Source organism: Amblyomma maculatum, chromosome 4 (assembly GCF_055883805.1).
Source record: "Amblyomma maculatum isolate TAMU_Amacu chromosome 4, ASM5588380v1, whole genome shotgun sequence".
NCBI lineage: Eukaryota > Metazoa > Arthropoda > Arachnida > Ixodida > Ixodidae > Amblyomma > Amblyomma maculatum.
Window position 1 is genome coordinate 68,299,284 of NC_139347.1, and position 272,591 is coordinate 68,571,874.

Below are 272,591 nucleotides of genomic sequence, written 5' to 3' on the forward strand. Positions count from 1 at the left end.
TCCGTGTTGCTCTCCTTACTCACTCTTTCTGGTTCTGCACAATCCATTACACAAATTAATCCTGCCTAAGGAAGTCAGAACGTCAGAAGTATGTCGTTACTGTCTCCGAATTAACGCATTACTCAAGACGGTCATCGTTTAAAAAAGAAACTGCATTGAAAGCTCTTGGAAGGATAATGCTTGCTTTCTTTCTTACTGTTCCCATTCATTTAGAAGAAAAAAAAATCGGGAGCTAGAACATTTCTTTAATTACCCATTATCGATTGCTGCCGTGGAATTGCTGAATATATATGAATTTCGAACTCCCCGTACCTTCCTTTTCCTGGCCACTTATAGAGGGGCTTCATTGGAGGTTTCTGTCTTCGAACGAAGTCACCTGAAGCACCCGATCAAATGAAGCCTTTACCGTGATGGTTAACTCTGGACTGGATGCACTAAGAACCCTGGCTCTAAGTCACCCAAAACCATTCCCCACCTGGGGAGCAGGCATTATCCACGTTGCAGATTTACCTCTGTGCTTCTCTGCAGTCAACCGGGGCGGCGCAAATCCCGTTCCTGTTTCCCCTTTCCATGTCCCCTCAGCGGTGCTCGACTCCCAAATGAGCCCGGTTAAGAGTTGTCGTCGAAGCCAACGGCGTCACTGGACCGTGGTCCCGCGTTGGCCGCCAACGGCTCAACACGCCATGTAAGCCACTATGACGCTGTCGCCCTTCCTGTGTGCCCCACCCTGTACACGTACTACCACCAGGCGATCGTCAGCCACCGTTGCGTTCGTCCGTCTCCCCGAAACTCTTTCATATTTTTTTGCTCCAGATGCAAATGGCCCTCTAGTGTCCGGAAGTGGCAGCTCGCCGCACGCGCCTTGTTTGTGGACAACCGCAGCATTTCCGCAACCGCCGCCGCGTGGCGCAACTGTGGCGGTGCCTCCATTCATCCCTACCCTGACCGCCTCGAAAGGGGTGAAGGACGGGTGATTTATGGCATATTCAGTGTCGGCCGAGGGAAACCCCCTTCCTGCCCTCATCTGGCTGCCTCGCTCGACGCGCACACGCGCGTATGATGAAGGGAGAGGGGAAGAAAAAAATATAAAAAACAGCACATCGGACACCGGAAAAATTTGTCTCCTGCCTTGGCGACGATTCTCCCTTTCGTCCCTTTTCTACCCTTTCCCTACTTTGTGTGTACGATGGCACGAAAGGAAAATGCGCACGACCTCCCTCCGCAGTAGACTTCAACGTCTCCCTTCTTCCTTTCCTCGTTCATTTTCCTCTTTCGAATGCTAGATGGGATAAAAAAGCAGGAATGGGTGGCTGGATGGAGGACCTTATTGTGACCTCGCACATTATTTTTTTTCCCTGCGATCCCCAGCTTCTCGTTCCCCACCTTCAGCGTTTTGGCGAAGAAGGGCACGCATGGAGACACGATGCATTGCGTATGAGAGAGGAGAAAGAGACAAAAAAGCCCACCCCCGCAATGAGCAACCCGCCGCGCTGTCATTGCTTGTTTCCCGTAGCTGCCGTGACGGAACGGCTTCCGCAACACCGCATGCGGGCTTCACCGACCAGCAAGCCTGTCCGGTAAAAAAAAAAAAAAAGCGAGCTGGCCAGGCTCCCCCTCAGTTTTCCCATCGTTCCACCCACACCGCCTACGCTTTCTATCCTCTCCGCTCTGGATTTTTTGCTTCGTTTTTTTCGTCCCTCCTCCTCTCCCCTTCGTCTTTTTTCTTCTCTTCCTACCATGCATCGATGACGAGTCACGTAACGCGCGCACAAAAAGATATGATGAAAGAGAAGAAGCCTTTCGGGACGCGCTTGCATGCGAGAGAAACAACTTGCTCTCTCTATGCGTTTCTGGCATGCATGCGTGGTTACGTTAGTGTGTGCACTCCTGATGCGGGGTTCGTACATCCGCAACGGACGTTGTAGTCTCTTTCCGCATGCCCTAAAAGGGCGGTGTTCATTGTTGTCGAGACGGTGCGGACAGAAGCGTCGTTCACGATCTGGTGACAGCAGGAAGTGTAGGCGCTTCACCATGTGCATATCATTTTGGTCAAAGTTTCCAGTTTTCTTTCAAGTGGAGCACGTACTATAAATGTCGCATACCTACAGAAGTAAGGGAGCAGTGGCTAGCGAACAGGTCATGGGTATTCTTAGCGCACATTCACCTGTGATCAACGATTTTAAGGTCCCTTGATCGCAAGCATATGCGTCGTTTCCAGTGGTTTCCAAAGCGACTAAAACGCCGCTGTTAGTATCTGAGAATTTCCAAAAGGGGTTCACCCGAACGATGTCACGGTGAACCAAGTGATGACATCTTTGGGAGGGGGGGGGGGGGGGGTGAGAATAAAACTTAGTTTTATTCAAATGCATTACAAGCTTTTATACACTGTAGGAGCATAGGCAAAACATGACTCTATAGCATGTTATCGCGACGCAGGTCACCACATATCGCACAACTTAAATCTGTTTCTATTTTTCTAAGCATAAATAAAGCACTACTGACACGCGAGATCCTAGAAGCCAGAAAAAATAAAGGAACTGAAAGAAGAATGAGTAAGCGATCCTTCGATATCACTCTCAACGGAGGAGATAGTTCCTAGAAAAATAGAAACAGGTGTTAAGTTGTGCGATATATGTTGTCACCTCCATCGCGATAGCATGCTAGTATCATGTTTTGCCTATGCTCCTACAGTGTATAAAAGCCTGTAATGCATTGAATAAAACTGAGATGAAAGTTAGCGCACGTGCTGTCCACTCTATGCTTTGTCCTTGTCTTCAAAGCGCTGTATTTATTTGATGTGAAATGTAAAACCGATTTCCTACAGTACAGCGATATGAATTCAGCTGAATGAAACTATATTGAATTAAATATGTGTCGTCCATTATATAATGTAAGACTATAGCCAACTTTTAACGCATAAAATTACAGCATTTTTCAACATGCTTAGCAACTACGGCTAGCACTGAGGCGGCGCGGACACGCCTGAATGATCTAACCGCTGTTAATGGAAAACAGGATGCGTATTTTTAGCATGAGTTGCGGTCACCCAACTGAGCTTTCAACCAGAACGGAGTAAGCATTGCGTATTCGGCACTCACCAACAAGAAATATGTGCATTACAGTTTGGTTTCATTCACATAATCTAGCGAGCAATGGCTCTTATGGGCATACTAACGTAGGTAAAGGAAGCGTCGCGAAACGCTTACTAAAAATGCGCATGTCTGCTAGAGTCGGACTTCACCATTAGCAGCTGAGTACTGCAAAAAAGCCGAAGCGGCAGGCTGTATACAGCCTGCCGCTAGATGGGCTTTTCTACAGAGCAGAATACACATTCCCTGTTTACTTTCAGCGTAGTTTCCGGTCGATCCAGACACGCCGCGTCTTTATACTCAGCTATGTCATTGCCCTTTATGACATACGTTGCACACCGCTTCCAATGTCTCGCAGTAAAGAACGCTTCGCAAAAATACTGGAAAAAGAATGTAGATAAATAAAAAGTAGATAGAAGGTTATCCACAACGAGAGGCAGAGAGAAGGAGGTCATAGCTTTACGAGCGATTCTTTGGCCTGTTGCTCTGCACTAGGAGGGCGGAAGGAAGATGATTATGACTCCTTGATGTGTGCAGACGAGAGGTGCGAATAAGAAACATAAACAACGGTAATAAACAAAAGCTCTCTCTCCCACTGCGGAACCTTCGCAGAGCTAGAGAACGTCCCGTTATATAGGTCTCAGATTCCCTCGTCCCTTTTCACCCCCTCCCCAGGAGCTCGATGGCAAGTTTATCGTCGCCTCAGTGGCACTTCAGGTACACGGCGTAACTCCCAGTTTTGATGCTGACAGCTCTCACGCCGTCTCGCGAAGCGCGGATATCAATCAAATGCGTGCGCTGGCTCGCGAGATTTTAACTTCCGCCTCTGAAAAACAAAACGCTTCGCTCGTGGATGTACCTCCTCTGGCGCGGTCGGTGACACTTCCGCCTCGCACAACGACAGTCGTAGTAGGAACTCCTGCGTCGCTTCCTGAACTGCATTGCACGCGCCCCCGCCCCATCGAGATGGGAAGTGAAATAAAAAGGAAACAGAGGAGGGAGGGTAAGGGAGGAGGTGAAAGGACGATGAGAAGGACGCGCATTCGGCGCATACGATGAGCTCGCGAAATGCAGGCCATCTGCCAAAATTAGAAGGAGGAAGTAACGGAGGCTAGCTGTTCGGGCTCCTAGTTGTTTTATCTTGTTCCCTATCGATTTTTTTTTTTTTTTTTTTTTGCGTGTCATCTCTGTACGAGCTTATAAACGGCCCTCTCTATGTGTGTCGGCTTTCCCGCAAGACGCCTGCGGGAAAGACCGCTTGACGAGGCAGTTTGGTGTTGCGTAAGACTGCAGGCGTCTTCTTGGGAAAGAAAGCGAGCCCTCGGGAGGGATCCGGTGTGTCTGTCGTAACTGTAGGAGCAGCACACCCATTCAAAGTGTGTTAAATGGAAACAAATTTAGAATTTATGAAGAGTATTGAATTGAGCTGAATTTATTTCCAACTCGAGAAGAATCGAAATGCAATAACATTGTTTTCTTCCACTTGCCAATCTAATCCATTTTTGATTACACGCCAATTTTGATTATATTCTCGTGCCACTTTTTGCTCATAACAGTTTATTTTGTTGATTTCGTTGAGTCATTGCCAAGTCTATTTTATTTTGCTAAGTCATTCTTGGTCTGGACACTCTCCCTCCTCACACTTGTACGCAGTGCGGTACGTGTATCTGCACTATGAATATTTATCATGTATGTGAAATGCGTGAATTCGCGCAGAACATTTCACATATTTACTACGACGAACCTGTCGTCGGTATTTCAACGCAAATGTAAGGATGTGCAGATAATAAAATGTGTCACAGAACCGCTACTCAATTCCGCATTACTTAATTCGGTAGTTTTGCTATAACTCTACTTCTGGCGGGAATAGTTATTTCTGCGTTTTGATGAAATATCGATGGGTCTGGTGGAAGTAAAGATTCCGTATAGATTTCAACAATCAGCACAGATAAAGCAGGGCTTTAAATATACGTTGCCTGTGGTGGGTTTTACAGCGGAACAAAAGTCAAGCTACCGCGTGCGGGCAGCTCAAATAAATTGAAAGAATCGAGACGAAACATGTGAGCTACGCTGGTAAAGCGTCAGTCAGATTTTTTTTTGTTTTTAGTATTGTGTAGAAAGGAGTACAGAGGCTGACATAACTCTTAGACAATGATCTTGTAAATCTGCTTTCTGAGCATTATACACAATATATTGCTTAAGTCATTTCTAATAAATTTTAGTTCACGGCAACTATGTCAGCAAACAGGCACCCAAATCTAACATAAGCTTTAAACATCCAGTCGCATTTACTGGAATTAACAGACATTGTTGGTCATGCATTGATGGTCAAGATAGATAGATGTATTTATTGAAAGGAAAAGGCAGAGAGGTTGGCCGGAATAATTCAAATCTGGCCTGCTACATTGCTGGTAACTAACACAAATCGCTGCCATCATTTGTCCACGCGTACGCTCAGATTGAAAAACTTACTTTGATTTTAAATTCTACATCTCTCATTTTATTGTGTCTTTCGCTGCCTGGCTTGAAGTACAGCGAAAGCACGCATGCTTTTCGTTGCAGTTATGGAGTAGTGAGGGTGAATCAACTTTATGGAAACAAACTTGCGATTTAATATACAATGAAATCAGGAAAAACCGTGACAATCTTGGACAGACATATATGAGCCTAAATCAAAAGTTTGACCTCAGGAAAAAACAATACAGACTGCCAAAGCTGAGACCAAATTACGGTGACAAAGCCTGCGATCCCAAATACCCATGCTTTTTCAACAAAAATAAGGATCTTGTTGCCGTTATTGAACGGCATGCATCATTTGTGTATTTAAACGTACACTGATCGAGATGTGGAACTAAGTGTTTTAATTAAAACTGTCATCGATGTCAAAAATTGTTTAGCTTTTTGAGTGCCTGTTACTGTTGTTGTTGTTGTTGTTTTCTCATTTTTAATTTGTTCAGCTTTTTGAATGCTTCTTACTGTTGTATTTTTCCATTGTTAATTTGCATATTTGAGTGGAGAAAACAATTTCATCTGTACCGCGCTGTTTTCCCTGTGTACAAATTGTATGGGGCTCTGAACCTGGTCAGGTGCAAGTACGCACCTTTTGTTCGGGGTCCTTTAGTTTCTGTATAAGGAAACTAAGAATAAACTGCGAACTTCAAACTTCATATGTTCTGTAGGCAAAATCTGATGACCTATCCTAAGCGGGCTCCGGACATGAGCGCACCAACGCAAGCTGACATGGACAAAACTTCACCGCAATATACTTTCGCATGCTCCGCACGAAGACACATATCATCAACGCATATCAACGACCCAAGTTTCTGAGAGCTCACCGTGAGTACTGTTATGGTTTAATTAGGGTTAAGCTTAGGTTAGGTTTTACATGAAGTTGTTAATTATGGGTACACAATTAATCATTGAATGTGTGAGTTTGTGACTGATTACGATAGATTTGTTTACGATAGAGTTAAGCTATCCCCAAGAAGAGGCAAGATTTTTAATATACAGAAATTAACAATTAGCAATTAACTCCGCGCGTTCATGGAAGCTTACCATTCTTAGAGTTATCTTTTATGGTGTTTGCGCTTTGAACAGATGCGTTAACAATTGAGAGATAATCGTGTATAGTTAAAGACAGGATATCGTAGTTTGCTCAAGGTTTGGTGACGTTCAAGACTATAGGTTAGTTTTCAAATAAAAATGTTGACAGTTAAAAACAGTTTAAGCCACCACCTCCTCCTCCCCTCCCAAAATAAAAATGTTGACAGTTAAAAACAGTTTAAGCCACCACCTCCTCCTCCCCTCCCATAGAAAATTTCACATAGGAAAACCATAATTTCTACGCAAAACAACAACAACAAATTATGCATAGATCAAATGGTATCGCATTAACCTAACCATCTTCATACAAATGTGACCCATTAATCACCGCAGGCTAACGATTGTAGGTTTTATTGATTTGAGATACTAGTAAGCTTCGGTGCGATGGGCGCTTGTCTGTGGTTAGGAAAAATGCAGTGACCTTTTAACAGCTCGACTTTGGTCCTGTATACCTTATCATAGATTTGGATGGCATGCGTTAGGTTGGGTTGGATTTAATCTTGCGGCGCTAAGTTTGGGTGAAAGTTGTAATATTTGTAAGATTTGTTTAGATTTTAAATAGAAGGCTTATAATTCAATCCTAAAGTTATCGACTGCCTGAGTTTATGGCAGCCTATGTTAAGTTTAGTTATGGAGATTAAGCCAGAATAAGTGGAGCTTAGAATCGCATTAATTTTCAAATACAGGTTGACATTAACTACCCAGAAAAAGATTGACACTCCTCAGCGTCATGAGGATTCAGTGCGTTTCAGATTTACGGAAAGAAGCAGTTAGCTTCCTTTTGCTCACTTCGATATCGGTGTGCTTCTCACCGCTGAGCTTTCGTCTGGTATTCAGCTTCATGCATGCATGACTACTTTAAAATATATCTAACAAAGTAAGCGTACGTGGAACTTTTCGTATCTACTTACAGTTACTTTCGGACCCGCTAGCGTATTCAGTTGAATGCGGAAACATTTTTTTTTTTCTCTGTTCATATTCTCAAAGTTGAAAACACATCACAATAACAAATAATAACAATAAAAACTGAGCATTGCACAGCAAGCAGTCGTGATGATGAGCGAAGGAGAAAATAAAATAGAATAGAAAAGAAAATAAAGAAACAAGACTTGAGAGAACAGGCGTACTGCCGCTCCGCGCCGCGCCCACAGAAATCGGGACTGCGCGGGTTTGCCGCATCTGCGGCCTAACGACTCGACGACACAGACTGCGGCGGGCCGAGGAAGAGTCGCGGGGCACTGACTGCGTAACCGTGGCGCAACAAACTGTCACCGTCGCATCCCGAGAGTGCGCGACCGCTTGCTCCTTCTGCGGTCGTATTCTTTCTTTTTTTTGCGCTTTCTTTCTTTCCCTTTGCCAGCCCGGGACCCGCGGTGGTCGTTACGCGAGAGGAAGAAAGGGGACGAGGGGGAAGGAGAGGCCGCGGGATGGCCAGGGTGCAGGGTCGTGGGAAAACCCCTTGCCGGAAGTGGCTCCGGTTCCGGAACATACCGAGAAATTCTGGACATGAGCGTTTCCCAACGGGAAGTTGTTTATGAGCGTGATTTTTTTGCACATCGCAAGGCTGCATCGTAACGACCAATATATGCGGAGATCCCCGTTGGGCACCTTTAGTTTTCAATTGGCTATTGTCACAAAAGCAAATCACTAGTTTTCTGTGCACTCGTAACTATTCGTTAACTATTCGTGCACTCGTATACCTATTTGTTACGAGTGCACGGCAGACTTTAGAAGCAAGGTAGGAAGATGAGAACATTTCCATCAATGTTCAGGAGCTATATACATGCTCTCCTCTGCTCGTGCACGTCGGTTACTCCGTTCAGAATGCAGGGCTTGCGTTCCCCTGGCTCGTATATAGACATTTTGAGGAAAATCGCTTGTTCAACGGTCGCGGCGTGATTTCAACGTCCGTCTGGACAATTAAGGGTAGCTAGTGTATTCACCACCGCGTGGTCCACTTAGTGGCAGTTTGTGGTATTCATGTTATAACTTCGTGTTTTTTTTTTATGACAAAGCATAATGATCGTCGGCGCTACCAGGTCATCTCCGCAGGCCACAGTATTTGACGCGCACCACCTGTATCCTGGCGTGCCTGGCTGGAATCTTCTTCACCGAAGGACCAACTAGCCTTGGTACAACAGGCAGCCGACCTGTTGGACGCTTAATTTGAGTCCTGAATAAAGTGCATTACTACTACTACTACTACTGTATATCACCGTAGTTTGTTTTCCCTCTTTATTATACGGAGGTACTCTCATACCAGATGTTAAACTGTCAGACTCTCGCGCTGTGCTTTAGACGTCGTCAGCTTCGTCAACTTCCATCTACTCAAGTCAGCACAGAAGTAGAGCACGAGGTCGTTTCTTGTCTAAATTTATAGCAATAATTACGCGACCATGATTTTTGTCTTTTAGCATGTTGTGCGATCTTCCTACAAGTTTTCTTTTATTTTCACATTACACTCCATCTTGGGCCGGTTCTTATTTGTTTTTGACAATTTCAAGTTTTAATATTATACCGGGTGACATTTTTTTTTTCTTTTAGTGTTTATAGGCCAAAACGAATAAGCAATAATTTCTAGAGGAAATATGACATTGCAAAATCGAAGGCCCTTAGCATCAAAGGTGGGTCCGCTTTCCAAAGTTTCTTAATTGCCAAGGCGGCTTGAAATAGCGAACGTCAAAAATGTGCACCTGAAACTCGTTGAATTAGCCTTCACGCATTGTACATATATGAAGGGTGTCACTGCGCGTGTTATTCTCTCCCGAATCATGTTGGTTTCCTTAACATTATCAGCTACTCAAAATAGAATACGCCTTTTACTCGTAACAAGTGCAAGTTTCGTGATTTTATAAATGTACAATGCGTGAAAGCCAACTCAACGAGTTTCCTGGTGCGTATTTTTTATTTTCGACATTTCCAACCGCATTGCCAATAAAGAAAATTTGAAAAGAGAACTTACCTGTGATGTTCACAACCTTCAATTTCGCAATATACATGATTGCCCCTTATCAATCAGAAATCAGAAGTTTATTAGTTAGTTTAGGTTAATTAATAATCTTATCAAAAAGCTCTATAACGTACATAATGTTCGCATTGCTGTACAACCCGCCTGCAGAGACCACACCGGCATATCATAATTTTAAAATGAAAATCTGTGAAGAGACAAAAAAGGTGGAATATAGCGACACCTCACTGGACATCTTGATCAAGAAATGGCAACACCAAAGTAACAAGGCAGCCTTACATATGCAGGATATGAACAACGACATAACTAACATAACTATTTATGACTAAGTTACCTTTTTCTGTGACTATTTCATACTCAAACGCTAAACAATTACAAACCGCAAGACATACTTTAAACGGCAAAACGGTTATCTCCCTCCCGTCTACACTTTTTCCCGCGTTACGAGAGTTCGTCATCATCATCATCAACTTTATTATGCATTGTGTAGGACAAAGGAATCTCCCATATTCCTCTAATTAAGCCTATCTTATTCCTGCTAACTTCCCAATCTCATCAGTCCACTTGATTTCCTGCCGTCTCCTGCTGCGCTCTCCTCTTGAACCAATCATCAGTTTTTCAAAGCCCTGGAGAGGTGAAAATTAGATTATTACAGTTGCAATTGAATGCTTGGGGATTTCCGAAGGGCTGCAAGATACACTTAACCTTCTATAAGGGGACGAAATCGCTATTCTCCAACACTAGCTTTTTCTTTGCGCTGCAGTGAGCTATAGTGTTTCCTAAACCATTTTCCGAAGGGATGCTCGTTGTGTTTGCAGAGATGACCAATAAACACGCGTCGGTGCGCTACGTCCAAGATCGCCGGAACACCTGCTACGAGCTATTCCTTCTAAAGTACGTCAGTTCAAGCCACATTTCCGCTTGCCGCAGAATAACATAGATAACCGTGAAATTAAAGAGAAAAATAAAATTAAACATAAAATAAGGTGTCAACGGGAACGAACTGAGAGAGGAAAGAAAAAGCCAATGCGCAGCGCCCAAAAATCAGCCGCGCTGTTCTAATTCCCTTCCCTGATGCATTTCTCACCATTGATCCCCGCCCCGAGAGAGAAAAACTTTCGGAACGTGCTTAGGCAAATCGAAGGTAGATTCCAGCGGAGATGAGGGCTATCGAGAAGGGGAGAAATAATATAAATGCGGACGAGAAAAGGTTCAAGCAACGGGGCCGACGCCTCGCACAGGCTCCACAAGCGGCGGCTCACGTTCGTCGCGCGACAAGGACCTTGCGCTGCTCCTGGAACGTGCGGCAAGGCGGCGTGCGAGGCTCGCGAAAACCGGCAGGGTTTACATGACTCTGCAGCCCATATCACCTACAGACAGGCTGGTGGAAGACAAAACGAAATGGCAAGCCACCGAAGGTGTCTTCTCTACGCCGAGTCCCCGAAAAGAAAGAGTGTCGCGCAGAGTTATACGGCTCTCATTGGGGTCTCTTTTTATCGCCCTTCAGTGGGGATCCGCGGACGGCCAATTAGCGGCTTGAGCGGTTAATGCATTCCGGGAATAATGCAAGGATTTGGAAGGCCTCGCAACGGAACGCCATGCCTCCATTAAAAGCTCATCAGGTGCCTAAGAGGCGATCCGTGTTCCAGGCGCTGCGGGCTCCCGAAGCTGCAGCTCTTCGGGGCCGCTGGGACGCGATAACCGTGCACCGGCGCGCGCTGCGGAAGTGTGCGGGCCTTTTCTTCCCTAGCGCTAGCTTCGTGCGGGTGCGTGTGTGCGTTATGTGTATAGGGATACGCTGTGCAGATTCACTCGACGTTGGTCACGTTGTCGCCGGCTTGAGCGTTGGTATTATAACAGATGTGAGGTTCGGGAGTCCAGGGATTTTGCGTGAAGAGATGCATATCCGCTATGCGTGCAGTTGTGTTAATCTCGTTACGTGCACGGATTCAATGATCTGGCCGCACGTTCTCTCTTTTTGGGCAGTGGTACGTGGTTGAGCGGGCTTCTGCTGATTGATTGATAAAAATAAGATCATGGACTTGCCTATACTTTGTCCCCGTGGAAGAAGGAACTCTCGCCTATTTGCGCTCTCGAATTTGTTTACTTTCGTCCCCGCACAACTATTGCGTAAAAATGAAGCACGAATTAATCCGTAAAATTTGCCACTTATGTTGAGAAAGCATCGAGACGTGTACAAGCCAGGAGAACGTTACTGGAAAGATCGATTGTGCCTTCTTATTATACTTGCTTGTGCCTTCTCGATACTCTTCTCTAATGAACTGAAGAGTTTCAAACCCGCGCCTAACGCAAATTTACATCTGCCTTCCAAGCGGTCATCCTCGCCTTCCACCAACTGTGAAGGCCCAGAACTATGAACATATCAAAAGGTATACCTTCATCACTTTCAACGCGGGGCCCATGGAATTCTATACGGAATAATGGGAAGTTCTTTGAGAGTACACTGTAGAATACCCCAGTGAAAGATGGCCTCTCAACAATCAATGAAGGTATATGTTAAACCACTTCAGTATTTTTAGAAAACAAGCAGTTAGTCGTCCACGGTGCAGAAATTCATATCTGCGCACAAAAATGGGGTTAGAAAAACGTTTCGACCGTAGACCTTTAGTTGGTGAATTCCGCTCGGTGATTCATGTGCACTGTTCTCTTGGGCATTATTCTGAAGAAAAAGAAACACGCGTAAAAATTCGTTCTCTATACTTGTTTGATTAGGCCTGCTTCATCTTAATAAAAGCCTAAAACCCGTTAAATATTTAACTAAATACGGCAAGGCGTGGCAAAATCAAAACTAAACGAAGCGAAATTATAGTTAAACGAGTGCTAACGGTTTTACTTCTACATGTATATCCCTGCTTAGCAAACATAACCTGCCGTTTACTTTTTAAAACCACCCGATGGCCTCGGGCCCCTTCCCTCATAAATAAATAATTTCATTTATTCGTCAGTGTTATATACTTATGATCTTCGGGGAAAAGATTTTTTGATATATTCATCTCAATCTGTACACCGCATATGCTTCTCGGGAGTACGGCCTTCTACTCCCGATTGAATCTCGCAGCGGCGTATATAGTTAGGTAGGATATTGGCGTGCTTTTTTACCGAAATATTTTTCCTTGCGAAATAACGAGCTCCAGATGAAGCCGGTGGAAGTTGGCCCAAACTAACTCAAGTATGTTGCCATTTTCGCCATATTCAGGGCACAGCGCAGGCGAAAATCTTTCCGTCTTCCATCTGCTCATGCCAACTGTGGCACAGAACAGATCTACGAACTGTTGCGGCCGGTACTTGAACGAAGACCTAGATGTCTCGTAATGCATACCCACAAAAGCTGGCAATTCCACGAACACTTTCGGAATAACAGGGTGTCGAAAGCCGCAAGACCGACGTAAAGCGGACGCGGACTTTGTAAGCGCTGTGAACACTATAGCTGTGGCCGCAGCTTCCGCTCGCAGACGGAGCCAAGGGCACGGGTGCGGTTCACGTATTCCGCTTTAGAGCTCGGCGGGATGGATGCAAATTTACAAGTCCTTTGCCCAACTGCTGCAACCATATACACGGCGCATGCATGCAGTGTACGCGTGTCGGCCAATATTTTAAGTCTGTGCTTCCTGTTCGAGAGAAAGCAAAAAAAGAAAAAAAAAAAAAAGTCGAGATAGTTTGGACGCCAAAAAAACACATATATAGGAGAAAACCCATCGCGGGTGTGTTTGCCGAAGAACTGCATGAGCGACGGTGAGGGGGCGCTCGGAGAGAGGAGGGGAGGGGGGGCGGTCGCATTCCCGAAAACGTGGTTTACGTGGCGGCAGCCTCGGCGACGGGGTCGGAAACTTTTCAACTATGCTCACAGCGGGTAAAGCAAGGGAGAGGAGAGCGCGGGACCTTCTGAGGTCGTCCGGGCTGGGGTGAGGGGAGGAAGAAGACATGGAGAGGGGGGTTACAGGAATCACGTAACCATGACGCAAGTAAAGAAGCAGCGCGAAATACGGAACAAGATGGCAACCAGGGGAGGGGGAGGGAACTGGGATAAGGGGGGGATGTGGAGGGGAGTTGAGTATTTCCACCAAGAGAGAGGTAGTGGCGGCGGTACCACCGAAGTCGGGATGCTTGCGTCACGGGGTCGTTGGCCCCCGGCGCCCTCTGATGATGATTTCTGCGTTGTCCATTTTGTCTTCTTTTTTTTTCTTTCTGGTTTTACTCTGTTTCTTTCTTCTTCCCCTCCTCCTCCTCCTTCACCCGTTTCTTTGAAGCGGTGGATTTTTGTTGAACACAGCGTCCTTGTTTTGTTTCCCAAATGGGCACCGCGCAGCCTTTCAGGCTTAAAAACAGGAAAGGGAGCTCCGACACAGCCTGGAGAGGAACGGACAGCTGAAGAGAAAAGGTTCACGGGGGAGGGGGGGTGCTGCTCGGGAGATTGCGGGGCCAGACACTGCTATGTACCGCTTTGAGCGCCACATTGTGGTACATAGTAAAGCCTGCGTTTGTGCCTGCGTGTGTTACGTTTCGTGACGGTTGCGGCTGGTCGCATGCTTTTTCTTACGCGCAAGGAAAAGAAGGATGTTTCGAAGGGGGAGAGGATAGGAAGCAGGTAATGCGTTGCCATCCCCTCTTTCTCCCCCGTTCCTGCAAATGCGTTCGGGTCCGAGGCACGGCCTGTATTACCGGTTGTGGTATAGGAGTTTGGTTGATCTCGAAACTAAAAAGAAGGAGAATGTGAGTGGCGTTCAAACACACAAGAAAACAAAAAGAGGGTACTCCGAATGCTGTTCTCTCCGAAGAACCGGTATAGCGGATCGGCGCGCGTTAAAGGAAGATAGATAAGGGGTCAGGCGATTATCTCTCTCAATTTTCCAAGCCGCGCCGCGACCTTTTGGAAATCTAGGATGAGCCACGTATAGGCGCGGCGGCATAGCAACAAGTTGAACGCCCCCTTGAGGCGTAAGGCCCACGGAGAATGCGGAGAACAAGCGCACGCGGTTTGCGTTTAGGGCTCAGAAATCATCAGTGTTAACGCAATCTGTACGTCAGGAATTCATCGTTAGTATGCGCCTTCTTAATACCGCACTTGCTCGTTATACAGACACATTTGGATGCGACCAGTAATTTTTTTTAATTGCTGCGTGAAATATATGAGCCTAAGCAATGGCAACAGGACATCAATGTCATATGCGTGTTTATGACGCTAGACAGGAAAAAAAAGGCTGAGGCGCCCAGCGTGTGTATGTGTGCGCACGTGCTTTTTGTTAATACACGGCGCTCGATTTAACATGGCTGAATTTACCGCTCGCTGGAGCTTAAAAATGACTATATAACGGTCGCGTCAACGTCCCGATATGCCACAGTTGTCTCGACGACTCCCATCCTAACTTCTCGTCTCCCCCTAAGCAAACACGTCAAAAAATAGCCCGTAGATGCGGTACTATTGAATCCCGTTAAGCGGTCAAGAAAAACCGGCAACAGAAAGTGTCGACCGGGAACAGCGAGAACCCCACTCATTATGGCACTCTACCTAACGCCTTTTCCGAACTCTCCAGTCGATGTCTGATCGGCAAAAGAAAGAAAAAAAAAATGAGAGAGAAATACAAGGCTAGTAAAGCGAGTCGAAAGGAGACACAGGCGCCCATTACGGGGGAGGCCGCAGTCCCTTGAGGGGGTCACGGTGCATATGTGGTGCGGTCAGGGTGACCACCACCACCGCCACCCCGGTCGCTCCTCAGGAGGCGAGTCAGAAGAAGACAGAGGGCGCTGTGATCAGCATGCGCCACTGGCTCAGACCAGGCCGCGGGGCCAGGGTTGACGGGGTCGGTTTCCGCTACGGAGGCCGTTCACCGCTGCTCCTGCTGTTCCCGCCACTGCAGGCATGCTGCATGCACCGCGCGGTGAAAAATACGCGCGCCCTTTGCGTGCGCTCCCGCCGCTGCAGGAAGACGTTCCGCGGGAGCTGAGCTGGTTTCCCGGATCTCGGCTCCCGGGCGCGTCCGCTCTGAGATTGCAGGTCGCGGTGAAGAAGAGTAAGGGCATATGCGAACGCGGTTTCAAGTAGACCATTCGGAATGTAGATAAAGCGAAAAAAATTACAAGGGTTCAACGCTGCTGTACCAAATATTGAGCGAAAGCATTAGCTGCGGGTGACCGAGCGTTCTTCTTCTCTTTTTCCTCTTCCTCAGCCCGCATATAAAGCCCCGCTTTAACCAACCCATGTGAACGGTGGTAAAAAGAATGCCAGGGTCCTAGCAGGCTGATTCTGGCATAACCGTCCAATGTGAAACGAGAGACCCAAGTTGGCAGCTCGATCCTGCCAGCTCGTATGTCACGTGGGGTGTGACGTCACAGCGTCACGTGGGTAAGACGAAACTGCGGCCGGGTCACGCGAAGGCTTGAAAGTGCGAGTAGTATTGCTTTCGCAATAAATGTCGTCAAAAAGCGCCTATCTTACTGCTCGTGGTGATGATTTTTGACTCAAGATAGTTAATTCAAAGGACGTCACGGGGAACTTGTTCTTATTGCTCGAAGTGAGTTTAAAGATCCATTTTTTTCTTCATTTCGTCTCACGATTACCAAGACGCGGGCCAAGGAAAACGGCGACATACGAAAACGGCGACCCACTGTCACTGTATGGGATCGAGCGTGAGCACGTGCAGCGAGAAGCTTCATAAGCCATTACACCACCGCCGCGGTGTGACAGACGGTTTTCACTGGCTATTTTGCGTTAATGATCAATTGTGCGCAACTCTTACAGCGCACTTCGTGAGCAGATGTGATGTCTATGATTCTTTTGTCCATAGGAGGTGCCGACAGGTGGAGACTATAGCTCACTCCGGCGTATAACCTCCGGCTCGACTTATATTTTCGTGCACAACAAGCCTCCGGTTTTTTTTTTTTTTTCTTTAAATGTAGGGCAAGATCTGCACCCATTCTCTTGCTGCCTTAGAATAACCGCCTGGATTTATAGAGCGGATTCTTGAAAGCTCTAGTCAATCAGGTCCGGTCCGTTGTTCGTGTCATTATAGACATTTCTGCTAGCAGTTCAGTTTCGCATACAGAAGGTAAATACTGCCCCAAAGGCTCGATGCGTCTATTCATGGAGCTGTGCGCGTTTGTTAATTCGTTGTAGAGCACTTGTTGCCTAGTGTAATATAACAACATTTTGGGCGAGTTGGTTACATACATTCATTGAATGAATACCATAATAATGAATACCATTCATGCACATTACAATCTTTAAGACAGAATACAACAAAAGTTAGCCCTGTTCCAAAGCAAGAAGCATAAATGGCAGTTTGGATTCCTTGAGCAGCTGCTTGGGAGATTGTAAGCGTACGTATAGACTTCAGTTTTTAAGCTCCGAAAAAGCGCAGTTAGAAAACGTCTTAAGACGATATGGATCAGGCAGCTGGCAGATGCCGCGCGGAAGAAGTCATTAAGACATATGCTATAGACTTTATCACTCGTCTGAGTTTGCTCACTATACGACTACACATGTACACCGCATACAAAGCGATATGTGCTATCTCGAGCGATCCAAAACAAGCTAGAAGCTCACTGCATCTCATTAAACTCTAGTGAGGACCCCTCGCGACAAACTTTCAAATTCTTAGAAATGATGCCATCATTATAACAAAATCTATGAAGAGGTCTCGATGCATTTCTTGGTCTTCCCTCCATTACTTTTAAGGTTGTCGCATCCTTTCTTCTTCGTTATTCTATACATGCATCGACTTCAGTCTGAAACGTTCGCGGTCACCCATGACGTCCTCTGATAATACAGATCTGAATGTGGATGAAAGCAGTGATTCGATCCTATGAGTGCCTTTAGTTCGATCCGTCCACATGCTATGGCCACCTTCTTTCCCGAAAGCGATAGGTTGGTTTTTGATTTTGCAATCCTTTCTACTGAAAGCATGTCGATACAAATGATCGCGCTGACAGTAACTATACTCTATAACTAATTGAATTCACAGCAACTGCTACTACCGAACACCCAAGCTATGAAGGCTGTAAAATTTTGAGTTGGCAAACATTCATACTGTCTAAACAGCGCAAAATACGATGACCGGGAAGAGAAGGAGCCACGTGACAAACTATATACGCATCCCTCAAAAATAGTGTTTCGTGCTCGAATAGGCGCGTTTTGCGCGCGAAAAGAATTGGGACAGTGAGACTGACTCACCGTGTGTATGCAGCAAGCTTGTCGAGACGGATGCAATCAAAATATAACGGATGACGTGCAACTGGGAAAGCGAATGCTGCCGTAAACGAGCGCGTGATTCTTGTGCTACAAATCAGGATACTGAGGACGTTGAAAAACAACAGAACAAACAAAAATAAAAGGAAAAAACGACGGGCGCAGTCTTGGAAAAGCGGGCTTCTCCACGCGTTTAAGTTGCGGCCATAACGACGAGAGAGCGAAAGGAAAAGCTTATAGGAAAAAGAGGAATAAAAAAAAAAAAAGCACGAAGGTTGGGGCGAGGTTGGTTGCAGCGGGTGTCGGCAGCGGGACACTGCTCGATGGCGATGCTTTTCCTAGAAATCGCGGAGGCTGCAGCGGCAGGCAGCAAAGGACGGCAGATTGCCTGATTTATCCCTCTTTCGGCCCCTCTCTTCCCCATTTTTTACAGCATTTCTTTATCGCGCGGTGCCTGTTTGTGCGTCGTCATCGCTGGTGCTATACTGCAGCTCAGTGCCGTGCTCAGGATTCAATCGAAACAGCGGCGGCTTGGCGTTACACTGCCGAGGAGGTTGTCGGGGGGAGAGGAGTTCAAAACGCGAGAACCCCCCCCCCCCCCTCCTGCTCTCTCTTTTTCCTCCGCTTTTTTGAGCTCGTGGTTCACAAAGTCCCGCGAGGGGTATGACGCGGCACAAAGCCTTAAAAAATAAGGCGGAAACATTTATTTTTCCTTCTCGGACAAAAGGAACGAGCGAGCGATTTGAGAGAGAAAGAGACGTCGTTGGCTGCTGCGAGGAGGGAGAGGTGCGCAGAAGTGCGCGGCAGAAGGAGAGGGGAAGGCGGGCGAAATCGGTGGTTATGGCAAACAACGCGCTCCTCAGCGATGCGCGTTCGCCGGCACACGATCGGCACGAGCCCGGGGTGGGGCCCTCGGGGTTCTCGCGCGAAAAATGCCGGCATCCACTACCAGGGGGTGCAGTGGGGGCAATGGAAGAAGGTGGAGGGATAGAGGGGGTGGTTGCCGAGCCAAACGGCGGGAGCAAAGCATCCTGCCGACCGACCGACGACGAGGAAGCAAGCCCCTGCGCATTGCACAATGCTTCCGAAGCGCGCAGATGGGCGCTTGGCGTGGAAGCGAGTCCCGCGCGCATACCCTCCAACCGGCGAGCGCGCTAGCCTTCTTTATACAGGTTACGTTATACGGTGCTGTAAGCGCCCAGGGCCCGCGGAATAGGAGTTCGTTCATCCCTGCGTCGCGTGGAGCCCGAGTCCCGGCAGAGGATCTGAAGGGAACGGAAACTGTGCCCCTTTAAGTGTATTTGTCAGTGCGGAGAACGCTTCCCGGGAACGGCCCACTTTCCTCTTGGGTTTCACCCTTTCTTAATCCTTGAGCGACCGCGGGTCCATTTCAAGCGGCCGTTAATTGTCGGGAACGTTGCGCCTTGCACGTGTGTGATTGTTTTTATAAATGCGCACTTTGCGGGGCCCTTTACTGGGAGACGAGAATATGGCGGTAGCGCATGAATGTAGCTGAGCGTTAAAAAGAAAACTAAGAAGGTTTTTTTCTTTTTTTTTTTTATTTTCGTTTATTGGGTTTAACGTCCCAAAGCGACTCAGGCTATTAGGGACGTCGTTCAGTGGAGTGCTCCAGAAATCTCGATCGCCTTAACGTTAGCTGACATCGCACAGTACACAGGCGTCTTGCTTTTCGCCTCCATCGAAAAGCGGCTGGGATTCGATTTCGACTTTTTGGGGCAGCGAGTCCAGCACTGTAAGCACTGAGCCACACGCGGGGCGAAAAACGGAGGATTACGTTGTATCTTTGAGAAACGCCCGCTTTATAGTACAACGATAGCTCTGCATGATTACGCTAAATAAATCCAATATCGTCTGCGAACAGGTATTCCCGCGTAATAACGGCCACAGAATAAAAGCCATAGGATATAAAACAGCGAAATGATGTACGTTACAGGAAAAAATCATTCTCACAAGATTTATACCTGGAGCTGCCGTACACATTGACTATATTTTTATAATTAATGACGAAAGGAGGGAATTGGGCGTTCCATTATTATTATTATTATTATTATTATTATTATTATTATTATTATTATTATTATTATTATTATTATTATTATTATTATTATTATTATTATTATTATTATTATTATTATTATTATTATTATTATTATTATTATTATAATATGACCCAAGGTGGTGGTGCAGTGCTCTCTATTACTGTGCCTAGATAGACGGATTCGAATTCCGGCCGCGGCAGCCACTTTGCGATGGAGGCGAAAAGCAGGCGCCCGCGTACTGTGCGACGTGAGTGCGAGTTTAAGAACCCCAGATTGCCGAAATTTCCACGAGCCCTCCACTGCGGCGTCCCTCATAGCCTGACTAAACCAAACTAAGCCAAACCTATCATTATTCCACAATTTAGCTATTTTGAATTTTGTACGTAAGCCGTATGTCACGCCGACGTAGAGGAGAAGGTGAGCACCAAACTACATTCGTTCTTTCCCCGCAACGCCAGTCAGCAGAAAATGTCCCAATGAAATTGCAAGGGTGAAGCACGGAGTAAACAACCATGAGTGGCCTACTCAACATCCCCTTCATTCATGCCCAGAGACAACTGGAAGCAAAGTATTATCAACCCGAGACATATACTTCCCTCTGTCTGGAACGCGAATTCCTTCGCTTCACTCTGACAAGCAGCCCTATTAACCCTGGCATATGTTCACCCAGCTTCTTTCGAACCTCGCGTCAATGGTATGCGAGGCGCGGCTTCCCTCCTCGGACGCGATCCGTTATTCGGGAGCCAAAGCTGCCAGCCATTTTCCCGGCGCTTGGCTGCGACAATCCCACTCTTCTGGATTCCTGCACGGCGGAGGTGCTAGACACACGAGGAAAAGGAGGAGGAAGCGAAACTGGCCAGCCCCGCAGAATTTTGAGCGCGCATCAGTTGCCCCTCACCCTCCTCCTCTAAGTGGGTAGCGATTCCTGTGCCACACGAAGAACGTCAACATGTCCGCAGTGTGTTGGCTCGGAGCGAGAAAGACGCGGTAATCTCGGTCAGAGTATACTTCCCTTCGCTTCACGGGCCGAGTCTGCTTCTCAGGACGTTCCTTTCTCGACTGGGCTGGGCTGGCCCGGGGTTAGCCTCGTTCGGGTCTTCAGTGCGAGCGCCCGTGTGAGTCGGCAAACCACATTCTTTCGTCTTTACTAATACTCTTGGAAAATGTGAATGCCCGCGGACTGATACCTATATAAGGAAGCAAACTAAAGTAGGTATACACTATACGAAAGTCATTTAACTTGATTTTGGCTGGTTCATCAAATCATCTCGATTCAGAGCACGATTGAAATACGCTTTACTAAACGCTTCCGGACATGTCCCACACTTCAGAGCAGATTGAGTCTGGCGAAACATATTTCTATGCACGCCGACGTCCATCGATGTTTAGAAGCGGTGACATGATGGCCCGCTCATCCTGTAGGCAAAGAGTGGTGCATGAACGTATACAGTCACCGCTATAACATACCGCCAGAAGAACACATAGTTACCAATAACGACTGTATATATTTCCTCACTCCACTCCGCTTTTAATGAATGGGTTCGAAAACAACCAAAAGAAGTTCTAGAAGCTATCTCGGTCATACGATGGTTTAAATCTGGCGCATGCGCACCAAGTGCATCACATGGGGTACCTGCATGCATATATTTGCGTGCAAAGTTCAGCGTGCATTGTTTACTGCAGCGAACTCTGAAGCCAGCCCGCTATCAGCCATTCATCTTGCTTTGCATAGCCGGGTCAAGGTGGTTTATGCAGCATTCCTGCGTCGATTAGAACCTGCGTCACAACGTGGCGAGCAATAGCTTGCGCTGTTAGACATTCCTGCGCGGATTATGAACTGCGTGCCGCAAACACGCCCCCAGACGCCCCGTTTTCTTCCTCTTTTTCCCCCATACTTTCTTTTTATTTGCGCCCAAAAGAGGGCTTGTGGCACCAGCCTATAGTCCGGTATACTGGAGAACTATACAGAAATAAGACAGTTTACAATTTAAGAGCGTTGAGAGCGCACCAGAATTGTTTCTATAGTAGCTTACGCATTTCCGACATCTTGACCTTTTCATCATCCTCCCATCTGAAGGCAGAACACGACATGTAAGTAAAACAAAGCGAGCTACAGAACGCGAACGTCGACATATGTCGTATCTTCTATAGCACCTCATAGCAACGGTCTTGGTATGTTGCTTAGCTCAGCTGTTGGGGCCTTCTGCATGGCTACGACTTTGAACTCAGAGCAGAGCAAGAGGCATAGTTTTCAATTTTCTGCAGCGTTTTCGGTTTGTCAAATTATATGACATCTGTCCGTCTGCCGATCTCTCCTGAACCCGAAGTAACAGGGTACACTCTTTCATTGAAATATGTGATTTCTACATCGTTTCTCACTGACTCGAATCTCTTCTCCACATTCACTGCGGTCCTGACGCGTCAGCCTGCCATGGACGCACAAGCAGTCGCGTCCTTTCGCTCTTCGGTAAGCACGGCTACTTCAACCGCCTTTCCCTCCTGCCTGCTTGACCCGGAAGACTGGACAGGTCCATATCGGAAAGCTCCGGCGTGTGTGAGAATGCGACCGGCGGAGTAAGGGGGGGGGGAGGATAAGCAAGAGAGCAGAGATGCTTGTGACGTCACACGGACGGACTGCATCGCTGACCTGTAAACTCGGCGGGGGCAGCTGCACAGTGAACAGGCGCAGATGTTTCTCCGGGCCGTGTTTGTCCCGTGGGTGAGCCGGCTATAAATCAGGACGAAAGAGAGGAGCGACCTGACCCTCGAACGGGCAGCAGGGAACGGAGCAGCGGGAGCTGGCGCGCCCGCACTTGGCGAGCGACACCGACGCCGAACTATGCCCAACGGGCATATCCCTGCTTGGGGGCCGAAAGAAAGGCTTGAGAAAGGAGAAGCTGAGAGCTCCGACCCCTAACCCTTCTCCGGTAGGAAGTCGCGCACCGGTTACGGCATCGGGAGTCAAAGAGTTACAGCCATTGTGTAAGGCTCGGTCAACCTCGGCGAGGTGACCTCTGTCCGGACCTATTGTGCTCGACCTGCCGCCACCCCCCTGCTTCCTTTTGTGCGGGATCGCCATGGGGGTGCCAGTCCTTGTGTGATCTCGACTGCTTTGTGGGGAAGCCGACGCAATCTGTGAGTCTCGCTGGAAAATGAACACAAGGAGACTCGAAACGGCGTAAACGACAAGAAAGTATAACAGGGTTGAGAAAGGCCTCAATGCATAATTTAATGGCGAAAAACCTTAGACTCCGTTTTCATGCTTTGGTGGGACTTCCGTTCTACTTTTCTGTCCCTAAACTTAATACCACGCTAACGTGGCTACAAGTCGATTCCAAGCCTATACAAGGTTTAAGACAGGCAGAGGTAGTGATAGTCGGAAATTAGAATTCAGTGTCAAGCATGCAGGGTTGCGTGGCCATTTTCACTACCAGCATTAAGACTTCAGTTCTCAGACTGAGCCGATATTTGGTAGGACGCCTGTCATATTCCTATCGAGAAATCTATGGTTCTATAATCAGTGGAGCTTTTACTGCGTGGTCGCTATTGTCGCGGGAACATAGCGCAAATCTAGCAGAAGCCGTCTGCCGGTACTCCATTTTTTTTGCACGATCAGGATGCATGTTAACCCCTGCTACAACAAACTGCGCGATTATGTTAAAACATTACAGAACATATCGCTAACAACATTGAGAAGAAATTTTAGAAGTTGGTGAGGTGACGTGCTTTGTAAAGTAAAACTGCAGAATTTATAGCCATGCATGAACATATGGTTTTTCTAACGATGCTGGTAGGTAGTTAGGTAAGTGTTGGCAGAGAATCGAAGCAGCAACGCACGTTGCAATAGGAGATTGTGCGCTTAAACATGACAGGTGATTTGTTTCGATTTTATCGCGTTATTTGCGACTACAATCAAGTGAATACAAGCTGTTCTGCCGCTATCCAGCTGTGTGCCCATATCGTAAAAAAACAATGTTGCTTAGTTTTGTTCTGACGCCTGACTTGGAGCCTCGTCGCCATGGTTGACCGACAAAAAAGGAGCCGCCGCCCGATTTGTATCGCTAACGAAATATTCGCTTCTGCCTGTCCGTTTCGAAGTCATCGCCGGGTGGCCCTGTCTTGTTTAGTTAAGTGTATCGAACAGAAGCTTCCCGCGGAGCTCAGGCCGCTGAGTAAACGCCATCAAAGAAAGGTCGCACAGCTTTATGCGGTCAGTTTACGGCCGGTTGGTTAGCCGGAAGACTGGCCACCGGCCCTTAATGTGAGTCTGGGCTCAGAAATGAATCTGCGTCTTAGCAGGGACGGCCGTAAACCGCATCGCGCTGACCATAGAAGTCGATGGCCTCCAGAGGGCGACCCGCTCGCAGTTCGTCATGCGTCGCGGAACGGCCCAGCAGGGCGCTCGGGACCCGCAATCATGTCCCCATCTCGGGCAGCGCTGAAGCCGCGTTCCCCCAGAGAAGAACTTGCCCACCGCTACTCAGGGCACCTGTCTGCGAACCGCCGTCGGGTCAACCCACAGGAGAGACTGCTGCACTGGCGGAGCAAACCATCAGTTGCGTGCTGTGGTACGAGAGCTCAACGACGTTGCAAGTGGCGGCAATACGAGGTTGTTTGTGAATATTGCTGCAGGCACTGGACACACAAAGCCGTAGACCAGAGGCCAAGACGCCACAAGCCCTTCGGTGTATATTGGGGCGTCTTGTCCCCTGGGCTTCGTCATACCAGGCGCTGTTTCTGGGGTAGATTTGCTCTACCACTAGCTACTGGACGCTGATCGATTCATTCTTCTTTTTTCTCTACGCGACAAAGACAGGTGGCCAGCTATCAGCGTTAGGCTTAACTCTAAGCAAATAAAGAAAAAAAACGCATTTAAGATTTCGGGCAAGTCACCGTGTGTGAAGTGCTAACGCTTTTCCGCGTCATGTGTCTCGACTGCGCTGCACTTAACTATAACGGTCAAGTACAGTCAAGCGACCTGCCTTCATCGCGAACGTTAGAGTGCAGATGGAGAAAGCGAGATAGACGTAGAAAAAAAGAGGGAAGACGGAGAAAGGGCAGCGAGCGAGCGCTAAAATACAGGGCCTGCCGCTGTGATCGCGCCCTCCTGCTCTCCCTCCCCACGCGGATGCGTGTACCTCGCTCGCGGAGAACGTGACAGCCGTGGGGAAAAGATGTTTACGCGGCGGCGGCGGCGGCGGCGCGGTTTCGGGGGAAGGAGGCTGTTACACGGGCCGGAAAGGCATCCCGGGCTCTGGGTGGATGACCGGGCGGCGGCGACGTTGCTGCATCTATTACGTCCTCGCCCTTGGCCGCTGTTTTGTTTTGCCGTTCGGAGAGGAAGGGACGCCGGTTACGGAGAAAAACCGGTCCGGTTAGGCTGGTTTCTTCCAGACGGGAGAAATAGCACGCACATACACTGGTACACGCAAAGCTACAGCGGAGGCGCGCCTTTCCAGAGTAGGGAAAGGGAGGAAGTGAAGGGCCCGCTTGCGCATTTGTAGCTATTCTCTTTTCTTTTTTTGCTTCGGCAGGCTGCAGCCGCGGACGGCCGACTTGCCTCTGGCAAAGCTCAAGAAGGCGTCATGGCGGCAAAGGCTCCCATCCCACTCTTTGGGCCGGTGTAGAGAGCAAGCGAGACATTTCAAGCCACTGTCTCAGCGGTTGAAGGCGGCGGTCAAACTTCATGTCGACGGTTGGGTAACATTCCCGAGGACATGTGACCAGAGGAGCTGCAAAATTGACGAAACGCAGTAAATAAATATAAAAAAATGATTATATGCTTGTTACATCATCTCACGAGCTCGCGTGGACTCCTGAGTATGCGCGTTTTTTGGTGGAGCTGAAAAGAAACACGGAGAAAAATTCTTCTCTGGAGAAGAATTTTCAATCGGTAATGAAAGACGAGAATGTGTCCACCAAAGCGCAGTGAAATACAGACCCGAACTGAACTGGCCTGGCAAGAGCTCGCCTTACATGCCGAACTGGCGTAAATGCTTTTGAGTTTGAGTGTTTTAATAACGTGTTTCTAACTACTGATGCAAATTACTGTCAATTGTGCCGTTCAGATACAGCCTATTTAGGATTAAAGAACAGCGCACAACACAAGACGATTTGATTAGTCCATTAGGCGCCGTGATCTGTAATTCTCGCGACACTTATTTCCAGAACACAAAGTTGTTCCGCGTGAGCGTCGTGACCACCTGACTTTCGTATAGCACTGCGGGATCATTCGTACCATGGTCTCGAGCTTTCTGTTTTTATAGCATTCTGTGTATAAACACTTTTACGATGTATAGACCATCCTTCTACATGCAGCTCTTTCATTTCCATCGCCGAAATCTTTTCGCTATGAGCACAGCAGCAAAGCTTTTCTTGTAAAGTCATAACTGCTCAGATTAAGAATGTGTGCCTTCAAAGTTGATTCGCGGCAGTGTATGCGACCGAGGAAGATGATACAACAGGTTGTCATGCAAGTTCAAAGCCTGATGTACCTACAAGACGAATAATGGTTATTGTCATCAGTTGTCTCGTACTCATCGTCATCAACAACCTTTTCACTCATTCTTGAACATGCAAGCATTTTTGGAAGGCAAAAAAAAAAAAAAACAACGAGGGAGGTCAATTAAGAGAGACACAATAAAGATTCGACTCTCCGCTCCATTATTTCATGCTGAAAAATATATATTTCTTAATGCAGCTCAAGACAGCCTCCGACAAGAAATGTTTCCCAAAAACAAGAGTGGCCTCAACTCTATATATGGAACATCAGTGATGCCAATTCATGTGCCAACAATGAAGGCTGCAGGCGATAGAATATAGGGCACGTCTTTTTTAATATTAATTAGAGGTATCCGCGTGTGAATGGCTCATATATTCTTACTGGTATAGCTTTCCGCTTATTCTTGCATTGATTTCTCAATGACTTACTTGAATTAAGGCCATCTTTGTAACCTTCCAGCTCTGCTATTTTAAAGGTCTGTGATCTGAACGTTGAAAATCGAAGCCTTCGATTTTTAAGTAACCTCAACGATTGAGGTTACTTCTGACTCTTACGAGCGCGAATCGCACTCTCAGTGTGCGCAGCGCGAAACAAAAGACGGGTCGGGTCGTGCGTTCCGGCAGTACCATAAAGTGGCTTTCAACTGTTCGGCACGAACGTCTTCTCCTCTCCAAAACATCCCCAAGTACAAAAGGATTAGCTTCGACAGGTCTGGAGCGCGGTCTGGAGCAAAAGAAGAGGAAAAGGGAGTTCATTAATCAATGCGTTAGTATGGGAAAACCCAAGACGACGTATGCGACGTTTCTCTCTCACGTCTGTCTTTCTTGGTACAGCTGCAAAGTGGATACAAAAAAAAAAAAAAAAAAAGAAAAGTAGGGAAGGCAGGGGAGTTAGTGCGGTTGGAGAATGAGAGAAAGAAGGGATAGGAGAGGAAGAGGCCGATGTTGAGTACCCAATAATTTCGCGATGCGGGCGTTTTCAATAGCGCGGACAAATGCAAGATTGCGAGGAGTATCATTGATTACGACAAGTCCACCCGCCTGCCGGCACACACATCGTTGGAGAGCCGTACATTTCTGTATCGTGCTTCGGGCCCGTGCCGTTAGGGGGGCGAGCGCTCACTAAGCCTTATTACTGGTTTCTCTAGCGGCAAACCCCTTCCTCCGAGAAACCGCCGCGCACGCTCGGGACGAAACGGGCCGTCTCCTGATCGGCTCTCTAATTACTCCTTCGTTCGCCCTTCCCGTATACCTTTCCTTCTTTCGCCCTTTCGTTATTTTTTTTTTATACTGTGCTCGATGCTCGACGCTTTTGGAAGTCTGTCACATGCCTCCATCAGTTTTTTTTTTTTTTTATTCATTAACTCTGCCTGAGAGGAAACGACGTATACTTAGACTTACTTTTTGATGGCTTTCGGGAGCATTTTTCCTGTTTGTAGCTTTCACCACGACTTGCTGTTGGAAAGCAAGGGGTAAAAAACGAATTGCAGGCAGGAAGAAAAAAGAACAATGCTCTGCATAGCACAAAAGTAAAAGAAGGTAAAAGAAAAAGGGGGAAGCAACATCCGCTCCCATTCGTGGTGTATATAGCGAAGTTCATACTGTCACATTTATACTATATGTATGTGTAGAGCGCAAAAAACTTGGCACTTAAGCTGCACTTCTTTCTTTTATGTGTAACGCGTCTCCTTTGTAATTAGCCTTCGAGAGTGAGGTGCTTCCGACCTATATGGCTGCAGCTTCAGGCTGGCGATGCGGAGAAGGAAGAAGGGGGAGGGGGAGACACGTCACGCACTCGCGTTGTCATTATCCGTGTGTCGCGAGCGGCGAAGCCCATTTATGCATCCACTAAGCGGCGCGCCGTTGGGCTCTTTTTTTTTTTTTCTTTATAAGCGGCGAAACAAACACAGCTTCGTAATGTTACATGTAGATGCACAAAGACGACTGAATAATAAAGACTTCATGTCTCGGGAAAAAACACTTCGTAAAAAAAAAAAAGGAAAAGGGAGGTCTCCCTTCAGCTAGGACTGTTCTCCCCTTCGACCCCTCCCCTCCCGCTTTATTTTCCCTTCTTTTGCTTTGTTTTTTTCTTATAGTACATGGCGCATCTAACACTGACAGATAAACTACACAAGATAGGCTAACTAAATAACGTGAAAAAGAAAAGCAGGTGTGTTGGAAAAAAAAAAGTAGCGGGGAGTTGTAAGACACGGGAGTGAATGAAAGAAGAACAGAGGGATGAAATAAGAAAGAAAAGGTAAAGATGGAGGATAGGAAAAAAAAGTGGATTACGAGGGAGTCGGGGTGAAAATACGCTCGAGAGAAGCACAAACAAGTATATGAAGTACACGCACGGCAGCAGACCCCCTTGGCAAAAATCGATAGTCAGGAGCGCTGCAATTTGTATGTTGGCATGGGACAGTGTTTTAATGAGTGAACTATGGAAGCGGAAGGGATCGCCGCGCGTTTGAAGCACCGGCCGACGACGAGAGCATGAGTAAGGGAGAGGAGGGAGGCTAGGAGCCGTTGGCTCCGTGGCAATGCGTGAGGACGTGTAGGGAGAAATGAGAAGAGTCGAATAACGATAAGTGAAATGGGCGTACGTAGGGAAACAAGAAGTGCCGCGCGTACACCAGAAAGCAGACGACTACACGACGATGACACTAAAAAAACACCGAGGAACAAACCATTCAACGTGTAGTATACTAGTTAGTTCGGAACTTTGACCATGCATCATTCGGGCTTCGGCGGACGCCACGCAGTAAGGCACGTCGATGTGTACGCTACGGCGATGACGGCCACTTGAAGAGGGGAGGTCACCAGTGACCTCTGCCTGGACGAAAGGTATTCGATGGGGGAAATGTACATATATCTCTATTAGTGCAAGTTTTCGACCTATTTATATACTGTCCTGCGTAGCGATATGCTCGCGAATGGGAGTGCGTATATGTACACTGGTGGGCACCGAACGCAGGTGTGCATTGTGGTGAACAATAGGTAGGTGAACAGTGCTTTATTTGCACTCTAAAAGCTATGACGTTTGCTCCCATGAAACAATGGAGTGATAACGGATACTTTGTTATCGCGTAACGACCCTGCAGAAAAAGGTCACTTCTCTTGGAGGACAGAAAAGTCCTGGCGCACATATTTTGTACCACGAAATAATAACAAGCTCCAATTTGTTAGAAGAAAATCAAAGCCACTCTACTATTCAATATCTAGGTCTTGAACTAAATGGACAATTGTTTGGCCTCTTAACAATATTGCACAACACGTTGTTCATCTTGGTTGTCTGTTTTAGTTACACTTTTCTTTGCGCAACGAATGATGGAAGCATGCAATAAGTAAAGATGGTTTAGTTTATGGGCTTTAACGTCCCAAAGCGACTCGGGCATAAGAGAGACGCCTTTCTTTGCGCAACGAATGATGGAAGCATGCAGTAAGTAAAGATGGTTTAGTTTATGGGGTTTAACGTCCCAAAGCGACTCAGGCATAAGAGAGAGAAATTTCGACCGCCAGAAGTTCTTTAACGTGCACTGACATCGCACAGCACACGGGCGCCTAGCTTCTCGCCTACACTGAAAAGCGGCCGCCGAGGCCGGGATTCCATCCCGCATCCTTGGGCACCGTAGCCGAGTGCCGTAACCACTGCGCCACCCGGCGGGGCAATAAGTAAAGAAGCTTACGGATAACGTTTCGAGTATGTCATGAAGGAACCAGATTCTTTCCGCATAATAAATAGTAAATCGACTCCCATGTGCACCTTCAGATGTTGCGATAGTCATGGGACAAGCTTCGCGTTAAGTATAATCACCTTTTCTTTTTTAATTTCTCAAAAACCAGGATTCTTTGCTGTCCACCAAGCGCGCCCTGCGTTTCTCACAACGAATGACCGCCTCTGATGTGTGGTGGTGTACAAGAGGTCTGCGTCGCCGCGGAGTGAACGGCCTGGACTCGGTTGCTTCACGTTAGTTGGAGCGGCCACACTTGAAAGAGAAAGCCATTTTTTTATGCTCGTGACTGGCACTGAAGCGGCCAGCAACATTTTCATTTCCTCCGTCTCTTTCTTCTTATTCTTCTTATTATTTTTTTTGCACTCCCGCCTTACTGATGTCGTTCTCCTGTACATCCGAGAAACTCCGTGTTCTCGAGCCAGGCATTGCTGCTTGCCCAGTCGACACTGAGCCGGCCAAAGAGGAAAGCCATGTTTTCGGCCATTCGCATTTCAACTGACGCACAGAGAGGCACAGAGACATACCTATACAAAACGCGCCTATGCAACGTACATTACACATATACGCGCTCTCAGAGAGAAAACGGCCGAGATGTTGGACACTGCAGTAGCAAGAACGCGGCGTCGAGATGGAGGCATGCTGGTTGCAAGAAGGGATGTAAAGGATACGGCGTGCAGAGTCGGCGCGGGCGTTCTGCCACCGGCGCAAACGACAAGAAAATGCACGTTCGCCGTTGCTTGCTCTTGACCGGCTGCTCACAGCCGGTGCAGTGAAGAGGGATCTAGAGGGGGGGGGGGGGGGGGGGGGATGTTGCACGCTATAGGGATCTGGCACCGCGGCCTCGACGCGTCTTCAGCGTGCTCGAGCTCGCGGTCTCTGTCCGTTGGCCGTCTGCCGCTGGGGTCGGGAAGACAAAAAAAGCGAAAAAGGAGACCAGACACTGGCTCAAAGAATAAAAACCAAAAGGAAAGAAAGCCGGGTGTCTGAGGGCGAAAAAAACTGAGCGCCAGGGAAGCCCTCGAGAGCGCACGCTACAAAGAAAAAGGATGAAAGGAAGAAAGGGGGAATCGGACTCGCGATGCTTACTGCCGCCACCGCCAGAATGCTCAAAGACCTCCTCGCCATTTGCAGGAACTAGTGCCACTGCTTCTCCATCTCCGCTCTGACGCTTCTTTCTCCTTTTTGTTGAGCTCACAGTGCTTCGGCCTTTGGCTATTTCTTTATCATTCATCCATCGCTCTCCCTCCGCAGAGCCCATCAAGCGTCCACAAGGGTTGCATTCCCAAACCCCCAACAGGCCGGCCAGAGGGCAGGAGAAAGGGGGGAGCAAATGGGGAAGGAATATAAGAAAGCGAGGAGCTCTGGAAGACCAAGAAACAAACGCCTAAACGCGAGCAAGCGTCCATAGGCAGAAAAGAAAAGGCGTCGGGGACCGTCTCAAAAAAAACGGGCGGGAGCTTCGCCGATTTTTTAGTCACCGAAGGAGGGAAGTGAACACCCTCTGGCAGGAAAGGGAATGCGCGCGCCCTGGCGGCAAAAAGGAAAAAAAAAGAACATTGGAAGGAACATCAACGCATAGGGACGGGGAGAGAGGAGAAACAGGGAAGGGCGTCGAAAAAACTATTTTTGTGTGCGTGCATGTGTCTGTACGTCGAGGAGGGATGTTGCCCGCGTTTTTTACCGTGCGTTTTATTGCCTGTTTGTGTTGTGCGATTGTTTCTGTGGCCGTTCTCTCTCTTTCTCTCGCATGAGGGGAGCGCGACAGACGAAAGGGAGGAAGTTCATACAACGCGTGCACTGCTTGGCTCGAAGGAGCTGGGGCGTGTGGGTGGCTGAGTCGGTGGCAGCCTGTGGACATTGGGATGGATTCCCCGTGTCTGCGAACTAGCTATCGTTTGTTGGGTGTGTGAGGAAAACATGCAATGTCTCAAACGAATGAGGCTACATGTGCGATAAAGACGAACTCGGACACCCAGAATGCACAAAGCTATTATTAGCCAACTCAGAAGACCTCTCCGCAACCGCGAGACGCAGAATGTTAGGTGCTGTTGCCAGGCGCTCACCACGTTTATAACTACTGCGTTTTTAACTTTGCTGACCGCGACTTATAGAAATATGGGAGCATAACGTTCCTTCTTCAGTGAAGAAGAGTGATTCGCTGGTATCAGGTTTTGGAAATCAGATAAATAAAGCTCTCCCTTTTTCACTTTCCACTCCACCTCCATACCGTTCTCTACAGAGGACCGGCATGATAATAATCATGCGTTAAGGGTCCGTGCAAGCACTAGAAGGGTCTGTCTTCGAGACGCGGCTAGTAACTTGGGCGAATTGACAGGAGCTCCAGCAGATGGCTGGTGATATGACCCCATCATCAGCCTCAACGGGCAGAAAGACTTGCATCGACTTGGCGTTACAGAACAAGACAGACATCAACGAAATCAAATACGTTCAGGGCCACTCCAGTAAGCATAAACCGTGATCCTCGTGTTGACTACAAAAAGAGCTCCTACAAGAGTCGTCGACGGTATGATAACGTCACACATGCAGGAACTGAGACAACTCGGTGCCGATAAGCAGTGCTGTACAAATGAAATAATGAGATATATAAATGATCGTATAGCTGAGATTTAGACTCATTAACTGAGACGATCCGCAGTGCTGTGTAAATGATTCTAAAGCAGTTATGTAAGCGAACTTAGCAGCAGTAGGGAAGGTCAATGCGTGCAATGCCATCCGATTAGGGATCATCTTAGACCTTTTAATTTGTTTGTTTAGCAGTGTAAGCATGCAGAAGTCCACTAAATTTCGCCGTTTGGTGTCGGACAGGTATATGTGCAAGCTTCATTGTGACAGCAATTTACATCGGTCAACAGCAATGCATGAAAGAGCATGGAAAACGGCTCACGTACAGGTATTCACGTACTAAATGGCTACATGCTTCTCCGAAACAATACCTCGAACCTTAACATTTGTTTTGAAGACTACGAAACAAATATCGATGGATTCCACTGAGGTAGGTGCGGTGTATAGCTTTCTTTTCTGTGCAACACACCCCAAAAGATACACTAATGATCATATATATAGCTAAAGCTACAGACATGCGGGGCCTCTAGAATACAGACAGTACCGTTCTAATATACTATAACCAACCCAATGCTTCATGGAAATGTAAGAACATAATCCCCTTCAGAGATCATTTAAAAAAAAACTATGTATGTATGTACGTATGTATGTATGTATGTATATATGTATGTATGTATGTATGTATGTATGTATGTATGTATGTATGTATGTATGTATGTATGTATGTATGTATGTATGTATGTATGTATGTATGTATGTATGTATGTATGTATGTATGTATGTATGTATGTATGTATGTATGTATGTATGTATGTATGTATGTATGTATGTATGTGAGTTCCTTAGATTTGGTCCTTGGTGTATACTGTCTGGCAATGTCAGTGGCCACGCCAACCTCAGCATACGATGATGCGCCGAATTTAATTTAGGTTTATTATACTACCGCTCTATATCCGAACAGACCCTCGTACTTGCATGTTTCTACGTGTTTTCGATGTGACATGGGCGCCACAGAAACCAGAATGAGCTGTAAAATATTTAGGCATTGTTGTAACGAACACTTCAGCTAGAATAACTATGCGGGGCAGTTACGCAAAAAAACTGCTAATTTTGGCGGCTTTAATCAACGTTTTGCGTGGAAAATGTTCTCTCATTTTGAGGCCCACAATCTAGAAAGCGCTTGTGGAGTAATTAACATGCTCAGAATACAAAATGCAAACGATCAGCAATTAAGTTCATCAAAAGAATAGTAAATAGTATCACTTATGGAAAAGATATACATGAGGCTTCAACAAAGGAAAATTATTCGAAACTAGGGTTACTAAAATGTGTGAAATGTTTCGATTTTACGTGGTAACGCGGCATTATTTCTGGAGTGATTTCAAAGTAGCTGTCAAGAAAGGCGTAACATCCAAAAAACAAACAAACATAAAGATGCGGTAAGCCAAGAGTTTTCACAAACTATGCGATTTTAACAAACGTAGCGAGAACCTCTTTAATATTGAAAAAAGAAGGACAATGATAAAAAGCATTAGAAAATGGCGCTTAGCAACAATGCAGGAATAAAACTAAGTCTTTACACGAATGAACTGTTTTTATCCTTTATTGCACATGTTGGGACCTATTAAGTGATTATTACTACTTGACTTTTCGCAGACCCGCTCCCCCGTTATATGCTTCGCCTTTGAAGATGATGGTGTATTCACTGGCTGCCAGGTCAGCCAACAAGAGATATGTGCTTAGGCTGTCCAACATATATTTTGTATGAAAAAAAAACAAACAACAACAACTGGAAAATAAACTGTACTGTATTGTATTGTATTGTATATAGGCTACCAAGCTTGTATCGTATACTGATAATGCTCCCCCCTCCCTTTCCCGGGAACTTACATTTTTATTTTTAATTTACTGCGAGAGCTTTCTTTTTTGTATGGCTCGTGTTAGTGTGTAAATGTTCATTTACCTTAAGGCACCAAACCTCATTTTCAATGCCTTGTTGTAGACTAAGTTAGGTGGGCGGATGAGGTTAAGAAGTTCGCAGGGGTCAAGTGGATGCAGCTAGCACAGGACCGGGTTAAGTGGAGAAATATGGGAGAGGCCTTCGCCCTGCAGTGGGTATAGTCAGGCTGATGATGCTGATGATGATGATGTAGAAAATAAAGCCGGAGTAGCCGGAGCGCCAAAGTGAAAGCAAGAAGCCCCTTGTGATGATTGCTAATTACTACCTACCAGATACAGTTCAGGCACGTTCGGCAAGGAACTGTAATTTGCAAATGAAAATGTTATTTTCGATTATCTGCGTGTGACGTCATACGTAAATACATACCATGCGTGTATGGTTGATCATGTCGACTAAACTTGTTCGGCTTAAATCGCTCTGACCGCAATTGGCCAAATAGTTTCGTATTTTTGCAACAAAAAAAAAAAAAAGACAGAATATTAATATGTATTTGAAGATTCGTGGATTTTCTTCTTTTTGCCTTTACCAAATAATGCGCAACGCATAAACACAGGCCAAACTGTAGCCTTCTGGTGTGTGCATGGTGTTTAGGCTAGCTGTGTGCTGTTACCTCGTCTCCCTATACAATGCGTGACCTATTCACGCTATTCATAAAAATTTAATTCCCCCAGACGTATATTAGACACCCGCCATATTTGACTCATTAAACTAGCGATTTTTTTTTTTTCTAGCTACCTTATTCACATTATTTATTGACGTGCGAGTATAGATGTAAAGAGCGCTGTTTTTAAATAGCCTTTGCAAGCAGGTATATATATAAGGGTTTGAACATTTATCTCAGATGTCGGCCCGAAGAAGAATTTATATAAAAAGAAAGTTTGAAAACCAGTGGCATAAATATTTTCATAAAGTTTCACAAAGCTGCTGGGACCTTTACACACGTCGTCATGAGGCAAGCGATATAATGGTTGAACCCCTCCAAAGAGGAAACCGTTCGGGTAGCCGGCTATTCGCCCTTCAGTCTCAACCTACCAAAAGTTAAGCAGAAATACTAAGGGCGATATGTACCATAAGTTAAAAGTAAATGAAACAGTACACGTGTTTTTATGGTCGCGAGGACGCAAATATAACGAATACTGTGATGGAAATGGAACGGTGAGGAGAAAAAAAAAAAAAAAAAAGCCATCGCGGCAAAAAGCACACGGAGCGGCAAAGAGTACGCGCCGAGCTGAGTATTGACTCGGCCCTATACAGCAGCCTACATTAAGGTTCTCGTCCGCGGCCGAGAGTGTGCGAGAACAGTGGGGAAGAGTTGCGTGCGCGGGAGAGCAAGGACCAAGATGGCGCCCAGCGAAATGCTAATGGCGTGGCTAATCCATCCGTCGAGGCACAAAGCGAAAAAAAAAAAAAAAACAAGCTGAAGAAAACGCTGAGCACGGCACACTTTGGTACCATATTAGCGTAATGAGCTGGGGATCAAATTAAGCTTTCACAGCCTTAATTAGCTGTTTATATTGGAAGCCCTGGGTTATAAGCACGAATTCCAAAAACATCCACTTTTTTTTTTCCCTCGCACGTATAGGGAAGAAAGTATAACGTAGAAGCGACGAGAGAAAGGGGGAAAGAACGAAAAATAGAGGGTGTCTCCAATTTCACGTATATAGGCGGCAATTCGGAGCAGGCTCTTCTTGTGAAGCGGATTTATCTTTTTTTTTTTTTTTTTTTCGTGCGTGTACGTGAATATTTCGAGAGCACTTTGCTTCTTTCTCGTTACGATCCCTTCCGTTGTTGTAATATTACTGCTCTCACGACTGGTAATTGAATATTGTGGGCAGCACAGCCACGATGGCGACGGAGGAAGGATATGGTTTGCGATCAACTTATTGGTTGCATGGGATGGAAAAACCGTGCACGTCGGTGGGGCACAATGCGATCGCAGTGGTTAGCCGTATATAGCTTTCTCGCTTATCGAGTCACGATTTCCTAAAGAATGCTAAAATAGCGAGCTTAGATACGACGGACAAGGACGAGCTTGATGGGTAGATGCCGTACATTGTTCGCACGAACACACGATGCATGTGCAACGTCAAATCACGCTTATCTCCAAGTTCTTATATAATATATATATATATATATATATATATATATATATCCCATTTGACCCCCCCCCCCCCTCATCCCTATCGGTAACAGTGTCGATCTGCATCTGCACTCGTGACACGCATTTCGATAAAGGGCGAATTCATTAAAACAGAACAGTTCGTGATTTGCAGACAGGCTTACATGTGTACTGCCGGACTTCTAACGCATGTACTGTAAGGCCTGCTAAACTCTTCACAGCTGACAAAGTTGAAAGCCAGTTCGAAGTGGTTAGCAATGGCGCGCACCACTTTTTCGACAGTTAGGATACGCGTAATTGTGACAACGTTCATACACCATTTACATTTGCCAAATCGGACGGACAGGCGGCGCGGTGGTATACCTGAAATGCACCTTCTCCGCCCTTCACTTATCCTTCCCAGTCAAACCTCCCGCCGTATGGTATGCACATAGTTCAATTCTACAAAATGCTGGCGCTTCCATTTTTAAACTAAAGGAAAATAAATCTAAAAGCATAGAGTGCGTCGCAAGTCACGTTCACAACAAGCCTCTTTGCAGACCGCTAGAATTTGCATCTTGTTGACGTTGGAATGCGATGTAGGAATAGGTGAGCTAAGAATGCACGAGGTGATCACAACGGTGTGATGGCAAGCACGATGTACGAGAAAAGTAAAAACACTAAAACATCTCACAAACTTAGAAATGCAGCATGCGGTACAGAAAGCAAGGAAACACAAAGTCGGTATGGAAAATATTATTCGGCCTTTATTTCCGACAGGGAAAAATAAAAAAAAAATAAAACAACGACCACAGACAGCTCATTCCACGCGTCTCTTATTCACTGGTTTATTGAAAAACGAACAAACAACCAAACAAAGAAATCAAGAAACCCAAAGCAAGAACGCAAGTCCTATAAAGAAGTACAAGAAGAAAGCAAACAGCTGAAAAATCAACTTCGCTGCTTGGAAATTTTTTGAATAAACTCATTCGCGCACAATAAAAAAAAAAAAAAAAACAAGATCATCCCACCGGCAAGTGATTAAAAAAAAATACCAAGAGAAAGCAAGATACACAGAACTCAACATTTTTTCCTCTTTCATTTGGAATATACAAAACAATTCAAATAAATTACTTGCTGTTCATTTTTTCTCTCCATTCTCCCTGCGCGCGAGTGCGCGGTGGGTGGGAAGGGGAGGTTGTATGGCCACGTGTGACGCCTCTTGACAAGATTCTCGACAGGATTAGACGAGGCGCAAATGAAAATGACTACGCGCGGGTACATATGCACCAAATGAACAAGACAATAAAAAAGTGCAGTCCCCGCACCACTTGGACCCTCGAAATGAAAGGCTCGCGCCATGTTGCCACGCAGAGAACTCTCTCCACGTTCTTTTCGTGCACATAACGTAACAATTAAAATTTTATTCGTTATTTGTTGCTTAATCAAAAATTGCTAGTGACGCTTGTTTTGGCAACAGAATAATGTGAAATACATCCAGATAGTAACTTCTGGCTTTGTGTCGGACACATGACATCGAGCCTATCCGCGACGAGCAACCAAGCAGTCGAGATAACTGCAGTTTGGCTTGGCGAGTTGTACTTTCCCCCAAAGGAGTTTGTGTTACGACACCATATTGCGTCAGCCGGGAGTCTTTCCCGCACGACGCCCCGGCACTGCAGTGCGGCACCACACAAAAGCCAAGCAGAGTTTTTTTTTTTTTTTTTTTTGTCATTTAATGTGTATGCTTTCTTTAGTGGCCTCTGGTCAATTTCTCACGTTGTTCCCATTCTGTCCGTGCTTTGAAGCGGCACTTGGCGGATTATGGTGATAAATAACGCATGTGACGTCCGCCCTTCCAACAGATGTTTCGGAACGAACGAGTGTTTACGTGTAACGACCAGTCTGCAAGCCCTCGCGACACGCGCAAGCGACTATAGCCCAGTTGAAAGCTGCATGGCGAAAGAACTGGGCCTTGTTAGTCGTCAATGTGGGCAGCGAGCACGGCCTGGCCAGATCTATACCGAGAAACTTGTCCTAACGGATCGTTATAGGATCTTATAAACCCGAAGAGGGGCTGCGTTTCGCGAACGGCTCGTCTTCATTACACAACGATAAAGGGGCAGGTTAAGTTCTAGTGGTACCAAACGACTATTTCTAAATGTCTTATGCGATAAAGAAAGCTGGCATGCGTGACGCCAACGATTGCAGGCACCATATCTACCGCTTTCACGAAATGTTAACTTAGGGGTTGCGACGAACCGGCCGCTAGGCCCAGTGCTTTCGATTGCGGGCAGTTTATCGCTAACTGCTAACCTTCCTGTAGAGTCATTATATAGCTATTTAGACGCTGCACTCTTTATCTGGGGTCATCAAGACACGCTAGAAACAGCGACCCTACATCGACGAACGTCTTCATTCGAACTGTACCAATCTGTTAGATCTCCGTTAAACAAGGAGACACCGAAAGCTTGCACTGTTGGAAGCGCTTGTGAGCGACTACGAACGGTCAAGTTTCAAGAAAAAAGCACGCGGAAAACAGAGCGATTCCTCGTCTCCTATATAACGTGAGGACGTTGTTATTTGCTATGCACTGAAAATACGCTAATCTGTGTCTTCTGTGCGGACACTAACAAGCTAGCTTCGACAACTGCTGACACCGGTACCCGCGAACCGGTCCGCACTCCCGCCTGATGCGACGCAGGCGACTGTTTTAGCGGGCGACAGCTTCTGCGGTGTGCCGTGTCTCTCGCGTGGCTTCGTAGGTGGTGCGGCGAGGGGAAGACAGACAGACCACGTCTTATTTTCCACAGCGCTGTTCTGTGTGGCAGTCCCCATGTGAGTTCGTGCCGAGGCGACGTGCGTGCGAAGCCTTGCAGGCTGTGGACGCCGCCACACGTGGCGGACGCTTTTGGCAATGAGCAACAACACTGGCGGGAGAGAGAGAGAGAGAGCGGCAAAAGTACTACACGGCGGGAGACGCGCCAGCGCGTACGCCTGCATGCCTGCGAGCCCCCAGTGAAAGAAAGAACAAAACACATTGAAACGAAGAAGAAAAAAAGGGTGAAAAACAGGGAGCAAGAGAGAGGGAGAGGAAAGAGTAGTCTAGGGCTGCTGTTGCAACTTGCAGGTACTGCGTACGGCTTCGTCGGCTGGGCGCCTCCCGCCGCACCTAGGAACTGGGCCCCACGGGGCCAGCTGCTGCCACCTGTGAGCGCCGGCGCGCTTGACTGCCGAACGGAGGCGCTGCCCGCCCGGAGACCGCTCCGCTCGAGCGGCTCACAGAACCTCACCCCCTTGCATCCTCATCCACTCGCGGTCGCCTCCGTCGCTGGTGCCGCGCCAAAGCTACTCGGCACTGACAGTGCGTATAGTTACCCGTATCAAGACCTGGCGTGACGCCACAGGAGAGGCGACCCCCGAGAGGAACACCTCGCGAAACAACGTTGCTAAACTAAAGGTGCACCACATGTGAGTTTTCAAGGCAGGAACACAACTGTGTAAATTTAAATGATGCCTCGTCATCATCCCACCATCCGCCTTTCTATAGAATTCGATACATCGTATTTCCTTAGTGCAGTGCGTATAGAAAAAAGCTAGGATTTTGATTTTTTCGCGTGGTATTTAGCCGTTTAGCCAGGCAAGACTCTTGAGTCAGAGAGCAGCGTTTTCAAAAGAGTTTTCCCTTATCCCAGCTGTCTTTCCTAATGGTATCTACATCGCTAGGCTTCAGTTCATTGTAAAAGTGGTAATTAGGCTTTCCTGCCAGAACATTATCCCCCAGTTATCTGCACCAGCCTGCAGCAGCCTTAAACAAACAAAAACATTGACCACATTAGTCGTTTCCACATTGACGCCCATCTCAACTGTCAGTTTCGTTTCTTCGCCTTTTGCAAAAGGTAACTGGGGTGATAACGTACTTTCCTTGACTCGACACCCCAGTGATCCCGACTTAGCAGTTAGCTCCGACCTTACGAAGCGCTCCTTGGGACGGGTGAGACAGCGCGAACTTTGACCCCGGGGATTTTGTTTTCTCTCTCTCTTCTCTCTCCACGCGATGAGATCACTAACAGAAACGGCTCATGAACACACTTTCGACTCGGCTGACCCTGACGGCGCGATTGAGCAACTCGCCAGGTGCATATCAGGGCCGCTGAAGCCGATGGCATAGGATTAGAATGGGCACATTTCCCTTAACCGTAAATAGATTACGAAGTGGCATCGTCAGTTTCAACTATTCCTCTGTCGTGTGCACCATATGCAACTCAAAAAGAAACGAGCTTTGACGCCTCCGATAACGCCCGACAAACAACTGTTATAGCAAATAGCCCCACAGACCGCTGATCACCGTCAAGCAACATACATCAAGACCCTAAATTAAAGCTCACATCCGTCACAGACCAGATTATCGCATTTCACAATAAAGGTTGAAAAAAAAAAAAAAAAAGAATACGAAGCGCGTGTAATCTCGGAGGGGATAAAAATGACTAAAAGGCTGTCAACGCAAACTGCTCCTTGGTCCTAGACATAGTCATACATTCCGTACAACAAGAAACGATGGCACTTGTTTAAGCGATAAGGGCTCGGTTTACAACGAGTTCATCGTGATGTATCGATCATTTGCGGCTTCGTCGGATGACTCCTAAACGCTGCTTGCTGTTCCCGGTACAAGGCAGGGAACGAGGGTTTTTCTATCCAAACAATGAATATGATCTGTTCAGACACTGTTCACCCAGAACAGCTGAGTCCACTAAATCTGCAACTGATGTTTTTTTTTTTTTTTCTTTAGTAATTTACAAGTACGGGCTGCAGCCTGTTGTTGATGTGCATTCAATACACTCTGTCCATACTTTCGATCCCCCTTGCCATGATCTCCTGTGCAGCTCTCAAGCTATCTAATACACTCTCTCGCACTGCATCCTAAACAAGCTACACATTCACACTCCTGGCACAGCGGAACGAAAAACACTCTTGGCGTCTCTTCACGTAACCAGAGGGCGCATAACCACACTGCATCGGATTTACAACGTGCAATATCCACACTCGCAACACAAGAGCAATACAACCCGGTGTAGCTAACACTACAAAACCACGAAAAGATTTAAAAAAAAAAAAAGAGTGAGCAAATCGGCTGTACTGTGCAGCATGGAAGAGGGTCATTTACTTGAGCCGAAAAGGAAGCGCGACAAACGCGCGCTTCGCCGGCGACCCAGGGAGATCATGCGGAGCCGAAAGCGGCGACAGAAATCGCGCCGCAATTCATTGCACGAGCCGTCTATAGAGGCCGCCTCTCACCTTCCACGCTCCCGCGTTCCACTGTCGCTGTCAAAAACTCACAACGATGACGTCACAGACACACTGACCCATACGCGCTGCCGCATCCAGAAGTGGTGATGGCGCTCTCTGCAACACCACGATCATAACGATGCCACGCCACTGCAGCGTCGACGCATTGTGATACACATCGGCGGCGCGCGGCGTGCCTTTGTATATATACCCGTATTACCGTGAACAACGCTATATAGGTGGGGCGTGGCCTCGTTCTCCTTTCGTTTTGATATTTCGCAAAAAAGCCTTTGATTCTGGAACCTTTTGGGACGCGCTGAACGCTCGCAGAACAGAACGAAAATGTTTTGATATATCGCGCAGGGAGGGTCACACAGGCAGAGATTTCCGATACGAAAGGAACCTTCGAAGGAATAACGCCTGCTGGGAGGATCACTCGATCTGCATGCACACCAGGCGAAGCGCCTGTGTTTGAGCGAGGGAGGTCGTTCGGTGGGCGTGCGTGTGGTGGAAACGTCTGTGTATTGAAGGGGAGGGTATACGGGATTGGAGCCGTGCTGCCGTGTGCTTCCCTATACGTCGCTTAACTCTCTCCATCTTATCTGTATCTTTACAATATACACACCGACGATATATCTGCCTATGCATATATATTTATATAATATATTTATGTATGTATAATATCCTATACGTTCACGAACACCTTCGCAAAATGCATACCAAGGAAAATAAAGAGCGCGTTTTTTGATATTCAACCATGGAAAGGTTTGATTTACTCTTTCTGTTTTTCTTTCTCATCACTCGATACCCGTTGGCAGGCGCACACACCGCATCGCCGAGTGCCGAATCCTGTCCACAAAAGTCCGCTACAACAGAGCGCGCGCATCCCCCGCGAGCACAAAGACGGTCACCAAAACCCGGGGCCGACCTCGGGCAGAACAACGGTGCAGGGGGGGGGGGGGGGGGGGGGGATTCAACAAGGGAGAGCCGACAAGGGGAGTCCGTTTGCGAGGAGGTGCAAAAATACTTCCTCTGCTCCGTGCCGGGGCTAGGAGGAGGCGGCCAGGGCGAAGGAGCCGTTGCTCGTGTCTCCGTCGTGGTCCGGTGAGGTGGACAGGCCTCGGGTGAGGCTGGGCGGCAGCACGTGAGGAAGCGCGAGGCCGTGGGCCAGTCCGCGGCGACGAACCAGGTCCAGCTGGAAGCCGGCCGCCAGCCGGTCCTCGAGCCGATCTCCCAACCGGTGGTGGTCGACACTCAGCCTGTGGTCCACCGTCAGCCGATGGGCGTCCACGCTGAGCCGGCGGGCGTCTACTGCGACGCCCAGCCGCTCAGCGAGCAGGTCCTTGCGGTGGTGGTCGTTGTTGATGCGCAGGTCCTGCTCCTCCTCTTCCTCAGGCTCGATCATGTCCTCGTCCTCTTCCTCTGGCACCTCGGAGTCGGAGCGCGAGCTGGACAGGTCGAGCACCCCGGGAGTCGGGTACCGGTACGGGGTCGACGGAAGCAGAAGCGGCGTCGGAGACATGGACATGTCCAGCGGCTCGGTCTGCTCCGTCTCGAGGAACAGGTCACGCTGCTGCGGCGTCAGGATGCGGATCGTGTGTCGCGGCTTGCGTCGGCTCTTGGGCGGCTCCGAGGGCAGCGGCCCCGTGGCCGAGTGCGCGGCGGGCGGTCCCGCCACCACGGCCACAGCGGCTGCGGCCAGCGCGTTGTTGTTAGCCACGGGGCTCGTAGGCTGCAGTAGCAGCGCTGAGGAGGGCAGCGGCGGCGGCGGCGGGGGCGGCGACGCGGTCGCGTCGTAGGCGCGGGGCCTGCGTCCGCGGCGCGGCTTGCCCGCGTTGGCTTCGTCCTTTGGGCACTTGTGGTGCATGAGGTGGTGGCGGCGCCTGAAGCGGCCCAGGCAGAGCTGGCACTCGAACGGCTTCTCGCCCTTGTGGATGAGCATGTGCGCCTTGAGCTGGTTCGAGTCGGAAAACTTGGAGTCGCAGAGCTCGCAGGCGTACGGCCTCTCGCCCGTGTGTACGCGCAGATGTCGGCGCAGGTTGGCCACCTGGACGAACTGGCGGTCGCAGTGGGTGCAGTGGTACGGCTTCTCGCCCGTGTGCAGACGCATGTGCGTCTTGAGGTGGTGGTCGCGCGTGAAGCGCTTGTGGCATTCGCGGCACTCGAACGGCTTCTCTCCCGTGTGCGTGCGCTCGTGGTTCTGGAGCACGTGCTTGTAGCCGAAGCATCGCCTACAGACAGTGCAGGTGAAGACCTTGTCGCGCGGCGCCTCGCGTCGTCCCAGCAGGTTCGAAAGGAAGGCCAACTCGCCCGTCGTCGAAGAGGCGGCGCCCGGCAGCGGGGGGCTCCGCGAGCCGCCGCCGCCGCTCGACGGCACCGAGGAGGCCGCCGCGCCGCCGCCGCCGCTCGTGGTGCTCGCCGCGCTGCCAGGGCTGCCGCCGTTGCTGCGACATTCCTCGGCCTCACTGGCCTCTTTCATCGCACTCCGCTGACCTGCGACGAGAAGGGGACACGAGGTTACGCTTAAGAAATTATATCAAAGGCGGCGTATGCACACGGGCTATGGGTTCAGGAATGGACACTTTATTCAAAATTGTACTAATGTGGTGCGACTTTGACATGTCTAGTGGTCTATACAACCTTAACGGCGTTCTATAACTGCTCACATACATGATATTAGCACTCAGTCAGCTGAAATCGAGTGAATTTAGTCTTCTATATATACTTGAAACACGCTACGTATGGAATTTAGTTTTCGGCCATTTTACTAAACATGGTAAGGTGCATCGACCCGGCAACGTCGCACTGTTTATTTGCGTTCCTTAACTGGTCTGGATTATATGAAAGTGCAGGATATTAAACATTTATAGGCAGGACAGTAAAGGTTGTATTGTCATCATTCACTGTCCATTACAACGCGACAAAATCACATGGGCCCCAATGGGGTCTATGCATGTCAACGAGGCATAGATACATTTAAAAAGTTTGATATCCAAAAAAAATTGCCCTTCGTTCGAGTAGTCCATATTAATGGGAGTCGTATTAATGAGGCCCGACTGCTAACCAAAGTTAAAAAAAGTGCTTCACGTCAGCTTATGTTTCTTCTGTCCCGTGACATCATGTCTTCTCTTCTAGTGGACGTGCATAGACAATGATATCCATATAAGGCGTCGGTATAGAATTTGGTTGCTTTATAGTGGCAAAATATAAAGCCCATTTTAAAGTAGGAAGTACCTCACGCGGTAAGCAGTATAATGAAACCTATCGTTAATATGTAAGAGGGAAGAATAAAATTATGTAGGAGGAGTGATTCTTCCCTAATATGAGAACGAATACACGCTGCATCTTCATGCCCGACGAAACAGTATGCATCAGAATAAGCAGTTCTAATGGTGTGCGAAAAAGGCGTCAGGGTATAATTATTCTGAGCTGGCGCTAGTAGCCATGCTTGACATACAGTGATATACTGCATTCGAAACAAGCAAACAAATCAAAATATCTTGATACAGCTGGGACTATATATCACGGAAGTTCCAAGCTCATTTGTGCAACGGTCGCCATCCCGTATAAATTCAAATTACGATGTGAGGGAAGAACGGTGAACAGTCTTATTACCAGTGCTGCATCGATGTGATAGGTTAGGTCTGTTTAATGCGATACTATGTAGCTGTCCTTTTGCCGCCTTGGCGTTGACTTTCAGAGGCAGAAAATGACACGCAAGCATAGAACGATGACCTAAAACAGCCAATAGCTTGCTCAATTGTTAATATGCAAAATGAAAGAAGAGTGTACTGAGGAAAGGGTACTATAAAAAAGTTGCAACGAATCGAAATTGCTTCTTCCATTAACGATCAGTCATATGGTATATCAGCACCATATTAGTGCACAGCACTGCGGTTCTTCCATAGGTTGCTAGGATATATCATGTTATTTTCTAACCGACGCCTCTTCTACTATATAAACAGCCCGTGCGAAAAGTTCCACATACATGGCGTTAAATATCTACGGAGAATGGAGTGCTTGAGCACTGAACGTTGCGTAACAATACTGCAGGTATATGAGCTGCGATGTATACACTGCCCTCATCTGTCAAATCCCCCCCCCCCCCCCCCCCCCGCATCAGGGTGTACAGGTGCAAACATAAGTAAACAGAGCACGCCTTTCCGTTCAAACTAAAATCGTGCCTTCTGCAATAGAGATAAGAAAACAATATTTCTCCAAATGAAAAGGCACTGGTGTCTAATACCGTTTCGCATATACCAGGACTGCCAGATTCAATTATTCAACGCATAAAAAAAATTAGAAAATTAGAAAAACATTGCGTGCCCCATTTACTTTTTCGCTATGCACATTCAAAATATGAGCACTCAATAAAACATCACACTGTTAAAAATGAATGAACACTGGCTATAAGAGTACAAAAGGTGAGCAGACAGGAGGTAAGTGAAGCAAATGCGATGATTTGCGTGCGTTCCCTTAACACAGGTTAAAAGAGAAAGAGCGTACGTAAGCATATACGTCTATGCCGGTATACGTGCCCGCCGTATTGAGTCTCTATACGCTACGACAAGTGGAAGGTCGAAATCGGCACTGAAGGCAACGCTGTCAGCCAACTGCAATTCTACTCTCGACGCCATGACGGCGATGATGAACCTCGAGTCGATTTCGAAGCTCCCTTGGAGGTTTCGCACGCAGAGCAGCAATAAAGTATTTCAATATTAACCAGTCTGTCACGCATACGGCAAGGAAGACAAAACGACCATGCAGGCCCCATCCGAGAGTGCTAGTACTTCGCCTTGCATCAACACAGCAATGAAGGAATCTGCCGAAGCCAGCGACAGAGTCGCCACCGCAACGCTCACGTACCCCATGGAAGAAGTCCGCTGGGACCAGCTGCCGGCCGACGGCCGTCTTGCACGCACGCCCGCGAGAAAAGGTCGCGGCCCGTCGCGGAAACGAAATGGCATCGGGGACTGCGTAACCGGACGAACGGCGGCAGCGGAGAACAGAACCCGACCTTGACGCCCCCTCAGCGGGAAGTGACGCGAAAGGGGGCCGCGGGTCTGAAGGGGGACACTGCGCGAAAAGCTAACTCTTCCCCCTCTTCCTTCCCCTTCCCGTCCGGTCCCCCACGTGTCTCTCTTTAGAATGGACGGCGCAGACGTGCCGTCGGCTTCAGCAAAGGTGAAATAAAAAAAAAGTGTGGGGGAGGGGAAATGCTATTGTAAAAGCGTCCCGAAAGTGGAGGAGGAAAAATAGCAAGACGGCACAGTCTGCCTCGAGGCGGAAGGGGTATACGTATATACGTACAACACGCGCGCTCCACGCGAAAGAAGAACCGACCGGCGAGCCCGCGCGCAACTCCGGCCACCAAACAAACCATCAAACACAAACAAACAGCGGGTGCCCGGCCGGCAGTGGGCCAGCTTGCCGGCAATTGAACGCTTTCGACCCCGCTTTTCCCTTCCTACCCTCCTCCTTCTGTACTGAATCCTATCCGAACCTCTTTACTCCTGCAAGAGTAGCGCACGGAGATGAAGAGGAAAAAAAAAAGAACTGCCTGAGGTAAAAAACACAAAAGGGCATCCAGCGGCATGCACGGAATATAGCCGAAAGGGGCAAGTGGCGAACGGGACAAAAAGCAAAAAAAGAAAATAAATAGTGGGAACGAAAGCTCCGTCGGCGGTGGACCCCTATTGCTCTCGCCAGAGAGAACGGACGAGGGGAGATACGGAGTTTTTTTTTTTTTTCTTTTTTTAACGGCCGTTTAATTAAAGGCGCCGAAAGACGACGCGAAGAAAGGGAGTAACGAAAGTATAAAAGTAATAAAAGAAGCGAGGAAACAAAAGACGGCCACTTGTCGTGCTCGCCTCTTCCTTTTGTGCAGCCCGTGCGCTGTGTGCTTGTGGAGGGGGGGGGGGGGGGGGGGGGCTTTCTGCGGCCTGCTTGTCGCCAACAACTTGAATGGCGCGCCGGCGCCTGTTGTGGGGAAATGCGGCGCTCGAGGGCTCGCCTTGGCCGAATAAAGGGTTCTCCGGGATGGAAGAACAAGCCGCCGGCGCCGGTAGAACACATGCAGGAAGGGAAGAGCCCTAGCAAGTGCAAGTGCATGAGGGGTGCTTTTTTTCTTTTTTTTTTTTCTTTTTTTCAGAGCGTGCCTCTGTAGGACCTGAGATTAGGGTGCTTTTTCCGGAGGGAAGATTGCGTCGCCACCTTGGTCACGCCGCCGCAAGGACTGAGTGCTAAATCCCTGAGCGCGACACATGCCTTGCTCTGGAGACGCGCAGACGTCCATAGTCTCATCAGCGTCGCCTTTCAACCGTGCGTTAGTTCCGTCCTTCGGTCTGCTCCCTGCATACTTCCCCGCACGCCAGGTTCAGCCTTGGCCTCTCTTTTTCACTTGTGTCTATTCCTTTTGGCATACTCTTCCTCACTGTTCTCCCATTCTGTCTCTTATTTGTATTTTTTGGTCTTTTTTCTGCGCCCCTTCCCCGCCCTTTCATCTTGGCCGCTCACGCCTAAGGCGGCCGGAGGCAACGTTAAAAGATAAGGGTTTACCACGCGAAGTGGGTTTCGAAGTCAAAGGGAACAGATTTTTGCACAGAACCGTTTGCAGACAATCAGCATGCCCAGAAGGAGTAGAGCCACGCTAAAAGGAAAGCCGACCACCGAAGTGGCTAAGCCGGCGGTCCCGCATATATCTGCATGAGGCAGTGTGTGCATGGCTCGTGCGACGGTTACGATGATCGTAAATTATTCCGGAAATAGAAAAGGGGGTTATGTTTGCATTTGGACATGACCTGCCAGAAACTATATAGCAACAGTGTTACTGAGAGATCAACACCACAGCAAGACAGAAAGACAAGAAAGCAAGCAAGCGAAGAAGTAATTCAATTTTCTGTTCCGTGGCGAGCTGTGGAAGACGGCAGCCTTGAGAGCAGATTTGGTAGAGGTGAAACTCGACTTGTGGCCGAAATCAAAAACAAGTGGTGTATCTAGACAGACAGGACACGGAGGAAAACAGGTTGCGCGGATGGTCCTAGCGGAATGCATTCCAAGGCATGGTGAACTTCGTACGGCAGGGGACGTGGCATAGAAGATTTTTGGGATATGATATGATAAAAGAGCTGATTGAAGCCATTTGTTTGACCCAGATGGGCTCACGAAGACCACAACGATGATGAACTTAAGAAGCATCTATAACGAGAGACACGTGTGCATTACACACGGACCATGGCAGCTTTCCACCGCGTGTTATTTTGTTTCAATCATAGAACACAACGAGAGCGGAGAAGAAAGTATGGGGGGGAAGGATGTGTGCGACAAAACACAAGCCATAAAGATGCGGTTCGTATTTTTTCCACGGACCATTGCATTCCACACCGGCGAACTCGATCCACACAGGAAAACCATTTCCTCCCCAGCACATATGGCTCGGCCTGTGAGCAAAGGGAAGTCGACCTGTCGGTGATGCCGGCATCAGCAACGTATAGAGCCGTTTGTTAATGGCTCTCAATCACTTAAGATAGTTTTAAAATTTTTCTTCGGGTCCTATACTCAAACACCTGCATGATTCAGAGATGAAAACTCTCGTGCTGTTAAGCTATACATAACAGTTCAGCTATAGAAGTTATCTTTTTGATACTGTTGTACATCCACCAGTTCAACCTTAACCCACCGCCGCAGAGTTTTCCGCTCCGAACGCCACAGGTGAAGCCCTTCTCTTAGTAACGCGACGATGTGGTATGTAGACCTTTTAGCACGGAAAAAGAAACTATAAATAAGCAAAACGTTAGAGGGAAACAGCTGCGAGACTGTTGTAACCCCCAGGGTCATGACTTAATGACTTTTTATCGCCAGCTTGGTTCACAAATGGAAAAAAAAAAAAAAAAAAGATAGAGAGAGGGTGAACACAAGAATGCAGTTACCCAATTATGAAATTGCGCGTGTGCACCTTTTCATCTCACGCGATCTCCTGTGACTTCAAAAAGAAAAAAAAAAAAAAAAGAAGAACCAATTAGTGTTCCAACGGTGAATCTTGACTTGTTACGCAAACTTCGAAACGAGTACAACAAGAGAAAGACGAAAAAAAAAAAATGGTTTTGGCGCATTACGGGTGGTGGTCCGTCGCAAATGGAACTCCGTCTCGATAAATGTTATGCATGGTTGGGCGATGGGCATAGAGATTAAGTCAGCTGTAATCGAGGTATATACATCGTGCAAAGCTCGGTGCACGTGAGATTTACTCGCGATTAATTGGCCCCATGTATACGGTGTATCAAAGTTGCATGTCCATAACCATTGCATTATAAGGTGCCTTCCTTGTTATAGCGTTTCAGTAAACTTTTCCGCAGCACATCACTGTCGGCAAATTACGAATTACTTCCCTTCAAATACGTACCAGAGTATAAGTGCAGAATCCTGATCAAGCTGTACGCGAGTTCGCACCATGCGATAGTGATTGCAGCACGGCGCTAAGGAACTGTAATGCATGCAGGAATTATCGGAAATATATAGGAATAATAGGAAATCGATACCCGTGGAGAGAGGTGCATAATGGATTGGTATATTGCATCTCGAAGTAACATCTCGAGAAACATGGACCGACACGAAGGATGAGGCACAAAGACCGCATTGTGCACCTCATTAATTGTTCGTCCCGTGCAAGTTGGTCGCGCTGTTTCTTTCCGTGCGAAATGCTTGTCGTGCGATATATTCGTAATCAAGTTCAACGACGAGCGATTTTCAACGAATATCTATTATCTACGAAGCCGACACAACGACAATTAAAAGTAATTAAACCAGTATGGATAAATCATAAGTATGCGCGCTGAGTATACATACACAACGCTCAGAATTACGCTCCATATGTGACAAGTTCTTCACGTAAACTAGCACATCGCACCAGCGTGACAAAACAATATGTTATATATAGTATGTGAAAAATTACCTGCAAAAGGTAATCGCTGGTCGATAAAGGCGAAACATATTATATATGGTATTGTTCGTGTACAATGCAACAGTTATGGGAGCAGATGAACTGATCGAGGACGAGATGTCGAGCGCTGTTCATAAACTAGTCTTGCTTCCATTGTTTAAAGTCCGTCGATTGCTAGGCTTTCGGTGGAAACGCGAAATAATCAGCAGTGAGCATGTGCAACAGTTCTCTAAAGAGATGGTGCCGTAATCTCTGCCAAGACAATGTTTTATGGGACGAGATGTTTCTGCCATTATTCTGTTACTGTGCACGACTCTCCGTCTCTTAAGCAGTTGCGTTTCGATAATGAAAAGAGCACAATGCAATGAATTGAAAATCTTGAGATCAAGGCAAGTGTTTCTTTTGCCTGCACGGCATGTTGAAGCAAGGTTCAGATCATAACGACGACACACTGCCGCTGCACTCGTTTAGACTCAGTTGAAAAGAGGCGTTAGCGATACTGTATGTAAAAAATTCAACTACATTTACAAGAGCAAGCCAAATGAGCGCGAAAGCTTGTTTCTGACTTAGTGTCTAAATAAAGGCGTCGACTGTGGTACTTCTCATATGGCAGCTATATAGGTAATCTCTGCCACACTGGGAAGAAGACAAGCAGCAATCAACAGCCAAGGCTTAATAGCGGAATAGGACGTCTTTTTTTTTACCGGATTCATATCCGTGGGGGAACGCGGCGGCGTCTCCTTGCGGCCAGCACAGGCTCCGCTCCACTCGGTCGGTCGTGGCGCAAAGAGTCATTTGTACGGAGACGCGGTAGGTTGCTCTGCGACCTCATGCCGCCGCCGAGATAGCGAACAGCCGAACGAAGAACGGGGAAAAAAATGATAAAAGGAAACATGCGTACGCACAGAGCGAGAGAGTAAAACGAGAGCGTGCAACAGCGGCAGATGGTATGTAACACGAACCTCGGCGGCCGTCGAGGGATGGCGCTGCGGGCGAGGCCGGTGTAAGTGCTTTAGGCCGGCGTAACTACGTCCCTTCGGGGCACATTGTCCTTTCCTCGGGACCGGCAGAAAGAACCGCAGTTGTATCTGACGCTGAGCGCGATATGCTGCGCCATGGAAAGAGTGCAGGCCGAGTAACTTGTTTGTATTTCAAACGTGCGATGAGGAAGCAACGTAGCGGGTGCTGAAAGCCGCCAATGTGAAACAGCGACAAAGCTAGCTGCGGCACGGCGCTCGGGTCTCGGCTACGAACGCCGGCGCGGCTCCGCCTCTGGCGTCAAGCCGGTGGGTGGAGCAACCCTTTCATTGGGAGAGCAAACCCTGCCAGCAGGCGCGCGATGGAAGAGAGGCAGTGGGGGAGCTCCTGCGAGCGCAAGCGGCTGCTGCGCTCGGCTTTCTCCCCCAACGCGGCGGCAACCCCATCAGGCCAACCGGCCAACCCTCTCGCTACGAGCGATCCCGACCCCGCCGCTGTCAGCCAGCCAGCGCGCAGAGACACGACCCCTTTTTTTCTCTTCGCGGCGCGATAGAAAGATAGGTGCCGCTTGGTCGACGACGACGCGAAGGGGGAAGGAATCTCCGGCGAATGCGAGACCCCCCTCTATCAGGCAGGAGCCATTGGAGTAGGCGAGGGAAGGGGTGGACCTGCTCGCTGCGCCAGTGAGCGAGCGATGCGGAAGGGTTCGCCGAGGAAGGAGAGGCGATGCGGACGAGCCGGTTGAACGGGGGGGAGCAACCTGTTACGCGACCACGACTTCCGCATTCGCGGCGGCGATGCCCCCCCTCGAGCATGAACCGCATTGCACAATCGGAGGACGAAGCGCGAAGAAGAAAAACTTCCAGGGATGCTCCGCGCGCGGCCAGGCAATTACTCGTAATAACTCAGGTCGGCGGACAGGCGCAGGTCCTAAGCGCGCGCTGTATAATCCGCGAATAACGAACCGAACGACGGCCACGGACGCAGCAGAAGTCGTCGCCCTTTTGCGCAATGCGAACCGACGGAGTGCGCCTCATGCTGAGCTGAAAGCGCAGAAGGGGTACCATATATCAGCGCAGAGTCGTCAAAGGCTAACGCTGAGAAGGAGTCAAGTGTCCGGAAATGCGATGTCCGTGAAATGTCTCCTCCCTCCGCCAGCAATGGATGAGTTTGAGGGAGCTAACTTCATCGCAGGAAATACGATATTCGCAGAGAGAAATCCTGGCATTGCGTAAAGCCTATACCGGCCACGCATCGTCATTAAAAGTGTGTCGTTTATTCTGCAAATGCCAGTGAGACAAAGAAAATGGGTATCAATAGCATTGCGGGTGAAGGCATTGCCCATATCTCCGTCGCGAGATTCTTTTACACCGTCTCCTCTAAAAATACTTCAGCCACGCCGGCTCCTCAAGTGCCGTTTAACCCGAGGGGGTCCCCTCTGTGCGCCGGGGCAAACACGCCGGCGTCACGTGAAGAGTCATTCAGACCTTTGAGTCTCGGGGTAAACAGGACAGCGTTCCTTTGCGGAGCCTTTCGGGCATCGCTGATAGGCGCGTCTGATTCTGCCGCTGTGCTGCTGCAGCAAGGTGACATGGAAACAAGCCCAAGCCCCTTTCAACCTCCATGTCCTCTCCCCATCCCCTCCTCGTCGCACACGCTATAGTACTGAATGTGTGTGTATGCCTGTGCAAACGCGTCCTACTTTCTGTCGCCGATATCGGCGAGGTTAACACTCCGCCACACATGACATGTGCGACGCATGTAGCTTGCGCTGACGGAGACAACGGAAGTTGCATTTTCCAGCACTCTAGTCGGTCACTGAGTGTCACGCGCGAGTAACAAAATCGCTGATCGAACCGGTATACCGCAAAAGAGGACACTCCTAATCTGGTTCCACATACACGTCAAAAAAGTTCCAGTTATAAGTGGAACTTCCACTTAAAACTGGAACTTATTTGACACGTATGTGGAATCATATTAAGAGGGCATGGAAGGAGTCTATTTTTAGTTTTGCGAAATTTATTCTCTCTAAATGATGTCTTACTTTGCTGGAATATCGCGTGTCTCAAGCACAAAAGAATGTGCATATCTATGCAAGCATAGATCTCGCGGTATACAAGTTAATGCAATACGAGTGGACAAAGAAAACACATTTCGCTGAAGTCGGAAGATGAATGACGGCACAAGCATGAACCATACACTGCCGTGTCAACAGCAGAAGTCCAGAGTTCGGTGCTGTTAATTTCTTTCGCGAGCACGCATATACCAGTTTTAGATACTGACCCTCCAAACTCGAAATTTTAATTTTTTCATACGAAAACTAGCACCAAACCTCATTTGTTCTACGTAAAAAATCTGTGAAATACATTATATAAGTGCGACCACCCTCCGTCCGACCACCCCAACCGACCCTGCCCCAAGGGTGACCCATAAATCTGTTACTGAATTTAAGCAACATTACGCACGCACAGATGTTTTCGAATGTGCGATATATGTACGATATATGAACAGATACATAAACGGCCGATTTTTTTTTTTTTTTTTTTTTTTTTTTTTCATCGGCAGGAGCACATAACGTATACCTCAAGCCCTGGAAACACGTTCACTCGTAAACAGGCTGTTACCACGCGGAGTTCAGGAATAGGCCGAGCTTATTTGCTCTCCAACAGAAAAGAAGGCGGGAACGAGCCCGGCTGTGGACAATGACCGTCCTTCCTGTTCGAAGCACCGCGGAAAGGGGGAGGGGGAGATAGGCGATATCTCAAGGCAAACCTGACTCACCGACGTCGCCACCGTGCGCGAGGGAGGGATCGCTCGCTGGTATCAGACGCCAAGTTCTCAGCCAAAGCATCGCGGCGCCGGCCCGAGTTCGCGCGAGGTCGTCGCATTGCCTGGCCGGTATATCGAAAGAACGGGCAGGGCCGCACACGATGATGATTACTGACACAGCTTAATTGAGCACGTGCACAGCAGCGTGCTCGCAGTGTGCAATGCGAGCACAGGTCAAGCGAGTGAGAAGAATTCAGTTAACCAGCGAGGCTCAGCAGTAAAGAGAACTACTTGAAATTTCATTTGCATTTCTGTAATGAATACCGCATCGTGTATCGAGCACAAAGAGAGAAGAAAGAAGAGAGAGAAGAAGAAACGGGGTGGAAAAGTGCAACTTTATTGTGAAAAGAAAAGATGGATGTACGGAAGGTATAGTCAGCACGTCCGAGACCATGAAGATCCCGAGTGACACAGGCGGCCCATGTCACGATTCGGGATTGGATGTCCGGGTCGTCGCTGGCCTTTACTTCATTGCACGCGTCAAATGGGGGATCAGGCATGCATTCTTTGGTAGGTAGATGGGCCCAACAATCGCAGAATATATCGTTTAATGATGCTGTTTCACCGCAGAGGCAAAAGGTCGAGCTAATCTCTGAATTAAGGAACCTTGAAACAGTACACGAGTTAGGGAATCGTATCGGTCTGAAGTTTTCTCCGAGAACTGCTCCTAAACAACATCAAAATTAAAGGCTGTATTGGGCCCGGATGTTTAGAAATAATGGTGGAGTTGATTGGGCGCGCAGCTCGAAGACGAAATCGACTGCTCTATATAGTAATTATTTACTCAAATACATTAACGGTGCGAAGAAGAATTCTCTGTAGGATATACAAAACCCTTGAATAATTAGACACATTATGCGCAAAAATGAAAACTAAAACAATTTTGAACAGCTGGCACAATGTCAGAAATTATTCTTAGTGTAAAATTATTGTGCGGTTAGACTGATGGTATACCCTGCAAAGACTCCGTTTAAATTACCCGCGCCAGGGCACGCGGTCTGTGACATCACAATCTGGCGGGTACGTCAATCAGAAGTGAAGCACACAAGATTAAATATCGTTGTTTGGCTCTGGCTTATACGGCCACAATCGTGCACCACACTCATGGCGCACAATTGCGTTGGTCACGTGATATTTTTGTATTTCGCGGGCTTGCTTTACAACTTTGAAAAGCGATAAACGTGAGGCTTTCTTTATCTGAAATAAATGAAATGGTGGTTTCAGATGGTGCTCTCCAACTTTACATGTGACATTTATTGTCTAAAGGCAATATTTAGTAAAATAGAAAAGTATTTAATTACTAATTGGTTAATTGCAAAATAAACAATAGCCTGTGGTGCGCCAGATGGCTGGCAGCTGTGTAAAAGTGGTTCGTCTGGCCTATCTTCAATGTTTTATAATTTAACCCTTAGCTAAAGTTAGCCTAGACATCCTCGGTATATATGTACACTGTCTATTGCCAAATATTTCGCCCGCACTATATTTCAGACCGTGCACGTGCTATATGTAGTGGAAATCGGTGATCCACTATTCAGCGGCTAAAGAGGTGCCGACAGCCTGCATGTGCACGCGCTGGTGCCGATTAATCAAGATTCCCCTGTGGCCTGCTTGGGCCAGAACATCGCACCTCGTCACAGCTGCCTGCATGCAGGTCACACATAGGGGCGAGCGGGTGCCGTTCTTCCGTTCTCATTGCATATACACGCACGCCGTGAGCGGAATTCGCGGCTCGCGATGACGACACACGAGCTCACAGCGCACACGAACGCGCTCTGCGGCGGCCGACTTTTTCACGTAATGCGGATTAATGAACGCGCGTCAAAAGAAGCATATAGAATTGTATAGAGAAGGACACCTACGGCGGTATATGATTTCACGATATCGCGTCAGAACACCGGAAGTATGAAAAGTACAAACCCTATTTAGATGCTTGGGTGCTGTGTTGCAGATACTTTCTCGTGATACGCGTACAGATATATAACACACACATATATAGGTCATCGCCAAACGCCTCGAAGATAGGCATACGCGCGTCCGTGCAATAGTGTATACGATGCTTTCAAAAGTTCCCACGGCCGCTTCCTGTGACAGCAGGACACAAACATTTAGCACCACTGGAAGCTTTTCATCGTCCACGGAGGAGGAGGAAACAACTTTATTCAACGTATTACTAAGCGTCAAGAATGTGCTGGCCCAGGGTTGTATATACAAGTGCGTGAGAACAATCAGCATGCAGTTAGTTTTGCACCTCTACGGCTGCCTTGATTCGATTACTTCCCACAGTTATACTTTCGCACGCACGGCGCCTATTTCTACAATATAACGAGACTCAGACGCACGCGCCGTGGAGTGGAGACGGCGGAGAGCATCTGCGCCGTTTGGATAGGCCAGCCGTGAAGGCTGGCTCGACCGGTCACGGGACCGGTGAGCTAGTTTCGGTTTCTGATGTCTGACCGAGTGTTCGCTCTTGGAAGAAGACGAAGCGCAATAATGCACAGCATGCAGGAGGAGAAATGACATACATGCATGCGCACTTCTTACTTCGTCCTCCTTCCGCTTGCTCTTCTAAAAGATATGCACGAACATGCTTCGCAACGTGTTCTACCTGCTAGTTAAGTTTGATATTCCTCTTCAGTTAGAATTAGTTATGTCAGTCACATATAATTCCCTTGTCATAGGTACTGCCATATGCCCTGAAAATAACTATATAAGAGGGGATCGAATGAAGCGGAGCAACAAGGATTAGGTCACCAGCAATTAAGTGTCGGCCTTTTTGTCAAATAGTTCAAAGTTGCTGCTATATATACTGCCCGGAGCACAGCTCAGTTAACTGATCACCTACATATCCGGAGTTGTTCGTTCAACAAACCTTTACTTCACTGCTATAAAATCCACTCATCCGACGCAAACAAAATCGCAGCGGTAACAACAACAAAAAGTCAAACTGTTCACCGTATACACGACAAAACAAATCTAACAATAACAGTTCTATAGTATAATTTGGGTTTTCAACGCAATTTCAATTGCTATACATACCACGCGTGCAACCTCAAATTATTGTGAAATAGGCTCACTTCCATTTTTTTTCTGGCGCATATATACATACGCCTAAAGGTTTGTCCGAGAAAGAAGCTAGGGCCCCTTCCTATACGCGTGTCGTGATAAGTTCCCGCGCGCCCTAAGCGTGACGCCGCCAGAGGAAACAGCGTGAGCCGCGCAGTGCGAGTCCAACGGCAATCCCTTCACGGCAGACGCAGCTGCGGCGGCAGCAGTAACGCATATGCGGGCAGACACCACGCTGTGCCGCAGTCATGCGACAGCGCACCGTTGGGACGCGTGGGTAGGGAGGAACTCTTTCACGTGGATATTGAATTCGAATTGCATAAATGCAGTTGTGTCTGTCTGAAGAGAGTATAGGTGAACATTAATTGGGAGAATTATATGTATATACATGCGTAAGGAAAAAAAAAAAAAACAGTACCGTGCATTGCCGTCCTTGATGAGTGCACTATATATTACAGGCACGTGGCTTTGCTGCGAATAAACGACTGTAATTAGATCAATGGTGGAAACGCACTACGGGTGTCGAAGAGGGCGCGCGAAGGCTGCTATATAAGCTATTCACCGGCGTGTTCAATGCGTGCGTACGTATACAAGAGGAAAGAATGGAAGAAAATACCCGCGTTCCATATACGCGTCCATTCGATATAGCGACGACGACGATAGCCTCAAAGCGTGGAATCGACAATAAATAAATAAAATAATAATAACGATACAGGTGAGATGGCACCGCAGACATTATCCAGTAGGAATTGCATATTATCTCCCCTTTCTTGACCAGGCAGGCCTTTCCGCCGTGTCAATCCTCCTAACACATCTCGTCCTCTAAATAACAGGATTTGCTTCCCATTCACTATTCCCTTTATTCTTTTAAGAGCGCCGCTTAGACGGTATATACTTACGGGCGTCCACTTAAAAATCTTTTAGTATAGAGATATATGCCACATGAACACATGACATGACCCGAGCACGACACGGACGCACATACATGTGCGCGAGCACGGAAGGACCCACAAGATGAGGGGCAGGCGGATTGCGAACCGCATGTGCTCTCGTCGGCTCCACGCAGGCGGCCTTCTTTAGGACACGCAAGGCGAGTTAGTAAAGTTTTAAGGGCAGAAATATAGAGGCAGGTGCGATTGTTGCATGACTGGTTAAACTTGGTTTGCTTAAGTGAAGACGTGGAGTGGTTTAAGAAAAAGTTGCAGTCAGCGCCTGTCCCGTTCGTTTTCTGTGTGGTTCGTCAAGAATTTAGCGCTGTATTTCCTTTGGTTAAACACAACGGCTGTGGCAGGTTTCACTGAAAATTCGTCAGTGAGGCGCAAATCGGCGTCCGCTCGACACCGATATTCACCATGGCGTTGCTGGTGAATATCGCGCTTGCATGTTGCACTGTCCACAGCTATAGCCCAGCATGTGCACGCTCGCTGGTGCGGGCTCAGCCCCGCACTCGAACTTTGGCCGACATTTTCACGTAAGGGGAGAGCCAAGCGCGGGTGTCCCTGCCGAAATGCGCGATAAGAAACGTGGCCAGGACCCGGAGATAAGGGATACTAAGGCGGTGTCCTTATCAGAGCGGCGGGGGACCGTCTCACAGGGTGCAACGAACCCGGGCGCCGATCCCTTTCCGTCCCACTCTTTCGTGACGCCGGGTGTGCAGAGGCGCGCGTGCGGTGTGCGCATGCGTCGACTAAGCTCTCGCTGTTGAACGCACGATCAACGAAAATCTGTCCATAAGATGAATCAACGTGGGCAAGAGGTTGATTCCTGTTCGAAAGCCATGGTGCGTTCGACACGGCAAACCGTTCACGAATTTATCTTTCTTCAGATGCGTTGAAGCAAACGGTTCAAACACTCTTGACCTGGTTCCACAACATTAATGGTATATTTGGTTACGAATGTTCCACTTATAAGCGGAACTTATGAATGTATACAACATAATGGAAGTTTGCAATCCCCAGCTGGAATTGGCCTTTGTTCCGCGCTGAACAGGCGTCACAAGGCTCTGTTTGCTGAATGGAAGCTTCTCGTTTAACCTTGCTCTAATTTCCTCCTCTAGAAGAAAGAAAACAGAAAAGAGGGGGGGGGGGGGGGGGGCGGAGCGAAAGGAAGCGTAATGGTGGACACTTCATAGCTGTTATTGTTTTATTCCTTCCTATACTGCATGTCATTTCAACAAAGGTCAACACAGTAAACACATCTGGACGGAGAAGCCGCAAGGGGTGTGCTCGAGGGCAAAGATGTGCAGCTGAAGGCAACGCGAGGTCTTTGTTGCCACTATTCTCCAGATAAGCGGCTGCAGTTGCATACACGCATACCCCCCCCCCCCCCCCCCTCTTTTTTTTTTTTTTTTTTTCTGCAAGCCGACTTAAGGCACAACGGCAAACCCAGTGCATATGCATACTCACGTGAGCGAAATGCATATACATTTCCTTTCCGATTTCAAATATATGCTACTGCCTTGATGACTTGTTGCTCGCTGCACGATTCATTGCCAAGTCAGTCTCGAATGATGAGCTTCAGTAGAATATGCATGCATGCAGTTCGATACTATAGTCTGTGTTTCATGCTTACGCGTGGTGCATCAAGCAGGGCACATCATATACTTTTACGTCATTATAGTCCTTTCGCAGTGCAATAAATGTAAGCACGCTCATCAGAGAGCTTGGGTATACGTTTTTTTTTTTTCTTTTCGTGTTGACAAATGATCATTCACAAACTTCCGCGACGAAGAGGACGCGCAGTCTCACCCAAAAATAATTATGCAAATGAATGGCTTTTGCCGTCGGAAACCCCGCTTCCGCGTTTCTTGTTACCAAACTCCTTATGATTGCCAAATCGCATAATATCGGTGATGCCCCTTCCGGAAAGGCGTGTGCGCATACATGATCGAAGCCGAAAGCGGGGAACAGATTGGACCTGTTTGTGCTCGAGGAGAAAAAAAGAAAAATGACACCTCAATAAACGCTAGCAAAAAGAAAGATAAACGAAAAAAAAAAAGGACGTCGAAAGCGGGACATATATATATCGCGAACATGCGCCGGAACCTCCCCAGCGCTCTCGCGGCTGCTGCGTGTGTATCTGCCATGGCAGTCGGGCCACAAACATCGAGGCTAAATGAGTGACTCGTCAAGGCTTCAGCCATTAGGCCTCGCGAGCACACACCCACACACAGCGACAGATAAGGACCCCGTGTTGGAGGTAAACGCGAGCGGTCGTTGCCTGCGAAAAATGGAAACAAAGAGAGCACTTGGGAGACCTGTGCTGTTGCCGCGCTTTCCATCGCTTGCTTTTCAGGTCGAATGGCGCTGAGGACGAAAAACAAAGGACCGGATTAGGCGGACGTGCTTCTGATTATACAAACACGCGAGCTGAGATAGTAGCCGTGTCACCAGCCCAAAAACTCGCCTAACCTGCAGGAGCGGGCAACAACGCTGCAGCGCTGTGTCGGCAAGGAATCAGTGTGCATTAATACCGTTTCTTGGGCTAGTTGGTTCATATTTCGCCTTTGTCCCGTCCTCTGTCTTGTGGTGTGTTTATTTCGGCGCAGTTTTTCACAAGCGCCTTTGTCCCGTCCTCTGTCTTGTGGTGTGTTTATTTCGGCGCAGTTTTTCACATAGCGCCTTTGTCCCGTCCTCTGTCTTGTGGTGTGTTTATTTCGGCGCAATTTTTCACAATAGGAATCAGTGTGCACCGAACAAAGCCGGTGTCGCCGCAGGTAGTTGGCTGCTGAAACACATAACGACTCTTGGAGGAAACAACTTATATAGCGGGAAACCAGAGGTCTTTTTTATACCAGTTGGGAAACTCCGCTTTGAAAAGTGACTACTATAGCTCCAGCTTGTATGTTTCGGGCTCTAATGAAGTGTGGCGCCATCTAGAAACGGCCAATAAAAGCTGTCTGCTGTTGCAGTCATTGGGTTCTGAAAATAACTTCGTTTATTTATTTTTTCTTTTCCCTCAATTAGTTACCTCTGCGGCTGTTGTGCCTAAGAATTTCTACTATTGCACCTCTTCAGCAGATTTTATTTGTCAGTGGTTGTGCATTTATAAAAAAATTGTGAAAATTTAGCGTCACATTTAGCTTCCCATTTGATTACCTAAAAAAGTTCTACGCGCTATCCTTCCTCCACTACCTTATACTGCGCAACTGCCTGATGTGATATGGACCCCATTTGCTGGACAAGAGGCACGAGTACAATATCCGTATCCGTGGCCCGCTGTTCCCTGTCTGCCTGGTGACGACGTCAATGACAGAGGCACATGTATCCATCACTCTAACAATCCTGTCGACTCAACTTGTTTCACCCTTCTTTTCAGTTCCAGCCGCAGACCCCTCCACAGCCTCCATTTTTCTCTCTGCCTGGAGACGACGTAAAGGTGAGAAGACCATCTTGCGCTCCCCTTTTCATTGCAAATGTTGCCTCCAACTCTTCCTTCCCGGATTTTTCTTTGTTGACCCGATAAGGCCATTCCAGCTGCGGCTATCTCCCGCAATCACCTGGGAGCAGCAGGACAGCTCTCTTGTCTTCTTGGAAAGGAAAGCTCACCGTCTCTCGTTTATCTTCTTCGAGGCCACCACTTTGTTCCGTAACCCTTACGCACCTTCCGTCTCTTCTTACATTGCCACTTAGCTCACGCGAATTGCGTTGAGCAACCTGTCACGCTAAATGCACTCCGCCACACACCGTGCGCACACGCGCCATAAATCCTTTCCGCCATTGTGTCGCTGACGTCTAGGAGACGGGCACGCGCAGAACGGAAAATAAAGGCGGGCCGCCCGCGCGGCCGACGCCATCCACATTCACGTGTCATGGAAGCCGCGAAGAGCGAGAGGAAGAGATGAATGAAACGCCGGCGAAGAAAAGAAAAAGAAAAAAAAAACGAAGCGTGGTAAGCGCGCGCGCTCCCCTGAGTGAAGAAGAACGAGAGGGGCCGCGGTGCGAAGAGGAAGAAGACGGAGGGGAAGAAGACGGCGAAGACGACGACGACGCGCGTTCTCGCGCTCAAAGGGAGATGCGTGTGTGTGTTTCTACGTTCGTAAGCGTGCGTTGCGCGCTTCGTCTTGGCAGGAAAGAGCAAGTGCGTCTCAGTCGTGCAGGCAGCAGAAGCACAAACAACGCGGCACCGTGCCGCCGCCGTCGGCGTGACAGAGCGGTCCGTTTCGTCGGCCCCGAGTGAGTCAAGGTCGGGGAAGCCCCCTCTTCAAGCGGTGGCCCAACGCAGACGCCCGCCTCGCTCGACGCCGCGGCCGATCGATGCTCGCGCTTTTTTTTCTTTGTCCTTCTACCCCGTCGCTGGTGCCCTGCTCTGGCGGTCGGCCATCGATGGGCAGCGTAGCGCCAGCGACCACCGAGAGACGCTCGCGTGCGCCAAATCCGCTGGCGCGCTCTTCTTTTTCTACTTGCTCCCTCTCTCCTTCCTCGTCGCATGCGTGGCGAACACGAGGGGACCGGCTTCTCTGCCCCCTGCGCTTTGCCAGGGGGTGCTCGCCAGCGTGTGCACTCCTTAGGTCTCGGTGCCAAAGCTGCACGTGCGTTGCGTGGGCTGCAGGGAGCAGCAACGAAGTTGCTGGACCCCGGCGAGCTGTGCGCGGCCATTGCAGATTGGGGAACCTTTTTGAGCGAAATCATGGCTGTCTCGAGTGCGCTGCGTGAAGTAGAGGCTTCACCTGACTTGCAACGCATTTCTCGCTCTGTAGGGGGATGCAACTGCATAAGACGCTGGGAAATCCGAGAAATAAAAAAAAATAATAAAATGTGAGAGCGTTAAATTACATCGCAGATAAGAGGCATCCTGTACAATGAAACAGCAACATAAAATCCATGTGCTTCCGACTTTTGCGTCCACATCATCAAACGCTGGCATTTCGGTTCGTATCGATTTATATCCCTCGTAAATCGCAAGCAGTGATGGAATCGTGGCAGCGACGATACATTCTCTTCTTTGCCCCTTATTTGCAGTGGTCCAAAACAGTTCAGGATGAGGTTCAGCTCTTTGATAGAGAAGAGGGACGAGAAGGCAAAGTTAGCATGAAGGACGGTGGGATTAAACGTGCTGCGCCAGTTGTCAAGTAGAACTTGCACAAATAATGAAAGGCACTGTCCTCTGTCACCTGCAAACATGTACCAGTGCTTTTACACACAGCCATTAGAGGCTCCTGATGCCGGAAGAAGTGGTATATGTCCGATCTGCACGAGATATGCGAAAGACGCCGCAGTGGAGAGCTCCGTGTTAATTTGGAGCACCTGGAGTTTTTTTTTTTTCCTTTTTTTTTTCATGGCCAATGATGCCACGCTGCCCAGGATTGTATTTGCATCTCGCATTTGTAAAAGCGGCCTCAAACCGCGGGCACAGTTCAATCCCGCAACATACACAGCCACCGAACGCCAAAGCGACTAACAGGCAGCATGCTGCAGGTCCTGTCAGGTGCAGGGCGTGACAGAGTGGAACGTTCAAGTTCATTTCGCATATAACAAAGCCAATGCATGATGCCCGCTGTCTGGAACTCATGTTTGATTCATTATTCTTATTAAAGCGGTAAAGCTGCACCCACGGACCATATTTAGGCCTGCCTTACAAAGTTTTGGGATATATATAGTTTCGATTGCCAAAGGTTCGCGGAATATGTAATTGGCTTCAGACTGCGTATCTGCGTAATGTAGGACATGTTTGAAATTCTCTTCTGAGTTCACGGGGTGAAGCACCGTTCAGAAAAGTAAGAACACAACATGGACACTTAGAAATAGATCAAACGAATGATTAAATGAAATTAGCTATCAACCTATTCACTTTTCATTTTCATTTCTAGTAGGAGACTGAAGGCTGCCAGCATCAAAGGAAAGTCTTGTTTTTAAATGTTCTTAGTCGCAGTGTGGTTCGAAGTGTCAAATGTCAAAAATGTGCATTTAACGCTGATTGTTGAGTTGGTTTTACCGCGTTGCATACGTACATAAAATAACATCGTTACGGGTTATAATGTTACCAAAACCATATTAACCTTTTCGACTTCATCAAATACACGAACGGCATCTGTGTTTGATGTCTAAAAAATGCCAAATTCGCTTTTTTATCCACGTGCAATGCCGAAAAGCCAACTCAGCGAGCTTTCAAATGCATTTGCTTCATGTTCTATATATATAGTTCCGTGTTCCAACAGCAATGCCAATTAAGAAAACCAAAAACAAAATAGAAAAATAAAGACATAAAAGACGGGTCATGCCATTCAATTTGGAGGCATTCAACTTCGCAATACAATATTTCCCCTTAATATCAAAATTAGACAATATCCGATTAGTTAATGTCAGTTAAATACCCGCCCAATCGCCAAACTCTGTCAAATACATGACGTCAGCCTTGCTGCGAAACCAACTTGCACAAACCGCTCTGATGTATCTATAGTGGTTGGTTTGTTTATTTGTTTACAGAATACTGCGGAAAGAAACGGTGCAAGCTGACGAAGGAACGTATTCATTCTTTATAAAGTACTATAAAAAAATCACCGTGCACCACGTGGACGGTATAAGCAGACAAAGATAGTGTTTGTAACGCATACTGATTCGAACCCCGTTGCCATCAAAATGCATTATTGTCACGTTAGGCTTTGGCAAAGTGCTTGCAATTTGGTAATGTTATTCTGCTGCAGCATATCATAAACGTGAAGAATCGTGCCGAAAGTAAAATGCGCTTAAAACAAGCATGGAATACAATGCCTAAAGGTATATGGAGTACGCATATTTGATTTATGTGCTGCCTGACTGCAATGCATCGCACTTTGAACCAAATATCGTTAGCGGTATACTGCCAATGAATTGCGCGCTTTCATTCGTATTTACACATGTTCGTATTTCGTATTACACATGTTCATACAGACTAATCTTCGTATTTACACATGTTCATACAGATTAAAAGTACGTACAATATTGATAGGGTCAATAAGGTGTTAACACGGATTCTAAAGGCTGTTGACGACCATTTTTGTAAGGGTGAGCACCTACATTACAGAAGACTTGTCACGCGGAAAATCATGTCCATCATAACAACCTAGACCAATCCTGAAGTTCAAGCGGCGTACAGACCTGAGGTTTAGTTAAGGACAGACTGATAGCATATATTTCACACGCTGCAGAAAGTGACGAGAATTAGAGTCGTCAAAAGAAAACTATCGTAGTGTTTACAAACATTATGAAACAGCCACGAAGATGTTCAGTATATAGTTAAAATGTGGAGAGTTTGGAACACATCCGAAATCGCATTTTCCCCGGAAGGGACTTGCCGAAAGCCATAATCGGGCCCATTATCGACTAATTATTTTCTGCTCCTTGCAGTTTGCTTAGCATAGACAAGTGATTTATATATCGTATAGAATAATATGTGACCATGCTTGAATTAATCAAAATGCAGCTTGATGTAGCAAGGTGCGAAGCATTATTTTTACTTATTCCTTTCTTTTCTTTTTTTTTCTGTAATCATTCGCACTTCATTCCCTGTGCATCTCTGTTTTGTGGAAGATGTGTTTTCGCTTACTTAAAGGACTATAGACACCAAATTTTTGGGTTCGTGTTTTATCAGGTGTAATGCCGTACTAAATAATTTATAATCGGATTTATTTTCTCACCTGTTTCGGTTTCAAAAGCCGAGCGATGGCTGTGACGTCTAGGTCACGCGAGAGATGAAAATACAGCAATATAATCATTGCTGTGTCCTTTGAATTCACTACAATGATAAAGCCAGCCTGCCTCAAGAACAGGAATCACTACAAGTGAAGAATGAGCAATTTTATCGCTGTTTTTTAATGCCGCACATCAAGACATGATTGTGACGTCACAGCCGTCTCTCGGCTGTCAAAAACGAAACTGGCGAGAAGAGAAAATTCAATTACAAATTATTTAGCGGCCGTATGCGAAAACTGCGTGCGTATCGATATACAGGAATAACTTACGCATCATTAACAAGTAGAAAAATACCACTGAAACTTGGTGTCTACACTCATTTCATCCCGTAACTGCTTGCAAAACGATTCTTATGTCAGCGAACACGCGAAAAGCAGAATATATCTGGTGAAAATTGGTGCGCTTTTCACTTAGAGAATAGTAGATACCACTGAAATTATCAGCTGCACAGATTAAGGAGTGGCAGGTAAGAGTGCAGAGCACAGAAATACGGAATGTGTATTCAGAGAAGCTCAGTAGTTTCAAGGCAAGAGAAAAGTATAATGTGTGCCTATGCACGCATGCATTTTGAGTGAATTATACTTTCCTAAATATGCAAAATACTGCTACTCCTATAGATGTTCTATATTTGAAGCGTGAGTGCTGGGTACAATTTAAAGAAAGAGAGGTAGAAACTGATAATCGTTGGCTCTTTAACAAGCGTCACAAAATTAATACGTAGTACACTGTTGACCTGTGCTTCAATCCACCGAAAACGGCTGGTTTCTTACTGAAGATTCATGCTGAAATTTATAATTGTGCCACTAACATATGTATTAGTAGCCCACAAATAAGCAATACACTAACATATATACCCTCTCCATCCTGTTACCTTAATTCAGGCATATATATTTGCCAATGGGCAATGATTTTTGGAATATATATAAAAATGTGGCTTGTGCCAAGTAAATGACATACCACCCTATATACATTTTAAACATGAATAAGAATAAGGGAGTAAAAAGAGAGCAGCATGTCCTTTAGAGCACTTCCTCGTATGGAACGGTATTCGCTACAAGCCCTCAGGTAGATTTTCACCACTAACCATACGAAATGCTATACTTCTGCAAAAAAAGCATATTCCCTTTCGAATAACACGTATTTCATGTAATTAGCAACCACTTTCAAACACTACACCTGAACTTTGACGTTAGCAATCAGAGGGCACAGAAACGTCATTTAAAATCTTTGTAACTGTTTCAAATCCGCATATTGTCATGTGAGAATTGGCTTCCGCATGTCTAGAGAAGAACATCTGTCGCAGCGATCGGCAGCATGCCCTGACTTTAATAGGAAATGCACTAGAGGACAAGCTACTCCCTTTTTACTCCCCCATAGGCTTATATCGTGTTTAGAGTGTAGGCGAACCATAATCGCAGTACCAAACGAACAAACAATGTACATAGTACAAAAACGCAACACGAGCAGTGTATACACTGCTTTGATACAAGCAACACGATGAGCTGAATTAAGATAGGCTAAAATCTCATTAAGATGGTCATCTTCAAGCCTTGTGCTTGGTTGAGGTTAAGACATCAATTAAGCATCATGAAAATCCGATGCTTCACCTCATAGCAGCTTATGTTTTCAAAATAGAAATATGCACAATTATTTCTTCACGAAATTAGTTGCAATGCTCTGGCGAACAGACGCCAAAAATCAAAAGGGTAAGCTTTTTTTCTTCAAAAGAATGGCGGTCAAACCCACAGTGTTGATTGAACATTTCATGCAAAAGAACACATTTCCCTTATGTTTAATCTCCATAATTCTCAATTTCTCTTAATGCCACATGCTGATAAAGGAAAGTCAATAAGGAGTTGACTACTCTAACATCTTTCAAAGGGCTTTGAATTAAATATACGAAAAGTATACCAATGAGCTTCGACACGCACACATCAGCCTTGCTTATGAAATGTGTGCATTTGTGTAGCTTTTTGAAAACGCCGCCTAATTTTCATTAATTTAACATGAATATTGCAATAATTTGTCCAATTTTTTTCACGAGGCATCAATACACGGTTGACCTTACGACGAAACTAATTAGGTCCGTACAATTAAGAGGCACTATCCGATTGGAGACATTTTGTATAGTATATACACACGTGTTCACATTCACACTTCTATGTGTTTAGATAAAGTGTATATATGAGGGGCATACTCTGATTAAGTGTATAGTTCGCGTAAATTACCTTTCATTTTCCGGAGAATTATAACAGCCCGGGAGTCTGCACCCCTGAGCATCTTTTGCACGTGGATATAATGACACGTGAATGATGCAGCAGAAGCGGGTTATAACTGACCTGCATGACCATGCGTGTACGAAAAGCGGACGCGCGCAACTTGCTCGAACAACGGTCCAGGCGCGACGATATAAACAGATATCGCGAGACGTCGGCTCGGAGCTGCGGGCAAACACGAAGGGTTATGCGCTTGATATCACCCTCACTCCGCCCCTTATCGCGCGCCAATGTTCCGTCAACAGACTTGTGATACGAAACGAAGCACATTTCCAGCGCCAGCGGTGACCTCGTTGCCAAGACGGAATCGTATAGAGACTTCCCTGATACACGAGATATTTTCCCGATGCGCGCTGTTATCTCGCCAGGGAAGCAGCACATACGCTCAAATACGGAATTGAAATATAGTGGCATGCGGGCCGGTTCCCATGCCCAACCTTGAAGAAAAGACTTCGCTTAGAGAAAGTATACACATTCTGAAGGGGCGAAACACCGAATTATATTATACAGCTCAAAACACATGCATGCATGAATACATCACCTGACTGCTTATGGATGGATGAGATCTAGAAGCGTCCCCTATGAAATGGGGTGGTCGCAGTGGCTATAATGCTCGTTTTTTGCCCCCCATGACTTGAATATTGTTTTAGATCGGTTAGCTATACCATCACTATACTATACCATCATTCCATTCATTGAATTTTTATTTTTACATTACTAACATTATGTCACTTTTCTGCTTTTAAGCCACCAATATTCCGATCGTTTTTTGCTACCTTCCACCGCAGGTTCACTCACTCGGCCACTGGTATCTCTAAACCGCGGAGCTTCAGGAAGAGTGACTGCGCCTGCATCGACTTCCGGATGGATACCATTACATTTGAGTATAATATAGTTAATTGTTTCTGTGGATTTACCCCATCCTGCACATGTGTCATCTTCTTGGTTAAATTTCTTTTTGTAGCTGCGTGTTCTAAGACACCCTGATCTAGCTTCAAAAAGTAGGGCACTGCCTCTTGAGTTATCAAAGAAATCTTCCTTCCTGGTCTGCCTTTTCCACTTTCGGTATATAGTTCTATACACTCTGTTTCTTTTCCATACAATTTATACAATTTTTACCTTCGTACGCCTGCGAGCGACAAAAAGAATAAGACGAATAATATCACTTTTATCATTAAAATATCCGAAATTACGAGAAGTCACCTGGATCCAAAAAATATGCATCAATTGCAGAATATATTTTCAGTTATGAGCTAAGTTCTATAGTGTGCGCCGTGGCTACGATAGATGATCCACAATCATCGCCCATAAATCAAGCTCCATATCGCGCGGTTTCGTCGAGGGCAGCCAACTTGTAGATGCCAATTACTGCAACAATGTCGCGGCCCAGACGCCTTGGTGTCCACAACACATGTTCGTGATTTACGTTGTAAGAAGCCTGGAGTGTGAGGAGCGTTGCAGGTCATGAGTGCAGTGTTAAAATTTTGCAAACCAGAAGACGCTGTCCTCAATCGTCATGGAGTGATAAAAGCTGAAAAATTTCGGCGCAAAAGCGTGCTGAGAGAAGCGGTGCATGTATATGTGCACCTTCGGGCTTTACATCGAATATTCAGCCTGTACCTTTCAGTCTAATGCGAGTCCGATTATGTGCTTTGCATTATTCACCCCAACAAATGGATGCAATGTTTGTTTTTTATGGGATAGTTACCGCCGCATCACAGCGAAATGCTTGCGTCGGCCAAGTATGCTGCATGGAAGAGCCAGCTGTCATGGCGATGGTTGGCAGGTGGAAAAGTAATGTGTGGAGATGTACTGTATGTGCAGTCAGACACTTTGTGTAGCTGGCAGGGCTGCGTTCAATTGTGCAGACCCACCAATAAAGTTTCTGTATACATAGTTTAGGACATGTGTACACAAAAGACAAAATTAAAAAAAAAAAAATGTCATAAAGTCATATTATATGCGTCAATGGTCTATATGGCGAGAAAAATGCATGCATCGAAGTCTTTTTGGGCTACGAACATATATCCCCTGCAGAGGCGATGCGTATATATCATTATTCCATTCCCGATAATGACGCTACATGTTTGAATATATGTACAGGATCGTCCACTTTTATATTGAACACGCGAATATTCAAGGAGCACCACCTTCTTGCGTGTTCAGCATAAGAATGGGAGATCCTGTACACATAATACGGGCGGAGTGATTTTTAAGTAAAACTTTCTCAGCGGCGAAACGTATCTTTTGGCGCCAAGCGAAATACGGCCAGAAATAGGAAGATGACCAATTTTTGCTGCAGATAAATAATTGGATATCTACAATACACACGTGAATAGTTTATATTTAAAATAATACATATAAAACTGTCATAAACGCCTAAGTAAATAAACAAGCGAATACAAAAAAAAAAAAAAAAAAAACTCAGCCCCTTTGCATCACCCCTCCCTCACCTAAAATCAGTCTCTGGTGGTATACAGTTTTAGATCGGCATCCTTCACCTTGTAATATTAAACCATGCATGCATCCTCGTTAAGAAGATGGTACATTTTAAAGAAACTGCAGATGCTTTAGGCTGTTTAGGGTGAGGATCGCAGGAATATATTCTGTTGACATATATCGCTTCATGCAAGTAATTACCTCGCACATCACAATCCGACCGATACGGAGTGTCACGATTTCGAATTCATATTCAGTCGCCGGTTAAGGAAGCCATTACAAGCTGCATGGTATCACATAAGCGGTGTTCGGCATATGCGCTGTTGCTGGAATCGCTTAGCGCCGTCGAACCGTACACAGAGCTGAAGAATGGAGCTATATCAAACCAGCCCGATTTCGTATGCAATATAGCAGTAAACTCCTCGTCGCGTCTCTCATTTGATTGGCTTCCAAGTCGAAAGCCTAAACGAAATCGCACCCGGATGCATTCATCGCCAATCTCGCGGATATATGTACACGTATGAAAGCGATTCGAGCAGATCATGGACTTTGGATATTATAGAGAATCATAGCCGAATGGACGTCTATATATAGATTCAGGCCACCATGTATAGGGTGTAAACGGTAGTTCACTCCTTCACATCGAGATCGGTATTGCTATGTCTGGCAGCAAATGAAGCACCCAATATAAGCTTCGTGCTTGGAACCGATTCAACACGCGTGTGGGTGCGCTGTTTCATTCTGAAAATTACAGCTGGTGAATGCCTAACAAACACACACTTGCACGCACAAACAACTAAAACATATGTGCATGCGCACTCCTTTGAGGTGTAGAGAGCCCCACGGGGTCGGCATGTATACACTCGGAATTCCAGCAGGGCGCCTCGCAACGGCCTCCGGCGTTAAGTAACCAAGCGCTGACAAGGCGGCGGCAGAAGGAAACGCGCTCCTCCGTCCAGCTATTGCGCAAACTGCACAGGGACAGCGCCAACGGGCGACTTCCAAATGGGAATCCGCATTTTGCGCGCCACGCCGCAGGAGACGTCTGGGCACAACTCGCATTCTCTCGGTCGGTCCACGCATATATGGTGGTTGCCCATATGGGCGTGAGTTGATATCCGTTCGTTTAGAGGTAAGAAAAAGAACTCCAGGAATGGCGACATTGAGTCTCACAGTCGGAATGGATGTGGGCCCTTAAACTTGGAACAGCGACACAGTGCATGTATTTCGTCGACACACCAGTATGGAGCCCGTTAATTGGCAGATGCTGCAGCCTGCTGTGCTCTGACAGTCGCGGTAAACGGGGCTGCATGCCTTGTAATAGTACATCGTCAGATCTGGGAATTCGCAGTTTCAAAAGTTGCTTTCACTCTTCCTTCTCGGGGTCAACAACCATGGTTGACTGCATCGAACGAACGTATAGCAGTGGAGGACTCAATGGCAATATTATAGCTTTCTGATTTGCTTATAGCGCGCACTCATTCGGCAAAACGCGTATTACGTTTCGTGGACAGGACTGTTTAAAAAAAACTGAAATCTTTACCCGAACCTTAAAATAAGCCATGCGACAAGCAAAAGCCTTGTCAGACAGGATTAGGACAAATTCAGACAAAAGAGAGGTTTAAACATCATAGATATTTGATAAAAGCTAGTAGCTGGCCATAATAAGCTGTAATGTCTACAAGCAAGTACATTGTTCCCGTTAAAAGGTATACAGACACACAAAATGTTTCGCTCAGAGCTTAGAAAATTTAGAAATTCTGGATACCACGCAGATTTCCTCTGTTTATACGAGCAATACAATCTTATAGCGGTTTGAACGCCGTGCCAGTCAAAGAAGAAAGTCATCATGAGTGCTCAAAAGGTCTCCTTTCCATGGCCGCAAACTATGGTTTCTCCGTGCTATATTTTCCAGTGAGAGTTTATATGTTTTCCCTGAGCTGTCTTAACACTCGCACGGCTGCAGAAGTACACAAAATCTGCTCTCGGCAAGAGCAATTAAGGCTCCATTGAGACGAATTAATTAAATGTATTTGTACGTTCCGGAAATATTTTTGAATGGACCAATCGGAGATACTCGCTGAAAATGCAGACATCGTCATTAAGGCTTAAACAAATTTGCGGGGTTAGCGTTCCTGTTTTCCACTTTTTTTTTTTTAATTATGCGCCAGCATCACGAAAATCAAGCTCAAAACTGAACAAGAAGGAAGAAAATGAAGACTATTAATCCAAGCACTTTGCATTTGTTTTAAAGCACGGCTTAATAATCAATAACAAAAATAATGTACACGGTGCTATCAATACCATTTTAACGCTTTGAACTATGCTGCACGCATGCGCGCCAATCCGTTTTAGGTTCATTGTCACGCTGCCACAAAATAAGGATCCAGCCACACAGGATATCCACTGTATTGTTACTCCCCGCTATCCTGGGAGGCGAGTTGATTTGATGGGGAGTGAAGCAATATTAATTTTACCTGAGATGATGAAATTATATATATATGTTTTTTAGACTCGCGCAGCTGTTCATATACATACGGATGCGGCAGACTGAAATGCAGATATATCGAAACTCATTTCGCGAAATATTCTAGCACGTTAGATTTATGTCTCTTATACAGACTCAGTCACTTTGGAACTTTAGACCATATTAACCAAACTAAACCACGTGTTACAGCATTGCGCTCGGAAGCACAAAGGTATACAATAATTGCCGCTCGTTCAAAAAAAAAAAAAAAAAGTTGCGCCTGGGCACACACATGCATTAATGCAAAACAAAAATAACTAATTTATAAGATGGTGCTTTCAAGACGTCAATAAGCGTTCAAATTTGCACTTTACGAGAACACACGTATTTGCGAAAAACTATCTCGTATAAAAAAATGGGCACAAAGCCTGTATATAGCGCGCTGATGATGAAAAATTGCTACCCTCGCCTTTACACCAAAATTTTGGTTTGGTTTTGGGGGTTTAACGTCCCAAAGCGACTCAGGCTATGAGAGACGCCGTAGTGGAGAACTCCGGAAATTTCGACCACCTGGGGTTCTTTAACGTGCACTGACATCGCACAGCACACGCCCGCCTCCGTTGAAAAGCGGCCGCCGAGGCTGGGATTCGATTCCGCATAAAAATAGAAAGAAAAAAACGGCGTCAAATATAAGCAGCCGCTTGTGAACCTCTTTTCTTCGCCCAGCTGTCCATCCTGTATGCGCGTCGGCTAAAATAATTGCTCCCTATACACAATCACACGCGCTCATGCCACGACATAATATCGCGCGATAACAGAAAAATGAGTTTTACAATAAGAAGAGCGCCTGCGTGTTCTCGAAGAATCTGCGCATATATTGCGCCAAAATTTGGACGTACCGACATTCGCACCGCGATATACATGCATACGAGAAGGACATGTGGTATCCGCGCCCCTACGTGTAGCGCAGCAGCATCCGAGAAGAGGACGACCCAACCTTGCGCAATATGTTCTCCGTTATACACCGCCTTAACGCGCACGCACCTTGCAAGGGGTTTCCTCCGAGAAAGGCGGGGTGGGAAAGGACGCACGAGAAGGGGAGCTCGCAACACACAGAACACGAGGTACTCAGAAACGGCGCACAAACACGAGCACAGACACTCGATGAGGACTCTGCCGCAGTTGCGCAACGAAGGCCGTTCCGAGAACGGGCGCTCGCAGAACGGGGGCTTCATTTTCGAGCCGCCACACGCGGCGGGAAGATCGCTGTGCCTCCGGCTTCTGAATCCCTCCTCCTCTCTTTCTTCGGAGGTCTCCGCAGCTTCGGAAGAAGCAACAACGACGAAACGATCCGAAAGCGCGGCGCGCGCGCAGTTTCTTCGCCTATACAAGGCGGCCATTATTGGCTAGTGTGCCGTTACCGCGGTTGCATTATACTGCGTGCTGCTGTTCTATTGTGTCCATTCCTGTTCGCGAGGTGTTCCACTATAAACAGACAGCGTGCGTGCGCTTTCTGTGGGCAGTTTTATAAACATATAAACGCAAACGCGTGTGGACGGTGTGTTTGCTGCTTTCTTGACCACGATGGCACCACCCCCGCAGCGCGCGCTGATTGCCCCCTCCATGCCTCCCCGCACAGCCAGTTTCCTGCAGGGAAGTTTTCTCCTGAATCGTTGTCTCCCTTTGCCGAGAACCCGGCACGGAGCATGCATCTTTCTCACCAAGCGGACGGGCGGTGGCCATTGAGAAAAAGAGCGCCGTGGTAAACGACGCTGTGGTGTCGTTGTACGGGCCTCGAAATAGCCGTCTATCCTGATTTCGCGAAGTGAAAAGTAATGATTATAGCCGCAGTCATGGCTGTAGCAGTGTATCATAGACAAAGAGTATATTTGCAAGCGCAATTGACGTATATAACGTAACGGCGTATACAAACAAATAGGGCAAGAAAGTACGCGGAGGGGAAGGGGCACTAATGCTCAGCAGCATGGATCCTTGCCCACTGTCACAGGTCTGTTTTTACCGCCATGCAAAATTTTTTATTGGAATGAAAGCGTTCGTCTTGCTAATTATTTTTATTATATTAGTTGTTCTACAAATCCCATGTGTCGATCTTCAGTGTGAGTTTTGTTATTTATTTCATTTACTTCATATTTTCGTTTCTTTACCTCTACCCCTCCAATCATTTTCTTTTAAGACATGTAAGCATAAATCAAAATCTTTCTCTGCTGCCCAATTCCTGGCCGATCCCCTGCATGCATATGTATGTTATCTGGTAAACAATATCGATATTCCCTAACCGTCTTGGCGTCATGCTAAGTATACGCCACGGAAACATTACAGTGGACAACTATTTGTCTTTTATGGCACTTGAAAAACAAGCATCAGTTCAGCACCCGAACTGTGCCGCAGGGAGTCCTCACTGTGCTTCCTGGTAAGCCTATGTGTATATTTATACGGGGGCGGGGATGTCGCACATTATTTCAAATTTGTCTAAATAAACTTACTGCTCTAAGCTACTAAATAACTCTCAAGATTGGTGCATTCTACATGGACTTGTTATTTTGACCGAAGTAAGCTGTCCACTGGCACGCGCCAGCTATTCCTTTTCGGAAGGGACCTGAGGTAACAAATAAGAACTTTGCCATAAAAATCGAGGCAGGGAACGGCAGTTGAATTAGAATTAAGGGGTTCCTTCCGCCACACCCTTGGATATATATGCGTGATTCCACGCATGTATTTACATTACACATCATCACACAAGGTTACTGCATGTTTTCGAAGGCACAGGACCCGTAGAAGAGAGCATGGAGGCAGGTTATAGAGAAAGAAACGTTGGGCATATAATACTGTCGATTTTTTTTTCTGCAACACGGAGGCTCGTGAAATAAATTTACTACAGCTGAAAAACTACTGCTGATGATGTAAGCGCAGGATAGATGGCTGACAGGCAGCTGCTTTTATAGGTCTATATATTATATAGAGTTACTCTCAGAAAACTTGGAAACGCATAGTAAATTTATCAATATTTATATCAAATGCGTAGTGCAAAAAAAAAAAAAAAAAGGCAGGGTAGTCATGCCTTGAAATGTAGTCAGCCAGCTACACAACCTCCTCCTTTCATCGCCTCTTTTTAATCCTGTTAGAGAGAGAATAATAGTAACACATGGGTCCTTTGCAGAGACCTCGAGGGCACCAACAGATTGCATTTGACGGTTTTTATGCATGACACCACTTACAACGAATGTATGACACAATATCAAAGGCACCGTGGGATATTAAACGGTACACTATGTAGCTGTCCAAACTTTAGAGCACGTTATTGAAGCATGAAACCTGTGTAATGAGGAGGTCCATTCATGGGTCCCCTTCTTAATAGGTGGCTATTTTTTTCTCGGATGCCCACAGCCATGGCAGCGGAGTGTAATATCTAACTCTGCGCCAATCAAGCAGGTATACTCCTGCAGCTAGAGCGCTTTCTGTTCTTTATAGTTAGTTTATAAAAGCCGCGCCAAAAAATAATCTCTGTCCTTGCAGGTTCATGTATACGATTATTAGATTTTGCCTCTGTGACCATGCTTTAGATTTTTCTACCTTAAGGTGAGAAATCTTTCCTTTAGAACGATTAATGAATATATTTAATTCAAGCTCTATTCTAGTTACGTCGAAGATTGCCGTCTGACAAAATGATTCAGAATGAGAAAGTGTGGTATCTGCAAGCGCTCCCGTTAATTTCCAACGTCCTGACAAGACAGCAAATATAAAGGAAAAGGTACTCAGACACAACAAACTTATTTAGCAGCATGCACTAAAGAAGTGCAACGCCTATGTGACCAGTATTATTCATACATGCCCATGTATACGTGAAGCCAGCAATGGTCACGTCGTCAATGCTGTGAGGATCAGTTCAAGACCTGCATGGTGCGGTTGCTCACAGTCGTGTCCTCAGCACTGTCCTTCGACGATGTCCTCGTATCTCAGACGTTGACCAGCTTTTGATGGCATACATACGTCATTAGAAGCGCCGGGAGCGAGTGCAAATTCAAAACGCTGAGCGTTCGTAACGATACCAACAATCGAAGGCGCGTCACAACAACGCTGCAGCCCGCGGCACTCCGAGCGGCGTCGCGGTTCGCGCCACGTGGGTCTCTCTCCCATCGGCGTGGCCAAAAGAGAGGATCGAATGTTCCACATTTTCGGGTGAGCCGCGGCGGCGTTCTCTGCTTGGATGTGGATGACGTCACACTGACGCTGCTCTCAGCGATGAATGCATCCGCGCGCTCTGTGGTGCTGGCGACGGTGGAGCCGTTGACAGGCAGTAACGTGGCATCGTCATCTGCGGCGACAATGACGCCGGGCGAGCATGCATTCGTGCGTATTTGCCGAGTCGTTAGAAGAGGGAGAAACTCCGCCTCAAAGTATGGGATGCGCTATATGCGGAGGGCCAAAGAACGGTGTATATAGTGAGCCATGGGTATATTGTGTATATTATATGGAGTAACTCGCCTCCTTCGTCACTCGAAAGTGGAGGTGAAAAAGGATGGTCAGCGTTGCATTCAAGATAAGCTGTCAGAGAAGTTGCGACTGATTTCATTGGCTAGTCCAGCAAGGTCTGTAACGTAAAGTGTGATGCATCCAACCACATGGTAACCAACAACATCAAAAGCGGCGTACCGTCAACAAGGCTCTTCGAAATATCGAGCACCAAAGTAAACTGAGAGGAAGACCGAGTAGAACGAATGGAGTCCGGAAGGATGAAACCGCAATCCGAAGAAATCAAGTCTACGCGCGCGGAGCGCGCGACACGTGGCGAGGGGGAGGAGAGTCATAAGACTTGCCTGGTGAAGTGGACGCGGCTACACATATAGCTTCAGGAAGTGATAAGCACGACGAAATCTCCGAGGGTCGTCGGCCGTCCTCGCCGCGACAGCGAGCGGGGTCCGCGGTACGACACGCAAGCGGCAGCACACATCAAGCACCACGACGAAGACGACGAACGAAGCTGGCAGCAGCGTGTGTCCCTCACCTGGAACAGCAGCACCGCAGCTCGCATGACGGCCGATCCCAGCGTGATGACGATCCGATCCGAGCGGGCGCTTCCTCACGGTGGCCCGGTGGCGCGTCGCGGCGGTATCCGCCGCTTGGGCCGCGCCCGCATAGAGGAACAGAACGCGCGGCCAGCGTGACGCACAGCCCCGCAACCTAGCAGCGAGTGCTGCCAAGGCCGCCGGTCCTCCCGCGGACCACCACAGAGGCGGCCGCGCACCGCCACTGGCTCCGGCCAATCAGTGCGCGCAGCCCGCGCCCCTACGACCAATCGGAGGCCGCCGCCGGGCGCTTCCGCCAATGGGAGGCCGCGACCCGCTGATCGCGACCGGCGACCGACCGTTGAGAACCGGCACGTCGTCGTTTGCATACTGATGGGGCGTCAATTAGCACCGCGGCTTGTTTTGCGAGGAAAACCGGAGGAGCGCGCTGAGCTGCTTTTCGTGCCGACCACGTGGGGGTCTGCCCCCCCCCCCCCCTCCATTTCCTCTCGTTCACCTCCATCTTTGCCTCTTGTCGTTTCTCTTCCTACGTCAAAAGAGAGAGCAAACATTGGGTCCCACGTTGGGCGCCAGGGAGTACAGCACCGAGGCCGAGCGGTCAAACGTCGAGACAACGCCGAATTCTCTCGTGATGCACTCCCTCTCCCTGCCAAGACGCGCGTGCCAGAGGGTGTGAGGAGCTTTATTTCAATATTTGGAGTGCGGCCTTCCTGACCCTTGGCACGCCTTGTAATTTTGCTATCTCTCAGTGAGAAAATGCGCGCACACTCCCATTGCGGAGTCCAACCCTGTGGTCCAGACGTGGGGGGTGCTCGAATAAACACGCCACTTCGTTCCAAAAACAACTGGTGGTTTATTTATGAGAGTTTAGTTAACAAGATTTAAATTATGGGTCGTTTTATTAGCTTCAGCAGTTTCACAAGCACGCACACAAACAAACAAACAAGAACATGATGAGTACCGTCTGCCTAAATGTTATGAAAACGAAATAGTGTTTTCTTGTGCTCACATTTTTCTGGAGACATTTAATCAGATATGTGATCGCCTCCTTGCAAGTTTCAGTTCTTGTCCATGTCTTTAATAAGAAAAAAAAAAGTGTCACAGCTTGCACAACAGTGCTCTAGCCTTTTTAGTCTACGTTTCTGGGAGGTTCGGGGGGAAGCAATTCTCCAAACAGTGAAAGTTAAAGCAGTGAAAACAAGGCTATCAAAACCAGCGAAATGAACCAAAATTATGAGTATTTTTGAAGCTGACATCACAATTATATGCTCGTGAACATAATTATTCCTACTTTTGTTTCCTGCTCATCAATTAGGAAGGATTCACCATGAGGGGGGTACAACCACATCTTGCTGCAACATTATTAGAGCCATTAACTGCCTTAAATAAATTGTATTAACATTACATAAACACTTGTACATATTTTCGTGGCTAAGCCTTCACTGTTCCTCACGTTAATTTGCCGAGAACAATATGAACTATTTCTGTCCTGTTCACCTTCATTCAAATAGCAGCCTAGTTTTTGCATACGCGTTAGTTCAGTTGGGTTAACGATATATATATCCTCTGCCGACAAGAAGAAAAAAAGAAATTGAGGCTCTTATGTGTGAGGTTTTAGGCAAATTCCTATGGTAACGGGGACATCTGCGACGTTTCCTGTCTACCCGAAAATCCTCGCAGTCACTCAACACTCTGTATTTCTTGCGTGGTCTCATGACAAAACCTTAAAAAGGAATTCGTCGGCGGAGTGCCTGATATGAAATATGTTGTAGATCGAAAAAGCCAATTCAACTGATGATTCTTCGTTATCTTGCTGTCACCTTCGCGAACTTAGTAACGGATACGCAGTAACTGCCATGAAAACATAATACGATTGACCTACTGCTATGATTAAAAAGATCTCTATTATATTATCGTTTTAGGCAGATACATTAATTCTGTGCAAAACGAAAACACAAGCTGCTGCAATCGCAGCTTGGCACAGGAACAAGCTGTGGATAAATGTTTTCTTATGCGAAATAAAATATGAGATGCGAAATTATCGGAGCGCTGGCACACGCGTATCATGGACAAGTGTTCAATCTAAAAAAAAAAAAAGGGGGGGGGGGGAGAGAAAAAAAAAGATCGAACCTCATTGATACATGCGTAATAAATTTCTTAGAAATCACTTTGAACCTGTTATGGCGCCTTGTATACGTCATAAGCACTGCTTTGTTGCGCCTCTCGGCGCAAGGAAAACGGCATTCTGCGTTGCTGCTTCTTTTGAGAGATATATGGAGCGAAAGAACACAGTGCGTGTTAAAAGGTTCGAAATTATAAGTTGAATTCTCACTTATATAAGTACATCCCATTTATAACTGGAACTTTATAACAAGCACGAGGAACCTGATTAAGAGTGAAGTTCCACAACATGGCGCATTACCGCGGCCAGCTTGATTTTGGTACCGCAGCCACTGCATCACGTCAACAGAGGCATGATATATACGGCCCGTCTCGCCGGGCTCAGTTTCGTTTTTGTGAAGGAAAATGCAGCGAACTTCCTCCGTCGCCGACGTTTACAAAATGAGTAATCGTATTATATGCATAGCTTCGTCCAAAGTTTCGAAATCCCTACTGAGACTGGTCACCCTGCTGAATTAATTATGCAACTAATTATAGTCTTATTTAACTAGCGGTAATTAGAAGAGTGTTTACGGTAATTTACATCCCCTGAGGCCGAATGATTAAAATAAATGTTTTCAGCAGCTAACTCCTTAATATTTGGAATCTTTAACAAATTTGCTCTACACTCGGTACATTCCGTTAAAGGGCAACTCGGGAGGCTTTTCGACATTCGAAAAGTTCCGGTAAAAATTTTACTCTAGGTTTTCGTCTTCGCTCTGACGCATTATGCCGAATTTGGGAGTCATGCGATAATTCATTCGCGCACAACCCGATTTTAAAATGTGCAGATTTCGTTATTGCCCAACACCCGTGTGATCATGAAATTGTGAGGCCTGTATTAGGTTATCTAAGGCATATTAAATACTGCGTGATGATTTCCATACTCTATTTCCATCATCCAATGCGCGCGAGAGTATTTTTCTAATGATGTATGTGACGTCACCGTTTCGTCAAATGGAACGTCATTACTTGCCATGAAAGCGGTTTCGGTTTCGGTTTGCTGATTTTTTTTTTAATAGTTTTACTTGGAATTTCGAAGAGCGGTTTTTGTGTTCGAGTCAGGACACGCTGAGGAATTTAATGCAATCAAAAACTCAAAATGTTAAAAAAGCCACGGGAGTTGCTCTTTAAGTTGCCCTTTAAATAGCAACTCCAGTTTTTTAACGCAATAGTTTAAATGACCTGTTACTCGGAAAATTCAGAGTCGGCGTTATGAGCGAAAGAATCTGCCTGCTAGTGCTCTTGAATGCCGAGCCAAGCACGATAGGCTACGCAGTTATCATGCAGATAGCTTAAAGCAGGGCTTTATATATCGGGTGGTATCGTATACACTATCGCGTCATGCCCTTCAAGGCGGAGCTTACGTGACCCCCATTATTTATTTTCTATCGCATTTCATTTTACTGAAACTTTCACAATAGGATCGCCGAACGGCTCTCTGAGGCTTTGTAGAAAATTTCACAGCCAGGCGACGGTTAGAGCCAGCGAAATTAACTTTAAAATTTTCAATTTGGCGGCATATTAGCCAGGGAGATTTCAATATGTTTTCAATATATGTGCATATATATATATATATATATATATATATATATGTGTGTGTGTGTGTGTGTGTGTGTGTGTGTGTGTGTGTGTGTGTGTGTGTGTGTGTGTGTGTGTGTGTGTGTGTGTGTGTGTGTGTGTGTGTGTGTGTGTGTGTGTGTGTGTGTGTGTGTGTGTGTGTGTGTGTGTGTGTGTGTGTGTGTGTGTGTGTGTGTGTGTGTGTGTGTGTGTGTGTGTGTGTGTGTGTGTGTGTGTGTGTGTGTGTGTGTGTGTGTGTGTGTGTGTGTGTGTGTGTGTGTGTGTGTGTGTGTGTGTGTGTGTGTGTGTGTGTGTGTGTGTGTGTGTGTGTGTGTGTAAAACAAGTCATCTTTTTCTATATTACAATAATTATAAATAATTTGTCTAATCTTGAAGTCCTTCTTATAGTCAACATGCATAGTACAGACCGCGAAACATTTTGCTTGTTATTTTTGCGTTCAGTTCAGTCGTGTCCGACTCTTCGTGACCCTATGGACCATGTCACGCCACGCTTTCCGGTCTCTCACTATCTTCCTAACATCACATAACTTCATCTGCAGTGCCTCGAGGATGCCATCTAACCATCGCGTTCGCTGCCTACCCCTTCTCCGCGACCCTCAGTCTTTCCCAACATCAAATCTTTCTCCAGCGACTCCTCTCTTCTCATCAGATGACCAAAGTAACTGAGCTTTAACTTTAGAATTTGACCCTCCAATGAGCAGTCAGGGTTTATGGTCGACAATATTGACTGATTTGATCTTCTGGCAGTCCAAGGAACTCTCAAGAGTCTTCGCCAGCACCACAATTCAAACGCGTCAATTCTTCGGCGGTCAGCCTTTTTCACAGCCACGACAGTATAAATAAGTGAACCCATTCCAATCGTTTGTGACAATGTGAATGATCAATTAATGCATTCAGTATGTGAGCGTTAATTCTGAAAGAAAACTATGAGTGAGAACTATATAGTGAGTTATCTCATTACCAAGCAAATATCACTGTTATATGTAAGCATTTGGAATGAATATATTTCTAAGTCTGCAGGAAAGCACGATAAGGATCAGGAAGACGTAATCGTCGATTTTACCTCGTTGTCTACTTTTGAAAACAATCGTAAGCGTGACTGAAATGAACTTGGAAACTTTTGGGCAAGAAATTTATGACCGTTGATAAAGCAATGCATTGCTGAATTAAAATTCATACATGCATCAAGTAATCTAGAATATACTCGTGTGTCGATATATATAAACTTTTTATAATGCTGACACATAGAGAGGGGCTGGAAGGCGCCCTTTGCAAATTCAAATGAAGATATCTAATAAGATGCGTCCGTTATAATGTCACTATTTTTAAACGTGAGAAAGGATAGAGTCAAGGCCTAGTAGGAGTATAGTATACCCTCCATCCCGGGTGAAATAACGCGTTGTATGAATATAAATGCTTAAATATATACGTGTCTTGCAGTTTACATTTTATACGTAATATTATAGACATCTATAGACATGTCCTCCGCAATCTTTATATAAGAGGTTTTTTTTTTTTTTCTAAGTATATATGATTTGCTATGAGTGAACTTTTGCGGCCATTGTGAAAGCTAAAATAACGTCGAAGTCCCTCGTGGTGCGCGTAGATGAAGTGTACCTCTCCATCTCTTCACACAAGTTTCAGTTAGTAACTGAAACTATAATGAAAACTTATTAAAATATTTCATTTACATAAACTTATCCACGTTTCGGAAGCAGAACGCAGTAAAATGTATGGAACAGCGTTCCACTCAAGGCAATCAGTTTTGTGTGCAGCTGTATTTCATATACGCGTATTTCAAACATCATTCTGGTTGTATTTTGAAGATTATTATGCGGAACAGCGTTGCAGTTCGGGCATTTACATGGCATCAGCATGCGTGCAGGCAGTACGAAAAAAATCTTATACTGATGCTCTTCCAGCACGCCTAAACTTTCTTTCAGATCACGCTTCGCATCGCGATAATATTGATTACGCTTCTGTAAGGTACGAGGGCAGCTTTGGAACGTCATGACACAAGGCGTTTCTCTCATGCTGGGGGTGAACGTTCTAATTTCCAAGCTTTTCATCCACATATGCCGAGCCCTTTATCGCGCAGCAGAAAGCTTTTCAGTTTACCCGACAGCACTGGGGGATCGAACCCCGCACCTCCTGCATGTGAGGCGACTGTTCAGATCACTGAATCACTGAGTGCACTGAGCCACTGAGTCACTGAGCCACTGAGTCACTGAGTTCATGCGCATCGTGCTCGCGACCTTCTGGGAGGTACGTAATAAGTGTGCGTTGTATACATGAACCCGACGCTACCCGGTCGAGTCGGGACGAGCCGGATGTCGGGCTGAGTCAGCCCAGTAACCCGTCCGGGTTTGCACAAACTCGTTTCTTTCGGGCCGGGATCGCCGCTACACCAAGCATCGAGCAAGGCAACCACCCGCGGACAAGCGGCTCAGAGCTCCTGTTTCCTGCTGCTGCCCGACCAGCGAAGAGCCAAGCGAGAAGGCGCTGCATGGCCCGACAAGTCAGCGTATAAATGCTCCTTTCCCAGTGAGTTGGCCTGAGTCATCCCCGACGCGACGGTTGTTTACCTCGATCCACGTATACATACAGGATTGTACGTTTTCAGGTAAAACCCGATTTTACCCGGTTTATGGACCCTGACCGTGTTCCTGCTAAATCGAGCAAAAACTTATTTTTTCTTTGATTTCAGGAAAATCTCTGCCCGTATAGAACCGCTCTAAATTGGGAGTCGACTCATCCTCTTGATGACTACCGACCTGTCTTGATTTCCGCGACTGACGCTGTGCACCGCGAGAAGTTTAACCGGTACTAGTTAGCTGGAAGCTATCCTCATTAATTAATACCGGCATTGAAATCGTGGCACGAAGAAACAGTGCCCCTGATCAGTTAAGTTAAGTTAAATTGGTTCACAGGAAGGGAAAGGCGCAGTAACTGTCACACTTGCTCTGTGGACACCCGAACCGCGCCGTAGGGGAAGGGAGGAGGGTGGGAATTAAAGTGGAAAGAGAGAAAGAGGAGCCGTAGTGGAGGGCTACGGAGTAATTTCGACCACCTGAAAATGCCGAATTGGCATTGTTGTGCCTGTGTTGATGGTAGATGGGACGGTGAGAGAATGTTCTCTAAGCTGAGATACCTTCAAAAACCGAAATGTGTCGTGCATATGAAAACCGAAATGGTGCATATGCAGATGATTATGTATGTTAACAGGGACGTGCAAAATGTCGTACCAGCTTGTGTGAATCCTAAAATGTTTCATGTCCCCAATTTTGTCCAGACTCTTGACTGCCAGTAATTATTACCAAAGAAATGCTGAATTCTGAAAAAAATTTTCTTGAGATCGAGCTCCGATGCTGCCCGTTTTTATAGCTTAATACATAGACATATCATTCCCCCTTGATTAAAAAAATAATTAAGAAATACGACGAATAAATTATTACAGCTTGAAAATTTAACCCCCTCCCCATCCCTGACCCCTTTAAAAAGTGAATGTTGGAATGTTTCCATAAAAATCCCGATTCCTGCCCTATTAAGTTGGGAAATAGCGCCAAATTTCTACCAGACAAATTAAAAAGAAATTATGTATAGAGACTGAAAACCAGCAACCCCACACGATACTTGAGCCCGCTAGCCATTTTTCAGCCCGATAGGTTGTCTCGACCATTTCCGGACTCACTTCACAACCCTTCGGTATACTATAGTAAGAACACCGTCCATGAAACGTTATGTCCGATGGTTGGTAATACCTTGGTCAAATTAATGTCCGTACACCCATGAAGCGTTCCACCTCGTTATATCTTACATTCGACAGAGGTGCCTTGATGATCTATACCACAAAGTGATGATTACTCATGTAAACAATACTGGGAGGCCATACAAAACATAGTTTGCGATAAATTGCTTGTTCATCCCACGCTATCCCCCCCCCCCCCCCCTTCATTTTTTTCCCCACATGCTCGCACATGTGTTTGACGGAAAGTTTACGCAGTGCATTTAGTTTTGTTATGTTTGCGCCGCGACTGTTTGCTGTAAACAATTGCTATACTTATACTGCGAAGAAACGAACAATCCTTCTTCGTGCGTGTAAGACTTGAAGACATGATTTACTGCACATAACAGAAATGACTTCACAATATACATCCGTGTGGCCGCAAGAAATTAATCCACGAATCCTCATCCACACCGTTAGAGATTATAAAAGTATACACGAACGAAGTCAGGGGAGATTGCGTGAACCGTTGTTATTTTTTTCCTTCAAGCGGAGAAAGATCTGCCGGCCGCAGTGCGGCGCTTCTCTCACTCGCCCTTCAATGTCATTACCGGTCTTCCTCGGCGATCCTTTAATGACCAACTAAATGACTTATCAGGGCACCATAAATCATCCACTTTGTTGAACGTTGATGTGTATATGACGCCCTTGAGGATGCAGGAGTAATTTCTGTGTGTTTGGTACATAGATATGTTAATAGGGCGAAAATGATAACTACAAGGACATATTATTTTTATTTATTCAATACACCCTTAAGCGCCCTCAGTCGGATGTACTGTAGGAGACACCAAAACATACAAAATTATTTCTTTAAGGAAGGGAAAGGCGCGGAAATTGTCACACTTTTTCTGTGGACACCTGAACCGCGCCGTAAGGAATGAGGCAAGGTGGGCGTGAAAACGAAAAGAGAGAAAGAGGTGCCGTAGTGGCGGGCTATAGGGGTAAATTGTGACTACCTGAAGATCTTTTACGTGCACTGACATCGCATAGCCCACGGACACCTTTCCGTTTAGCCTCGATGGACACGCAGCCGCCGGCGGTAGGAATTGAACCCGGGTACTCCGGCACAGTATAGCCGGGCATCTTAACCACTGCACCACCGCGGCGGGGTCCAATTTTATTGAACTTGGTATTTTTTGTCTTTAATATGGGAAGTCCATTTACTACGAACTTCGGATAAACGAACACCACCCTTATGACGGTATAAAAGAATGGACTCGAAATTGACATACTTTATTTCAAATTCAGCGCAACTCGTTACTATTGTACTCCGCATGCCCAAGATGCACTGTCTTCTCAGGTAAACGTCGTGGACATGGCCTGGGTGGCGCAGCGGTTACGGTGCTCGACTACTGTGCCCAAGGATGCGGGATCGAATCCCGGCCTCGGCGGCTTCGTTTCGATGGAGGCGAAACAGAGTGGCGTCCTTGTGTTGTGCGATGTCAGTGCACGTTAAAGAACCCCAGGTGGTCGAAATTTCCGGAGTCCCCCACTACGGCGTCTCTCGATCATAGCCTGAGTCGCTTTGCGACGTTAAACCCCACAAACCAACTTTCCTTAACTTTACGTCAAGTATAGATTATCATGCAACCCCTTTCATAGCCCGAGTCGCTTTGGGTCGTTAAACCCTACAAACCAAACATCAATGAGCGTCGTCCACCTGAATGCAGCGCTTCATTGGAATTTCTCTTATCAGTGAAAGCTAATAATAATAATAATAATAATAATAATAATAATAATAATAATAATAATAATAATAATAATAATAATAATAATAATAATAATAATAATAATAATAATAATAATAATTGATTCACGGGTAAGGAAAGATGCAGCTAGTATGTGTCACACTTGTTCCGTGGACACCTGAACCGCGCCGTAGAGGGAGGGAGGAAGGTGAGAGTGAAAGCGGAAAGAGAGAAAGTGGAGCCGTAGTGGGAGGGCTACGCAGTGATTTCGACCACCTGGGGATCTTTATCAATGAAAGCTATTCCAATTTTCGCATGTTATTGCTGTTAATAGTTCATTCGAGAAGAAGCGTCTTGCCAAATTCAAAAAGCCAAGCAGGTAGAAAGGAGCGAGCACGGATCCTTCGTAAAACTGATTGATTGATTGATTTATAGGAAGGGAAAGGCGCGGTAGCTGTCTCACTTGTTTTCTGTGGACACCTCAACCGCGCCGTAAGGGAAGGGATGAAGGTGGGAGTTAAAGTGGAAAGAGAGAAAGAGGAGCCGTAGTAGAGGACTACGGAGTAATTTCGACCACCTGGGGATCTTGAACGTGCGCTGACATCGCACAGCACACGTACGTCTCTTCGTTTCGCCTCCATCGAAACGCAGCCGCCGAGGTCGGGTTCGAACCCGAGTGCTCCGGCACAGTAGTCGGGCGTCTTACCACTGCACCACCCCGGCGGTGCCGGATCCTTCGTAAAGTGAAAGTCACTCTTGGGTGATAAACAAAACTGTAGGCAACGAATGCAACTGTTGGCTCTCAACAAGCGTCCTGCATCCGTGCGTTGTACGAAGGCATTTTCAACTCTAAAAATGCCTCTCTGCATTATAGTGCGACACGTATTAGCATAATCGTCATAAATGACGCCACGGTATATACGACGCGTTTGTGCAGGGCGAAACGAATAAAGCTCGACAGCATCGTTTGAATAGCCCGGGCCTCGCCACACCTCGCCGCCGCGTGTGCCATCGCCCTCCCTTTTTCGATCGTGACGTTTATTGATGTTCCTCGGCCGCCATGCAAGGTTCCTCAAAAGGGAGGATGGCCTCCCCCCCGACTACCGCGCGCTTCTCAGGGTCACGGTCTAGGCCGCCGCCGCGGCTGCCGAGGCGGCGATTCTCTCTTTTCTTCGCGGCCGACCTACCATTGAGGCCATCGCACGCACGTCGTCCTTGCGTGCTCCTCGCGCACTTTCACTTCCGGTCCCTGTTGGCCGACCGGAGCACGAGCTAAGGAAAGTGAACGCCGCTCAATTAAAGAGCAAAAAAAAAAAAAAGAGGTTTGCTTTACTCCGGGAATATCTCTATTGCAGAGATATAGATGTACTACTATATATAAGGAACTGTCTTTGTGGTAAACAGTTTCAGCGTCGTAGGATGTTGTAACAAAAAATCCCCATGTTTATATCCTGGGAAAGAGAACGATCTCCAAGAGAGCTGGGACACACAAGCTTGGTATTAGCGCTCAAGAGGCACAATCTATTGCCACGTGGTCGAGCTTGGATTTGTATCCGTTTGCACTCATGCTCCTGGCGGGCGAGCAGGGTGCCGCGGAACAGTCGTAGATGTCTGCCCCGGGTGAGGGTGTAAGGTCTGTAAGCTGTACTACTCGAGAGAGGGACTAGGAAAACTCACCCAATGTGAATAATTACAGCACTGACCTGATTGATCTGCCAATTGAGAGGATGTCGCGTGCCCCAGGCGACTAAGCGACTAAGCGACTAAATGAAAAATACAGGTTTCCACACTAAATTCGACCACTTTTACGAGCAGTTATTTACCGCATATCGAAACCTCAGTACACGAATGGCGATCGCATTTCAGAAATCGAACATTTATCATCATGAATAATCGAACAAAACTGTTTTTTTTTTTTCTCTTGGATACGAAGACATAAATTCTGGGAAAGGGTTTCTGAACTTATTTCTTCACATAGTTTAAAACGGTACTCAATAATCAAATGAAATGAAATCAAATTAATGTTCATTTCCAATGTATACGAACAGGAAAACAAAACGAAATTTCTGTGGAGATACCTATTCAGAAGAGATGGAAGAGTGTATTGGGAGAGTTCTTTAGTCTCTACCAAGATTTACTCGAGGCGTCTGCAGTGACCATTCTTCGCCATGTCTTGTTAGATAGTTTGAATCTTTCTTCCTTAGTTCGGCAAAACGCCTAATATTTGCTACATTATTCCTGATTTATGATTTCAATGTTACACTAAGGCGATATGCATAAAACTTATGTGCTTAAATCACTTTGGAACAACTAAAGAAATCTGCACTTGGATAAATACGTTCAAATTGTATACGAGCATCTTTGGTGTTGCAGGAAGGATGTATTTCAGACGGCCGATTAACACCAGTGGTTTTTTTTTTCTTCTTTTTTTTTAATACATATTTGACATGATTGCCTCCTGACATACTGGCCGAAAATATATATAACCCCGAGGCATTTATACTGGTGCACTATATTTCTACAGATAACGAGTTTAATATAATCATCGTGCTGTGGGATAACTGTCTTTTTGGTCTAAATATGACAGCATTGGTAATAATATCGTTTATTCTTATCAGGTTAACTGTGGAGACCTCAAGAACTTTCACTGTGTCATTATAGCTGTTTGATAAATTTGTGAAATAATAATTCGTGATAATTCGTGAATAGACTCGTAACATTGGTATAAATGACAAGCCTCGCACTTTGGCTGATGTTAACAATATCGTTAAGTTAAGTATTAAACAGCAAGGCTCTAGCTAACTGCTTTGGCGGACACCGCACATTACCGGCTTCAGTTCAGACCGTATAGAGTTCATGATTACAATAGGAATTTAACAGCGATAGGATTTTTTCATTGGATGCCATGGCAGTGTAATATCACAGCTGTGTACAGCAGTGCCAATAGACGGTCAATATTTACACAGGGTTCTCCCCACTCAGGCTTGGAGTTTTTTGCTGTAGTCAGAAATGCATTTTTCTGTGTCAGTCATATAATTACTAGTTGTGAGCTTAAGACAAACTTCAGAAACTAAATTTCGCTACGCATGAAAGAGATACCTTAGAGAATATTCCACTGCAGCATCTCGCAATCATTTTCATAAGCGAAGCTCATTTATTTAGAGTGGCTCTGCACGATGCAAGCGACGGAATAAACACATTCAAATGAAAATTTTTCTACACCTTTCAAGTTTCGACATTCCTCATCATAAACATGACAGTGTCTTACAATAGCCCACAGCTGCCTAACAATTAACAAGTGTTTTCCTAGAAAGTTGGTCCTGTGATTACCTGCACCATGTCTTATGACAGTCGTTCAAAGTTTCAACCCACCTTAAATCGATTTTAAATTTCGCCGTTTCCGTGGCCTCATTTCGTTTAATTTCAAACGCGCAAGACCGGATCTTCGGCCTTAACATATTCTCTGCATGTTAAAGCTTCAGCAGACACGCTTATAGAACTTCCTGTATACGTTTGGAAAGGCTAAATAAAGCTCGCTCATGCAGGGGCTCCAGATTCGGGTAAATTATGTAGCGCGCGACACTGCACGACGTTGCGATGCCCGAGTCTTCCGGCGTCTATGATGGAGTTCGCTCCACTTTATCTCCTCTGATAACGGCCACTGCACTAGGTCACGTGGTGCAGTGAGGTGTATGGGGAATATATAGAGTTGGGCATATGTCGGCTCGAATTCTTATTGCAGAACTATAGACTAACAGATGTGTGCCAATAGGCAGCGAAATGTTATGACGTCTCCATGGAAAGCTGCACAAAGAAAGGTGACGTCACAACTCCGACACGAAAGAGGGATAATCTGGCGTCATGTGGGAAGGGAATGGCCGCAGGAGCATGTATTGTGCATGCCGTCATCTCACTCGCCGCTTCGGTGGGCAGCTGTGAATCAAGCGCGGACACTACACGCCACTTATGAGCGATGCAAGGTTTTCGCCCTATGTATAACAGCTCCCCGAGTAACAGAATTTGGAGGGGTGTGTAGTATACGTCGAACCAGACATTTTTATGGACGGACTACCTATACGTGGCAGTAATTAAATGACTGTAAAGCGATTCCGGCAAGTTAGCGACTTTTCTTGATAAGTTTTAATATTCAATATATTACTTTTCCAATCTATAGTAATTTTGTAATGCAATTATTTTATGACCCTAAGCAAAATTCTATACTGCTGTCGAAATTACAGGAATGCAACACTGCTTTATGTGCGGACAAATATGTGGGCAACACGCGACAAGCGCACAGCAAGCCAGCGAGGTTGGACACGCGGGCGAGTTGAGATTTGCGCGCGGCCTTAGCAGCCACCTCGGAACACAGCGCTTTATGCGGACACACACTCACAGACGCACAATTTTACGACTTTTAAATCGTGCCTAAGGATGAAATTGGTTCGCGTCATGCACAAGACAGAATTACACCAAAGAGAATCGGTATATAGAACATTTAGCATGCATGCATGCACCCATGCCTTTAAAGCAGGACCAATATTTCGATGCTCACTTCGCAACTCGGCATTCGTGCGATGCAGTAAATTGAGATATCTAAAATGGATGATTGCAGAAGCTACCATTGTTCTATGTACTAAAATTAAAAGCAAATATGTATAGCTAGAGCAATTACATTTCCTGCTTCAAAGGAATTATAATTTAATTCTATTACATTTTACAAGTTGGTAATGTCTATTAACTATATATTCCGGCAATCCTCGTGAAATAAAATTACTTACTTTTCAGAAGTAATATGTCGTGTGCGGAGGACCCTTCGTCTTCAGTCAACACGATCCGTCCCTTAATGAGCGCAGGAGTGTTTTTCTAGCAACGCTTGTGATGTCATCTCTTTGTCACCAAAGCATTCATTGTCCTCAATTGGCCACGGACTGAGTTTCGGTCTCGTTTTGCTGTTGGCACTTTTCGAAATCATTCCAGGCGATGGATTGAGAACGGTTCATCGTCGCTATGAGAGAGAACTAAAAAAAATGCGATGCTATCTATCCCTTGAAAATGTTACAGAAAGAACCTCTGGGGTTGCGCCTTAAGTAGGGTGTTGTGCCGGTGGGGTTATCACACAGTAGCCCACCGTCAACAGGGTTGTGCCAGTGGATCCTGCAACTGCCACCAATGTTGTGCCGGTGGGGTTATCACACAGTAGCCCACCGTCAACAGGGTTGTGCCAGTGGATCCTGCAACTGCCACCAATATTGTGCCGGTGGGGTTATCACACAGTAGCCCACCGTCAACAGGGTTGTGCCAAGGAGCTGGTAACGCAGCGCTCGTCACCCGTTTCGTGAACGAGGGCTGTCAGCTCCCTGGGCGGTAGCGATGAATCCGAGTCGGCGTTGGTGAGATGAAGAAAAGGCTTTATACACTATTTACATGTATTTACACAACAAGATCGGCTCTGGGGCCGAAAGCTAACATAGCCATACGCGACTGTTCTCGCGCAGCGACGGCCGGGGAGATTCCGCCGCGTCCGCACTGTCAGGGGGCGAACTGCTCCCGATGGACGCTCGTGACGAACTCACACTCGGAGTCTCGAACGGAAGCACTTGAGACTCCGTTGCCGAGAACCGCTGACGCTCAAAATGGTCCAATCCGACGGCAGCACTTTCGCAGGGCCAATGGGAGAGCTTGCTGCGCTCTCGCTTCAAATATGCCGCGGGGCGAGAAGGGGTTCACCGTCAGGGCCACGGCGCGCCGTGCTGTCTGGACGTTCAGCGCATGTTAAAACACGTCGCTTCTGTCCCTTTGGAACGGCTCGCCTCCAGTGCATTGGTGCTTTGCAGAGAAGTATCCAAAGTTTGTGAAGGAGGCGTTCGCCGAAGAAGTTTGGCGTCCGGCTGGCCGCGATTGTGGTGCACTCAGTCGGGGTTTGAGCGAACGAAATCAGCTGCGTCCATGACCCGATGGTCCCGTTGCAGCGGCAGGCAGAAATGTTGGCGATGGTTCGAGCGAACTCGAGCTCGCCCGTCGCCACCGCGAGTTTGGCCAGGCCTGCGCAACGCAGCAGCCTACATCGCGACAGGCGGATGGCGATAAAAAACCGGCAAATGAAGGTGCAGCGCTAATTTTAGTCGAGTCATATATGATGTCATCTCGCCCCTTTACCCAAGCCTGTATGCGCAGATTCAGTGGCTGATACCTTATCGTTCATCCGTTTGTCATGACGTTCGCTGATGGGATAGAAGTAGGCCTTGTTAGAACCTCCGTGGTGTCGGCTCGCCGCTCTCGCCGCTACTTGCACCGTCACGTGGGCCGGCTGTCTGACGCGGGCGAAGAAGCCATCGCAGGCATATCGGCCTGCCGCTTTAACGGGGCCAAGAAGACACGGCCGCAGCTAATTTCGTTCGCTCAAACCACGACTGAGAGCACCACAATCGCGGCGCACAAATGCACTAGTCACGTGGTATTATTTGTATTACGCGGGCTTTCTTCTGAGCCCCCAAAAAAAGATACACGTGAGACTTTCTTTATCGCAATTAATGGAATGGGGGTTTCTGAAGGTGCTCTACAACTTTCCAATTGACATTTTTGGTCTAACATCGATATTTAATAAATTAGAGCAATTAACATAATTAGCTAATTAAGTAATTGCAAAAAAAAAAAAAAATTGCCTGTAGTGCTCAAACAGGCTGGCAGTTGTATGCAATTGGTTTCACTGACCTACCTCAAATATATTATTTTGTAACCCTTGGTTCAAGTTAGCTGGGACACCCGGTATAGTATATACACATAAACGTTCAGTAGTGTTAGTGTCTGATTAAAAAAACAAACGACTGCAGAATTAATGTCGCCATATTCTGTTTGTTAACATTGTTGTTGCCGAGAGACCGATTCAAAGCAAGAATATTAATTGTCATTTCGCAGAAACAGACTTTTAGAGCGAAATCTCTACCACCCTCAGGTACAACACAGTTTTGCCAACTTTTCGCGCTTCAGCTTCAAGTTCGACCAAGGTGAAGTCAAGCACACACCCCAAAGAATAACAATGTGTGAGTGTGCATGAGGTTGAGGGTTTGAGTCCCTCGGTCACGTCTCTGTGACGTCGCGTGACGTCGAGGGTTCGAGTCCAAGAGAAGGTTGTGGGTTCAAGTCCCTCGCTGGCATTACTGTGACGACTGGATAACTTTTCTTGTCGCCTCTGGTGTGCCATCATCATCATCATCACCATCAGCCTTACTGTACCCACTGCAGGGCGAAGGCCTCTCCCATATTTCTCTAGTTGACCCGGTTCTGTGCTAGCTGAATCCACTTGATCCCATGCAAACTTCTTAACCTCATCCGCCCACCTAACTTTCTGCCGCCTCCTGCTACGCATTACTTTCCTTGGAATCCAGTTTGTTACCCCAAGCGACCATCGGTTCTCTTCGCACTACATGTCCTGCCCATGCCCATTTCTCCTTAATTTCCGCTAGAATGTCGAATGGTGTGCCATTTGCTCTTAAGCTGTATCACTAACGGGCCTGCATGCGGCGCCAGATTTGTCATCTTGACTATCAAAAGTGTGACAGAACCTATCTTCATGCAGCGTTACGGGTGGTCTCATACGATCCGCTGCCTAATTGGCATGCATCTGCTAGTCCACAAGAGTTAAATGACAAGGATTCGAGCCGGCTTATGCGCCTGTTACCTCACTACACCCCCTGACCTGCGCAGTGCGCGGTTTCGAATCGGTCGTCACAGCGCGAGCCTCCATACCATGCGGTCCTAAGTGCCTCGAAATTTGTTGGCTATCTGTGCCCTGCATGGTCCAGTTTGCTGCCGTACGTTACGTCATCAAATCACTAAGAAGCCGTATTTAATACGTGGATAATTAAGGACTTACACAGCTAATTATTAATCATTTCAGTACAAGCTATCTGATGGACGAAAAATATACCTTAACTGTATTTCTCGAAACTCCTTATAGCTTTCCTAAAAACCTACTGCCTTTCCTCTTCCTTCTCTTCCTCCTCCTTATAGCACTGAGACGCGAAGAACGCACACGTGTGCATGGGACGTGGAGCAGCATACATGGTGACCATGTAGTGGACGACCTTTAAACGGCGGACGACGTCGAAGCTTGTCGCGCATGTGTTTCAGAGGCAGGTTTTTCTAAGAACTTCGACATTTCGGCACAACCGAATTCGGATACACGTAGATAAGGGATGGCAGCGCGCGAACATGCACTCGCTATATCCTTCTGGCATATGCTTCTTGTTCACGCTAAGAGACAAACGAAGTCCATCTCTCTGAGCTGATGATCGCAGGTCAAGCGCTGTCCGAACAAAGAGTTTGTCCACCGAGTATCGAGATCCAAGAAAGTGATTGATGCTCAAAGCAGGCAGTCGCGCAGGAGACGTTCCGTTCCAATTTTTTACACTGCTGGTGAAAAAAAAAAATTATGAAAAGAAGAAATACTGGAAAGCTTGGCAGAAAAGTGTCTCCACACAAGCAAAAAGGTCACTGCATTGTGTATGCCGTGTGATCAACGTGCGTCGAAAAACGCGAGACAAGCGTTGCCCGCAGTGCGCGCATAAGCATGTCCCCTAAAATGGATTGTCAAGCTATACATTGTAAGTCAACGGCAGCTCCTCTCCCTTCGCGTGTTCAATCAACTAACCTTCAACAATAAGTGCTCTATACTGCGTACGGTCTCGAAACACATACAACCTCAGATGTGCTGATCACGCTTTGAACTCGATCGTCTGATCGCGATCATGTGTCTTTGCATTATAAAACTACAGATGTACCTGCAGGAACTGCGTGCACTGACCACGGACAAACTGTCACTCACCCTTTGCGCTCACTTTATTCGGAAGTGGTACATGTCGATGACAAATAATGGTTTACGTGGTCAAATGCTCTGCTCAAAGTGCCATGCAGTATAGAGAAGGAAAATTCCAGGTGCTTGATATTGTTCAATGCAGATTTGCCTTTTAAATATCAGGCAAGATATTTCAGTGCACTCTCTGCAGGTAGATTGTACAGTACAGGGTGGGCATTATTTACGTGACAGCGCACGCAAAAAAGACGACTGAATGTCGAAAATTATCTAACCAATTTCCTTATATCTGGCGGAATAGCCATATAATTAAACTTCAAAGTTGAAGGCTGTAAATATATATGGTGAGCCGAGGTTCATAAAATTTTTATTGTATATAGGCATCGTGGTTCGCCAAATGCCAAAAGAACGTTTTGAAAGCTCAATTAAGTTGGCTTTCCCACGCTGCACGTTGATGAAACTATACGCCATTTAAGTGACATACAGAACCAAACTGCTTCTTTATTACGTGGAAGGCGCGTCCAGGTGATTTTCGCGATGATAACAGATGAATGGATGCCAATTTAGTAATTTTCCTTGTGGCAAAGCCAACTTGCGTGACATTAAATAGTATGTTTTAAGCCTCCTATATTTCTAACCATGGTTCCGATTCAGGTGATTTATAAACTGCAGTCGCCTTTAATTTTGGAAGCTTTCAATATCGCTATATATATATATATATATATATATATATATATATATATATATATATATATATATATATATATATATATATATATATATATATAACGTTGTGTCCTGAAATCAAGAAATAACGAGTTATTTACTGAATTTTACTTAACAGAAGCCTTTACAAATCATTCTACTGAATTTTAAAGCCTTTACATATCATTCTACTGATGTCTGTATTCAGTAAAATACATCCGTACAGACCACACCGCCGTATCTTTCACGGCTTTGATCTGTATTGAATAGCTCGGAACACACCGTATATTTAAGCGTGCTCGACCAGTGCTTTGCCAAAACCAAATAGAATGCGAATCGCGACGTAACCCAGCCGAATCGAAAACGAATTGAATTTTTTTTTGTGAATATTCGCTACTTGCGCGAATATTCGATAAAGAAGAACAATTGGCCGAAACCGCGAATCGGAATTGCGGTATATGCAGGGTTATAACGTATTCGTTGATGTAGAGAGGCTCGAAAGGCACAACAGTGATTTCCGCTATGGTGTAAACAATACGAAGTCAGTATAGACTACAAATAATATGCCCTTAATATCATGTGGTTCCCCACTAACACGCTCGTTTTTTTTTTCTTTTTAGTCTTAATTATGTGAAGAAAATTGGTTCGAGACTAATCAAAAGTTTAATTACCACGTCATCATACGGCATTGATGAATGCAATTCAGTCATTACGCTGCACATGAGAAGGATACAGCTGTATACAGCCGTATACAGCGACGTGCAAGTGACAGCCGAAAGAAAAAAAACAACAAAAACTCACAGGACTGTAACCTATGTTTCATGCTGCATTCGACGACAGGGATTGCGACGGCATTAAAATTTCACTTCAAAGTAATACGTTTATATTTTCTGTTATCATTAGGAGCTTGTATTTAGAAAACTATAACGGATACGTCTTTTAGGTTCGTGCGAGTGAGTTTTGCAGAAAAGCAGACAGAGCTTGATGATTAGCTAGCCCTTGATGAACGAAACTTAACTAATCAATATTTTAATTTTATTTTAAGTAGAAATATTACATTGCGATACTGACGGCCGTCGTCATCAAAGGTGATCCAGATTTCTATTTTTTTTTTATGGGCAAGGTGGTTCGGAATATCAGAAGTCAAAAATTCTCATTAAAAGTTCGTTGAGTTGACTTTCCGGCAATGCAAATTCAGAAACGGCGCTTTCGCGTTTCTTATGCATCAAAATATAGGCGAAGTTTGTGTATTTGATTATTTACAAACTTTACATGGTTTTGGCGACACTGCCACGCGTCAGCTAGGCCATCATTACATAATTCTGCTATGCGGGTAAGCCAACTCGAAGAGCTTTAAAATGCGCGTTTTTGACATTCAATATTTCTAATCACAGAGTCGATTAAGAAATTTGAAACCGCAGCTCACCGTTGAACTCGTCGGCCATAAATTTCGCATTATAATATTGTCCCTTAAAATAAAAAATAAAAAGCGATTACTTATTATTTGTTGATTTATGATGTAATCATCAAGCTCTGTAATGTAGTCCGCTTTCCTGTATAACTCCCCTACACATACAGCAGAGACGCATACTTCGTATAGTTTACAAAATAAAAGCTGGGAAACGACTAAAGAAATCCCCCTGCGTTTATAGCCAAATAATTTGAGCGTGGCGTGCATAAACGTACAGCTATGGAGAGCACTGCTTTTGATTCCACACGCACCAATTCTTCGCCTATAATGCGTGGTCTCCACGGAAGAAAAAGTAATTTTCAGTTGTTGCGTTTCATGCCTTAGATAGAAGTCAGTGGGCCTAATTAAATATGTCTTCATGTTTGCGCTATATACCCCGAAAGAATACTCATGAGACTTAATTGCTTAGCTACACACTCAGTATCAAAAACAGGTTTCACTTGGTGTGTATAAATATTTGAGATAAAAGAAATCACATTTATGACAGACTTCATTAAAAATTCAAATGCATGGCATTCGATGATCGGAACGCCTGACCTCAATAATCTATATAACTTTGCCAATTTACTTGTATTTTTTGTTTTGTTCCTGTAATAGCACAAACGCAACTCTGGATACACATCCACTTACAGCTATTATGTATACGCTATTAAGATTTTCAATGCCATAATTGCTAGTTCAGAAAAGAATGTTCTTTTCATGTTAAGCTCATGACTATAGTTCAGGTGCGATTCAGCGCTATTTATTTACATTGTTCTTCGACTACAAGGAGCACATTTGTGTCCCTAAAGAATTGTTTTTGTGAAAGGTTTTCCCGAACTGTATATATAGTCCAGTAATCATATACTGACATTTCCGTGAAACAATTTTCACTACAGTTGACTTTAGTCCACGACTATCATTGTGTATACCTTTATGTGAAGCGCTTCTGCCTAAAATACAGATCTTTATAAGGTAAGGATAACTTTACGTGACAAAACAGCTTCTTGCGTGGAAATAATTACAAATTCCTGTCCAACAGCCAAGCAATTTACAACTGCACGACATGGCATTGAAATCATTCTGGCATTCAACATTTTTTTTTTTAATTGTGACATGACAGTTTGTGCTCCTGTAATCAGTAAAGAGGAACTCTAAAGAAATGACCACTTATTTTTTAATGACTGTAAAAGTAAAAAAAAAAAAAGAAAAGTCTCTTTAAGTGCAGCCAACATGTCAGAAGTTTTATCTCAATATATTGTTATGGGGAATATCCATGCGCTCGTACCAGGCTCTCTGCATCCCAAGACTCTCAAAAATGTCGGTACAACAGTCGCTACCGTGATGTGCAGTACATTCCTTGATCTCTCGTCTTGCTGTGGCTCCCGTCCCGTCGAGTGGGGTTATGCGAAAAAATTTTTCCCCGTTACACAGGCCCTTACAGTGCTTTGCGCCCCGTGAACGACGTCACATACGAAGTTGAATCTGTGCATCCGAAGTCCTCGTCCGCAGTTTCATCCACCGAAATTGTGCATGTGTCCTATATCAAGCCCTATAATTCACGTTCTGTTTCACTAACGCAGAAAGCACTGGGACTGTGCTTTTCCCGAGGGAGGGCGGGTAGTGTTACTTGGTCTTGCTCAGGAGCACGATGAAGTGCGACAGGCTGCCAAAAGACGACGACGCTGAGGGTGGATCTTCCCCGTAAAATATGACAATAAAAATAAATAAATTTATGTTGCAGACTCGCGGGCATGTATACATATTATTATTTATGAAAGTTATGGACGTTCTCCGCGAAATCTCTCTACAGTTCACTTGCTCGCATTTCTGCCCATTGGCCTCTCTTGAAATAGCCCACAAATCCCTAATAATTTCGTGCAAAGCGTGCTGAGACACCATATCACAGCAATTCTTTCGGCTGTATTTCTTCAGCGCTCTCTATCTTCGGGCACTTTATTCCCAGCCCTTTGCCTTTACGTAGGCTTGTCTTGTTCCTCTTCTCGAACCCTTTCCACGTATATAACGAGACTAAGTGCTCCTGCATCTTGCCAACGTTTTCCCAATTATCCGTGACAGCCCGTCCGTCATAAAAATTTGTGAAGCTCAGTAATATTACTATGACATCGTCTCCAGAAGGGCATATATAAGAAAGTGGCATGAATTCTTTGTAATGACTGCTGAACTGAGAAGCCTGAAGAAATATCTGCATATATCGAAGCTTTATACTATAGAGCTCTCTGTAGCCATATGCACATACCTAAATCTAACTAAGGTTTCATGTATGACGGTACTATATAGCTAATGGAATGAAACTAGGCTTCGGGCTGTGTAGAATTTAATAGCCTGCAGCTTTAGTACTCCAAACTACTAATTAGTAAAGAACGAATAATTGTCTTAATTACTGGCAGTAAGAAGAAAGTGTTCATACAAAAGTTGTAGATCGTCTTCAAAAGCCGCTGACTGAAATCTTGCGTCAAGCTACCGCTGACATAATTTTTGTATTGGTCTTAAAAGATAACTTGCCAAATAAGAAAAACTTCCACGTGATAGCAGGGACCATTTCAGCGTCGCAAAAGCATCTCAGAGAACGAAATGCGCGTTTCTCTGGAGCATGCTCCGTCCCCGACGGAGAGGACCATGCGCGCTTGGCGAGCAATATGAGTTAGCGCATATAATCACGTGATAGCTTCTTCGAAGGCCTGTAACTAAAGCTGTGTGAGCAGTACTTGAGTGCATATATTGTGTCTGGCATATTTTCAAGCCGTTCTAACAACATACAATTGAAACTTAGTTTGTGAAGCCAATAATTGAAAATTAGCTATATTTGCTGCAGACTAGGCAATGGACACTTAGCTGGGACACATATACGTATGCGTCTTGCTATGAATGTGAGGGCAAACACTCCCCTAAATGCTGATGTGGCGGCACAAAACTTTGTCTTCTATGTCAGGTTTGGCAGCTTCAACGCAGCACTGTTTTTGTGACAAGGAATGCCCATATTAGTTAATTATGAACAAGCAGCATGTGGTGAAGAAAAGGCGTGCTGAAAAGCCTGACATCAGTCGATGAGAGTTGGAAATGAATTCACACGTCTCTCTTTAAGTTTCGGCGCGTTATATGCAGTGCGCAATTTCTGTTTAGTCACTTCATCTTTTCGTAATGAAACATTCGCATAAGCTTGCAAGATATGTACCGGAATGGTTGTTTGCTGCGAAAGGCAATCAAAATAGTCCAAATCCCAAGATATCGTTATTTAATTTCAATATATTTTTATTTCAACATTTCAATTATATAAAAAAATGCGTTTCGAAAACATGTTGCGCTTCCAATTGTATCGATGATATTCGCATTTTTTTGAAATTTCAGCGTTTCAATACTATAAATATAGTGCGCTTCTGAAATATCCTTCACTTCCGATTGTATCGATGAATTTCGCATCTCGACGTATCCGAAATGAGGCGATGGTTGACGAACGCCAGCATTAGACCTTCCAAGTGGGCTACCAACGTCCATCCCGTGCTCGAAACCTAATCTATACGCTGACCTGCTCATCGATGCGAGGCGAAAGTGATCGAGAAAGGAAGCACGGAAAAGGGGGCAGGCGGAAAGCACACAGCGCCTGAGCCCACGGCAGCTGCCCAAGGCCGCGTGGAGCTTGCTTTTTCCCGTGGGGTCCAGGTCGTCATCGTGGGCGAATAAGACTGCTGTTTTGCGAGCGGGAAGCGCTGCGGGGTCCTAAAAAGTGCGCTCCCGCGAACAGGTTGCGTCTGACCCAGTTCCCCCTTTGTCCTGCAGGCGGCAGCGGTGGCAGCGATGGTCAGCACGTCCCCGCTGCCGGACCCTGTGACCTCCAAGCGCCGCTCCCCCGCCGGTGTGGACGGAGGGCGGTGGGAGCGGCAACAAAGGCAGCGCGGGCCCCGACGAAGCTATGATGAGAAGAAGGGGGGGGGGGGGGGGGGGAATCACTCTTTCTTACACCCCCTGACCCCGCCACCCCTACGGTGTCCGGCAGAAGCAGCGCAACTTTTCCTGCCTCCCCTTCGGGCATCTGCAGAGCCGCGACAATGGACCGCCGGCCAGACCCACCCCTTCGCGACCTTGAGACGTCGGCGGACCCACTGGCCGCCGGTACAAAAGGGGATGTTTGAGCGGCCTTCCTGGCCAGACACTTTTCGGCCTCTGCCGTCGCTCCAGACTCTTTCTAGAGAGAGAAAGGGCGGGAAAAAAAATAAACTCCCCTGCTTTTTTTTTTCCTTTCTCTTCTGGCCTCCGTCGGTGTTCCTTCTTCTCAAGTGCGACCGGCCTCCACATATATTTTTTTCCTCAGGTCGAAGTGGGCGAAAAAAAAAATCGTCGGTTGTGAGGGGTTGCGAAGACTTACGTGAGAGAGCGCGACCCAACCCCGATCTGCGGACGTCGGAAGCAAAGGCGATCCGATTTCGATGACCCACAGGGTTCGCCCCTCCCGGCAAGGAGCCGGAAGAGCCGTGTTATGACCTCTACTCCCGCATATATACATACACGCATGCGCTTCTGTATGCGGGCCTTTTTTTTCTTTTGCATCTCCTCCCGGTTCTCTTACGTATATTTCTTTATCATCCGACGGATTCCGTGTGATCAGACGGCTTTTACGTTGCGCAGGCACGACCGATGGAAGCAGGAGGGCCTGACCAAAGACGTTGGCTGGGTGTGTTTTTTATATATATACGGTCACGAGTATTCCCTGCCATGCATTGTGCACGCTCTCGGCGTGGGATGTGTTCGTCGGCTGTTCGTCGCGTTTCTGCAGAGGACTGTAGGGAAGACGATTGTGCCTTTGTCGTGCTTTCCTGTCAGCTCGACAGCAAGATGCAAGGGAGCTCGGACAACTCTGTTGCATAATTTGCGGCGCACCCGTCGAAAGTGAAAAAAGTGGTCTTCGGATCGACGCCGCTCGATTTCATGGGAAGGAAATGCTGATAGCGAGTTGGCATGCTGCCTCCCTAACTTCGACATTTTTCATCGCGGCCGTATTGATAAGCGCGGTGATGGGATAACTGCGCGTCAGCAGCTGCAGTGCTCTGCCTTCATACCCGATCATCATTAGAAATCTTGCTCGTATATTCATTATTACAGCGCTGGAGACGGCACGGAACAAGAGGAGGACACAACAGCGCTGGCACGGAACAAGAGGAGGACACAACAGCGCTGAAGACGGCACGGAACAAGAGGAGGACACAACAGCGCTGGGCACGGAACAAGAGGACACAACAGCGCTGTGGCACGGAACAAGAGGAGGACACAACAGCTCTTTGCGCTGTAATAATTAATGCATGTAACCAACTCGCCCAAAATGTTGTATTATGTTCGTATATCATGCAACGCATCTTACCCTCTAATTATTGTCGGAGTTTGCTATCGCCCACCACGCTGAAGCTTCTTTCGTCATGCACTTTCACAGGGCTCTTAATTACTGCCTCCCATCCTCACGTTCCGATTGTGCTACCGGGTGATTTTAACCTTCCTGGAATATAGTATGGTCTGATTTGTCACAGTGTCTAAACGCAACACCAAAAGTGAATTCGTAAATTCATTTCCAACTCTAAGGCTATCGCAACTCATATATGAACCAACCAGACAGACTATACTCATTCGTTCAACATCCTTTGATTTGCTACTTACGTCACATCCTCAGCGGCTTACATCGATAACCCATCTGCCAGAGATAGATCACCACACCGTTATCCAAGCTTCATTCGATTTTCACCCAATTGCATCGAGTAAGATAAAGAAGAAGCTAACTTTCTATGACAGGAAACTATACAAAGTTATTAACGAAGAACTATAGCTAATTTTCGTGACTCGTTCTTACCTGGATTTTCCCATCGCGATATTGAATCTAACTTCATGCTTCTGTTTAAAAACAAGATGCATATTCTAATTCAAACTTAGATTCCAATCATCACCTTACTGAGCGATCCCAATCAACATGGTTCAACGTAGCACTGAAGCGGCTTAAAAACAAGAAAAAGCGACAGTGCCGGTCTGCTAAGCGTGCAAATACACCGAGCGCATGGGAAAAATATCACTGCACCGAAAAGAAATTTGAATCCCTTGCCAAGAAAACTGAACGCTCATTTTTCACATCAACTTCACCTGATATATTGCGCACTAACCCCAGGCAGTTCTGGATGACTATTAGACCGCAACCCTCCAGAAACTTATCATTGCGTGGCGACCAAGACCTTTCCCATCCCTGAAAAAGAAATTCTGGATGTCCATAACGCTGCTTTCTGATCAGTATTTACATCAAAACCCACAGCTGAACTACCCTTTTTTCCCTCCTACCATCATTCACCCATGCCTGAAAACTTTCAACGATAGCGGAATTTCAGCGCTAATTGATTCCCTTAAGATAACGTCATCAGCCGGCATCTATGGCATTAATTCCAAAATATTATGCAAGTAGTGTCATCTTATCGCGCATTTTTCAGCAGTCGCTTTCATCTAGTGCATGTAGATCCACAAGACTGGAAAGTGGGGAAGTTCATTCCAGTTCCAAAGAAAGGTAATCCATTTTACCCCAATAACCACCACCCTATCAGTCACATGTGTCTATTAGAAATTAATGGAATACAATTTACTGTCACATCGAAAAATTTCTTATAGATGCTAACATTTTTCATCCTAACCAGCACCGTTTCCACAGGGCTCTCTTGTTTTGACTTACGACGACATAAGCTCGAACCTTGACACTAATACCCCGATCGAGGCCTTGTTTGTGGATTTCGAAAAGCTCGATAAAGTGTACCACACAAACGTCTATTTCTAAAGCTTTCATCTCTGTCCCTCAATGATCAAGTTTTTAATTCTGCACAAGACTTTTTAACCAACCATCATCAATTCTTGTTCATTAATAATGGCTCCCCAACCTCTGTTCCCCGTTCCTTCCGGAGTACCGCAAGACACTGTTCTATAGCTATCTTATATTTTTAATCTATATAAATGCCTTTCCTTATAATATTTCCTCATATATCCGTTTATTCGCAGATGACTGCATGATCTGTCGTCCTATTAACAACATAACCGATGTTAATGCTCTTCAGTCTGATTCTGATAACATCCAAACCTGGTGTGATAAATGGCTCATGTCCTTAAACATTAACAAATTATCTCTTGTTCCCTTCCATCGAAGATGGAAATACACTCTTCTTGGTTCCGACTTCAGCTCCGTAACCGCCTGCAGATACTTAGGAATTAACTTATATCCCCCAACCTTTCATGGACCGATCATATAACCGCACTAACAAATGAAGCTTCCCGTATCCTCGGCTAATGTTACGCCGCAACCTTCGATTAGACCCTCCGTCTGTAAAATTATTAACATACTGAACCTTCGTTCGACCTAAGCTCGAATGCGCATGTGGTATCTATAGGGCCCCTACCAAGATAACCACATTAACTTGCTGGAATCTGTTCAGAACCATGCGGCGCGTTTTATTTTTCCTGGCTACTATTACATGTCTAGTGCTACTCAACTCAAAGGAAAAGCTAACCTCCCCAACCTTATGCATCGTCGCAAATCTCCCGCCTCTCCCTCTTCCATAAATTCTATAATGAATCCCCTCGTAACTCTGCCATTCTGCAGCACACCGCCACTCCTCTCGCCGCAGCTATGACAAGACGGTATGCCCGCCTTCAGCCCGATCATCAGCCCATCTTTTCTCGTTTTTTGTACGGAAGCCCCGATGACTGGAATGACCTTCCTGCTGTAGTCGTTAGCCATTCCAATCATGCCTATACTTCAAGCACTTCATCGAAGAACTCATCTGTATTCTTAAAGCCCGCACTACAAGTAAAAACTCTTCAAGGGACATTTGAGGTATTGAAAATAAATAAATAAATAAATAAATAAATAAATAAATAAATAAATAAATAAATAAATAAATAAATAAATAAATAAATAAATAAATAAATAAATAAATAAATAAATAAATAAATAAATAAATAAATAAATAAATAAATAAATAAACATTTGACGTGACTGCACTCTTCTAACTCAGTTCCGCCTAAAGAGCATGGAAAATTTTAGCAGGTCTTTCTTATTAGTAAACGTGGAACTCGGTTTGGGTTGCATGTACAAGCTTTATGTACCTCTTGAAACCTCATAATGAAGTTGATTTTAACGAATAATGAAGCTTAATTTTGTTCACTTCTTGCTTACAGACATATTGCGCCATCATCTGCGAAGAGTCTGGTGCAAACTGGTGGATCGACAGAGAAAGATAAATCGTCGATGTAAATTAGGGGCAGTAAAGGTGCAAGCACTGAACCCGCTGGCACTCCTGGGAGAAAATTGAGATCGGTCGATACGCAGCCGTTCATGACAACGCAATGCTTCTTGTTTATAGTTAGATAAGAAGCAAAAAAAATTAATCCATAAATGAGTTTCATGAATGAGCATTCAATCCCTGCAACAATGTATTTTGTGATTAAGTCTTAATGTAGAAGATGTCCAATGTTTTGGAGAATTCTAAAAGGATTGCATCTATTTGGCCTCTTTAGTTTAGTGCGTTATTCAAGTTGTGAGAATTGTTTCTGCAAGTCGTGTATGTGGATGTATACCTGAACGAAACACATGCTGACTATTGCTAAGGACGGTAATGATGCCTTTGTGTATAATGTGCTCCAGAATTTTGCAGCATTTGCTTATTAGAGATACTGGCCTATATAGTTATTGACCTGCAATTTAGACCCGGATTTATAAGTAGAAACAATTCTTGCACATCGCTAATCGTTTGCTATTATACCGGCATCTATGGACACATGATATTTTTTCTTAAGTGTATACTTCGCGACCCAACCATTAATTATATCGTTTAGGGAAAGTATTAGAAATCATGTCAGCTCCGCTGCGATGGCTCAGTTGTTAAGGCGCTCGACTGCTGGTCGCAAGGATGCAGGATGGAATCCCGGCCGCTTTTCGACGGAAGTGAAAAACAAGGTGCCCGTGTGCTTTGCGATGCCAGTGCAAGTTAAAGAACCCCAGGTGGTGGAAATTTTCGCAGCCTTCCACTAAGACTTTCTTCATCCCATGAGTCGCTTTGCGACATTATGCCCATACAAACCAAATTACAGAAATCACGTGAACCAATTATTACTATTATTACTATTATTATATTATGTCCGGTCCGCATGATCTCATTAAGTAAAGTTTGTTCTAGACTGCGATAATGCCCTCTTCCTCAACACATATTTCTGGAATAGGGTAATCAAGATGGTAAGCTCGGAGTGAAGCTTTGGATGCAGTTTGAAATACTGACTGAAAAAAGACATTGATTTTTTTTTTTTTACTTTATATCATGTGGATCAACTGAGTTTCTTGGACATCTTATTGTTTTGCTAGACATTTGGTTGCTCTCTGGATAAGTATATACTTCCAAAATTTTTGAGAACCTCCGTTCATGAAAGAAGGCAATGTGACAGAAAAGAAACGAGCTTTTGCTGCCCGAATTTCTGTTGTTGAGCGAAGCGATTAAGCTTTGAACTATACATGCATTTCTGCCGGGATGTTTGCACGTCGTTTGATTTTTCTTCTCAGTTTTATGATATCACGTGTCAGTGTGTCACCCATGGGTGCTCTCTGTTGATGCTTTTTTTTTTTTCCAAGGCAATTAAATTTCGCAGGCATTAACAATTTCTTTATTTACATCAGCCATCAAGTCGAAATCGGAAAACGCGAAGTATACTCAAGAATCGCATTGTTGTCAGCATGCATATATGATACAATCACCGATAAAAATATATGTTGGTTTCATGCTTTCTTGGGTGTTGGTAAAAGGGCATAGCAAAGACAATAGCTTGTGATCCAATATTCCATTTTCGACACTAACTGAACACTCAGTGTAGACCTATACTAATCACAAGGTCGAAAATTGGGGAAGAAGGGTTTGCAATTCGGGTTGGGCTATAGCTACCAGATGATTTAGTGAATAGCTAAATGCAGTGAGGCGCAATGGAGCTGCGCGTTTTTACTATTTCTCGGCATAGAAAAGGTGCAGGAGAGAGTTACTAGCTGAAAGCGGCTGCGTATATATAGTGATCTTGTATATGGCTACTGATGCCGCATAGGTCGACTCACAGGTAATTGTATAGGCGTATGTGTTTGCATATTACGCGACAGCATATTGGACTTGTGCCACAAATCGACTATATAGCTGCGGAAGCCAAGCAGTCATTTAGTGGGAAAGCACCCTCACCAACCCCGACCAAGAAGATTGTTTAATCTTGTTTGTGCCGTCGCTCTGAATGGATAAGCTGTTTCGTGAGGGCACAACATGCATGTTGCCTCACTCAGATAGATCGTAAGTGCGGCATAGCGGCTCCAACGTGCGAGTCTTCAAGTTCGCCAGCCAGCCAAGCAGAGAGAATGCATGGAGCCTGATTCACCCACGACAGACCGCGCGCTGTTGTATAGTGCTTTCAAACACACACACACACACACACACACACACACACACACACACACACACACACACACACACACACACACACACACACACACACACACACACACACACACACACACACACACACACACACACACACACACACACACACACACACACACACACACACACACACACACACACACACACACACACACACACACACACACACACACACACACACACACACACACACACACACACACACACACACACACACACACACACACACACACACACACACACACACACACACACACACACACACACACACACACACACACACACACACACACACACACACACACACACACACACACACACACACACACACACACACACACACACACACACACACACACACACACACACACACACACACACACACACACACACACACACACACACACACACACACACACACACACACACACACACACACACACACACACACACACACACACACACACACACACACACACACACACACACACACACACACACACACACACACACACACACACACACACACACACACACACACACACACACACACACACACACACACACACACACACACACACACACACACACACACACACACACACACACACACACACACACACACACACACACACACACACACACACACACACACACACACACACACACACACACACACACACACACACACACACACACACACACACACACACACACACACACACACACACACACACACACACACACACACACACACACACACACACACACACACACACACACACACACACACACACACACACACACACACACACACACACACACACACACACACACACACACACACACACACAAGCACGCACAGATATATAATTCAGTTTTCGCCTTAAAAGTGGCGCCACACGAGTATGTGTGTTATTACCCCGCGGATTTTAGAGGCCTTTCTTTATTTTTGTTTGAATTTCGGTTCAGAACACTGCCCTTTCCAAGCCGCGCTTCTTGTTGATTCTTACCCCTACAGTAGTCCATGCGAGCTTTTGGCGCTCAGCCAAAAATCGGAATATGTCACATATAGGCACATGCAGGTGTCACCCTTCTTGAGTCGGCAGTATCTAACGGTGACCCGGTATTTTCCCATATGCCACCTGCGACACAGTTGCAAAGGGAAATTAGGGCAGGACGAGGACACAAGTGAAAAACAGACAGCAAACTCCTAGATTAACTGGCAATGAAAGGGGGAGGAACCCGTGCTAGATAAAAACATCTCAACCAAGCGCTCTGTCGTGCACAATTCTTAATCGCTGTTCCCGAGCGACGTACAGTCGTGAACAAAAGTGGTATACTCTGCGAACCTCAACGATTGCATTTTTTCAGTGTAAAAAAATGTGCCTCATTAAATTGCTTGGACAAGATGGCAAGTATATCAAGGAGGGTACGTTATGCATATCTCAGAATTACCTTCTTCTCTGTCGGAAAAATCCGGCGGGCAGTTTTCTCGCAGCGCGTGGAGTATACCACTTTTGTCCACGGGGGTACGTAACTGATGAACAACGCACTGTGGCAAATATATATATATATATATATATATATATATATATATATATATATATATATATATATATATATATATATATATATATATATATATATATATATATATATATATTAAAGGCCGTCTCTCAAGTAGCAGCCACGTAAGACAAGTGACGACCAAGATTGTAGGGGACAATTAAACTCCGCTTTGGCTTCTGGATGATAACGTGTCTCTCTCATGAATGCAAGGGTCCATAAGGAAGGCTGAATATACCACCCTCCCAAGCGAAAGGAGAAGCCCCAGTTTGCATCTCCTGCCAAACGTATAACGCCAGACAACTAACTATGTCCAATCGGAGCGCGGCCCTGTCAGCTGCCGCGGCGCATGTGCATAGTGTACCCCATTGGCAGCGCCATGCGTCATTGTCGGCGTTGTGCCCAATGCCGACAATGACACGGACCTTTAACGCTACCGCGATGAAATCGGTGAAACAAGATATTGTTTTGAGATACTATATGTATTTTTGTTGATATCTGACAAGCAATATACCTCGAGGCTCGCAGTAATTTGCTTATATACAAGGCGTGAAATATACAGCAATTGTTCTCTTATAATTTTGCATACTGTTCGCTTCTCTGCACACCGTCTTGCCGCATGCTTCATTCGCAGTCTCTCCAATCTGATGTCGTTGCAGTTAATTGTGCAGCGCATTCGGACGTCACTTCTCATGTGTTTTAATTGGCAAGTGACTTTTACACTTGTTCGCATTTCCTGCACTCTGCACTATAAACGCTGTGACCCAGGAAAATGAAAATGGTTTGATAACGACAGCATGTCCTCCCCTTTAATAAAGAGAGAGAGAGAGAGGGGAAAAGAAAACGAGGTTAGAGCGTATACGTCCGAGTGAGGCAAAGTGTAAACATCCGGCGCCCACACGTGACAGTGTAGCAGGTGTTTCAGGGAAGCCCGCCATGCATGTTTGAAAATAAATTGTTTTTTTTTTTTTGTTATTCAATAAGATGACTTTGGGGACGTATAGTAACACCGGTGTTGGTGAACATTAAATAATGAGTAAATAATGCTGGCTAGGCAGCCGGTATTAATTTTGTAATTGAATTTTTACCGGTTACAGATATGCGCATATATATAGAAATCAATTTGTGACCGGTCGTTAACAATAACTGTATAATATTTTTAGTATTTCTTAAGTGCAGTTACCCTTCGCGTTGGCTACAAGGTTAAAGCACTAAAGACATCAAGGACACACAGCCTACACTTGTCTAAAGCAATTAAGCATGCTTTCCCCGCTTCTTTATGGGCCGTTTATAGTTGAGCCCATGTATGTACGGAGCCATTGGATCTTATATAGCAGTTAAGAAGAAATAGCTCAAATATCGCGTTGAAAATCGCGCATAGCAGCAAGTACTGAAATGTGCCATAGACTTTAATTTGTGAATTCAAATGTCTTACATCATATTAACAGGCACGTTTGATGGAACGACTTGAAAATTCTGAGAAACATCAGAGTTGGCACGCAAGCTTTCAAGCAACCTTACACCCTACATGAGTGCAAGTGGGACGACGGCATACCACTGTGGCGCTGCCCCTTCCTCCCCACTTGTCCCCTCCGGCGCGTCCTCAATTGGCTCGTATAGGACATCACTAACGGACTTCCACGTGACACCAGATTTCCCCCTTTTCGTATCAAAATCGTGACGCAACCGCTCGTCACGTTGGACTCAAGCTTTGATGTCAAACCGTTTCGCTGAATCAACCTGCGATGCCTATAGTTAGTGGCAGGGTTTCAAACTGACGTATGTGTCTCCAACTACAACACATTACATATCGCAGCGGGCGTAGCTAGAGGAGGAGGAACAGTGGAGCAGGAGCCGTAAGGGAAGCATAAAGAGTAAAAGCTTGTATAAGAGGGCATCTACTCAGGTCCTGTTCTGGCACTCGCAGCAAGAGGAAGTGTGGGAATCAGGCTTCGCGGCAGTGCATTGCGCAAGCGGCCTTTTGCCTTCACATATTCATACACGTAGGTGCTCCTAAGTGCGTGTGTTTTTTTTTTTTTTTTTTTTTGTCTCTGCACAACTACCACGTAGATTTTTTTTCTTTCCTGTGCCTGTTATATTTCTAGGCCGGTTAAAAAAAAGGCTATTTGTCATAAATAGTATCGGAATAAATAGATAATAGTAGATAAATAGATAAATAGTAGTGCTGTGTGGAAAAATTACGGACAGCATTTCTTCCAAAGCCGGACACGTGCCTCTCAACAGCTTTCAGTTGGTTGCACATAGGATAAGACACTTGTGTAAGCCCGTGAATGCGTGTTTATTCGTGTATACGCGTGAAGCGGAGCTCTGGGTGAACTGGCTGCGCATTAACTCAAGGATAAAACATTTGAATGGACGGTGCAATTACACATACTGCAAATTAGGCACGCGCTGCTTCGATCAGCTGTAACAGGCAACGTCGAAAATAAAAGGGCTCAAAATGAGCTAAGTCTGGAAATATTTGGTGACGTCACTTAGACCCGCAGCACCGCTTCGCACCTATATTTTATACGTATACAGGTACAAAATAATCAAAGAAATTGTTCACCAATTTCCAAACTACAAAGTATCCGCTGTCACGGGCCCCGCGGCTCATATATCAGAGCCAAAGATGTAGTCCGTATTTACACTTATATAGCTGATCGCCAAGCTTTGCTTTGCGTTCGTATAATAACCCAGAGGCCCATAAAATCACCGGGCAACGTATACATAATTTGCTGACTAATAGCCACCCGACGAACAAAAAGTGACGTCATACAGCTAACCATTTACTTCGAATAGGAATATACTGTTAAAAAGAGGTGAAATAAAACAAAGTAAGAGTTTATGCTTTCCCCTTTTCAGCAACCGGTCATAATCTACTGAAGCGCCCTTCTGAAATATCGCTCACTGGGCGACCGAAGCAAACGAAACGAAACGCTAAAGCTGCGCAAAAATTGACCATGAACCCGCCACGCACCACATGCTTAAGTGAACGACCTCATTGGTCAGGAAGGATGTTCAGAAGGATCAATTTCTCCTTAGGCAATATTCGTGCGGAATGTCTGCATGTGCAACGATCAACAACAAATGCATGCATTTATCATGGCTGGCGTAATCGCAGGTCGGGGGGGGGGGGGGGGGGGGCGAGTTTCATACGCGCATGCTCGCTTTTGTACAGACTTAATAACACCAAATAGCTTTTTTGGCAACCTTCTCCAGACAACGTCCCATCATACAAACCATACGAAAATTGCATATGCGTGCAAAAAACAAACCAACAAAAAACTCACATACCACAATCACGGTCAAAAACACATGTTTACATATATCAATTAGAAAAATTGGAATGAGCCCTTTCTGTGAGAATGCTTCGTCTCGTTGAACGAAATAGCTATTGTTTCCCCAAAGTCCAAGAAAATTAATCAGTTTTAGGGAAGAGTCGCTGCACTACCTGTATACATGCAGCCTTCACGAATCGTGCATGAATGGTGCCGACGCAAAGCAACTGCATGTGCAAACGGTGGTATGTTTTCCATCAATGTACATATAGAGCCGTGCCCATAAGAAACGCGTTCTTCTCAAAGCACACTTCGTCTTCGTTCCACGTTGCCCCGGCCGTCTCCCTCATTCCCTGTTCCCCATCAACCTTCCTGTTTCACCCGATCGTGCTTTTTATCCCCATTGCACCGGTCTTTCGCTTCGATGAAAATTCCACGTCTTCAATTCCCCAGGCCCGCGCCGCTCAGCTCAGGGCTCCTTGCTTTTAATCTTTCTCCCTAATTATTTTCGCTACCCTTTCGCCGACGCGAGAAATTTTTTACGCGCCTTTCCATCCCGGATTTTTCTTTCATTTTTTTTTATCTTCGTCCTTCTGCTCCCGTTATTCCTCCGAGGGTCCGTCGCTCGCCTTTCCTCCCAAGGCTCCCCATTTCTTCCGGAGCGCTTCTTGTTCGTACGCAAAACTTCCTGTCGTAATTATTAATATTACATTTTTCTTTAATCTTCCCTAAGCGCGCGCGCTTTTGCTCTCTAGTTCTTTCCCATCAAAAAGCGTTCCTGACTTTTACAACGGCTCTCGCTTACTCTTTTCTGTCTCAGGTAGTTTTCCCGCCTTCATTCGTGTCGTCCGGGGTTTCTCTTTCTTATTACCTCTTCTTTGTTTTGTTCCCGTTCCAGTTCACCTTCGTATATATACGTTCCTGTGGCCCTCGCTCACAATTTTGCTTCGCATAGCGCTTCTTTTACGTCGCTCCCGTTTCTCTGGTTAGCCCATGGAGCGGGTTACCCTTTTTTTCTTCCACGCCATTCCCAACTTCCTTTCTTTCCTTTCTCGTCAGACCTTCTTAACTACCGTTTTCTTCTTTTTGCTCTCAATTCTCGCGTGCTAGAACAAAACATAAAGGAATAATAAGCGGAAGAGTCGAGGGTTAAGGGAAAGAAGGTTCAAGTTATTTGCGTAACGCTCGTGCGCGCTAAGGCTCGGAAGGGGAGGGAGGGGAGTAAAGAGGGAGTAAAGAGGGGGGGGGGGGGAGTGTTGCTGCAGAGCGCGCTCTTCCTTCTTGTCTAGGAGCGCTTTTTATTCAAATTGCGAAGACGCTGGCGCGCGCGCGCGAGCGGCGCTTTCGACGGTGCCCATTAGAAGATCTCGAATAATTACGGATCTTCTCTCGCTTTCCGTTCGGCCCTTGCTGCTTGCGCAGCGCTGCTGCCACTGTGCCTCCGCGTATACTCGGCCGAATGAAAAATCAAGTCCTTTCTCGGCAAAGAGCTCCTCGCCCCTCTCTCCCCTTTCTCCCCCGGAGCGGCGGCCAAGCGGGAGAGAGAACAGGCTAGCGTTGGCGCGCTCGCAGCGCTGATATTGTCTTTGAAAGCCGACTTTCTCATTAACTTTCTTTTATTTTGGGCCGGCGCTAAGAGCAGCGCGGGCACAGCAAAGAACTACACAAGAAGAACCACCCCGTCTTCTCCTTCGTCGGACCGCGCTCAGCGCTCGCCCTGAGTGCAACGGGCCGGGGGAATTAGCAAAAAATAAACGTGAAGACAGAGGGCTGCAAAAAAAGGGGTGGTGGGATGCGGCAGGAAGAAGGAAGAACGGGGGCACACACACAGACAAAAAAAAAATAAAAATAAAGGAATAAAGTATGCGTCGAAAGCAAGTAAGAAAAGCGACCGCTTGTGCCCCTCTCCCCCCTCTTTTTTTTTATGCAAAGTTATGGGTGCTCCTTTCTTTTTTACTTGGCCTGCCTGCTCCCTGAGTGCCTTCTTTTTACCCTTTAATTCCGGCTAGTCATTATTACCGCTGTTGTTGCTTCTTCGTATTTATTTTCACTGTGTTTTCATTTTCCTGCTGCATTCGATGTTTTTTTTTTTTTCTACCCCTCATTTTCATTAGCGACCGGGCTTCCGTGTACCCCTCTCTGTTCTTTTTGGCCAGCACACCCTTTAGGAACACCATCCTTTTTCGCCGAAGTAAAAAAAAAAAAAAAAAGCAAAACGCGTACGCGCGCGTATGCTTGTGTGTTTCACCGAAGGAAAAAAAAAAAAAACGAAAGAGAGAAAATCCTCTAGATACGCCGTGTCCAGGTTTCTCTTAATTTTGTTCATCAATCCTTTTCCTCTTTTTTCCCGCGCACATAAACTGCATTCAATGTTTTTTTTTTTTTATATATATATACGCGCGTTCACTCAGTACATTTTGTCGATTTACTCTTTTTAATTTTTTAACTCCCGTTCACTTCGCGAACCGTTCGTATGAAAAGCTAATGAACGGGGCTGATTCGCTTTGCTCGCTAAAAACGTGGAACAAATAGATAGCCTCACGTTTTTCTCCACAAAAGAAAGAAGTGAACGGAAAATGGGAAGTGGGCGAAACGAAGAGCCATACAGCAGAGACCGTGGAACCGCGCCAAAGAGCCGCACACGCGCTCGCTCGGCTGCGGGCGAAAAAAAAACTATTCGAGAGGCCATCCTGGATGAAATCTTCGAATTAAGAGCCAGATAGAGGCGCAGTGGTCACACGCGCCACCAGTGTATGTGCGCCGCAACTGCTCTCGGTGTATTTATCTCTCGCTCAATGAAGAAGAAACAGCGATAACTGCACCCGCCACCCTGTCCTCTTAGCTTATCCCTAAGGCTGTTGAGGCTTCATGCATGACACACGATTAAAAAAAAACAAAAATCTGAATAAATTATCAACCTCGGCCTGCAAACTGTCCGGAATAGCTGTCCCTTCAAACGTTTGCAAGCGCGGTGACCAAATTATCGGCAGTCGCCGGCCACCTTTTCCCTACTCCGCAAAAAGCGCCCCCTCCAGAGACTTCCTTGATCATGTGAGCAAAGATCAGTGGCAAAAATTTTATTTCACAGTTCACACACTGTCTACATATAAGACAGTCAAAAACCATGAAATGAAATGTTCGGAAACATTCCCTAGAGTAGGGCCGCATTTTCCCCTTTTTAAGGAAGAGAGCTCGCTCTCAATCGTATACTTTGCCACACCATCTGAAATCGGTCAAAAGATTTCGCTCACGTGACCAGTGGTGCATACGTGACACGGCAGCTTACGTATGTAGTAAAAAAGAAACCTTGAGCGAGCTTACAGAGGACTGGCACGTATAGGAATACGCAAAATTGGGCCGAACTTATCCAGAGCATGGCCGATTCTTGTACAAATGTCCGCAAATATGGGGTCACCGGATGTGACGGCCACGCTAGCACGCGCGCTGATTGCCGCGAGCATCTCAGCTGCGTGGCGCAGGGTTACATGCCACCCCCGCTCAGAAAAAAAAAAAATGTATATACAAAGAGAAGAAAGAAACGAGGTAAAATTTAACAACAAGGAAAGAGAAGAGCTCCAGGTGAAATGATCGGAGCTTTCTGAAGGCATGAGGATACGTGCGCTTGAGACCCCCATCCCAGCAGCGTGACTAAAGGAACGGATGCACCACGACCCTCACCGGCCCCTTCGCACCCCCCCCCCCCCCCTTTCCCTTCTTCCCATAGCGGCCCGTGGGCGCAGTTCCTATCAACGCCGGCCGCAAAGGACCCTCACCACGCTGCCAAACACTCCCCGCGCCCCCTCCGTGCAGAGTCCCCTTTCTCCGTTCCTTCCCCGTTGTGACCCAATCATTGCGCCAGCCGCTGGACATGCTGACCCAGAATCAACCGCCGCCGGATGGGCAGCTGACTGCACGCGGGACGGGTAACGTGATCCGCCCTTGCGCGACGGATCATACACAGCAGGCAAACTGTATGGCCACCGCAGGGCCATCCCCCGCTTCCCTTTCACCTACACAACCGGACCAAGTCAAACGGAGACGGAGCTGTGGCCCATGGGTGACCATGGTTCCGTGGCCTCTTGACCGTGGAGCTGCGGGCGCTTGTTTTACTTGGGGGCGCATAAGGGGAGGCGAGATATTGTGTACTCAGTTCTGCACCAGCGGCCGTGGACACTGGCCAGGCGTGTCAGCTAACTTTCCTTTATGCCCCGACATCCTCCTCTGGAATTCTATATCCGAACGGGGTTCTCATACTCGTATTTAGAAAGAAAGAAACGATTGGTGAGCACGGTCTTGATCCTGCACAGAAACATCGCGTGATGCATGTCTCTCGCAGAGAACATAACCTTCAGTGCGCATACATGGTATAGTGTACAGCCAGTACAGCTGTGAGAATGGAAATGGAGGTGACCTTTAGTACATTGTTACCGCTGGAAGCATGCATGCATGTCATTACGAGTCTTCCACTTCTGAGTGGGCCATTGATGTATTAATTGTCCCTCCTTGAGCGTGAAATTTGATTCACTGTGCAGCCAGAGGGGTGTTTCTTATGACATCCCCGAAATTTTCTGAGTGCTGCAAACTCACTCCCTCCTCCTCCAGAGCCTCCGTTCGGTCATGTTTTCCACCAGCCGCGTATAACACCCTCTGAAAATGTGTCACTACTGGTAGCTGTGACGTAGGCTGTTCAAAAATATAGTACATAAATAGAGAACAGAGGTCTCGGCAGGCTTTGTACCAAACTCCTTATGTAACAGCAAAAGTTGTGAGGACAACGTAGATCGCACGTAAAGGCACTTATTTTCTAACAATTCCTTGACTTCGCCAAATTATGGACCAGACAAAATTGTTGGCGGCTTTCTTTCAAGAATGACCCCTTCAGTTTATTTCATCTTTCAAGTTGCGCAATTTCACAGCGTAACGGATTTCAGGGATCTCAGTAATCACGAATTTCAGTAATCACCACTATAGGTTTATATTTTAAGTTAGTCGCATGACTAAAGCAAGAAACACGCGCACGTCAACATCACCCTTGTTTATATAGAATGGAGTTTGCAAAATATAAAAAGAATTCTTAGGCTTCACATATCCTCCCTTGAGGCGAAGAGGGCGAAGTTTGCCGACTCGGCTAATTATCTGCCACCGACAACATCAGTATACCGCTACAGCTGCTGCCTCGTGTGCCTCGCAGAATAAATGGCCCCGGGGCAGAACAAGCATGACACCAAGCCCACTGGCCCCGGCGGCAACGCAAGCAACGCGAGCGAACGCAGTGGAGAACCAGCAGGGGACCGCCTCCAAACAGGTGCAATACGCGCTTCACGACTTCAAAACAAAAAGAACTCCTCAAAGCATTGTTTTACGAACTGGGCCCTGGGAGTGTGTAAAAAAGTAATTAGGATCCATTGTCACGATGTAATCTCGGACGGAAGAACAAAACGCGTCAGACGTAGCGGCACGGTATCAAAGTGAAAAAGGGGAAGAGTGAACGGCTGAGGGGAGAGGTCTTGTCAAACAACAAAACAACCACGACTCCTCACAGGCACCTCGCGCGGTCCGGCGCCTCCCGAGGGAGGGGATATATGCAGGGCGTCAGAGCGAGAACGTTCTTAATGAAGTCGCACTTGCTGACATATTTCATGACTTGAAGAAAAAAAGAAGGAATCTTAAAATAACGAAACACTCGGCAGGAAGATGCGACCTGAAAAGAAGCGAAGTTAAGCTGAGCGCAAGACGCGAACTGATCCAAGAGAGACACCTGGGAATGACAGCTTGAACCTGCGGGGCGTTTGCCACGGCTTTGCCTGGATATTTTTCAAGAGCGCACACTGAGTGCATAAATTGACAACGAATGCATCCAAGCGCTCAAAAAAAATTATTAATAATAATAATAATAATAATAATAATAATAATAATAATAATAATAATAATAATAATAATAATAATAATAATAATAATAATAATAATAATAATAATAATAATAATAATAATAATAATAATAATAATAATAATAACAACATGTGTGTATGTGGGCCGAGGGGAGGCGATAAGAGCGCTTACAACATATATGTTTCCCTTTTTGTTTAATTACCCTATATACTCCGGAATACGTCGTATATATTCTTACAATAGCGGTTACATATACGTATATAGGTTCCTTGTTTCTTCTGCAAGGGAGCTCTGCGAAATATTTTTCGCTGGTATAGATTGTTCGCTTTTCTTCACTCACTGCAACTCGATAGCCATTTTGGGACAGACAGCCTTTCGGGAGATATCAGGGTTCGTACGAGCAACATAAATGCACATCTGCACGTTTACGAAATATCTTTCCCTAAAAAGCCCGAAAAATCACACAGCCTCGCATTTTTAGGACCTAGATCCACTTGGACTACAGCAGTCTCGTTCACTGACACCACACTTCTATATATAGGACACATTTATAAGACATGCATACATCATGCAGGAAAGCGATCCAAGGACGAAAACGTCTGAAAACTTCGTTTTATTTTAGGACCGAAGATTTGCCGTGGGGTTTAACGCCGCTTAAGCCGATTAAGACATGCGAAAGCACTGTTTTGCGAAGTTTTTCTTGGTGATTTATTAGTATTGAGAGACTGGGACATGAGATTGGCAAAATGTTAAACGTCTTTATTGCACTGCGTACAAATTGAAGTATACATATTTCACCGGTTTGAACTCTTGTCACAAACTGGCCTCCATGGTTTGGTTTGGTTTGTGGGGTTTAACGTCCCAAAGCGACTCAGGCTATGAGAAACGCCGTAATGGAGGACTCCGGAAATTTCGACCACCTGGTACTAAATGGAATGCGAAATGGTGCGACACCGTGCTGCTCGTAAGAGGGGTTGCGGTGCACTTTTCATATAAATGACATGAAATCTGGTGCTACGTGGAGGTTCGTTAGTGATGCCGCAGGAGTAAATGGTGCGCCAAACAGGAGAAAACGGGGAAAGGGCTTTGCCACAATCTGTTGTGCATGCCGCTGTTCCACTGCTGCTTCGGTGGCTTCACTTCTTTCGTCGGGGTTGGTATGGCAACCAGTGAGGAACAAGCAAGAGTTTTTGCTCGGCTCTCATGATCGTATCAGGGCTTTTGCACTAAAGGCATTACACAGGTATAGAGTGCCTGTCCGAAAGAACGCTCCATTCTTATGGCGTATTTAGCTGGGACTGTTCGACTTCATCAGACCGCAATAAATCACTTGACCGTATCCCTTAAATGACTGGCCGTCAGGGCAGTTTGATATCCCTTGCGCACCGCAGGGCAAAAACTCGAGCCGTCGGACTTTGATCCAACTTTCTCGTCTTTGTCTTGGCACACGCAGACTGCTGATGAAGAGAAGCTGCTGCTTGGCGAGGAGAAAGAGACGAGCAGAACCCGTCGCAGCGCACTCCAACTTGATTACAGCCAAAGTGCCATTGTCTCACACACACGCAAGGGCTGCCTACAGAACCGGCACAGAAAATGCGGAATTGAGAGGGAGAGGAGAATGATGGGGGGATCAGGGTTGGAAAGGAGGTTAGCTGAGTGCGTGACCGCGCCGCCTCCGGCCGAAGGAAAGGAGGCGTGCGTGCGTGCTGGCCGTATTTCGGCCGGGCAAATATTGGACATCGCGTCAACCGCAAAGCAGAGGCGGCAGGAGCTCGGAGCTTCGCTGCTGGTAGCTTCCGTACGCTGAGCAGCGCCCTCTGTCCGACGCCTGGACGGCTTAATTGGAGTCGAAAGTCAACCGCGGCCAGGGCAAAAAGCGCGAGCAAGCAGAGAGGCATGGCAAGCAGGCAGACACAAAGGCGCAGGAAGAAAAGTGCCAAAGGCTGAAAGAATATCGCCGCCTTTCGATATTTCGTCGCGGTGTCCTTTCTTGGCTCGCCTCGCCACACTAAAAGAGAGTGCCTGCGTGCTGCCTTTGTTGGCATAGGGTGATATAACAGGGGCGTTTCTGAGGCTTCCTTTCGGAGACGGCGGAGTAAACGCAGCCAGGTGGCCCGTGGGAACTTCGCGATATTATCGAGCGAAGTTTCGAACGCGTTAGAGATGTCACAGGAGAGGAAATTGAGCTGCTGGGATTCCATGTATAGCTGTGTATCTTGCCGTTTCTTTAGTCCTTCGGGATTGTCTAATAATGTAGAGAAAAGGACGTACGTGTTATTTGATAGGAAGGCTGAAACGAGCTGCTTTACTCGGCTTCCCATCTCAGCTCGGACCCCAACTTAAACTTTGCTGATAGAGCATTTGTCCTTCATCCCTTCCTGCACCTCTACCCAAAGCAGAAAAAAAAAAAAAAAGAGAAAAAGGAAAAAGTATAGTAATAATAAAAATAAATATTCCCTAAACGAGAGACGAGGCGAGGCGCATGTTTAGGAAGGTGTAAATATGGAATATTCAGCCGTTATGGCTGACTCGCGATTACTATATATAATTTGGCCATTTTATCGCGCGAGAACTACAATAGTGTACAGTTCTATAGACTTAAGCTTTTGCTGTAAATACAAGCGAGCCCTTCACCACAGAACTGCAAATAAATCCCTCCGAAACAACGTAGTCCTCAACAGATGCTTAGAAAATTGGACTTCTTTGGTCATTTTTCACTTGCTTCGACTTGATGCAACTTCTTCAGGGGCCGTTTTCTCGGCGGACGTTGTTCTTTTTTTCTTTCCGGCACGTTGTCGGATGCACTACTCCGATTGGAATAACACACAATTGCAGAAAGAAATTTGAACGCTGTATTGCAAAGGAGCTGAGTATCGATGATGTCGGTTTACTGACATTTGGGGATTAGAAGGCAGCACATTTTGTACACACAGAGCGCATGCATATCCACGGTATCATGTATCTAATATGCGCCGAACCCTTAATAAAACCGAGGCATTCTGGAGAAATGGAACTTAATGGTGCTGGTCCTTGTGTCAGCAAAGAGTGACTACACAATTTCCAACGTAGTGCTCGCCTAATGAATTGGAGGACATTAATTAACCATTTTACGCATTATCTCTGGTGCTCTCGTAAAAATATGAATTAGGGTTTCAATTAACTGAGGCCGCGTGTGTAATGCGACGCTGTTCTGAGCAAAAAACCGAACTATAAACGTGCACCTGACATACAGCACGTGAACTGCTATATAGGCCACCACTTACCCGAACTGCCCCGCCGTGATGGCGCAGTGGTTAGGGCGCTCATCTATACTGTGCTCAAGGATGTGGGATCGAATTCCTGCCGCGGCGGTCGCTTTTCGATGGAGGCGAAAAGCAAAGAGTCCGCGTGCTGTTCAATGTCATTACAAGTAAAAGAACTCCAAGGCGTCGAAATTTTTGGAGCCCTCCACTACGGCGTCTCTCATAGCCTAAGTTGCATTGGGACTTTATCCCCAAACGAAACCAACGTCCCAAACCAAACTTGCCCGAATTAAAATCTGTACACATAAAAACAAAAACCAGAGTATCTTCATCCAATCAGGTTTCAGAGTGCTGCATATATGTGTGAAATCACCTATGGATGGGTCAGCTCTCCTACATAGGATTACCACAATGTGTTCTTCAATGGATCGAAGATTAACTGGCAAACCAGAACCAAAGAGTAGTAATTAACTAATCAGATTCCGACTCACATGCAAAAATTCTTGCTCGCATCCTCATTTATTCTAAAGAGACACTACACTATACTAAGCCGCCTCCTCCTTTGCTGAAAACAGTGGGATATAGACAATGTACAATAACAATTAAGGAAGGCGGGGCAGCTTTATAAGCAATACTTGGCTCTTTTGCCTGTGCGAGCTGAAATTAAGTCGTTCTCAGTACCATATTGTTTAATATGATAGGACAACCCTTTGCTCTATATACTCTGCTTCAGAAGCTTCGCTTCACAAGCGCCGGGTAAGGGTTGCCCAGGCCATTCGGGACGGCGCCCGCATGAACGCGTTCTTACTACATTCTCATGAAGTGGTGAATATAGAGCACGTGTAGCCGCGTTCTTACTGGGAAAGAGATCCGAGAGTGTGGCATCAGTACATTAAGATTCGATATAAAAGCCGCCTAACTAGTTGGGGAGCTCGAATTGACAGGCGCGCGGGCTGTGCCAAGCAGTGGAGAGGAGGAGGACGTCAGAAAAGTGAGGGTGTGAGCGGGGGAGGGCACCTCGCTGCCTCCGGGCGCCCTTCCGCCGAGGAGACTGTAGGCGCCGGTGGTTCTAGCCGGCGGCTGAGGCGCGCTTCAGTGCGGAGAAGCCCTCCGCTCAGGCGGCGGCAAGGCTGGCCGATCAAAGGGGCGCGCGCTCTCCGGGAAAGCAGTAATCGGGCTTTAATATCTTAAAGTTGGCCATCATTATCAGCGTCCTTCGCGGACTGCCGGACACTTTGCCATGCAAATGTCGGCTCCTTTGGGCCCCGGGCCCGTGCCGTCCCTTTGTCGTATTCAGATGAAGCGGAGGCGTGTAATTAAGGCTCTTTGAAATGCTCCTTCTTCTTCTTCCTCCCCCCGCGGCCGCCCACGCCAAGAGAGCGCGCGCGCGAGGCTTCGTTAGTGCGCCCGAATTGCAAATGTCGCTCGGCTTTCATTAGCCATTCATTAGCGCTGTCCGACTCGCTCTTAATTAAGATTTGTTTTTCGGTAATGAGCCTCAGGAAGAACGGGTGGAGAGCGCGCCCGCACGTGATCGGCCCCGGCCAACCCTCCCCCTCCACACGCTGACACAGCGGCAGCATCAGCAGCCCTTCCTTTCCTTCCCCGGTCAGCTAGACCCTTTCCCCTTTTCCTCCCCTATGCACGGTAGCAGCAGCCGTGCAAGGGGTCACCGGGGTGCCCGCCCCTGGCTTCGCCTCGAGTTCGTCATCGGAGACCCAAACCTCTCTCCCAACCCGCTGGCAGCGCCCTCTATAGACCGGTGGAGCCATCGTCATTCACCCCGTCGTGACCGCCATGGAACCGTTTCCTCACAATGTGGTGAAGGTGTGAGCTGACGAGTGCATGTTTAGAACACCTTCTCGTTCTAACTCGTTGGTAAACGTTATGAAGTAATTTTCATAAAAATTACTACCTCCACTATAAGGACCCTTATTAGTTACCTCCAGTTAAATCTGTACCGCCGGGTAACCTATAACTACAGTCTCCCTGAGAGGTATACCCATAGGTAATGTTGCTAAAGGAAACGGGCTGGATTACAAGAAAAGGCACAAATCTAGGGATTACGGAATGTTACGGGTGAGATGAGAGAAAGTGTGAGGAAACATGATGGCGCAGAATCGGGTTAATCTAAAATATATGGCAGTTATCCTTCTTGCTATGGTCCTAGTGAAGGTAATGACGACAACAGCAATGTCATTGAGGCTTATTTATTTTTTGCATGCTGCAGACCACAATTTCTGTCCTAAGCATACGCATATGCTCATTCTTCGATGGCATTGGGGTGAAATCAAGCGGCATTTTTTTCAAATATACTATCCAACCCTTCGAATAAAAAGATTTTCGCATATCTTCAGTACAGTTTTCTTTCGTTGTATCGGCCTGCCTCTCTGATATCCTCAGCGCAGGAGAGTATTCGAAAATTATTTAGCAAAAACAATAGCTGCTCCATAAATAAGAAAAAAGTTATAAAGTTATGACACATTTTCAAACTTAAAAGTTAGTTTCTCTGCAATGCACTGGGGCCAATTAATGCGGAACGGTCCAGTTTTCCAAGCAAAATATATGAATGAAGACAGTTAATGCATTTGGAGACGGGACAGACATCTGTTGACGTGCTTCCAATATAGCACACCGCATCTATAAATCGCTATCTCGCGCGTGATTTTGAGCCCAAGTTGCCTCACTTCGGGTCAATGATGCTGCAATGTGGAGAAACCATCCTCGCTACAAGATAAATGTGTGTATATGGATCGCAAGTGAAGCTTTCTCCACAATGCTAGCTGGTCGCAGATACACAGGAACAGCAGGTACAACAGCTATCCCCACGATCAGTTATCCTGGATGTAGGCTTTATATGGTTATAATCTGGTCTCGCTTGTACGCTTGCAACGAATGAATCTTCTTCAAGCAGACCGGTTCAATACAGAAAGACGAATAAACAGAGTATTGAAACCCACTGCTTGTGCACTGGAGCTCAGGTAACACCTGTCATGGTGACAAAGGGAATATAGCTCTTTTGGTGGCCCCACGATGTGTGTAGTCAACGAGATTATATCGAACACGAGCATCCGGCGTCAGACTTAATATGCACGAATACGCATGTGAACTCTTATACTGCTATACCTGTTTGCTCCTTTTCCTGGCATAATGCATCATACGTAGCTTTAGCAGCTTTATGAATAACTGCTGTACTTCATCTCTCTCTGAGTTTTGCTTCTTAGCAGCTTAACGTAAAAAAAAAAAAAAAATCATTGTTAGACTGCAGAGTCGCCCCGCAAATTACGCGAACCTATACGTTCATTTAGGATTTTAATACATTTTTGACACTCTCCTACTAAACATTCTACGCGGCCATAAATTAATGGTCAACCACTTGAGTGATAAAGGTATAAAAAGAGCGGTCAAATAAAATTATCCTTGGGGCGTTTTAACTTAATAAATAACTGTCGCGTTGAATAACAATCTCCCTGTTTCTCAAACTGAACCCACATCTTTTATGCCCTGGGGCTCAATCCGAGTTATTTGTAACTACATTTGGCTTATACCCTAAATTCGATTAATAACACGCTTACAGCAGTATCGTGTCATTTCGGCTTCTTCCACCACAGCTTAGCTGCTTCCGCAATTTGAATCTTGTCAAGCAGTGCGGCAATATAAATGTTTTCACCACAAAGCAAGACGGTAGTCCCTTCACGAAATCACACCAAAACGCGTGTGACGGAGCGCTGTCTCGTTTACAAGCAGACTGAGCCGCTATTATACGCGCAACGCAACCGCCCATGTATACCGTGTGGCGTTCTGCATGCCCACTCACATGTTGGCGAGGACGCCCGGCGCTGTTCGCCGAGACGAGTCCGGTGTTCCTGCAACAGAAAAACGGGAAATAATCATGTACATAGAACGCTGAAGAGAGAAACTTGCACAATTAAAATGCGCACAGCAATTTGGCGCCATTTTATTGCACATGCAAAGAAAATTTATAAATTACCTGATTTGCCTCTCTAATGTTTTTACGTGTCGATCGGGGACTGATCTCTCTCTTTCTCTCTCTCTCTCTCTCTCTCTCTCTCTCTATATATATATATATATATATATATATATATATATATATATATATATATATATATATATATATATATATATATAAACACCATAAAGAAACAAACTCAGCTTTTAGTGTATACGTAACCTTCCTTCATTAGCGCTCGACCAGTATATATATATATATATATATATATATATATATATATATAGAGAGAGAGAGAGAGAGAGAGAGAGAGAGACGGGGGGGGGGGGAGGAGGGAGGGAACTGGCTTTTACAGAAGCACCTTTAAAGAAACAAACTGAGTTTTTACTATTTAGTATACGTAACCTTCATTAGCGCTCGACCGGCCGGGATATTTTTGAATAAAACAACTCTCCGGATCCAGAGTTTAATATGTGGAGGAGGAGGAGGAGGAGTGCAGCAAAGCACGACGCAGATACCCTGCTGGTCTGTCTCGAGTAAATTTCCTCTACAGCCTTCTTAGCAACCACCCCGACAAAGGAAGTGGTATAATCGACACCGCAGCAGGCCAAAGAAGCCGCGTCCTTTGCCACCACCTGTTCTAGCCGGAAATTCTGCGTCTCACTCCTGCAGCAAACTGAAAACTGAAAACCAAATAACAGAGAACAGCACTAGAAAGCAGCCATTTATTCGCCCCGTGTACATCCGGACAGCTCGGACTCACCATGCATGCAGGAAGGGGTATAGTTATACCGTGGCCAGCAGGGGTGGAGAGGAAGGGGAGGCACAAGGCTCATCTTCAATCGATCGAACAGTGTGTGCGCCTCCACCGGTCCGTGTGAGCACGCGTTCCGAGCCCCGAAATAGCGCGTGGCGGGGGTGCGCCGGTGGTGAGGGGGGCGGCGTGCCGGAAGGGTTTCACCGCCGCACGGGGAAGCCCCGCGGCGGTGGCGACCGTCTCTATCGGCTCGCGCTCGCCAGCTGCGGTACGGCGGCAATGAAGGGTTTCCAGCCAAAGTCAGCGCTATTGTGAGGCCTCGACCCGAAACATGGCCGCAAACAGGCGCCATTCACGCCGCACCCACCCACGCGCGGTGCGGATTAAACGTGGCTGGCGATGAACGGCAGCACGCGCCAAACGGCCACGTTCGTTTGTGAGTGCGCGTGGTGTACAGGCTTAGAACGGTCACTGTTGAGTGCTTTTGTCAACAGCATGCTCACACACCGGCAGTCGTGTATCGAGATGAAAGGGTTGTCCGAACCATCTTCCTGGGTGACCCCTAGCAGCATCAACTCTCTCCCAATCCACCCCTCAATTGCAATATATTCTGTATTACTTCCTATTTGTGCCTGCCTGCTTGTGTATGTGTGCGTATAAAGATTGATCAGGCTTTATCAATAAGCTTCCGCGCTGCACTACGTCGTCAGATTCGTATTACAACCCTTTCGTTACTTCGAGTAAGCCTTCATTTGAATTTCTCTGTGTTCACTTGAGGCTAGCGCTCTGAAAGACACTGCATAGCGACTGGCTGTAGCCCTTTGTGGAGGTGCAAAAGTGAAGCGTCATTATAGTGCACATTTATGACCGCCTTTTTCCTCCCATCACAGTTGCGTATTAGAGCACCTGGAATCTCGTACAGACGTCTGCTTTTGTTGCACATGGGTAAAATGGATATATTATGTAATATCTTTTTTTTTTCATATTTTCCTGCAATGACGGCCACCTAGAACTTGACCAGACCTGTAACTATATACATCTCAAGTGAAATACCTTTTAAATCACACTTGCAAAACGTCTTTCTTGCTTTGGTTCGTAATCATTCATCTGTGTTCACGAATCTTGAGGAATTGAGGGATTTATTTAATGTATGGGTTTTTTCTTAGGGAAAGAACATCAAGGAATAGCCCAAGCTAGCGCGTTTCCACTCGCTGCCTCCCGGCCTGAAATCACATCTACAGATCAAATTGTGACCGACAACACTACGAGACTGTGCTGATTTATATACAAGGTGAAGACAAAGCACCTGAGAGAGTTGGCTGGAAGTTCCAAGACCCAGAGTCTGAATATCAGTTACATATCCTGGAACTCTGTAGAAATTAACGAAATCTTAGAGACAGGAATTCAGTGTTTGGTAAAGGCCGTCAAGCGAACTCCCCCCCCCCCCCCCCCCCCCCCTCCTCTACCGGTGCAAAACGAGCGCACGTGTCAGTGAAGGTTGTTGCGAGCGGCATCAACAGGTTCCTCCTGACATTTCCCGTGCGCAGCTTTACGTCGCATTTAGCAGCGGCCGACATTTGCATCGTCTTTGCCGTGTCACCTGTCAGCCTCTAGGGCATTGGTGGAAAGAGGGAGACAAAAAGTGCAAAACGGCGAACGAAGAATGCGATCATCTTTCCCATGTATTCTTCCTCTCCCGTCTTCTTCGCTGCTCGGCGGAGGCCGCTAGATTTTGCTCTTGTACGCCAGCGCCCTCCAGCGCCCGATGATTGACGCGCAGCAGCTTCTTCTCGCCTGACAACCTGACCTGTTGTCGTGGCGTCGGACAACGCCGTCGCGGTCGCTGCGAGGCAAGCAGCGACTCTAGAAACGGGGGCTGACCCTGGAACGTCGCCAGGCGCCTGCGCGCTGGACGTGGCGCTGCCGAATCAGCGCCGGCGCTCGACGGCGTCACGCGGAGCGCGCCTTCCCCGCATTGGAACGCCGCATCTTGTTGACGCCGCCTTGTTTTGGCGCGCGCACTACGCAACCCTTTGGCTAGCGGCTGATGACGCCGGAGACTGCTTCCCCCATTCCTGCGCGCTCTCACCCCTTCTGTTTTCTAACGGAGCGCCGCCGCGTCGATCGGAGGCCCCGCGTTGGGGGCGCGGCGACACGCCGGCTCCTCCCAAGCAGCAGCGGCTCGCGCTGAACGCCGGCGTCTCTGCAGTTTTCACAACGTTGCGACTCCTGCAGGTTGCGACTCCTGGTCCTACGGGGTCACACGAGCGGCTCGCCGACAACTCCGGCAAGGCGGTAGAGCCGGTAGTGCCTCATACATGATGCGGACGTCGAGACTACACTAACTGTAGTCCAAAGCACGATGTAGGGCAGTGGCGTAGCCAGAAAAAGTACAAAAATATACTGGGAAGGGGGGGGGGGGGGGGGGTTAAATGCTCCCTGGTTGCGCCTCTGAAAGGGTGCTCAGTACAGGAGCGTGTAAAGAGAGAAAACCTTCGTTGGAACCCAAGAAACATTTTTTTTTTATTTCGTTTTTCGTGACAAAAAATAAAAATTCTATATCTGCAGACAACTTGAAAGCGAAGAGACACCCTGCCAGCGCGCTTTGGAACTGTGCTGAAATTGTAGGCATAGGGACCATCTGACGAAACACTTCTGGTGGCAACACAGATTAAGCATGCGTATGTATACATGCAAAAATGTATCATACGGGCTAAATTTCCACGTGTACGGTCCACAGCATGGCTGAAAACAGAACGCTCGGAATGGTTATGTATTTAGCGATAACGCCTGGTTTAGTAATTAGTCTGCGACGACACCTGATTAGCATGCGCCGACACCCTGATATGTCACTGTCTTAACTTTTGTTGACGCGCCGGTTTACAACCGCTATTGCCAACCTGCGAAGGCGTCGCGAAGTTCTCTAAACGCGAAGTTCGAGTGATCACACTAATTTCATTCCTTTATCTGGTCGGCTCTTTAAATTATGATGTTCCACTACAACATGCCTAATATCCAGCTGTAATGCATCAATGGTGGCGAATTCCTAGCGTCTGTGTGAACGCGCTGGGTACGAAGGACAATAGAGATAAGCTTGCATATTGATGGAGCTATAGAAAAACATCTGTGACGCATCGAACTTCCTCGTGGAAAAATTCTGTGGCGGAGCGCCGAGGCGTGCTATCGACACTTGTACGCGGCCGGTCATGGCGGCTTCGTTTACCAGTCACAAAACCGAAGGATGTTTCATTAACGTTGCGGCGTATGCGTATATAAAGAAGTCAAAGAAACTCATTTCCAACGCTTTAGACAGCCGTGCTATGACTCTACATCACACTCCTAAGGTGGGCGAATTGTGGCGCGCCCTTCACTAGGTCGGCAAATCACAAACTTCTGTCTTTTCCTTGTTATCGCTTAATTTATTGTGTATATTATATATTCACTAGGTAACTAAAACATGAAGCAGCATGGGAACTTGCCGCTAGCGTAGAGAACCTTCAGAAATCCGCCCGGTCCCGAAATCACGGCATGGTCTGGGTTTTCACGCTGAAGGTGTCATGCAGGGCAGCCTAACAAGGCATGTAATACGGCGGGCGTGATGAGATGTTGAGAAAAAAAAAAAGCATTACAGGTCCCCTGTCACAGACAAGCCGGTCTCCTTGGCCTTGAGCGAAAGATCCTGATTGGTCGATAAGCTCATAACGTCACAACCCTGTGCTTTAGCGCGGGAACTTCAAACACCCCAAAACTCACTTTAAACGTGACGCCACGCATGGAGCGAAAGCGGACATGACACGTGGTCGCATGCCGCAAATGATTCAGTTTTGTAAAATAATACATTTCGCTTAATTCCTATTATTAAACAATTTCAACTTTTAGGCGCGATTCGAACCCCCGTCACTCTGGTTGCGACTCGCGAGCCCCACACACACACACACACACACACACACACACACACACACACACACACACACACACACACACACACACACACACACACACACACACACACACACACACACACGCACACGCACACGCACACACGCACACACGCACACACGCACACACACACACACACACACTGTACCGTATCTGAAGCGTTCTGAACCGAAAAACAAAAAGATGGAACGGAGTCTAATATCCGCGGCTAAAAACACACATATACTTGTGCGGCGTCACTTTAAGGCGAAGCCATACACGCCGACTACACACTGTGTGTGCGTGTATGCGTGTGGTCGGTGTGTATATAGCTTCGCCTTAAAGTGACGCCACACAAGTATATGTGTGTTTTAGCCAGCGGATTTTAGACTGCGTTTTCTTTGTTTTCAGTTCAGAACACTAGCTGCCCTTCCAAGCTGTGCTTCTTGTGGATTGGTCATGCATGCAAGCTTTTGGCGCTCAGCCAGAAATCGGAGTATGCCTATATATAGGCACATGCAGGTGTCGCCGTTCTTCAGCTAGAGTCGATAGTGCCTAACGGTGACCCGGCATTTTCCACATGTGCCGAATTGTGACGCGATTGAAAATGGAAATTAGGGCAGGAGGAGGACACATGTAGGACACGCAAGGCAAGCTACTGTGCCGTTTATAAACATTTATTTCAGAAACTGCGCGAGGTATAGGTACATATGAGCGGTCTGCGCAAGGTGGGTTTTACAGCAAGGCGGACATGACATATCCGATATATAAATTAATGATCAAACAAATAACTAAAAGTAGTTTATCAATCGCTTTCTAATACTATGTTGTGAAATTAAATGTCTTCAACATGGAAGGTGACACATGTTTTTAATTATTTCTATAGGTCAGCAGTGCATTGCGGAATATATATAGAATGTCAGGAATGTGACAGCTCGCTGAGTTAGCTTTTCCGCATTGCGTATTTATATAATGACGTCGTCACCCACGGTAATGACGTCAAAACCATGCCAACTTCTTCTACGTCATTAATTGCAGAAACACGGCTGCATGCATAAGAAATGCGGTAAAAATGTTCTGAACGTGCAATGCCGAAAAGCCAACTAAAGGAGCTTGGGATTTTAGACGATTCACTGTTTCGAACCACATTGGCCGTTATTAAAACTTAAGAACGAGGCTCACTTTTTAATTTTGCCGATCACTTAACGCGCACTTTATTTTTGTCACTTAAGGTGAAGAATAAAAAAGTTGATTATATTATTTCCGTTAATTAGTCGACTAATCATAATATAATGTCCGCCTTGCTGTAATACCAACCTGCACGTAGACCACACTGACCACATATCTTTCGTTGTTTTCTTTTTTACTTCACATAAATGGTTAAAAAACAAACTGTTTATATTAATCGAGTATATCTTCCCACGGGGAAAACATTCTGTCGATTCTGAAGAGTGATCCTTTTCATGAACAGTAAATGAACTAAATGAACAGTAACAGAGCTGCTTGCAAATATGTATGTATATTCTGCAATGCTTGCCACGGACGCCTTCCTTTGTTTGTTTGCTTTAAATCAGGCCGGTATACCTTTAACATTCTACAGTTTTTGATGTCGGCTGGGAAGTTGGCAATTACGAAACATAAACCTTTCACTTGCATTAGTATTTTCTATAGGGCGCAAATAATCTACTCAGTTATGCAGAGGCCTGAGAACATTGCGGATGTTATTTTATGGAATTGTATATCATATAGACAAAAACAAATTGCGGGGCGTAAAAGTCACCGTCACTATAGTTGCATATTTGAAAAAAGAAAGTTTGCTTCTTTGCTCAATTAACCTCTTAAATGGTCGGAAAAACCATGCACCAATAGCTACGTTACAGCGATCAGTGGTTCGCACCGTCGAGCAAGACGCGCCGCGGTTCGCCACCGAAGCGACCACAGTGGCACCTCGAGGCAGCGGCGGAGGGGATCCGCCTCAAGGGCACGCGTGAATTGACCGGAAGCGCGACCGGAAGCATCGCCGGAGAGTCTGCCTTTGTCGCTCGAAGCGTTTGTGATCTATATGAAGACGGGCCTGCTTAGAATCTTTTAGACACCCATTTATTCCGGTATATATATATATAGCACGCCGCTTTTTTGATATGGTATAGTTCTTTCGACTAGCAACAAACTTTCGATTGATTAAGATCGCGCAATGCTGCGAAACACCGATCACGTTTCCATACGGCAAACAGGGCCTCAGGTAAAAGACTAAGAAGACTCTGTTGCTCCATTCGGCTTCCAGCTGGAGATGCGCTAACGCCCTGCCTGTTCGTCTGAACGAACACGTTTGTCCCACAAAGCCCTCGTAAGCATCGCAAGTGGGACAGCCGTACATCACCCTGTTCACTACTTAACTGGAGCATACACCGTCTCGGCAATGAAACGCATGCGGAAGAAACGAGAGCGAACAAAGTAAATATACGTTACGAATGCATGCGCGGATGTTTGTAGTTTCCCTCCATGCGTTTTCTTCGTTCTTGTATATATCCTATAATAGGAGCAGTTAAATTGTACGTCAGTCGGTCCTGCAAAGGTCTCGCTCGTGAAGGTGCCTATCTTAAGAAAATGTGGTCGATGTTGTTTAAATATAAATATAGGCACCTTCATTCTTATATATCGTCCGTAAGCTTCGCGCTTTTCTGTGTTCTTTCTTGATTGGGAACTTTGCCGGCGATGAGTGACTTCCATCAGCGGAAGTTTCTTCTCTTCTTCCATAAAACATTAGCTATATCATACGCAGTGACATGAGCGGAAATTTGTGCGAGTCGACAACACACCTTCCCTGTAGAACACGAAAAAAATATATTCACACATGGACCCATGTATACCCAAAGATAATTTACTGTTTTATAGGGCGAGTAGCCCTTTCATAAGAGTGCACCTTTTTTACGTTGTGCTTATGTATGGTACATGCTTTCGATTTTTGTGTACAGTAGCACGATTTGGCTATAAATTTAGCCCGAGGTCTATAGCATCAATCTCTTTAACCTGTGCTAAAGAAAGAAAAAAAATGCACAGGAAATCACTCTCAAGCCTTGGGACCCGTGGGACACGCCTGCGCAAGTGTCAAACAGACTCTATGCATTCATCGTTAGTCAGTTAACTTTTTTTTTTTTTTTTCAGAATTCAGCAGACGCGAGAAGGTTAAAACGCATAACGGAAAATAGAAGGCAATACAAAATGCGCATACGAGGCTTGCTCAAGGCATGCGCGTCGAAGAATGCATAGGGAAAGGCAGCGAGGCGACATTAAGCATATATACTGCCGAGTATAACTTCGGTGTTCAAAATGCTGCGGAGCACGAAGCAGGCGAACCGTGTTTCTTTTTGTAATGCGCAATTGAGATGCACATACCGGGTGACAAGTTATTAGAGTGGCTAAAAATCCTACGCAAGCATCCATGACTTGGTTTGCATTCAACATAAGCTGTTCCTTTCAATGCATATGAGAGAAGAAAAACAAAGTGTCCACAAAAAATTATGCTAAAGAAACTAGTAGAAATGGAGACCTTGTTCAGTGTGCACGCGTTGAAGTAAGTGTACATGAGAAAGCTTTCCATCTTTGTTATGTCTTTTTTTTTTTGTAGACTACGAATTGTAACTATCGCGCGTGCACGTTGCCTTTCGCGGCTGCAGTATATGCAAGTCAGTGAAGTGCGTTGAATATGTGTTTGGAACACTAGAAAGCAATATGCCAACGGCCAATGGTTTTAAAGCCAAGTGAACGCACTGATCGTGGTAAAAAAAAAAAAAAAAAAAAAGGAAGAAAAAAATAGGGTCAACAAACGGGCTCGTATATTATCGCCGTGGTAAGGAACGTGAGTCGCTCTGTGCATGCGAGCGCAACTGATGATCAGGATTGTTGAAAATAAAATCCCGTGTCCACCGCGAACCGTCTCGTATCAACACGCAGAACGTCGGTAGTTAAGGTGAAACGATTTCTTCACTGTGTCCGATTTTTTCTTCCGTATACTGCAAATTTTCAGCTTGAATCCAGAAGAACCCTTTTAGTCATATGGGTCCAGCTATACAACAATTAAACTGTCCTCACAATTTCTGGAGCCACTTACATGCGACCGACAAACGTTGGATTCTATCCAGCTATAGCAGCAAAGCGCACAAGGAAACACATATAGCATCGCCACTGCTACGTAAAAAAAAAAAAAAAAAAAAAAAAAAAAAAAAAAAGAAGAAAAAAAGAGTCACGCATGAGAGCGTCTCGCACGAAATAAATACATGGCCAAGAACGGCCGTGCCATCCTACTACCATGAGCAGCGACGACAGGTCTCAAAAACGGCGATCTGATGCAAAAACTCGCGAACACGGTTTCCGCGCTCCCGGGTCACACGGAGCAAAGTCACCGCAGCGTCCTCCAAAAAACGCGAAGACCGCGCATCCTCACCTGGGCCGATGACGGAACTCCTTTCCCCGACGCGACGGTGGTCGCAACCACGGCGGTGGGGATAACAGCGGCGGCGGCGGTAGCGGCTGCTACGCCGAACCAGCGGCAGCAGCCGGGCCCGGCGGCCAGGCATGCCGGCAAGAGACTGACGCGCCGCGCTCCCGCACAACCCTTTCCGGGGGCCCCACATCACCCCCGAGGACGACGGGTATTTTCGGGGGAGCAACCCTTTCCGCTGCGCGCCGCCCGCCTTTCCGTGGCCCGCGTCGCTGCGCCGAAAAGAGTTCATACACAGGAGGAGGCTGCGGCGGGAGCGAGGGGGTAAGGAGGGGGGTCACGACGCCAAATTTGGGTCAACTACCTGAAGAAGTTCCGCCGGGCTCGGCCGCATGCTGCAGAAGACGTGGCACCTCCTCCGACCGAAGGCAATCTGGCAGAAACCCCTTGACGGGCCGTGGGCCGCCACGGGCCAATTACCGCAGCCTGTCTCGGCTCCCACAACCACCGTGCACGCGTTCATACCGGGTATATACTCGCCCTCGGCGCGCTGTGTTTTTCCCCGAAAATGTGCGGCCCGCTACACGCAGCCATGTTTGCAGGCACCTATTCGGCGAGCCTCAACCACAAGGCAACGGTCGTTCGTGGCGGCTGCGCACTGTCAGTTGCGCCAGAATGCGGGTGCAAGAGCTTCCGGCCTTGAGTGGAGGCATTTTGTCTTCTCCTTTCTTTCGGTCATCGGGGCAGGAAGGGCTCAGGAGCGATAACCCCCTGCGAGTGCGAAAGGCCAACGCACTGCGGCTCGTGTGACGGCAAGATGCCTATACAACGGGTGCCTGCCATACTCCGAGGAGGCACGTCTGTTCGGCGGCAGTCGTTTTCTGCGCAGCGATAAGCACTTTCAGCTCAAACAGTCTCTCGCCCTTTCCTGTTGCAAGTTTACGGACGAGGCAAACTATGCCGGCTTTTCTCTCCTGCACTTCTGGTGACCGTCCAGTTGCCTTGCGTGAGAATGGTGCAATATTTAACGGCGTTCCATTATACAATGTCTTCGTATTTCACCTTGACGTCGCTCAAGATACTACAGTTCGAGATATATATATACCCAATTACACAGTTTATTTCTGTCAAGGAACTGTATGCAAGCTCTGCATTCTTCGTAAAGGTTGTCAGGTGCGCGCACACTGCGCGCAGTGCAGGCATGTCCGCTCAACTGTGGTACAAGAAAGACGTGTTATGAGCCCGCTTAATCTTCCAAAATATGCAAACTTTCATCGACGCCTAGTCACTCGTCGAAGGACGTCACGTATATAAGGCAAACAGCGCTCCACTCGATACTTACCAACCCTTCTTTGCTCCGTGCAGCTAATACCAATATGCAAATTGCGCGATGTGTCTGCCACAGAATTTGAAGGCCGTTGTTTCAGGCGCGGTTTGGTGATGCAATAGCGAAGGGTGGAAGAAAGGAACGTTGTGACAGCCGACCACAGACAACACAAGGCGCAGCAGCCACTGTGCGCGAAAGCGGTCTAGCGGCCATGCAGGGGAGACGGAAGTGGCGGTGCCGTCGGCGTTCGGGGACGCGCGCGAGGCTCTCAGGGAGGGCTATTTCCGGGCCGGCAAGAGTTGAGGCCGCGTCCCCAACGCGGGGCCCCAGGCGGCTATTTCGGGGGCGGCCCACGGGGTCCCTCTTCTTCGGGCATCGTGCCCCCGCGGGAGTGCATGTGGCAGCGCTGCCCCATTGCGGAGCCTGTTGCACCCGGAACGAGACCACCGCGCGCTTGCACCCTCTCCGTGGCTGACACCAGCTGGCATCGGCTGCCCCTGCAGCATGGTCTTCGACCATGCGGGCATCGTAAGCGTGCACGCTTGGTGCTTTTTTGGCCCTGCGTGGACCAAGGGTTGAAGTGGCGCCGTCGTTCGCTGTCACGCAATTTTCGCCTTAGTCTCGTGCCGGTTGATGAGCTGCTGCAGGTGGGGAACAACCTTTGACCGGAGGGGAAACCCGGCCGAGTGCACGAAGCAAACCCAGAGTTCATTTCCCACCCCTTTCAGGAAAGGGGGGGGGGGGGGGGGCTTTTCAAAAACATATGGATGGACACACAGTGTGCAAAGACTGCGTGAGTGTGAGTTTCACCGCGTGCACAACCTACGCATCGCTTGTCTGAAGCTACGGGATTTCCGATGGTACCGATGAAACGCGTCAGTTTTCACGTAGAGCGAAAAATACATGGAAACGCTTCCGGCGTCATCTAACACATCCGCGGGTTAGATTTCCTAGCTGTATCTATATACAGTGGAAGCCTATATTTGTAATGTTATGAATTATAGATCAAACGCATATATGACCACGGCCGCGGACATTTACAGCTCGGATTAGTGTTGACTGCATGCAGTACATACGAGCCGACCTTTATTGATTAGAACAAGTATTATTGGGGCGGTTTCCACATAACTATACCAAATGTCATTAAGGCATGAACGTGAACTGTCATTGCTGTTGTTGAGTGTTCACGTGAGGTGTTCGCACATACACATACAAAACTTCGCAGATGTCTAGACGATGTGCAGCCTGCAGTGCTTTGCAATATAGCGTATATATACGTATTATACCCCCGCCCCCTACGCATACAAAATCACAGCTGTACATGACACCATGGCTTTTTTACATATCACAGTCTATTAATGATTGGAAATTGATATGATGACCACACGTAAGGCGAAGTGGAAGAGACTGCCAGTTTTAAACACGGGATAACGCGGAAAGTTAATAAAAATGAGTAAATCCAGATCAGCGCTACAGAATTGCTGTTTAACAAGCAAACGTTTGGTGCAGCAATGGAGTTTGAAGCATCGGATAGCGCAACGAACCTGTTCACGTGCCCGAGACAGTTCGAATCGCATTCCCGACTGGTAAGTTTTTTTACTCATTTCTTCCTCAGTGTGCACGTGACACGAGATGGCGACACCACTAAATGACCCGACCAGCTATTTATGTATACATGACGTTATACCAATGTTTTGGTCCAATGATTAGAGGTTAACGTATAATGGTAATGGAGAATTTACTCATCAGCACCCACCTAAGAGCACCCATGCATGTGCACGGCTGCACAATAAATCTAGGCTGGTTTCTCAGACGTATCGTATAGTTTAAAACAAAAGTTCGTCCTGGTGTGAAACTCGAACCCGGGACCGCCACCGGTCCAGTGAAGTCCCCTCTACTAACTGAGCCTATGCATGAGTAAATCGATCAGCAACTCGAAGTGAGGGTGGTGTTGGTCTCATGGCCATTTTAGCGAAGAATAGGAAAAAGTGGCCCTGGAAAAAGATAGATGAAGCGAAACGGTGTCGAACCATGGCAGTGACGTCAAAGTTAAGTCCTTGTCACATCAGGGTTAGAAAACTGCACAGTTGCTGCTTTGTTCTTGAGGCAGGCTGCCTGTAGCATCGTAGAGTGAATAAAAATAGCGGAGTAATTTCATCAAAATTTGTTGCCCCGCACGCGACATAGACTCATGCCATCACTCTGCCGGTGGAACCAAAACAGATGAAAAAAAAAAAAAAGAATCCAGTTATTAATTATTTAGAGGTGGTAGGCGAATACCACGAGGCGATTCATGTACAGTAATGTCTTACGATCAATGACAAGAAAAATGCCACCAAATTTTGATGTCTACATATTCTTTTAATCTGGATCATGGGACATTGCGGTAGATAAAATGTGGATTGGGATGAATGAGGGGTTAATTATGTTAGATTAAGCTAAATCGAGGGGGTATAATTTGGATGACGATGGATAGGGTTGGATTAAGGTGGAGTAAGTTGGATTAAGGCGAATTACGATTAAATTGCAGATAATTAAAAAGTAGCCAGTGCTTTCACTTTCAAAGCCGGTAAGTTCTTTTTTTTAGGAGAATCCCAACATAGAGGTTTCCTCATTAGCAATGAAAACTCACGAAACTTGACGCTGCAGAGTGTTGCGAAAACAAAAATCGTCTCACAGCACCGTGGCTTCTGTATACGATTCCTGCCATATATACGATGGCCATATCTTACTCTGGCAATCACTTTCGCAGCATGCTTTCCGAACCAACATTAAAAGGCATTCAATAAATATTTTCAGCGAGAAGTAACAGACTGGCGCTCGCCAAATGGCTGTGCTGAATGTAATTTGTTTCAACTTGCGGATCGAAACTTTCAGTGTGTGCTACTGCGTGGGATGCTCAGGCACGGAGTTCACTGATGGCGACATTTTCGTCCTCCTAACAAAGAGCCGCCAGTGAAGCCCGATCGTCTGCGGCAAAACGATTTTGTGCTGTGAAAAGAAAAAGAAGAAAAGAAAGCCCCCCTTTCCTGCCAAGCACGCGGAGGGCAGTCTCGGACTCCGCGTCTGATTCCCGGGGCGGCGAGCCATACCACCAGCCCCGTGACCTAGAAGGCGTTTCGTCGTGTTTTCTGTTTCTGCTTTTCCAATTCTGGCCGTAGCCGCAACCCCAGAGCAGACACCTGGAGGCCAGACTTCCGTAAACAGGGTCGCGCCGGGCGGCCAGACAAGCGCCCTCTGTCCGGAGGAAAGGGGAGCCGTCGCCTTCGAAGAAAAGAAAGGATTCAACGCCAGACGGGGGGAGAGGTCCGACAATGGGGAAGCCATGGGGAGTCCCGGAACTAGGTCACCCTTTCAGTGTCTCTCTCTCTCCTTTCTATCCAGACACAAGAAACCTCGCCCCCTCTCCCCGTCTGGGAATGTCTTCTCAAAGAGTTGGCTGGGAAACCATTCCTTCCTGCAGCCCGCGCTCCCCTCCACTACACTCGCCCAGGCTGTTGCGAGCTTCCTTAACCCGAGCCGAACACCCCCCCTCCATCTTCTTCCACCCCCACTGCACCCCCTCGGTCCTGCGCCCTTCAGTTCCCAGCTAACGCCAGACTCCTCAGCGGAGCACCCTCCTGGTCGCGGTCAGTGGTGACCCGGAACGCGATGACAGGGCTTCGCTCTCGCCTTCCATGTCGGCTGAATTTTCTGTCTTTTGCCACTTGTTTTTCGTGCGCGGCTCCGATGTGGAACAGGTTTTCAAAGGGGCGAGTTTGCCTCAGCGAAAGCCACGGGTGACTTTGAGATGCGCGCTCGGGGGCTTGCGGCACCGCGGGGCGCCAAATGGGGTGCTCGGTTCTTCATGCTCCAGTTCTGCGCTGTTCCATGCTTGGCAGGACGGTTGCTATGCTGGCGCTGCCTGGTGGCTGTCTCACCAACTTTCTCTTGGAGATGAGGCCTAACGAGTTGTCATGCGCTGCACCTGTTGTTTGGCCGCACGTTAGAAGTGCAACGTTTGAAAAATCAATGCGTAAGGAGTTCACATCAGGAAAATCAAACAAGATGGTTGCTTGAATTTGTCTATGCATTTGACTCTTGTTTAATGAGTAGATGTGCCTCACACTGTTACGCTATTTGCGTCTCACTCACAAATTCAACAGACCCAGGCAGTATTTGCGAATAGCCACAGGATTACTTCTATATAATGTAGAACGATCATCGCATGAGTGCACTTGCCTTTTTTGAAGGCTGCTTCTTCTCCCGAGGTTCCATAGGAGGATGCAGTGAAGGCCCCATAGAAATCGAAATAAAAACGAATAAAGCGTTTATCTCGCACAACATCTGAAAAGACTATTGAACGACTCACGTGACGTCAAGCATTGGGATAACATCGAGGCCAGTTTTTGAGAGAAGCACGTTGTCTTGCCACTCTGAAGCCATTTTCCGCAAAGAAAGCAGGGACCGAAGTTGGGCGTCTCGAGCAGCAGAGCCGTTTTGGGCGCGCTGAAAGCTTGTCTTGCGGAGCAGACACTTTTGACCCAAGATAAAAAGATCAGCGAGATAAAGCGGAACGGAAAAAGTTACGTCCTTTCTGGTAACTTTTGACCCCTTCAGTTTTCCACCGGGCCAAGGGGTTATCTGTGTGGCACGCACCAGCTGATAACGCGAAAGCCCTCGCTGTAACAAGCCTAAGCTCCGTCGCTCAGTTTGGAGAGTTTGCTCGGTGATTTCGTCGTTTGCGCATTTGCAATCTGCGCCGAGGAGATTGTACCGTTGCGGCTGTTTATGACGCAACCACACCACCCCTACCAAGCAAAGGAATATGCCTCGGATCGAACACATCTCTTTTTCTCTGCCAGTATAGTGACAAATGGCCAGAAATAGACAGGGCTGACCATGGAAGCAATCAGGACCAGCTGGACTTTGTAAGGGAGGGGCAACGTTGCCGATTCCGACAGCTAAACCAACGTATTAAAATTTAGAGTCAGTGGGTCCGATGGAAGGACCCAGATTGTGGGTTGGCATCCCTCCCTCCCCCATCTCTCATCCACCGCCGACCCTAAACCAGCGCAGTACATCTATCTTCACGAACGCATTGCCACTGGGCTCCCGCATCGAAGGCCAATGCCCTGCCCTGAAACACCACCGCAAAAGCAACGAATTCTCTTAACCGTTTCCCTAACCATATCACCCGGGTCACTCGTGTTGCGCAACTGGGCCGTTCTGCGCCTTGACAGTGACTGATCGAATCGCAGTGAAAGCGACCGAGAGGACGATCGAAGCAAAGGACAACAGAAAAAGAAAAAAAGTTTCGTAGCAAAGCTCGAGGGTAGAAAGTAATAAGGGGACGAGGTCTGTGTCGCGTCGATCTCGGCACCATGCGCCGTGCCCGCGCCATTCACTTCGCGTTGGCCATTATAAGGCGCATGCCACCCGGATCGGCGGAATTGTGTCCGTGCCGGCGTATACATATTGCTCGCGCGGGGCAGCACACTCTTGGGCCGCATCCATCCACTATTAATCATATCGGTCAAGAACGCCGGTGGCTTGCGAAGCGCGCGCTCCGCGGCTGACTGGCCAATCAGCGGCAGATGTGTTGTGCTGGCGGCAGCCGCGTGCACGCGCTCTACCCCGGCGGCCACGAAGCAAGGACATGGTAGAAGAACAAATGGTAGCGTAACTCCCATAGAAGCCTGCGTGTCGACTCTGAGCGAGGCTTTAGTTTCCCAGCGCCCCCTGCGAACTGTGAGGCACAACAAACACGTGACGTTGCTTGTGACGTCACAGGGACGTACTTTTGGCGGGGAATTTGTCTTTTTACTTATGAACGAAAAACAAGGCCAACAACGACGGAGGCAGAACGATGCTCGGATAAGGCAGAAAAATGGACACCGTAACTGTTCAGTCAACTTTACTTGACATGGATTTCTACTGTCAAGTTTTACGTTAACTGAAATGTTACGGCATCTTTAACCACCTTATCATAGCATCGTTCTGCCTCCGTCGTCGTTAGCCTAGTCTTTCGTCGCGCGTCATGTAAACACATTCTGGGGCTTATTTCTTCGGGCACGTTTGTGAACAAGGGCCTTCAAGTGAATTCGGCAAGCACATGGATAGAACCACATGGCTTGAGGCATTTCACGAAGGGCATAAACGAGTGAAGCTGTGCTGCATAGAAAGCCAGGCTTTATTAATTCACGATTACTTACATAGACGCTTCACGACAATGAAATCTTTAAGTGTAGGAGAGCGACCACCGCTCATTCGTCACGGTCTTCATGAAATCCTCGTGATAACAACATTTCCTGAGCGTAGGTCTCCAAACGAGACGCGGTGAGATTATAAAAGGGTGAAAGATCTTGCTAACAAAGTACATATTAGCGTCAAAAACAAACGAACGGAATAACTAACGCTAGCGCTAGAACGCCAACCTGTAAGAGCTTAGGTAAGCAATTCGAATTGGGATTGCTAGTATTTAGAAGTTAATGCGTTTGAGAAGTGAAAATATCTAGATATAGCTTCGCTCCAATAAATCTCGCCCTGGATCATGACTCCCATATTTTACTCGCGCTTCATTTGCCACTAAAAGGAGTCAATGTGAGGTTACAAATTTACAACTTAAGCATTTAACATGCTAAGCATCCCATTGACAATAGGAACATCACTGTAATAACAGCTAAAGCACGTTCAGCGAACGTTGGTGCGGTAATACGACGCAGTGAGCAAAACACGCAGCAAACGGAGCGGAACGGAAGGCTTAGATCAATGCGGCACGCGTCTTGGGGGCAATAAAATCTCACCTTCACCGTTAAATTAAAACATGCAGCGATACGCCGCTCATGCAGACGTGTATCCGTAAAACAAGCCACCACTTTTGCGACGTGCCTGGGAGGCCGAGCCGAGCCGCCGAGCTGTGACGCAGCATTGTCCCATCGTCCGGAAATGCGCACATGCAGCGGCAATCAGTTTCTCATCGAGCACAGACAGTCTTCGCCTTGCTGTAAAGCTCTACCACAACCAGCAGAATGAAATACTGACTGTTTGTTACAGATAACCCACTCTGTACGCAGCACGCAACGATGAACGTTGAACCGGGGCCGACGACGCACCCATTCCGCGGATGAAAAACGCTTCGGCCTGAGCCATATCTGAGCTTCGGGCAACTACGCAGCGGATAATAAGTGGCCGAGAGAGGCCGTTAGAAACAAGTTAAAATATTATTAAAAATGTGACACGTTTTTTCCTACGCAAGAAACAAAAACTGCATTCATTCCTGAGCGCGAATATTATGTTTACTTTCTAGTTCTTTGGAGTTCTGGCAGATCTTATTTTCTGTGCGCTAGTAATTTGCCTCACAGTTCGCAGGAGCCCTCATCATCGAGTTGATGCCGCTGGCAGTAGGCAGCTGCACGCGTTTTCTTCCAAGTTGCGCGACCAGTTGTACTACATTGACCTTGGCAAGGACGCCTTTGTGACCTCACACAACGCTCCATGGTCGCTGGGCGTCTACCCGCTGTCTGGCGGCTCAACTCTCGGTCTTGTTTTGCGCCGGCAGCCACTTTTTCTTTCGCCATGGGAGGACGCCATATCCCCCCCTCCCTACTGGGGACTGCGGTACCTCGCGATTTCTTTCGCGTCTGTTTTTTTCAACCCCGTTTCCTTTTTGTGCCGCCGGTGCTTCTGATGCTGGCGCGAACGGCGGCGGCTTCCCGTGACGCAAGAGTGGACGACCCCGTTGAGGAGGTCCGCGGGAGGACGACCTTGAATCGGCGCGGAAAGGAAAGGTCGACGAACTGCACGGAGCCCCTCCAGAAGGGGCCGTCTGGAAGGGGACGAGGGGGGCTAGACAAGCTTTTCGAGACCCCCTTCCTTCTCTCCTTGCCGTCCTGTGTTGTTGTCAGATAGGGGAGGGCAGAAGAGGGCTCGCAAAGAACGAGAGAGGAGGTCGCGAACGGCTCAGAAGCCTGTTAGATTCCCTCTTTCTCTCTGCATACCCGCAGTACATGGCTCCTCAGGGCGGCGGCCCGCAGCCGAGCAAGCTCTCCTAGAGAGCAGACACGCCACTCTTGTTTGGGCATTTTTTTCATCCATCTAATATTTCTTTTGCCTCGCGCGTCCGCCTTTTCTTTGTTTGTATGTCTAACCCGAATGGTTAGGATGGGCGGGATGATGGGGAGAGGGGAGGAAGGTGGAGGGAGGTTGTCTGAAAGAAGCACCACTCTCCATTCTCATGGTCTACCCGCTCTCGCTAAAGGAATAGAAAAAAAAAAATCGTGGAGAAACAAATGCGCTCTCGCTTTTTTTTAGAGTAAAAAATTTGCCCCCCCCCCCTTTCCCCTCCCCCTCATTTTTTTTCGGAGTTGACACAAAGAGTCGTTGAATAAAAATTGCCAGTAGCGGCGAGAGAGGCATTTTTCCTCGAAAAGTGAGTGAACCCTGTGGGTCACCAGTACTGGAGTATGTAGACTCCACTGCTGCATATATATGAGAGGGGGGGGGGGGGAGATATAAAAAGGAAACACCCCCATGTTCGCTTGTACGCTTACCTGCTCCTTGATAAATTCGGGCTAACGCTCTAAGCTTTAGGCGGTGGAGGATGTCAATTCGTGCGTTCCGAGAAATCACGCGGGAAGCGCACAATGATGCGGTTTCGGCGCGCACGCGTAAGGCGTTGTCGTCCGGTCGCTCATCTGCTTGTGTGAGCTGGGAGCCTAACGGGCCCGGCAAGGGCTGGCTTGTTCACGCGCGTCAGAGCCACGCAGAGTGAGAGGGCACTGAACTTTTGTCGCCCCACTCAAAAATCTCGCTACACGGGGTCAAAGGTCAGCGAATTCGAACACCGCGCCGGGACGCGTAGAAACAGTGACATTGTTCGACCCGCGCTCTGACGTTTGTCCCCCAAATCAGCATAACGGCCGGAAAACGCATGTCCATGTTTTCCCGACCGCTGCCGTGAAATTCTCGGAGAGAGCTTGAACAGCCTGCTAGGGAAGGCCTTACCGAATTCGAGACAGCGTTTTGTTTAACGAACGGAAAACCGGGCTGCAGATTGTCAACCAAATTCACGTGGCGCTTATGCAAGAGCGTTACTTTTCGGCAGGATGCAACGTGATTATGTTATCGCTATATGCAAAGAAATGACAGATACATTAACGCTCGTTTCTGGACCAGTTCAGTCCAAGGGTATACCGCAATGTTCGATTCCCGTCTCAAAGGAGCTACCCGCATTGATAGCTCCTGCCAACTCGTCCACGTCACGTAGTCTAGTGACGTCACACAACTCGTAGGCCAATTAGTGTCCGGCCATGTCGTTGCCAACAAAGAAATGCTCATGAGTTTTCAAGGCTGTGAGGCTCCAAAGGGCTTTTTTGTAAACGTGTTCAAACGGGATCCAGAGTAATGTTGAGGTCGTCGCTTGACCACAAGTAAGACCACAACTTGTATGCGCTGTCAAACTAATGACTATAGTAGTTAAAGAGTCTCAGAGGCACAAAATTATTTCCACTCTTGTGTTTGCATATACAAATCCGACCGAGTGCGTGCCGGCACAGATCGAGACTGAAGTCTTCGACTTCCAGCGCTAGATTTCTTGTACATAACCGGGCGTTTGGGAATTTGAAAACCATTCCTGCCGGCAAAGAAGGTTCCCGCCATGAAGCAGACACTTTATTATCTCTGGTTCGGCGGGGAGCGTCGGACCTGAGCTCGTCCGCTAAGACCGCTATTCAGGTGCACAGCGCGGCTTGCTGCAACCACAAGAAGGTCGAGGGAGGAGGGAGGGTGCAGAGTAGAGTGGCCGCCAACATACCAACGACTGCCAGGGTCTGCGTTCCAAGCCGAGACAAGTGCATTCGTCAGGTCACGGCTTCACGCCGGGCGCTGGTTGGAAATGGGTTTCCCTTTCTTCCCGCCATCATGGTCACCATCGGCGCGTTCAGTCAGGTTCGCACTGGCTTACCGCAGCTTTAAGGTACTTTTTTTTTTCTGTAAGCTTTTCTGTACTTCCTTCCTGCCGACTCGTTGCACTTGCGGTCTCAACTCCCTTTCCCACTTGTTCGGGGGAGGCTTGCGTCTTCTCCAGACGCCGCCGCGGATTCTGCATTCTGCAAGCAGGGTTCGTCGAACCCGCCAGCAAGTGACCTTCTCATCGCTCTGCTCTGCTTCTTTTCCTCTAAGCAGGATACTCTTTTTTTCTTTTCTCCTGTCTCTTTTCTCTCGCCGACGAAACTGTCTCGCTTATTCCCCAAGAGGAAACTGGTTTTCGCTTCCTGACACCCCTCTCCTCCTCGAGCGTTCAACCCCCGCCACGAACACCCTTTCCAGACTGCCCGAACACCCTTCCCGTCGCACTTCGTGCCTATGTTCCCGTTTCTTTGCTTCCGATTTCTCCAGGAGTTTGGTTCTCTCATTTCTTTCCTTCTCCTTCTCCTCGAAGCCGACTAGTTTCATCTCCTCCTGTAGTTACTTTTATAAACGTTGGTTATTTCCTCCGTGTCCTGCCCCTTTTCAACTTTAGGCAGCGTGGCGGGAACGGCAGGGAGGAGATTGCGAAAATCTGGAGTGTGTTCAGGGCGTCTGCGAGCACGGTCACGGCTGGTCTCGAGCGCGCTTTCCTCGAGACCGGCCGTGTCACGGTGATCCTGTTGAGAACGCCGTTGAAGAGGTGGCGTTAGTGTCGTTCGAGCGGCGCACTGGCTGTCATGGAAGCCGAGTGCGTCGCCATCTCGTGGTAGCGTCTGGAGAGTCAAAAGGGATCAGTGCCTCTCGGCTCTCGCTTATACTTATCACTTACTAGGACTCACGTAGCGTTGGTATTCGGCTGCTGTTCAGCGCGACAGAGGTAAATTCCGTACACTCCGTAAAATCCGACGTCGGCATTGTAGGTGAAAAATCAGGAGCATGCCAATATGACAGGCGGTACTTGGCATGTGATGGCCGAGAATTGATTATTCGTCGGGCTGAGTGACGTCACAAGAGCCCATGATATGGTAGGAGCTGCAAACTATAACTTCTTTTTCCAGACGGGAGGTCGAGATGACAGTTAAACTTCATTGTTGAACCCTTGGATCCATTTATAGTCGCACAAACGCTATCCCACGCAGAGGCGTTCCTAACGCGAGTATTTTTACTTATTTATGCGGGGTGGTCTTGTTCCTAATTGTGTAGCTTATGACTGTATGCTAATGTGTATGTATATATGAAGTAGTTAGAGGCACACATTACCTAAAAGCCATTATAGGCACGTTTATGTGAACGAGGAGTCGCAGATGGAAGTCATCAAATGCAGTCCTTGAAGGACGAGTTTTAGTTCCCCCATTGGTTTTCTACAAGGCCCGTGTAGACGATATTATGTGAAGGTGGGGCAGACATTTGTGAGGAGTTGCTGTTCCCACTTGTAATTAATGCAATGGTCTGTCCAAGCAACAAAACCACACAGCCGTTGAAACAGCGATGCAAATCAGGCTGGGATGACGATAACAGTAAGGCGGCGCCGCTGTTTGCTATGCACCGAAAGAGGACAAAGCATATTTCTTTGTAAGGGAGCGTGAGCTATAAATTTAGTTTTTTTTTCCCGGCTCATTCGAAGATTCAAGTCTATCAAAAAAGAATTAATTGCTTTTATTTTGTGCAATTCATTTTCCTAAGTTAAAGGAACAGATTTTCAAAGCCTCAATAGTTTTACAGAGCGGCTTTAGAAGTCTACATGTGACAACGGCCTGGTCAGCAAAGTAGGGGAGAGAAGGAAAAGGAAAAATAAAAGTCCGGTTGATATCAACTGGTAACAGATTCGCGGAGTGCTAGAGCGGCGCAAACAATCGGATATTTGACAAGATAATGTTGGCCATTGATATACCGGACCCTCCATTTTCCTCGCCATAAACGATACTATGTCGAGCTTGATTCCAGGTTTGCGCCTTCATTGCTGAGAGGCGTGAAAAGACTCCAGAAGATCTTGACGTTCGGACAGTAAGTGTATTATACAGTCTTTGATTTCTAGGAATGCATTAATGCATACTATTCCGTTAGATACAAGGTATACTACTTACTGAAGTTTGGTTTGGTTTGGTTTCTGGGGTTTAACGTCCCAAAGCAACTCAGGCTATGAGAGAAGCCGTAGTGGAGGACTCCGGAAATTTCGACCACCTGGGGTTCTTTAACGTGCACTGACATCGCACAGCACACGGGAGCCTTGCTTTTCGCCTCCATCGAAAAGCGGCCGCCGAGGCCGGGATTCGATCCCGCGTCCTTGGGAACAGTAGTCGAGCGCCGTAACCACTGCTGAAGTATTCGCCATAATAGAGTTATGGTAACCCTATATAGACTTCAACCAATCAAAAGATCAGGCAGACTTTCGTAAAGGTTACACTATACTGTGAAATTGATCATAGCCATACTATTGCCCAGGTGATAAAAAGAAATGCTCGAAATATAACCGCCCCCTGTGTAAATAGCATTCATTGATTACGAGAAACCATTTGACTGAATTGAAACTTCTGTACGGAGCATTGCAAAATCAGGGTGCATATAAAAGAGACATATTTTTAAGTACTGGGAGATATGTGCAGCGGCTGGTCAGCCATCATAGTCCTCCACCAAAAAAAAAAAAAAGTAATAAAATTCCCATTTAGGTAAGAAGGCACGACCTCTCCATGCAGTACTATTCACCGCTTGTTTAGGGAAAGTATTCAGAGAGCTGGATATGGAATGGTTAAGGATAAGGGTGGATGAAGAGTACCTCTGTAATCTGCGATTCGTTGATGAGGTTGTCTTGCTAAGTAGCTCGAGAGACAAATTGCAAAGGATGATTAATGACATAGACAAGAGAAGCAGAACGGTATGCTTAACAATTATTACGCAGAAGACTAATTTATATTCGACAGCCTCGGAAAGGAACTGCATTTTGCAATAGGTAGCGAGACACTGGAGATAAAAATGGAATACGTCGTTTTAGGGCTGCAGCGGTGGCGTAGCGGTAGAACATCCGCCTCGCATGCAAGAGGACTGGGGTTCAAATCCCGGTGCCGCGCAATTCTCCACCGGATTAAAAAAAATATCTGCGTGTCGATGGAATTGCATAAACAGGTTTGGGTTGCGACCTGATGCCGGTGAACACCTCCGGCAACGCACTCCCTCACCAGAACAGGAGTTGGCCACCCTGGTGCAGTAATTGGCCGCACCCTCTCATGATAAGCTCCACAAAACCCCGGCCCTCAGTCACCAGCGGCTACGGAACAACTGACCACGGCGGCGGTCAGACCTGTGACGCAGCAGGGGGTGCTAAGAAAGTCTGGCTCCGCTGGACAGGCCGCCATTTGAAACTGACCCTGGCAACGTTTAACGCCAGAACCTTAGCAAGTGAAGCTAGTTTAGCAGTGCTCCTTTAGGAACTAGAATGTATGAAATGGGATGTCATAGGGCTTAGTGAGGTTAGGAGGCCGAATGAGGCATATGCTGTACTGAAGGATGGGAGTGTACTGTGTTATCGAGGTTTACCGGAGAGGCGAGAACTATAGGTTTCCTTGTCAATAAGTATATAGCGGGTAATATCGATGAATTCTATAGTATTAATGAGAGGGTGGCAGGCATCGTAATTAGGCCTAATAAACGGTATAAACTGAAGGTTGTACAGGCCTATGCACCTACATGTAGTTATGACGACCAGACAGTTGAAAGCTTCTACGAAGATGTAGAATCGGCAATGCGAAAAGTAAAGACGCAGTATACTGTACTAATGGGCGACTTCAATGCCAAGGTAGGGAAAAAGCAGGCAGGAGAAGGCAGTAGGTGACTATGGCATTGGTTCTAGGAATAGCAGGGGGGAGTTACTAGTTGAGTTTGCAGAGCGCAATAACTTACGAATCATGAATACCTTCTTCAGCAAACGGAAGAACCGGAAATGGACATGGAAAAGTCCGAACGGGGAGACTAAAAATGAAATCGACTTCATAACGTGTTCAACCCCCGCCATTATGCAAGATGTAGAGGTAATCGGGAAAGTGCGATGCAGTGACCACAGGATGGTGAGGTCCCGAATTAGCCTAAATCTGAAGAAGGAACGCAACAGATTAGTAAGAAAGAAACCCATCAACAAATTAGCGGTGAGGGGGAGGGCAGAAGAGTTCAGGATCTCGCTACAGGATAGGTATTCAGCTCTAACCGAGGATGGCGACATTACCCTAGAAGCAAGAAACAATAATTTCAGAGATATCGTTACTGAGTGCGCGGTAGAAGTAGGCGGTAGGACAGTTAGAGAGGATACCGGTAAGCTGTCTAAGGAGACGAAAGATTTCATTAAGAAACGCCAGAGAATGAAAGCTTCCAATCCAACAGACCGGATCGAATTGGCCGAGATATCAAAGCTAATCAATAAGCGTAAGGTGGCCGATATAAGGAAGTATAACATGGAGAAAATTGAGCATGCTGTAAAGAACGGGGGAAGCCTTAAAGCGGTAAAGAAGAAATTGGGTATAGGCAAAAACCAGATGTATGCGATAAGGGACAAGGCGGGCAACGTCATCACGAATATGGATAAGATAGTCAAAGTAGCCGAGGAGTTCTATACAAATCTCTACAGATAGCCAAAGTAGTCAGGACCGTAATGAGATTGGCGGTAGGGACAAACATTCAGACGTTCCACCAGTGACGAAGGACGAGGTCAAGAAAGCATTAGAAACTATGAAAAGGGGTAAATCAGCTGGAGAGGATCAGATAACTACGGATTTGCTGAAGGACGGGGGGGATATCGTGTTAGAAAAACTGGCCACCTTGTATACGCAGTGCCTAGTGTCATCGACGGTACCGCAACCATGGAAGAATGCAAACATTATCCTCATTCATAAGAAAGGGGACTCTAAGGACCTTAAAAATTACAGACCAATCAGCTTACTGTCTGTTACGTATAAGGTATTTACTAAGGTAATCGCTAATAGAATCAGGACAACCTTAGACTTCAATCAAGCAAAGGATCAAGCAAGGTTTCGGAAACGGTACTCTACTGTCGATCATATCCATACCATCAATCAGGTGATAGAACAATGCTCGGAATATAACCAGCCCTTATACATAGCATTCATTGATTACGAAAAAGCATTTGACTCAGTTGAAACCTCGGCGGTGATGCAGGCATTGCGAAATAAGGGGGTAGACGAGCCGTACGTGAAAGTGCTGGAAGATATATACAGTGGCTGCACAGCAACCATAGTTCTGCATAAAGAAAGTAACGAAATTCCCTTAAAGAAAGGTGTTAGGCAAGGAGACACAATCTCCCCAGTACTATTCACAGCTTGCTTAGAGGAAGTATTCAGAGACTTGGAATGGGAGCAGTTAGGAATAAGGGTAGATGGAGAATACCTCAGTAATCTGCGATTTGCTTATGACATTGCCTTGTTAAGCAACTCGGGAGATGAACTACAAATAATGATTGATGACCTAGACAGGAAAAGTAGAAAGGTACGCTTGAAAATCAATAAGCAGAAGACTAAGGTAACGTTCAACAGTCTCGGGAAGGAACAGCAGTTTACATTAGGTAACGAAGTACTGCAAGTAGTAGGCGAATATGTCTACTTAGGACAGGTAGTAACCGCTGATCCGGACCCTCAAAAGGAAATAACAAGAAGAATAAGATTGGGGTGGAGCGCATTTGGCAAGCACTCGCAGATTATGACTAGCAGCTTACCGGTATCGCTCAACAGGAAAGTATACAACAGTTGCATCCTGCCTGTACTCACCTATGGGGCTGAAACGTGGAGGCTAACCAAGAGAGTTCTACTTAAGTTGAGGACAACCCAGAGGGCTATGGAACGAAAAATGGTAGGGGTAACATTAAGAGATAGGAAGCGTGCAGAGTGGGTCAGAGAAATAACTCAAGTTACCGACATTCCAGTGGAAATTAAGAAGAAATGGACATGGGCAGGACATGTAGTGCGAAGAGAGGATAACCGATGGTCGCTTAGGGTAACAAACTGGATTCCAAGGGAAGGAAAGCGTAGCAGGGGGCGGCAGAAAGTTAGGTGGGCGGATGAGATTAAGAAGTTCGCAGGGGTCAAGTGGATGCAGCTAGCACAGAACCGGGTTAAGTGGAGAAATATGAGAGAGGCCTTCGCCCTGCAGTGGGTATAGTCAGGCTGATGATGATGATGATGATGATGACGACGACGTCGTTTTAGGATAGGCTGAGACCGCAGATCTGGATGACGAAAGGGAAGTAACTAGAAGCATAAGATTGGGATGGAGTGCATTCGGCAAGTATACTATCAGATCATAAATGATAAATTACAGTGTTACTCAAGGGGAAAGCATATAACAGCTGTACTTTGCCGGTCACTATGAGGCAGAACGTGGAGAATAACGAAAAGAGTTCAGCTTAAACTGAAGACCACGCAACTGTGCATGGAACGAAAAATGGTAACTGAAACGTTAGGGGACAGGATCGATGGGTGCTGAATGAGTCAGAGAATGAACGGCAGCAAATGACATTCTGATGGAAATGAAAAAGAAATGGGAGTGGGCAGGTCACGTAATGCAAAGTCAAGATAACCGACCGTCCTCTAGAGTGACAGATTGCACTGCAAGGGAAGTCAAGTGCAGAAGGGGGCGGATTAGATTAGGAATAGGTGGGCGAATAGGTAAAATAGGTGGGCGGATTAGATTAAGAAGTTTGCAGAGAATTGTATACGGATGCAGTTGGCACAGGATAGGATTAACTGGAAAAATAAGGTAGAGGCCTTTGCCCTGCAGTGCTATACGTAGTATAACCATCCCGTTGGCTTGAGACGTGCAGGATTTTATACTAGGACGCTTAATTATCTGTTGAACACAGAACTAGCAGGATATGCCGCCTTGCCTTGTGGTAGAGATTGCCTGGAAATACTGTACGGGTGACTGTGAAAAGCATGGCACCTTGACAAGAGTTAATTTCACATTTTTTTTTTTCTGATTTGACCAGCTAGTGATGAAAATGATTTTTTTATACCGTTGTTTATTGCCCCAGAAAATAAATGGAGTTGTTAAGGAAAAACGAGGGAGACGGTAGTAAATTTTCAGTTTTCAGTTGCCACAGGGCATAAAGGGAGTTGTTAAAGAAAAACAAGGGAGAGTAAATTTCCAATTTCCGTTTTCGGAAGTTCTCGAAGGGGTGTTGCAGGTAGGGGAAGATGGACTGCATCATATTGAAGCGCGTTTGCGGCGTTCCCAGTGGTCGATGACTGGCATGAACGTTGTTCTGCTCTCGAAAAGCTGTAGGCCGATATAGTAGTAGCATATATGTTACTATATAGTCAGTTTTAACTGCCTGTAATATCTAAGGCTGGTTGCAAGGCCATCGCTAATTGAGTAAGCATGTCATGGTGAGCGCTGCGCATTGTAATGTCATTGACATAGAGTAAAAACTTGATATCAGGGATGTCATGTAAATGTCATGCAAGGTGGGTGAGTGCAATAATAAAGGACGCTAGTGACAGCACTACCGAACCTTGGGGTACTCCGCGAACAGGGAGAAATGACCTAAAGGAGTCACCGCTGAGGACTATGACAAACATCCTCCTTCGAGAAAAGGTGCTGCGGGTACTGCGGGTTTCACCGAACAGTTTTGTTCTTCGGCGCTAAAAGAAGCATTACCTGAACTGACTCTGCAACTATTTTTTCCCTCTTGAAGCTAGGTGTCTAGCTCCCCTTTTTCCAATGCTATCGCCTTCCGCAAAACGCTTTCTACCTCTCCTCTCACCAGGCCCTGTTGCTCGGCTTAAGCAACTGTGAAGTTGACATCTTTGAAATGCAAAAAGATTTTTGCAAAAATGCAAAAAGAAAGTACGCGGCCATGAAGAGACGCTGACCTGACAGAACGTGTAGGAGAAACAGCGAGTTCGGTTCTTCCCTGAGCGTGCAAAAAGAGAAACGCCATGATCTGGTGCCGCAACGAAGCGACAGACTTGATTCCAAATCCCCGAACGCACTTCGAACTAACGACGTTGGTGTTCTATGCTCGACTATGCGGCACCGTTAAGCCATTCTTGGGGACGGTCCGTAAGCCTCGGAGACAGGAGAACCCATCTCCTTAAATCACCTTCGGTGTCCAGATGTTCAAGCTTCGGTGCCCAGATGAAGGAGAATCGGCGCCCGGATGTTCGCTTTTGGTGTTGGCTCGGCGTCACCTCAAGGTTGCCGACGAGAGAGAGAAGTCCCTTAAGCTTCCAATGTTATCAAGGCTGCCAGAATCGATGACATCATCCATCAAGATAATGGGCCAAAAAGTGTAGACGGAAATGAGAGGCTAGCTATTAGAAATATGGAAAGGATGTCAAGTGAATGCAACTAGCACTAAGATAAATATGAGGGCTTTTTTGTGCTAGTGATTAAAGTGAATAATAATGTAATTGTGTCCAGTAGAAAAGAACAGAACTGTGACAAAAATACGACAAAATATTCTGTAGTTCTGTCGTAAACGTAAAAATTTATTTAGTTTTGTAGTACTGCAGTCTAGTTCTGTACACTTTTTGTCATAATTACAGAAATTATTCATGTTAGTAAAGAAATTTCTGTTGTGACAACAGGTTCGCTGTGAAAAACCGCACAAGTTTGTTGTGACAACAGAAAAAAACTTCTGTAGCTCTTTCAACTGGCTGGAGATGATTGATTAGGAGAAAAAAATATCAACCAATGTCGCCGGTGAGATACAGTGAAGCGAGGTCCATGATATAAGGCTTTTGCTCAATTCGATGGACACATGATTTGATCAACATCAATTTGTCCAGATTTTTTTCCTTGACCTACTCTGATAAGCTGTATTCTCAGTTCAAACGAGTCACGGTATATGACAAATAAAAATGGCCCAACAATAATTTGAAGAGCCTATAGGTTTTAATTTTTCAGGCACATTACTTTTAAAATCCTCATCTTTCGTCAACATAGGCTTACCTATCTCTTTTTTTTTTTTTTTTTCAGACGAAATCACCTAGAAAACATCAGATCTGCTTGAAATGTTACTTGATAGACCCCAGATTTTCGATGACGCCTAAATCTACAGCGCTATACTTAGTACCATTCCCTTGGCTTGAGGCGCGCAGGGTTCTACTATAGGACGCTTATATGTTGAACACGGGGTCAGTATACGATATGCCGCCCTGCCTTGTGGCAGATATTGCTTGGAAATACTGCACGGTTGACTTAAACATGTATGGCACCTTGCCAATAGTTATTGTTCGCCTTTTTTCCCCCCTGATTTGACCATTGATGAAAAAGGAATTTTTTTAAACGTTGTTAATTGCCCCAGGGAATAAAGGAAGTTGTTAAGGAAGAACAATGGAGAGGGTAGTAAATTTTCAATCTTCAATCGCCCCAGGGCATAAAAGGCGTTGTCAAAGAAAAACAAAGGAGAGTAAATTTTCAATTTCCATTGCCGAAAGTTCTCGAAGTGGTGTGCTGAGGAGACGGACTGCATCACGTCGCAGCGAGTTTACGGCGTTCCCAGCGGTTGGTGACTGGCATAAACGTATTCTGCTCACGGAAAGCTGTATAGGCCGATGGATGTAACATAATTGACCGTAACATCTAAGGCTGACTGCAAGGCCGCCACTTGAGTACGCGGGTCATGGCGAGAGTACGCGGGTCATGGCATTGTGATGTCATCGACATAGAGTAAAAACTTCACGTCAGAGATGCCATGTAAGTGCCATGCAAGGTGAACGAGTACAATATTATATAACGCGAGTGGCAGTACCGATCCTTGGTGTACTCCGCGAACAGGAAGAAATGACCCAAAGGAGTCACCGCTGAGGACTATGACAAGCATTCCTCATTCGAGAAAAAATACTGAGGGTATTGCGGGTTTCATTGAAAAGTTTTGTTCTTCGGCGCTAAAGATAGCATAACTTGAAGTGACTCTGCAACTCTTTTCTTTCCTCTTGAAGCTATGTGTCTGACTACCTCTTTTCCAATGATATCACCTCCGCAACAAGCTTCCTACCTTTCCTCTCATCAGACTACTTTCCTCGTCTTAAGCAACTGTTAAGTTGACGTCATTGAAATGCAGAACCATCAGAACGATGCAATACACTAAGTGGCCATGCTGATCTGATAGAACGTGTAGTAGAAACAGCGCGTTCGGCTCTTCCCTGAGCGTGTAAAAACTGTCTGCTAAAAAGTGAAACGCAGTGAAAGACTTGATTACAAATCCCAGAAAGCGCCTCGAACTGACGGCGTTGGACGGTGTTGTTATGCTCCATGTATGCGGAACCGTGACGCATTTTTCTTCGGGAGTCCTCAGAGACAGGAGAACTCATATCGTTAAGTCTCGCTCGGTATCCAAATGTTCAAGCTTCGGTGCCCAGATGAATGAGAACCGGTGCCCAGATGTTCGCTTTTGGTGTTGGCTAGGTGGCACCTCAAGGTTGCCGACGAGAGGAGCTAAAATTATTTCATGCTTAACAGGAGATGTCACTGTCGACCCACAAGAAAACTGACTGGTTGCTGTAATACGCGTTATGCATTGCCCCGCACTGGAGCCCTGGTCCTCAATAGTTTTTAACGACTATTTACGAATTTCCGCACTCGAGTACCCTTTCGAACAGTTTCACTGCAGGTCAGCCTAACTTCTCTCTCTTTTCGACATAGCATGACATCCCTCTTTTCTTTTTCCAGATCTTCAAGCCCAAAGCTGCTGTTTAAAACGCAATGTTTAACGCCAAACGAAATATAGAAAGTGACTAATGTGAATTAAGCGTATTGAAGGGGCTAATTTGACTCACTGTTTCAAGTCTAAGACTAGAACTGAAATCGCACGGTTCTCATGGGTTCTCATATGCTCACTCAATACGAAAAATTCTGTATGAGCTGATAAAGAAATGACGAAAACACTGCAAAAAAATCACTTCATCTAGCAAGGTTGGATGTGCTTGTTTCGGAAGTAGCACTAATAAACCAGTTAATTTGCACTTAAATGTTGTTTCATTGCCCGACATAGAACTTAACTCTCAGCCTGCGCGGTGGACGCTGCCGCAAGGTAAGCCGAGCTTTGCTGCTGCACCTAGTACAAGGTAAGTCGCCGAGAGCGGGAGTTTGGCTTAGCGCTAGGCACAAGCCAGAATTAAAACTAAAAAAAAAAATTCTTTCTCATCGTTGCTGCGAAAAAAAAAAAAACAGTTTTGCACATTTTAGTTCAAATGTTTCTACAAAGGTTACTTGACTGCCTATTGTAGGGAAAAGTGAAACTTAGAAACTATATACTCGACAATTCGGCAGTGCACATTATAGAATCTGAAGAGTTCGGGCTCATCGCAGGCGGCAGAAATACCCTTTGACGAGTTCAGCGCCCTCACAAGCAGCTTTCAGAAGGGCAGTAAAGGTCACGAGAAGCCCAGACGTAGCTATAGGACACGTATAGCTGCCACGGGCAAGTAGGCACGGAGCTCGGCCGTATATCAAAAGTTGCCTTTGCAATGCGGCCCACATATCTGTTTAACCATCTTGCTCTCTAACTGGGCTAAACAGACATTGAGGATAAACAGAAGCCGACATTATGTGGAGAGGTTACTGCGTTATTGCGATGAGACCCCTCCCACTGCAAACAACTATTTACAGGCTAGAGAGAAAACAAACGAAGTGCAGGTGGTTCTCATCACCAGTCGATTTCGCAAGTAAACCACGATTTACAGCTGATTTCGCATCGACACACACTATAGTTTCAATGCAGCTCGTTCGGTAGAAAAGCCGTCGGTATAGTAGCAGTGATCGTAGAAATATTTCTTGGCCCCGCGTGTTAAAAATGGTCAGGGGCTGCGTCAAAAAAAAAAAAAAAAGTACGAGAAACTTTTGAGACTAAAGTGGTGAAAGGCGAAAGCCTGAGTGCCGCATTCTGCTACGCGTTTGTTGCGAACGTGGCGATGAATGATGCTTCGAATAAAGAGAGTGACTACTGTTTCACATTCTGCTAGTTGATTAATTATTAACTATTATAATAATTAATGAAGTAGTGAGTGCACATTTAGTGCTAATTAGAAGTGCCATTCCATACACATATGTTGCTATGGGCAACTGTTGAACTATTTATTGTTCATTAATTAATTAATGTGATTATTGTTTGGTGAGTACTTTTTAATGCTTAGTGTTAGCTAAGGTCGTCTTAACTAGTTGTGTTAGGTTTAATGGCGCATAAGCAACTAAGGCTAGTTAGAAGTGCCATTCCATATATGTGTTGCTATGGGCAACTCCTTAACTATAATCATAGAATTGCCTTAAATTGTGCTCGGATATCATTCGAATGCCATCGATTAAGTAATGATTGGCATATGCCCAATGCACCCGAAACACGGACACATTTGCGACACGGCTGCTAACTACAGTGTGAGGCTATAAAGGCTCTCGCCTTAAAATCGTATCATGGCAATTAATGGTTCTATGACTGATGATTGATTGATGTGTGATAGGCGATGACGAGTTCATAGAATCAATGTAATTAATTGATTGATGAATTAAAGAAGTTATCAAGAAAAAGTTTGATTGCGCTAATTAAGAGAATTAAGAGTGTAATTGATCAATTCAATAATTAAATTCGAAGAATGCAAAATTAGAGGGCTGAACAGTGTCAAAATGTTCAGAACGAAAAGCCTGTGCTTGATGATACTAATTAAGAACATTTAGAGGGTATAACTGGTCAATTGATAATTCAAAATAAAGTAAGAAAAAGGGGTTAAAAGGTTGCAAAATCTTGAGCACAAAAAGCCAATGCTTGATGAGGCTATTTAAGAAGATTTAGAGTGCGTATATGATAAATTAATTAATTGAAATATTTGTAAAAATGAAGAATTAGATAAAGGGAGTTCAAATGTGTAAAATGCTCAGAATGAAAAGTAAATGCTTGATGATGCTGAATAAAAGATATAGAATGGTAACTGAATTATTAAGTAATTAAGATATCTTAAAAAATTAAAAATGGGAAAAATGAGGTTCAGTGGTGTCAACCTGTTCAGAATGAGAAGCCAATGTTTGATGATGCTATCTGAGAGAAGTTAAAGTAATTAATTAATTATAATAATCAAAAAATGGAAATTTGAAAAATAGGGATCAATCATGTCAACATGCTGCTGAGCGCCTTTAACTCGCAGGCATATATAAGCTTCGCATTGTTAAGTCGAAAACCCTATTGTACCATGCAATGCAGACCGTGGCACATGAAATGGTGCTACCAAAAATCTCATGGCGTGATATGATTAGACAAATTATTAGTGGCAATTAGGTATAAAGTGGATGAGGGTGTACTATGTCGTAACGAGAGTTAAAGACTAGACATAACAAAGTGCGAAGGTATGTATATATATATATATATATATATATATATATATATATATATATATATATATATATATATATATATATATATATATATATATATATATATATATATATATATATATATATACATGCAGATAATTGAAAGGGAAATGAGGGGCTCGTTATTACAGAGTTTTAAAGGAAGGAGCTGGCAGTCTACGAGTCTAATGCAAACGTTGGGGATTATTTTTTTTATATTTGGCTCTTGGCATTTGGTAAGAATTAGTCTTATGGTGATTATCGGGACAAATAATAATAAATGCAAAGCGAAAGGAAAAACAAAGAGCCGATGGTGGGAGTCGAACCCACGACCTCCGAATGTCGCGTCCAGTGCACTTCCAACTGAGCTACATCAACGGCTGTCCAACCTCCCGCTTTTTTTGGGGGGGGCTTTTTATGTTCACTGCAACCGAAACCTGTGAGCGTTCACCAGCGCCACCATCATCCCTAGAGGCGGATATATATATATATATATATATATATATATATATATATTACGAAGTAGTTTCTGTTGGCTTCCGTAATTGAAAGTCGAATAGAGTAGACACTGTCGTGACGCTGGGGCTATGGCGACCCGGCTTTCACTTGGTAGCGTGCAGAGACTCCGGGTTGAAGAAGGACTGAATCTTCGAAGTTGGTAAAATATGTACAAGCAGGTTTACTGGCACTTTGAGAAAACGTATTTACAATATTTACACGAAAAAGAAGGGTACATCAGCAAAATGGCAAGCGTTAAGGGTTCATAGCGAGAAGCGACTGGATGAGCCGTTTACCCAGGGCTCAGAGCGCCATTTCGTGCTCTGCAGCGTCCTTAAAACCCCCTATGTCCAGCCCCTCTCTGAAGATGCTGACCAACCAAATCCAGGGCACGCCCCTCAGGTATCGGCATCCAATCGAACACATCACTGCACTGATGGTCTGAAGCACTGACTGGTCCGGCATTCATTCGTTGGGCGTGATCACTTGTTGGCGGGAAAAGCTTGGGAACGGCGAGGAGAGGAGGTACATTTCTATTCTTCATCAAAGAAACCACAGGCTGGTTCTGACAAGGGGTTTTACTTCTCAGAAACCCGAGTGCACGTGGCGCCGCATAGGGCTCCCAACATGGTCCCTTTTCGACAATTGCAAATCTTTCCTGCATTCCCGGGAAATCACTTAATGGCCGTATGAGTCATGCTCCTTTCTTGTCCTGCACGTCAGCGGACATGTCACTCTGTCGTCTCCTTTGGATAGGAGGCATTCATCACTGGAGGATAGCACTTCTCGACTGGAAGGGTGAACAAAAGAAAGCACTTCCTGCTATTTCCCGCAGGGGGACGTTTCTTTGTGTTTTTCCAGACGTTCTCTTGACAGGGTCAATTTGGCATTTGCAGGTTGTCCACAAAGCAAAACATGCTTACAAAACAGGATTCCTGGAAACAGGCTCACTTAGAGCCATTGGACCATCACCACATATTCACAAAACTTATCCATGCCCACAGGCGAACAATAGAGCGCGCAAATGCGGATGCTTGGTCGTAACAGCCTCCTCCCCCGCCAGAAGAGACTCGGAGGGCAGCAGTCCCAGCTGCTGCATGAAGAGACGACTTAATGGCCTGCACGTGAACGCTTGAAGCTCGCTGTTGCTTGTCGCGTTGTCTTGATTGTTGTAGGCCAAATTGCTCGAGCTGTCTGAAACTCAACCACATGTCGAAGCAAGCACTCGGCTCCCGTCTGAAGAGACCAGGTTAAAAGAAAACTGCCATTGTTGTTCGAGAAAAGCCCACTCTCAAGACGTTCAGGACCCACGTATTCCTAGAAAACCAAACGTGCTGCTTTACATAGCCACACATATACAAGCGCACGAAAAAAAAAAAAACTGATTATCAATTTGGATACATGGTGAGGAACATCTCGGACCGCTTAGAAACAGCGGCTAAGCGCGTCCGCATTCCCATTTAACTTCCCCTTTTTGTATCTTATTTCAAAATTGTACTGCTGTAAAATCAAGCTCCACCTAAGAAGGCGACTATTCTTCGATGTCGCAGTTTGCAGCCAAGCCAGGGGACAATGGTCCGTCTCTACGGTGAATTTGGCCCCTCCAAGATAGCACTGCAATTTTTGAATGGCCCATACAATGCAAGCGCATTCTTTCTCTGACGCGCAATAAGCCCTCTCTCTAGAACTCAGTTTTCTGCTCAAGTAGAGCACGGGGTGCTCATTACCGTCGTCATCTCTCTGGCAGAGAACAGCACCTAACCCTCGATCACTGGCATCACACTGGACCGTGAATTCTCGGCCATAGTCTGGAGCTCGCAATACCGGACGGCTAATCAGCACAGCCTTCAGGTTTACGAAGGAGGCTTCCTTTTGTTCGTCCCAGACTACATTTGTCGGTTCTGTCTTGCGGAGAGCGTCGGTCAGAGGGCTAGCCAAAGCTGAATAGTTAGGGATGTAGTGATTGTAGTATCCAGTCAGACCCAGGAATGCTCGAATTTCCGTCTTCGTGCTCGGCCGCGGGTAGTCTGCTACCGCAGAAATCTTAATCTCGCTGGGTTTCCTGAAACCTTGACCTACATTGTGACCCAAGTAGTCCACGGTCGCCCTTGCCAGGCAACATTTCTCGGCCTTTACGGTTAGTCCAGCTTGACGCAAAAGGCTCAGTACAGCTCTTAGATGTACCATATGGTCCGCCCATGAGTCGGAAAAAACCGCAATGTCATCTAAATAAGGCACCGCGAATGTTTCACACCCCTTTAAAACCCTGTCCATGAGTCGGGAAAAACAAAATGGAGCATTTTTGAGCCCGAAACTCATCATTTTTGGCTGGTAGCTGCCCGTCGGAGTGACGAAAGCCGCGTACCTGCTGGCGCGTTCAGTGAGCGGTACTTGCCAGTATCCTCGAGTAAGGTCCAGCGTAGTCGCATATGCCGCTCTACTGACCTGTTCTACTCTCTCCTCAATATTCGGAATAGGATACACTTGATCCCTGGTGAGAGAATTTAGCTTTCGGTAGTCTACCACAGGCCTAGGGTCTTTACCTGGAGCTTCTACTAAGATCATAGGCGAAGCATAATCGCTTTCCGAGGGTTTTATTACTCCTAATTCCAGCATGCGAGTTACTTCCCTATCCAGAATTTCTCTTTGCCTTGGAGAAAATCGGTAGCACCTTGATCGCACTGGCACGTCTGAAGTCCGCTCAATATCGTGCTCAGTCAAATCAGTCCTGCCTGGCCTGTCCACGAAGCAGGCCTCAAACTCAGTTATTATCTCGCCCAGATCGGACAGCTGGGATTTCTTTAGTTCTCCTCTCTGCTCCGTCTTTTTGAGAAGCTCCTGAGCGTTGCTTCCTTTTTCGCTGAGGCAAATCAAGTTGTCCCCCATCTCCTCGGGGTTTAACGTTAGATTTACCACGGCTTGCTCCATAGCTAAGTCCTCTCGGGTTCCACTTAAAAGTCTCGTGAGATTACTAGACACTGGCGGCAAGATGTTACTCTCAAGAACGTCCTCATTCCGCGTCTCATCAAGCTCACTTTCAAGTTGACTTATCTGAGATGCCTCGCTCTCAAACTTTTCTGACCCGCTATTTTCCACATAGACCACTGTTTTAACTGCCGTTTCCTCCGCTGTTGATTTTTCTGAAATGAGCAGTGTAGCTAGTTCTCGCGCCTTTGAACGTGTTAAGGCCTGCACATCTCTGTCTCCGAAAATCAGAAGGCAAGCTTTGACCTTCTCGTAGTTGTCCGCGTCCTCCTTGTTTAGCCGCGCGACAACCTCCGCTGCCTCGCAGGGCAGAACCGTCAATAATCTCTGAGACCACGTGTCTCGCTGGAAGGACAGTTCTTCGCAAGTTCGCTCAAAGTTACCCAGATACAGACCGATATCCCCTGATATCACATATGGCTGCATGTACTTTGACATCTTGAAATCTGCCTCCTTGTTGAGAAGAGGTACCGCTAGCTGGGGACAATTGCCCGACCTCTTGCTCAACTCTACTTCTAATTTCCGGAGCTCAATTTCTAGCTCCCGCTTTTTTGCTTCTCTCTCAAGCTTCTCACGTTCGTGCTCCCTTTCCTCTTTTTCCCTCTCAAGTTCACGCTCCCTTTCCTCTTTTTCCCTCTGACGTTCGCGCTCCCTTTCCTCTTTTTCCCTCTGACGTTCGCGCTCCCTTTCCTCTTTTTCCCTCTGACGTTCGCGCTCCCTTTCCTCTTTTTCCCTCTGACGTTCGCGCTCCCTTTCCTCTTTTTTTTGGGCGATGAGGTTCCATGCTTCACTGAGCTCCTCATCATCGGCTCCCAAATCTGTGATTGCCTTTATAATCAAAGGTTTTCGTGCCAAACCACTTGTATCAATTCCCAGTTCCTCACACAATTGCAACAGTTCCGGTTTCTGCAGCTTTTGTAGGTCCATGATCGCTCCGAGTGTCGGCTACTTCCAAAACAACAGTGCAAACTACCAAACCTAAAGGCGTTTCAACACTTTTTACCAGTTCTAAAATCTAACCCTGTTCTAGAACCTGGTCCACATCAGAAGAAAAGCCAAGCACTCACCCACACATGCGATCGATGTTCCGAGCTGCTCTCTTGTTGGCCGATTGTTGCTCCTGCTTGTTGCTTGAGATGCCACCTCCGATCACCAGATGTTGTGGCTTGTAGATTCTGATCCACCTCGAATCACCAGATGTTGTAGCTTGTAGATGCAGATCCCAACGCTGGTCACCAGTGTTGGGGCTTGTAGATTCAGATCCCACCGCTGCCACCAGTTGTCGTGACGCTGGGGCTATGGCGACCCGGCTTTCACTTGGTAGCGTGCAGAGACTCCGGGTTGAAGAAGGACTGAATCTTCGAAGTTGGTAAAATATGTACAAGCAGGTTTACTGGCACTTTGAGAAAACGTATTTACAATATTTACACGAAAAAGAAGGGTACATCAGCAAAATGGCAAGCGTTAAGGGTTCATAGCGAGAAGCGACTGGATGAGCCGTTTACCCAGGGCTCAGAGCGCCATTTCGTGCTCTGCAGCGTCCTTAAAACCCCCTATGTCCAGCCCCTCTCTGAAGATGCTGACCAACCAAATCCAGGGCACGCCCCTCAGGTATCGGCATCCAATCGAACACATCACTGCACTGATGGTCTGAAGCACTGACTGGTCCGGCATTCATTCGTTGGGCGTGATCACTTGTTGGCGGGAAAAGCTTGGGAACGGCGAGGAGAGGAGGTACATTTCTATTCTTCATCAAAGAAACCACAGGCTGGTTCTGACAAGGGGTTTTACTTCTCAGAAACCCGAGTGCACGTGGCGCCGCATAGGGCTCCCAACATGGTCCCTTTTCGACAATTGCAAATCTTTCCTGCATTCCCGGGAAATCACTTAATGGCCGTATGAGTCATGCTCCTTTCTTGTCCTGCACGTCAGCGGACATGTCACTCTGTCGTCTCCTTTGGATAGGAGGCATTCATCACTGGAGGATAGCACTTCTCGACTGGAAGGGTGAACAAAAGAAAGCACTTCCTGCTATTTCCCGCAGGGGGACGTTTCTTTGTGTTTTTCCAGACGTTCTCTTGACAGGGTCAATTTGGCATTTGCAGGTTGTCCACAAAGCAAAACATGCTTACAAAACAGGATTCCTGGAAACAGGCTCACTTAGAGCCATTGGACCATCACCACATATTCACAAAACTTATCCATGCCCACAGGCGAACAATAGAGCGCGCAAATGCGGATGCTTGGTCGTAACAACACTTCTTAGAGACACATTTATGTATTGTCGACGTTTCGGTCGGAGCTCTATATATATCATATATAGTCTTGATAAAGGTCGGACTCCGACCGAAACATCGACAACAAATAAATGTGTCTCTAAGAAGTGTCTACTCTCTTCATATATATATATATATATATATATATATATATATATATATATATATATATATATATATATATATATATATATATATATATATTACGCGAAGCATATACTGCTCGTTCGGCTCAAAAGCCATCGCCTTCAATGCAGCCGTCACTTTAACCAAAGTAGAGAAAAATGGTGTCGCAGAAAATACGCACCTTATTACCTATCACAACTGAGACACAACCGTACTTACTTTCCATCGCACCGCTCCGAGCGATACAAACCACGACACGGTGACAAAAGCGTGTCTCCTTCCCTTTTCCAATAGCTTATACGCTATCGCGAGAAGCTATCCGCAAGTATAGACAAGTTGGTGACCAGTTTACAATCGGGATTCTAACCGAGAGCATACACACTTCTGACGAGTGTCTCCACTGAGAAGATATTGCACCTTCGTTTTCCCCAAAACCAACAAAAATGTATAAGAGCATTGTCGGTATTAAAAGGCGTTGTTAAAGGTTCTTCGCGCCTACTTTTAAAAACTTGAGCGTCCCTTACCTTGCTTATTTGCCAAATCAATGTTAAAGAAGAATTCATCAAAGCGCAAAACATTTATTCGCGTAAACCGTCCAAGCTGCGATACGATATTCTTTTACATTTTTTTCTTTTCCTTTTGTTCTTAAAATATGCACTCCCCCACCCCACTCCTGCTATAGCTCCAGATGGAGCTGCAGTATGTACAAATAAATAAATAAATAAATAGATAGATAAATAAATAAATAAAATAAAAGGAAGTAGTACGTTATGTAAAAAGAGTTACGAAATAATTGTGTCAATGTCAGCAAACAAACCTTAGATTTGACTATTTAAAACTAAATCTAACAGTTTTGCACTCAAAACTGTGTTTTTAATGCACAATTGAAGCTCTGGTTATGAAAATGGTGCTTCAAAAATATTATGCAGAATTTAGGAGAAATATTCATTGTGTGAATTCAGGGGCGCTGCGGAGCTTCGCATACATAAACAAGTAAATGCGAATAGCGTGTTTCTGTCAGCGCTGACATGACAGCTTTCTTTTCTTTTGTTCTTATTTCTACAGAAGAAAATATTGCTAGCTGGAATGTATGAGATCTAAAATTCACCCTACTCCATTGCAGCGCTCTGAATTCTTGACTATAGTAGCAAATTTTTAGTCGCATACAGAACATAAACGACTGGACAACAGTTAGTACTGCCGTTTTAAGTCCATCTTCTGTCATTTCGCAGGTGCATGGTAAGGAATTTCGAAAGCCAATACCAACAGTAGCCTAATTAAACACTTTTAGTTTCAATATATATGAGGTACATCCTTGCTTCTTTGCGACGGAGCTAATAATCGTTCCTTATTATCTCTTCCAATCCTACACACACGCAGGCTGTACTTAGAGAGAAGGAATAATTGAAACCTTTCTCTGAGGGTAAAACTGACAGTCATTTTGAACTTCAAATAGGATTTTGCGAGCAAGAAAGATGCTATACGTTGCCCCTTATTTTATGTAAACATTTTTCGTGTGCGGAGCTGTTTAGCATTCTAGTTAAACTGACTTGTCAGTTTGTCTTATTAAATAAAAGTATTTAAAGAGATTACGAATAAAAAAAGTTAAACTAACGAAAACTAAAAGAAGGTTAACTAACGGACTGTATCTAAATCTCGACATTTGGTCGAAAGCAAGAATTGCTTGCTGCAACATTCTCTATATCTTGAGCGCAGTCGCAGGCAGTGCTAATCCCTTTGCCATATGATTTATTCTATCAATTCCGCTTGCAGTTCACTGCATTTTCTATCATACACCATGTCTCTGACTCGCTTTTACTTTGCTGTGAATGATAAGGTATAAATTTTAATCCACTCTCCGTCTCCAGCAGCCGCAGTGCTACTTACAGGTGCTTGCCTAGCAACGGTCTGCGACGTGACGTTCCGGATGGCGGATGCTCAATACAGATGGTGCGCCTGACACGGAGGAGTGAGGTGGGGGGCTTACGAGACGGACAGTGAAATATACCTTATCACCCACGGCAGAGTAAATGCGAGTCAGCGACAAGTGGCAGAATAGAGGATGACAGGAAAGTGCAAGCACAATTGATAGAAAAAAAATATTAATCAAAGTGGTTACCACTCAGGCTGCCCTTTTATCTATGGCACCGCCGCGGTGCACGACGGCCGACTACTGTATGTACGGAGTACCCAGGTTCCGACCCGACCACCGGCACCTGCGTTTCGATGGTGGCGCAACGGAGTGGTGGCCGTGCGCTGCGCGATGTCAGTGCACGTTAAACAACCCCAGGTGGTCGAAATTTCCGGAGTCCTCCACTACGGCGTCTCTCATAGCCTTAGTCGCTTTAGGACGTTAAACCGTACAAACTTTTATCTGTTGTTTTTTTATCGGGGCAATAGCTAAGCGAAGACAAACGTTTTGAATGTTGAAGTAAAATTTACTTTCTCTGCTGAATTTTAAGGGCTAAAATAACATGCTTAAGAAAGGAGAAAATCTGACCTGAATCTTTTCGTATAGCGCTGTCATCATTGTCGTAAGAGGTTCATGAGCCTGTCATTACACGCACTATTTGAGCGACATGCTGTGAAATTAAGGCTTGTTGCATAAAAGCATCCGCCAATTCGTCTCGCACTGTCCTGTTAATTGGCACTGTCAAAGCTTCACCGTTTGTCCCCACTAGCAGCCAGATTTTAATATCGGCTTATGGAATATGGCCGTCAAGTTGAAAAATGCAGTTGGTGATCTCCACAAACTCTACGTGGTTCCGCAGTCTAGACAAGAGGGTGCAGTAAAGACTCTGTCCACGATCAACCCGGGAGCAATAAATAACGTTTCCTTGACTATATGATTAAATTACATTGTTTCAGTGAGGGTGAGAGCGTTCAGGAAAATTTCTTCATTCACTCACCTAACTAATATCCATCCGCTCACCATATCACTCACCTGCCCACTCTATCACATACTCATTCCCTTAATAACCCTCTCACTCACTCACTCACTCACTCACTCACTCACTCACTCACTCACTCACTCACTCACTCACTCACTCACACACTCACACACTCACTCACTCACTCACTCACTCACTCACTCACTCACTCACTCACTCACTCACTCACTCACTCACTCACTCACTCACTCACTCACTCACCCACACAACCACTCAACGGTTAGCCCACTCCCTCAACCACAGAACATCCCACTCCTTCACCCAACCACACACAACTTATTGACTGACTCAAGTTTCAACCACCCACCAGGCCACCACCCCACTTACTCCTTCGCTTTCAATCCCTCAGCAACCATCAGTCTACCACTTACACGCCCTCTGACTGGATCAGCACCCACCCACTCATTCAATTAATCAACAATAATCTATATACTGCTTGTGCACTCACTCATTCATTCGCTCATTCAAAGACACACGGACTCATTCATTAAAAACCTCGCCCACTAACCACCACGCCCTTTCACATAACCGCACACAACTCACTGACTCACTCACTCAGCCATCCCCCACCCAGCCATATATTCACTCCTTCACTCAACCGTCCACAACTCACTCAACTATTCAACAACCACCAGTATACTTTTTTCACGCTCACTCAACCACCCAGCCATCTATTTACCACTTGCACACTTAGCCAATTATTTACTCAACGGCACACAATTCAGACTAATGCACCTCTCGCCCACTAACGTGACCATAGGTATTAGAGAATTATTGTGATGGAATTAATTATAATGTAATTACTTATCCCGGTACTTTGTAATCTAATGAATCACTTTTCTATTCCGGTAATTTACGAAAGTTTTGGATTATATGAGGGCAGTAATTTCGCAGCAAAAGTAATTCATTCCTTTTGAAGTTACGATCAGTAAAGTGAATCACTGCTCTTCCCATGTATAGACAATATTATAGCTACTCCCGATAAGGGCAACGAAAGCAATAACGACGCGTGGAGAGCTCATACCAGTGCAACGGCTTGGCAAGAGAAAGAATTGAGTAGAACTATGTGTCTGAGACCGCAGACCTGCGGTGTACTGTGTCGCCGCGTCACAGCCACTTATCTACTATCTTGCACACTCATTCAACCCCTCACTCGATCTCTCACTTAACCTACCTACTACATGCAACCTATCTACTGCATGCACACTCAATCACTTAACAGAACACAACTCACTGACACACGCACTCAACCACTCGCCCACTAACTTAACCACTGACCCCCGCCCCCATTCCCTCAATAGCACACAACTCACTGGCTCACTCACTCAACCACACAACACCCCACTCCTTCAGCCACCCATAACTCACTTGCTCATTTAACCACACACCTACATTCACTCAACCACCTAACCACTCATTCAACTACTCAACAACAATGTATACCAACGTATCTATTCTGCTTGCACACCCATTCAGCCACCTATATGCTCGCTCGCTCGCTCGCTCGCTCACTCACTCACTCACTCACTCACTCACTCACTCACTCACTCACTCACTCACTCACTCACTCACTCACTCACTCACTCACTCACTCACTCACTCACTCACTCACTCACTCACTCACTCACTCACTCACTCACTCACTCACTCACTCACTCACTCACTCACTCACTCACTCACTCACTCACTCACTCACTCACTCACTCACTCACTCACTCACTCACTCACTCAGTCGATCGTACACAACTCAGTGACTCACGCACTCACTCCCTCAACCAATGGCCTACTAACTCATCCAAGTACCACCTCACTCCTTTACACAACCGCACACAACTCAGTGGCTTAGTCACTCATCAACCCAACACCTACCTTTCTCCTTCACTCAACAGCACATAACTCAGTGGCTCAATCACTCATCAAGCCATCACCTCACTTGTTCACCCAGCCGCCCACAACTCACTCATTCAAGCAGCCTCATTCACTCGACCGCCCAACCACTGATTCAACTACTCAACAACCACCTATCTATTATATACTTGCACACTCACTCAATCGGCACCCACCCACCATTCACTAAGTCAACCACCCACTCAACTACGCCGAAAAAGAAATGCCTTGATTGCAGCGGAACCAACATATAATGTTTCTGATGTCGCAAAACTGACATTAAGCTCAGTGCAACAGTCTACATATCTTTAAATCATTTCACAGCATCGAAGACTGACTCGTATGTAGATGAAAAGTGTGGATACAAAATGTCATGAATTTAATTCCGTTAGTAATTTCATCTGTCTATATCAAGCTTTTTGGGACATCTTTCAGTCTTGAGGCAATTGTAGAATATTGTAAAATACTGCTACGCACATATTGATGGGACGGGTGCGCACCAATATCTTTCTACAGTATTGACGCTTTTTCTGCGCCCGCGAGCGAGGAAAAAACTACGAAAGAAAGCTAGATTTTGCGCTGCTTTGAACGAGTGAATAAAATTGCCGTAGAAAACTAATGACCTACGTTTTGGAAACTTTAATGGAGCGCGAAGATACTGATGGCTTACTCTTGCTAATTACCGCAGAATCTATTATAAAGATGCTTCCTGGGGTCGCACCGAAGAGTCTCGAAGGCCATTGAAGAAATCAGTGACGGGTGCATTCAAATTTCTCGCGGTTATTTTTGATTCTCAGAGCCATACAACGCGCGGTGAGAGCCGCGTGAATAAAAAGCGCCTATTCGGGTTTTCTGGGAAGGAGAGAAGAGATAAACGAGAAGTGGCAACAAGTGCCCGAGACTATGCGATAAGCTCAACACGTCCAATGACGTTCATGCCGAATCCGTTTATAGAGTCTTATGGCAACTTATAGTGTCGCGAGGAAATAGCATGATGTTGTCATTCACATTGCTTACATAAAAGGGCTCGTACGTTCTGTTTCAAACAATACCTTGTCATGTTATGGTTAAATTACAAGTGAGACGTACGAGGGGCGCGCCACCTGTTTACTTACGCTTTGCCCTTGATGTGGAGAATTGCGTTTTCGACCCTTCGGGCGGACACCGGGGAGAGCTCTGCCTGGAGGGACAAGGCGACTTTAGTGACCTATACCGGCAGTACGAGCGGCACCGACGAAGGCTCTTGGAATCACTCAACAACTAAAAAACAAAAACGCATCGGAAAATTTTTGGCCAGAGAGCTGCCAAAAAATATTATTTTTTTAATTTCTTACATTTTTGCAACCTATATTAACCTAATTGCGTTACCTCAGGCTTAGCTTAACAAACCCAGATAGAGGTTAACAAAAGTGACTGCTGCTCACGATTTTCAAGAATACCGGCGTGCCCAACCTCGCTTCGCCACGTCTCAAAGTTCGCAATCGCACGCTCCCTCTACACAAACGGGTCCACGCATACTGTTTTCACAGTGGGCCTCTGAACGACGAATAACATCAGGATAACACCGGCTCCATACGGTGTTTAACTGCCTTGGGTGTTTTCCTCTCACGCGCGTTTTACAGTTGTGTGTACTGCTCTGCGCTTGTTTTCTCTTGCACCCAGTCCATGCCGTATTGTTCCTCAGCAGCTGTCTCAAGAAATGCAGTCGAGTTACTTACACCCACAGTCGATGAGGGCTTGTTTGCATTGCTAAGTACAAATCGAGCAGGATTAATGCACACGACAAAAAATAAAATAAAACTAAAGAAGAAGAGAAAGAAGAAACAAGAAGCAAGAATGACAAGAAGTCTTGCCGCACGGAAAAAAAAAAAAGCCCAAAGACGCACCCAATTCGCCCCTATGCGCGAGTGGACAGGCATGCGCGCAAGAGCAACGATGCTCGCTTTAATCCAGTTACGCGCGCGCTCAGCCCGGGGTCCATTTTTTGTGCCACTTATTAGTGCGGGTGAGCAATGCGTTTCGCGTTCAGCCGCGGCTCTGCTTATACACCCTGTCGCGTTTGCTTGTGAGCGAAATGGCGCTTCAGGGGACACCGACGACATCAAGCTCGGCCCGAATACAAGAACAAATGCGCGACCCGCAAGTTAGCCCGTGTTTACATATTAGTGCGAACGGAGCGGCCGTGCGCCTCTGTTCACTTTGAACCCGTCGCGCAATAAGCTGAACCTGGTACGTCAGAGCTGAATTAAAGTCGTGTCCTGCATTAAATGCCCCCGCCTAGGTTGAATCGGAACTTGTCTAGTACTGCAATCTCGCCATGCGGATTGTTGAAGCAAGCATAGAAAGCATGCAAATCAACTTTGGAGCTCCAATAAACTTGGTATGTTAAAACACATGAGTGAGCTTCACCAGGACGGTTGCTAACAGGAAATAAAGTTTCTAGACTGGCTAAACGCATATGCTTCACATTTCTGGAAGTACCCTCGGAGAGATATCAGACTGGGCTTCTTTCTATTTTTCGACTTTAGCTTTTGCGTCGTGGTAAAGCCGCTGCAGCCTGCACTTGAACGTAACAGCTGTGGTAATTATCGAGTGCTGGTCATGCGAAAAAGAAGTATTAAATGCGTATATGCGCATGTAAACATGTCTCTGAACAATTTCTTGAGCCCGATCAACGTAAGACGAAATAATAATTTATCTTGTGCGTCATCCGCGAATATAAGTGACGAAAATCATGCAGTGTATTCTTATCGTGCAACGCATTACCTTGTTTACAAAGGTCACGCCGCAGAAAAGGGGAAAAAATAAATCAGTCATTGCTCACGTATCATCCGCGATGACGCGCTAATGCACATATTGTGTTCATATGCACATATTATACACATATTGTGTAAGCGGCAAGTTTAGCGGTATACATCTAAACTCACAAATGTTCTTCAAATTGGTTGCCCGTGTTCTCCCAATGGAGGATTCCCACGCTATATGATTGGGTTGGTTTGGTTCACATATATTTTAGCGTCCCAACGCAACTAAGGCGACGAGGGACGCCTTAGCCTCATCCGGAGTTCTTTAACGTGCACTGACATCACACAAACTCAGGTGGAGGTGGTGAAAACCTGGTGCAATAATAGTACGGGAGTCACATATTGGGCCCGCTACATGGATGGAGTCCCTGGTTCGGAACACCGCATAACGAGCTCGCTCGCTAAGACTTCAGCGAAGAGAAGTTGAGGAGGACACCCTCCCACGTCTCTCGGGAAGGTGCACGGAGGACAAGCCTCCCGCGGTGCGGTATTGCCCATCCGTCAAACAGCATACTGGAGCGTCTTGCGTTGAGCCCCCATAAAACATATGCCGGGTTTTAGCTCCGTTTAAATCAATTAGGACGTGCTTAAGAACTATTTCGCATGGCTTGCATGGTTTACTTGACGATTTAGAATTTAGAGACTAGCAACTAGTTTGGCACTTAAGCGTCTTTATTACACGACATACCATTGGAGGCACCTATACCTTCGGTTCGGGGCCCCAGTCGCAAACTAGCACCCGACTTAACCAGTAAATGGATACTAAACGGGAAGCGAATTAGAATGACATCAACCTGAACGCTGCAGAAGAAAAGTTGCGTCACAGTTTTCATACAACACAGCTAGAGGGGGCCTGTCAGAACGGGATATATTTTGCGCACGCCATCGTCCCCCATCGCCGTTTCGATGGCTCAGCGGCTGGCGTCTGGCAACCAGCGAAGCACAACAAAATTTTAAGGCGAAAGTCTTTAATGGCTCATGCTGTCGTTATAGTGTTCTACTACCGTGGACAATTTTGTGTCCCGCTTTTGCAGCGTTCTGATTGGCCGAGGCGAGATGACGTCATAAAGGTCTCGACCAATCACAGAGCACCACCACAGTATGCGCGAATGCGTGCCTTATATGGCCATATATCAATCAATTATCAACTACTAATTAATTAATTACCAATTGATGGCCAAGTAATTTAGTAATTAACTTATTAATGATTAAGACATTGCTTAAGTGATTGATTACCTACCTAATTACTAATTAGTTGAATAACCAATTAATACTTAGTGCCAGTTGCGTAGCAGAATGCGGCACTCAGACTTTCGCCTTTCACTACTTTAGTCGCTAAAGTCCTCCGTAATTTTTTACTCAGCTCTGCCGATCGTATCGATACTTTCGCAATAAATGCAGCCATCGCGAACGAGGTTGAACGCCTGGCTCAGTATAGTGGAGCACGCTAACTATGCTGAGCCACGGTGCCCAAATGAGAGCATCCGGTGTTTTGTTCGCTCGAAGCTCAAGCTTTTGGCCTCCAGTGCCTTTTGCCCTTCTGTTCCTTTCTCCGCGTGTTATTTCAGACAGAAGGGGAGAAGGTCGTATACGGAAAGGCTGCCTAAAAGATGCATAGCTCAGCCTTGTAAACCAGCAGAAGGACAATCATTTTGGACATTTCCGATTAAGTTTTAATAACCGTATAGTGTATCATGGCACACTATTCGACGGAGCAAAACAAAAAGCATCTCGATCGCTATTGCAGTGCGTTCTAATGATTGTTTGCTTCAGTAGCACATTTTAAACATATGACGGTTATCATTACTGTAGAAAGCAGGAGGGCTTCATACATAAGAAACAGGCGTTTTCATTTTCAAAAACAAAAATAAATACGGGGAAATGCCATAGCTTTATTTTTAAAACGGCGCGAATGAAAAGAATATATACTCCGCGTTTAATGAGGTCAAGTTAGCAATAACAACCCGCGATAACAAAAATTAGCATCATGGAGAAAATATATTATCACACACAAAAGAATAATAATAATAATTGGTTCACAGGAAGGGAAAAGCGCAGTATCTGTCACACTTGTGGCTGTAGGAAGAAGGAAAAGAAATTGAACGGGCCAGCTACTGGCTTTGTAGCTGAGCCACCTCCGCTGCCTGATTTTATTTTTATTTATAGGAAGGGAAAGGCGCGGCGCCGTAATGGAAGGAGGAAGGTGGGAGTGAAAGTGGAAAGAGAGAAAGAGGAGCCGTAGTGGAGGGCTACGGAGTAATTTCGACCACCTGGGGATCTTTAACGTGCACTGACATCGCACAGCACACGGACGCCTCTTCTTTTTTTTTATTATTTATAGGAAGGGAAAGGCGCGGTAACTGTCTCACTTGTTTTCTGTGGATACCGCAACCACGCCGTAAGGGAAGGAAGGAAGGTGGGAGTGAAAGTGGAAAGAGAGAAAGAGGAGCCGTAGTGGAGGGCTACGGAGTAATTTCGACCACCTGGGGATCTTTAACGTGCGCTGACATCGCACAGCACACGGACGCCTCTTCGTTTCGCCTGCCTCTTCGTTTCGCCTCCATCGTGCGGACTGAAGAGAGAAAGTAGAGAAGAAAGAACAAGAAGAGGGAGAGAAAGACGCGCGCCGCAACAGCCGTCGTCCACCACCTAAGCGGTGGCGGGTGCAATGACGACCTACAACAGATAAAAATTCGGTCGCAGGCTAGCCCCCCCCGCAAGCGGCGTTGACCTACCGTCCCAGCCCCGTAGGGTCAGGAACAGACACCCTTCACCACCCTCGTCCTGTCACACTTGCGCTGTGGACGCCTGAACCGCGCTGTAAGGGAAGGGAGGAAGGTGGAAGTGAAAGTAGCGGGAGCCGGTAGTGGAGGGCTGCGGAGTAATTTCGACCACCTGGGGATCTTTAACGTGCGCTGACATCGCACAGCCCGGGTACTCCGGCACAGTAGTCGGGCGTCTTACCACTGCACCACCGTGGCGGGGCCAGGAAAGAAAACGAAGTTCTACTTTTTGTAACATAGCTTGATCCCTTTTCATACTTCATGGACAATGTATCAAAGAGCACGAACGCCTTTTACGCGCATCCTATACATAGTCTACCAAATTAGGTTTCATTTAGAGGCGATAGTTGTTTATGGCACGTTTTCCAGTTCTGGGATGATGACATCAGCATAGCAACAAACTACACTGTTTGGCCTGCATACTCTCCACGCCGACTTGTCAGAATGCAGTTACGTCACACGAGACGTCACAATGTGCAGCTTGCAATGCACAAAGCCACAATGTCACAAGTGACAGCATAGTGGCTTCACGCACGCTGGGCCAGAGAAGAAGGCAAATAGCAAATAAATAATATTATAATCTGCACCACAAAAAGCTGTCTGATTCCAATGCTTCAGAGTGGTAACCATCTTGTGAGTCTCTTAATGTAACCATTTCATTCATTGCCTAAAATCAGTAAAATTGCATGTAAAATAGACAGCTGAATTAGCTGAGTAAGTGCAATTGGTTTTATTTCATTTCATTTCATTGACTGAAGACTTAAAGGCCCAAAGGTATTACACAAGACGGGGGCAAGATCAATGTACGTATGACCACATATCAAGACCAGTTCAACAGTAAGTCAGTAGATGAATAGAGAGAATCAAAGGGCTCCTATTTTATTATTTTTGAATTATTAATAGTTGAAAGTGAACAGCTGAGAAAAAATTATGTGCAGGCATTTGAAATTATTTTGCCATAGGTTACGCAAGCTAACTGATTCCTTACCCAACCTTACTGCACCACTGTCCAGGGCGTACCAGAGCCTGCGTATGTCTGCTCCTTGCAGTTCCATATATACAGTTCAGAGCTCCACAGCCTGTAGAAGCGGTTTTCAGGCTCGCAGAACCCAGCGCGTTTTTTTTTTTTCTTTTTTTAAGCACACCGCGCGGTTAGTACAAAGTTTCTTTCAGCCACATATTAATTGAGTCGTCGTCAGCTGCAATCTCCGCGTTCCTATCTGTACTGATGTTACCTTCGGGCACCTAGAATTATTGAGTCACGCGGGTATCACCGCGGAAGTTTACGGATGAACACGGACTGGACTTGTGCTAGTGATTTTTTTTTTTTTAGTCTTTCATCAGAGCAGGGGCAACAAGACAGCTCTTAAATTTCTTTGTTTTCCTCCTGACATCATGGCGCCGGCTGAGGAGAGATCCTCTGTTGGTTGCTGTCCCGTTATTTTTTGTTTTGCTGTATGCTGGGTTCTTTGAAGGGCGCCCTCGGCACAATGAGGGGTGTGTATACGAAGCGTTCGACTGGCTGCAGCGCGCTCATTTTTAAACACTGGGTAAGTTAATTTTAAAGAAGGTCGGCACAAAAGGACTTGCTTTGAACGCCGTAGTCAATTAAATTACACGCAAGAAACACGCCGAGGGAGACAACCCAGCGTGAATTCAGGCACCATGTGGCCCTCACCACTGAAAGGCGGGCAGATTTATGTCCCGTGTTCTTTCTTTCTCCCTCTCTCTAACTTTTTTTTTTTTTTTTTGAAGCCTCACCGCCAGAACGCAGAAGAACTAAAGGGTTGCCGCCATTAGAAAAGAAAAAAGAAAAAAAGAAGGAAAGCATGCACAGAGCGAGAGGGAGAAGATAAATGAACAAAAAAGTTGGAACGCAATTTGTTGAACAAGCATAAGGCTCCCCACCGCGTTGCTCATCGCGGCTAAGCTTGTTGTATTTTGTCTGTATACTTACGTAACCCATGTTTCTGTTTCTTTTTTGCTCATTAAATACACGCTGCTTCAGGCCTCGTGCTTCTATATATATACGTGGAAACACATCAAAGAGCTGTACATACACTGAACCCAAAGAGACAGTCGGCTATCGTTACAGGTCGTGCCGTGAAAATGATACTTATAAGAAACATACTCAGCGCCCTCGTTGCGACTACTGGAAATCGGCTAGCTCTACAAGATGTGTAGTAGCTCCTAGCGAGCACTGTCTGGGCACTGCGTCATGGGTTGGCAGCTGTTCTGCCGCATTGTGCTTTATGTAAAACCACCGTGGAAGAAATGTACTGCGCATGTGCGTATCGAAGGGCATGTACTAATTCCGGCCAGCGATAAAATAAAAAAAAAAAAAAACACACACTGGGTGTTTATGCCAAAATATACATCATAATAGCAAGATTGGGAGCGTCGTGCTTTGCATAAGTCGTGCATGCATATAACTAAGTCGTTAGCGGCCACCGACAAATCGAGTGTTGCAGAGCGCCACTATGGATGTACTCGGCTATATGCCGCGCGACCATGCGTGCTTGAAATAAAGCGATTGTCTTGAAGAGTAATGTCTCCCGTTTCGTTTGGTTTAAAACAGCGGATATTTAACGTGTACTTCTTCCCATGAAAATGGCCCTTCCAAAGGATAATATGACGAACGCACCGAGGAAAACGCTGACCGAAGGAAGAACATCAAAGCAAAAAGTTTACCGTCTTGGGCCGCTACGAAAGCAGTGCGCGTAGCAGTTGACGCTATATTATTGGGCGTTTAAAAAATGCAAAGGGGCGAAAAAACTTGCGGAAGGCGCGAAGATTCACTCACATAGTCAAGGTTTTTTTTCCAAGTGCTTTCAAATATGATCGGGTAGCTAGCTGTTCATGGCTAGATTGCCGGTTGAGGGTCGTCAGCGTTGGTAGCGCAGCAGATCACGTGACCCCCTCCCCGCCGAGTCATGCGCGGTGTATGTTGATATGGTTGCAAAAGATTATAAGCAGACGTTGTCTACGTACCAAACCTTGAAAGTACATTCAAAATTTTCAGAATAGTATATTGCGTGACGTTTTTGTCGCAACCACACCTTTAATTCAGCACACACAGAGGCCGCGGCAGCAACTTTATAGCTTAGTGGCGACATCTGCGTTTTCTGTGTGAAACTGTATTTGTCAGAAAATCGGCTTTACCGTTTAGGCTTATATGAGGGGCAGAATCATCCCCCCCCCCCCTCCTCCCCCAGAAAAAAAAAAGGTATTTAACTTTCTTTGATGTTGCTATATATATTCGAGATGAGGCATACAAGAGTGCGATCCTCCGTCTGCGACTAATGAATTAACTGAAAAATCCAAAGCAACGAGGAGTTCACGCTGAAGCGAAGTGAGACATCCTCCTTTGAAGCGCGTCGCTATGGTGGAAACGTGAATTTATCGTGCGCAAGAGTCGCGAACGCTAAACTCGAGAAATAGCTTACGTAACGCTATTTCGTTGTACGTTAAGTGTACGTTGAGGTTCAACTTGACATACCGTTTCAGGAAAGCGTACTTAAAACATGTCGTCTCATATATACTCCTATGACCATTTCACACCTGCACTGAGTTCCACATCGTCAGGATGTCGCCTCTGCACTCATTGCAGTTTTGGTAGTGCTGCAAATAACTACCGGGATAGTTTGTAGTTCGCGATCAGGCGTTGATCCATTGCGCACACCCGGGCCGTGCCTCACGTACGTCCGGGCCCGCAAAAAACTCTACCCCACAATGAAGCACTTGTCAAGTGACGCATCAGCAAAGCTCAGCTCCCAGACAGATCAAGACAAGACAGCCCAAACGCTGCAAGGTATATGTATACTCCACCCCAAGAAACACGCTCCACTTCCTCGTCTACCAACTTCAAATTTCAGGATCGTGTTGTGCCCGAGTGGTTGTCTCGACCTGCGTTTTGTGAATGGCTCTCTTCTCCTCCTTTTCTGCATTGGCACAGAGATTGACTCTGCAGAATCTCGGGACTAAACTTTTACAACTCATTCACCGTAAGTAAGCCTTCAGAAGCCCGAATGAAGCGTTATGTCCAGATTCAAGAACTTCAACTTCACGACCAACAGTACCCGGTTTAAACATATGTCGCTCCCTCTGGCAACGCCATCAGAGGGCTTTTCTACAAAGCGGTTTATAACCAGAACCAAGAAGAAATTTTCTCCGATCTCGTGGCGCTGAACCTTAGCCAGCACTTCACGATCCCCGACGCCCGCTAACTAGGGCGCACCAAGTCCATATTGTTTACATTCATCGGCACCATGGATGTTCCGAAATAGCTCGTCATCTACGGCACCCTCTACACGTGTTACCCTTTCAAGGTTAAAGTTGAAGCATACACCAACTGCCGCAACCTGGCCACCGTGTGTCCCAGAGAACACACAGGCCTTTGTCCGCGCTGCGGTGCGTCTCATCCCATCAAAGAAACGCCGGATTGCACTCCTAAGTGTACCCTCTGCAGCGGAGCACACTTCACAGGGACGCGCAAGTGCAAAATGCGTTTCAAACGCTCCGGTGGGACAACACCTCCGGCAGGTCTACCACCATCTTCGCCACACAAAAGTCCCAGGGAGTCGCGAAGCTGTCAACGCTCTTCCTCCCGTTCAAGAACTGGTCGCAGCCATTCCGTGTCCTTTCCGCCACTTCCAGGCCGACATGTCCAGGATATAAAAAAAACTAGGTGAGCTGGCGGCTGAAACCTTCCTCGTCTGAGAAGGAAAACACGGAGCTCAGAACACAGTTATGCTCCCAGGGTTGAGAAATTGCCGCTCTTAAAGAACCACTCCAAATCATTTTAAGGCGTGAACGCTCACCAGTGCCATGGCCCCCAGTGGTGCAACCCCAGGCAAATTCAAACATGCCCCGTTACTCCTCTGTCTCTATCCCCTCCGTCTCCTCCTCATGCGCCACGTCACCGGCACGTGGGCTCCCCGCTAAGCGGAAGTCCGCTGATGACGCCAATTTCTCTCCCAACCAGTCGCGGACAACCTTGTACCCCAGGTCACGTCATTCATGCAATATTTTGAGAAACGCATGATGGCGACGCTTAACACGTTCCGCTGTGAAACTCAAACGTGGATGAAGAACATTTCCGACCCCATGGCGACGCTCGAAACTCGGCAGAGCAATCAAGAGGCCTCTGTCGTGAAAATCCAAACGCAATTTTTCGAGCCTCACTGTGGAGGTCATGCACCACCGGCTAGATCTTCCGCACTCTCCGTCGCAATCCCACTGCGATAGAGCATCCGTTAGAGGTAGACGACGTGGACGGTCTCTTGTTGAAGCTTTCCTTCCACACACGCAAATCATATAGACTTTTCATCCTAAATCTCTATAGCCCTCCAAAAAGTTCTCCTGCCCCCTTCTTGCTGCTCTCTGCAAGACGCTGCCTACAAGTTCGAACAACTCACTGCTGATAATGGGTGACTTTAATTCCATTAACATCAGCTGGGGGTACCGCAAGAACTGTCGTAAAGCCATCTCCATGTGATCATTCATTCAGGACGAAGGTCTCTCTCTCTCTCTTCAATGACACCACGTTCCCCACCCGGATCGGATCCAGTGTTCAACACAACACCAACCCAGACCTTACACTTAGCCAACACATCCACAAGGGTTGATGGATCAACACAAACCACTCACTTTGTTGTCACTAATACATAATTTCGACAGTGCTCAATATCTCCTCCATTACCCCGCTGAAACGACGAAGAGCTCAGTGGGTGAACTGGGACAAGTTCCGCCAGATTCGGAGCCTAGCTCCAGACACCATCACAGACCTCTCTGAATGAACCGACATTCTCAGCCGCGATGTCGCCCGCGCTACTTCCATTATTCCCGAATTTGAGGACACTTCGAGAGCTGGTAGCCGCCTTCCCCATATGTGGGAAGCACATGCCAGCCTGCAACGGCGCTAGCTATGTCAAAAGCACAATAGACCCCTAAAACGACGTATCGCTTACCTCGTACGCGAGATTGAAGCGTATGCATGCAACCTGACCTATCAACAATGGGGACAACTTTGCGTCCACATGCGTGGCAATTTAGACCTCAAAACACTTGGTCCCCCCTGAGGCATCTCCTGGATCCTAATCACACCAAGGCTACCCAACGCAAGAATGTCACACGCATCTTGTACCAACTCCCCCACTCAGACGACGCATTTCTCGAAGCCCTTAAAGATCAATATCTTACCACAACCCCAACCATACCTCTTCCCCCGTATACGGGGAACCCCAACGACCTCGACGCGGATATCTCTCCATTAGAGGCTCACGTGGCCATGCACAAACTCCGGACCACCTCAGCCTCCGGTGCTGACAGAGTCACTAACAAGACGCTCCGCAATCCTCCTCCACCTCCGGAACACGCAGCGCACGCGCGCGGTGTTCGCCCTCGACCTTGAAAAGGCATTCGACAAGTTCACCGTTCAGCCATTTTGGACGCGCTGTATTCCCTGCACGTCGGCTATCGTATCCATCAGTATACGTCTCAACCTTTCTTCGCCAACGCACAGCTAAAATCACCTTTGGCTTCCTCTCCTCCCCTGTCTTCATCCTTGGTAAGGAAGGATACCGAGGTACCCCTCAGAGACCTGTACTCTCTCCGCTTCTGTTTAATATTACTCTCATCCCCATGACAAAGTCACTGTCAGCCATTCCCGCCCTCTCGCACTCTTTATGTACTGAAGACATCACCATGTAGACCTCCACAGGTAATGTGGGAACCATTGAAGAGACACTGCAAGGTGGTGCAGACGTGGTGACCTCTCATGTTCATAGGGTCGGTCTTGCATGTTCACCCACAAATCTGAACTTTTGATCCTCCACCCGCCTCGCGCAAGAATAGACAAAGCCCCCTGTATCGAGGTCGAGGTCACCATTGGTGCCGCCCGCATCCCGGAGGTGGAGGGAGTTCGAATACTGGGGATGATTCTCCAGAACAATGACAAGAACACTGCCACGATCATCAGACTCACTATTACCGTTCAGCAATCAGTGCGCCTAATTAGATGAATCGCTAATAAACACCGCGGAAGGCGGTAACACGACCCCCATTGCCTGATCCAGGCTTTCGTTCTTAGTCAAATAATCTATTTCTTACCCTATCTCATCATCTCCCGAGTAGAGGACAAGAAGGCTAACTGCCTTATCTTTCAGGCGTATACAAGACGGCCTTCAGCCTTCCCTGCCACACGTTGAATGAGCGCCTTCTTAAGATGGGTGTACACAATACCCTCGCCGAACTCACCGATCTACCCAAATTGATCGGCTCTCCTCCACCCTAGCCGGCCGTCCCATTCTGGACGCTATTGGCCTGCATCTCCCCAGATATTACCCCCATACCTTATCCAACCCACCTCGCACACGAGATCTCGCCATTCACCCCCTCTCCAGGAACATGCCAGCCAAACAATACGTGGCTCGTCGTGCTGCTAGGGCTGCAACCCTACACAAACACTATATGGCACACAGCCGGAGACCGTCTACGTCGACTCTGCCTCTTACACCCCTTTCTTCCGCATTTGCCCTGGAAATAGCGTATAACTCCTCCACCTCTCTTAAGGCAGGCACTGTCATCGCTTCCTTTTCCGCGGAAGCGGAGGAGGCGGCAGCAGCCCTAGCAATCGCTACTACATTTTCGACCCTCATTTTCACTGACTCGAAGACAGCGGTCCGAAACTTTGCGAAAGGCCGTATCTCCGAATCCGCGTTCCGGCTTCTAAGCCGGTCTCCCGTCCCTATCCGGCCTATATCCAGCTTCTCTGTGTCCCGGCCCGCGCCGGCCACTTAGATAACGAGGCGGCTCATTCTTTAGCTCGACGTTTCGTCAGCCGAGCAGGAGCAGCCGACCCCTGGGGAGACGCTCGAGATCGTATCGTCGCTTACCACGAGATCAATATACACTACCGTGAACAATGTCTTGCCTATCCTCCTCCTCACAAATCTCTCACTAAATTGCAGCAGGTTACGTGGCGCCAGCTACAATCTCGTACCTTCCTCTCCCTTGCCTACCTTGCCCTTGCTCACCCGGGACTGTGCACGCCGGAATGCACCCTCTGTGGAGCTCCAAAAGCGGATTTTGCGCACATTCTTTATTCTAACTCCAAGGTCCTTCCACCAGCAGAATGGAAACTCATAGACCTCGAGTGATGGGAGGCTGCGGTGTCCAGTTCTTACCTCTGCTGCCCAACGGCAGCTGATGGACTGGCTTTGGAAGTCGCCGAGAAGCATCACCTTCCAGCCATGACACGCATCCAAGAGCAATCTCATCAATAGAATGTCACATCTAAGACTCACTTTCTGCAATAAAGTTTGTCACCACCACCTTGAAAACTCTTCGTTGTCATTGGGTGTGGCCCACATTGTGCAAAGATGCCATCAAACGCTTTACGCATCACTGTTAAGGAGTTAGAAGAGGCAGTTATTAAATATCGAGTGGACAGCTGGGCAGTACCGTAGACGGCTGCAGTGGAAACGATCGAGTACGATAATTTACACTGTGGTAATATAATTAAGTGACCGCTTTCCTCTCACAGGGTGACTGCGATACTCGGTAAATGTAACTATAAACGCTCCGCTTACACTGGAGTGCACTGCTAGCGATGCCAAGATGCAGCTGTTAAAGGCGCTTCAATATTTCAGTATCTATGAGCCACTTCCACAAAAAGCCCATTGTCTGTGATAGCTTCGCTATAATTCGCTTGACTGTATTTCGTAATAGCTTAACTGGGATTACCTAGTAATGTAGTATCACGGTGAAGTTTTTTTTTTTTTTTTTTTCTGATATAATATCACGCACTTAAGGGATAAAAGAAAAAAGGAGGGCTAGCTTACCAGCAGCATGGCACGTCCTCTGGAGCTCCGTCAGAAGGCTTGTCTCCTGCGGGTGCAACAGTCAAGATGTTAAGCTGCCAGCCGGGATGGTAACAGAGATGATTAACCACTGGAATGATATATATATATATATATATATATATATATATATATGCACTAAAGTACGTTGACGCACGCTTCAAAACTAACGAGGTTTACTAACGTTTCGACTGCGGACCAGTCTCCATCAGAACGTTACAAGACATTTTCAAGCATGTATTTACAGGGTTAAGGAAAGTATGAGTGACCTTTTTATAAGGCGAGCACACACAGTGAATTAAGAAAAAAATACGAAAAAGAGATAAAAAAGAAAAAAGAAAAACAGCAGCACATGAAGTGAAAGAAAAATACACAAGGGTTCGTCCTCCGCGGGATGAGTCATGAGTTCAGTGTCCACTCTCTGGGCGTTGTCCGGATCAAAGAACCAGTTTGCACACACGCAAACTCACATTTTTACTTTCGAGGAAGTCTCCGACACCACACATTTATTGTCACAGTACCGCGCGGAATTTGGGTATGATCGGAATGTAGATGTGCTGTCTACTAGCCCGGAAAGGAGGATATGCACACCAAAAAACGAAGAATCAGGCGCGAATCTGGCTTAGCTCCTTTGCACAGTCCCAGTACACCCATCAGACGCACCTCTGGGTGTGGCTGCGTGGGTGGTGCAAAAGTCCCATGCATGAACGCCACACCGCCGCTTGTGACTGAAGCACGTGGTGTTATAATAATACTGCGTAAATGCTTGAGATAAAGATGGAGAAAGATGGAGAAGTCATATTAAACGCAGAACGAATAATAAAGAGTGCGAAAAGGCACTGTGTGGAGGAAATGAGTATAAATGAGATAAAAATTGGAGGGAACTAAGTATAAAAAGTAGAAAAGACGTTTGGTGTCCTCTGCGGCACACAACAAAGCGGAGGCATACTGTTAAAAAAATAATTTAATATCAGATTACTGTTTAGGTAAGCAAGTTATTTTTCCTGATGGGCTCTCATTTAGTCTATAGCAAGGTGCCTTAATTTTAGCGCGATCAATCATAGAGTACAACATAATATTCCTGTCCACAAGAAATTAATTACCAAACTTGAAATCATCCAACACAAGGCCATGGCTTGTCTACAACAGGTATCGCGGGCTTGACTCTCCCTCTGAACTTCTTACACTGGCTGCTCTTAGCCCTATTTAGTACCAGAGCAAAGAAAACACGATTGAATGTTTATTTATCTTCTTCGTGCTGGAGCCCATAAAATTGAACGCGACAATTTGAATTTCACTGGCAACTCGTACAGAATGCAACATTTAAAGCATCTAGTTGAATATCGAGCTCACAGCAATACGTTCAGTTCCCTTTTTTTTTTCTTCTCTGTAGTGGTACGTGACATGGAATGATATAGCTGATGAAGTGGCTAGTTGCTCATTACTAGATGGCTTCAGTTCACAGTTAACAACTGTTCCTTGAATATCTGAGAAGTGTATAGCCTTATCCCTGTTCAAATATTGTCGAATATTGTAAAATATGTGTCTCCAGGGTAAATTGTATAGTGCCATATCCTTCTCTTCTTTTTCCTTCCTTGTTCCACTCTGCCATCCAGAATTATATATAAAAAATTCGATACATGCGGATTGTGAACATTCCTGTCACTTTCTGTTTCTGTTCTATGTCCCAAACCTTCAAAAGCCTCCGCAAGGAGGCTAGAAGTATGTATAAAATAAAATAATTATTAATATTTAATTAATTATTATCATTAATTAATTAATTAATTCCTAACTATAACCAAATGACATGCGCATGCCTAAACAGGCAGTTTCCCTTTTCCCAGCTATAAGTTTCCGACAATACATATATACTAAATAAATGCCTCTCAAGCTTACGTTTGGAGAATGCATCAACCTAACAACTTGCGCCGGGCCAGAATAGGCTTACACCTGACAATAATGCAGCTGGCTGCTATGGGAGAATGACTCTTCGCGTTTTTCGCTATCAGGCAAAAGGTGATCTTCGAAGGAAATGTTCCGCGACCTCTAGAGAGGTCACGATGTCTTCGGTGAAATGCTTGAGGCGGCCACAATAAGTCGTCCTCATTGTCTCCGTAGCATTCTTCCTTGTGTCTGATTTAGTGCGGTTGAAACCTTTCTGCTTCTTATAGGCTTCGCATAGCTTGTGTTCGCATTTTTAGAAAATATCAGAAATTTTTAGCAAGGGGAAAAACGTACTTCAACAAAAAAAAAAAAAAAAAAAAAAAAGGCGCGAACAGAAGCGAATTAATACCCTGAATTGCAATATCTCTTGAAATTTCAAATGTGTTCAACATATGTTTAGCTAAAACCAAACCCCAGTCTACTGTAGTCATAAATCTATTCAGGGATCATATTTTGTAACCTTTCATTGAATTTCATTTCTCTTAGTTTTCTGCCATTAGTGTCGGTTTCCTGACGACGTAGGCTACAACGGGCAGCACTGATGACTACATCGCCTAAAAAATGGGTAAATGAATTATAACTACACGAATCTCTACAAAACACGACGCCAATACTTAAATTGGATCCCGCAACACCTCTTAGCACCGTACCAGATAACAACATAAATGTGGTTTTGCAGGTATACGCGAAGTTAAGTTCAGTCGTTCAGTCGTGTCCGACTCTTCTTGACCCTAAGGACCATGTCACGCCACGCTTTCCGGTCTCTCACTATCTTCCTAACATCACATAACTTCATCTGCAGTGCCTCGAGAATGCCATCTAACCATCGCGTTCGCTGCCTACCCCTCCTCCGGCGACCCTCAACCTTTCCCAACATCAAATCTTTCTCCAGCGGCTCCTCTCTTCTCATCAGATGACCAAAATAGCTGAGCTTTAACTTTAAAATTTGACCCTCCAATGAGCAGTCAGGGTTTATGGTCAACAATATCGACTGATTTGATCTTCTGGCAGTCCAAGGAACTCTCAAGGTATACGCGAAACAACGTACGTTTTCTTCGGCATGCCATAATGCCCTTCCCAGCGTCAAGGACTAACATGAAACGTCCGATTAGCGTCTTTCCGCCTTCTTTCTGAACTGACTCCATTTCATCCGCAGCACCTTATGAAGAACGCCTCAGCTTCACGAAATACAAAAGACGGTCAGCTGACTCCATGCTGAGAAAAAGAATAGAATTAACCTAAGCAGAGACCAGATATATATGCACCGCAGACTCTACACGTAGAAGAAAATGATCATTGAAAACGAACCACACTCCAAAGATTCGAGTGCAGTGCATTGACCCTTTGATGCTCGATATATAGCTGTACAATCTGCTCCAAATTCCCTTGGGGTAGTTGCTTCTCTGACAGTTGTAGTTAAATGGGTTCCATTAACGCGGTTTTCAGAATCATGCGATAATGCAAGCTTAGTTGCAATATACACCTTCTCGCATAGCGAGCCCCATGCGAGAGCGCGTTCTTGCATGACCGGCGAGTGAGTGACCTTATGCCGGGGTAAAGAAACAGCTGCGCGGAGTGGACAGGGCGTCTCTGAAAGGGTTCGCGGTCGTCGTCAGCTGGAAATGGCAGAGGTCCAGAGGAAACGATAGACGCCTCATTCTGACAATGGACACGCCAGGCAAAAGGCGGGTGCGATGCGATATGTATGGTGCATGGTTGCGTGATGGTCTGTGTATGTATGTATGTATGTATGTATGTATGTATGTATGTATGTATGTATGTATGTATGTATGTATGTATGTATGTATGTATGTATGTATGTATGTATGTATGTATGTATGTATGTATGTATGTATGTATGTATGTATGTATGTATGTATGTATGTATGTATGTATGTATGTATGTATGTATGTATGTATGTATGTATGCTTCATGCCGCTTCTTGTTTTAGTTTTATTTTTTAGTTGACGCTTCGACAGCCCTGTCTTTCTCAAGACTGAATGTTTATTTGTGGTTGTGCTTGATTTCTTTTAGCACTGGCAACTGGAGGAGACAACAGAAATACACTGTCATGTAGTTCTAGAGGTCCTTGCCTAGGTGCGCTGCCAAATGCAGAGAAGCGCTTGCTAGTGCTGTTAACTTGATAGTGAATATTTGTTTTCTGAATTGGGATAATTTAGCAGCAACACACTGCTCGGCGGTGTACGTGCGTACCGTTGAGCTGGGCTTGTTGCTGTTAAAAACGCACGCACGGGCTGGATATTCATTTATTTATCATAAAATTTGAACTCAGTGTTAGCTGTTGGTGATTGATTCCTTCCAAGCGATAAAGGCGTACATGTTTGCGAAGTTCTGAAACACCCCATTGTGTTGCACGATACTTAGCGGGAACGAAACCGCTTTCTCTGACCGGAATTAAGTTTTTTTTTTTTCTTTGTCCAGCTAAGTGAGCAGCATCAAGCTTTTTGCACCATTCAGGATGTCATATACGACTCAGAAAACGCACGTTTCGGTCTTTAATATTGCCTTGCCACACTGCTACGATTACCAAATCAAGAATGCTTCCAATTTAATGTCTTGTTGCGGTTCTTTTTTCTGCCCACTATCTTATTGCGATTGACCGGTTAACCTCCCTGCATTTCCTCCTCCTCTTCTTTCTCCTCCTCCTACTGAGTAGAATATGATCCTTCTAGTTTCTTTCTGTTTTTGGAGCTGCTTTTTGGCAGCCTGCTCACTTCTACTATGATGTCATACGGTTCCTCGTCTGGCATTGCCCTTTTTCGTATATACTGGCATGCAATGGCGTAATGAATCGAATCATGCGTTGTAGCGGCATTGCGCTGTGCATATGCACATGCTGTTAGTTCCTCAACAATGCGGAGAGTAGTCGGTTGGCACTAAGCTCTCTTGATATGTCCAGCAAAGAATATAAAATGACAACAACAATAAATGCCGCAACCTGACTTAGGCGATCTCTGACTACCCAACTTATCTTCGTCATTAGTTTATTCAGCGGTCGTATATAGACAAATTTAGTGATCGTAGGCAAACATCACGCGGTGATCCATGTACAATTTAGTGACCATATGCATCTTTACAAAGAATAAAACACGAGTTAGGTGTCTGTAGTCCTTTCACAGTGAGACAGCATTAATAACGATGTATGCGCCTGTACCTCGTCAAAGGAAAAACTTAGCAGTGTCCGGCACCATCTGTCATAAAATTCGCTGATGGGCGACGGTGTGTGAGACGTCATGCAACCACGCGATACAACCGAGTTGGCAAGCAACGTTTTTGAAAGGTGCATTAGTCATGTGACATGGTTGAGGGTGATGGCGGCATTGATGCCCATTGGCAGGTGCGCTAGGATGCATGCCAAACATCTCTCGACAGCTCCGGTCTAAATGGGGCCAGGACAACATCACATGTCTGCTAAGCTCTTCCGTAGTAGAAAAATTCCCGCAAGCAAAGAGGGAGACCCCGCTACTTAAAAAAAAAAAAAAAAAAAAAAAAAAGAAAAAAAGGTTCAGTGACACGAAAGAACTGGGAGTTCTTTCACGTTGCTCGTTTAATTCGCCTGACAGACGCTATAGCGGACCTCGGTTAACACTCGATCTCGGTCACATCCGATCCGCCGGATGGCGTATTTCTATGGCGTATTTATCAAGGTTGCTGAATCAGAGGGAACTTCATGGAGACGACGATGTTTACTGTACAGCGCGAGAGGGTGTTGCAGTTTTATACGAGGCGTGTTCGTCCTCGGCGATAGTATAGTGTTCTCGTGCCTGTTCCAAAGAAGCTGACCCGTTTTTTCTGGCACGGGCTTGAAACACAGTCGGAGCAATGTATTTTTCTCCATTGACAGTACGTGCGCGGACACCCTCTGTACACAATTCTTGTCCACGCGACTTATGAGACAAGAAGTACTTCCGCAGTAAAACTAATTCAATCGGCCGTGGTGGCTCGAGCGGCGAGAGCGACGCAATTCTTACATGCTGAAAAATTTTAGTCGCGTTGCGTCGCTGCCACTTGTCGAAGAGCTCGCTGAATCACTTGCATGTGTGAACCATTCTAAAGAATGCTTTGCGCAAAAAATACGAGCAGCTAGGCAGATCTGAAAAAAATTTCAATGCCTTTCGTGCATACGCTCCTTTATATAGTTACGTCGAAATAGCTTCACTGTGCAAATGAGCCCAAGCTGAAGGTGCGAAGTGGGCAACGTGCTTCACTGTAATGAAGCCGCGACGTTGTTTTCCCAAAGCTGGAATGCGCGATATTACGCGAAGAGGTTCATTCAGAGTGTCTGGCCTTACAAAAATACGGTTAAATCTGGTCTTTTATTCTTCCAGCATTGAGAAACACAATATAGTCCTTAATGACATGTGGCTGTGTCACCAGCTGAAATGCCTGAAACTGATTGAAGCTTGATAGTCTGCCAGGGCAACAATTCTGTTGTACGCTGATCCTTATTGAATCGCTATATATATAATTATAGCAGAATTTAGTGAAAGTCTGCTCCACGATGTGTTGGAAACATTTGGATACAGCTGAAGAAAGAAGCGATGTTTTTATCGAGGCGCGAGAAAAAGGCGGTCCAGGTAATCTAGTAACGTTGAAGGTGGGAGGGGAATGGGGGGGAGGTGCTGCACTTGCCGATGTTCACTAACTATACTTGTCGGTGTCGCAAAACAGTGGGGTACGTTTTGAGTCTGAATATGGTACATGATGTTGATAGGCAGCAAAGATAAAAAGAATAACACCGAATGCATGAGCCTTGTTTCAATTCCATGTATATACTTTGGGCGGTTATTATTAACTTATAGTAAAAAGGGGACCGTATATGTCCAGTAAACAAAGCACGCACAACGTAACGCGTTTCCAAATACGACGAATGCAAAGTTTGCTGCGGTTATTGACGGCTTTTCGCGCTTCTTAAAAATAAGATTCTCTTTCGAGGAAATGAACTATTAACAATAACCTCATTCCGAATCAAAGTACTAAAATAACAAAAATCGAGGCTTTGTCATTCGCTTCAGCTCTGCGGTAGTACAATCAAGTATTGCCTAGCTATTCATTATGGCCCCTGGTGCTTCCCATAAGCCGCGAATATATCCTTAACATTTTAACTGAACCTTAATAGCGTAGACACGTGCACTGACGGACGAAGTCACCTACCAGTGACCCCTATCAGCCCTGTCTTGCGCCGGCTCCGGTCACTTTAGCTCTTCGGCCCACCTGACTCTGGCCATCGGGCCGAGCCCGCTACTTTTTCTTTTTATACATTCACTTGTATACCCTGCCTACGACCAGTTTGCCTTAATATGGGCCTGGATATCATTATTTTATCTATTGACTCACTTAGATATTTTCCCGTTTTGTAAACTTAAGCTCTATGTAATTTTATTTCACATAACTCCTTGGGTTCTCCTCGATTAAAGTGCGAACCTACCCAAGCAGCACAAGACACCAGCCCAATATTGGACTGAACTGTTTCTGTGTACGACTGGACATGCCAGCGCAATACCAGTATTCGGCCATGTTTAGTGTTGCCTGGGAAAATTTGTTATCCTCCATGTTTATTCACCATATAGGAATACCGACTTTCAGGATGCAACTTTTACATATTTTGCTCGCCAGGGACGCTGCTAAACTGCTATTCGTGAGCTGCGGATGCCTCTTAAATGCATTCTACCATATTCCTACGCTCCAAATTTTCTCTTTTTCATGGTGCGGATAGATGCATTTCTTTATGTATGTATTGTCAAACGGTTTACTGCTGTCGCACACAGTTGTGAATTAAATTAATTTTCTTCCCATTGAATTTTAGATCCGGAGTTTTGCCCCTAACCTCCTTGCCTTCCCCATACTAAAGAAAAAAGACAAATTGGGGGAGAGGAGGGGGGAGGGGGCATCATGTATGATTTGTCTCTTCAGTTAATGTTGGGGCAGAGTAATCAGTAAATAAAAGATTATTGAGGCATTCGCTATTAACCAGAATTGGAGTCAGACTATGTACAATTCCGATAGCCCCAGCGAGTAAATGCGCCATTGATAGAAGTGGCGAGATTATGTCTGTCTGCCTAACACCTCTCCTTATTCGAACTCCGTTATTTTTCCTGACGCGATGCTAGTGTTTCGACTGGCTGAAATTCTAAAGGTCATGCAAAAAAAAAAATAATAATAAAATGGGTTTTAAGATTGCAGCGCGACACGTGGCTATAAGGGACGCCATAAAGTGGGGCTCCGAAATTATTTAGATTTAGGGGTTACCTAACTTGCTCTGATTGCCCTGACATTTCGGGCACTACATGAGAGGTTTTATATTCTGCTTTCCCACAAAGTCGGCTGCCGTGGTTAGTATCAAAACCGAGACATTCGGATACTTAGGCGAAAGCAAAATCCACAGGGCTATCCTTGGGATGAAGGCTATAGCGTATTGGTTGGTCATATTCTGCGCCTTGGTGTAGTAACAAACTTATGAAGTGAATATGGTTTACTGTAGAATGTCGCCCTTTTGTTGACTGACTCCAAGATTGCCCTGATTCTATTAGCGAGTTTTTTAGAAAATACCTTGAAAGAAGCGGATCGTATAATCTTCTATTTCAGTAATCTTGAAGTTCTTGACGTTCCTTTTCTTATTGACTGAAATAATGTTAATGCTCTTCCTAGATTCTGGCACGCTCGAGGTGAGACATTCACATATATGTACACTTAGGCTCGACATTTTGGTCTAAAAATATTTTTAAATTTGGCGAAGTTTTTCTTTTTTTTTTTCGAAGTTTATTTAAGGATCCGATCTTCAACTGTTTCTTTCTGTGAATATAATTTTTGATAGATGAAGTGTTATAGTTTCGTGGCATGCCTAGTTCCCTCTATGCAGCCAAACGTCAAGCAATTTACCTCAGCTGGTCTCCAGTTTTTGCTCTTAATTAACGTCCAAACGACCATATTCATAGTGCTGCTTACTAAATGAAATGCTATCGTCGTAAGAGAAAGTAACAAACAGTTCATATTTTGAGTGATCAAATGTGAGACAAAAATGCAAATGGAGGTTTTATTTATTTTTCTCCCTCGAAAACCGGTCAGAGCGAAAATCAACGACAAACAAATGCGCTCTCAGTAACAGGCGCCAGTAAAGGGCATGCTTACAGCGCACGTATATAACGAGATCTTTCTGCCTAATCTACACCGCGTGGTGACCGTATCCTATTAGGAAATGGCAGCAGACAAAATACGCTTAAATAACGGTATTGTCAGCGTTTAAAAAACTTCGGGAAGCGGCTGAAGACGGTTCACCTCTGGTGTTCTACACGAGGGTGACGAAAAAGAGGTTTCATTTGCACCCCTCGCACGAAAAAGAAAAGTTGGAGATAAATGCGCGACTTTCTACACCTCTCCTTCGCTCGCGACGGCACACCGGCTTTGACGGGCGCTACTGTCATTCATAACGTATACTCACATTATGTACCAAGCACTCATACAACGTTCACACCAGCGTACACAAACGCTGCACATGCTAGCGAGCTCGCTTACCGTGGGGGCTAGAGCGTTTCTCCCCCGAAGAAGTAGAAGACGGCGCTTCTCGGCGGAGTCGGCAAAGTCGTCGAAAGAGGAGGAGCAGAAGGGGGAGGCGGCGATGAAGCCCAGCGTCTTCGAACAGCCCGCGTGACGAAGAAAGCGCGACGGTGGGAGAGCCGCGGTTTTAACCCATTTGATGGGGAGGCGACGACGCTTGCGACCACTGTGCATCGGCGGCGAGAGGCGGAGGGGAGGGAGGTCGATAGCGAGGAGCAGTCGACCGCCTGCTGCTGCTGATTCCTCGATCGCCGTGCACGCCGCGTGCAGCTGCTGCACAGCTCGCCGGCTCCTAGTGACGCTGCTTGCCTTCGCCGTGGGAGGAGAGCCGACGCAGTCGTCGTCGAAGTAGTAGAGCGGCACGACAACGACGTCGGCGACCTACGCCGCCGACGTCGTCGTGGCATTAGAACGTCGGCGACGCGAGCGGAGCGCTGTTTCGCGCTGCGGCGACCGCTTCGACTGGCCCCAAGGCGCACGCGGCCGAAGCGGCGACCGCGCGCGCCGGCCTGGGGAAATAGAAAAAAGAAAGAAAGAAAAAAAAGAAAGAAAGAGAAGAGAACAAAAATGGAAGTCCCAAAGCACCGCGCTCGTAAGAGCGCGCACTCCGGGACTGTATAAAAAAATTAAGCGAGGGGGCAAGAAAAAAATTAGAAGGGTTGAAGGCACGTGATCAAAACGGAGTTGATTTTTTTTTTTTTCGCTTTCTCTCTTCGTTATTTTTTTTTTTTTCGAGTCATTTTGGGGAGTGCGCGAGGGTCTTTCCCTTTTTTTTCCCTTATGCTTTTTCCCGCTGGTTTGCACTGTAATACGGGCGCTGATTACTGTACACTGCGCTGCTTGTGCTGCTTATCGAGCTCTATAATTTTCGTTTTCGGATATGCACATGCATTTGCGTTATTTTTGCTTAAATGTATTCAATCGAAGCTGACTGGCGAGGAGGCTGGCCGCCCTCTGGCCAGGTTTATCAACCATTGCTCGCAACTCGATCAGTTTATCGCATTTGTTCTTCTGAATTTAACTTCATATTTGTCCGAAGGAATAACAGTATTTTTTTTTTTTTTTTTTTTTACTCCTAAACTAGCTCGCACTGATTGAGGCTGCACAAGGTAATGTAGGCACTGTAGCAGCATTTTGATAGGGCTGGAAAACGCTACAGCACCCATAAATAAGACGTCATACGTGCCGCTCTGAACAATATACTGCTACTGCCATGATCATCGCTCTCAGCTTACTATGAACTTTAACCACGCTGTTAGAAGGATTTCAAACAACATGGCTTTAAGTATTGATGTAGTGCACTGAAAATGGTTTACGGTTTATGGTTTTGAGGGCTTACAAAATGAACGAGTAAAACTGCGCGAAAAAGACGGCACGTAAGAAACACACAGGCACAAACAAGGCCTTGTTTGTGCCTGTGTGTTTCTTACGACCCGTCTTTTTCGCGCAGTTTTACTCGTTCCCTTAGTATGAACGAACTAGCCCTTCAGATTGTATTACAAAGTGATTCCGGCTATGAGAGACACCGTAGTGGAGGGATCCGACCATTCGACCATCTGAAGTTCGTTAATGTGTACTAACATCGCGCACACGGACGCCTCGCATCTCGTCTCCGTCGAGAGGCGGCAGCCCCGGCCGGGTAACAAAACCCGCGCCCTCGGGATTAGTATTCGAACTCCTTAACTCACTTCTGCTGGGTTCCCTGAAAACACTTTAATATGCCCCAGCCCCGCCGGGGTGGTGCAGTGGTAAGACGCCCGACTACTGTGCCGGAGTTCCCGGGTTCGAACCCGACCACGGCGGCTGCGTTTCGATGGAGGCGAAACGAAGAGGCGTCGTGTGCTGTGCGATGTCAGCGCACGTTAAAGATCCCCAGGTGGTCGAAATTACTCCGTAGCCCTCCACTACGGCTCCTCTTTCTCTCTTTCCACTTTCATTCCCACCTTCCTCCCTTCCCTTACGGCGCGGTTCGGGTGTCCACAGAGCAAGTGTGACAGTTACTGCGCCTTTCCCTTCCTGTGAACCAATTTACATATGCCCCATGTATGCGTTCATACAGATAAAGTTTGCGTCAAAAATGTCTAACTGTTAATATATGCTTGCCTGCTGGAACTTATCGGTCAGCTATGCCGAGGGCTCGCATAATATATGTCCGCGTTTCAGAGGCCAATATAACTTGAAAAGAAGGAGCTAATATTACAAGCAAACTATGGTGGTTAGTTCGGAATGCAGTAATCAAAACAAGCAGCGGGAAGGGAAGGAGGTACAGCAAGGCTGTTGTTTGGGCTGTTGAGTAGTTTGCTCACTTTGGCGAAGCCTGAAGCGCAAAAAAGACAGGACATGTCTCTCTCATGTCCCTGTGTTTATTATTATAATTTTTTTTTTTTTTGCGCTTCAGGCTTCATCGAAGTCATCAGTACACGGGTTTGTGGTGCTCCGTGCACGCTGCGTAAAACACCATGTAGGTAAGAAAACGGAGAAGGGGCAGCATGATTTAGCGCTAGTCATGTCCGCATTTATGCGTGGTCCTTGCTCACGTATCGGCGGCGCAACTTAAGCCTGGACGGTCGATTATCCATCATAATCTGCTGCGATTCTGACGAATTTGTTTACAGCCCAGGTATATGTGATTGATTGATTGATTGATTGATTGATTGATTGATTGATTGATTGATTGATAGGAAAGGAAAGGCGCGGTAACTGTCTGACGTTTTCTGTAGACACCTCAACCGCGCCGTAAGGGAAGAGAGGCAGGTGGGAGTGAAAGTGGAAAGAGAGAAAGAGGAGCCGTAGTGGAGGGCTACGGAGTAATTTCGACCATCTGGGGATCTTTAACGTGCGCTGACATCGCACAGCCCACGGACGCCTCTTCGTTTCGCCTCCATCGAAACGCAGCCGCCGAGGTCGGGTTCGAACCCGGGTACTCCGGCACAGTGGTATATGTGAGCAGCCGTTGTTCATATGAAACTCCTTAGTAAATTGATCTACAGCGACGCTTCCTTGCACATGAAGTTTCTAAAAAGTACAAAAAAAATGGTGGAAATCCACTCAACGACTTTCAGGCGATCGTGTGTATGTGCTAAAAAGTTTTCCCTCTAATTTTCATAATGCCCGTAAAAGGAGAAAAAGAAAAGCCCTTCCGACCCCATATCAAGGTCATATCGCGTCCGACCTCTCGGAAACATGCAAGTACAACAATCTTGAGTGCGACAGCTAATTGACATCTATTTGCGTAGCAGTGTTATGAAATCTATCTAGCGTCAAAGACCAGCGGTAAAAAAAAAAAAAAAAAAAGGAGAATTCAATATTTCAAGTCTATATGATGGTAAGAAAAGACGTCAGAACTGTTTTTTTTTTTTTTTTTACCCGCGATAGAAGTAAGGCGAAAACAATAATTTCGTCATGGACCTCATAAAAATTGCATGTGCACATCGGGCCGTGAAGTACTAAAAACAGGAGCCTCCATTTTCTCGCCTGTATCACTATAAGATCAGTGACATATATGATGGACACTAAAAACATGCATTTTACCTCACGTGCTAAATGATGTTGAAATAAAGGTATTTGTATTTGCTTCTGCAAATGTTAGGTGTGCTATAGCTGACGGCTGACGTCTAATAAAATAGGCCCAGTTAGTGCTCGATGTATATATGATTGATTCGGAACTAGTTTAGCGTATTAAGGCCATGCGATGTCTACATGCACTTTTAGCGTTTGGAAAAGGCGGATATTGCTGCTTGTTGAGGTTGCTGTTATGTTATTTTGTTATAGGTATTTATGCATACTCTTGCCATTCTGAAATGAACCCGCTAATCTGAATAAATTCAAAAACAAACTCAGAATATAATTTCATATACGTACCACCAATTAGCCTCCAGAAACGAGAGTTCGGGGTTCCCGTGCACACTCAAATGGGACGCGCTACTCTGACAGTCTTTAACGATGCATTTAGGATTCCAGGAGCAAAAACGCCAACAGCGCGAAATTAAACTGCACTTCTCGCCACTGGTTCATTTTTCACATTCATGGTGCAGCTTTTGGTAAAACCAAGGTGAATTATGGTCACATCTCGATTGAGAAGGTGTCCCACCCACACGAAAATTACACTTTTCTGAGGAAAAAGAAATCGTCCACCATATCGCACATTTCTCCCTTTCTTGTTTCCCACTTACATAAAGGTGCAGTGCTGGCTTAAAATAATGGGTATTTAAAGCGTACACATTTATGAGGCATCCGCTGTGCCCAAGGATGGGGGATCTAATCCCCGCCTCGGGGATCGCTTTTCGATGGAGGTGAAAAGCAAGGCTCCTGAGTGCTATGCGATGTCAGTGCACGTTAAAGAACCTCAGGTGGTCGAAATTTCTGGAGCCCTCCACTACGGTGTCTCTCACAGCCCGAGCCTCGGGGGTCGCTTTTCGATGGAGGCGAAAAGCAAGGCTCCTGTGTGCTATGCGATGTCAGTGCACGTTAAAGAACCTTGGTGGTCGAAATTTCTGGAGCCCTCCACTACGGCGTCTCTCATAGCCCGAGCCTCGGGGGTCGCTTTTCGATGGAGGCGAAAAGCAAGGCTCCTGTGTGCTATGCGATGTCAGTGCACGTTAAAGAACCCCAGGTGGTCGAAATTTCTGGAGCCCTCCACTACGGCGTCTCTCATAGCCCGAGCCTCGGGGGTCGCTTTTCGATGGAGGCGAAAAGCAAGGCGCCCGTGTGCTGTGCGATGTCAGTGCACGTTAAAGAACCCCAGGTGGTCGAAATTTCTGGAGCCCTCCACTGCGGTGTCTCTCATAGCCCGAGCCTCGGGGGTCGCTTTTCGATGGAGGCGAAAAGCAAGGCGCCCGTGTGCTGTGCGATGTCAGTGCACGTTAACGAACCCCAGGTGGTCGAAATTTCTGGAGCCCTCCACTACGGCGTCTCTCATAGCCCGAGCCTCGGGGGTCGCTTTTCGATGGAGGTGAAAAGCAAGGCTCCTGTGTGCTATGCGATGTCAGTGCACGTTAAAGAACCCTAGGTGGTAGAAATATCTGGAGCCCTTCACTACGGCGTCTCTCACAGCCTGAGTCGCTTTAGGACGTTAACTCCACAAGCCGAAGCAGATTTCCGAGACGCCTGTTTTGTGTGCGGAATATTTATGCGTAGTTGCAGATGTCATGAATTTTGTTTTGACCTTGTTATTTTAAAGTAAACATTTGCTTATCCTTGCCTGCTTGCGGCCTGACTCAGTCAAAGCATTTCTATGTTTTGCACACGATAGCCGTCCGTGATCTGTGCCTTCCACTGCATGCCTTTTCTTACCATGACGATGCTACAAGAACAAAGTCAGACTTTCTGAGACGTCCGTTAATGGTGAGGCAATTTTGGGATATTGCAAGGCGCTTTTATGAACGCGTTGATGGGAATGGTATAAGCGGATCCAGTGCGTAAAAAAAAATAAAAAAGTGCTTTTAAAATATTTCCTGTGCTCAAAGCGGATAGTTCTAACTGCCGTAGACAACGGATGAGGTGCGTTTTCGAAAATAAATTTTCCAATACAGGTCAGAGACAAATTCAAAATACCTCCGCTCCCCCAAAACATGCACTGCGACCACGAGAGCCGGAGTAGTGATAGAGCAGCAGCGCTGCAAGCCCATTTTGAGAGCACACCTTGATAGTCTTATACACCGTTTTGAGAGTCTTATACACAGATGCCGCACAATGCGCGGACGGTATGGGACGCGTTGTAGTAGCAATTAGAGAAAACGGGGGATCTGTAGTTAGCTGCAGTACCCGACACTCGACCGCAACGGAGGCGTAAGTGGCTATTGCGCTGGCTCTAACTCAGCAACACGTGTCAAAATTATAGTTACTGACTCAAAATCAGCGATTAGAAACCTGACGCGGGCCGCATTTCGGCCAGAGCAGCAGGAGTGTTGGCCAGTGGTCCACCACCGGCAGCGCAGGTCGCGCTCATTTGGACACCGGCGCACCGGGGGTTGAGGGGGAACGAGAAACCGCACGTATATACTGGCCCGAGGATTAGCTACCTTTCGGGATCCCAGTGAAGTCTTATACGCAACCCTGTACCCCATGCGCGATGAAGAGCCCCTACAGTTCGATGATGACCTTAATACGCACCAAGATATCCTAAATTATTACAAATTAGGTATATCAATATTTCCAAAAGCGTGTAAGCAGCTCACCAAAAGCGAGGAGGTTATGCGGCGTAAGCTACAAATTGGAGTATTTCCGAACCCCCAGCTTTACAGCAAGTGGCACCCGGAAATTTTCAGCCCAGGTGCAAACGTTGCGATGGCATAGTGGACATGACCCACATGATATAGAAGTGTCCTATCTGGAGAACCTGACCGAACAGATGAGTCCTGGGAGTCACTACTTCTCAAACAGGACGAAAAGGATAACGTGAAGTCATCCGTCTTGTCCAGGCCGCTGCTCAGATCCAAGAGAACCAGGTCGACGGCTGAGGGGGAGGACAAGGCTGGGATAGAGCTGCGCCTCAGATCCTCGCCATCCTTTTGACGGGTGCAGATAAATGTTATTTTTTTTCTCTGAAGCAACTGTGGAATACTGTAGGATATTTTACGAATTTATGGATTTAATTTGTCGAAGCTTCCAATGCAAACAAAATATTACCCCTGAAAAGAGAAAACTGAAGAGCTGCACGGTTGAAATACTTAAGGCCGTAGTGGAATATTGTAAAATAATTTATGATCATATTGATAGATATGACCCGAGCTCCGAAAGCATAACCAAACTGCTTCTGAATTGTCTCCCGCTCACAACGATGAACTTAGAAGAGCTTTAGAAAAGCAGTCGAGGGCCTTTTTATATTTTTTTTAAATGATAGGAAAAAAAAAAAACTACTATCCCGCGGAGGTATATATGATCTGCCGGTATATTGATTGTTATGGTGCAATCATACAATATGCGAAAAAATAACTTTCGAAAATTTTCTCACAATTTGAATACACGTATCTCTGAATAAATGTGGTTGTTCTGGTCGTATAGCTATTTCCTAACTTGGTTCATGGGTTATTTAATAAATCTGTGGACGAATGCATATTTTCGCTTTTTCCTTTGTCTAGGTACTCATCCGTAGGTAACCATTTCTGTAGCGCCAAAATATGGAAGGCAAGTACAAACAATCTTTAACGCAGCTACGAGTTGGAGTTTTAGTTTTCATTTTGTTTTTTTTTCAAAGTTAGGCCGACATTTTTATGTTTGTCTCGAAACACATAATTCATTCTCTTTTTTTTATGAAAAATTTTCATACGGATGAGTTGGAGCCTTAAGTTCGATGGAAAAAAAAAATGCGGTATTGATGTGCTGCAAAAAGGAAGAAAAAAAAAAAGGCCACTTAGAGTATATCCTGGTTTTTCTCTCAGCTTAAGAATCGGATTTTAATGTAGTTAAGACGAAAACGGTCACTAATTACTGGTAAAACGTCGACGAAAATTTGCGCGTGGAATTTGATTATCATCTTGTCGGGGATGTTGAACTATAGTTTAACTGGGCGAGATGGTTTGCTATTATGCGGACAGAGTACGGTTGGCAGTTATAAAACAGCCTTTAACAGGGTGCTGGTAGGTGCATGATCTTGTGGCTAAAAATAGCACTAGCACGAGACAAAGAAGAGGGGCACACGACGCTCTTCAGCGTCGTGTCTCCTCTCTCTCCTTCGTCTCGTGTTAGCGCTGTTTTTAGCCACAAGTTAACCGCTTAACCGCCTTGGTCGCATTAAGTTGGAACTTTTTTGTGATGCTTATGCGTAGTTTAGATTGACCTGCATGCAATGAAGAGACTTTCTTAACCAAGTAAATGCCCTCAGTGACTGATGATGTCTGTGAAGAACACGGCGCTAGCGAAAACAATACTGCGAAGGGCGTAGAGCTGCCTGAAAAGGAGTATAAGACAAGGGGCAGCGACCCCTTCAAGTGCACAACTACTCTATTTAATTGTTTAATACTTTAACCAAATAGCCCAGCCAGCTGCAGCAAGCCTGTAAAACATACTGGCCTTTACAGGTCAATACCTACGACAGAATAAATTAAAAAAAAATCGATTTCATCGCAATTTTTATTGTTTTTTATTTTTTTTTTTAAATTCCGTTTGAGCGGAAAAGTCCGGCCTCTAGGCATTGCGTACAACGACGCATAAACTGACGCTTGAACAACTTTCTTTTGTATTGTGAGCAGGCACAGCGTTTCAAGAAAGAATAATGAGAATGCGAGGTTGTGAAGCTGTGCACAAACAAATGACGACAGACATGTGGATATTAAATGACAAATCTGAGTCAGGCAGCTAGCGCAGTCGCATGACTGCACCAACGCATTAGCTGTAGAGCAACTGTGCAATTGTAACAGTGAGGTTATTGAAGAGGAAGTCGTGCGGAGGCGAGGATTCGTTTATAAGAAAGAGGGGTTGGGGGTTGGCAGTGTATTATAAAAGTAAGCTAACATTGCTTCTTTAAATGGTTCATAAAAATAAGCTCAGTAAACACATTCACATGTACAACGTAATTTTGGATGCTATACAAGGCGTCACTGTGCTTGCTTGGCTTGCGACGAATTAGGAGTGACCATCAACTGTGACATGAACTATAAACAGTTTTGAAGGGCATATTGTTCTAAAACCAGTGAACTGTGTGGGATCTGTATAATTTATATGTCATAATCTAGACTTCTTGTCGATAGTTTCGATATTTGTGTTGCATTTCGTAAATCTCTCATTGTGTGGTTGGTTGGACGGGTGTCAGTCATATATCTACTTTTATTATTATTTTTTTTTTAATTTGATACATGCTGCTAGCATCCTTGCAGAGGCTGCTGCATGTTTGGGGCATAAAGTAGAAACATAAAATGACAGGAATATTGACCAACCACAGTTATTTACTGTTTACACAATTGTAGATGGCAAAGGCAAGAAATGGAAAAGAAGAATATGACACAATACAATCATTTCACAATATTTGTACAAGGGTACAATGTTCAACGGACCGCAGCACTCCTGCTTAGCGGAGGGGTACGGGACATCAGACCTGACCTCCACCAGATTTGTCACGATATTGGCGACTAGGTCTAGGCTATCAGAGCCGGTGCAGGTGGAATTATAAGGTCCAAGCTTTAGGTACGTCCTTCTAGTCCGGAGCCGATTCACTTCGTCCTCTTTCTCCGAGCGCCACTTCAACGTCTTTCGCTGCGAGCGCCCCCTGGCATTATATATATATATATATATATATATATATATATATATATATATATATATATATATATATATATACACACACACATACTATATACCGGGTGTCCCAGCTAACTTAAACCAAGGGTTACAAAATAATATATTTGAGGTAGGTCAGTGAAACCAATTGCATACAACTGCCAGCCTGTTTGCGCACTACAGGCAATTTTTTGTTTTGCAATAACTTAATTAGCTAATTAGGTTAAGCTTTCTAATTTATTAAATATCGAATTTCGACCAAAAATGTGAATTGGAAAGTTGTAGAGCACCTTCAGAAACCCCCATTCCATTAATTGCGATAAAGAAAGTCTCACGTGTATCTTTTTTTCTGAGCTCAGAAGTAAGCCCGCGAAATGCAAATAATACCACGTGACTAGCGCATTTGTGCGCCGCGATTGTGGTGCTCTCAGTCGTGGTTTGAGCGAACGAAATCAGCTGCGGCCGTGACCCGATGGTGCCGTTGCAGCGGCAGGCAGAAATGTTGGCGATGGTTCGAGCGAGCTCAAGCTCGCCCGTCGCCACCGCGATTTTGGCCAGGCCTGCGCACCGCAGCAGCCTACATCACAATAGGCGGATGGCGATAAAGAACCGGCAAATGAAGGTGCAGCGCTAATTTTAGTCGAGTCACATGATGTCACCTCGCCCCTTTACCCAAGCCTGTATGACCAGATTTAGTGGCTGATACCTTATCGCTCATCCGTTTGTCGTGACGTTCGCTGATGGGAGAGAAGGAGGCCTTGTTAGAATGTCGGTAGTGTCGGCTCGCCGCTCTCGCTGCTACTGCACCGTCACGTGGGCCGGCTGTCTGACGCGGGCGAAGAAGCCATCGCAGGCATATCGGCCTGCCGCTTTGACATGGCAGCAGCTAATTTCGTTCGCTCAAACCACGACTGAGAGCACCACAATCGCGGCGCACAAATGCGTTAGTCACGTGGTATTATTTGTATTTCGCGGGCTTTCTTCTGAGCCCTGAAGAAAGGATACACGTGAGACTTTCTTTGTCGCAATTAATGAAATGGAGGTTTCTGAAGGTGCTCTACAACTTTCCAATTCACATTTTTGGTCTAAAGTCGATATTTAATAAATTAGAAAAATTAACATAATTAGCTAATTAAGTAATTGCAAAACAAAAAATTGCCTGTAGTGATCAAGGAGTCTGACAGTTGTATGGAATTGGTTTCACTGACCTACCTCAAATATATTATTTTGTATCCCTTGGTTCAAGTTAGCTGGGACACCCGGTATATATGCGGCCCCGTTGGACTTTGCCCTTATATCTAAAGTGAAATGCATAAGTGCTGAATATAGGGGAATAACATTATCAATATCACTAGAAATTAGTGGTCTATTAGTGGAGATGCTGTTAATATTAATAATGATAATTGTGCAGCCGGAATCAACCACTAATGGGCACCGCTCTTCAGTCGAAGTTCCGTGTTTCGAGTGTTCCTAAACATGCAATTTGGATTCGGTCACACAAATACTTAAAGGAAAGAATGGAAAACAGATTTATGAAGATACATTTGCTTGAGAGATACAGCACACACCGTGGTTAACGAAGTGAAACGCTAACATGACATTAAAAATAACTTCAAATAACTGAAATAGCTTGAATTGATTACCTTAAATTATTATTACTTAATGTAGAGTTCTTCAATGCATGCGTAATATACATATACGCTTTTTAAGAAACATCTTAACATAGAAAGGTCCGGAAATGGCTAGACGCTATGCACAGCTGTCCTTTCCGATGAAGCGAACAGACAGATATTCTTTTCAACTATAATTATACACGTTTTGTGAAGCGATAATGCTCGTATTTTAACTATACGTAAGTCGCCATGTTTAAAATCTTAGAAAATTCTTGCAGATGGCGTCAAGTGATTGGTGTTCGGATTCCGGAAGTTGTTTCTTAAGCTGAACAAGACATGTCAAATGTAACGTTCGCAATGCTCTGCAAATAGCATATTCCATAGACTGACTCTATGGTGCTGGATAGGGGATAACGTTATGACACGGCAAAGCACGTGTGGGGAAAAATGCAATCATTTGGACAACTATAGTTCTGAAGGGACGTGTTATGAAGTGGTGACTTCATGGTTGCCTTTAATCGCCCTCGTATGAGAATGGCCCTTGTTGCAGAGTAATAAGAGATCGTTACATATCCTTAGACTCACCATCTCAAGTGGAATAAGTCAGTGATTAATTAGTAACCTATGGTCACTAGACATTTTGTTTTCTTACTGGTCTTAGAAAGACACCATTTATATCTTCTCATTACAGAAATACATCACTAAACTGCGCAGACGTTTTCACATGGAATTGCGCTGTACATTTGTCCTGACTCTTTGATCAGCTTTTTTTTTTTTTTTTTTTTTTTTTGAGGCCACTAGGTTACCTTTGTTATGTGACACGTATAAGATGTGATACGGAGTAAGTGAAGTCATCAGGCGCGTGCAGTTATCTGGTTATCATCGGAATCCAAGATCGAAAAATAATCGAATCTACAAAGCGGGTTGCCCCTGACAACGTGTATGGTATCGTTGTTATATATAACAACGATCGACTTGATGACCTTATATCTCGACAACATCACACTTGCCACGCGTCAATCTCGAGAAGGAAAGCTTCGCGCCAGCATTTGCACATCTCACCTCTTCCCTTTTCACAGGAAGCATTATACATTCACGCGCTTCGGATAAACATAACCTTTTCGTTGCCACTTTTCGCTCCGATCGTGCGTCAAGTGTACGGCGTTGAGCGATCAAACCATGCGAGCAGCGCCACTCCCAGCACGGAGGAGCTGAGGCATTTAGATAATTACGAAGTCCTTTAGCAACCGTGTCTTTTCAAAAAAAAAGGATCACCGTCATCGTCTTTGCGCCGACTCTGCACCCGGAAGGAAATGCAGGCAGCTGCGATCCGATTGTGTCAGCGCGTGCAGCTCATTAGGACCCATTGTGATTCCGAATGTTATACTTCTCTGGCGCAAAAGTTCATACGTCAGGGTTCAGTTGCAGCAGCTTGGTATTCAAAGGTTCCTGGCAGGCTGTGCAACCGCTGACGATGTTGGCGGTGACGCACAACTAGGCTTATGTGCATTGTTAATATATGTTCCGCATGAATTTCTGTGCCCCCCCCCCCCCCCCATAGGTTCCGGTTAAAATCAATTCTACTTGCCTACCAGAAAAAAAGCTCGTTTCAGACTTTTATGTTGATGACAACTTTTCGAAGCCGCTGTCTATAATCTTTATGTGGAACACCTTGCTATTAATCGAACAGCCAGCTCACCATTTTTTCTCGAAACGGTTATGTGAACACGTGTTTCAGTTACTTCATGATCCGATCTATGGAACCAAGTCACTATTAACTTGAGAGGAAAAGGAGACGAGCGCCACGAGGGAACGCTGTTAGGCACGTGACCAGTATGTGCGTGATATTTTGAAGCCAGTTTGAATTTCAAACCCTTCCTTTCCCCAGGCTTTTCAAACCTTTCCCCAGACGAAGACGGGTCCTGTTCTTGAAATGTTGTCTAACGGACTAAGACTCCCCTTTAACCCTTGACGCTTTTAAACTTCTCCTTGTTATTCCTGTTATTCCTTAAACTTCTTCTTAATAAGCCTAGTGCAGGGAGGCGTGTTTGCATGCTCTTGTTTTTGACGGATATGTTCTGATCAATTATTGCTTTCTGTTTGTCTATAGCGGTGTTTCGAAAAAGCGATGGTTGCTGGTGCTGAAAGAAAAAGTGCTTTGCTCGTATTCACAAATGGTGTTCTAGTTTTCGAAGACAAACTCCCTGGAAAGCGCTAGAGAAACAGACAAGCGCTTAGTAAATCAGTTACCTTAAAAAATCATGAACCAACATAGGCTCAACCGAAACTTTATTGACGCTAAAGAAACGGCAAACTTTTCTGCCTGTCGAAGTGAACGCAAAGGCTGACTAGACTGAAACAGGTGTGTTGGCGACTTCTCACAGAGAAGGAATTTAGTTGTATGCATCCGCGTACTTTGCATATTCTTTCCTGTTCTGCCGGCCACCTGTCCTGCGCATTCAGAGCCTACTACCGGAGTGTATGGGCGTCGTTGCGTGAGATTCCCTAGTTTGCATGAAATGGGCATAATTGAGCTTATACGGTATATATTTCCCTTCAACAAATCGATGTTTAGGATGGATGCGGAATATAGACCATATTATGAAAACAGTGGAGGGCGTTATAGCCATACCTTTAGAAGAACATTGAGCAATTTTCGCTTGCATGGGAAGTTCTTTCTGAATAAGTTGAGTTTTATACTTTTTTCGAGTCCCTTAATTCGCTCTTGTAAGGTTTGTCAGGTTGTGTCAAATATCGAAATAATTGAAACCAGATGTGCTGAAGAGTTTCTGAAATTAGAGGCGTCCTTCTGACCAGGAAAGCTTCGTCTCGGCCCGACTTCGATCAAAATGCTTCAGCGCGTTTGAGAATAAAAAAAAAATAAAGATTTCAATGAGCGCCTTCTGCTGATGAATGTTTGCTGCTAACCGACGACTGGAAAAAATGTGTCATCTATGTTTTCAAGTCTTTGCTTTCTTGGAATCCAACACCTAATAATAGATTTTTTTTTTTTTTTTTTTTTTTTGCAGGCGTGTGTTTGTCAAACTTGCAGTGCGAAAAAGTTGTAATGAGCAATATTTTTAATCTTGTGAAGGTGTATTTATTGCGGTAGAGGTCTCTCGCAGTGTCGAAGCAATTTTGTTCCTATATACGAGCTGTGTATGAAAATGACCTTGATTTCGAGTGTAAAACAGCTTGATTAATCGTTGATTTTTAATGGAGCACTCGAATTTCGGTCGACTTTTGACAAGAAGCTTTCCTTGCAGTATGCAGCAAGCAAATTTTGACTGTGATTTTTTTGCTTTTCTTTGAAAACGCTGGGCACCTGAAAAACAAAAACAAAATTCTGCCAAAATAAATGCATTAGATCAAGCCGCAATACTGAATAGTTGAGTTGAAAATCATTTATTAAATAGGAAGGCTTATGGCGATAGAGGGGGGTAATTAAAGGGGAGTAGACAGTCTTCACTGCTTGCAGGGGTGGCCAGTCATCACACATTGCTTTGATCAGGCCACTGAGGGAGCCGTAGTTGACAAATAATATATATTCTAAAGTGCCCTATGCGCACTACAGCCTTTTCTATCTCCAATGTAAACACTGCAATAAAAAGTGAGATATAATTAGCTTTGCATACTTGATTTAACTGGCTGTATAAGACTAAGATTGGCCTGCAATTAAGTGTCAATTTCTGTGCAAATAATGTTATGTGTAATCACGAAAAATAGTGATTAAGGTAAAACGCATTTCTGGACATAACTTCGCAGTTTCATGGACTTCCTCAATGAACGGAGACGGTAGGAAGGTTTATAATAGGGTCGGAGCGGATAGGAGAACACAAATCACACCTTAGAAACCCTCTTCACCCTTTCAATTTTAGCGTAGTATTCTGCGCATGCGCGCTAGCGCCCTGAAATCTCCCTCTTGCTAACCGCTGACGTCGACAAGCCTGTCCTAAAATTTGCTATTATATTAGCATTGGAGGCAACAGGTGAAATGCTTATTGGAAGCATCAGGTGAAAGGGTGCTACATGGCTCTGTTCTTGACACGCGCTTAAGGTGAAAGCCTTTAATGCCTCATCGTTGTTGACAGTACAATGGACATTCCTATAGTTTGACGACTGCCGTGCATGCTGGCTGCTATCGCCGACGCCAAGTCACTTAGTTCTTTTGCAGGCGCAAGCCAGCCTCATAAAGAATTCATTTAATTGCAACTCCAGTCTCTTCACTTGTTGCGGCCTTCGGCATTGTCACGACCACGTGACAATATTGCTACGGACAAGGAAGAAGCAGGAAGTAGCGTGGGAGGAGCGCTCACGCTATGCCTGCCGACATTCATTAAAGTAATCTCATCGTCATCCGTCATGGTCTATCTTCACTGGCTTGCCACCTCGTAACATTTTGTGGTGACGGTACGGGGCTGGTTCATCCTTCTTATCCTGGACTTAGAGCTTCGCGCACTGCGTCTGCCTTCGTCGTCGACAGCAGTTTCCTGGTACGCATCGCCCGGCTCTGCCCCAGGCCGGACCCGAACCCCGAAATTGCTGTTGAGCCAGAGGATCCCACCGACCCGAGACGCCACCAACACCGGAATACACTACCACAGGGCACAACGAACTAAACACCCGACCGAAGGACTCGATCCACCGACACGAAAGGCCACTACACGTGACGACATCGCCCCTGCCCATGATGTTCGACGAGTCCAAGGGGTTCGGCCTTTAGATCTTCGCGACCTGTTGACCTAAAGCTTCCTGGGCCAGGTTTCATTCGGTCATCATCGGAATGATGATGCCCTCAGTCATAATGGCATGTATCCACGGCGGGGCGACAGCCTTCGTTCTCTTCTTTTATAATCCATCCAGCTACGCCCATCGTCACGCCATGCATCTGGTCATCTTCGTCGTTCTTCCTGATCCACGATCGGGACGATCTGTCGATGGCCCCGGGTAGTGTTACGGACGATGAAGAAGGAACGGGCAGCGGCGTGGGCAGGATACTTCCTCTGGTCCCAGAAACCATGGGTGTGTGCGTTTGCGCCACCCACGCAACAACAACAACAGCGCTCGTGCTGTAGGACCCCCCCGACAATCATTAAAATCATCGCACCACCATCCAACATGGTCTATCTTACTGGATTGCCGCCGCGCAACAATGTATGCTTCGTGCTTCATTTTAATTGCACCAGATTAAAAAAGAACTAAGTGCTATGATTGGGATTCCGACAGCAACGTTAGGATTAGTTCTACAGCACGCAAAGCAGAGAAAGTCAGAAACTAACGCGACATTTGGGACGTGCACTGGGTCGAATATTAAAATTTCAAATTCAAACATTTAGTCGGTTAAAAACTACTCATGCGCCGTCATTAGGGTTCACCATAAGTATGGCAGACTCTTGAGGTCCGCCTTTAAAGGTATGACTCGATAACGTTAAGGACTTCCGTTTGCGGCTCTGTACTCGCATGTTCGCGCACAAGTATATAGCTTCCGCTCGCTTAATTACCAGTCTCTTTATCTTCGCTTGTAATATTTCACACATTATTATTATCATACGGCTCTCAGCCACCCTATTAGCCAGCAGTGGAATCCTTATGAACGTGCCTGCGTGTCCTGAGTAGCGTGAATGACTTGGCAACCGAGAGTACTGGATGAACTGGAAGATTTATTGTAGCGAAAGCTACACTGCGCTAGGTTTTCAAGCCGTCGGTGTGGCACCGTGTGCCGTATGCTCCGCGGCGAATCACACCATTGCCTAGCAACTGTCACGTGGTATAGACAGAGAGCTGGGCGAGAAGAAGAAGAAGAAGACCGATAAATCGGTAGTTGGTAGAGGCGAATCACAACAGTGAGTTGCTAGGACAGAAGGCTCGTTCGAACCGTTATGACAGCGGCACATTAAATTCAGGTGTCCCCAGAAACATTCGCTGCAACACCCACTGCTTTCGCTCTATCACTAGGTTCAAGCTATGCTTAAACCCCCACAATTTTTTCTCTACCTACCCTCCCCACCTGAAATGAGCGACTCGAGTTGTTGGTTCCTCCTCGCAACTTTGCGGCAATATGTCATCCCGTTTCGTGGCTATAATAAATCTTTCAGTTCATCCTATACTCTCGGTTGCCAAGTCATTCACGCTACTCAGAACACGCAGTCACGTTCTTAAGAATTCCGTAGCTGGCTAATAGAGTGGCTGAGAGCCGTATGATAATAATAATGTGTGAAATATTACAAGCGTACATAAAGACACTGATAATTAAGCGAGCGGAAGCTATATACTTGTGCGCGAACATGCGAGTACAGAGCCGCAAACGGCAGTCATTAACTTTCCTGTTCTTCCTATTTTTCATTAAATTTCCTTTAGTCATGACTCACTACCCGAACGACAGAAATAAGACATTTTTTCTTGAAATTCACACTATAATACGACCTTTGACGATTATTGCGTTTCGCATAGCCAACGGAGGTTTGCAGCCCCCAAACCCGAAACCATGATTTGGTCCCGCAAAACTTTGTACTTACGTTCATCAGTTTGCAGAAGAAGCGTTCCATTGCTCCGCTGAGGGCACTAAAGCAGTGACTTAGTATAAGGATAGCATTTTAGAAACACAGGTTTTATTTTCATTTATTTGTTATTATGCAATACGATGCCATATTTTGTTCAATAATTTGGTGGCGTCCTTAAAAGGCGTTTATATGCAGCTGTAATTTGTTGACGAAGTTTGCAGCAAGCCCTTTTGTTCTTTATTTAAACCGCATAGCGAGAGCACTAGTAAATATCTGCTGCTGCTGCTGCTGCTGCTGGGCCTAGTCGCGCGGACCCCTGTAGACTGGCTACTCTTCAATAGTGTTTATTTTTACTTTCTGTTTTCTATAAGCATCTTTCTTCTTATTAGTGTTGTTAAAGCGCACGCCCAGCGAAAATGCCTATAAATGTATATCACGTATGCCGACACTGCAGATATGTCGAGAGAGAATGGAAGGCGATTCTGAGTAAAAAAAAAAAATTAATTGAATAAGCGTAATGGTCGAGGTTTATTAATACATCGTGTTATATATATATATATATATTTATAGAGTGACAATTAGGCTGCATACATCTAGTCAAGGATGCATTAAGTGCGGAGATAAAATTCTTATCTTTTTTTGCTTGATATTGCCTTTGCTTTGCTTTTGACGGGTTCCGTATATTCCAACGTTCCCATTAGCAATGGTGCGGGCTGCGCACGAGCACATGATGTTTTAGATAGGTCCCAAACCGAGTGAGGTGAACTGAAAGCAAAAATTAGCAAAGAAAACAGCGAAAATCGATCCTTCTTACTGCTACGCTTTATTTTTTTTTTTTTTGCGTTTTGTATATTTTTATTTTTTGCGAGGGTGAAAAACGTAGGACAAATAAATATGCGGGTCATTGTGAACGAGCCATCATGTGACATGTAGTAGTATACCTGCCTGCCTGATATGCCTGATCAATCTCCAATCCGTTGTTTTTTTCTACGTACATTTGCCCCTTTTTGTCACTTTGAAAGAGGGCGCGACCCGGAATATTTTTATGTTTCATTATAATATCAGATCCGACGGGCTATCGTCTCTACGATGCGTTTTGGCAATGCAATGAAGTCTATTTTCACATCCCCCCGTCAACTTCGACGGATGGTCTTTATATTCAGCACCCGCGAAAGTCTGTCAATAGTGTCGTTCGAGGTCGACGAAACCCAGTCAATGTGTTTACTAAGCCATTATTTTTCGCGCTCGCATTAAACATTAGTGCCAGCAGTCCATTGAGCCAAGGCGTTAAGCGCGAATGGGGCCACGATGTGTAGAGGCAAGCAATGCGGCATTGGGGTGTGAGTGGCATCGCTGTGGACGCCCGGTGCTCGTTTGCGCTAGAGGCCTTTGTCTCTTGAACTCAAATGCATGCCCCAAGTAGCCGAGATATGAAAGGAAGTGAGTCATTTCGCTGATTACGCTGTCGATAGTAATAAAGAAACAAATGACAGCTAAAAATTTTGTTCGAATTATTCAGAGTTCGAACGTAGGATAACCTGGTTGGGTCCTTTTAGTAGACTTACCGTAGAAGGGGAAGGTACGTCCATTTGTATAAATCAGAATTTCGGATCAAGCGACTTTCTGTCAACGAAAATACCGCCGTATGTGTCTAGTAAACGTCACCAAGGATGGTTTGGTTTGTGGGGTTTGACGTCCTAAAGCGACTCATGCTATGAGAGACGCCGTAGTGGAGGGCTTCGGAAATTTAGACCACCTGGGGTTCTTTAACGTGCACTGACATCACACAGCACACGGGCGCCTTGCTTTTCGCCTCCATCGAAAAGCAGCCGCCGAGGCCGGGATTAGATCCCGCGTCCTTGGGAACAGTAGTCGAGTGCCGTAACCACTGCGCCACCCCGGTGGGTAAACTAAGGATGGCGTGCCTTACTACATGTCAGACGCGGAAACTTTTATCGCACTGATCAGCTCATATTAACGCACCGAAGAGCATTAACAAAAAGAAAAATCAATTATATATACATGTACAAACGGGAGTTATGTTGTCATGTGCCGTGTCATGAAGAAACGTATGAGTATCACTTATTATTATAGTAGTCACTGCCACCTAAAGGAGGTGATAACGAAACAAAAATCATGCAAATGACGAAAGCAGCATCGGTGTTACTCAGCGAAAGGCTGAGCTGATAATCCCCGCCGACTTGCAGCCAGCCAAGGGCCGCAGCTGCGTTAGACTGGGTCACTAACTCGTCGTTAACTCCTCGTAAAGCTTTTCGCTTCGGTGCAATCGGTTATGCGGCAGCCTCCGGAAAGCAACACCCGCGCGCCACGCATTTACGGAGGTGCCCGCACCGAACGGGGCAGGAGGCCATCTGCCCCGATTGACTCCCGAAGACTGCGGCAGTGGCGGCGGGCAATTAGGGTCCTCACCAGGTGGAGGGAAAGATGAAAAGCTTGCGCAAGGTTACTTCTTTTTCCTCGCCTGCTCTTTCAATGGGCGGCCCTTCGAAATGCCGGCCTTTCCCGGAACGGGCGTCTTCTTCCCTCCTCGCAGCTTTCTGTGCGGAGTACAGCAGCGCACCTGTGGCGTTGGCTCGGCATGTGCTTTGCCCCCTCTGCGTGTGTGTATTAAGTGTGAAGGCAGGACCAAAAGTTTCTTCCCCGGAAATGAGCCTTTCTCGTTCCGTCGAGGCCCCGTTGGGCTGCCCGTTGCTTTAACCGAGCCTCCTGCAGGACTTCTGCGGGGGCCCCTACGTTCAAAACACGAGGGGAAACAACCGCTTCTCTCTTCTACACTCGCCGATGGTCACGCAACACACCGTCAGTTTTGGCTCACGCCCCTTTCTGCATTCGACTTTTGCTTCTTGATGGTCGCCTCTCCCCGCACTGCATATGCCCTGAGTCTCTGTTTTACTTTGTTTTGTCTTATATCCCCTTCTGTACGGCCTCCTGAATTTTTTTACTTCGTCTTCGTGTTCATGAACCCCTGCCGCCGTGTCCCTTGGACGAGCGATGGTTCCCCCCTTCCTCTATAGGCTCGGTGTTCTCGTGACGGACATCCTACGGGACTAGAACATCGCTTTCTCGGCAGCTGACGACCGCTGGAAAGGACGGAAGCGAATAAATAAGTAAACAGTCCATGCATCGATGTGTACTAAGCGCTCAAAAAAAACGCTTTCTCTCAAAGTGTTTGGAACTTTTGTTTTCCGGCCAAACCCAGAAAGGCTTGTTAATGCCACTAGCACTGCTGCCTGCAAGAACAGCATGCTCGCATACGTATACACGCTCGCCGACCATGAGCGCCATCTGCTTCCTTCCGGAGTGGCTTGTGGTAGTGAAGAAAAACATGCAAAAGTTGAGATACAGGTAAGCTTGCGTCCTGCTGCTCGCTTAATGTTTGTGCACCGCGGAATAACGCTTGTGTCTTAACTTCAACGACTCAGTAACAACTTGGTGGCGTTCAAGAGCAGAGCGCTACATATATACCGTTTGAAAATTGCCCTCGAGATGGTTTTCACACCTTGTTGGGCTCGTGTAAGATCAGCAAGAGGCTAAACTAAACTGAATGTATGTTTAGTTCATTCAACAGCTGATGAGCGAAATTTCGGTCCAACAATATTCCCCAGCATAGTTGCAGCAGCAGAATAAGAGGTGGTTTTCAGTCGCATTCTTACTGTGAATGGGACTTTTCGTTATACAATGACTGTAATAATATAACGGTTATAAAGATTCAATTTGTAAAATTAAGCTCATAGGTGCTGTAGTTTACATGCGCTCATTTTGGGAGGTATCTCAAAGCGCGCTCACCTTACTAGATTGCATGTTTCGAGTTATATACTAGGAACAAATTCCCCGCAGATCACAAGTTACGCGAAAAAGGCAGATATGCTTATTATGAGATTCAAAAAACGGCTATTTTATGGCTTATTTTTCCTTTCTGAGCGATGATCAGGTGTTGATCTAACAGAACGTCGCATGTGAGCCTAACGTTGAGCCTAACTGGCTTTGGTTTGGTTTGTAGGGTTTAACGTTTCAAAGTGACTCATGCAGGCTATGAGAGACGCCGTAGTGGAGGGCTCCGGAAATGTCGATCACCTGGGGTTCTTTAACGTCCACTAACATCGTACAGTTAATAAAGTTACTACTACTACTACTACTACTACTACTACTACTACTACTACTACTACTACTACTACTACTACTACTACTACTACTACTACTACTACTACTACTACTACTACTACTACTACTACTACTACTACTACTAAACAACAACCCCGCCGGGGTGGCGCAGTGGTTACGGCGCTCGACTACTGTTCCCAAGGACGCGGGATCGAATCCCGGCCTCGGCGGCCGCTTTTCGGTGGAGGCGAAAAGCAAGGCGCCCGTGTGCTGTGCGATGTCAGTGCACGTTAAAGAACCCCAGGTGGTCGAAATTTCCGGAGTCCTCCACTACGGCGTCTCTCATAGCCTGAGTTGCTTTGGGACGTTAAACCCCACAAACCAACCAACCAACTACTACTACTACTACTACTACTACTACTACTACTACTACTACTACTACTACTACTACTACTACAGTAAACGCGCGCCTTGCTTTCCGCTTATATCTCGAAAAGCGGCCGCAACGGCCGGGATTCGATCCCGCGTTCTGGTTTCTGTAGTCGAACTCCCTAACCACTGGGCCACCACAGCGGGGCCGTTGAGCCTGCCTGTGCTGTGCATGAAATTGCCATAAAATAATTGGTGCAAGTTCACTGATACCATACATGGAGACACCCTAATGGATGTACGTCTGTATTTGGCACGAGTGGACATCTTCAGATTTCGTTAAGTTATGTATAGCATCCAGAAAATGATGTAAACACTCTCTATGTTGGCACTGACTGCGGCATATTAGCAGTGCATTCATATCATTTCTTTTCTACAACAGAGATAATAACGTGTTGACTCAGCAAACTATTTCAGCATGAATCTAAAATGAAAATTATTAAGATATGATTTTGTTAATTGTTAACTTAATCACAGAAGTCTCTTTCATTTATATCCAAGGTTGCCTTTACATTAGGCCAATATCAACCCTTTCTTTTCAGTCTGCTTTTTCTCTTTTGAATCGGCTCCACCACGACTACAAGAAGACGTTTTCGGCAGAACCTTTCCTTCATTTATGTGTGGCGAGGACAGAAATACTGGCTAAAAACATGGATAGAGCGTGTCCGCCCGAAATATCGATAATCCGTTTGGTAGCTAAAATAACAGTTAATGCTCGGGATAGATGTTGATGTTGTGACAGTAAAACATAGTGATAGTGGCAGATACTGATAATGATAGTGATAGTTGGTGACAGTGGTGGTAGGGTTAGTAAAATGGTGATAATGACTGTTACCGATAGTTGCTGATAGTAACATTGATAGGACGGCTTGTGATAGTGATAACGATGATGATCATGATGATGATGATGATGATATTTATTGATAGCTATTGATAGCGATAGTTTGGGATAGTGATAGCTGCTGGGGATAATGGTGGTGGCGATAGCGATGATTATGATTGCTGCAGTTGGTATAGTGATGATGGTGATGATAGTCGGAGATGAACACAACGTCATGGTTGGAGTCTTCTAAGGTTGTGGCTGCTTTCGCATTTCCGCTCTCAAGTAGTATTAAAGGGAAGCTGAAGCGGTTTTCAAATTGCATGAAATGCTGTGGTTGGGAAGAAAAGACCTCGAAAATCATATGCGTAAATTTTTTCTCGATTCTGTCCGTTAGAACAGCCGCAATCGCCTTTTAAAAACCCGCCGCGGACACGCCCCCGTCGCCTCCGGAAGCGCCGGGTTGGGGGAGGTAAAATTGGAGAGCTGGCGGAAGTGACGCCATTCACGGGGAGCCGGCCAGCCGTCCTGCCCGTCCCGCATTGCTTGCTCCGCTGCGTCTCGCGCTTTGGCGTGGCGAACGACGATTCAACGTAATCCTTTGCTAGTGCCGTTTGGTTTTTCTAGTTCGAGCGTTCTGTGTGGAGTGGGTGTAGCGACAAGTGGCCATCATGCCGTCGTTCTGCGCAGCATTCGGCTGCGCGAACACTGGCGGCCGGGACGATGTGGTGTTTCACACGTTTCCAAAGGTCAAGAAACTTTCAGCGCGCTGGGTCTCTGCCGTGAAGAGGAAAAATTTCGTACCTACGAAATCAACTGTGTTGTGCTCGAACCATTTCCGTGACAGTGACTATTATCGGAGCTTGGGAACGATGCGGGCACTCGGATTCCAATTAAATCAGTGCAACTGAAGCCCGGAGTCGTTCCGTCAGTGTTCCCGCACAACAATAACGCCTCGCCACCTCCAAGAGCGGCCTCCTGGCAGCACAAGCAGTCCACTTCATTATTCATCAGCGCGCAGCACATGCAGCTGCACCTGATTGAACAAAATCCGATTATTTGAACATATAAATATTTGAGCAATGCAAACAATTTGCATTCGTGAACGTTTGACAAGGCTGATGATCGACAATAGTATAGCGTTCGTGCAAATTTTTCCTCGAGTAAAAATGGCAAACTCGTCAAGCCGCTGTATGCATATATCTGTTGTAAGTCATTCTGCTGGCTATCTCGCTGCGCAACACCACCAACTACATCCTGCCGAAACAAGACCAACGGAAAGCCGCAGACAAAAAGAGGTGCACAGGACGACGCGGCAAAGATCTGCCTCGTTTTCTAGCTGGCTTTACTTGTTTAAAATGTGCCAATTCACCTAGCTCTCCACTCTACTACATCTCGTAGGACGACAGAAGAAAAAAAAAAATACAGGGGCGCACTTAATAGCACACACGAATAGCTTCTTCTCTCATCTCGTTACACTGCAGTCCAGCAGTGAACTCACTAAACAGGTTTGGCGCTCTTTCGTAGTAATAAAAGGCCTTCGGTTGTAAGTAGGCACCGTGCTCTAAATAAATGAAAAACAAATGCTTTACCTCGCGTGACTTGTGTAAGCATGCCGGCGTTTTGAATTCGATATTACAGGTGTCTGGTGTTTCGGCTGTTATGCAGCAGCCAGTAAGCAACAGCGTTTCGACGTGATTTACTTTATTACCACTTGCACATCTACATCGAAAAGATATGTAAAAACAAGCACCTACGCAAAACATGCGTACCACGTACCAGTGGAGATTTCAAACCCGTGAAAATGTCGCGGCGTCACTTTCTCTATCGGCGCACTCCGCGGCGTCGTTGGTTCCGCCGTTTTCTGCAGCCGCTGATGGCTCGAACATATATGGCGAGAGTCCAAACTGTTCACTACTGCCCGCATTATCCATAATTTTCAAGACTGGGCCTTCCAGCCAACTGAAGCAATGCGCTAGCAACGCACTACGCAGCAACGCCGTCGGTGCAGGCCGGAGACCCGCGGGACGCCCGTAGATGACGTCACGACGGTCCCGACCACTCACAGGCGACAGTGGCGTTCGCTCGGCGCCCTGAGGCGCTGGCGCGCGCTTTCTTCTAAAAAACAGCGGTTTGCGTTTATTTAAGCCCTTTTTTCATGCGATATTGTTGTTCAGTGGACCAAAAACAACTAAATGCTGCCGAAAACTCAATTTTTTCGAAAAGTGCTTCAGCTTCCCTTTAAGCGCAATCCTGTAGTTTTTTCCTAAGGGATTTTTGCTGCTATATCTTTCTCACTGCAGAAAGTAATTACCTACCCGCTTTTCTCTTTCTTTTTTATTATTACATTTCTTGCTGATGGCGCTGATGGGCTTCTACTGAGATGTCATTGGTAAACGCTTAGTAGGCCAATAAACACTTTTCAGTACTGATCAATTTCGTTTTCCCACACAATAGTGCTGATCTATGATGGTGCATGGAACTATTTTTAGAAGAGCTGAGAACTCCACAGTACAAAGAGTATGGACGAAAAGCAGGAACCCAACTTTGGAAGGATAAAAATTGAAGTAAAATTTTGTTGTATTGCGATTGTCCAAGCCTCGAGGCATGTAGTCGGCTGACTTAATTCTTTAATTCAATTTAAATATATGGGAAAGCCTACTTGCCCAATTTTAGAGAACGTTTCTTCATTCGCATTTCAAGAGTTCTCGTTTTGCACCAAACCTGAGGGTTGATTGGTATTGACAAGGCGTTGCAAAAAAAATACACTTCTCACTCACATTTAGAACCTAATCGGTGGAAGCGCGGTTAGAAACTTATCCCGTTCATAGTGCTTCGTCCACGCGTGATCGGATCACTCTGCACTTTTTCGGGACTCAGCGCATAAACAAGGAGCACAATAACAACATGGACAACAGCACGAAGCCCTTAACTAACAACTTTTATTTCGAAAACAAGGCGAACCAGTATTTAAGAGATGCCCTATCAATCAGGTCACGTGACCACGGAACTCGTGAACGGAAATCTTCAAGAACCAAATTAAACGCGGCGTACGGTGAAGTGAGGGCAAGAACGCGTGGTTATAAAGTAAACACAAATTCAGAACAAGTCGCAAAACGAAAAGCTATCTTCATACGCCCGAATCAAACTCCGGTAAAATTTTCAAAACCTAAACTTGCACAGCAAGAAGGTAACCAAAGCAAGAAAACAAACCTAAGCGACCAGGAAGGAGAACAATGTTCGCTAAAACATGATTATGCATTATGAAAAAAACCTTATTAACAATGAAGCAGCCAACAGCTAACAATGGAAAACATGAAAGGCAAGGAAGGAGAAGGTAAAATTGCTATAAAAAAGCCAAGCAAAAAAATAATAAACAGCAAAAGAGGGGAAATTAAAATTGCTAAAGACATGATGGTGTCATGATAAAAACAAGATGAAAAATAGAGAAGCCAACAATTAACAAGGCAAAACATAAAACAAAACTGCAAAGAAGTTCAGAACCTTCCCTTGAAAAACAACAAGCAGCTTAAAAAAGGCTTTAAAGTTTAAAATCTCGTATTACAAAAGCCAACTCTTTATCCGTCAAAGAAATTCAAGGCGTGCTGACACACTGATCATTCGAACTGAATATGTCGGCAGCTTCTTTTATCTCACGTGTCGTCAGTTTATTGCCGTGTTTCCCTATCACTGTGATACTTTTGAAGTCAAGCAAGCAACCTGATTTCAAAACTTTGCAGTCGTAGCAGTGAATGCCAAGATGACGGTTATTTTGCTTCACATTGTTATCGTGTTCTTTCAGTATCTCAGGTTCTATCGTTTAATGTGGAAAGTGGGTAACAAGGTTCATGTATAAAGTGCGTTTGGGACAAAATATGCAAGGAGTTTTATCACTTTCACATGACGGGAATTTCGATTCTTCTCGCTGTCTATGTCATACTGGAACCTCGAATTTTTTTTGCGGGGGCACAGCTTTCGAGGTGCGCTCCAACTCTTTCGGTCAGTACATGGTGCACGAAGTTGCACGTGACCACGTTTGATCTTGATACCTGAGAGGAATCTTCGTAATTGTCAATAACAGAGAATCAATAGTTTTAGTTTCTTAGCGCAAAACAAAAAATGCTCGTTTTCTACCGCTTAATTTGTCGCTCTGGCCTTTCAATGTGAAGATAGAAACGCCGAACCTCATCTGAACCTATAGTCCTTTAACTTGCAAATCTATAGACTGCGTCAGTCTAAAAAGCACTGAAAGCTGATAACGCTTCATCCTATAGAATTGTGGCCGCGGTTAACTGATATTTTCGGAGGAGTAGGGACTATATGCCCAAGCCATTGCTTTTAAAATAAAGTGGTCAATGTATCGGCAGAACATGTCCATCAAAAGTGACTACAAGTCAGTAAAAAATTTATGGAGGGTACTTAGACGCCTTGTACGCTGTAGAGTCGAAGGGCTGAAATGGATTAAAAAGTTGATTAAAAGGCGATTAAGTCTGAGTAAGACGTGGACTAAGGTGAATTAGTAGTTACCATATGTATTCTGCAATGGCTGTCTATAGTACCATTGCGAGCCCGTGACTGTCCCTATGACGATTTTTCGAGACCACTTTTCCTGGACGCCGCCACCGGATTTTGTTGTTAATGAGGCACGGGATAGTAACTTTTACTTTTAAAGTTTAGAATGGACGGAAAATAAACTATACGGGAAGCGCAGTGGTAGGGAAGCACGAAGATAAAAAACGAATTGGAACGAAGAAATTAGGCCGTAGTAACTTCGGGCAGAAGAAAAATATATTAGTGCACCAAAACAAATTCAGGAATAGCACATTATTAGTTGATTTTTAGATTATCCAAAATTTCTACGAAAAACTTGAAATTATATATATATATATATATATATATATATATATATATATATATATATATATATATATATATATATATATATATATATATATATATATATATATATATATATATATATATATATATATATATATATATATATATATATATATATATCATCACGACTATACAAATAAGTCAGACCTGCCATAGTAACCACGTCTGGTATCCTGCTGTAAAACCTCGAGCAGAGAAAATTAATGAACAGCGAACACAAACACACACACACACACACACACACACACACACACACACACACACACACACACACACACACACACACACACACACACACACACACACACACACACACACACACACACACACACACACACACACACACACACACACACGCGCGCGCATGGCAAGCGTGCTGAAAATATCCTTCAACTTGAAACACATGCGGCAGGACTGCATCTCGAACAAACTAATGACAGCATTTATTTTCGTTTACATTTAAATGCTTCTTGAATGTACATTGTATGTGAGAAGGCCTCGAAATGCACAAGCCCAACGCGGAGTAGCACGAACTCGAGTCGGTTGGCAAGTACTTCTCGATACCCAATATACAGCATAGCTGATGTTGCATTCCCTAAAATACTTGTGCACCATCTCTTCGAGGAGAGACTTTCATCCTTACGACAAGAACTGGACAATTGATTTGACCTCAAATATTTCGGCCTTACCTGAACCTTAAAAAAAAGTTTCATGATTTCACTCAACCTTAACCTCACCTGTGGAGGTTGTCTCCTGAGTCGCACTCTCCTCAATTTTTCACACGGCACTACCAACCTTCGCTTATAACTCGTATTGTGAGACTAAGGTTGACTTCGTCGTGAGATCGAAACCTCACGAGGTTGCCCAGCTCTACTGCTGACACCCAGCCACAAACGAGCAGTCGATTTCGCAGGTTGTCGCTCCATTCGTTTTCAATTTTGCACACTCAACTTTTAAGTTTCTTATTCAGCCGCGTATTTAATGTCGCCGAAATGTTGCTTCATCGCGTTGGGGGTGATGAAGGCTGCTGGCATCAGCCACCCATAGTTACGAGACTGCCTTATTATTTTCTTCAATTACCACTATAGTATAATACAGTGATCAACTTTTCACCAATTTTTTTTTTTTTTTAAGCGTTTGACCTATATTCCGGTTTATACGGTATGCCTTAAACACCAGAATACAGCTAGCTGATAACAAATGATCACAGGAAGTGAATTTAAAACACCGATACTACTATGAAATTTAACACACATATAAAATAAAATAAACAAAAAATCAAATGCGAACTTCGTTCTCGCTGATCCCATAAAAGTTTCGCTAGCCCTTGGAATTTAGCTTCTTGCCAAATGTTTTAGTTAGAGGAACTGGCAGAAGCACCGTAATAAGGCAATGATTAACACTCAATTTTCACCTCAGTGTTTTGTTCGAAATAGCGCTCGCAAGAACAACTGCAATTAGCGCCGAATTCGGGGAGAGAAAACGCGAATGAACAAGAGTTCCTCGAACACGAGTGCCAAAATTCAGCGTAGTATGACCAAGGCAAGGTTATAATATTTACTCGCACACGAGGTAGTGTCTCTAAACGTTTAAAAAAAATAAAATAAATGACTATAAAGGCGTGCACACTTGTCAACACACCACTGATTTAGTCCCAATAAAATGCACACCAAGAGCGGAGTGCTGGAAATTGTACGAGGTTCCTGCAACGACCGTCTTTCAGAACGTGCTGTATCCGCATTGGGGGCAACGCCACGGAGGAAGGTCGACGAAAGGGCGCGCTGACTTTCGAACGGTGCGAAACAGCAAAATGGGTGCCCTTCTAACCCCGAGAAAGGCAGCGAGATATTTCCAGCCCGCAAACCTTTTGCGATGCGGGTGGAACCGCTGAAGGCACCTCGGCACCTTCACATTCATTTTCTTCGCAAAGGCTTTCGTCCACGCGCATATGTTCGTGTTCTGGCGCAGACCGAGTCCTTTCGTTCCTCTGCTCTATACAGGCTGTAGCTCCCGTTGGCTCCACATTGCAAATGGTGAAAAACACAAAACAAATAAGCTACTCCCTTAACGTCATGGCATCGCTGTCAGTTTTAGAAAGCGAACCGGGTGTTCGAAGAGAGCGTGCTCTTTGTGATCACGCTTTTGAGATTTATACATGGCGTATATTTCGCGACTGTGTATGTCTGCAGGATTCGAGGCTTTAGAAAGACTAAATTGCCGTGTCTATTCCCTGCAGGAGAAGGACTAGTCCATGTTCGCCAGGCCTACTATTTTCAATCTGATGGGCGTCCCTTGACTTTTTTGCGCCACGTATGCACGACTCTCTGCAATCAAATGCGTTTTTTTAATCCGATGTCATTCTATGGCTCAAAGGCACCGAAAACAGGCATTGTAAAAAAAAAAAAATGAAAGAAGATTTTTCTAAAATCCGGTGACGTTAAAGTAGCATGAATTCTCGGTCGGAAATTTCAAACGCCCCACAACACTCACATATGTTAAGCGTAGATTAAAATTAATTAAGACGTGACATGCAAGCTAATAAAACGCTACTTTAACTTCAAAATATTTTTGATTTCGCCTAAAGAAACCTTGTTGTTATAGGTGGGGCCTGAACCACAACCCTTAGGTTGCAAGAAAAACACATGAACAATTTCAGTACCACGGTGACGTAGATCGGCTGGGGGATCAACATGTGTAACTTTGTAGTTCACTTGGGGAGGTTTGGTTGATAACCTTGTAGAGACTAAGGTATACGGTGGTGAAATTTCTCGCTAGGGCTAGGGGTGCGGAGTGGTGTGTAAATTAGTACTTCGTCACTAGGACGGAAAGAGACCAGACGATGAGTAGAATCGTAGCGACTCTTGCGATCTTCCTGGCAGGCTTCTGTGTTAAGGCGAGCAAGGTGACGACATCTGGCCACACGGGATACGAACTGGGCAGGTACTGAGGTGGAGGAACAGTCGGACGTACAGAAGAATGAACTGTCGAGAACTGTGGTGGGAGGACGGCTATAAACGAGGAAAAATGGTAAGGAACCGGTAGTCCACTGTACTGCTGTATTATAGGCGAATGTGACGAACAGTAAAACAGCGTCCTAAATTCGATGACCCGGTGTGACGTACATGGAGATCATATCCGATAAACTGCGATGAAATCGTTCAGTCAGAGTGTTAGTCTGGGGATGGTAGCTTGAAGTTGTCTTATGGAGGGTGGACAATGCGTGGAGAACTTCGGCAACGACGGTCGGTAAGAAGGACACACACACACACACACACACACACACACACACACACACACACACACACACACACACACACACACACACACATATATATATATAGGTATATATACACACACACGCTTACAACCTAAGCGTCGTGGTTCGGGAACTTACGGAGAAGGCCCACTTTGAGCATTTTTCTTTCCATAGTAGTGTGCCTCGTTGGGTCTTAGGTCCAATCACTCCGTGTGGTGCTGTGTCTATAAAAGGGTATTTTTTACACATTATAAATTTGCTATGTAGAATGCTACAAATTCAGATATGCATTTCTAGCAGTACCTTAATGTAACCGTTTGAAACTGAAATATTTTGAGAGTTTTTACAGTGCTAGAATCTGCCGGTTTTGACAAGCTCGTTATTTTTGTTGTCTGAAATAGTAGCGAGATCATTTTTGTATTACAAAATTTCTGTTTTCATAATCATAGCAAGACACCTAAATACGAACATTTATACTGCCATTATGGGACTCAGTGTTACTTGTGTTACGGATGCACTGTAAAAAAAAAAAAAAAAGAGAGAAACTAAACCTCTTTGATTTTGCCGTCATTTTACAGATGCATTATTATAAAGTTCATGAATGCCAATGAGACATGATTTTTTATTTCTTCTTAGGAAGAATGTACGTGTTTGCTCATCGCCTAGTTGAGCTGCGGAGTAGCGTCAGTGACAGCATGTTGAAAAAATACTGGAACTCTTTAAAGGCCCATGAAGTTGCTTTGTCATGTATCGTCTAAATAAATATGCACGCATTCGTAGGGAATTGCATGCAAAAAGTGGTTACTTCATGCGGTTATCGCATGGTTTTCAGGCTCCCCTTAAAAGTGAAAAAAAAAAAAAAAAACAATTCTACACAGCAAATTTACAATGTTTAGAAAATACCCTTTTTTAGACACAGTACCATACGGAGTGATTGGACCTAAGTCCCAACCAGGCACACTACTATGGAAACAAAAATGGTCAAAGTGGGCCCTTTCCGTAACTGCCTTTGCAGAATGTTCGGAAACTCCCATCTTTTCTGATAGGTAATTCAGTATCTTACGATGTATTTTTCTTTCTGATGTGCACGAATTGAATGTTCTTCAGTGCGCGCCAATTTTTATAAATGGGTAATAATATGACTGTACTGTTTTTGTTTTAACGTGATATGACCGCACAATTTTGTATCTTTTTGTTCATCCACTCCTATATGACTCTCTCCGAGGCTTACAGTAAACAAAAAATAAGCCATGTAGAAAACGTCAGCCCACACTTGAAGCGCCTGTTCATCTTTCAGCACCATCCATTAATAACGCCTTAATAAAAATTTATCATATAATTTGCAGATAAGTCGACGTACAAAGATTACCGAATACAGGTACTTATAGAGTCCCGGTTTAACCAAGCTGTATGCTCGCGGATGCGTGGCTTAGGAGTAGCACATTTTACTCATTGCCTAATGATACTTCAAGATTCTATTCCCATATACCAGCTCCATCTGAAGGGAGAAGCTTGAGTTGGCAGTTCCTGTCATCTCACGTGATCGCGTGACGTCACACATCCGGCCGGCCAATCCGTACTTGACGTCACCTACAATCCGCCAAAGGCGTACCCACAATTTTTTGCTCGTGATTGTTTTTTTCTTTTTTTTTTTTTTTTTGCAAAATGGCATATTTGATGTTATCGCGTTAACGACAGCTCGAGTTGAAAATATCCACCATACACGCGGGCAGTGAGTTTCGTGATTGACAATTGGTTTATTGCCTGCTAGATTTGATCAGCGCAACCGACCAAAATGCGATCTAAGTTGCTGTACTGTGTTTTGCAAAGTGCCACACGACACACGATATATACGCTTAACCGGAGAGCACGTGCTACAATTAGTTTCGACATGGTACGACCAGTTCCTGTGGTCAAACCATGCTCAGAAAAAAAAAAGTGAGCAATGCAAATAAACAGGATAATTTTAAATCGAAGGCGTCCTTTATCCTTTGGCACTTGAATGATGTCTCGATGAAATATGCGGCACTGATCTTTGACAGCGACACGCAGTCAGACATAACGCTTCAGAAATATTCTCACCTGTTCGGCGAGCACGGTGTGTGTCGCCCGTCGACGAAACGGATGTGGTCAGAAGCACGCCGCTGGGTGGTAAGCCCGCAGGATGACTCGGGTGCCAGACAGATAACGTTGCAGCATTGCCGATTCAACCGTCCAGCCCAACGCCCTGCGCTCGCTTGAAAAAGGCGCGAGCTTGCAGTGAGCGGTGGCGCGGCTGCCACGGCGCATGCGTCATTGCCCTAGCGGTGAGTGGACGAAACAGGCGTCGGCAGGCGCACGCACGGCTTTCTTCTGCAGCAGACGACGCAGAACAAGCGCTAGCGAAGGCGTAGAAACGTGGTTTACCGCTGGAAATGTGACACAAGAGCGCGATGATGCAAAAAAGAAAAAAAAAAATCGGCTTGCACTGAATAAGCCAGAACGGTAGGAAAAGAAGCACGTCTAGGCTTGCTGTGGATTGTCTTGAACAGCTTGTTGTTTGTTTGTTTGTTTGTTTTTTGTTTGTTTACTTGATTGCTTGTTTGTTTGCGCACGAAAACAAAATAGCGCAGTATCTCTCAGTTGTCGGCGGAAGCCTGAGCCGCGCCGTCAGGGAAGGGATGAACGAGATACCGAACAAAAACAAAAAAGTAAGCGAGGTCTGGATCTCTCACGTGCACTACTGGCGCCGCAGCAGTACACAGGCGCCTCTGCATTGTGACTCCACTGCGACGCCGCCACGGCAGGTATAAAGGAGATTCTCTGATTACCGGCGGAGAACGCGTTGCTTTGCATGTTAGGTGATGCCTTGTGCGCCACGAAGCCGCGGCAAAGCCAAAGAAGAAACGGCGTGTGGTTTTGAAATGCTGCTCTTTTCCTGACGGAATGGTGACGTGCAGCATGACGGGAAGGCGAGAAAGCGTTTGCAGTGTGCATATTTTCGGCTTCCCATAGATAAGCACGCTAGCGCCTCACTTTGACGGGAAGTCCTTTATCCAAGCGCCGTGCATGGAGGTTCAGTAAAAATTCAGTGCTGAATACTTACGGATTGTACTGAACGTACTAGCTTAAAACAACCTCCCTCCCGACATTCCTGAGGGGGGGCGTCAAAGTATGTTTTTTTTTTTTTTTTGTATGATTGCAGACAGCCAGGACCAGCAAGCCTGCGGGTTATTTAGCTAGCCCGCAAGTCAGCTGGCGCCAGTGCATGGGGCACTGGACTACGGGAACCGCCACCACCAATCTCCTGCAAACACTTTCTTAAGCAAAAAAAAAAAAAAATCCACCTTCTCTCTCTCTCTCTCATTTAACAATCCTGGAAGGCAACTCACGATCAAGGACGGTGTATACGACCAAGGACCGTGTACAAGACGATGCGGTAGCGGAGGCAAAGCAAACATAACCATGTAAACAAATATTAAGCATGGTATAGAAGGGGCACGTGCCCCTTCTGTACCACGAGCCGAGGGTACCCTCGGCTCGTCTCTCTCTAGTCGATCTCCTAAGATCACATACCGGAGAAGTGCGTAGGTTAGGAGCTTAAGAATGAGAAGAAACTTACGGATATCACAGGAGGTTCATCCACATGTTTTCAAGAGTACAGGAATGTCAACTGAGGTGTATGATGGCAGCTTAAATGATAGCATACTGAAAGTCGCCCATTTGCTGCTTAAATACAATCCGTCGTCCCCAGATCCCAATAGCTGGGGAATCAACTGCTTTATGATGGTCCAATAGGATTCGTGCCACTTTTTAGGCTCCATCTACCACTTGACTCATCACACATATTATAGTGTACGGTCGGTGCCGAGTGCAGACTTCTCCAGCAGTGACATGTTCGACCAGGTGATTGACCTCGAAAGGTGGATGTTGAGGCCGATTCATTGTCGTGGGCCTCAGCCGTTAGAAAGGGAGTCCGGCAGAAAACCACCTTGGCTTGAGACAAAGCACGGGAGTAATTTCTCGATCAGACGCCGCAGTCCGCCCTTCTCATCGCACAAGCATAACAGCTCGCCCACGCAACCCTAGCTGTGCCGATCATGCCAGACGGGTTCATTCACCTCATACCTCGATCCAAGCCGTGAGAACCAAGGCACCGACTGGCGCTCACGTCGATGTGTTTGGCTGACGAGCGGCGACAGACAGAGGTACGTGTTGCTTTACACCGTCGCGTTCCGTCGACATAGGAGCTCGCCGTGGAGCAGCCGCTGCCGCAGCGCCGTCGCATGGTCGCATCGTCGCCTCTCCACTGAGTCACCCAAGCGAGTGGAAGGGCACTGAGCCTCCGACTCTAACAACATACAGAAGCAAAACTTAGCATTCATTTAGCTAAGTTTTTGTAGCTAAGCGACGCTGATTGGTTGTCTCTGCCTGTGTCAAAAACCACATGCAAGAAGGTTCTTTTTTTTTTCTTCTTCTTTTTTCCCCTGGAGGTTGCTCGGAGGACGAAGCTTCAAAGCCACCCCCGCAAAATCCTACATTGAGGGCAGACGTGTATTTCTACTGTACGATATTCCACGATTAACCAAGCACAGCCATCTGTGTTTTTTCTTGTTTGCTTACAGCTTCTTCCTCTTTGTCTTCTTCGCACTCACTGAAGTTTGCTTGATTAACATGGATGACCAGTCCTCCTGCCTATACAAGGCTATTCGTGCGTGAGTCGCCGTCGCCATATACACGATATCGTGTATTCGCTATAGAGCATAAAGTTAAAAATATATACATGGCTCCTATCATTATTCAGGCGGTGCTCGACAAGGACTGCTGTCTAGATGAACGCTGTGGTCCCATAGCGTGGGCGTTAAAATTTGTAATATAATAGATTCCTACATTAAAAGCTCATATATTAAATCATGTGAACTCAGTGTTGCACAGATGACGTGGACTTTTACGTCCACTGACATCAATAGCAACAAGAACAAAAGATATTACTGCAATATGTGCGCAAGGTAACGTATCCACGGATCTGCGGACTCTATTCGTCCACATAGAAATACATTTGTGCGAATCATAATGGCTACTGGGTTCTAAGAAAAAGAACAGAGAAACTCTGTTAAGCAAGATAAAGAAAGCATCAAATATCACAAAGGTAAACCTTCAAATTGAAAAAGGAAATAAAATAACAGTACGTTTTCAGCAAACTTATCACATTATGACGTCGCTGTTTTAGCGGCAACCTTCAAAAGAGCTGGAGGTCGCGGCCTTTTTTCTGGGCAAATAACGAACCTAACACAGTACACTTGTTACAGCAAACAAGCACAATTATTATACCGGACTGGGTTCATAAAGTTTATTTATTTGGAAATTTTCCATAGCGCAAGTTCCGCTAAAACGCATACCTACTACTGCGTATTACTTCTAAGAAAACATACGCATATGTATTAAGTGTAATTCGATTCTAGTCCAAGCCAAATAAGAAACCGAAAAGATCGCGTGACGAGTTGCTTGTTTATTGCAAGCTGTCTCCGAATCAAATACAGCTTTCAAACTGAGCGCATGCCTAAATCGTTCTGTATCACGTTATACGCGACACACACACACACACACACACACACACACACACACACACACACACACACACACACACACACACACACACACACACACACACACACACACACACACACACACACACACACACACACACACACACACACACACACACACACACACACACACACACACACACACACACACACACACACACACACACACACACACACACACACACACACACACACACACGCACACGCACACACACACACACACACGCACACGCACACGCACACACACACACACACACAAAAAAAAAAAACAGCGCTGCTGCTGCCGTTCGCCTTTTACTCAGCACAACTCTTTCTTTCCTCCCTCCTTCAAACGGTTCAGTTTCCGGCCGCAAACAAAACACCCCGTTGGCGTCCGCGGTTGGCGGATGTCTTAATTTAGCCCGTATACGAAAGCAGCACCCAAACAGATACGACCCAAAGAAAGAAGGAAGGAAGAAACAAAGAGACACCATCGGTGTCCCCTTCCGCATAAGTTGGTGCGTATCTGCTCCCTATTGATCATTGTCGCTGTTGGCAACAGAGACAGGGTCCGCATGGGGGTTCGGAACGTGCGGCGTGTATTCGCGCACCAATCTGGCGGTGGTCGCGTGTCCACGATTTACGAAACCCTTGCCGCGGTTCGTACGCAGCCTGCGAGCGGTCGGAAGCGTGGTACCGCATTTCACGTTATGTAGTCCACCGCTTCGCAATAACGATGCGCCATTGTTTACAAAACGCGAACGTGAGCTAGACTTCTCTATTTACTCGAGAAATGTGGCTCTTTAAATGGTTTTTATAGACAAGAGGTAGTACATCAGCGCCATCTGCTAACGGGGTTCTTTTCTGATTGAAGGTATAGATTGAGCGTGTCATTCAATTTTGACATTGAACCTTTAAATTGTCATATTATTCTTACTACAAACCACTATACACTTTTCATGTCTCATAAAATGAGGAACTGAGAAAAGGCAAACCAACGGACCAGGTCCAGGCTGCCCAAAGCGAGCACTGATGCGAGAGAAGCCTGCCGATCATATGACTTACGAGTGAGTCATTATTTGCACTTGTGTATGTATTGTGAGCGGTGAAAACAACTATGTAAAAAACATAAACAGGCGTGCTACATGTACAAGTGGAATGATTCTTCAAAGAGATTTCTTAACAACAGCCTATGCCCCGGCAATGATTCTTGTAGGCATTGCTCCAAAACACAAGGAAAAACACACCAGAGAAAAAGGAATGCACGCTGCTTCGGCGTGTATTGAAATAACACTTAATGAAATAACTTAATGAAATAACAAGCCAGGGACGTACATTAAAACGCTTACCAATCCGCCCGAAGCTTCGAGAACTAGCAGGTTGTCGGAAGTTCGTCGATCTTAGACTGCGCAGATAAATAGGATAAAAAAAAATAAATAAACAAGAAAGAAGAAATAATAACAAGTTAACAAGGATAGGGGATTTACACGCAAGATAGGAAGTGCGCTTCCTTCTTTTTTCGTACGTGTTCTGTTGTGTTGTTCATTGGTTGAGCTTCGCAGTGAAACATCTATAGTTTCTACTTTGAGCTACATTGAAGCGCTGCCTCTGTACCGTAAGATGCGGTACAAGGCTGCCCGCAGCGCACGCCCCGCGCGATGCTCTGTTGTGCGTGCCTCACGACGCGACAACTTATACCCGGGCCATCGATCTCCGGCGCTGAGCCAAGATAACATTTCCGCGGCCATCGCCAATGACTTTGATTGGCCGCCGCGCCGGGACGACTCCGCTCGATTGATGAGCTCTTCTAAACTCGTTCTAAATGACGTATGGGGACTCGTCTTGGCGGATGTGCCGCGCCATCACCACCCCTCAAGTGTATATGCGTCGTCAAGGGGATGTCCCACGCCCCACTTGAAGTCGATATGCGCGATTAATGTTCATACAGATATACTCTTAGAACCCTGAGTCCTAGCTGTGTGGTTCGATCGCTGAATTGCCAGTTAGTTGATCAGCTGAACTTGTTTATTACCGCTCTATTTTCTTCCTTCGCTCTTGATGTATATCTCCTTTTTCTTTCTTGGATGGTTATTCACGGTAAGTATAAATTTCCTCTTAAGTTTGTCGCAAACCTGCGGGGCGGGATCCAATGCAAGTACACTGCAAAATCTTGGTCAACAATCCCATAGGCGGTTACCATCGAGGTGCTGTAAGTGGAGACACAACGGTCACTGTGGAACTTCCTGTTTTTTTTTTTTTTTCCATTTCGCAATATATCGAGGTACTACAGTTGAAAGCCGCAAGCACATATATACATATGTGCCTGTCGCCTATTATTCGACTGAGGCTGCTCTCTCTATATGTAAATAAAAAACGCTCCTCCTCCCACTGTAACCAACCTCCAGTTGCGCATACCTACTACCCCGCCAAGTTCACGCAGTTTCGTTTTAATGTATACACGTGACATGAAGTGACATCCGATATGCAGGGCCTATTAAATGCGCGAGCTGCAGTATACATATTGCAACATGTACGCCAAAAATGAATGAGTCGATTATCAGCTTTTCACAGAGCGGATTTCACTCATTACATCCGCAGAAATCTGTACCACTTTACATGGTCGAACTGGCGGTAGGGTTACTGGGTGAAACATTGATTCTTCTGGAGACATCAAGTACGCTTGAAATGCGGCAGGTAATTGCATTGCAAGTGTCAGTGAATTCGAGCTCAATAACATCACAGGATAACCGAAAAGCAGGATGTAGAAAAAAACCGTGGATGCCTCTTTACTTCAGCCTGGGGATGTCAAGGTTGTGGGATCGAATCCCGGCCGCGGCAGCCGTATTTCTATCGAGGCGGATTCAAAAATGACCGTGTGTTGTGCAATGCCAGTAAAAGTTTTTAAGCGACCCCGAGCGGTTGAAAATAATCAGGCGCACCTCAGTGTGGCGTCTCTAACAGTCCATGTGTAGCTAAGGTGCCTAAACCATGGCATATGGCTAACCTGAAAGGCCGTGGCGGCCGATATGTAGCCGTAGGAGGAACATGTGTGCCCGTTTGGTCCTCTCTTAAGGTGCGCTAGCAGAGAGGACCGGATATTCTAGCTGGTCTGGTTTGAATGCATCGTTTCAGCGATGTGTCCAGGTCCAAATAGTCTGTTCTGAAATATGTAAAACTAAGACGTTACTCTTAAGCAGGGGAAACAAAGATACTGATTACGTTTCAAAGTCTTTTTTTTTTTTTTTTTTTTTTTTTTTTTTTTTTTTTTACTGTGTAAACTGTCTAAAAAAGCAATCTGTTAAAAAAAAACTGTGGAAAATATTTAAAATAACATTGGTTCACATTCAAGAATCTAATTTGTTTTTACTTTCACGTGCATCACACTTGTCGAGCCGTTAAATGGATCACGCATTAGAGGAAAAACATTTGAAGAACGAAAACAAAGCCCTGTTTATTGCCCATAATCGTTGTCCGAACTTTAACAGTGTGTTAATCTGGTGTTCCTTATCATAACGCTTGGACCGGCAGATACATCACCATAACGTCACGGTGTTAGGAATCCTGCTGTTGTCAGGTGTATTCTCCTTTACTAATGAAAGTTAAATTAGGAAACAAGACGCTACATGGACACACAGGAAGAGAGAGGACGACGATGCATGAATGTCGCCCCGCCGTGGTGGCGCAGTGGTTAGGGCGCTCGACTAGTGTGCCCAAGGATGCGGGATCGAATACCGGCCTCGGCTGCCGCTTTTCGGTGGAGGCGAAAAGGTAGCCGCCCGTATGCTGTGCGACGTCAGTGCACGTTAACAAACTACGAAATTTTTGGAGCGCTCCACTACGACGTCTGTCATAACCTGAGTCGCTTTTGGACGTTAAACCCGACAACCAAATCAAGGTATACATGGATATGCCAATGAAAATGGGTGTGCTTATACGACTGAGTGCCTGTGACAACCTGCATCTTATAACTGATTCTATTTCCGGGTCCTGCCCACAAGCGTGTCCTCAACACGAAACTCATCCACATGTGGCGTGAGCAAGGTTGATGGACATTGGCGCGGGGCTCGACACTTGTTTGACACCTGTGCAGCCAGCTTCTTGTCGTTAGGCCACGCGCGTATGCGCGTATAAGCGCTTCGATATGCGCGGCACACAGCCACACGCGTGTCAATTTGGCCGCGTCATATTCATCGGTTGGTGACGCGTGCCCGATTGTGTTGACGGGACGAGGGATGAAAGAAGACGCACGGGGCTGGACAGAAGCCAACCGCGACAGACAGCCGCTCTGGGCTTTGCGCGTGGTCACCGGAGTTCGCGCATATGTCGGCTCATCCATAACAATGACAGGCAGGTTCGCGATAACAAAGACGGCGGAAACTGACCACTGCTTCGTGGCCGCAGTCTTGATAGCGGCGCGTGTGTTTCGTCTGGCGCCTGCAAAACATATGGAGGAAAAGTGCAACAAAAACGTATACAGCAGAGCAAACGTGGCCACGATCAAACAACCTCACTCGTCCACTTGTGCATGATAGCCGGGCGCTGTCGACGAGCTGCTGTGTGAATATGATTGGCACGCGAGCAGGTTTAAAAAAAAAAAAAAAAAAAAAAAAGGCGTCTCTCCGGTTTCGACTTGGTCAGTCGCCTAGAGTATAACGTTAATCCGTTATTTAGTCTTGGCGTTTGGATAACTCCGAAGTCGTTGTATGCGGCATATAGCCCGGGCGGCGTTATTTTCGGGAGGCAAGGCGTCCTTTACGAGGCTGACGTCGCGCCCTTCTTCCAGCGCAGCAGCTGGACGGGTATACCGTATACTGGGTCGTCAGGCCGCAGCGCCTTTCGTGAGTCGTGACCTGACCCTTTGAACAAGCGAGAGGAGGCAGAAGGGTCGCAACATGGCGGCACTGTACTCTTTCTGAGCCGAAGGTTTCGAATGCACGAGCGAAGGAAGGAGTCCTATATTTTTCGTGTTCATTCGGTCAGAAATTCGGTGCATCGAATGACGTCTAAAGGAAATTGTGTATACACTCGTAGATTTGGAAATCTAATAATTGACTTGCCTCGGCATTAAGAAAAATTAACGCAGTGGTCGCCTAATTGTCCCGGAGTAGAAAAAGAGGGGCAACCGATGATTATGCACTATGTTGAGCTTTGTAAGCATAGGGGAAAGTGAGAGACAGAAAGTTTGCGAACGCTCAGTATTCCCTAGAAACCAGTCTTTTTGTAGTATACGCCCGTCCTTTCTTAATTCCTTCCTTCCGTCCATCCTGTCCGGTCGGGTCTGTTCAGTCTTCGTCACGAACATGCCTCCGGCAGGTGGTAGTTGGCAGGTGGCATGGCCAGGCACTGATTGGTCGATAGATTGCGTGACGTCATGGAGCCATATGATATGCCATTGCCGAATTGGCAGGAGCGGTCAATATGGGTAGCTCTTCTGAGATCAGAATCGAACCGCCTGGGACTCCGGAATCCTGAGTCAGACAAGGCACTCCTATGTCATGCAGGAAAGTTCACACAGCTTGCTTAAAGCGGGTCTTTATTCGATTATGTCAACTTGGGCAGCACACATTGTATGATATGTCATACGAGGTAAGCCAGTTCAAATCAAGCAAAGCTATGAAAAGCCAAAATAAGCCTCGAAAGACCAGAACTACAAGCATGCTAGCGCATGGTAATTCGAAATTCGCCCCAAGCTGAGCTATCCGTGATATTTTTTTATTTTTTTTTTTCCCCCGTTGTGGTGAAGAACAGGGTAGCGGAGGTACTTTGGCAAATGCATTTCCTCATAGAAGAAATGAGGGGGAGTCTCCTATTTTCCTCAAGAAAAGTTTTCTAATCACATTTTCTATTTGATTCCACCCCCAATCACTACCACTCTCCCTTGAATATAGAGCTTTCTTGCCAGCTCCATTATTAAGGACTACTAACTCTCACTAAATACAGAATCTGTAAGAAACGTGTTTCGCACTTGTCCTAGGTCGAGCATTGCTGTCTTGTCTTCCCGCCATCACTTGAACCTGTCTGTGCTTTTGTCATACGACGCGAGCCTCATTACTGCCGGATCAGTTAACTCATCCAAGAAAAGGACAGCGATAGTGCATGGTGCAAATCTCGTGACCGCCGATGATATGCATTTGCGAAAGTTTCTGTCGCTTTTGTTTTTTTTTTCTTCAACTACTAAGTTCTTCGTAACCATATATGTCATGAGCTTGGGTGGAAGCTATGAAACGGTTACACGATTAGACATTTAATAGCTAAATGTAGACATTTTATCCGAGTTGTAGTCAAAATCTTCCATTTAGCTATGAGGCTATTTTCGGGCTACATCTTTCCCTTGTGTTTAATCTACTTCTTGTGAAATTTCTCAGCCTAGACATCGCAAAATTGGAGCGAATGTAAAATCTCGTTCATTTTGAGGTCCTACAGCCTGCCCGATTCACAGCGACAGGAAAGTCAACGATAAGGCAGGGGGTACCCAGTCCATATATCAGTTCTCTGTAGCTTGAAATGTGCAAACAATGTTTCCAAAAAGCCGACATTTCCACTTATGTCCGAGCTGGCACTGTCTTTGTTATATTTACACACGCACGCTTCAAATGCCACCGTCATCGAACAAGGTCTCACTCACTAAAACCAACGACGGGAAAGGTATATATCAGGTGAAACGCCAAAAAATTAGCTTTGCTATGAGTGTTTCAAACCTGGCCAAGAATTGCAGCTTCAACGTTTATGAATGCGCCTCGCGCTTCCACTTAATCCCAGTAAGCTATATTTAATGTCTAGGACTATCACCCCTTATCAAGCTTTATATTGCACTGGATTTTGTACCAGCCGCTGTCTATTGTACTTGGTTTTGTCTTTAAATCTCAACACGGTAGTGTTAAATTACATAGTTCCGAAAATCCGACGCAGGCGTTGTGAGCGAGAAATAACGGGCATGGAGCACTGATTCTTCGGTGGTTTGACGGAATTAACGAGACCACGTGATATCAGAAAGTTGGAAGGAACTGTGTACTCGTGTTTCTCATTTGAAATGGGAAAGTGGAATATGAATCAGCTTCTAGTGCCCTTGTATGGCGAGTAAGACACTCGATACTCTACGCCACGTTCATACGGCTTGGTCGAAGTTGGGTTCTCTTACGCAGCCGCGCCATGCCCTTAAGGCGGAGCTTAGGTGCCCCTCATAATTTTTTTTTCTGTCGGCTATCTAGATGGTGCAGTGATATACTTTTCAACGCCTGTGTATTAGTTTCTCATGTAAAAAAAAAAAAAAAAAAAAATCTGTCAGTGACGTCGGCGGCTTCCGTTTAAAGCCCCAAAAGCTCGGAGTATCATCAGCACGCCTCTGGGAGGTGGCATGAAAGAACACTTCTCTTGTTATAAGACTATGATGATCCCATTGAACTTGAAACATTCGAATAGAATAAATGCCGATGGCTAAAAGACATCCCGTGAGGTCCAGGCCTACGTCACCTAGAAGAAAACTGACTCTGCTGAATAAATTACTTAGGGGCGACCCAGTAACGCCTCTGTGATTTCTGGGCGATATCATATTCACGTGGCGCGCTGTAGAAGAGCAACGCTCTCGCGTATATGACGCTTGAATCTCACTGGTCTTCTGTGTATTTTTGTTTTATTTTATGTGTCCATCGGAACTGTCGTTAGCAGTAACTATATTAATGGTTGAATGTGTGTGCATTACACAGCCGGTTTGTTATGCAGTTAGTGCTGTTTGTGCGTTGTTGTTTATGCTTTGTGAAAAACAGAACACTACGCGTGTCGTGAAGTCCGCATTTGTATCATGAATTTGACTGCATTTCTGCGTTGAAGCCATTTGAACTGGTGCAACATCTGCTTTGTGTGACTAGAACGCATTGGTAGTGACTATATAGTTCCCTGTAATGATGGTGCGAACCCATGCCACCCGTTTGATCTCGGAGGTCATCCGTAGGAATAGCTAATACGTAGATATATGAAGATATACCTTCAAAAAATGATTTATTATGCCCGAGAAATCACTTTACACCAATAAAACAAATCGTTTCAGGTACTTTAAGGCATCCTAAAGTATTTGCTTTTGGCTACATTTTGGCTACTTCTGAAGCCAATATGTCTATAGCGGTGTTTGAAGCGGTCTGGAAACCATGTTCACATTTAGTAATTTCTCTCTTATTTCCATAACTTCTTTTCCGATTCCTATATGCCTCATGGCGCACATGAGCTCATGATTTATACCTGGAGCGTGGATTATATTCTCTTTGACGCTCACTAGAGGCTCAGGAGAACTAAGTAAAGTCTCTGTCGACAATATAAAACACCAGTGCCGACACCACGTAAGAAAAACTGTATTTGGCGACAATATAAAACACCAGTGCCGGCATCACGTAAGAAAAACATTTTTTTCAGGCTTTGTTACACAAAGACAGAACGAGGCTCTAGCTGAGTTACCGGGTTACATGTATGTGATTTTAATTTTCGCTCATTTCGAAGAGCCATGCGCGACCGTGCATGTTGTAATAAAGATACCTAGGTGCTCCATATAGGGAACATTCCGCAGTGAACTCTCTCTTCTCTACAAGGTGCCTGGCAAACTCGGACGTAGCGAAACAAGAAAGCGTGATTAACTTCATGCACGACGGAGACAGTACCTGTAACCTTCAGTGTGAGTGTCGTTAAAAATACCTAAGCTACTTGTTACGCCTTCTCGAACCATTTGATGAACCTTTCGGGCTCTCACATCCGCTCACGTACTTTTTGAGCATTAAAAAAAATAGTACGTTATATTGATTATATTTGCGCAGTAAGTGCTTCACGCACTCTTCCAAGTCAACATCCGATATGAATCTAGTTTTCCAGACGCCTTCGGCAAATAATCATCAGAACGGCCAATCAGCGGGACATTTTTTTGGCAAGTAAAGAGTCAGACGGTAGCATGCGCGGCTGAGTATAACGAGCTGGACTCCTAAATTAATACCACACCGCAAAGACATTCCTCTTTTGACAAGACACTTGTTCAATGTCACGAACGCGTCGACTTTGCGCCTCACTCCTCGCTAACCATGTATATGGCTGGTAATCAGCAGAGGTATCCCGTGTCGGTGTGTGACACGTCCATCTCGTTCAAGGCTGTTGTGGTGACGGTCTCTGTCGGCACATTCCTTTGCGGACGCGGGCCGGCGGTGGGCAGGAAAGGGGGAAGAGGGGGGGGGGGGGGTCTAATTTTTTTGCGAGCGGGCCACCCCGTCTTCTCCTACGGGCAACAGCAGAGATGCTACGTCGGGATGGGGCCCGCTTCTGGGGCAGCGGCGGCGGTGGCGACGACGAAATGCAGGCCAACTTGCCCCTTTCAAGGCCGCGTGCCTGCGGCGCCGCGTGCCCCTTTACCGGAACCCCCTCCCTGCCGCCGCCCGTAACCGGCTCACCTGTGCCGAACCCGTCCGCCCGGCATGCTCGGGCCCCCGGCGCCGGACCGGAGCAACCCCCTTCCCACGGACGGCCCGAAAAAGGGGGAAGGGGCCCCCTGTCCCAAGGGTTGCGCACCTGTTGGGCCATTAGGGGCTGCGACCGACTCGAAAACGAAACGGCATGAGAATGGACTCTCCGCTTTTTGCTCGAGTTGCGTACCGCGGAGAGGAGCGTTTGTCTCGCTTCTTTCCGAGGTGTGCGCGCGAAAGTATTTCCTTACATATTAAAGCAAAACGAAAGCTTGTAGGCTGATCCGAGCTACGACTGGATCTCGTCACGGCACGAAATGCGGTAGATCATTGCTTTACCTCAACAGGTACTTGGTGTAGATGGATCGAGCTTTGGACAGGGGCTCACAAAAAATAAATAAATAAAAGATGGAGAAGATATCAATGGCATTCATGCGGCACACACGCATGAGCGTTACTGTTCTACAACATGCTACGTGATTACGCTATCTCCTATGCAAATAACCGAAAGGTGCGTTAATGGCCGTTTCTGAATCACTTACAGTGGTGTGGCAAGTTTCATTTAGTTGAGTTGAGGGGATGTCCAGTACCTGTCGCTTTCCTACCAGGTGAATGTTTCGAGCTCAATGGGATCACCATAACCTTGCGACCAGAGGGGTGGACATTCCCCTGGCACCTGCCAAAGGCACCCTCAAACCTGCGAACCTTCAAACAGAGGGCGCAAGAGTCTTTGGTTCTCATATGACTCTTCCATGTGAAAAGAGCGACCCAAATTGGCGGCTCCTTCCATCTCTACCATATCATCTGTTCTCGTGATGTCACACAACACCTACGTACGGCTGCTTCCACGAGTGAAAGGGAAATCCTTCATTAAAATTTTTCCGTTTGTCTTATTAGTAGCTGTTGCTCTTCCGCAATAGAACCTCCGTAGTATCATCTGACCTCTTGCTGCGTATCAAACAAATTGGCCAGCATGTTTCTTGTTGGTACATATTGTGTGTGTGTGTGTGTGTGTGTGTGTGTGTGTGTGTGTGTGTGTGTGTGTGTGTGTGTGTGTGTGTGTGTGTGTGTGTGTGTGTGTGTGTGTGTGTGTGTGTGTGTGTGTGTGTGTGTGTGTGTGTGTGTGTGTGTGTGTGTGTGTGTGTGTGTGTGTGTGTGTGTGTGTGTGTGTGTGTGTGCGTGCGTGCGTGTGTGTGTGTGTGTGTGTGTGTGTGTGTGTGTGTGTGTGTGTGTGTGTGTGCGCGTGCGTGCGTGCGTGCGTGCGTGCGCGTGTGTGTGTGTGTGGGGGGGGGGGGGGGGGGGGGTTAACGTCCCAAAGCAACTCAGGCTATGAGAGACGCCGTAGTGGATATGTAGATATTTCGGCTTAAGAAAGAGTCATTTAATATAAATGAAAGAAATAAGCTGCTTCTCTTTGTAATTTTGTTAGCTATAGTTACAGAGAATACAACCAAATATGCTAATAAAGGAAACAAATATTAGCAACTGCATCTGGAGGTTGAAGTTATGAGTTCTAGATTCTAGGTCACTGGCCGTGGCGATAGTCGGCGATGAAGGCCTCCCAGGAACTGATCCACTTCATGAAAACCACGCGGGCCTGATCGATAGGCTGTGATTTTGCTGTGATGTGAGTGATAGGAGCGTGACGTGATATGAGTGTGACGTGATGTGGCTATGATGTGACTATACTGACTTCACCCATCCCTCTCTTATCCATCACTTTTATATCAACTCAGCCCTTCCCCCAGTGCAGAGTCGCAAATCTGTTAACCGGTTATCCTCCCTGCCTTTCCTCCTACTCATCTTGCTCCTCCTGCTCCTCTAGATTCAGAAGCGGGCGCGTTACTGACGGGACCACCAGATACTTTTTTTTTTCTTCAGTGCATATGCATATTGAGTATGGTGCAGAAAACGACATCGCTGAATTTAACATGCGTCGTGGTTGCTGTAGACAGCTCTATTTATACGGAAGTGTGGATCATTTTGTAAAGCCCAGAGATTTCATTGTGCTTGTAGAACAACCTGAGATATGCTTTGAAACATGAGTATAGTGTTTGTACTGAAGACTTTGGATGCGAACAAGATTCTCGAACGATGTAAGTAACTGTACCGAGTTCTTTCCCACCGCGTGCCAATGCTTGCATACCTCGCATTCGTGTATAGTTTGCAATCTTATTTGTATTACGCGCTGAATTCTGCCTACTGCGCCCTGAAAGCAGAGATCGCAGAGCTAACGGGAATCATACTGTTGCTCCAAGACTTTTTGCGGGAAATAAAGGAAACCATTGTTACACTGCCCCTCGCAACTTCATAGACTGTCAGCGCATACCACAAGCTGCGGTCCTCTAGAACGACCGTTTCAGCTGCGCTAAAAGCTTGTAACTTTTGACAAAGAGTTTGTAAGCTTCAGCAGAGGCAGAAGTTCCAATTATTCGTAGCTAATGAAATAAAGTCAAAAGGCTGTCTTTTCTACTTTATACAGATGATTATGCCTTATAGACTGCAATTAATATCTCATAAAGTTGCTTCCTCCTCCTCGTCCTCCTTTGTTTCTGTCACAGCAGTTAAGCTGTCGAGTTCGCGGACAACCATAGTGCACGGGTGAAACAGGATTTCATTCTATAGCTTCAGTAGTCAATAGTCGACTGAGAAATTACATTGGAATTCCTGTTGTTATGCCGCATGTCTAGTTTTCCTATTAATTGCTCATGTGAGCTCTTTCACATTTTCACAAGAAGAAAATGAGATGTGAAAATTCAACGGTAATCTTTTGTTGGGCAAATGCTCAACCGCGAAAGCGTTCAATTTCACATGAGTCCCGCGGCATATGGTTGCTGATTAGGAGAACGTAAGAATTCAACCAGAAAGTCAAAACCTGTTTTCGTAAAGGGTGAAAGGCGACGTGCCAGTGCTCTTCCACGAGTGTCTGGCCACGCCACCTGCTGACTGCCATGAAGCATGCGCAGGACTTTTCGAGGCTGCAAAATAATCGATGCTGACCCAATATTTCTAAATATGCACTCTTAACTACTAAAGCGATGGCCTTATTAGCCTTATTGCGCAAAAATCCGATTGACGTTCTTTCTTTTGGCGTCGTCAACAAACGTCACTGCGTATAAAGAAGGCTTGGGCGCATGTTATCACTAACGGAGCTATACTGACGAACCTCTCTGTTGCGCCAGATTTCCCCTTTCGTATCAGAATTGTGACGCAAATGTTCTTGCAGCTTTACGAGTAAACCATTTCCCTTAGAATTCAACAAGTGTCTGTCAGTCTAGATGGAGGCTGGTTTGCGGTGAGGATGTGAACCTGCACCGTATGTACAAATTATATTATATGCCTAAATCACCTCAACGTACCACGTCACCTGGCTCAGCGGGTGTCGTCATAGAAGGGGGATAAGTAGTGAGGGAGCCTCCAGAGAAGCAGAAAGAGTACAGAGGACATCACGCTACCGGTCACGTGGTGACGAGCGCCACAAGAGGAAGCATGGGGAGCGGCCGTCGCAGCAGCTCATCGTGCAAGCCAGCTTTCGCTTTCATGCACGCGGTCCGTGTCTGTGCTGGATTTTTTTTTTCGGCATTGGGATAGTAGTAACTCTCTCACATTATAATTATGAAGATTCTTAAGCTCTATCTAAGGGTTTGACTCAATAGTGGTTTGACGTCTGCTCTGAGTGCGCACATATTCATTAGCCCACATTCCTAAAATACTACTTAACGAATAAGACCACAGGACATACTTATCCAACCACTGATCGTTCCAAAGCCGTACAAGCTGGCCGAGCTAACTTTCTTATTTTTTATTTTTTCAGTTTTGGAGTAGGCAGTAGTCTTTACAAGTACAAGCGTCCATATTGCAGAGCGTTCGGCATACACAGGGGACCGATATATATATCCCAGGTGTCCTTGCGAGACATGTCGCAAAACCAGATGACGTGATCTCTTCGGGAAAGGTGCCACAGGAAGTAAATCGCGATTACGTCAGCAAGCAATGATAAAAAAAAAAATCAAGATAGTTGAGGACGTCGGCTGCCCATATTTCGAGCTATCTTGACTGAAAATCCCCTCTGATATCTGAGTTTAACCGTAACCGATTCAGATCCTCGGCAATCCGCCAATTAATAACAACTCTGGTCAATTTTTTTTTTGTTTATTTCTCTTTCGGGCAACATACGAGGCAAGGGAAAATGAGGTGCTGAACCTCCTGACTGGGTCTTGACCTCGTCTGCGTACAGCAGCAGGCGATTACCTTTAAAGCTTCAGGAAAGTAGCATGTTACTAGCAGGGATATATGCCGTTTCCTCTCTCTGTCTTATTCCCTCTTTGCACAATTAGTCGCAGCTCGGGATGTAATTAATATTGCCCCGCAGGAGTGAAGACAATGATGTCGGATGGCATGGTTCAGTGGCGTAGCCAGAAATATTTTTTGAGAGGTGTTATACGTACGTCGCCGGTAGGAAAAAAGCTGGGCGAAATAAAAGCCGTAAGGGAAAGGTGAGAGGAAGGAGAATCAGGACTAAGAAAATTTCGAGGATGTTCTGACACCGCAACCCCCCCCCCCCCTCCCTTCCCCTCCCCCCTCCCCTTCGCCTTTGCCTACTACCCTGGCATGGCTGATCAGGAGGGAAAGAGACAAACTATGTTTCGTTGTCGTAAGTCTGACTACGCCGACTAATATGCGTCAAAGGCTTTTCCCATAGACATTCAATTGACACTGTTATTGTTTCTGCTGCGGCCACCTAATCCCCACAAATTCAAGTCCCTAATTTTATCCATTCACATAACCTTTACCGCCCCGTGCTGCACTCTTGATCTCTTCCACATAGACTTTTAAGATTCCAAATTAGTGTCAGTGCAAACTTCTGTTCCACTTATATTAACGACGAAGGTCATCGCAATTTTTATGCAGAACAAACACTTTTGCAGCCTCTCTCTCTCTCTCCTCTCTCGTCCTTTGAGCGAAACTAAAGTAGAACATGATAACCGCTAGTCTTGAACTGCCAACTGTTTTAATCAAAACAGTTATGTGGAACACGCTTCTATTTACTTAATGATTCTTTCCGATAAAATTAGGTCGCTGTTTGCAAGAGCAGAAAGTGAGCAAATTTAAGCGAGATAACCATTTTTTGGTCGTCGGAAAAATGGCTTCAACTTGAGCTTAATTTCAAACCACTCCTCGGCGACGCCAGTGCAGGAAGTGCGCTTTTGCGTGTCATTTTTCACACGTAAGCCCCGTGTAATAAACATTTTCTGCCTGGCGATAGAAGTTTTCAGAGAAGGTGCTGGCCTTTCTGAACAGAAAAGGGCTCCGTGCGTATTCGTAAGTGGCGTGGATCATGGTTTCCAGCGAGAGCCTTCTGAAAATGCGCCAACGGAACGACGGAAACTTAGGCCTCTTTGCTGTGCCGAGGTGAAAGCAAGGGCCGACTGGGTTGAAGCTTGAAACTATTATTGGCGGCTCCTAAGGTTTGGCCAGGCGTGCAAGTATTTTGCATATTCTTTCGTATTCTGTCGACCACTGTGTGTGCGAATAGCCTTCGACGATCACTAAGGGAATGGCGTGTTTTCATGTGACAAAAGCTGCCCTGCTTTGCATGATACGTGCATCATTGAGCTTGGGGTACATTTTTCTCTTTCTTCAATAAGTAAGTGGTTCGGAAAAGTACAGATCGTATACGCAACTCTCAGATGAGAGTCGATATTTTTTCTATACATTGCGTGGAAGGCCGGTCTCCGCTGTATGTTGTATGAAAACAGAATAGGGCGTCATTCTGAACATCAGCATCAGCGCATTTTCAGTTTATACTTCACCTAAAGTTGATCAAATTTAACTTGCAATCACGTGACTAAAAAAGAAGGCGCTATTTTACGCTGTTTTCTAGTTCATTCATTCATTATTTTAGGTTTGGTAAGTTATACCGCAGGCTGAAATAACTAAAAATGGATGTGCCGGTGAGTTTCTGAACAAAGTTGACGACTGGGCAAGTTGGTAAGGGTTCATAATTAACCAAGGACGGACACAGGAAAGAAGAGGACAGGACAAGGCTGGACTAGCAACTGAATGTTTATTGAACGGAAGAAAACCAAAGTATAAACGCACGAAAATTTTCGTTCAGGTCTGACATTGTCCAAATCTATTCTTTCATATACAGTGCCTAATATGTTGTACAATAAAAAAAAAAAATGCACGTCAGTAATAATAAAGTAAAACATTCTAATGCCTCTAAGTGTGCAACAAAATTTTAGTGTGAACGTATAGCAAGGCTCCAAACTTCCGACTTAAGGAAAAGGCAAAAAAGACCTTTCCACCTCTTGTGCGATACTTTTTTCCCCTAGAAAACTAAACGCATGCTACAAAACTGAGTTTCATTTCTTTTCGACGCATTTATACTCATCACATATAAATATTTTATGGTCATGGCACCTCAAATAATATCCTTAACTGAACATGTCTATAGTATAATTAATGCCAAAAATATAAAATGCATGACAACTGGAAATCTGATTTTGTCGTGAAGTATCTTTTTTGATTTAAGAGACCACATATATACGGCAGAAGCAGCCATGTTGCTAGACAGAATGCGTCCGCGCAAAGTGCTGCGCTGAAAGAGCGAACAGAATGGCTTTCATTCTTGGCAGGTGGAGTCGGTGGTTGCCTAACATCACGCGACCACGTGACATAGCCGATTTGGCAGGAGCTGCCAATTCGGGGTATTCCTTTCAGATGGGAGGGTGAGATCTTGGTGGATGACGGTGGACGATGGTGGTGGATTATGTTGATAGATGGTGGTGGACGATGGTGGTGAATGATGTTGATGGATGGTGGTGGATGGTGGTGGTGGAGCTTTCAGGACTCTTGCATTCCGAATCAGACAGGCCAGCCACGCAGGCAAGCGCGTGCAGCTCAGTTACTAGTCGGGTGGCCTTTCACATATGACTGCATGCCAAAAAGTATGTGTAAGATAGGAAATGATTAAGGGCTTAGCAATTAGGCGAGTAGCGAAGTACGTAAACTAGGATCCGCAAGAAGACTCCGCAGATGAGAGCTGTGAAAGCTCTAATTCCGTACTCTAGAATCAGTGTTCCCCCAAAAAAGTTTCTTGAAAAAAGGGCAGAAAAAGAAAAAACAACGCGGCAAAGAAGAAACTGAAACTACCGTAACTTTAGCAAAAACGGCGCTTTTGAGCAGTTAAAAAGCGATATCAACCTTTTATTTGTCTCTCTGTATTCAAATGTCCGTTGTGTCAAAAAAAGAAAAGCATTCGCCACCATCATTCTCGTATCATCCTCTTAGTGTTTCCGTGAAAAAGACATAATAAACGCCTATACAAGCTTGGGCCCTGCGCAACAAGCAGAAAGAGTTTCGAAAGGGTATCGTTTCCTAAACGAGACAAATAATCTTTTGACATTTTCAAACGCTATCATACGCTTTGCACACCGCAAGTATGCCTGTACCGTTGATACCTCAGACAAAAACCGGCGAATGAGTTGATCTACGTCGCATTTGCACTTAGCAACGGCATGCGGCAAGCATGAAACAGCGCTCATTATCAATAAATGTCTTTACAAAGCTTGAAAACGTGTTTAGAAATAGAAGTTTTATGACGGTACTTTCTGTACGTGGGAAATCATTTTTTATTTTTTTAATCATGTCGCAGCCATGATCCTACAGAGTACGCGCCGCTGTTGTGTCCGGGCAAGCCACCCGGATTCCGCCCAACCGAACGTGAAGCTTTTCCTGCTAACACCCCCTTCGCAAGCCTCGGTGCTGCTTCGCAAGCCAGTGGCGCATTGCCAGAAAGCATCGGCGAGATTCTTTTTCAAACATATTGTTGCGACTAAAGGAAGAAGGAAAAGAAAATGCAAGGGCCTGCTACTGGCTCTGTAGCTGAGCCACCTCCACTGCCTCGTGCGGACAGAAGGCAAAATAAAGAAGAAGAAAAAAGAGGGAGAGAAAGACCATTGAAACATGTTTGAGTTGCTTTCGAGCCGCGGCAGATTTGAAGCGGGCGCACAGCGCGCTCGCTGATTGGACCTCTCGGGCAGCCGTCACGTGCTGCTTCCGGATTGGACCATTTGAGTGCCAACGGCACTCCAGGCTATATAAGCGAGCACACTGTCTCTGGTACAGGTTGATCACCGCACTTGCGGCGGGGGCTAGCCTGACACCGAATTTTTATCTGTTGTAGGCCGTCATTGCACACGCCACCGCTGGTGGTGGACGACGGCTGTTGTTGCGACGCGCGTCTTTCTTTCCCTCTTCATTTTCTTTGTTCTCTATATTCTCTTCTATCTGCACGAGGCAGCGGAGGTGGCTCAGCTACAGAGCCAGTAGCAGGCCCGTGCATTTTCTTTTCCTTCTTCCTACAGCCACAACAACAACAACAGACCGAGACCTACACGAGCGCTCGTCGAGTGCTGTGCCGCTCGCAAGGAGGATACCCGTCGTAGTCTGTGCGGTTACAGTTGTGTCTAGACTGTAGTCCTCGGACCCGTGCCGATTTGCTGTAAACAATGCCCTGTAAATAGTCTATAAAGACGCATAAAGAGCTGCGCTCTCGATCACGAAACGGGTGGCGTAAGCTACGGGCCATACTACTACGGCACAACACCGTCAACACAGTGAAGACCGCAGTCTCGTTCACAGTGCCGTCTGCTTGCGGCGTGCAGTGCGTAACGGTATTGAGAAGTTGCGATTTCGCGCGTTTGAACAATAATATCATTTCGAAACTTTCTTTCAAAATGGTAAACCTGTTTAGCAGTACTCAAGGTTTTTAAAGCTATTTGATTTTGTTATGTGTTTTTACTTGAAAAACCGCGACAGTTTTTCGGCTGCACAAAAGTGACGTTTTTGGTAATTACGCTGTTTGGCATTTTTATTTTCTTGCTGCTATGTTGAATTTTTTTCGTCACAAAATATCTTTATCATATTCTTATCTAATGCGATATAAATCATCATCATCAGCCTGACTCTACCCACAGCAGGGCGAAAGCCTCTCCCATAGTTCTGCAACTAACCCGGTTTTTTCAGCACTTTTATTCATGTCAATTTATGCACAATAATAATCAGCCCAATATCCCAATATCATAGCGCCAAAGGGCTTGAGCGAAAATTTTATGGCGAAATAAATGGCCTCAAAGAGTGTAGGTGTCACCAACTTATTTTTAATTTTTCTTTCTTTTCTAATGTTTCCCCATGAGTGAAGACTCAGTTTTGTGTGATCGAAAAGCGTCAACTAAACTATCGTATAAATCGACAAGGGACACGTTTTGTGCAAAATAATTCAAATCATGCAAAGCAAGCAATCCACTCATCGATACGCTTGTAATCAGCTGCTGATATCACTTGCTGGCAGCAGGCAACGGGAAAATAACTGGACCTTTTTGTTAGTAAGTAGCCAACGAAATAAGGGTCTGTCAGCCTAATCTCAACACAGTGGACCGTGCGGAGATATTTTGAATGCGTAAGTTTATGTGATTCATTAAGGGCGCAGCCAGTTGCCCTGATAACAATTCCTCGCGCATTGAGTTGTAGATTTTAGACTCTAATATCAATTTGATAATGTGTCAAGATAATCTGCAACTATTGGCACAGTGGGGTGTAGAGTAACAATATTTATGTCGCCTATTATGCACACCTGTTCTACGCGGGACAACGATTATATAGCGAAGTCAAGTTCAGTTGAAACTATTCATCCGTTACAACACCGAGGGTGGTAAATTGTTATCAGAACCAAGTACAACCAAGCTAGAATGAATAGTTAGTTCAGAAAAGCTCTAAGCGCCTTCAACAAATACAGCGATACCTCTACCTCTTCCTTGTCAATGAGTGTAAGAAAATCTTTCTTAACCTGGGATTGAGAAGAGTGATAGTGAATTCGACGCAGCTTTCACTTCCGTGAGGAAAAATACATCAGCCGTAGAGTGCAGAGGGAGAGTTAGTGCAGAAAAATGCTCCCAGTATTTCCGTGTGCTGTGGATATATTAATCTCAAATAATTTTCGGACTTCATAAAAATCACAGCACCTGAAGTAACCCGAGTCTTCGTTATGTTAGTTTTTCAAAGTCTGAAAACATGTTGATGCGAATGAGAGGAGGACCTACGGACTTTTAACGAGGACCTTCCTGTTTTTGGTCCAGACAAGTCTGAATCTTTTTTCTTACCCCGAGACTTGCCAATCGAAACAACTCATGGTTAACCCCGGAAAGGTTATTATTGGAAAAAAAAAAAAAGAAAACGCCAAGGAAATTCGTTTTCTTCCAAATAAGGAAGGCCCTTCCGAGCTTCGAGTCATTTCTGTTTAACTGCAAATGTTTAGGTTTGCACATGAATAGGTGAAATATAGTCACCCCTAGCTTGCAGTCGATGCACTGCAGAGATGTCTGTCCTTTTAATTAAAGTTTGCTGTGCTCAACTTGTCAGCTCACATAGGAAAGAAAACAAGTTTTCATTAGGTTTGACCAGAACACCGGGAATCTCGAAGTTGCACCTTCTGCAATATTGTTCGAGATAATTTATCTCCCCGGACATCCTGTTCATGTCCTGTGACTGGAGATCAACAGCCGAAGAGAGAAATTCAACCTGTGACCTTATGCCAGCAAGTTCAGAATGATTAGTTAAATAACCGTATCATACCGCAATGAAAACAAATCAGTGGATGTCTGTATATCCCAGAGTACCGATGCAACCTTTATCGCTTGGTTTGTAGGGTTTAACGTCCCAAAGCGACTCAGGCTATGAGAGACGCCGTAGGGGAGGACTCCGGAAATTTCGACCACCTGGGGTTCTTTAACGTGCACTGACATCGCGCAGCACAAAGGCGCCTTGCTTTTCGCCTCCACCGAAAAGCGGCCGCCGAGGCCGGGATTCGATCCCGCGTCCTTAGGAGCAGTAGTTGAGTGCCGTAACCACTGCGCCACCTCGGCGGGATATGCAACCCTTATCACTCGGTTCTTTAACAGACAGCAGTTCCTCTACTTTTATCGTCAGTGTTGCAACACCAATTTTCGTCAAAGAATCCACTTTCCCAATCACAGCAGCCAATTTCTGCGAGAACGAACCATCACGTGGGCTAGTTGCTAGCTGCATCTGCTTTATTATCTAAATCAAGCATGAAAAACCCTCCCACATTTCGCTTTTCACTGTATTCATCTTCATATAGGTGCTCTCAGTAAATGACGAGCGGTTTTTTCTCATGTGAAAGCTGCCCTCACAGGCAGAACCCCCAATTTTTCCCAATAAATTTTATCAATCAATCAATAAGGCAGAGCAAATTACAAATCTTCGATCTTGAATAACGCGATCTGCCGGGCTAGCTGGTTGCGATCTATTTGTATCAGCAGCCGGCAATCAGGAAACTACCTTCCCACTACAATCTCACTATCTCCCTCCTTTTTTCCTGATTGTGTGTGCGCTGCTAATACAAATCTTCGATCTTGTTGGAAGGGTTTTGAGCGAGTTAGGAACCCATGGAGCAGTCAGCGGCAAAAGTCAAAAAGTTTAAAATTGCACCTGGCTTAGCTCCACTCACCTGCCAGATGCTAAGCAAAGTTTAGCACGGGACACTGATTTGCAGCTGGCTGCCAGATATATGAAGTATATAAGTATATATGAAAAATATACCTCACTGCGTTGGGACTTATTCAACAAACGGTCAAATTGTTTATCTATTTGTGTCCTCCTGTGTTTTATATATTCAGCGCTATGATCGAATTTGAAATAAAATGTTTTCCTATGGTCTCTAAACAATCGTTCAGCGCTCCATAAGCGCCGTTTAAAAACGTTCACCATATTAAAGTACTTTTGCAAATTAAGTTTATTTGCAAAAGCTGTCGGCTATATTGAAAAACAGAAGCAATATAAAGATGCAAGAATTTTCCCGAGGAAGAAAAGGAGTAAAGTGGTATTTGTAACCCTTAAGTAGAGGGAATATGTGATTTTTTTTTTTTTCAGCGAGATCCATGATGGTGATAGAAACACTAGATAACTAGTATGCAATGACCGTCTTTGAGCCTCTGTTCCTCTTTAAAAGGACACTAAAGTGGAATACTAAGTCAACCTACGCTGATAGACTAAGTTGCGTGACAGCAGATATTTAACTGTAACCAAAAAAAGAGCATTGATAAGTAAAAACGTCTACGTAAAATTCGCAATGGTCTGGAAAACTCTAGATCACTTGACGTGGAATGGCCCTTTTGGTTTGGAGCAGCCACCGCCGCTTCAGCAGATGCAGCCATGTTTTTAGACAGATGTTGAATTTCGAATAAGTCTTGCGGTGATTACTTTTAACTAGAGCTTACATTTAGTGATATAAATGCCACATAATATTGCTAAAAATACAAGTTCATTATTCCAACTGTGATTACTGTAACCCCTGCAGTGCTTTTATCCTTCGTTTGTATGTTTATTCCTCCTCCTTCTTCTTCTTCAGCATAAGGTTAAATTCAACGCAACGCTATCTTCTAGCTTCCCACCATATATTACTGATAACAACAATGCATGCAAATATGAACAGATGTATGGTCACGTAAACCAAGACCTACTAAACTAAAGACTTGCACAGACAGCGAGGCCCTATAGAGCTGCGTATGTCAAGTTAAGTTTTGTTTTTGTTTTTGTTTTTTTTTTTTAACCACTGAGGACGCTATATTGAGTTACCTCTTCGCTATCATCATCACTGTCATCACCATCATAAATACTGGGCGCTTTCATTATAAGTGCATTTGCTCAGACGTTTTCTCCTCTCTCGAAAACAGCAATTAAAACAACCATAAAGACAACGTTTTCCTCTCTAGGACAGGAAAACAGAACGTCGTCTGTTCTACCCTCTTGCTCTTTCAGAGCTCTGTTGCTTTTTGTGTTCATCTGCGTGGATAAATTATATTAATATCCTCTTTTAAATAAAGTAACGTAAGGAGCCATTTGTGGCAACAGGTTAACACTAGCGCCACAATGTCGGTATTGTTTGCATTTCTATAGAGGCTGTACGTATACAAAATGCGCGCTGGAGCAGAGCTGTCTGTGCAGGTATGTACAGTACTTCAGTCGGTGACAGAATATCCTAGTCCACGCACCGCCAGTCACAGGAATGTTCGCTTCGGGAAAATGGCTCTTGTATTGTAGGTAGTTGAATGCTGTCTGTTGGTCCAAACCAGAGCTTGTTAATGTTACTTGTCGCTAACATTTGCACTGAGAAGAAGGAGGAAACATATAAGCATATTCATTTATAGCTCTTTTAGACAGGTGGCAATGGTTGATTGAAACACGTCTCCTCATTTCCACGTTGGTCGCAATTCGGGAGTTCACGGATAGTGGCGGCGCCCACGGTCTTTAAAGCAAACTGCGTATAAGGCGCGAAATTTGAGGTTGTTGATAAATGCACGCAACCACTCGGCATCGAAATTAGTTGAAAAGAGGCATAGCAGTATTTTTACATGCAATAGCCGTAAACTTAAATAAGAGATAAAGGCAAAAAATAATAAGAAGTGCTATTCAGTAGGCAGGGACCACAATAGTAGATATGTATCTTTTGTTGGTTATTTCTAAATGGTGCTACACTCTCCATGCACCCGAAGAGTGCATGCGGATTCAGTTTTTTGAAGGGCAGAGAAAGAGAGAGAGAGAGAGAAAATTTTTAATGAGCATAATAATCAGTAAGAATTCGCAGGAGCTGGGTGGTCGGTGCCCCTAGTTCAGGGCTCCGCTGGCAGCAGCTGACTTGCGGACTAGCTGGATAATTCAGGCTTGCTGGTCCAGGTTGTCGCTGGTCAGGGCCGCCTCCCACTGCTCGTGTGTCGGGCATGGCACTAGTAACGTTGGGTCAGGTTTGTCCTGGCATTCCCAAGAGAGGTGATAGAGTGTGGGGCTTGCACCGCACCAAGGACAGTAACTCGTGTATTTTGTTGGGCTTATCTTATTTAAAATTTGAAGATTAGGGAATGTGTTTGTATTTTTCTCCAGTCTATAGCGTCCGAGGAAGGAAGTTGTTTGTGTGGTGGAAAGAAACTTCTTTCTAACCGTAGGTGTTCCAGCCTGTCGCCGTAGGGTCCTAGGAGAGGGGTGAGGTAGGGATGGGGATCCGCCCGGTTTGTGAGAGCTCGGGCTAGATCATTCGCTACCTCATTTCCTTCTAGGCCTTCGTGTCCAGGTGTCCATGTAATTGTGTGCGTCTGGGAGATGGAACGTAATATTGCACACGCTCTTTTGTGTGGTTTTCCGGCCAGGTAGTCCCTGCAGGCTGGTTGGGAGTCCGTCACTACGTGTGATGACTTATTTTGGTTGTCTTGTGTTTTTATGGTGACGGCTATTGCCAGTGATTCCGCTTCCGCAGGATCCTTGGCATAGATCGAAGCCTGAATAATTGGCCTCTTCTTGTGGTCAACTGCAGCTATTGTGAACTTGCCAGGTTCGCCGTAAGCCCCTATGTCCACGTAGACAACTTCCGCGTCTTTAGACAATTGTTTTTCCAATGATTTGACTCTGGCTTTCCTTCGACCCTTCTGTAACTCATGGTGCATGTTCTTGGGTATCGGGTTCACATAGATGTTGTTTCTTGTGGATGTCGGAATTTGTGATTTGATCTCAGAAGTTCTTAGTGCCTGCCATAGCCCTAGTTTTGACAGGATTTCCCTACCCGCCTGCGTTGTTGTTAGGCGTTGTTTCTGACTCTCTAGAACCGCCACCTTGAGCTCCTCGAAGTTGTTGTGCACTCCGAGTGCCCAAAGACGTTCCGTTGATGTTGTTGGTGGGAGGTTTAGGGCCGTTTTATAGGCTCCTCTTATGATAGTATCAATGGCCCTTTTATCAGTGAATCTAATTTCGTGATATGGGAGCGCGTAGGTAATCCTGCTAACGACTCAAGGCGGAGGGTGTCCTCCTCCCTCATCCCTTTCCGGTGCCAGGTCACCCTTCTAATCATTCTGGAAATTTGGTTGACTGTGGTTTTGAGTGTTTTGATTGTATAATCCACTCTCAAATTGCTTTGCAACCACAGCCCCAAAACTCTGATCTTGTCCTCTTGAATTATCTGGTCTCCTAGAGAGAGCTGAATTTCTCCTGGGGACTTTAATTTCTTCTGTGTAGCCTGATAAGTTCGGATTTTTCTGTGGAGCATTGAAGACCGCTCTCCCCGGCAAATTCCTCGACTAGGTCTATAGCGGCTTGCAGAGCTTCTTCTTTTTGCGCCAAAGATCCCTGGTAGCCCAGATGGTGATGTCGTCCGCGTATAAAGTGAAGCCAATATCAGTGCGGGTCAACAGTTTTTTTGCTAAATTTATCATTGCTATGTTAAATAGCATTGGAGAGATTATAGAACCCTGCGGTGCACCTTTGTTCGGCATGGGTACTTTTGGTGATCTGATCTCTCCAATTCCTATGGTGGCTGTGCGATCTGAGAGGAAAGCCTTCACGTATTTGAAGATTTTCTCCCCGCAGTTGATATTGTTTAATTCGTGCAATATGGTTTGGTGGCCAATGTTGGCGAATGCTCCTTTGAGATCTAGTGCCAGAATGAAATTTTCGCCTTTTCGGGGTATGGTGTTGATGACTTCTTCCCTAACCCGGAGGAAAGCAGAGTGCCCTTGCGGAAGCCCAGCATGCAGGAAGGAAAGATGTTGTTTTCGTCGATGTAATTTTGGAGCCTTAGGTGGACTACTTTTTCATAGAGTTTTCCCAGGCAAGAAGTGAGGGAGATAGGACGGAGACTCTCCACAGCCGGTGGCTTTCCAGCCTTTGGTATGGTGATGATATCCGCGTGTCTCCAAGCTGATGGGACCTGTCCCTCTCCCACAGTTCTTCGTTGATGTACTTCGTTAGGTCTTGTAGATGTTCGGTGCTTAAGTTCCTAATCATGGCGTAAGTGACTTTGTCTCCTCCAGGGGCAGTGTTTCTTGTAAATGTACGGGCGGCTGAGTAGACCTCCGCCAGTGTTATGGGGGAGTCAAGGGAGGGGTTTGGTTGACCCGCATATGAAGTTTGGCAAGCCGGAGTAGGGTCTCCTATGTATTTCTTGTGCATGGCGGTGATCAACTCTGCATCTGTGCCCGGGTATTTATGGGCTATGGTGTGGAGGGTTCTTCTTGTGGCCGTTTTGGTTTTTGAGGTGTCTATCATGCTTCTTAATATTGACCATGCTTTAGCCGTGCTTAGGGTACCTTTCAGCGAATTGCAGAAATCTGCCCAGTTTTGCTTGGCGAGCTTTATAGCATACTCTTGTGCTTCAGCCGTAACCTGTGCTATCTTCATTTTAAGTTTTCTATTTAATTTTTGCATTTTCCACCGTTTCAATAGACTTTTTCGGGCTTCCCATAAATGTAGGAGATGTCTGTCTACTTCTGGGGTTTTTGTCGCTGTGTTGATGGTCTTGGTCGTTTTTGCATGAGCATGCATCCTTCAGGCTTTGAACCCAATCTTCAATTGTTGTGATGCCGTCGTGTGGCGGTCTAATTTCTCTGAACTTATCCCAGTCTGTTATTTTAGTAGAGCCAATGTTCCTTTTCATACGGGTTGTCATTAGGGATAAGCTAAGGATTTTGTGATCGCTGCCAAGTGTTTCTTCTAGATTGGTCCAGGTGCAATGTCTTATGTTTTTGGTGAAAGCTAGGTCTGGGCAGGTGTCTCTGCTTACACTGTTTTCTATTCTAGTGGGGGACATGGTGTCCGTCATAAGACAGAGATCCAGCTGCTCAGCCGCTTCCAACAACTTGGTTCCTTTCGGGGTGTCCTTGTGGTAGCCCCATGCCGTATGTACAGCGTTTAGGTCCCCCATAATAATAAGGGGGTTCGTTCCCGCTATGCGTGTGCATTCCAGTAAAAGTGGCTTGAAATCTTCCTGCGTGTTGCTTGGAGGACTGTAAAGGTTTAGGACAAACACACTCTGCTTTCCTCTTTTTTGAGAGATGACCTCGATGAGAACTTGATTAATTTCACTGAAGGGAAGGTCGTGCGGTATGACTGTTAGTGTGGGGGCCACTAGTGTAGCTATTTTAGGTGCCGTGTCATGGGTGTATGTGAGGTATCCTTTGAGATATGTTGTGCATCCTGTTTCTTGGAGACAGATGACGTCCGGAGGTATCGGTTGATTTCGAATAAACATCTGCAGGGAGCTGCGTTTCCTCTTGAAGGAGCGACAGTTCCACTGCCAGAGCTCTAGGTGGTTTGGTTGCCGGTTAGGGGAGGCAGCCATCAGCGTTACTCGCCACTGACTCGCAGTCGCTGAGATCTGTCATGCCAGCGGACCTTCGGTGGGCTTTTAGTCGAGGGTCATCGGGGATTCTCGTGCGTTTTCGCACGCCCTGAGTTATTATTTGGATTTTCGAATTGAATTCTTCTTGAACTGCCGCAAATTGAGTTTGCGTGGCAATTTGTTGGTCTTGGAGTTGTTTGGTTAGTTGTGTCATGGTCTGCTGCATTTGATTAATCATTTGTTGCATTTGAGTAAGAATGCTTGGTGCGTTTTCTTGAGTGTGAAGTCCGAGAGTTTGCGTAAGCGGTTTCTGCCTTTGCGTTTGGAGTACACTCGCCTGTTGAGGTTGAGATGCGGAGGTGTTTACAGCATTTTGTACCGGTTGTGGCTGTATCGATACTTTTATTGACAACAAGGCTCTAATGCCTAGAACCAGAAAAAAAAATCGAACCACGTGAGCCTGAGCGCAATTTGGTTCAAATCCGGCTGCGCTTCATTGCCGTCGTCGGTCGCGGCTGGTGCTTCTCGTGCTGGGTGAGGCTGTTGCGCTGTTGTGCTGCTCATTGATTAAAGCTTTATTTTTCACCAATGTAGGAGGCCCCCTACACTTCGCTCTTGACGTACACACCTGAGGAACGGAGGCCCGGACCTTACACAGGTCATGACGCCAGCTTCCAGACTTCGGAACAAAAACAAAAAATAACGCAGTGAGAACATTAAACCGCTGGCGCAGTTAGCCGTTCCTGTCGGGCACTTGCGCGTGGCAGTGAAGCCATCAATTAGGTCGACATTCGCTACTGCTTCTACATGATGATCCACATATGGAACTCTAAAACCTTCTTAATTTTGCTGTAAAATTTCGTCATATCTTTCTTTCGTTTCACCTGAAACGCCTGTTTAACTTATATCCTATTTCACTTATGCTCTTTGTTTCCGCCCGAACGGCATCCCCCAGGTGGTAGGGGTGCGTATTTGGGTTTGCTCGGTACGGTGGCTCCGCAAGGGACAAAACGACAGAAGAGATGAAGAAAGCGGGCTCTTCCGACTAGCATCTACCGCCCCCAGGAGCCGAGCAGCCTAGCGATTAGCGGCGCATGCTTTTTCAATGGGCGTCATGTTGGACGCGGCACTAGCTTGAGAAAGCCTATACTACTACTACTACTATTACTACTACTACTACTACTACTACTACTACTACTACTACTACTACTATTATTATTATTATTATTATTATTATTATTATTATTATTATTATTATTATTATTATTATTAGTAGTAGTAGTAGTAGTAGTAGTAGTAGTAGTAGTAGTAGTAGTAGTACAGAGGAAGACTCGTTTCACTAATTGGCACTGAATTGTCTGTGGGTAACGGCCAAATTAACTGGCTAAATATTATCTTGACAGTTTTAATTATTAATGATAATAATATTAATTGGTTCACAGGAAGGGAAAGGCGCAGTATCTGTCACATTTGTGTCTGTGGACACCAAGGGATGAAGGTGTCCACAGACACAAGGGAGGAAGAGAGAAAGAGGAGCCGTAGCGAAGGGCTACGGAGTAGTTCAGGTGTCTACAGACACAAGTGTGACAGATACTGCGCCTTTCCCTTCCTGTGAACCAATTATTATTATTATTATTATTATTATTATTATTATTATTATTATTATTATTATTATTATTATTATTATTATTATTATTATTATTATTATTATTATTATTATTATTATTATTAATTAAAACTGTGAAGATAATATTTAGCCAGTTCATTCGGCCGTTACCTAGACAATTCAGTGCCAACTTCGTGAAACGAGTCTTCCTCTATACTACTACTCCTACTAATGATAATAATAATAATATTATAATAATAATTAGCAGAGAAATATTACTGTGTATTATTATTATTATTTAGTAGTAGTAGTAGTAGTAGTAGTAGTAGTATTATAGGCTCTCTCAATCTAGTGCCGCGTCCAACGTGACGCCCATTGAAAAAGCATGCGCCGCTAATCGCTAGGCTGCTCAGCTCCTGGGGGCGGTAGATGCTAGTCGGAACAGCCCGTTTTCTTCGTGTCTTCTGTTGCTTTGTCCCTTGCGGAGCCGCCGTACCGAGCAAACCCAAATACGCGGTCGGGGTTGACCCCGCCGGGCGTTCGATCCAGACGTCCATGCAACGCTATTTATTTGGCGCTTCCTCGAACGCGCACCATACACTGCAGCAGGCATCAGCGACGTGTCAAATTGGTTTACAGGAAAGAATAGGCGCTGTATCTGTCACAAATCACCCTTGTTGTTGTTGTTGTGGCTGTAGGAAGAAGGAAAAGAAAATGCACGGGCCTGCTACTGGCTCTGTGGCTGAGCCACCTGATTGATTTATAAAAAGGGAAAGGCGCAGTAACTGTCTCACTTGTTTTCTGTGGACACCTCAACCGCGCCGTAAGGGAAAGGAGGAATGTGGGAGTGAAAGTGTAAGGAGAGAAAGAGGAGCCGCAGTGGAGGGCAACGGAATAATTTCGACCACCTGGGGATCTTTAGCGTGCGCTGACATCGCACAGCACACGGACACCTCCGCAACCTGTTTGATTTATAGGAAGGGAAAGGCGCGGTAACTGTCTCATTTGTTCTCTGTGGACACCTTAACCACGCCGTAAGGGAAGGGAGGAAGGTGGGAGTGAAAGTGGAGAGAAAGAGGAGCCGTAGTGGAAGGCTGCGGAGTAATTTCGACCACCTGGGGATCTTTAACGTGCGCTGACATCACACAGCACACGGACGCCTCTTCGTTTTGCCTCCATTGAAACGCAGCCGCCGAGGTCTGGTTCGAACCCGGGTACTCCGGCACAGTAGTCGGGCGTCTCACCACTGCACCACCCCGGCGGGGCACCTCCGCTGCCTGATTTATTGATTTATTTATAGGAAGGGAAAGGCGCGGTAACTGTCTCACTTGTGTTCTGTGGACACCGCAACCGCCACCCCGGCGGGGCACCTCCGCTGCCTGATTTATTGATTTATTTATAGGAAGGGAAAGACGCGGTAACTGTCTCACTTGTGTTCTGTGGACACCGCAACCGCGCCGTAAGGGAAGGGAGGAAGATGGCAGTGAAAGTGGAAAGAGAGAAAGAGGAGCCGTAGTGGAGGGCTACGGAGTAATTTCGACCACCTGGGGATCTTTAACGTGCGCTGGCTGACATCGCACAGCACACGACGCCTATTCGCTTCGCCTCCATCGCAACGCAGCCGCCGGTCAGGTTCGAAACCTTTTTTTTAATTAATTGGTAAATTAATTGCTTCTCAGGAAGGGAAAGACGCGGTAACTGTCTCACTTGATTTCTGTGGACACCGCAACCGCGCCGTAAGGGAAGGGAGGAAGATGGGAGTGAAAGTGGAAAGGGAGAAAGAGGAGCCGTAGTGAAGGGCTACGGAGTAATTTCGACCACCTGGGGATCTTTAACGTGCGCTGACATCGCACAGCACACGACGCCTCTTCGTTTCGAGTCCATCGAAACGCAGCCGCCGAGGTCGGGTTCGAACCCGGGTACTCCGGCACAGTAGTTGGACGTCTTACCACTGCACCACCCCGGCGGGGCGGTTCGAAACATCCGCTGCCTCGTGCGGACAGAAGAGAAGAGAAGAAAGAAAAAGAAGAGGGAGAGAAAGAGGCGCGCCGCAACAACAACCTTCATCCACCACCTAAGCGGTGGCGGGTGTAATGACGGCCTAAAACAGATAAAAATTCGGTGGCATTGACCTACTGTCCCAGCCCCGTAGGGCCAGTAACTGCCACCCTGCCACACAAATCACCGCGTTGTTGTTGTTGTTGTGGCTGTAGAGGAAGAAGGAAAAGAAAATGCACGGGCCTGCTACTGGCTCTGTAGCTGAGCCGCCTCCGCTGCCTTGTGCGGACAGAAGAGAAAATAGAGAAGAAGAAAAGAAGAGGGAGAGAAAGACGCGCGCCGCAACAACAGCCGTCGTCCGCCACCACCGAAGCGGTGGCGGGTGCAACGACGGCCTACAAAAGATAAAAATCAGTGGCTGGCTAGCCCCCGCCGCAAGCGGCGTTGACCTACCGTCCCAGCCCCCTAGGGCCAGGAACTGCCACCCCCAGAAAGTGCGTCTCCTTTTCCACAAATCACCGCGGAAACCTTAACTGAGTCATAAAAAACTGATTGATTTATAGGAAGGGAAAGGCGCAGTAGATGTCTCACGTGTTTTCTGTGGACACCTCAACCGCGCCGTAGGGAAAGGAGGAAGGTGGGAGTGAAAGTGGAAATAGAGAAAGAGGAGCCGTAGCGGAGGGCTTCGGAGTAATTTCGACCACCTCCACGAACGAATTTCGAAACTCCACGAAGGCAATCGCGACCGACGTCCAGAGAGGATGAACATAAGGTAAGATGGAGTCCAAAGACAGACTCCTCCCGCACCACTAATGTATCGCGGGTAGAGAAAGTTACGGTATTGGCGATATAAATGAAAAGGTCCATTCAGACAAGTTTTTGATTGGAAGTTATTAATTGAAAGGGGTGAGTGCTACTCAGCGACCCACAGCCGAGGGAGCGGGCGCCCGGAGGCCCCACGTATCTCCCCTGGGAAGCAGCGGAAGGGATATGTTGTAGAGAAAGGAGAAGTAGGTATAAGGATGGGGTTATGGGAGGTTGGAGGGGAATGTGGAGAGCGTAAGATTTTGGCTGACAGACAATTCGAAACGAGCTCCCTCAGTGGCGTAGCCAGAAATTATTTTCGAGGGGGGCTGACATTGATGCTCAGCCTCCTCCGTATCGAGATACCTATCACCATCCTGTAACCTCTCAACTGCGCCATAAATTCTGCATGCCAGGATGCAAAGATTGTACAGAAGACAGTACCGCCCGGGGCTTTCGTTCCATTGTGTATCCTGTGCATGTATTGTTTCAGATGAAAATTAATTTAAATGCAGAATTGAAAACTGATCATAGCCAGTTTTCCAGCCTTGCAGTTAGCATTAGTTCGAATACGTAATCTTCCTGACGGACCCGCTGGTAAAATGGTTGCCTGCACTCTCTCCAGTGTGCTTATAATTTTGATTATAATGCAGCATCTGCACTCTAACAAACTGTAGTGTTACGAACAGACGAGGACTCTCAGCAGACCGCTTCGACAGACTTTCCACCGGAGCATTCATAGCGGCTAAAAATAACCGAGATTCAGTGCGAAGAGGCCCGAGATGGAGAAAGACAGCGCGGCGTGAGAAGATCGAGTTTGGCCTGCGGAGGCTGCTCATGTGGCGTCATGCTCCCTCCTAGATTTTTTTTTTCTCCAAGCATTCCACCTCTGCGTGTTTTGTCAGCCTGTCTGATAGTGTGGCTTCTTGTCCTTTGTATAGTCCAATGAACGATTTCAAAAAACTAAATGCACCTTTCGCTTTTTTATTCCCGCCGAAATCTCTTTTTGAGCGTGAAAGGACATACTGGAGACAAAGTGCAGGTTGATTTCCGGCTCTGGGGGTTGTTTTGGTCTGCAGTGTATGACAGTGCACAAAAATTTCGTGGGGGGCTGAAGCCCCATGAGCCCTCCCCCTGGCTACGCCTCTGGCTCCCATACGAGCCTCCGTAGAGGGCGAGCACTCGCTTTTAGCCGAATATGCGGCCCTCGCCCCTTATAAATCATTCCACCACCACAAGGTGTTTGCCAAGCTTTCGGCATCTGAGACAGGTTCCCTACATGAAGCCGGTTTTGAGGTTCCCCGTCCCCCAAGCCCAATTCCCCCACCCCGACTCTAGTTCAAGTACTGAGAGGTAGATTTCGCAACGTTCATACCTACTCCAAGGTACTCAGCAAGTGGTCATGGCTTTAATCTGGCGCACCCTGATGGATACATTTCCCCGGCTTTCGCTCGGCAGTGCATGTTGGAAGGTATATTTATCAGCGTTGAGTTCGCTTTAATCCCATCCATTGCATCATGCTTATTTCCGCCTCGTTGTTGTTGTTGTTGTGGCTGTAGGACGAAGGAAAAGAAAATGCACGGGCCTGCTACTGACTCTGTAGCTGAGCCACCTCCGCTGCCTCGTGCAGACAGAAGACAAAATAGAGAAGAAAGAAAAGGAAGAGGGAAAGAAAGACGTGTGCCGCAACAACAGCCGTCGTCCACCACCGAAGCGGTGGCGGGTGCAATGACGGCCTACAACAGATAAAAATTCGGTGGCAGGCTAGCCCCCGCCGCAAGCGGCGGTGACCTACCTGTGCTGGAGGGCCTTGTATCCAATACTTCCCGCGTGAGCACTTGGCGAATCGTTCGCCGGCTACTAACCGTTTCCGAGGTCGGCTTTCACGCCGTTCCAGCATCCCTACCTTTGCCGGTCGCTTTCAGGGCATCACAAAGGACCCTCACCCGGGCTTGTCCCTACCACCGAAAACAGAGTGGACATCCCGGAAGTGTGGAAAAATACTTCGACGGTTAAGGCGCTCCCCAAAAACATAAATTGGGAGTATAATCGGGGAATGCGGGAAGCCAGGGCAAAATTCATACAATATAACTATGGCAGTAAGCAGGCACATATTACGGATACAGCGGGTCCCGTCGAGGACGGCCTCTGCACCATTGCTGTTGTGCACTAAGGAAGGCAGATGAACGGGCCCTGGGTAAAAAAAAAAAATTGGCTGTGGTTTGACCAATGGATCCCGAGTCGAATTGCGGAAGCAATATCTGCGGCGAACGCGACGGCGGCGGCACCTCTGAGTCACCGCGCCGCGGAGGAGAGAGAGAGAGAGAAACAACTTTATTTGCCCCAGATGTCGTGAATTAGGGCAGGTGGGTCCTGTGTGGCCCCCAGGTGGGAGCGACATCCTGGGTCCACGAAATAAGGGCAAGTTGTGTGTTCTTGTCGGGTTTGGTAAGGAGTTGGTGCCAGCTTTCCGCAGAGGGAGCTGGCAGGAGGGCTGTCGGCGGGGGCTCCGGCGCGTCAGCTGTGCTCTGTGTGACGTCACTCGCGCATGCGCAGCTTGGCTTATCGGGGGCCTCGCGAAATGGCTCAGCGACTATCGTCGTGTTGCTTCCGCAGCAAAACTAGCGACGCACTAATGTTGGAGGAAGTGGCGATTGTACTGGCCGCCACCCACTCTCACGCAACGTAAGTAATGTCGGACTCGCAACAGGCCTACCGAAATTACGTGCGGGGTAGGATAGCGCCACTTGCCCGCAGAATATTGTTGGCACATACGAGCAATTCAGATTCGGCTACCAATAAAAAACATTATATAGGTGCCCAGTCACCAAGGGATGGAGAGGAACGAGACCGCTCATGCGGCTGCCCGAGTGTTCCTCCCCCGAGGTTCCACTCAATCCTCCGGTTCTACCGCGGCAACCATACCAATCCCGCTCATGACTATACGGAGATTACAAATCATTTACGCCTCTGCAGGAGGGCACTACAGGGACCGGCCAAAGGTCTCGACAGATCTGAGGAGTGCCACCTTAGACAGCTCCAATCCGGGTGTCTTCTAAATCCCGCCACACTAAAACACGTGGACCCAACATTTACGGGTAGGCGCAAATTCTGCGGGGAGTATGCTAACCTATAATGATGTGTGCCTGCCAGCAAAACAAATATAAAAGTTATAAGACAACCAACTAGGGAGGGCTGGGAGGCGGCCCTGTCCAGTTCGAACCTGCAGGTTTAGCGTGCCCTGGTCCAGAAAGCTCGGGCAGCAGCGGCGGCCAATGGCGTCCTGGAATAGGGTCTGCCACCAAGCGCCATAACCATATGCACCTCCCTTTCCCAAATCATTTCAGTGTCAGTAAATGTTTTGCACTGCACACACGTTAAGCCTTCCACTACGGCTCCTCTTTCTCTCTTTCCACTTTCACTCCCACCTTCCTCCCTTCCCTTACGGCGCGGTTGCGGTGTCCACAGAAAACAAGTGAGCCAGTTACCGCGCCTTTCCCTTCCTATATAAATAAATCAGGAAATCAGGCTCAACTACAGGGCCAGTAGCAGGCCCGTGCATTTTCTTTTCTTTTTTCCTACAGCCACAACAACAACAAGAGGAAGGTGGGAGTGAAAATAGAGAAAAACTAGTGCTGTAGTGTTAAGACCACCGCGCAACAGACGCTTTTGCCACAACACATTTCATTCATTCGATGGAGGCGAAAAGCAAGGCGCCCGTGTGCTGTGCGATGTCAGTGCACGTTAAACCCCACGTGGTCGAAATTTCCGGAGTCCTCCACTACGGCGTCCCTCATAGTCTGAGTCGCTTTGGGACGTTAAACCCCACAAACCAACCAACCATCATTCATTCGTTCTTTTGTTTTCTCACTATACAGCGAAAAAAGAAGCCAAAGGAAAAGCCGTTCAAGCACGGCTTGAGTTTTCCTCGACCCCACAACAAGCACTGGCAGCAGCGCTTGCCCCCTATGGCACCCGATCCGACCCGACCCGACCGACGACCTGACGTTTCTTCAATCCGCCGAAGAACGATTTCAGCTGTAGTCGAGCAAACTACAACCGACTACCACCACGCAATGGGGAAACAGTCTAGACTTAATGCTTCAGCGAAACTCTGCCGATTGAAATCATGATATCCACAAAGTGTAAACGAAGTCTCACTACTTTACTGACCGCCGGAGCGTCTTCATTTGGTATAAACTAATAAAGTTCAAGCGAAACCTAAGCGTAGCCAGGTGTATCTAGCTCTCGCTACTCTACCCCGGTTTTAACCAGAGCTAAAACACAGCCAATTTTTGTTACGGAAGCAACACTACGTTAGTCGCTGAGCCATTCCGCGAAGCCTCCGACGAGCCAAGCTGCGCATGGGGGAGGAGCGAGTGACGTCACGCGGAGCACAGTTGGAGAGTCACATTGAAGCCTCCGGTACTCCTCCGCTGCGTGGGTGACTCAGAGGTGCCGTCGCCGCTACGCCAGCTGCGCATGCGCCAGGAGGGAATGACGTCACACAGTGCACACCAACCAACCAAGCACGCTTGCGCGCTGGGCATCGCCTGGCCGGGGCCGCCGCAGACTCCTCCGCGGCGCGGTGACTCAGAGGGGCCGCTGTCGCCGCGTTCGCCGCAGTTGCTTCCTCATTCTACTCGGGATGGTCATTGGTCAAACCACAGCCAAATTTTAAGGCGATAGCCTTTAATGGCTCATGCTGTCGTGGACAAAATTAGTCCCGCTTTTGCGGCGGCTCTGATTGGCCGAGACGGAATGACCTCATAGTTCTCGACCAATCACAGAGCACCACCAAAGTATGCGCGAATGCGTGCCTTATATGGCCATATGCCAATCAATGGTCAATTACGTATTAATGACTGATAAATAAATTAATTACTAATATAATAATTCATTCATTAACTAATTAACGACTAATTTGTTAATTAAGTAAGGGATCAATTATTTGCATGTTCAATGTCAAATAATTTTTAACTAACGACCAATTAATTGATTAATTACTAATTTGTACTAGTTGCGTAGCAGAATGCGGCACTCAGGCTTTCGCCTTTCACTGCTTTAGTAGCTAAGTCCCTCGTAATTTTCAGAGCCGAGTTTCGCGCGAGTCTGTGCCGCCCGCTATACGCATGCACGAGAGCCGCCAGCTTCGAAGCGACCAACCAGAAGTCTCATGCCCGATCACCATTGAATCGATACTTAAAAAATAAATAATAAACCTTGTCTTCCACCGGAAAATCGAACCTTAATCGAAATTTCGTTGCGCTTCACGGTAATGCGATGCGACAGCGTTTACATGTAACGCATCATCTCTAGGGGGGTGGTGGCGGCGCGCAGTGTCGCATATCGAAAGCATTAGTGGCATGAGGTTGCAAATTTTTCAAATTCATTTAATATTTATTTTATACATACCAGAATAAAATGGAAACTGTAATAAATACCAAAACAGCGTATGAAGCGAAATTAAATACTTCTCCTTTGTTTATCCAGCCCGAAGGTATTTGAATATCCCGCGCTTTCAGTCCATGACAGCCAACAACGCTTACTAAGCATATTACCTGTCCGCTTCCAGAAGCTATCTTAAAATTTGAGGCATTTTGCCGCCAAAACTGCGTGGTGCGGGAATCTTCAGACAAATGAATAGCTTCGATCACCACTCGTTTGCAGCGAACGCGAGTCACAGTGGAGTAGCAAAGACGAATTGGTGGTGAGGCGAGCGGCCGCCGCTTCGCCGAACGCCGCCATCATTTCCTTAATGCAATGCGACCGGGTTTACATGCACGAAGAAAGTAGACTTACCCCTCTCAATCCAGCCCTGCCTGGCGCATTAATGCGATGCGCTCTCCGAGCACATTACCCCTGTTTACATGCATGAATGCGATGCGCTAGGAACCGGGTGCGATGCGATGCGCTAGCTGTAGTATTCATGTAAACACGGCTAGCGTTGGCCAGTGGCCCACCACTGGCAGAGCTGGCCGCGCTCATGTGGACAACGGCGCACCAGGGGTTGAGGGGGAACGAGAAAGGGCACGCACTGGCCCGAGGATTAGCTGCCTTCCTGGATCCAGTAAGGTCTTATACGCAACCCCGTACCCCTTGCGCGATGAGGAGCCCCTAGTTCGATGATGACCTTAATACCTACCAAGATATCCTAAATCATTACAAATTAGGCAGATCAGTATTTCCAAAAGCATGTAAGCAACTCACTAAAAGCGAGGAGGTTATGTGGCGCAAGCTACAAACCGGAATATTCCCGTTAACCCCCAGCTTTGCAGCAAGTTGCACCCGGACATTTTTAGACCCTGGTGCAAACATTGCGATGGTATAGCGGACATGACCCACATGATATGGAACTGTCCTAGATTTGGAGAACTTGACAGAACAGATGAGTCCTGGGAGGCACTACTTCTCAAACAGGACGAATAAGGACAACATGAAGTCCGCCTCGCCCTGGCAGCTGCTCAGATCCTAGAGATCCAGGTCGACGGCTGAGGGGAGGACATGACTGGGACAGAGCTGCGCCTCGGATCCGCGCCAACCTTTTGACGGGTGAAAATAAATGTTATTTTCTCTCTTTCTTTCTTTCTCTCTCTCTCTCTCTCTCTATGAAATGCTGGTTGTGTTCGACAAGGCGCGGGCGATGTTAAAATAAAGTTAAATTGGTTCACAGGAAGGGAAAGGCGCAGTAACTGTCACACTTGCTCTGTGGACACCCGAACCGCGCCGTAAGGGAAGAAAGGAAGGTGGGAATGAAAGTGGAAAGAGAGAAAGAGGAGCCGTAGTGGAGGGCTACGGAGTAATTTCGACCACCTGGGGATCTTTAACGTGCGCTGACATCGCACAGCACACGGACGCCACTTCGTTTCGCCTCCATCGAAACGCAGCCGCCGAGGTCGGGTTCGAACCCGGGTACTCCGGCACAGTAGTCGGGCGTCTTACCACTGCACCACCCCAGCGGGGCAGCGATGTACCGTCCCGACAAGACGCTTTCCTAGAGCGGCCGCGAGAGAGGCCCGGAAGCGACGCCCATTGAAAAATGACGACGATTAGGGTACTTTCTAATGCGAAATTTGAGCGCAGCTCGTCAGCTGTTTCAGCGTTTCTATAGATTTAGGCAACTAATTCGAGCAAGACATATATGTACAATTACAGACAACTGGTTACGAGGGACAATGGCGACGACGACGCGAAACCCAGGAACAGGCGCCAAAGAGCTTAATGCTGGAACGATGCCATTCGAGACATATTTTGAAAAGCGTTTTTTTTTTTTTTTTTTTTTACCGTGGTGAACTAGGTGTATATAAGCAAGCTACATCAAAATATGATGCTTTTCTCTGTGAGTGTGTGAATTCTCGGTTACTGCACATGTTACCCTGAAGTTCGGTGTGGGCGCTCGCATTATTCATGAATTATCTTTGCAGTGTGCACCATTTGTGGTCGCGTCTTCCACTTGAGCTGTGAAGCGTGCCCTTCATAATTGTTTCACACGAATGTAAAGGCGAAGTGTTGGTCACTTGTTTCTGTGGACACCTGAATCGCGCCGGAAGGGGAGGAAGGAAGGTGAGAGTGAAAGTCTACTTGAGCTCTGAAGCGTGCCTTTCAAAGTTGGTTCACATGAATGGAAAGACGCAGTATCTGTCACACTTGTTTCTGTGGACACCTGAATCGCGCCGTAAGGGGAGGAAGGAAGGTGAGAGTGAAAGTCCACTTGAGCTGTGAAGCGTGCCTTTCATAATTGGTTCACATGAATGGAAAGGCGCAGTATCTGTCTCACTCGTTTTCTGTGGACACAGCAACCGCGCCGTAAGGGAAGGAAGGAAGGTGGGAGTGAAAGTGGAGCTGGTTACGAGGGAAAACGCCGACGCCGCCGCGAAACCCAGGAACGGGCGCCAAAGAGCTGCGCTCTAAAAACAATGCGCCGCGAATCGCTAGGCCGCTCGGCTCCTGGGGGCGGTAGATGCTAATCGGAACAGCACGCTTTCTTCGTCTCTTCTGTCGTTTTGTCTCTTGCGGAGCCACCGTACCGTGCAAACCCAAAACGCGGCCCGGAAGACTGAATTCCCAGAGCGCACTGCCGCGGGCGCTTTATGCTATGTATATTTCAGGCATAGCAGAGCTAAGCCACTCCCAAATTTGTTTGTTTTAATGTCTCAAACGTCCGTAAAGCACTTCTCAATACTAATTAAGCTACCTCTGATAACAACTGAGAGTACTGACACAGGCGCAACGTTTTGGTCGCATAGCACTCTCCGCCAAGAATTAAAATTTGAAACTACTGATTATAATTTCAGGCAAAATTGCACATCACAGCGCGTTTTATTTCATAGCATCAAGGCGGCAGCAGGCGTAGATGGCTTCGTCTTTAGCGCTCTTGGTGGGGGAAGATTAAGGATGTGCACGCAGAACCTGCTGCAGGTATAGAGTTGTAGTTTGCACCATGTATATGTATTATGTGAATTGTGATTAATGAACTTCTCTTTGTGTAATTTGGCAGAGAACATTGTCGCATTCATGAAGTTCCACCTGCGTTGCTCCTTCATTTAACCTAGGTAAATGCGTCACATATAAAAGCGCAAAATCACCCAAATTTGGGTCCCAGCACACACGTCTGTCCTCAGCAACGAGGCGGCCCATGATTTAGCCCGAGATCTCTACTTCCGCGCAAACGCGGAGCCGCCCGACTGCCAGGCGATGGACGAACGTTTGCAAACCTATAAAGAAATAATCTAAAGTTATAGATTAGGAAGACGTCTGACGCCGCCACCGGGGATCCTAGCTTAAATAATAGAGGCCATAGCCTGGCGGCGATTACAAGCCGGAAATTTCCCTAACCCTGTCTGGTTGTTTCACACCCAGATAGATGAGAAAAAAAAAAACGATAAATTTAAAGCCTGCGAAGCGAGGGGGACCCTCGACCATATACTTTGGGAATGCCTTAAGTCTCCGGGCGCTAGGGACAACATTAAAAGTAGAGAAGCCTGGGTAACCCTGCTGCGAAGCGACGTCCCCGCTGACCAGCAGAAAGCCGTCCGCCTGGCGGCTGAGGCCGCGAATAACCAATGTATATTCGCCAGTCCTTAGTCATGGAGGTTCCAGCCCCCGTTCCTCAGGCCTGCGTGCCAGGAGCGGGGAGTAGGGGGCCTCCTAAATCGGTGGAAATTAAAGTTTTAATCAATCAATCCACCTGGGGCTATCATCTTCCCTGATGGGGCTGGGACAGGTAGGTCACCGCCGCTTGCGGTGCCACCGAATTTTTATCTGTTGTAGGCCATCATTGCACCCGCCGCAGCTTCGGTGGTGGACGACGGCTGTTGT

At 46.2% G+C, this 272,591-nt stretch overlaps 1 protein-coding gene across 1 annotated transcript; it reads right to left on the bottom strand.

The window, feature by feature from the left end:
- Nucleotides 1–43,053: 43,053 nt before the first annotated feature.
- LOC146191312 (uncharacterized) lies at nt 43,054–228,909 on the bottom strand. The gene is made up of 4 exons (XM_084601812.1): nt 228,768–228,909; nt 186,296–186,341; nt 127,261–127,309; nt 43,054–44,578 (listed from the first exon to the last, which is right to left on the bottom strand). The coding sequence occupies exons 2-4, from the start codon at nt 186,302–186,304 to the stop codon at nt 43,134–43,136; spliced, it is 1,503 nt and encodes a 500-aa protein (XP_084457938.1). The 5' UTR covers nt 186,305–186,341; nt 228,768–228,909; the 3' UTR covers nt 43,054–43,133.
- Nucleotides 228,910–272,591: the final 43,682 nt, after the last annotated feature.

Coding starts and splice junctions, on each gene's coding strand:
- LOC146191312 (XM_084601812.1), bottom strand. Junction 44,579..127,260: donor CCGGGCGTCCTCGCCAACAT/GTGAGTGGGCAT, acceptor TTCTCGTCGCAG/GTCAGCGGAGTGCGATGAAA.